General features: G+C 38.8%; 1 protein-coding gene across 11 annotated transcripts; it reads right to left on the reverse strand.

Annotated features, from left to right (window-relative positions):
* Positions 1–2,830: 2,830 nt before the first annotated feature.
* On the reverse strand, positions 2,831–173,860 carry TBL1XR1 (TBL1X/Y related 1). Of its 11 annotated transcripts, XM_057306826.1 has the most exons (18): positions 91,356–91,508; positions 87,183–87,251; positions 71,781–71,899; positions 44,275–44,411; positions 42,883–42,985; positions 32,324–32,469; positions 30,088–30,310; positions 29,244–29,376; positions 28,528–28,669; positions 25,861–25,924; positions 25,673–25,770; positions 24,389–24,449; positions 16,436–16,557; positions 16,224–16,298; positions 12,694–12,821; positions 11,936–12,101; positions 8,532–8,633; positions 2,831–7,663 (listed from the first exon to the last, which is right to left on the reverse strand). In XM_057306826.1, exons 5-18 carry the CDS (start codon positions 42,938–42,940, stop codon positions 7,637–7,639), a joined length of 1,545 nt encoding a protein of 514 aa, XP_057162809.1. In that variant the 5' UTR covers positions 42,941–42,985; positions 44,275–44,411; positions 71,781–71,899; positions 87,183–87,251; positions 91,356–91,508; the 3' UTR covers positions 2,831–7,636. The 11 variants fall into 11 exon arrangements, with proteins under 11 accessions (XP_057162809.1, XP_057162810.1, XP_044239920.1 ...); XM_057306827.1 differs by lacking the exons at positions 44,275–44,411; positions 71,781–71,899; positions 91,356–91,508 and adding exons at positions 170,900–170,958; positions 173,687–173,860; XM_044383985.3 differs by lacking the exons at positions 44,275–44,411; positions 91,356–91,508 and adding an exon at positions 121,671–121,853.
* Positions 173,861–288,358: the final 114,498 nt, after the last annotated feature.

Below are 288,358 nucleotides of genomic sequence, written 5' to 3' on the forward strand. Positions count from 1 at the left end.
ATGAAACTAATGGCAGCACACAGCGCACTCGATGCAACCAGGCACTGCTCTCTAAGGCCTTAGGTATGGTAACAATTGTCATCTTTATAACCAATCTATAAGCTAGGTGCTGTCACTTTTTACAGATGGGAAAATGAGGAAAATAGCTCCTTGGGTCAGTTACACAGCGGAGTTGGGATTCAGCCGAGGCCGACAGGAGGAACTCATGCTCACAGAACCTCTGCAGCGTCTGCATCTGTAGCATGGGGAAGGACCTGCTTTGGCGAGACAAAAGTTTCAGAAGATTTCAGTGAAAAAGTTTTTGAAATCAGTGAAAACTAGAATTGCATTTATGTTTTCCTTTTTTTTTTATTAAAAATTTTGCAAGGACAAAATATTAACAGTGGTTTCCAACTGAGGAACTAGCTGGGAGCATGGAAATGGGGATTTATTATTTTTCAATTTCCTTACAAGCATGTGTTTTATAATAAGCATACAGTATGCCAGTGACATAACCCCTTCTTTCCTCAGCCCCCACCCCCATCATCTATGGCACACAAACAAGCACAAAAAATGCACACATCCCTATGCTATCTTAGGTTCAGGGTAGGGCTAAATAGGGTTTTAATGGACTCCTGGCTACATTGTTAAAAAGTTTACTTACCTCTAATTTGGTCTGGATTTATCCTAAGACATCGTTTCCTTCAACACCACATGTGCACAACTTCATATCTCCGTTTATTTCCATACACTAAAATATTTCAACCACTTAAATGGAAATATTTTAAAACATACTACAGAGCTACCTTTTTATGTGCTATTAAGCTTCACTTGAATTATTTGATGACTCCAGGCCTTTATGATGATACCCACGCTAGATGTGCTACTCCCTAATCCTCTAGTGAGGTACACTGCTCTGCAGGTACCCAAGCTGGAAAATCAGATCATCAACCTGGTCAAGTAGTGTATGTAAATCGAGTCGATAAGAGCTTATGTAGAAGAGGACCTGACAATGTGTCGATTTTTCAAAATCCTTTAATTTGAATGTACGAGATTCTGACAGCTGATGTTTTCAAATGTCTCAGACTGAGTTCAGTGTGACTGGATTTTTAATGCAAGAGTCTGACTACCGGAGGTATCCCCGCAGTGCTTGAACTCCTCTCTAGTAGTCCGGCCCAGAGGCCCTCCAAACTATGCTTCTGATATTTCTGGTGATGCGGCAGCTCTTCAAGCAGCCCACTCTGACACTGGGTTAGTAGAACATACTAACTCGAAAAAACAAAACAAAACAAGATTTGTATTATCTTTTTTTGCATAGATTCCATCCCACTGGTCCTAGTTCTTAAAATGTGAATTGTTTGCATAAGTGATCATACGAACCCAACCACCAAGAAACATTAATAATTGTCTTCTGTACTTTACTAAACACTTTGTGTTTAATGTATTTTAAATTATAAAGAAATTACAAGGAACTCCTAAAAAATTTAATACAAAAATATTACAAGTTAGGACAAATAAGCATTGAGATATGACATTTAAGAAGAAACATGCAGAGAAAGTAGCATAGGGTTAACATTTCATTGTTGACAGAGAGCTTTGGTACAGCAGAGAAAAGCACCATAAATCTACTGTCCATAGTGTCTTTTCCTCCACTGCATTTTGCAAATGAATATATTGGGGAAACAGTAAACTTTCATCTGCTACTATGTATAATAGGTGAGAAATTTGATCTATTGCAAAGCATAAGAACTATGAAATTAAAAATAACCCCTTCCATGACTACTGAAACTGACTTGGTTTCACCTGAAGTGTAGATGGATGATAATCCTTAGTAGTCCAACACTTTCTGAAAGTGCAAAACGCAGATTATTAATCGATGCCATGCAATAAAAGTTAACCCTCTGAAAGACTGTCAGACAGTTCTAGCAACTGTAAAAACTTATAATTCAGTAAACATGACAAGTCTATGCCCGTGTTAGTTTCTGCTTACGGAAATGAAAGGGAGAGGCAGAAGACCTGAACAATATAAGCTTTCTTTTTTCCTTAAAAAAACAAAACAAAACAAGAAAACAAAAAATGTGCTCAATGATTCTTTTAAAAAGTCTCTAAGTAACTCTTAAGAGCTGGAATTAATTAAAACCGGAAGGTGCCTGGTATCATTCTTCAAAGATTGTAAGGTTTGTTAGCAACATAAGCAACTAGCTAAGGAAGAAAATTACTAAATTAGAATAGGTTTATATGAAGAAAAAAATGCCACTAAGGAAGCTGCGAATCCTGCCCTAAAAGCTTCAGCAACATACATCCACGCGGTTTGGGCTCAACTTGCGCACTAAGCAAATGAATCTGAGGTCTCTTTTAGTTTATGTGAAACGATGTCCTTTAAATACAGCATTATTTTCCAAAATAATTCAAAAAAGCGATTGTTACTTCTTAGCTGATTAAATGCTCTGTTAGTCTTTAATAAAAATAGTAAATAATCCCTTCATTTAAAAAATCTCATCTCCTGTGAGAAGTAATAAAATAGTAAAATTCGTAATTTCATCTCTGGGCTTAAAGTATCTATCTTAGAAAACAACACATTTAGGGAAAACAGTGGTTTGGGTTCCGATGGTAGTTGTTATAACTGATTAAACAGCAGTGTGGGAGAGAATAGACATGTTATATGTCATGAAGGCTAACTCAGAGCAAAAAAAGTTTATTCTACAATAGAACATTGGAGGAGTAAATGCAATTAAAATGTAAACAAGAAATTGTAAACAAGAAATAGCATCCCTCTCTCTTTACTTGACTAGTAAATAGTCTGTACAAACTACATAGATATCAAAGGTTTCATATATGTACACAGCCAACATAATATCAAAATATATTTTATTCTGGACCTCTTTCAGATCTGATTCAAATTACAGTTGTCAAAGCAATACAATGCAAAGGGAAACCGCAACAACAACAACAACAACAAAAATGTGCCTAGAAAGGATAAAAGGGTCATTGGGGACAAATCATTGTGATGTGGAACCAAAGTACATCGTGAGTGTAATTATCATGGTCCAGGACAGCAGAGAACATCTGGATCAGTCTTCCTTACACAAGAATCATGAAAACTGAACAAGAACGTTCTTTAACGCGTACAAAAACTGTCATGGGCTGGTTTACACTTTTACAACAGTTTTAAAGTTAACTGGATAACTAAAGAAATGATGCAGACATTTTAATCCAGTGCTATAGGTAGGCTCACAGAATTAGACCCAAAGGATTTGCCAAAATCAAAATGAGAACATCATAGCTACAATGTCAAAGTCAGGAAAGAAGGAAATTGCTTCTGTATTTAGGGGTCACAGAGCCACAAAACGCAGTCTGTGTTTGCTTTTAATGAGATGGATAAGTACATCGGACTTAGATACAACATGCAGAATGTTTTCTTGAACTTATGCAGAAACTCCAAAGAAAACATCGTAAAACAGCTTACTAGGAAAAAAAAAAAAAAGATGCCCTAGTTATTCACCCTGCTTCAACACTGTCAACGTAAAGGCAGAAATAAAGAATGCTATTAATACTTGAGAACTACTGATATAAGACATCAAATTTCTAAATCAGTGTATTAAAAAAGTGAACACTTTCTCTTTTTTCTCTCTCTTCTACATTTAACTAGAATCATGTTAAAAAAATTGATATTGAATGTGACACTTCAGAGCTACTACCGGAAGGAGTAATTCATGACCTCCCTACCCTCCTTCCATCCCTGCTGATTCAGAAGGAAAAACAAACAAAAACAAACAAACAAAAAACCAACCAGGGTCTCTTGTAGATTTGCTGCTATTCCCCAAAATGTTGGCATTTGCTGCCATGCCACAATGTTGGTCCACTGAAATAGAATTTCTGTGGAAACAGTCAACAGTAATTCACCAAATGCCAGTACCACCCTTAGCATGTGAGAATAAATGCAGGTTCCATAGAAATGTACAATGTGCTTAAGAAGATGAAAACGGTTTTGAAAAGAGTAAACAGCACTGCATTTGAGATTATTTTTCTGCTTACCTAGTTAAAATTTAACATTTTTGCTCACATAAGGACAGTCATTTGTGATTCCTTTAAATAGCAAAAATGCATACTCCTCTTCGGGCCTCTATGCAATAATAGTTTACATTACTCTTAACAAAATCATTCTACATAAACAGATAGCTCCTTAAAAATAGTACTCTCTCATTAAATCTAATTTGACAGAAAGAAGTCTAAGGAAAAAAGGAGTGCTTTATAAGTGAAAAAGTACAAATCTTTGGCCTTTCTCTTGACATTTTTATATGTCAAAAAGCAAAAAACCTTCATGTATTTCAATCTAATAATTACTTTTTGCACCATAATTTGTTTTTTACACCACAAAAGGAGGCACTTTCAGTATCTGTAAAAGGTGTTTAATCCTAAAACATACTTACCTAGAGAATTATTAGTTAAAACAGAATTCAATATACTCTAAAATCTAGTAGGAAATTAAAAGTTACCACTTCTGAAAGTCATTCGAAAGTCAATGATGGTACCTGATCAAGGACAGAAATGGGGACTGGAACAAACAGAAGACCGTATGGGACTTCCTACACGGAGGAGGGAAAGAAAGATATTCCTTTATGAAGTTTAAGAGTGACAGCTGCTCTTTCTTTATTCTACTTTAATCAAAGAGTACTCTAGTCATTCAAGTTTTCCTTTCTGTTTTTCCTTATAAGTTTGTTACAGTAGCTTATACAACGATATACAACGAAAACGACAGAAAATCTACCGGAATCCGTTGATCTTCAGGAATAAGTTCTCAGAAAAAAAAGGAAGGAAAAACGAGCCAAGAACCTCAAATACAGAATTGTGCAGGCCGTGAAACTTGGTCTCCTACAATCGAGTTACTGCTCAGGTTGGGGGCGATCTCACTCCTGTCTGTCGGAGCAGCACCGTGGCACAGCAGCAGCAATGACGCTGTCGGGAACAGCAGCAAAATCAACTGGACGCTCATAAAGGACCCAAGCCTACAGAACGGACGCCTTTCCCCAAGGGCCCCCCTGAAAAGACCCAAGACTTCAGGATAAAGCTCTGTATTTACCATCTTTTATATGTCCTATTGTGGCTATTATGCTTAAGTAAAATAGCTAACGATTAAAAAAAAGAAAGAAAGAAAAGGTGACAATACCGTCAAAATGCAGCTGTCTACTTGGGCAGCTATCCTGCAGAACGTCTTGACTATCTTTTAATCAGCTGGGGGGGAAAAGTCAATAACTGTATGCAAATGAATAAATTGTCCGTATCAAAATACAAAAGTACTATCAATAATCACCTCTGACTTTCAGATTTAAATTCAGTGCAATTGACAGATGCATCACTAAAGGAAAATGCAGCTTAAATCTACTCAAAACATTTGTGTCTATTCCTGGGAGCACATTTAAAAATTATTGCACAGATTTTTAAATTTTTATTTATTTTTTTTTTAAACAACAACAGAGGTCAACCACAGATGTGGACCTCTAGCAATAAAAGCAGGATTTCAAGTGCCAGATACTCAGCATATTAGGTTTCCTACATAAGTCACAGGGTAATAGTTCTAAATATCTATAATGTGATCCAAAACCCTAAAAACAGCTGGCACAAAACCATCATGAGTGACTGCCTCTCTGGATGTAAATTTTTAAAAATATTATTACAGTATCATAGTCCCCACTAACAATAACTGGGGTACATATAACAATGTATTGTGAAATTAAGTGTATTTATTCTCTTTACCAATAGCAAATGCTATCCTACCTTAGTAAAACCAAGACTTGCTTCAATCAATGCTGTTTTGTAAAAATAGCAAAACAACAACTGCTGAAAATCAAAGCTGCGTTACTTGGGTTAAATCGGTTTCTACTTCCACTTAAAACATAGGTTAAAATTTTAGTAGTAAAGGCCTCAAAATAATTAGTGACGGAAATAGTGTTATAAATTTGTTAAGCTTAATAATAAGCAATTCCTTAATTAAAATCTTTGCAATATAAATTTGACAACTATTCTCTTCAAAACTGACACTTGTGGATACTTACATTAATCATGACAAACCCTGTTAGTCACACATATAAACACAGCCCCATGCTATCATTTGCAAATTCTGTGTATTTTAATTTTTAGTTGCATGAACACAAGAGGTTTGCTCTGAAACCTATTATCTTTCAGAAAATACTTGATATTATAAGCAGAGTAAAAGACATGATATAGTAGTGATTACGGAGAAAAAAAAATAGCAGCTTAAATCTATCCGTATTTGAAAAAAATGTAGTCACGAGTACCACGAATGCAGAATCAGAGCAGCAGGGAGGTTAGTGCAATTACACTTTCTTTTTTAAATTCTGAATCACTGCTATTTAAAAACATCTTGAAGCAAGTCTTTTGTTTTAAAGATTGTTTTTAAACTAAGGTAGCAAACATTTTGCCGTGTAATGGCAGTGTTATATGCCGTTATCTTGCTTTGTATAAAGAAAAACAACATGAGAGATTTTTAATACTGGAGTTTGGTTACATTACATATTTAAGCTTCTACACAGAATGATGGACACTTTGAGAAGCTAATCCTTATCCAGAAACATTTTAATCTCTTAAAAAACAAAGCAAAACAAACAAATAAACAAACAACAAAAAAAAAACCCCAAACCTACTTTGCTCCTTTTCACAATAGTGCACATTTTAACCATAATTTAGTTATGGCTACAAAACATCAGAAGATTTTTTTTTTTATGCATCTTCTCTATGGTATTTAAAAAAAAAAAATTGTGCCCTTCTAGTCTTTAATTGGCAGAAATATGTCCCAAAAAAGAAACTATTGCATTTAAGCCACATCACCAAAAAAGAACAAAAAAAAACCCCCAAAAACAACAAAACAAAACAAACAAAACAAAACAAAAAAACAGAGCATAATATCCTTTTACTGATGTGTCTTACAGATTGACATGACCAAAAGTCATATGTTTTCATTCAATTTCCAATTCCCCCTTCCACAACATGCACCAATTGAATATATGCTCTGGGAGCCATAAAATGTACCAAACATCTATCTCTTCAAAAGAATGCATTAAAATATTTTTAAGAATTTTTTGTTTAAAAGGTGAAAAAAATATAAACAAGAAACTGATTCACTCCCTTACTTCATGCATCCATAAACTAAACCGAAAACAAAGTTTAAAAGCGAGAACAAACTACTGCTGCAAGTTTTTGTAAGTCCATTTTCTCTGTACATACAAACTGCTCAACTACTGAAGGGAAAAAAGAATATAATCCATGGTGTCTTCTGATTCAAAGGGGAAAAACAAGGCTGTCATTAGTATCCAAAAACTGGTACACATATGGGCTGCTTTTATAACGCATATTTCTTTCTCTCTTCTGTTTTTCATATCCCAAACTTCTAAATGCTATTTTAGGGGCACAGCAGATTAGATTCCAGCACTTGGTGAACAGAATTCACAAGCTGTGACAAAATTCTGTCATCTTCAGGGTGCAATTTTGTTTATATACACTGTATGTATATATTTCTTTTAGATTTGGCTGTAGTGGACTGGCCATGGTTCAAGTGGGACTATAGCAGTACATGGGTCAGGGACAGTCATTTTGGCTATGTACACATTCATAGTCGGTCCATGGCTTCCAACTAGTAGCGCTATTTCCGAAGGTCTAATACACAAACCTGTAAGAAATTAAAATAATCAACCAGTGTGTTAAGAATTTCATTGTACATTTTTAGTTTAACGTTTCTATAGTACAGTTTGAAATCTATTTTTACTTCCGAGTTCACGAAACTGGTAAAGCAGCAGTAATCATAGCGCTGGGCACTTAACCAACAGAAATCAGACAAATCATCTAAGAGATGGAGGAAATCACCATGGGCTAACACTACAAAGAAAGAACCACGGCTAAAATTTTGAAGATCTACTCTCCGTTAATTAAAAAACAGAAAAAATATGCTCAAGATAGACCATTTCCTATCTTCTGGGCCTAAATGAAAGAGAACTCAGATTATATTAAGCTACAGCTTCAGAAAGCAGCTAATGGGTAATACCCCCTCCATTTTCCCTTTGCCTTCAGAGCTTTGGAAGCCAAAACTAGTTTTGGCTATAAAGAGTTGGCCAATCTCATCCTGAAAGTCTCTCAGTATCACTCATTCCTCAATGCAGGACTCAACTGCCTCTACTCCCCCCCCTTCCCTGGGCCACCAACACTCTTCTGCAGGGAAGACAAGGTAGAAAAAGGAATTAAAAATTCAAATCTCTCTCAGAGTGGTATTCTTCTATGCTCGATTTCACTAATGAAGGTTTACATTAAAAATAACTATCCATTTCTTGGTTATGAAGATACTCTTTTGGCAAACACAGCCTATATTTTGTTTTTATTATTTGAATGAAATAAACAAGAAAAATATACAAACTCCAGTAAAAAAGATCAATGCCATAAAACTTATTTTGAAAAGACTTCTGTAGTCACAACCACAATAAGCCACATTTATTTACTACGCTTACACACCACCCACCCCCTTGGAAACACTTCAGGATACTTACTGAACCATCTGATGCACTGGCTCCAACTTTGTCTCCTGCTGCATTCCAGCAAACTTCAAAAATTCCACCTGTTCCCCTATAGCTGTGAACTAAAGCACCTGTCTAAAAAAATGAAAAAACAGATTCTTAAAAATGAGAACATATATTATTATAATTCCAAATATTGAGGTAAAATATTATATGGCATTATTTCTAGCAATCAGAGATGGAATTCAGCTTTGACTCCAAAATAAATTAGAAGTTTCGAAACACCAGAAATGTGATGATAGTCCTATAAAATAACACTTGCCTGCACTCAATAGATCTCTCTCTCTCTCTCACACACACTCTCTGTTTCTCCAGTACTGACAACCATGTGGCCTCGTTGATACAGTCAACAGTGGAGTAAACATTCAATGTATGACCTGAAATAAACTGTTGTTGTTGCTGTTGAAGGGTGCATGAGTCTGGCTAACATTTAGAGAGATAAAATGAAGTCAGAATTTCTTTGATTAAACATCCTAGGGGCGCCTGGGTGGCGCAGTCGTTAAGCGTCTGCCTTCGGCTCAGGGCGTGATCCCGGCGTTATGGGATCGAGCCCCACATCAGGCTCTTCCGCTAGGAGCCTGCTTCTTCCTCTCCCACTCCCCCTGCTTGTGTTCCCTCTCTCACTGGCTGTCTCTATCTCTGTCGGATAAATAAATAAAATCTTTAAAAAAAAAACACAAAAAAAAACATCCTAAAGAGAAAGCACAATAAACTAGTAAAGACAATTCCAATTCCAATGTAAGTCTGTGAGTTACTCTATATTTACTGAGAAGCCCCTAAGCTAAAAGAGATTAAAAAAAAAAAAAAAAAAAAGGAAACCAAAATTATTCAGTTACCCACTGAACAATTAAAACTCAGTAAAAAAAAACATATTCTCCTAGGAAACCAGTCATTAAACAGGGCAAAGATCAGAGGCTCTGCTGTGAGGAATTGGAAAACAATGAAAAATATGCTTCTGGTGTTCTGCCCTGACAAAGCAGAGAAGTATCTCTCAGCTTTACGATAACCTAAAAAGGTCAAACTAGACGTAGCAGGTCTACCTAAAAACAACATGGCAGTAAGACATGTACCTTGTAAATACCTCCTCAGACAGCCAATCCTAATTTAATTACTAAGCCAGAAGTGTCTTTTCCCTTGCTTTCCTCTTCAAAGTCATCCTGCTAATATTGCAGAAACCACAGGTGCACTGCTACAGCTGACCGCATCAGACAGGTTCGACTGTTTTCTTCCCTCTACCTCAAGTTTCTTACAATATAAAAGATTCATGGAAGTGTGAGTATAGTAGTCTCGAGTATATTTCCATGGTTAATTAAGAGAAAGGAGTGGCACCAACAAAATCTAAAGTCTGTTGATGCACAGGAAGTAAAATCTACAGGACAGAAAGCTTTGGGGTTTAAAAAAATCCAACTTTCTTTCCAAAGCACTTACCAATTTCTAAGCTCAAATCAGGCTATAACTGAACCCAAACAGCATGGTCTACAAGCTAGAGCCCTAACATTAACAAAGGCCAATGGATTAACAGCACTGCTCAAATCTGTGTATGTGTGTTCAGACCAGACTTCAACAACTGACCTTGAAATGCTTAGGTAACGTATCATATGGACGATAATCCAAGTGACGAAAGAAAAAACGGGATTTATATATGACAAAGAGACAATGACCGCACCAACAGCTCACTAGATGCATTTTACTATTTTCAAACTTAAAAAAGTAAAATGATATTTTCTGATACACAATAGTGATACATCTAAATAGTATGGATAGTTGTTCAAATGCCCCTAAGAGCCTACCAGTATCCTCCATTAGAATCCTACACTTCTATACCCAAATTTCATTTGAATTCATTTTTTTCACAATGGAGCAAATAAGTGACTGAAAATGTATACAACACGCAGATTGTATACAACACAGTACGATCTATAGATTGTACTTAGAAAGTCTCTGCTATTCAATCACAAAACAAAAAGATTAAAGGAAAGTCAAGGGGAAACCAAAAACTATTAAAACTAATACGAGAGCTCAGAGAGGTGGATGGATTCAGTCTCAATGTGCCAGAATTCGCGATGTTCCAACCACAAGCAACAACCAGTAAGTAAAAGGAATATATTTTTAAAAAGACGTCATTCATGGTTAGCAATAATATCCATTAGGCACTTCAGAATAAATCAAGAAAAAAGACCTTCATAAAGAAATTATAAAACTTTAATGAAGGGAGAAGAAAGACTTAATCAGGGGATCCATAAAGTTAGTTATTAAAACTATGCTAATGGTGCAGGTATATACAATGTCTATCAATGCAGGACAAGTGAATCTAATGAATAAACCACAATAAGAACGTGATATATGAAAGAAGTGGCACTATGAGACAGCAAAGGGGTAAATAAGTGTTGGACAACTGGCTATCCATTAGAAATATAAAATTAGATCTCTACCTCAGATCATACATATAAAAACCAATTCTAAGGGGGTTAAAAATATAAATTAAAAAAAAAACAGTGAGAGTATAAAAATGAAAGAATCTTAATACTTTCATACACAAAAAATGTCAGGAAGAATGAAAGAGAAACTAATAAAAATAGTTACTCATAGGGAATCAAGAAAAAATGGGAGCTCCAAGACTTCCCAGTGTACACCTCTTTAACGTTTACAGGGGAACATCTGAATGCCTAACTTGATTAAAAATGATACTTGAGAATGAGGATTTATGCAAGAGTCTGACCAATTACGATGACCAGGTATACAAAGAGAAAGAGCTCACAGTAACGGACTATGGGTGTGCTACAACCACCCAAGAAGGGGTCACCGACGGGGTGGGGCAGTCAAGCCACTGCTATTAAAAAAACAGTATGTGGAGCATAAACGCTAAAAAGGTGAGAAGATGAAACAAAGCAACTGGCTAATCTCTCCATTTTTAGGAAACGATCTCTCTATAGTACTATCCCTAAAAAGGTAGTACAGTTTTAAGTTTATTCCTGATGAATCGCTGTGTTCAGCCAGAAAATCTTGTCCTTTAGCACAATCTATTAACTGCTCACATATAGCTCCTTCAAAGACACGGCTTTTAGAAAATCAAGAAACTACATCATTTATCTAAAAGTGCATCTCAAATTCTCACATTTTAGGTCAGTAAACTTGAAAAAAAATAAAACAAGAATCTAAATTTATTCCTAAATTCTGGTCTACATTAGGAAAATGTAACTTCGATTCACTTCAGTCTTTCCTTGGCTGTAAATTAAAAAAAAAGTACTCACTTAAAAACTAGGATTGAACTAATGTCGCAAAAGGAATGACAACCAAAAGAGAAAAGAGAATTTCTATAGGCAAGTGCTTCTTGGTAACTATGAAAGCAGGTGATGAGTTAAATAACTGAGACATACCTGTGTGTTCCAGATGTGCACACATTTGTCAAAAGAACCACTTGCCAGGTACCTGCCATCAGGACTGAAAGCCACACTGTACACAGGCTCTTGGTGTTTTGTCAAAGTATGGATGCAAATTCCTCGGTCTACGTCCCATAATCTAACAGTAGAATCGAAGGATGCACTGACAAAGGAGGAAACAAAATGACTCCATAAGTAATGAAATACTCCCATGCCCCACCACCAATCTATAATATTCAGCCATTTCTAGTAGCTAGCCACAAATTCCTTATGAGATGCAGACTGGGCTGTTAGGAAGCAAGTGTTCTGGAAGCAAAGCTATACAGGAGAAAAGGCAGCTTAAGAGCACCTCCGAGTCCCTGAACTAAAAAAACAAAATAAGCTGAATTCATGGTATTCCTTGGCTCTTTAAATTATTCTTTTACACTGACTGATCCATGGTTTTGAACAATGTATTGACTATATTTTTAATATTATTTTTTTTAATGCTGAAGAAACTTTATTGCACTATGCCTCGATTACTTGAGTTTTTAATCAATATTTGATATCATCAATAAATATTTGATAACTCAAGATATAAAAATCCATGATGGACTGAAATAAGAATAAAACTCCAAGTTTAAATATTCCCATCAAAAAAACATTCCTTGCAGGATACATTCCCATTTCATGGAATCTTTCCTAACTCTGTCATATTTATTAGAAGCTTTTTGTGTAGAAGACTCATAAAGGAAAGAGTAAAACAGAAATATTACCTTGCTAACATAAGGTTGGCATTTGGATTATTTGTCCCCGGCCCTGTTGGACTCCATTTGATAGTATAAATTTCTTTATTATGGGCTTGCAAATCATGGACACAACTGTCCTGTTTCATACTCCATATCTGAGCAAAACAGAAAAATGTATGTAGTCATATTTTCCCATACAAAGGATACATTTAAAATACTAATGTGCCAATCTAAAATATAAGCAGTATAACCAGACAATGATTAGTGATCAAGGGAATTATTTGCAAAGAAATTAAAATGTAGAATATATTTAATATTTCTCTCTCTTCTAAAAATGACAAATTAGCTTTAAGTCCTCTCCAAATGTTCACTATTCTGAGGCTTCAAGACTGAATTAGCTGTAGTTCAAAGATTAACTTCGAGAGCTTCAGACGGTACAAACTTCAACATTTAGTAAGTCCCTTGGGTAACGATCCTAAAATGTTGAAGGCATTAGTTTCGACACTGTCCCTTAATTAAAGGATGTAGATTATAAATTCCTTTCAGGATTTAGAATCAGAAAACATTCTGTAACAGAGAAGGGCAAATACGCAAGCAACATGCAAATAACACATTCCTGTATGACACTAAGGTGCAGGCAACAAAAACAAAACCAAAAAGCCAAATGGAACTATATAAATAAAAAGCTTCTGAGCAGCAAGGGTAACAATAAAGTAAAGAGGCAACTGACAGAATGGGAGAACACACATGCAAACCATATATCTATATATAAATAAAGGGTTAATTTTGAAAATATAAGAGGAACTCCTACAACTCAATAGCAAAAACCCTAATAATCCAATTTGAAAATGGGCAACTGATGTGAACAGACCTTTCTTCCAAGAAGATATACAAATGCCCAACGGGTACATGAAAAGATGCTCAATGTCACTAGCCATCAGGGAAATGCAAATCAAAACTACAATGAGATATCATTTCACATCTATTAGGATGGCTATTATAAAATAAAAACGACAATAAACGTTGACAAGGACGTGGAGAAATTAGACCACTTGTTACACTGCTGGTGGGAACGCAAAGCATTAGCTGCTATGAAAAACAGTATGCACGATACTCAAAAAAATAAAAACAGAACTACCATATTATCCAGCAATCCCGCCTCTGCGTATTTATCTAAAAGAACTAAAATCAGAATCTTAAAAATATATTTGCACTCCCTGTTCACTGCAGCATTAGTCACAGAAGTTAAGACACAGAAACAACCTAAGTGTCCATCAATGGATGAATGGATAAAGAAAATAAGGTATTACGTACAATATAATGTATGTAATACATTTATCATTCAGCCTTAAAAAAAAGGAATTCCTGAACTATGCAACAACATGGATGAATCTGAAGGACAAATACTGCACGGCCCCATTTATATGAGGTATCTAAAACTCACAGAAGCCAAGAAAAGAATGGTAGCTGCCAGAGGCTGAGGAGAAGAGATTAGGAGGACCAGCTAATCGACAAGTGTAAAATTTCAGCTCTACAGATCTACAATATTGTGCCCATAGATAACAATACTGCGCTGTACACTTAAAAATCTGATAAAAAAAGATGTCACGGTAAGTTTTCTTACCATAATAAAAGCTCAGAAAAATGACTCATACAGAACCAATCATGAAAAATGACAAAGCAATAATTAAAGTTAAAATGATGAGTAGAGAATAGCCTTGCTTGAGTTGAAAACACATGTGTATAGAGGTTTAAAATTAATATTATTTCTCAGCAAAAACCAAGAAAAACCTATACTGGAGTATTTCTGGCAAAATCATTCCATAAAGACATGGGGGTAAATCTTGCCAAACACAAACACATATCAAAACCCAACTGCCAGCAACAAAAAAAACCCCCGCAAAAATCAGGTGTGTTTCCCATGTCTGCAATGTACCAATAAGAGATAACGAAGCAAACCCATCATGTTTTTGGATCCTAGACATTTATAACTCCATGTAAATAAGCCCCCAAAATACGTTTCAAAACTTATTTCATTTGACCTTTCAATAGCATTGCCACTGTTAACTCCCATCCATCACCTCCCTTGGAACATTCTTCTCTGAACACTCTTTTTCCATTTGGGTCATTCCTTCTCAGTTTCTTTTTGGAAGCTCGTTCCTCTTGAGCTGGCAATTTCTGGGAGTTTCTTAAGACTTTCTATTTCTAAGGTTCCCCTCTTTTCTTACTCTGTCCTCTCTCCCTACACAGCTTCATCCGAGCCCATGGCTTTGAATGACCACCCACCTGCAGAGAAGTCCCAAATGTTTCTGCCAAGGGCAGAGTTCTTCTCGGAGCATCAGGCCCCCCTAGCACCTCCACCTGCACGGCTCGATCACCGCGCAGGCTTCGCAGGATCTTCTGACTCATGTTCCTTGTTCTCAGAATTTGGCTCCACTATACAGTATCGACCCATCCCGTGTCTGCTTTAAAAATCTGACCTTTCATTATTGTTAGGACGAAAAGCTAACACTTTCTAGTTCAAACTTATCTAACTGCAACTCAGTAGACTCTCCAGCCACCGGCCTTCTTTCATTTCCGCTTATGTGCCACACTCTGTTCCAAAAGCTTTTCATTTTATGACTGCAACGCGCACGCATGCAAAGTAAACCCAGAGACAAAAGCATTAAGAGAAGCCTTTGTAGTAGCGATGTTTGCCAGGGGGCCCAGGCTTGAGAAAACTGATAACTAGAAACACAGGAGGTATTTAAGGAAAAAACCCCACCAGGTTACCAAGGTTACATTTAGTCTGTTGACAGGAGGAAAAGCAGTTTTCTCTCATGATTCCTCCATCTGCAAGGGTCACCACATCTGCAGCCCTTGGCATTGCAGCGTCAAGATAAAATTATTTTCAGGAGAGTTACTATGTTGCAGGAAAGGGCTCAAAACTTCATTAATATTGGAGATTAGTACTAGGCTGTTCTTTATCTCAAAATGTTTTTTCTCTAAACGTGATGTGCACAGGTGCAAGGTGTTAGTTTTGCTTTTAGTCACACTGACAAGAAAAACATAAATCCATGTCGAGCTGCCGAGCTGGCGTGTGTCAACGAGGCTCCCTCACCAGCTAAGCAATTCTCTGCTACATATCTGCTTCCCAGCAAGGATGATACACATTCACACCACAAAATCAAATTAATATAGTTCACAGAATTTCAGCAAAATCCACGAATGCTACAAAGACCTGTTACTTATTAGTCAAATTTTTACATGTGCAAATAAACTTTAATTGAATCCGTATATGACCTTCTAGAAGTGAAGACAATTAAGACAGCAGGTTTTGTAGCACAATTCCTATCACTCTTTTAAATAGAATTTATTTGCTATATTTAAACACTTGAAATACTTCACAAAATAAAATATAAAAAACAATGATTAAGTACTAAAAAGTAGAGTAAATCCTGACCCAGGTTTAAGCATTCAATGAACTGTAAGACAGACATTCTAAATAATCTAAAAACGGCCAGAACAGTCATTCTTCATGACACCTCCACTGCATGTCTCCCCACTCCTCGAATTACCTTCAAAGTCATGTCATCAGAACAGGAGGCCAGAAGATTGCCAGTTGGGTCCCATTTGATAGCATTTACTTCATTCTAAAAATAACAGTAAATATTCACATTTTCATTTTATAGACTGGGTTGCTCTTTGGATGTTAAACATACATACTGCAAAGCCACTCTGTAATATTACTTATTCATAATAACCACTTTGCGGGGGGGAGGCTACTCACCGTATGTCCCTGGAATGTTTTAATAGGTCTGTCTTGTCCTAGTTTACAGACATGTATGCACATATCTGTGCTACAAGAAGCAAAGGTGTTGTTGCTCTGCCAGTCAACATCCAGTGCTGGTGCTGGAAAGAAAAAGCACTGAGTCTGCATTCATTCCACACGGACTGAAATCTCGGAGCTTGGGCTTTACGCCACGCTTGGACATTAAGTATGCTGATAGGAACTTGAGCATTTTACTTTATAATTTTTACGTTAGTAATAGAATTTTTAAAAATGAAGGCATCTAAATATCACAAATGAATCCATTTCAGTTCAGTTGTCTCTCTGTGAGACAAAGCCTAACAGAAAGTAACACAGGAGATCAGGGTTCCTGAGAGCTTGCTCTATAAATTACTAGCACTGGCTTCTTGGTATCGTGTTTGTAAACACTTAAAAGTGATGTTATACTTCCTTTTATTTCTAAAATACTCTTGAGTGTTCAATAGACAAGGGGGCTTGGTTCCTCCACTCCCTAACCGCTGGGCCCCAAGCAAGTCATTTAACCTCCATGATATTTTCCTCATCTAAAAAAGGATAAAACCTTTAAGCTTAATACACACAAGGATATTGTGAAGATCAAGTGAGATGATGTGTGTGAAAAGTACCTTGTAAATTACAAGTTAGACAAATGTTATGCTGAATTATTTCCAAATCACTCAACTGATAAGTGGAATATTGCATATGATCGCAAATACATTTTCTTCTAAGTGATTCTTGTCAGACACCGCTTAAAACCTACGTCATTGAATTTAAAACCTCAGACGCCCAAAAACTGGCTGGCTATTAATAGTTATTTCAGCTCTGATATGACTGGAGAGTCTTTCTTTTCATTTCCCCCTGCTGCAAGGTGCAAAGGCTCTCTATAATTAGTAATGCAGATTAAGGTAACGATAGCAAGTAACTGGGTTAAGCAATAGGAGCACACAAAAAACACTGGGTTGAGAGCAGTGTTCATTAGCCAGGAGTAGTTTTCACGTTTCATTCGGCTGGGGGTGGGGATCACAAGATGACACATGATCAAAAGAGGACCTATGAATGTGAACATCATACAAAACTCAGATTTTAGTGTCCTAATAAAATTTTATTAAAACCCAGACAAGTTCATTTGGTTACATATTATCATGGCTGTTTTGCACTACAAGGGCAGACCAGACTGGCTCCCATAGAGATTCTACAGCTTATACAGCCCAAAAAGGTTGTGTTCTGGCCCTTTACAGAACAAGTTTACCATTCAGAGTAAACACTTAGAGACGAGGAGGAAGTTAAAGTGAAGCTGTATAAAGCATTTAATACAATATTCAGAACTTGTGTCTATGGGAAAGAAAAAACAAACCCATTTCCTTGTCGTATGTATATGTGCATAATAGTAACTGGCTATCTTTACACCAAGCATATTACGAATAGGAGTTCTGACCACTGTTAGACTGATGAGCCAAGCGAGCAGAGCGAAGCGCAGGTTATATTCTACTGCTGTTGTAAGGCAGTATGACTTCAGAGGTGTCTGCTCTCCCTCCTTCGCAGACCCTCTTTTACCTGTGCTGTGTCTAATTCCCAGTTTCTGAGTGCTTTGGTGCTAAGGTCTCCTGTGGTCAACTTCTTCAGAGAACTGCCCTGTTCTAATGCTGACTCCAACACCCTCCCCCCAAAAGATGGCTAGTACCCAATGGCTGGTGGTATGTAGTTGGGTTTGGGGGAGAAAGGAGATTATTCAAAAATCTAGCGTGTGGCTAAAGATGAGAAAAACTCCAAGGTGTAATAAACACTCCAAAGCCCTGCCTGGATCAGGCTGAGGCTGGGCCCTCTTCCCCATCCTGATCCCTACAGTTCCTCACTTGTTTCCCCTGAGAGTGTTTCCTTAATAAATTGCGTCACTCAAATGCTTGGCTCAAGGTCTGCTTCTGGGAGAATCCAACTTAAATCAGCCAGTAAACAAAAATACAGGCTAACTTTGATGAGCACTATGTATGAATTCTGCTGTCTGTGCACATCGCATCATCTTAGATGCATGTCGATGACGGTCCTGTTCATTGTCTGCTTGCTCTCAGGGCCATTCCTAACCACACTCTGTCCTGCTATGCTCTACACACAGCAGGTGGACTCTTGCAAATGACATACCCCAGGCTCCAGTGTCTATCGGTTTCCAGATGGATTCATACAGTGGGAGACACTGTTACCAGCCCAACGGCAAGAGAAACAGAAGACAGGCGATTTTGCTCTCATCTCTCTTTCAAGGCTGGGTGGCTGGCAATGGCAACCGTTACTCCAAGGTGCCTGTTCTGGCCAGGCAGTCTGGTTTCTCCAGTTCTAAGTCCCACTGGGCAGCTGGATCCTGCCTTCTCTATCGTCTTAAGTTTTTTGCAGTTGTTACACTCTGGGATACCTCACAGTCCTCTGGTTTTCACTCTTCCAACACCTCTGCAACTATTTCCTTGTACTAACTTCCCCTTGTGGACTACCTGGTTTAGATTCTGTTTTCGTGCCTGGAATCTACACTTTCGTTTTGACATTAAGTACTATTACATAAGATATCATTTCAAAAATAATTTTAACAAAATGTTTGATAACTAATTGGTTCTAGTGTTAAGTGCTGGGGGGAAAAAAGCCTGGAAAATCTAATACACTTAGAAAACAATTAAAAGTATAATAAAATGCTACAAAGAATGCCAAGAACCTGTCCTGATGTATTAGGATGTTAATTTGATGCAGAGCTGTCTGCAAAATAGGAGATGGGAGGCTGAGAAAATAGGAAGTGGCATTCAAACAAATACACCCTTGGGTTCAGAACAAAACAAAAACCATATGACCAAGTAAAGCTCCCTGGGAGAAGCTGGGGAATGCTGCAACATGAGTTGTATGATTTATGCTTTGTGATACACCTGGCTCATAAAATACAATGGTTATAAAATTGGTATAATCTAAGAACACCTACCTTCTTCCTTCTTGTTTACTCCTAAAATAAAAGGAGTCTAGGTGATGCAAATTCTTTAGGAAAGAAATACATCTCTATGGGGCCCCTGGCTGGCTCAGCTGGAAGAGCACAAGACTCTTGATCTTGGGGTTCTGAGTTCGAGCCCCGTGATGGGTGTAGAGATTACTTAATAAGTAAACTTAAAAAAAAAAAAAAGAAATACATCTCACAACAAAATGCATTTTTATGTAAGTGATATGTGAGAGATGTGTTCATTACTACTGATCTCATTTTATACATGATAAAAGAGACTAAGAAAAGTTAATTAACTTGCCTAGGGCTACACAATCTTTTAAAATCTTGGAGCTAAGATTAAAATTTGTGTGTCCTGCAAGTTTTGATACATTTTCGTTACTCCCTCCAACCTTCATAATTTAGAAGGTAACGAATGAACTGAACCTATGCAGCAAGGAGAGAAGGCCATTTATCAGTCATCCGCATTTTTTGGAAACAGCTTTACTGAAATATAGATCACATACTGTGAAATTCATCCATTTAAAGTGAACAATTCAATGGGTTTGGACATATTTTATTATTAATTTTTAAATACGGTGGTCCTATATAACATAAAATACCCTTTTATTAAGTGTACAATCAGTGGTATTAATTATGTTCACAAGGCTGTGCAACCACCACTATTTTCACACTTTCTCATCACCCCAAACAAACAGAAACTCCACAGCCATTAAGCAATAACTCCCCATTTCCCCCTCGCCCACTCCTGAGAACCTCTAATCTTTACTTTCTGTCTCTATGAATGTGCCTGTTCTAGATAGTTAATAAGTAAAATCATACTACTTGTCCCTCTGTGTGTGCTTTACTCCACTTAGCATAATGCGTACAAGGTTCACTAATGTTGCAGCATGTGTCAGACCTTCATTCCTCTTCATGGCTGAGTAATAATTGTACGTGTAGACCACATTTTGTTTATTATTCATTTGTCTGTTGATGGACACTGGATTGTTTCCACCTTTTGGCTACTGTGAATAATGCTGCTATGAACACTGACAAGAATCTGTTCAAGTCCCGGCTTCCAAGTCTTTTGGATATATACCGAGGTGTAGAATTGCTGGATCATAATATGGTAATTCTATATTTAGCTTTTTGAGGAACTGTCATACTATTTTCCACAGTGAGTGACTGTACCATTTTACAAACCTACTAGTGAAGTAGAAGGGCCCTAAGGTCTCCATATCCTCATGAACATTATTACTTCTTCTGGCCATACTAACAGGTATGAAATGGCCACTTACTATAACTTATCTGTAGGGATGCCTGGGTGGCTCAGTCATTAAGCATCTGCCTTCGGCTCAGGGCGTGATCCCGGCATTATGGGATCGAGCCCCACGTCAGGTTCCTACGCTGGGAGCCTGCTTCTTCCTCTCCCACTCCCCCTGCTTGTGTTCCCTCTCTCGCTGGCTGTCTCTCTGTCAAATAAATAATAAAATCTTAAAAAAAAATAACTTATCTGTAATCATAATTTATGCTTTATGAAAGAGTATATATGGGAGACAATTTAGCACAGCAATTAAAATATGGTAATTTAAAAAACATTATAGACTTCTATTTCTGGTCAAGATGACCAAATTACCTCCTGCCTAAAACAACCAGAAAGCTTACAAAATATGAGATAACAATTCAAGACAGTGGTTCCTGAGACAATGGGAACCAACAATCAATGTGCCCTTTATAACTGCCCAAGCTTACAACTTGGGGGAAAAGAAGTCCAGGTCTTGGTATAGGGAAGAGGAATCTCTCTAGGAAGAGATCAATGAATTTCCTGAACTCAAAGAGACAAAGCTGAGAATCTAGGAGACCAAGGCAGCTGGAATTCATAGTACAGATTACCAGAAAGGAGAGAGCTATGCAGACAGAGGTGTCACTTAGTGGTAATTACAAGTAAATTTATACCACTAAATATCCATATTACAAAAGTAGAAAGGTCTCAAATCAGTGACCTCAACTTCCACATCAAGCAAATAGGAAAAAAAGAGCAAATCAGATTGACACTGAAAACATGATACATAAAAGAACAAATAAATAATTTATGGAACTCATCAACATTAATAACTCCTGATCTTCGAGGGATACTGTTGTTTTGTTTTCTTTTCCTTGAAATAGAGTTGACATACAGGGATACTTTTAAAACAATGCAAAGACGAGCCAGAGACTATAAGACAGCATATGTAAATACCTCATAAACTTGTGTTCAGAATACATAAAGAACTCACAACACTCAATAGAAAGAAAACAATAAATTAAAGATCCAAAGATTTGATCAGATACTTCACCAAGTAAGACCTACAGATGGTAAATAGCACATGACAGGATGCTCAACATCACTGGTCATTAGGAAATGCAAATTAAACCACAATGGGATACCAATACCCACTTATTAGAGTGGCTCCAATTAACGACACTGACCACTTATCAAGTGCTGGCCAGGACATGCAGGGACGAGAATATCCAATGCTGGTGAAAATGTAAACCAGTATGGAAAATGTAAGCTTTGGAAAAACAATTCAGGAGTTTATTAACAAGTTAAACATATACCTCCCATATAATTCAGCTATTCTAGTCTTAGACAGTTGCATGGGAGAAATGAAAGCACAAGTCCACACAAAAAACTTGTACATGAATATTGATAGCAGTTTTATTTATAACAGCCCAAAAAACTGGAAACAACCCAAATTTGCCTCAACAGGTAAATGGATAAACACACTGTGGTGTATCCACACGAGGAACTGAAGTGAATGCAAAACAACTTCTCAGAGTGAAAGACACCAGACCAACAAAGTATGATTCCATTTACATAATGTAAACTAATTTCTGGTGTGGAAAGACCATGGGTGGTTGTCTAGGGATGAAGGGGAGAGATCACAAACGGGCAGGAGGCAACCTCTGGAACTAACAGGTGTATTTATTGTCTGAAGTGTGTGACAGGTTAGGTGGTATATACATGTCAAAACATACCAACGTGCACAATTTAAGTATGTATAGCCCATTTTATGACAATTATATCTCAATAAAGCTGTTTTAAAAAACAAAAAGCATGGCAAGAAAATATATCCTGGGGAAAAGGCTTATTTACTTGTAAAATGACTTCAATACCATGGAGCTCATCAGGTTGTAGTCAGGACTAAATGGGATCATGTATACCAAGAGCACCGTCTCGAACACAAAGGTGGTCTTCCTTAAACAGTAGCTAGTACCACTACCAAACCTCAAGAGAACTCTACCTGGGTAAGGACTAGAAACAAAGGTGCACGTAAACAGGTAAACAAAAACTGATGTGTAAATGCCTATTAACGTGGTAAGTTTTAATCAGCCTGAACTGTCCCCATGATGCTTGCACAATGATGTTACCCAGATACCACGCAGCAGTCATTTTGTACCTCATCTGGCTTGTTTAGTCACACTAAACAGAAAAAGACAAAAAGCCAGAATGTCAGAAGCTGTTTCAGTTTTAAAGGTGATGCTGTGCCACTGGCTATTTGTGAAAAGGATATTACCAAAAATTGGAAAATATTTAGTCAGCCTTCAAAACTCTTCCCAACGACAACAAAATCCTTAACAAAGCAGTGAAATCAGGTAGTCCTACAACTACTGCTCTAACTTAGCTGACCCCTAAGCAGGACAGGGGTCAGGGCCCTTCCACGTGCAGTTGAAATTCCGTACTGCACTTTTTTTTTTTTTTTTAAAGATTTTATTTATTTATTTGACAGAGATAGAGACAGCCAGCGAGAGAGGGAACACAGGCAGGGGGAGTGGGAGAGGAAGAAGCAGGCTCATAGCGGAGGAGCCTGATGTGGGGCTCGATCCCATAACGCCGGGATCACGCCCTGAGCCGAAGGCAGACGCTTAACCGCTGTGCCACCCAGGCGCCCCGTACTGCACTTTTGATTCCCCCAAAACTTAACTACTAATAGCTTATTGTCAACTGGAAGCCTTACCATGAACAGAAACAGTCAATTAACAGTCAATTTTGTATGTTATATGAATTTTATACTGTATTCATATAATAAAGTAAGCTACAGAAACCAATAAAAAAGAACATAAATTTAGAGTATTGCAATTGTATGTATTGAATAAAAAGCCACATATGTAAGTGGATCTGCACAGTTCAAACCTATGTTGTTCAAGGGTCAACTGTAGTTATTAGGCATCTTGTTCTAGTTTAATAATTATCATCAGGAAACTCCCCGAGAACAGCATCAACAGAAAGCAGGTACTAAAACCCAGCTGTCTCTACTCATCAGGTTGTATACCCTGGTGCATGCATGGCTCTATATCAAGGAGAAAGGAACACACTATTGGGGAGGGCCGGAATTATTGTATTTAAGTATCAAATTATTTTTTAAAAGAGAAACCCACTTAAAGCACCAAAGTTCCAACAATGCTGGGAAAGCCTCTTTTTTAATTTCATGTACACAGGAGGACTGATTTAGAAACAGGAGTCCAAAATGAGAAATAACAACACCTAAATTGTATGAGTTTATAAACTTTATACAGTATTTCCATATATACATTATTTGGTTTTATCCTCATAACACATAGATATAATTATTAGCCTTCATTTACAGATAGAGAAAATGAGGCTCAGAAAGGTTAAATGACTTGCTCAGTGTTAAAGCTTGTGAAGTGGGGTGGAAGTGCCATTCAAACTTAGATCTCCTGATTCCAAGATCTATGCTCCTACCATTAGATAATACCAACCTAATTGCACTAGGCTGCAAATGATTTTTTAATGGTACATTTCACAGAAAATGTTTGATGATCCCCTGACAATTAACAATCTGAAAGTCATGGAACATCAACTCCTCAAAGGACTAGTAACAAGATTGATATTTGATATTTCAAGATTTTAAATGAATGATATGCTTTCAAAAGTTTAATTAGAAAAACAGAAGGAAGCACCAGTTCTCATGTAAATTGTGAAGGTTTACCTGAATGAAAGGGAAACTGTTGCTTGGCTTCACCGGTATGTGCGTCCCAAATAATCGTAGTCTGAGATTGGAAAGAAAAGAAAAATGTATTAAGAGGTTAAACGAAGCTCATCGTAGGTGCATAAATTAGATGCTAACTATGTTAGAGCAATAGGAAATGTCAGAGTGAATTTAACTTTAAACATTTACTTATCCCCAATAGTACAACGAGGGTACACTACCTCCATTCTGAGGGGGAAAATGACTACTAAGTAGCTGCATTTTCCCCTGGTGAGTTTTCATCAGTCAGCTCACTTCAAGTAACTATTAGTTGTCTACAAAACACCCGACATTATATTATATTGCTTAAGACTCAATTGCAATAACGTATTTAATGTAATTTTTTTTTTTTTTTTTAGCTATTAGGAGGCAAATTCTTGGTTAATAAAGTCACCAACCAATTTTTAATAGTAAGATTTTTAAAGATCACATTTACACACACAGGCAGCTTGAATTTTGACGATATGTAAAACAGTGTCTTGTATATTATATCCAAGTAGACACATAAATCTGGATGGATATATTCACAATTCCTTTAAACACCCTCCCATCATTAGTTTTGTAACTCTGGGGATGTAAAGTATCACACAGTGGCACTGGTTATTAATAGGACTTTTCCCTCCTGCTCCTGGCCTCTTTTATTTTTCTTCCTTTTTTTCCTCTGTACTTTCATTTCTGACAACTCGCTCAGTTAACAAACATATGAGCATATGCTTTCCTGGATTAAAATCATCTTAGACCTATATTCATTTTGGGAGGTGTGGTAGAGGGGATGATCTAAGAAGACAAAAGAGCAAGGAGGCTGTATTTTTAACCTACCCATATTGCCCGGCCTAGTTTAGTGGAAAAAGCCGCAAAGACCCTGCATTTTTTTACATTTTCAATTAGCACCAGGAGCTCGGCAAATAGATTGGCTCTAAGATTTCTCATGGAATCACTCCGGACCTATTTTCACGGCTGAGATAAACTAGAAACTAAGGAAAGAAAGCAGAGTATGGGAGGTATGACACCCACTATTCCAGTAAAGATGAGTGGTCACAAAGATAATTGGCATTCTGATGAGTAAATTGAGGAAGGAGCTGACAGAAAACTCTAAGAGCATTTCCATTATCAACATGAATTTGTACCTGAATTTCCCATATACGAATGTTTTATTGTTGATATGAACAGCAGGAGAAAACATTATTTTCAGTTATATTCTGTAACACACTAACCTTTATAAAACTTAGTTTAACGTTCTTTTACCTTGTCTACTCCAGCACTTAGGATGAAATTTCCTTTCTTATTCCACTTTAATGCAAATATAGGGCCTTTATGCTGCCCCAAGGTGCTAGCAAGGTTACCTAACATTCAAAAAGAAAAACATTAAAATTACTTCAAGCTTTATAATTTAGATCAATAACAACATATAAAAAGAAAAATGCTTCATTTACCATCTTTAGTCCATATTCTGGCAAATCCATCGTATGAACCAGTTGCTAGAAGTGTACCTTCACTCTGTCAGAGAAACACACTTCCTTCAATTATATAATCCAGAAAGAGCACTTTATTGTTATTTGACTATTTCACGTTTAAGCCCTAGGAAGAGCAGATCTTGACATTCTCTGCTTCAAAATTTGGGAACGCTACCAAAGACCTACAAAACACCCTTCACTGCTATGAAGTTAGTATTTAATCAGCATCTAGTCTGTGTGGAAGCCTTATATCCAAATCTCAAGAATGGCAGGAACTACTCTGGCTGGACCAGGACCAACACCACCCTTACTCATGCTAATGTCTACAGCATTCTTCCAGATGCACATGACTCAAGATGGGAGCAGGGGTGCAGACTAGGAAGGACCCCAAAATCATAATCTAATAATGATTTAATAGAATAAAAAGCAAAACTGGCTAAAACATTTTGTTATGATTAGAAGACTTTATATGGTCCTCCCTCTAAATCTTTTACTGTCTAAATGAAGCTTGTATTGTGTGTGAACCAAATAATATTGCTGTTTCAGGTGATCAGATACTTAAATATCATTGAATGTTTCTTTCCTTTGTTAATTCTTTCTCAATATGAAATCCTTACCAATTAAAAAAAAAAAAAGCCAGAAAGGAGTGTAGTCTGACTTTATAGTTAATGAAGTGAGTACAATTGCCTGGAACTACTTTACCGTGAGGAGAAATCCATACCAATTTCTCTAATCTTATATTCCCTTTCTGTGCCTGGCCTTGATGAATCGTACAACAGGAGGACAGATCTATGGAAGTGCGAGTTACAGAGTGCATTCAACAGACTACTGCTGGGATCAGTAAACACTACTGAAGACAGAGAACAAAATCCTGCCTTCCTCAGTGCTTTTGTGATGTTTTTTTGGAAAGGGAACTGAAAACAAGATTGCCCTTTCCAGACCTCTCAAGCCACTTAACTATGCAGGTAAGTGAAAAACAGATGCTGGTACTAGGGGTTGTAGACTCAGTACTGACAGAATTTGGTTCTATCTGAGGAAGAAAGAGCCACGTTGAAACCAACAGCAAAAGCTAATTTCCAGACTCCGCACAATGGGAAGTTTCCTTTAAACTACTGAACCCCAAATGTCTTAGTTCATGGACCACCACAGTAGGAAAAGAATACTTGAAAGATCAGATATCTCACAGACTCTTGCTTTAGTCATGGAAAAGAACCATTAATCAAGGATAATGTTTCCCCTTTTAGCGGAAGATTCAAGTCCACAGTGAATAATATATGTCTGAAAAGCCCACACTTCTAGAAACTGTAACCTGCAGTTGAGAATCACCAAGCTCAGCAAACAAACATTTGTTACCCGTCCTTTTCAGTGTAACCTGTAAATTTCATTAAGTTAACATATGGTTTCTGAGCCAAACAGCATATCAAAGTGATAAGGCCTTTGACTTAAGATATAATAAAGTCCCATATATTGAGAAGATAATTCTTAGTCCTGACCCTACAACCAAACAATACCGTGGCATGCTAAACCTCTTTCTCATCTTTGTAATTTTTACTCTCACTGGAGGGAAAGAGTAAATACGTTGCTGGAAATTTTGTAAGGGAACACTAAAAAAACAAACAAAAACAAAAACAAACAAAACCTAGCTATTTGTTTTGGAAGAATTTCATAGACACAGAGAAATTAAGCTAGAAATACCATTTTGAAAAACAGATCTCATTCACTGGAATGAGATTTGGAAGATCCTTCGGAAAGCTGCACAAAAGTTGTTGAACAGAGGCCAGAGGAGGAAAGCGTTCATTTGCTGAGAAAAGAACGATAAACCCCATGAAATGCTCGAGAACGATGGAACTGTCTAAAGATGCTTCTTAGACTTGAAAGGGCAGGTAAAAAATGGATGCAAAGTCACAAGGAAGGAGAAAGGCAACACAGAATGAAGGAAAAGATACAGGAACTTTAAAAATGCTAATTTTCCACAAATTAATCATGGGAATGGAAACAAACTAAGCTGCTTATCACATACTTGAAACCGAAAGGGTGAGGCTTTATGAATGAGGAGCTCAAATGTTCTGGTAAGTCAGAGCAATGAAGTTATCTCTGGAAGATGTGGAATGACACACAGAATCAGAGAACTTTAAGATTCCTACAGCTAGAATAGAGCTTGGAAGTAACCTTGACTAATGGTGCCTAAAAGGCAGTTAGCAGTGAAATTCTCATCAGTCCATACAAAATGAGAAAAACAAGAACAAGCTTTTATTATGGAGATTTCTCCCACCCCCTAGCAAAGAGCTTAGTAGTTAAGGACTTAGTACATCCGGTGGCTGATTTTCACCTATGACCTCATTTCCGTAGGTACCATGATCACTCTCGTACTTTACATTTGAGGAAGACGAAGCAGAGAGTGGGCGAGCACCAGTATGACAAAGGTTCTGCTGCAAGAGGAACTGGAGGGCTGCAAGGTGAACCGAGGTCCGCCTGCTGGAGGGCCAGTCTTTGTTTTTAACACCACATTTGATAATGGGGAGACCTAGTTTGTTGTTCTTATTACGGAAATTCAAAAGTATCTCAACAAATGGACAAACCCTGCTATTAGTCTGAGGTTACACAGATTAGAACTATATTCACCATGGATAATACAGTGATACTCACATTCCAATCTAGGGATGTCACATCCTTGTTGCTTGGGACATCTTGCCCTCCTTCTCGTATACAATGTCTAAGTACTAACTGTGTGGAGCCACTAGTGCTATTTTCACTAAGATTCCATATTCTTGCTGTTGAGTCTCCAGACCTATAAAGTATGCAACATATTTTAAATCCGCATGATATTCTCAAGTATCCCAGAATCAAAGCAACATATTTATATACTATTATTAATAAGGTAAACAACTAGACTCTCGGGGATCTCCATTTCCAATATTTTCCTTAGTCTCCATTTTGGGGGCCCTAGGCACTTCTGAAGAAGTAAGTTTAATTAAAACTGCCCCTGGGTGGCGCAGTCGGTTAAGCAACTGACTCTTGGTTTCAGCTCAGGTCATCTCACGGGTCATGAGTTCAAGCCCTGCATGAGGCTCCAGGCTCAGCATGAGGCTCCAGGCTCAGCATGGAGTCTGCCTGAGATTCTCCCCTCTCTCCCTCTGCCCCTCCCCCTCCTGCTTGTGCTTGCTCACTTTCTCTCCCTAAAATAAATAAGTCTCAAAAAAATAATTTCTAAGATTATGTTATGAAGAAATAAAGATTTACAGAGGCAAGGGGACCATAAAGCAACAAAAACCTAAAAATATAAGTAATGGTTTTATAAAATGTGTAATAGTTCAGTATGCTACTTTTAAAAATACATTTTAGTTTCACTTTGAGAAACATACCCCGATGCCAAGAGATCACTAACAGGGTTCCAGGCACAGATGAAAACTTCAGATTCATGGCCCCGTAACACAACTGCTTTATTAGGAGGGATTTCAACATCCCCATCCACTTCCATCATATCAGTATGATTATCTGTGTCATGAGAAACAAGTGGAAAATGCCAGTTAGGTAATATTATAACATCCTGAGGGGGGAAGGAATAATTCTTAATCAGCAAATACCTCCCTTGTAATATACAGTGTAAGTTTTTTTTTAAAAACTATGTCAGGTAATGGTGAAAATAATTATACACAAGAAATAAATTCCCATCTTTAGTTAAGTATGATCCCACTATTTTTAAAAGATAGTATATGAGTATGTGTTTGGGGTGGTGGGGAGGCGGTGAGAAAGACTGCAAAAAGGTTAGAGCCAAACAAGGCTAAAATGATAGAATGATCTGAATTAAATATAATCCATGTCAACACTGTTCTGAGTTTCTGCCAGTAGGGGTTGCTGATATCATTCACATAACATGAGAGTCGCCTTTCTATCTCCATGTCAGAGCTTTACTGTGTTAATGACTAGTATTACAAATTTTCTTTAGAAATCAAATGCAAACAACAAAATTTATCTAACAGCAGAAAATAGTTTCTAAATATTTAAAGAAGAAAATAAAATCCATGAAAGTAAATCTAGCATTCTGGAGCTTTAGGAATAAGAAATCTGAATTGTGATACAAGTCAGGGAAACAAGTTGGCATAAATGAAACAGATGATGTTACTTCAGTTTGGAAGATGAGACATCCACATAAAGCAAAATACTTTTTCTGCAAGGGAATTTTTAGAAATTCTTATTTCAGCTCACTTGCTATAGTATGTGCTCCGTTCTCCTCCCCATTCGCTGTGTTTTCTCCATTTTTTGCAGACCCCTGTTGGTTGGTGGCAGCTGTGGAGGTGGCGGCAGCTGCCGCCTGCTGCTGTGCGAGCTTATCCCTGTAAGCTTGCTGTCTTGTCTGTACTACATCAGGCATTACGGCGTCTATCAGGGACAGAGACTCTATTGGCCGACCATCAAACAAGGTACCATCCTGGATGTGGAAAAATTTGAGACAAGAAACATGAAAGAGAACACTAATCTGAAGCAACTGCAAAGAGCTGTTTAAATTTTCCTCCTCACCTAGTTCATACTGTGAAATATTGCACAGAATAAGCCAAAATACTGAAAGGAATAATAACATGCAGGCCCATACAATACAAAGTTAATTCGATTCCAAAATTCTGTCAGGGAAAAGCAATGACCAATATATGAAAGAGTTCATACAATTGTAGGAGACTTGGTACCACATTAGAATAAATACTTCTTTACAACTAAAAACTTTTAGAATAGCTTTGTTGAACTCAAAAGTTTCTTGTGATTTGATTCAAATATTAAAACAAGAAACAGACTTCAGATATTCTGCCATACAATCATCTCATTTTACTAATGATAAGACGGAAGCACAATCAGGTTAAAGACTTGCAGAAGTCCCACCCTCGGTCAATGGCAAGGAGATCTCCTAACTGATGCTTTCCTAGTGTGACCTGAGGACCAACAGCACCGCCATCACAGCTGGTAGCTTATTATAAACGGAGAGTGAAACCTACAGAATCGAAATCTCTGAAGGGCGCAGGAGCCTGTGTTTTAACAAGCTCTCTAGGGTAGTCATGCACACTAACATTTGAGAAGTACCATCATAACTCTGAGACTGGTGCTCTTTAACTTTATGGAGTTGCTGTAATTTTCCAAAGCTCCTGTCATTGATATTAGGAAGCTCACCATTAATAAAAAGTTCTCCAGCGGGCACAAGGAGACAGAACAAGTCTGAAATGGAAACTGGGCAAATGAGCTAGGAATATGCACGTGTAAGGCCCAACTCACATAAGCTGGTGGACAACCTACAGTGGGGTGATGGGGTGCTCTGAGTCACAAAAACATGGCACATCTTTCTGAGTTGTCAACTGTAATGGAGTATTTGAGGAATAGGAGAACTTAATCTAATTTAAGTAACTTAAAATATCAATAGCAACAGATACATTGTAGAGTACTGTATTAGATACAGACACATTATAGAGTACTATAGTAAATCTATAAAACATTTATTTTTCAGATGCCATGAGACTTTAATTCTGGCCACTGGTGGAAACTGGTTTTCACCCTCTGCAATAATGGATACCCTGGGACAGAAAGTACTAAAGTTAACGAGGACATATTTAAATTAACATTAGTGGATTTTTCAGTTTTAGAGAAGAGGAAACTCAAAAATAATGAAGTCAGAATTAGTATTCTATATAATTATAGTAATAAATATTGGTACAGAAACCACACATGCTTGTTTTAAAAATACTTGTGAAAGGAAAGGAGAGCCACGTTAATGTCTGAAATGAAAATAAGACAAAGAGCTCCATGTGTTATAAATCCTGACCATATACGAAAATTTTCAGCTAGACCAAGGTTTGCAAACTTTTTCTGTGAAAGGACAAACAGTAAATATCTTAGGCTTTGCAAAGCATAAGGTCTCTGTCACAACTATTCCATTCTGCCACCGTAGCACCAAAGTAGCCAAAACAATATGCAAGTGAATGAGTGTGGCTGTGTTCCAATATAAAAACAGGCAAGCAGGCAGGATTTGGGTCATGGGTCAGAGCTGGCCGACGCCTGAATTAAACTACCTATATATGGACCCTATTAGGTAGGCAAAAGTATCAAGAGTTGGCTTTAATTATAAACTGCCTTCCGAAATCAGGTACAACCAAATAACCCGAGGTTCTGTAATTTTTCAGACCGTCAATTATGGTCTCAGCATTCCACAGCACAATGTTGTTGTTTTCAAGAAAATTATTTCTTATTATTTACTTATAAAACCACAGAAAGGGAAATAAACTAGAACTAATGGTTCTTACAGTGGGGAGCCAACAGGCCTTGCCTGTTCAACCTGCCTGTGACATAAGGAACACCACCCTGGTGGTGAAGGTGAAGTCACATAATGAATGAACAAACAAGACAGCAGATTTAAGGACAAATTTAAGAGTAAGCGTTAGTATTTGAAATAAATTTTCCTTACCTCATTAATACTAACTTCTGCCTCTACATACTGTAGACCTTTCTGGATGATAGAAATCAATGCAGCAGGTGGGACAAGGGCACCATTTATGTTAGACTGACTGATATGGCTTTCTATACCAAAGGTAAACGCTGAATGAGAAAATCCTAAAAGCAAAAGAAAAGGTATAAGAATTTATTCTCCTAGTGGCAACATGTGAAAGACCTCTGCAATCTTTCAAAATCACAATCCATCCATCTGAAATCCCAGATTGTTAGCTAAGTTTAAATATGCTTTTAAACAAAAGAAATACCAAAAATCCAAACATACTAACATTTACATATTTTCCTTTTCACTTTAATTACATAAAATATGATATGAAATCTCTAGTACATATACAATTTAGCCATGGCACATAATTTTCCTCGAAGAATAGCATCAAACTTTAAAGCTGGGGAGAAAAAAAGTCTTTGGAAATCATGTGAATTGATTGCTTCACTAAAGATAATTTAGGCCAAGATAAATTGAGGTGACATTTAGTATTTTTGTAGTATATTTAAATTTCTACATAAAAATGATCAAACACAGTATAAATCCAGTATTTTGTAGTTATTTTTAACTTAGGAAATAAAAAGCAAACTAAAGTTAATTTATAAAACATGAAAATAATTTTTATGCTTAAATTTCGCTGTATGTATGAGTTAAACGCAAAAAAAAGAATTACTAATTCTTTGCCACTTAGTAATAACACATCAAATGAAAGCTTTAGGAAATAAAAGTTAGCAATACCCAGTTTATATCAGCAATTCTTTAATTTTAATTTGAAATACTTAAATCCAAAACACATAATAAAAATCTCTTTATGTCGGTCTCACTTTAATGAAAGTCCAAACTCAAAGGTAAAATTCTAGTAAAATGATAGATGCACGTGCGGTTATTCTCTTCACTAAAACAGCCATCAGAGCTCATCATTAAATAGCAACTCCCGTTACTGTATTTTAAATAATTTAATCACATTATACATATAATTCAGATGTTAAAAAACCTTCATACTAAGTAAACTAAATGAATATGGGCTTACTTGTATCTTAAATGGATTTAACTCACGTAATAACTGTTAGCTAGCCTATTCTAGTTTTTTAGTGTTGACTCTGTGTCTTGTTGCATTCTGTGCTTCTCTTCTAGGCGTCTTGTGGCACTTACGAACAGTCCAGAATAAAATACTCGGGACTCACACAAAGCATGTGGCTAGGAAAGATTTTAATTGGTCAGTAGACAAAGTACACCTAAGCTGGTTTTCCTCATGGCTCCTTCCTTCCCTCTTGGAAACACCTGGCCATTCCACTCCTGCAACTCATAGTGAGAAGTAAAAAGACGTTACTTCTAAGACTTTGATTTTAACTCATGATTTTGCCTACAGGCATGATCATTATTAAACACATTTATGGTCTTCAGCTTAATCTGAGCTCATAGAGATGGTTAAGAAAAACAGCATTGAAACTAAAAAACATATCAATGAAAAAGAGCATCATTCTGCATTGTCCCTATCAGGAAACCCATAACTACTTGAATATGAGTAGATTCCAAACTGCTAGGGTAGAAGGCTAAGAATAAGGGCTAAGAAGGATGGGGAGAGACAGTAAAAGATAAGGCAGTGAAATCCACAAGCAGTGAGGCTGCAGAGTCCTGTTTTCAATTATATGCCCTTCCCTAAATAAATTCTGCAATAAATCATAAACGGGGGAAAAAAGCTAAGCACAAGTGGCTTAGAGATTTACGAAGACTTCAAGACGGACAATACCATTTATTGCATGGAGGACCTCCACCATGCACACATATATAGTTTTATTATTTTATAATCTGAGCTAGCAGATGGGAAGACAGCCACTAACAGGATAAAGATTTATTTTTTAAGTTCTTACTTAAATTCCAGTTAGGTAACATACAGTGTAATATTAGTTTCAGGTGTACAATTTAGTGACTCCACACCATACAACACCTGGTGCTCATACAAGCGCCCTCCCTTATTCCCCATCACCTATTTAACCCATCCCCACACACCCACCTCCCCTCCAGTAACCCTCAGTTTGTTCTCTATAGGTAAGAATCTCTTTCTTGGTTTGTCTCTTTCCCCCTCCTATGTTTTGTTTCTTAAATTTCACATATGAGTGAAATCATATGGTATTTGTCTTTCACTGACTTATTTCGCTCCATCCATGGTATTGCAAATGGCAAGATTTCCCTTTTTTATGGCTGAGTAATATTCCATTGTGTATACATACCATATCATCTTTAAGAGGATAAGGATTTAAATTCATTCAGAGACCATGGAGGTAACCACTACATTCTGTACTGAACAATTAAGTTAAAATATGGTCAAGGATAAAGTTAAGAAAGAGTGAGCTCCTGTTTACTAATAGAAAACAAAGGATTACATCATTATTCTATTTTAACTCAGGGTGTCAGAAAGTGGTGTCAGTAGTGCATGAAACATTAAGACATTAGCAACACTTTTCAAGTGTTTTGATTTTCATAAACCTTACAAATTTTAGCAAAGTCCAGGACTTCTGTACCCTCTAATTCATGAGTACAATTTAAATAATCAAAATCATCACATCTAGACCCTGTTTAAATTAGAATTCAAGCTTATGTCCAAGAATATCCTAAGAGTTGCAGGGGGAATGATGTCGATTTTGGGCTGGCATGTTGTACATCCCGAATCTGTTTTATCAGACCAGGAGAGAAGCTATCCCAGGTGCTTACATCTATCTCAAGTTATCGCTCATGCGCTTACAATGTCCTCAAATAGTAAGAAAGTAACTCTGAAAGGGTTATTAGTATTATTTGGACACTTCACATTAATGTCTACCCTAAAAAAGGTCCACAATTAAAAACACTCTGCTTCAGTCAATGTTGAATTCAATTGTAATTTTAAAATTTCTAGTAACAGCATTACATGGCAGTTTAAAATTATACTCAAAACTACTTTTCTTATTCCCCTCCCTAAAACTTCACTTTCCTTCAAAATTTGACCTTACTTCATTACACCTGAAAGTCATCCTAACTTTCACCTTGGCCCCTGGTGCTCCACCAATCACCAAATCCTATCAATTCTACCTCTCTTGTGTCTGTCATCAGCTTTCCTTTTCTGATAGAACCTGGAGTTTAGTCCCCATCATCCATCGCCTACAATTACTGCCCTAAGGTCCTCTTTCCCCAGCTCAGTCCGTTTGCCACACTAGAGCTAGGGCATTATCTGTGAAACAAAACCAATCACATCACTTCTTACTTGGGCACTTTCAACGATCCCTTTGACCTTGCTAATAAAGGCCAAAGTAAGTATGACACACAGTACCTTTGTAATCTGACTCTACTTATCTCTCCAGACTCATCTCCCCAATTCCATGCCCCCACCCTTCTTCCCATTACACATTAAATTCAAGTGACTGCCAATTCTATGTAGCACCGTGAATATGCTATGCTATCTCACACTTTTGTACCTTATGTGTTCCTAAGTTCTTTCCTCCTATCTGAATGGAGGGGAAGTCCCTTCTTTCACTACCCCGGAGGGGGATCTTTCTCTGCTATGTTAATCCTATAGTTTATTATATGTGTAGTATTTATCACACTGAATGGTTATCTTGTGTGTATGTATATGATGCTAGACTGGGCTACGTGAAGAAAGAGTTGATGTCTAGTAAATCTTTTCATTCTGGAAAACTAGAACGTTACCTAATTTAACTAATGCTCAATAAACACGTGTTAAATCAGAATGCAATTCTACAATAATGTATTTTGGCACATCAGAAAATCTATGAATCCAAAAAAAAAAAAAAAGCATATGACTTAAATCTCCCTTAAAAAACAAAACTAAAACTTGAACCAGGTCATGCCAAAATATATTTCCATTTATCTGTAAATATATGTGCAGAAAATACTTTTTCAGGGACAGCTTCTGATTTACATAGTAGAAGGCAAAAGAGATTTACCTAAATCTGTGAGATATTAAAGACTGGCTTGATTGCTTAAAATAGCATCCCTTCTTTCCAGGACTAAGAGCAAATCTGATATAAATAATACCTCTGTAATCAAGTACTCTACAAATTCGCTAGGGTGATTAACATTTGGGATGTGGAAAAGAGATTCCAGAAAAGAATTATGGCTAAAACCATGAAGTTTAGTATCCAGTAACTCAGGAATAAAGACACGTGGTGGTGGGGGGAGGTGTGGTAACTCAGAAGCCCACGAGACGACGATGATTCCCACATAAGAAACAAGATCACAAAACAATTGTTTTCTACATACTGCTTGTTTCAGGGAGGGCGTTCCCTTGAGACGACAGGGACTGTTTTCTCAAAGAGGTATTAGTCCTCCAGAGCAAGACAACTCTCCTTTGCAAACAGACTACAGGAACATGAAAATGGGCCTTGAACATCATTGCTATGGTGCAGGGTGACTCAACAACAACAACGCACAAAGCTTAACTATTATCACAACACAGACCGGAAGGAAAATCTAATAATCCAAGATCCTATTTAGGCTTCAGGTAAACAAACAAAACAACAACAACAAAACCCCAACCCCCCCCCCAGAAATTATATCCCTGCTCCCATCACCACAAACTCCCTTGTCCCCAAATGCATTTCTAACTGTATCCTACAGGCCCAGATTTTCATTTATTCTAAGAAGTTCCATACTTACATGCTTAAAGATTTTAGAAAAGGTGAAAAGAAGGAGGGGCAAAAAATGCTAGAGGGGATCTTGCATGTTGAAGATTTAGACCCAGTACTTATTAAAAAAAAAAAAAAAAAAAAAGGACAACATGGAGAAGGAAAAAAATTACAATACCAAACCCAAGTGCAACTGTTAATATTTTTGTGTTTCCTTTTCTTTTTTACACACCATTCTCCTCCATCACAATACAACACACTGAGCTACACAATTCCGTGCCCTAATTTTACCCTTAAAATATATATATATATATATATATATATATATATATATATATATATATATAACTGTCAACATTGTACATGAATTATATTTTCTGAAATAATTTTGATAATAAAATACTATTTGGCCAATGAATGTACTCAACTAGTAAATTATTTATCCCATCGATGGATAGTTTAGACTTTCTCAATGTTTATTACTTAGGAATGTCACCTCAAATACCTACACGTATAGGCTTTTGCCATATATATTTTTTTCATGTTGAGGGGGACATGGGCATTTTAAAGAAGTTTTCATAATTGCTCAACTGCTTTGTCCCCAAATCATACAAATCTATAGTGCCGTCAGCAATTTATGTTTCCCTACACCCTTATTATGCTGGCTATTCCTTAAAAAAATAAGCAAGAAGATAACTAGTAAGACTGAACAAGTTCTCTATTTGGTAATTATTAAACGACATTTGTCTTTTAACAAGCATGTCAGCAGTAATGTGTAAATAGGAATTTTCCTCTACCAGCAAAAAAATAGTCATTCAGCTTATAAAAAGAGAAAAACTGATTTGGAAGCATAAAATTTACCACTATTTTTGACAAGTACTTGCTGTTTATCGTTAATTAGTCATGTGTACAACTATATGTGACAAATCCATGTTACTGCATATTTTATTTGATTACAAAGCAAAATGTATGTACACTTAACCTGCATTTCTGTAGCCGACCAATTACTCGTAAAAATGAAAAGAAAGACTGGAGGTGGACATACCCAATCCTGAACTCCCCTCACTCTAGGCCTTCATGGCTAGAGGGCACTGAGAGCCAGTTTAACCTGACTCTATTCAGTTTGTTGTTCAAGTCTGTTTATAAGTGGCACCAACAGGAGGATATGGAGGAAGGAAAGTTTATGTAGCCCAGTTATCTTTATCTGAGTTAAGAGAAACTACACTGTCATTTGACTGCTGACATTTTCTTAGCCATTGCAGGGGTTAATACCAAATCATTAAATGGAAAACAAAACCAAACCAAACCAACAACAACGAATAGGCTCTTCGGTGTTACAGATCAGAACCTTAATGTTACACATAAACATTCGGGTTAGTTTGTGCCTACTATGATCATGTGTAGATTTCTAAATTGTGTATGCTCTTATAAACAAAAAACAGAACATCTCAAGGAAGCACCGTCTCATAAAAAGTGGAGTAGGGCAAGGCCTATATCCAGAGAGACTGAATATCCCCTTGAAAGAGTTCATGAACAGTGGAGAGAGATGGGGGGCGGGAGGGAGAGCCAAGATGATCTTTCATGCACCAAATGCTTTAAGCTTACATACATCATCACCTTTTCACAAACTGAGACTGTGTGGCAAAATGAACCTCAGTTCTAAAAACACGAGGATTTTAAAAAATGATAGCTTGGAATCACGATCTAGAAAATAGCTCAGTAATAAGGACATACTGTTTCTGCATTTTCCAGTTAGTCTTCAATCGTAAAATGCAACTGTTTCACAGCGTCCTAAATATTAAGTACACCATTCACCGAAATGCTACTGAGCTTTTAAACATGTCATAGATGACAGTTCTATCTAGAATCAAAAATTCTCCCCCAAACCAAATACACAATTTAAAACAAAATAAAATTGCATCTTACTCAAAGCAACAAGAAAAAAGGTGGCACAAGGTCACGAATAATTGCCAGTACAATTTCTCTAGGAAAAAATAACACTAAACCTGGGAATAACTAGAGGAGATTCAAAGGTGATGTAAAAGGGGAGGAGGGGTTAAAAAAAAAAAAAAAAAAAGAGGGAAATTTAAAAGGTCCAAACCATCTTATATCTTTTAAAATTAACACTGTATCAAGTTCTGTTCCATACAACTTAGCTGTACCCCTTAGTGCTTATTCTGCATATGGTTGCTAGATGTGAGTTATTAGGGCAATCAAATTATTAATGCCCTTGGGCAAACGCTAATTAAATGGAGCATACTGAATAATCAAGTCAATCATTACTTACGGTACTACACTGTCAAATACACTCAATTTTCAAGTCATCTCAAAAGAGAAAAAAATTTTCTTTCCTAGAAAATTTTTGTTGACTATGAAAGCCTAAGTGTACAAAATGGTGATGACCAAAGTAATTTGCTTAGGGTGAACTTGTAAGAGACAGAATTGAGAAAAATAAAAAGTTACAACACTTAATAAAGACATCTTACAATAAATATACTTTCCTCTTAATTAGTTTTAATGAGTAGGGGAGGATGACTTATTTCAAACAGAAGCCTATAAAACATCTGAGGCTGAGTATCACAATGTAATCCCTTTCAACAAGCAACAAGTGTTACGGATGAAGAAAAAAATCAGAAGTTATATAATTGGGGAGAGGAGATGGACTTTTAATAGTATCTTCTAGTGCTGACAATAGTCATAATAGGATGGTCATCACATGGTATAAAGTATTTAAAACAATTTAAGGGATTTTATTCCTCTGGAGACAGATACCATACTCCAGCCAACATGAAACACTGTTTACAGAGAACAAATATTAGAAGTTCTTACTGGAAAACATTATTTCTAAATTATACATTTATCAAAACAGAATAAACTTTCATAAGGTGTTTTCTGGACTTTCTGCCTGAGAGCTTTTAGATGATGAGACAAGCAAGAAAAAATTTTACTTTCCTTAGTGGTAGTCTTTAAAAACCAGTCCTGTGAAGGTCTTTTCACAAATACTTTCTTTGCCATGATTACTTCTTTTCTTCCCACCTAACTCCTAATTCCAATTCAGTACTCCGAAACACACCAAAATACACCCAGAAAAGGAATTACTGGATTCCAAATTCAAATCACTTGCAAAAATGGCCATTTTTATGTATAATTAGAGGTTAAAACCAAGAAACAATTTTTGGAATAAGTCACCAAGTGCTGAGATGGGCTAGATTCTGAGCTGTATCTGAAACCTGGTGACAGAACCATCAACATCCTAAACTCTTTCCCATCTCCTATTTCTGGAAGTAACTTCAAATGAGTGTCTCTATGATATGAACGTGCCTCATCATTCCTACAAAATCCTGCCTATAAAAACAAATACACCACTTTTAGTGGCACCTCCCTAAAGTTTAGTAGGAGATATTCTCACACTACAAATCTCAATATGTACACTTCATGCCTTCTACTTTATCTCGGGTAACTACTAAATATAATGTTTCTTTCAAGATATTGCGAACACGCTACATACCTGTTGTCAACTTTCTTGTCAAATTCTAATCGTCCTACAACTAATATGGACCAGTGGCCTTTCAAACTTTATTATGCCTAAGAATCACCTGGGGCATTTGTAAACTGCAGATTCCTGGCCCCCACTCGCCGTTCTCTAAGTGATTCTAATGCAGGTGCTCAGAGGATCAAACTTCAGAACTCTGGTATTGGCGGTTCTTAAATTTATGGAAAGTTGCATTCCTAGAGAAACTGCCATAAGTCAGAATGTCATTAGTTGAACCTGATTTTCCCCTATAAATCATAATGTAAATAGGAAGTTACCAATTTAGTAAAGGGACTGGTATTCACATCTTCAGAGATGTGGCCTAACATCGTACTTCATTATGGGTACACTGTAAAACAGAAAACTTTCTAAATATACAGAGCACAACTGAGAACACAGTAAAAAATTGTAAAGGACTTACTACGATAAGCAGCAGTCTACCACACAAAGTTGTTTTCTTAATTCTCGCTTTATTTTTACTGCAACATAGAACACCTTAAAACGAAGAATTTCAAAGGATTTTCTCTGAGAACATCAGCAACTTCAAGAAGACTTCTGATAATATTTAACCAATGGATACACTTCCAGAAATTAATCCGGAGTATTATTTTACTGCCCCTTTTACTTGCTGTATTTTTTTTTTTTTTTTGTAGCAACATAAAACACCAATTTGTGGACTTCTGTTTGCGAACAAAATCCGAGTGTTCATTAACATCTCCAACTTCACTCTGCCCATTTCATCTCAGCACGGGCTGCTGCTGAGTTCTTCCAACTGTCTCTCGTCTCCAGAAACAGCAGTTTCTTATGATTCAACCTAAGCAGCAGCCTTCACAATACACCTACAAGCCATTACATACAGTTCTCATCCACTGGCCCTTCACGTCTTCTACTTTAGCATCCAAGGCCTCGAAGCTCTGGCTCAAATGGTGGTCCCATTCAAAGGCAGAAAAAGCAGGAGTTTGTTTTGACCCAAAAATTCTTTCAATTTTGGCCAAAGTTACCAAGTAACAATATCAAGGCATGTGCATCTGTCTTATATATGTAATAGCCACTAGATCAGGTCACTATTTTTCCACTTCATTAATCATTTTAATCTTACTCAAAATATTCAATGGATACTGTATTAGGATCTGCCTTCAATACCAGCTGACCAGTTAAAAAAGAAAAGAAAAAAAAAAAAACAACACCAAGATCTATTTATTTCAAAGCTTCAGAACAAATTATTCTACCTTAGTTGGTTACTTTTAGTCTCTTCACTTTCTTCCTTTCTGCCCTCATTAGACATCATTTTCTCAGCTGTTTCAGGCCAGAGAGAAGCAGTGATGGTGCCTGGGAATAGGAAACCCCCAGGGGAGAGCAAAGCTCAGAACTGGAGTGCAGCTGGCAACAGCTCAGCGGAGGGGGATCTAAAATCTAAGGCCATGTTTGCACTCCCTGCACAGGAAAGGACAATGACTAAGCCCTATTAGAAGAATCACAATCAAAATTGAGGGCTCAATTCCTACTCCCGGCCTTCTGTCCTACCTCACAGGTGCCAACCACAGTTACCCTTTTACATGTACACTATGCCTCACCTTACTACTACAACGTCACAACTTTAAGTTATGATGTCTAAAATGCAAACTCTCTAGCTTATTTTCAACTACCAAATGGTTCCATGTCATGCTAACAGTCTGCACTCGCCAGTGCTGTCAATCTTTCCCAGGTCCGGTGCCCCATCCACCCAAGTTTTCCCTCTTCTACTTTAACATTTTCTTGCTTAATCCATCCCACATTTTCCCTTGAAGTTTTCCTTCTGTTTTAGGACGACTCTTGATCTGTTTAAAAATGAACACTGATTTACTCATTAATATTTATTACAAATGACCTCCAGTGATTTAATTTATTAATCACCCACCAATAAACACATTAGTAAGAATTCAAGTCAAAGATAAACTAAATCGATAGGGATAATGATTATGAAAACATTCTGAAAAAATACGGTTAATTTAGTTATTGAAATGCTAACTGCAGTTAGGATCAGTAACATTTAGCTGAGGATTCTGAATATACATTATCAAATTGGTGCTATCTGAGAGTTTATATGTTCCTACTGACCATGTGCAATCTCATTTCATAACAACTTATAAAAAAAAATGGTCTTTGAACACTGAAAGCCAAACCATTTAACAAATATTTGCCTGAGATGATTCCAACATATTTGAAAGAGTCAGAGAGTTAAACCATGCAGTAACACATAGCTTTAAAATGGCAGTCCAGACATTAAGGAAACATACAAAGTTCAACAGTTTGGACTGATACAAATTTCAAATGCATAAAAGGTTATTTTGAGAATATTAAAATAATTTGAGGCCTATTTACTTTATGAAAGTACTCACCTGACTCTTGCAAGTATCTATATACCAAGAAGTTGACCTCATCACTGCTTATACTCATCTTTATTCCCACTTAAACCATGAGGTCACAACACAGGATATAACCCTAAAAATAAAACAAAGTTAATTAAGTATTTTCAATAAAATATTTTTAAACAAAATGTAAACAATGTTGTAAAAACCATTGATTTTATTTAATGATGTAAAATGAAGGTTCTATATTGCCTGATAATAAACCCTAACAATAAAGTTATTTCAATAGTTAGTAATAGATTATACAACCAAAACATGGCTGGTCTATTTTTCTGCAAGGTAACATATTTGCGAAAAGGATTCAAAATTTGTAAAAGGGCTTCAGCATCATATTTTATATGACTATATCAAATAGCGTAAAAAGTTATTTCCTCTTTCTCCTTAACTGTAAAAAAACAAAAACAGTACATTTTAGGAATCAGAATATTATTTATTTAGGAAAAGAATGATTTTAGACCACTGGGTAAAGGATGAGCCATCTACACCGGTTTTGTCTACATAATTTGAGAGGATTTGAAGTGTCTGTTTTTTCAACATCTAATCTGCAATGTTCAAGTTTCAAAAAGATCTACTACGTGTAAAGCAGAGAGGTGGGAACAGAGTTTTCAAAACTCAAATGATGTTCTCTTAATGGACATACTTAAACTTTGAATTCAGAGAGAGGGGAAAAAAGGCAACGGAGACCTAACTTAAGTATGTCCTCATTATACTCATCTGCCCTCATGTCACAGAAATTATTTAAAAAAGAAGTCAGCAAACAGTTTTTGTACAGAGACAGACAGTAAATATGTTAGGCTTCGCCGCTCATACACAGTTTCTGTTAAAACCACTCAACTCTATGGTTGCAGCACAAGAGCGGCAACAAACAAGACGCAGACAAGTGAGTCCGGCCGTGTTCCAGTCAAATTTCATTTATGGATGGCGAAATTTGGATTTCATACGGTAGAGCTGGTTCATAAAATATTTCCCTTTGGACTTCTTTTCAAGCACTTAAAAAAACAAAAAAGAACACCTTCCTTATAAGGCTAGTGGGTCAGATCTGACCCACGGACTGTGTACTTTCTTGGTCCCTTAGTTAAAAAGGATAGACTGGCATCTCTTTAGTGAAGGGCTATCTAACGTGATGTGCCGGTGTTGACTGTCCGGCTACATCATCCGTCTCTTTATGATGCAGAGTTCACAGTACATTTTAAAAAGTCACAAGTTAACAAATCCTTGAGTGGTCTACTGTGTGAGGGGAACTGCTCCTGCCCTAAGCTGTGGAAAAAGTAGTGACTGAGCACATCAAGTTTCTGTCGCAGAAAAGAACAAACAAGGAAGTAATAACAATTTTCCAATGACACACACAGAGGAAACCCTAACCAAATTTAGTAGTCTGGGAATACATCTTGAAGAAAGTATCACCGGTGTTTAGACCCGAAAAGATGGACGAGGAGAGGGAGAACATCAACACTTGTGGGAGGAAGGCAGGGAACGGAAGGAATCCGGTGAGCAGCAGACTAGATGAAGAAAGAGAAACAAAACATGGAGGTAAGGCTCAAAACACAAACACAAACCATGTTCTACGGGGCCTTGACAGCGTCGCTTAAAGAAAATATACTGACAGGTTCTGAGTGAGTAGCAGAATGACCAGACCGACCCTGTATAAAGATCATCCTGGCTCTGATATGTAGAAGAGCCTGAAATGAAAATGGACTGGAATAAGAGCTGAGGTAGGAGGATGCTGCAGGAACCCAACGACGAAGGAAACGGGGGCCATGGCACTGAAGCCGGGGAGAAGTACAGGGGTTCCAAAGTGTGACCAGCTGGACACAGGAGCGAGGTGAAAGGAAGAACCAAAGGTTCTCTCAGGAAATCTGGATCGGCAGTACTTCCATTTAATGAAAAGAGAAACAACGGAAGAAGAGTAACAATTATCTTCATAGAAAGAGAAAGGTGCTCTCCCACAAAATTAACTCAGGGAGTACAATTAACAACCTGAATGTTTGGAACGATAAAGGTAAATACCCCTTTGATGATTTTGGCTCAGGACATCTTGTCTAGATGCCTCTATGGTACATTAGGTGATTCATGCTCTGGAGGATATCTTGCTCCATTTCATTCTGACCCACAGTTACGTGTAGCAATGTGTCTGGCACACACATAGTAGATATTAAATAGTCAATTTTGAAAGTCTGTTGAACTGCATGACTTCTAAAAACAAAACAACTGGGGCACCTGGGTGGCTCAGTCAGTTCAGCACTGACTCTTGGGTTTTAGCTCAGGTCATGATCTCAGGGTCGTGAGACTGAGCCTCACACGTCGGGTTCCACACTGGCTGTGCAGCCTGCTTGGGATTCTTTCTCTCTCTCCCTCTACGACCCCTCCCCAACTCTCGCATGCGCGCACTCTCTCAAAAAACAAAACAAAGCCAATCCCACACTATCACAGAATTATAAGAAATTAAATAATAATTTAACCAATCATGGATATGTTTGTAAGCAGAACAATTCATCACTACTTCATTAACAGGATTTCCCAAAATGAAATATGCTAGATGGAATCAAAGTGAAACAGACTGACAAAGAAAACAAGAGTATTTTTTCCTCTAATGTATCATTCAGTTCAACACTCAAACACGGGCACTGCAGCACCTAAGACGCATAGGTCTGCACCAGTGCTCGGTTCTGATAAGCTAAGGCCGTCGATGTCTCAACTTAGAGTGGTGATCAGTGATTCTTCAGCATTACCTAATTATTCCAGGGCAAGGAAAAATACAAACCAAAATGATGTCAGTTATTGTCTATAAAAGTTCTTATAATGAATACATATTGCTGGTACATTTTTAAAAATCATCACAAAAAATGCCCAGTGAGTAGAGCAGAAACCTTCTTATCTGTTCAAATTGCTATTTATTTTTTTATTCCATTGATCACAACACTATACTGTATCAATTTCTGGAATCAAGAGTAACATTTTTTAAGGGAAAGGGGTAAACTGTTCAAATTTAGAAGTATTATTCCACCAGCGGTCCTACTTCTGCCAGCTCTTACATTCCTAGAAAGAACCTTATTGTTCCCCACATGTGTTGCTAGGGCAGACAAATCTCTATGCTGAGATTAGGAATTGACAGATGAAATAAGGTTGGCCCAAGCCTTACAGAGTTCAGTTAGTGAAGAGAAACATACAAACAAAGGTATCATTAAAAAAAAAAAAGAAGAAGAAGAAGAAGAAGAAGAAGAAGAAGAAGAAGAAGAAGAATTGTAAATTTATTGCAATCCGTACTAGAGGTTTCGGTCCCAGCTGCAATAAAACTACAGAGAGTCTACAAAGACTTGAGTTTATCCACTTTCAAAGACACTTAATTCTAGAGTATGGCTTGGTATGAAACTGACCCTTTTAAATTCTAATTTCAAAAAGACACCTGAAAAGAACAGATTGGACAACGAAAAGAAAACATTAAGACACTCCTTGCCTGAAAACGCCAGTCTTCACTTTCAAAAACACCATAAAAGCTTGTAGGCCAAAGAGCAAAATTAGACTACCTCCTTATCAGACTCACCACGGCTTTGTACAACTGCTCCATTTTGGTCTGTCTGTCCTCTATAATGTGATGTACTCTTCATCTGTCCCAGTGAAGACCACTCAGATACTAGACATCACTCAGTTTCAGAGGGGATACAAGAAGTCTTACCACTGCCTCTCCTCCATTGTGGTACTTTTTAGTACAACTACCTTTAAACAAGGCCACAAAACAGCAGCGAGACATTCATCCAATCTCTATCCTACACTATCTGGGTGTCAGGCCTGATGAGGCTACTATGTGTAAAGTAAGTCCTGCCCTCAAGGAGCTGATGGACTATTAAATAAACAAGACATTCAAAATAAATAATACTTCCTAAAGTCACAAAACAATCTTTGGGGCGGGGGGGGGGGGGGCGCAGAGGGAGAAAGAATCTTAAGCAGGCTCCACGCCCAGCACAGACGCTGACGTGGAGCTCACAACCCTGAGATCATGACCTGAGCTGAAACCAAGAGTCAGATGCTTAACTGACTGAGCCACCCACATGCCCCCCCACCTAAAGCAATTTTTTTTGGTATATTTTGCCTCATCATACTTATTTATCCTTAAACTTATTTATCCTTGACTGAGTTCTAAAAAAAAAAAAAAAGAAAAGAAAAGAAAAAAATTAAATGCCTTTGTACTTTTCCATCCTAACTCTCAGAATAGCCTATAAACTCATAAGAGCATTTATTCAAAACTCCTATCAGTTATAGGCAATCGGTTACTTAATTCAGATCCATAGCTGTATTAGTCAAAAGTAAATATAAAAATTAGTCTTAACTAATATTTAGCCAAGTGTTTATATTAAAAATACACTTAATATTTTAAATGTTTAGTATGAAATACTTTACTTCCAGACATTATGGACAATAATTTAACAACTATTACAAAAAACAGGACTGCTGAGACAATTTAGCTAGGATTCGTTCAACCGAGTATGGGAAGCACTTTCAGCATCACAAAACTGAGTTCAGCATACACACACTGAACAATGACTGCCCCACAAATTGAATCATCTCCTAGCTTCTCTTAGGAGAAAGATATATTCTCTTCTGAGTCCATTCCTGGAGCAAGCCAGCACCCAACTATAAACCTATAAACTATAAAATTTAAACCATTTTAAATTTAAGAGAATGAAAAGACGGGGAAAGTTATGGATAGAAATAAAATCAGAAAGATTTTCTTAAATGTCCTGCCTACAACACACTCTATGGAGACATGGAAACCCTTTACATGATCCAAAATCAAATGTTTAACTGAAATGACTTTATCTTACACAATGTGTAGTGGTGGCATATTATCTCATAACAGACATATTAGTTTAATTTTTGAATTGCTCAACTGTTTGGATGATCCTAAACCTTCATTCCTCTAAGACTGCCATCAGGATATTTAAGCTTAAAGTTGTTTCTCTTTCATTTCTTTATGGTAGGTGTGCATTAATGAATAGTTCTCAGAATCAGGAAAAGTCTCTACGAGTAAATAACTGGACCAAAGGGAATAAATGGTTATTCTGACTTTTTTTTTTAATTGAAGTGTTGCTGACACATAATATTATGTTAGTTTCAGGTGTGTAACATGGTGTACGTTATGTTATGTTCACCACAAGTATGGCTACTATCTGTCACTATACAATGCTATTACAATATTGCTGGCTATACTCCTTATTTTGTACCTTTTAACCTCGTGACTTATTAATTCTGTAACTGGAAGCCCATGCCTCCCACTCTCCTTCACCCATTTTGTCTGTCCCTCTTACCCTCCTCCCATGGCTATTCTGATTCTTATTGAATACCAACAAATTGGGTCCACTCAAGACAGCAAACCAATTTATGGCCCCTCTAGCTGAAACATTAGGAAAATGTTCAATTTCACCAACAATAAACATAAAAACATTCTGGCCATAACATTAATAAAGATTTAAAAATATTCAATATTACCAAAATTGTGACAAAACAGAAAATATATCTGTAAATACATCTACAAATATCTGCCACAGTTGTATATTCAAAAGATGAAAAAGAGCAACAATATAAAAAGCTGCTAAAAGAACTATGATGTTAAAAATAAGAATTGTTTTGGGGCACCTGAGTAGCTCAGTCATTAAGCATTGGACTCCTGGTTTCAGCTCAGGTCATGATCTCATGGGTCGTGAGATGGACACCCACACTGGGCTCCATGTTCAGCATGGAGTCTGCTTGGAGAGTCTCTTCCTCTGTCACTCCCCTGACTCATACACACACACACACACACACACACACACACACACACACACACACACACACTCCCTCTCTCAAATATATATATATATATTTAAAAAATTGTTTTAATATTGGCAAGTAACTGTCAATGCCACCTTGGACATTCTGGGTTACCTTTCCAAATAAATATTAATCACCCACAGGTGCTCAAGGTAATTGTTATGTTGGGGATGGTATGGTGTTGGAGACCATCTAGAAGGAAAGATGCCTTAGGCTTCTCTGGAACTCAGAAACTGAGAACTGCTGAGTGACTATAATCAGCAAGATGGAGAAAACCGTGGCTTGCCTCTTACAGCCTCCACTGCCACAGTCTGACAAAAGACACCATTATTCCTACTTTCAATCTGGAGAACTACTCCATTCCCAGCCCTGTGGTTTAAATGAGATGCACCTCCCAGTCCAAAGGAAGGCACTTACTTAATTGCCTAAGTCAACCAGCAGATTTTATATCTTCAACTTAGGGCTGACACTCCACCCCCACATATACACATTACTTCCCTCTGCCCCACCTCAATCACTCCTGGTAAATGAAATGCTAGAAGACATCTGCTGGTTTCTAGGAAAGACAACCTCTTTCTTTCAGAGAGGGGCAGATAACAAGGACACTATGTACATCACTGCGGTTAGAGCAGAGATGAGAGAGAAACAGAGAAGGGTATCAGAGAAGAAAGACAAGAGAAACTATGGTATTAATAACATCAAGTTATCTATTAAGCAACTGGATTAAGTACTATCAGAAACTAATTTACCACTCTAATTCAGTTAAAGAAGTCAGAAATTAATTTTATTGTGTAACCCAATTTGAGACTTTTCAGTTGCAACCAAAAAAGGCAGACACATAGGGGAAATTATCCAAGAGATGTTTTAGAACAAGAAAATGACTAAAATTAGTGATAGATTATATTTGGAGGAAAGAAAAAGGGGGGGAATTTTTTCGAATTGTTTCTAGACTAAAAGTATGAAGAATTACCCATAAAAATGGGGTGCCTAGAGAGCACAGCCCCCTGGAAGTCACACTTTATATGTATTGAACTAGAGATAAAACAGAGGACATTCCAGCAGAAATGCTCTGGAGTACTTAAAATATTACAGCTCATGTCTCATGGAAAGTGGTACCTCTGATTCTGTTCCCCTACAGGAACAGACTGTGCCTAAGTTATTTCTATTATTTTGGGGGTTACAAATGAAAGAAACCAAATGCAGATGAGATACAGTTGTGGCAGTGGGGTAGTGACAAGCAGAAAGTAAACACTGTAATGGTCATGCAATTAACAAAACCTAAGAGGAGAAAAAATGCACTAAAGCACTCCCCAGTCAAAACTTGGGTGGAACACTTCCAGTGTCCCAGGCACTATGACAGGCTATGGGGCTTGACATGGGGCTAAGCAAAGCTAAACGAAGTAGACCAGGGCCGGACACTGTGACTTTATAGGTTACTGTGAGGACAACAATTAATACCAACTTGGGTAAGAAAAAATACAGAAAATTCTGAAAGCATAAACCTTAAGGCTGAGGGAATAGGTAAGCAAAGGATGTAAAACCAAGTGGCTTACAGGTTTCTGTAACAGGCACAGTGTTGGAAGAGCATTTTCCTTTTACTTCAAATGTCTGAAGTGAGCCAAGTTATGTCTGCTCCTGTGTGTGCACACTGCTCCTTATTCATTCGAGTGTTAAGGAAAAGGAAGCAGAAGAATATTCGCAATTATCGAGAAATTCCTAAATGCTATGTATGGGGCAAAGCATTCTACACATTATTTAATTTCCTCTTCAGTATTAACTTCCTCATTTTAATGTCATATGAGAATAGCATTTCTATATATATAGACATAGTATGTATTTAGAAATGTTATTAAAATACTAAACACTCCTCGGTACAGAAAAAAACACACTAGGAAAATAGTATGGAATGTATAATGTAAAATAATTTAATGACGATGAAGAATGAAAATTCTTAGCACTAGAAAGTCCTACAAAATATATTGCCAAGGCCCCGTGCACAGTGCACAATGTCAGTGCTCAGCTTAGACTGTGCTGTGAATGGCAGCCCTCAGTGGTCAGCCAGCCACTGCAGTCACAGAGGATGACGGTACCCTGCTAAATAACAGTTTCTAGACTCACACAGAATCATATATCAAAACTACTTCATTGGGTGTAAGTTCTCAATCTGCCGTGGAGCAAAGGAAATAAATAGTTTATTTCAGCAAAGTAAAATCTTGCTCCATATCACTCACTTGAGTTATCCTAGGAAACCCTTGTCGAATTGTCTTGCTAAAATAAAACACACTGCAAAAATACTAAATTATCATAACTAAAAAACAAAAACAAAAACAAAATGTGTGTAGGGAGGGAAAGAGAGGAGAGAAATTAAATCAATTCACTCATTAGCAAAGTCATGGTGCTTTACTACCATCTTATGAGCTGAACCGTCCATAGAATTCGTATGTTGAGGACCCAATCCCTCTAGTTCCTCAGAATGCGACTTTATTTGGAGACAGGGTCTTTAAAGAGGCAAAATAAGGCCATTAGGGTGGACCCTAACCCAATATGACAGGCGTTCTTATATGAGGAGGGAGAGACACCAGGGATGCATGTACAAAGAGGAGAGGTCATAGTGAGAAAGACGGTAGCTATCTGCAAGCCAAGGAGAGAGGCCTTATAAAGTAATTTATCCTGCTGACACCTTGATCTTGGACTTCTAACATCCAGAACTATGAGAAAATAATGTCTGTCGTTTAAGCCACCCAGTCTGTGGATTTTGTTATGGCAGACCTAGCAAACGGATATATATCCATCATTGCCAATTCTTAAAAACTGATCATTCATCTGAAGCCTTTAAAATCATCGATGTTGAATTCACAATTGCTAGGATCTGCCTTTTTGAAAATTTGCCTCTATTTTCAGGAACCCGTCTTGTTCAAAGACAATGAGATTAACAGGATACATTAACATTTTATAATCATCTGTCCTGCAATGCCCCTTCTCCTTGAACTGCCCCCTCCTTCCCACCACGAAACACTCTCGGGAACAGCACTGAAAAATGCATAACCCTTAATTTCCTGCCTCATTAAAAATAATTATAATCCTACAAATGTTAGGCAGTAACACTGTTGTATGTATAAAATATGGTACAATGAAGAAGGTATCTTAAGATTTAGCTTTGAAAGTCATTGGTAATATAGCTTAAAATATTTATAAAATACATTCTCAAGATTTTGCCTTGCCAAATCTTATAACGTTTCACAAAATTTTATTAGACTAAATGAAATCACGTTTACCAAATTATTTCTGTAAACTATAAAGTGCAACATTAGGATTTAGAAACAGATAATCTCAAGAAAGAACACCAGGCTCTAAATGAAATACTTCCGCTTATTTTAATATAATACTAATAACTAAACTGAAACAAAAACAAAATCCAGTACAACAAAATTATCTGGCTGATTTCTTAGAGCATCAAAGGCAAATAACAGCACACACACGTGTTAATGTATTAACCCTGAACTACGACTATGGTTTAACTGTCAAACACTTTAAGGATATCTTTTTAAAGCTGCCTATGATATTAAGTCCAAAGAAAGGCAAAGAAGTATGTTTCCATAAAACAAACAAAAATTCTACCACTATTCACATTAGGATAAATGTTAAGTTTAAACCGTATTTTTATTTATTTTTATTTTTTTAAAGATTTTTTTTTTATTTATTTATTCGACAGAGATAGAGACAGCCAGCGAGAGAGAGAACACAAGCAGGGGGAGTGGGAGAGGAAGAAGCAGGCTCATAGCGGAGGAGCCCGACGCGGGGCTCGATCCCAGAACGCCGGGATCACACCCTGAGCCGAAGGCAGACGCCCAACCGCTGTGCCACCCAGGCGCCCCTAAACCGTATTTTTAAAGACCCAATCTCATGAGATAATATTTATTCACACTATTAAAAAGGAGAAAATATCTTTTTATAAACTTAAGTATAATTAGCATACAGTGTTATATTAGTTTCAGGTGTACAATATGGTTCAATAATTCTGAACATTACTCCGTGTTCATCACCACAATTGTACTCTTAATCCCTTTACCTATTTTACCCAGCCCCCACCCACCTCCCGTCTGATAATCATCAGTTTGTCCTCTATATTTAAGTATCTGTTCGGAGCACCTGGGTGGCTCAGTTAACATCCTACTCTTGATTTCGGCTCAAGTCATGGTTTCAGGGTCATGAGATCGAGCCCCATGTCAGCCTCCCACTCAGCGGGAGTCTGCTTGAGATTCTCTCCCTCTGCCTCTCCCCCTGCTTGCCTACACTCTCTCTCTAAAATAAATAAAGAAATCTTTAAAAAAAATCCATCTTTTTTTGCTTGCTCATTTGTTTTGTTCTTAAATTCTACATATGAATGGAATTAGATGTTGTCTTTCTCTGACTTAGTTCACTTAGCATTATACCCTCTAGGTCCACCCATGTGGTTGCAAATACAAGGTCTCATTTTTTTATGATCGAGTAATGTTCTACCACCTCCTCTTCTTTATCCATTCATCTGTCAATGGACACTTGGGCTGCTTCCATATCTTGGCTATTGTAAATAATGCTGCTATAACACAGGGGTGCATACATCTTTTCAAATCAGTGTTTTTGTTTTCCTTGAGCAAAACACCCATACTGGAATTACTGGATCATAGGGTATTTCTATTTTTTAATTTTTTGAAGAACCTTCACACTATTTTCCATAGTAGCTGCGCCAATTTGCATTCCCACCATAAAGGAGAAAGTAACATTTTTAAATAAGCTTTGTATTTCATTTGATGTATATAAGGGTTTTTTTTGGAGGGGGGAGATTTTTAATAATCTGAACATAAAGTGCCAGTAAAAAGTCTATAACATCCTCAAGAGAAACAAATGTAGCTTAAATATTTTTTTAAAAGGTGAACAAGATAGTTTGTGAAGGGAAATTAGCAGGCGATGGCATTTTACCTTCTAATTTTGGCACATAAGCATCTTCCAGTAATTTTTCTAAGAGTGTAAAGGCTAATTTCTTCTTCTTTTAATAGTTATAGGCAATTTTTGTGCTGTGAACATTTTTTCTTTTGGTTCTTGTTACTTCATTTTCTTATCAGATTAATGGTCACTAAAGTTCCAAAGTTGATGAGTCTTAAGAAACTGAAGTATGGTGAGAATAATTTAGAAGGGATAAATTACCTCTCTTTTCTTTCTTGGATTCACTGGAATCCAGAGCTCTTAGATATAAATGAAAAATATGACAAAAAAATAAGATCTCTGATAGCTTATATGATTTTAGATAAAATATTTGAATCTTCTGGGCCTCTGTTTCCTTGTCTATAAAAAATGAGGAAACATCAGAGTCAGTACAAGTACATAAGGTATAATGCATGAATCTTAACAAGCCAGCAGAGAATTACCAGATCATGCAGTGATTTTTAATAAAGCATTTTTAACAAATTTTTAAAGACTGTCAGATTTCAGATGGACACCTCCAGGAATTTGGGAAAGAGAAAACAAATTCATTAAGAAACATTTAAGTATTATGCATAATGCTTATTAGGACCAACTGTCTTTTATAACACTGACATATATAAAGACTTAAGCAATTGGTATACCAAACCAATTATTCATTAGTAATTGAGATTTCTAACGTCAATCATTTATTTCAACTGTGATCTACACCAGGGGTCTAAAAACTATGGCTTGTGTGTCAAATCCAACCCTCACCTATTTTTGTACAACCTACAACATCTTGTGGTTTTTACAAAACAGAGAATGGTTTTTACAGAACATTCTTTTTAACAGAACATTTGCCATTGATTTGAGGATAGGGAACACTAATTTTGAATCGCAATTAAGCAATATTAATTCTAGGCAAAGCTCTCCAGACAGAGAACAGTAAACTAGCATCCATTATGTGGTGAGTCAATCCTGATTTAAGTTAAACTGACATTAAAACTACAGGCCCATTTCCTTTTATACCCTAAAGGCCTCTGATGAACTGCCTGATAGTCCACCGATGTGGACTTCAACGTGCCACACACATAAAAGAGAAGTGGTTTATGCAGATGTCTTCTAACATCCCTTGAAAATATAAAACTACACAACTCCAAGACAGACTCAATAAACATGTGTTGAATGATTAAATTAGAGCCAAGGTATATTGACAGAGAAATGAAGAGGACAAGAAATTAAAACACAACACTAATGGAACAGAAGACAGGCCATATATTTTTTTTAATTTTATTTTTAAGTAATCTCTACACCCAGCGTGGGGCTCAAACTCACAACTTTAAAAGGACAATCATATGAATGAATGGAAACTTAACTTAAAACTGAGATATTACAAGCAAATAAAGAGAAGGTACCAGGTATAATGAATGAATTCAGAATTATAAATAAATACTACTTATAACAGTATTTATGAAATAGTTTATCGTACAAGGACTAGCTCTTCTTTGGTTCTTAAAAGATAGGGAGTGGACTAAGTAGACAAAACTAAGACTACTGAGTCCCGAGTGAATCAAAACAAGTGTCCACGGACTGGCTATATTTGGTAAATTATCTGGAAGAGCAAAAGTAAAAAATGTGCAGAAGCTTGTTCTCTTAGTAAAAATATATGATTAATATACATCAAATGTCCAAGTATGGGGGAGAAAAAGTGCAAGATGAGATCAACATTCATCCCAATAGGCAATAAATGCTTGTTCAAATCAAGTGAAGACAACTTAAACCAAGTTTAATACTCAGATAACAGATTGGTACACACCTGTACCAATACACACACCCTCACAAGCCAGCTAGCTACCAGTAAACCTGGAAAGACAAAAGGCAAAAGAAAATGGAGTAGAAATTGATGACAGATAGGAATTGAGATAGGCTTTGAAGTTCCATTGAAAACTGGGGGAAATCCACCAAGGAAGTGTCTGAGGTCAGTGTCACAGGGTGAAAGAAAACAGATGGCAGTACTGTCCTGTAAGATTTTTTTTCCCCCCAAAAACCAACAAACAAAAAAGCCCACATAGGAACAAATCAAGTGAATCACTCTATAACCCCAGTGAGGCCCTGCAGTGTCCATCCTTTGTAGGTACTCGACCCAGTCAGGGTACAGACTAACTGCAAAGACAGACTTTTAGTACCATCTTATTAAAAAAATATTTCTTTCCATTTCACTGTAAATGTACTTCAATGCTTATGCTGTTCAAAGTGCTCAAAACTAAAAATCAGATTTGCTATCTTTATCCTGCCCATAAGAAAGTTTGACTAGCTTTTTATTTAGTATACAAAGTTTCAAAGTGAAGTATATAGACCTCCGGGGTTCCCAAGATTTTTTTAAGGGGTCCACAGGTCAAAATGACTTTTGTAGTACTAAGACAGTACTTGCCTTTTTCAAAGAACTGACTTACACACTGATGTTACAAAGCAGCAGTGGGTAAAACTGCTCACACCCTAATGCAAATCAAGGTGGTTACATCTCACTACCTTAGCAGTCATTATATTCTTCACTATCATGCTCTCAAAAAAAAAACCAAAAACAAAACCCACAAAAATCCTTCACTGAAGAATTTCCTTGAAAGCAGGAAAAATGCTTAAGATTTTATTAAAATCTTAACCCTCAAATACACATCTGCTTAATATCCTATATAACAAAACATTAAGTACACATAAAGCACTTCTGCTGCATACTAAAACGATGCTTGTCTCAAAGAAAAGCACTGTGCAATTATTTGAATTGCAAGCTGAACTAGCTACTTTTTTCATGGAACACCATTTTTACTTCAAAGAACAACTGACAAAGTATGGCTTTTCAGACTGAGAATTTGGCAGACATTTTCTTGCAAATAAACAAAGTGAAACTGTCACTTTAAAGAAAACAACTAGCAATATTTGTTGGCAAGAATAAAACTTAAGCTTTTAGGAGAAAATTAGGATTTGGAAAATTTATCAGCCACCATGAGCTTATTAAATAGAGCTCCCCAATACTCAAAAACTTGTCTGATGAGATCTGTGGTGATGTTAATAACTCTGGCTGTTTATACTGCATAATGAACATATGGAAAGTCTACCCAACTCAGTGAACAAATATTTTCCCAAACACCAATACAAAATTATGCATAAGGAAATGAACTATTTTAAGTTCAAGAGAGACCAATAGATTTTAATGTAATAATACAAAAAGTTCATGGATACAATTTCAGATCTTGCACTGCAACTAATTGTTAAACTACCCACTTGAGATTTGGTAGTATCAAAGAAACTATTCAAATGCATTTGAAAAATAAAATTTTATTTTGATTTGAAAAATTACCAATTATACATCTTTGTAAGGCCAGATTTTTTTTCTAGATTTTGCCTATAACAACATATCCCAACACATGAATGCAGAAGCAAATGTGTGAACCCAGCTATATTCTAGTAAGCCAGGGATTAATAGAAATTTGCAAAAATGTAAATCGATGCCATTCTTCTCATGAAATGTTTTTGGGAAATTCTCGGAAAATACTTATTTTTTATACAATATGTAGTTTGTGTCAGCATGTTATAGATAGGTTTGTTATGTTAAAATACATTGGTAACATAAAATTTTATAGTTTTAATTTCTGGTACAGCAAATATTGACAGCTGTAACACACATAAAAGTTCTTTAGAGTAATTAATGTAACTAAGAACATAAACGAAGAATATATATCTGCTAGTATAAAAATTGATTCCTTCTTGGCAGTATCAGTACGAATCTTTTTTGGCAATCTTTTTGGGAAGAAGACCTCTTAAGCCATGAATATTGTTCAGATTGTAACATGATATAAACCTTGTTTGATTTGTTATGTTCATGTTGGAATACACCTAGCAAATTTACATATATTAAACAAAAATGGTACTTAAGAAGCCATAAACACCCTCATGAGAAAGTTCTACTTTTGATAAACATATGGAATCTACTAAATAAAATATGGAGGAGTAAAAATGACACATTTTCTGAGACTATACCTCTGTAATGAAGCTGGTCTCTGTTTTGTAGCCTTTATTTCCCAAAAGGAATACATTCAAGAGTAGGTAATGGCAGCCTCCTCTGTACCATATATATGGAAACAAATCACGTAAAACTTTGGCACTACAGAATCGTTCCAATCTATTAGCAATACGAGAAATTAAAGAGAGGTGGCTAGCTGAGCAAGAAATCTGAAATTCTTTATGGTCAGATTTCCAGGTTATACCTGGTACAATTCCCACACCTGTTCCTCTGCATTCTGAGGACACACACACACACACACACACACACAAACAGGAAATATAGGGAATAGAGGAAATCTAGGGAGTAGAGACACATCTGTGTTTAATCATGGCAAATAAGTAGTCCACACACTGTTACTCCCAACTGTATCAACAACTGCTGTGAATACATTATAAGAAATTCAAAGCATAAGGTAACAGGGCTTCCGTTCTTTTTGAAGTCCTTGTAACACATGTCATTGTCACCCTTTTGCCAGGTATAGAAACCTAGGCCTAGGCAGAAGTGCTGCATAAAAACAGCTCTCCCTAAGATCTCCCATCATCCCCTTCCCCTGGACTAGTCCCCCTACTCAGCACACCCATACTTACCACTATTCTACCAATGAAACTCTCTGCCTTGACAACTTCTTTCGCCTTCCCTGAACCCCACCTCTGACCCCTGCACTCTAAAACCAACTGAGCCCACTGCTCTCCTCAAACAGTGCCTGTACTTTAGGTTTTCTACATGAGTTCCTCAACTCTCACCACCAACAAACATTTCATCACTTCAGGCCAGGTAGATGACAAGCTTAACAATCTGACATAACAAAATGTTAATGAATAATAACTGCTTAGTGCTCTGCTTTCCAAGGATATAGCAAAGGCATAAATACATCTCCTTAACTCAAGTTTCTCAAATTTGAGCAAAATATCAAGTGCGTTCAAAAAGAAAAAAATTTTACTTATCAATTTCAAGGTGTTTGATGTCTAATGTAAACTACAGGATTAAAATAAACACAAATAGTTTTACTTTGTGACAAAGTGGCCATTTATATGATCTAAAATGGGCTGTTTAAGCACCCCCCCTTATCCTAGGGGGATGCACTCTAAGACCCCAGCAGATGCCTGAAACAGATAAGAACCCTATAGATATTATGTTTTCATAATATCTATACATACATACTTATGAGAGCCTAATTTATAAATTAGGCACAATAAGGAATGCTTACTAACAATACGCTATACTTAGAGTTATGGAAATGTGGTCTCTCTCTCTCTTCAAATATCTCACTGCAGTGTAATCACCCTTCTTCTAGCCACGAAGTGAGATGATCAGATGCCTATGTGATGAGATGAAGGTAAGCGAATGACATAGGCGTTGTGACATAGTGTGAGGCTACTGAAGACCTGACAACACTCAGAAGAAGGATCACACAGCTTCTGGACTGCAGCTGACCGCAGGTAACCGAAACCACGGGAAGAGAAACTATAGAAATACAGAAATAAGGAGGGGACTACTGTATTATTTTTCGACTAGCACATGGCCAAACACAATTTAAAACTTCTCATGAAGAAATTACTAACACAGAATACATCCACAGATACTAAATGTCATTTACTTTGTGAACAGTGTGAAAAAAGTGATATAAAGTGGGAGACTTGAAAATCAAAAACAGTGTTTGAGGAGGTGGGTGTTTCCATGTCCTTCAATTTATCATTCCTAATAAATACAATCTTGTAGGAGAATGGCCAACAATGATTTGAATAATTATACTACATGTGTATTTCATGAAATGCAAGTCTATTTGAATACAGATGTAAGTAGTTTTTCATTTGCAACTTAGGTAATACGAATATAGTTCAACTTTCAAATGCAGATGTGCACAACTTAGAAATCTTTAAAATTTGGTTTTAATACAAATAGACACATTATAGCAAATCCATAAATAATCTTATATGAAGATGAATATAATCACATGTCTACCCAGGCTGGCAAGAACAAAGAATAGAGCAATTTTCAAAAACTCATAATAGACCAAGGCACAAATGAGTTTATAGCAGGGGATGGAGAGGTGAAGGAGAGTATATTATCTACAGGCTAATAAAAGCTAAATGAACACAAAACTGTATGTGTAGGGAGGGGTGCAAGAATATCTAAGCGAGAAGGTTCACCCAGTGATTCTTCAAAATGCTGCACGTTAAATCACCTGGGGAGCTTTTAAAAATCCTGATGCCCACGTCACATCTCACACTAATTACACCACAATTTCTGGAGGTGGGAGCCAGATACAAGTACTTTTTTAAAGATTCTCAGGTAAATACAGTGCACAGCAAAGTTTGGGAACCTCTTGTTTACCCAACTGAAAGCATTCTAATAATGTGCAAAATATGATAATTTAAGAGAAAGAGGGGCGCCTGGGTGGTTCAGTCATTGGGGCGCCTGGGTGGCTTAGTCGATAAGCGTCTGCCTTCGGCTCAGGGCGTGATCCCGGCATTTTGGGATCGAGCCCCACATCAGGCTCCTCCGCTGGGAGCCTGCTTCTTCCTCTCCCACTCCCCCTGCTTGTGTTCCCTCTCTCGCTGGCTGTGTCTCTCTCCGTCAAATAAATAAATAAATAAATAAAATCTTTAAAAAAAAAAAAAAGAGAGAGAGAGAGAAAGAGCTCTCCAGATCACAAAGTGCTTCTCAAAATCCTCATGTCCGTAGTTTCCTAGAGCTGCCGTAATAAAGCACCACAAACTGGGATGCCTTCAAACAGAAAAGTATTGTCTCATTTTTGGAGGCTAAAGTCTGAATGAAGTCAAGCTGTTGGCAGGGCCGCACTCCCACCAAAGCCTCTGTGGGGGTGGACCCTTCCTTGCCTCCTCCAGCTTCTGGTACCTTGAAGTGTTCCTTGGCTTGCGGCAACATCACACCAGTCTCTGCCTCCATCTCCACATGGCTGTCTTCCCTCTGTGTCTGTGTCTTCACGTGGCATCTTCCACTGTGTGTGTCCATGTCCAAGTTTCCTTCTTATAAAGACACCAGTCACACTGGAATAGGGCCTACCCTAATGACCTTATCTTAATTACATCTACAAAGACCTTATTTCCAAATAAGGTCACAATCACAGGTACCAAGGGTTAAAATTTCAGCATATCTTTTGGGAAACATAATTCAATCCATAACACCTAACTTTTAAAACTCTCCTAACTAACCAACTAGAAAACTTACTACTATATGATTTAATGTAGAATTCCCGCTCCAAGAGAACAAACTCAAGTATGCTACACCTTTTCAGAGGTTAAAAGGACATGAGATGTGAAGGTACTCTAAACAGAGGACCCATCTTCTTGTATCCCTTCAGCAGCTAGACTACTCCATTATTAAACAATAAAGATTACAAAAATAAACTACCCTCAAGCTAGTTTCTTCTTGCCCTGGCTGCCAAACTTCTATTTCAAGACACCGTTTCAGCAAGTCCAAAATTCTTTAGTCTGCCAATGAAGTCCCTTCCAATTTAACAACCTACAGTTACGGCTTATATTCCTTCCCACACTCTTACAATCAAGCCAGACTGCATTGTGAAACTGTCATTGTGAAACTGTCACTGTATTAGCTTTCAATATTGCTATTTACAAGAAAAAAAATACATATATTTGGTCATTCAGATGACCAAATATGTGTATTTCTCATATATATTTGGCTTTAGTCCCAGGTTCCTGACTCAGAGTTCCCCCAAATCCTCGGAACTTCACAAGTGTTGAGAGTGGCAAAGGTGTCTCTTGATAGGCTGAGGAGGTGACTTTGGGACCACACCTAAGGATGGGGGCTGGCTGCCAGGAGAACCAACCCTGTGATTAGAGGGTTGGGACTTTTCAGTTCCACACCTTGCCAGTTCTGGGGAAGGGAGAGGGCCTGGAGCTTGAATCAGTCACCAATGATTTGATCATGTCTGTCTATTGAAGCCTCCTAAGAACCCACAAGGACAGGGATCAGAGAGCTTCCATAGCGGTGAACATGTGGAGACTGGGGGGAGAGGGGCGTGCCTGGAGAGGACATGGAAGCACCATGTCCTTTCCCCACACGCTGCCCTGATGCATCTCTTCCATCAAAGTGATGGAAGTTACAACCTTTCCTGAGTTACAACCTTTCATAATAAACCAGTGATCTAGCATGTAAAATGTTTTGAGTTCTATGAGGTGCTCTAGCAAATTAACTGAAACCAAAGAGGAGGCCGTGGGAACCTCTAATTTACAGCTGGTTGGTCAGAAGCACAGGTGACAACCTGGACTTGTAACTGGCATCCTGAGGGGTGGGAGGGCAAATCTTTCAGAACTGAACCCTTAACCTGTGGAATCGGATACTATCTCTGGCAGACAGTATGAAAACTGAAATGAATTCTCGGATACCAGTAGGGTATACCCTACTGGTCACTGAGGATTGTTTGTTGGTGGGGAGGGAAACACCACCCCTCATTAAAAACTGAGTCTCAGAACATCAACTAAAGAGCCTTCCATAACAAAGTAGCACAAACTAAGTGGCTTACAACAAAATGTATTGCCTCACATTTCTGGAAGTCAGAGGTGCAAAATCAAGGTGTTGGCAGAGCAGTCAATGCTCCTGAAGGTGCTCAGGAAGGATCTGCTCCAGGCCTTCCTCCTAGCTTCCTCGGCTTACGGATGCATTACTCTGGCCAACCTCACCATGGCTCCCTGGGACTCTTCACACTGTCTTCCTTCTGTGTCTGTGTCCAAATTTCATTTTTGTAAGGACACTGGTTATATCGGATTAGAGTCTACCCCGATGACCTCATTTTAATGTAATTATCTCTGTAAAGACCCTATTTTCAAGTAAGTGTATATTCTGAGGTACTGGGAGTTTGGACTTGAGCATATGAACTGTAGATGACACAATTCGACCTACAACAATCATTAAGTTTGGAAAGCCCAGGATTAGTAAACACAGATGCCATCATTTTACCCCTTCAAAAGTGCAGATGGCAGGTGTAGATAAAGGTTAACAAAAGCCTTTTCTCCCTGACCTTCAGTTATTTCCCCAGCATGCCTGTCAGATAGATAACAGAATTCAAAACAGTACTAATTATGGTTACTAGGAAGGCATCAACATACAGGGGTCAATTTAACTGACTTTATGTGGGCGAATGTATTACTGCTCAGAATCACTCTTCTCTCTTCCTACAACTGAGTTACTCATGCCCACCCCCAACAACTTGGACGTTGGCCGTGTGACACACTTTGGCCAATGGAAATTGAGAAGACATGATACGTACCACAGCCAATCACAATTTTAAAGGTATTACAAAGGTCTACCAGCTCTCTTGTTCTTTTCTCTTGCCACAAGAATGAACATGTCCTATATACTGGGCACGCTCTAAGAGCCTAGATCCCCAAGTGAGAAGACATGGAACAAAGCCACAGCCAACCAACATTATCTACGCTTAAGATACACAGAAAATAAATATTTTTTAAAACTGGTGAAGTTACTTGTAGTCATAAAGAAAACTAATATACTTTAAATCAATATTTTGACTGCATATAATCCCTAGGGACAAAAAAGAATTGCAAAGAAACTTTAAACTGCTTTCAGTAGTCTTCAAACCAAAATTTTCAGAAAGGAAAAAGATATACAAATAGAGAAGCAGTGAAAATTGTTTTGTCTTCTCTTCATGACGTAGTGCTGTACAAGCTGGCTACGTGTGGAGGACGCAGAGCGATCTGCTAGGGAGCTAAGAAGTGAGAAGCTCAATGTGTCACACTGTCCTAGAGAACAATCTGTCTCGATGGCAAATACGTCTGATCGTTTTACTTTTATTATGAAACTTGTATTTGATGGAACTGAATACAAAAAACTAAAATTATTTGAAAGTTTATAATACGTGGACATATTTTCAGTAAAATTCACGCAATACAATCAAGCTTTAAAACCCTATAATTATACACATGAATTAAAATATAAGTAGGAATTTGTGATTTGTTTTTCTCTTACTAAAAATATACATTCCCTAGGCCTAAAAAGTCCTACAAGCAGTTAATGGCAACCTCAAGTAAAAAGCACTCTATAACTGAATTATAGTCTCTAAATAAACACTGTCCACTAAAAGGAGTCAGAACTTCCTACAGGAATGGCCAATTTCAGGGCTGCAGCAGGAAGCCTGGAACATCTTGTCATGCAAGAAAGCAAGGAGACTACCAAAGACCACTCCTGTCATGTCAAAAGGAGACAGAAATAAAGTGAATTAAACCACCTCAAAAATAGATTATAAAAATTAAAAATAAAATCCACATCACTGGTCACCTTGAGAGGTTACTAGAGTACCACCAACTCAGTATTCTGAAAATTGGTAACTAAAACATTCAGGCACATACTCTGCCTTTCTTGTGCAAATTCTATTTCAGAATATCACAACACTTGATTAGGAACAGTCCTTTACAGAATTCCAGCCAATCAACGCAAAAACAATGATATAATTAGAAAATAATCATTTCTATCCCTAAGAAAATAATGAATCTAAGCAACAATCACGAATGGTGCTAAGCCCACTAGGGAAAAATCTGATGTGGAACTGTGTAATGGGTGGATTAGGCTAACAACAACTGAACCAACTAATCCATATCACCATCAGTGAAAGTGACACAACCAGTTGGTTTATGCCTCAGGCGGTGTCACGCAAATGCAAGGAAAAAGAAGACTTCATGATCAAAGAACTACAAGTGAATTTAATCAGGTTTCCAACTACCACTTAACAGAAATACAGGCCAACAGTGAAATATGTTAGCAGTACAAGGATGCAGAGTAAAATTCAGAATATAGGAAATTCGACAATACAAATGAATCGTTTTCTCATACCAAAAAGTGGAAGGGGCTTAAATTTAGCAACCCAAGAGCAGTATGTAGACCTTATTTGGATACTGACTAAAACTAACCATCTGAAAAGGTCATTTGGGAGACAAAAGAAAAAATTTAACTCCCTTCACCTCTTCCAGGTTCTCATGAGGCTTGTATCTTTTGTGGACCACTGTAATACATGAAGCCTAACCTTTTCTCTATATTAATGGGAAGGGCAGGGGCAATTGTAACAATGAGGGCAGTGAGTATAGAGACAATATAACGAATGTTACTTCATACTCAACATGTACCCTAGTAGTCTTCTAAACCTCACTTTGTTTAAAGATTAAGATCCTCATTTGAATATAAAATCCTGGGCTTGACTCTGTTCTGGAAAGTAGCTCCAGAGAAGAGGACTCTCTCTGAGTTCATCTAGACATAATCCAAGGGTTTTCATCGGAAATATATATACCATTTACCATCAAACTGCAGATCGATTTAGTGTTTCTCAAGTACAGGTATTAAATAGCCTTCTTCCTTCAACATAACACAAATGTATACCAGATGCTCAAATAAGTAGTTTTAAAGAAACAAAATTCTAAGGCCGTGCAATGAGAATGAGTGCTTTTCTTCTCGGCTCAAGACCTCACCTCTTTCTTGGAGAGGGAAAGCGTTTAGAGAGAAAAGAGGAAACTGTCTACACCCATAGACAGCAACTTTAGAATCAGTCTGATTTACTCCAAAAATACTAATATTAAGAAGTAAGTAGTAAAGCTTTCTTATTAGAACAGCAAAACCCCCTTAATTACCACATGGTAATCAGGTATTTAACCTTTGTTTTTATCTTAATTATGTAATAATTCCCCTTTTTTTCCACATAATTTTCTTGCACAGTTCTCTAAAACAAATGAAAAGAAAAAGAAATATTCTTTCAAAAATATATGAAGTTCTGCTTGGGCCATTGTTCTTAAGAACATTTGACCTCAAAATACATAACATTATAATAAGAGTTACTGTTATAATAAGGTTATATATAAAATGTTATAGTGAAAATGAATACATATTAAATTAGAAACAAACATCTGAATCACTATGCTGTACAACTGAAACTAATGTAACATTGTGTGCCAACTATACAATTTTTTTAAAAAAGCATTTGAATTGAGGTATATACATTTTTAAGACTAAAACTGTTCCCACAAGTAACACCTATTTTCACCTACTACAAGTTGTCTCAGCATTTTACAGGTGCTCTACTTACCTAAAAGCTCAAAATATAAATTATAATAAGAATAATACAAATCAGGAGGAAAGTAGTATTTCTGGGGGTCTGCTAATATAAAATTAATGCTGATATGACCTATAAGAATCAAAGGTTTTAGAGCTGAATGGAACGAGAGAATTTTTCCCTTCCTGTTGTAGGCTGTCCGGATTAATGAAAATCTCAAAGCAATGACATATAATCACTGTCTTCTTTAAAACAAAAAACTGATTTAAAAGACTAAAAGGAATGGCTATAGCACTAGGTATGAACATTATGGAAAACTGAACCCACTGAAATAGTGTTTCAGTGTTTTGCCTATGCAAAACAGAGATGAATACAAAGCATCTGCTATCATTTCCAAAACTTCTATAGAGATTTGGATTAGAAGAGGAAGACCTCCGCCCGTCCAGCCTGTGTCTGGTTACTTGATTAGATGTCACTGGATTATCTTAATAAAAAATTTTAATCTTTGGCCAGCAGGTAGGAGAATGAAATTATTTCCCTTTCATCTGGTTCTATATTTAAAAAGCAGACTGTGCTGAAACTCAAGACTGCTAGCAACTAAAAGAATATTCTTTTTTTCCATTATGTAGTGGAAATGGGTTCACCTTTTTCTTCTCCCTGCTTAAATATTAGTGGTAACAGAAACTTTGAAGGCAATACTTAAACAATAAGAGAAAAGTAGAGATAACAGCAACAAATGAAAGCATTCATTTCAAAATTAAGTGTTTTGTTGACATAGATCACTACTCTAAAGAAAAAATAAACACTGGATCATACAATGTGTGGTACAGGTGAGATTTTTCAAACACGGGTGACTCAACAAATACTCTATGAATGACAACTTACACTCATTAAAAAAAAAAAAGCAAGCTACATGACAGCAGATACTTGATCCTTGTTACTCACTACTATACTTGTGCCTGGAATATAGCCCGATTCACAAAAGGCACTCAAGTATTATTTGTTGCAAACAGTGAATAAAGCTCATTCTTTCTACTAGTCAGTAGTGTTTTAAAAGACGAGAAAGATAATCTTCAATGACAAACATTCCATGTTCCTTCTCATCCATTTTCAATTTCATCTCTATTACTTGCACAATTTTGATAACTTGTATCTCCATTTCTTTTTGGACAAACCCTGAATATGAAAAAAGAAAAAGGCCCACCACACTCGTCTCTAGCCCACCACTGGTCCTTGGTTGGTATGGCATATCAAATTCAACTGTGGCAGCTTTTTCAAAGTAATATCATAAACTTCATGACAACCCTGAAAAGTCTTCAGTTTCAGCAAGTCAGAGACACAGCCGAGGCATGTATATTTTAGCAAGTTTCTCAGGGCATGCAAACTGTGACTTGTGTATCATGCCACAAAATTCCAAAACTTCCCTATCTTTGAGTCCTGTAACTATAACACACACATACACATACATACACAAACACACACACACACACCCTTTTTTTTTAACTGTAAATTCCTTAAATCTCTGATCTACTCAGTTTCTAATTGAACAGGTTTTCATGGTTATCTCAAATTACTCATACTTCTCAGTATCCTTCAATCCGTCATCATACCTCCTGGACCGTATCTATTTTCCCTCCATTTTGATGCAAATCTACTGATCTGACATTTTAACAACAAATGCTATAATCCTGACATTCAGCTCAAATAGTCTTGCCAATTCCCACTCAAGCCATGTCACTTATGTAAACCCCAAACCATAATGGTATCTAACATCATTTTGCCCCTCTGAGCCATTTGGCAATCATTTTATTATGTCTTTAATTTCCTTATCAAATTTTCCATCATGGATTTTAACTTCCCTCAAAGAGCCCATCTCACCAAAAGCCCCTCAATCTCAGGTGACTTCACTTCTTTGGTAAAAGTTATTAGTACTTACTTGACTTTTTGTTTACTTCAAAATCTTTATTTTTATTTATCCTATTATTTTGTGCTGACTTTCTGAAGAAGTAAAAAAAGATACAAAAGACAAAAAAATTGTATCATAGAATCTGTTGGGTCTTCTATGCTATACTACCATATCATTAGCAAAATTACTAGCCTTTCTTTAGGGAATTTAATACAGAGACTAATAAAAACAATAGCTTTTCTCTGCTCCAATAATAAGCACCTTTAAATACAGAGAAGAAAATAAATATTCCATTTACAAGAGCAAAAAAACTATTAAATATTTACTTAAACGTAATATTCTACTGGAAGACACAAAGATCTGAGCAAAGGGAAAAAATGGAGTGGTACTGTACTTGTGTTGCAACAAGTGACTATCCATCTGAAAGGAAATAAAAGGGACACACGTGTTTTACAACAGACAAAAATAAATTCCAGATAGAATACTTGGATATTTTAAATAAATGTGTGTATGCATGTACCTATACACACATACTCCACATATACATCTCAACAAAACACTGAGGCTACATGTCCAATATAGAGAACAGAAAAAATCTTTTTAACCAAGAGTAGAAACTCAAAAACTATACAAGAAAAGACAGTTATATCTGAATACATAAAGATTTACTAGTTTATCAAGGAAATACATATCAAAGTGACAAGGAGTAAAATCACACTTACTAAAATTGGTAAATATTTAAAAGATTTAGAAAGGTTATTCCCCTATATTTCAAGTGAAGCTGTGAAAAAGTCTTTTGAAAAACAATCTGTCAACCTCTATTACAAGTAAAAATATTAGACTGAATCATAAGAATTTGACATTTTTTTTGTTACTGAAATGGTCAGTCAACAAATACACATACCCTACAACCTAGAGAAATAAAACATAAGTTCCTAAGGATATTTTAGGAACACTGGGTTTTTTTAGTGGAAAAAAAGGAAAAACAAATAAGATAAATGTTCATTAAAAGAGTACCAAAATAAGACTGTAGTATATTCATGATATTCATGTATTATACAATCATTAAAAATAATAAATTGTTGGGGGAGGACAAAAGGAAAGAGTCTCCTCTTATGTACAAAATGTAAATAATCACATTTATACATTAAAGTATAATGTATAAAAGAAAATACATTTTTATAAAATTATTTTTGTTATTGTTAAAGTTCTACTTTTTTTGACCTTTTGAACTCAAAACACTTTGTTATTAATCACCGCCAAATCCAATGGGTTTTCATAATCCCTGATCTCCACTCTTGGCCATTTTTCAGCATTTAAGAAGAAAATCAGAACAGTCTTTTAACTTCTAACAGCTGGCTTCCTGAATCTGCCCTTTCTCCTCTCTTGATTTTTCTTCCTGCCCTAATATATGTACAGCTCATCTTTTTTTAGCCTTCTGATCTTCTGTCTACTGTCCCAACTAAGGATCTCAAACACTCTAAAGAATTAGAAAACCACCATCTCTCCAATTATGTGCCACTCCACACACCCCGATCTTTCCCACTCAGAGAATCCAATTCCAGCTGACTGACGAACACATCTATTTATATGCTTTTGCTGAATCTCGTAATTCAGTATTATCTGAGGCAATATATGTCCCATACTCCCAAATTTGTTTCTCCTCTCGCCCGTAACTACCACTGATTCTACCATTCACCACACTTGAAACTTCAGTATCATGTTGGATGTAACTTCCTATCTCAGCTTTTACCTGCAACGTTATAGAGTCTGTCTCCTATTCCCTGTACAGCACCACTTTCATCATGCCTTTCTTTCTATAGTACCTGCCACCTGTATTACTACATTAGCCTCAGAGTCTCCTAGGTCTCTTCCTATCATCTTCTGACACCAAGGCATAAAACATAACTGATTATATCATATATATTTACTGCTACTAATAACTGCCACATTTCACTCCAAACGGATTAGCCAGGCACTTAAGTTCCCAATTCTACGATTTCAAAGTATCTAGCCATACAATATCTTTTGGAATCTACTCCACCCATCAGGTGCATATATTCAGGTGTATCATTCTAAAACCCCTGCTTTTTATTTGGCTCTTTGTTGCAACTATAAGTGCTGAAATTCTTCTGTTCTTTAAATGTCATCTCCCTATGAAGCCTATTCAAACACCAACATCACAGTTGGGTTTTTTGTTGTTTTGTTTTTTTACTCTTCTGAAAACTGGGCAGTAGCAAAAGATTATCAGATTAGAAATCAGAATGTTGATGGCTTCTTTCAAATGCTACTGCTTTTGACATATGGACATTAAATCAAGTTCCTGAACCCCAGTTTCTCGTTCTGCAAAACAGGAATAAAATTAACCTACACACCTGGCAGGGTAGGTAGGAATGTATGGAAGACCAATTATAATTTAAGTGCTAATGCTGTCATTATATCACCTCTTACTATGCATACTTGTTTTTCCAACCACAAATTATAAATATTTAAAAGACAGTCTACACTTTACACCTAGCACCGAACACATAGCAGCTATTCAAGTGTATTTTTACTTTTATTTTTTTTTTAAAGATTTTACTTATTTATTTGAGAGAGAGAGACAGCCAACGAGAGAGGGAACACAAGCAGGGGGAGTGGGAGAGGAAGAAGCAGGCTCCCAGGGGAGGAGCCTGATGCAGGGCTCGATTCCAGAATGCCAGGATCACGCCCTGAGCCGAAGGCAGACGCTTATCGAATGAGCCACCCAGGCGCTCCTCGAATGTATTTTAAAAAACAAACAAAACAAAAACAAAAAAAAACTTTTCATAAAATACAGCACACTCCCATTCCAGCATAAGAAATACAATCCACACACAATTTATATATACTTATGCACTAATTAAAAAAAAAAAAAATCCACATCCCTTCTTCCCACAGGTAAGTTTTCAAGAAAACTGTCACAGGACATTTCTAGACCTCTGACTTAGTTCACCTAAAATCCAATTAGTTATCTGGCAGGTGGGTAGGGACCCTTTAAAATGGCTGATATAAATAACTAAATAGTCCAAGAACTCCAAAAACTTTACAATATGTAATATGTAAGTGATACAAAGTATCTGTGTGAAGTGACTGTGATGGTGGAATGCTGTCCAATCCAACCAATTCATTCGGCATTCATAGTTGAGCATTAGTGTTACAGTCTACCTTAAAATTGTAAAAGTTGACAGCAGGGTTATTCCAGTGACATAAGAGAACAGATTAAAAAAATGAATATACAAGAGAAACATGTTAATTTTCATTAAGCCAACAGACACTGTTTTTTCCTACTCTTTCACAAAAGCAAAATTAATGGTGGACAGTGTTCAAAAAACATAAAAATAAAATGGAAAGGGGTGTGGAAATGACACTTTGGTCCTATAGAAACCTATAAATCATATACTATGAGAACTTGAAAGTCCTTGAGTTACCCCTGAAAACCATGTTATAGCTTAAACCACGTAACATCTTACACCAGAAAACAAGGAAGCTACCTAAAATCAATAGGGTCTCATCTGAAGGACACAAGAATCAACATGAACAGGCACTCAGTAGCCAAATATGGGAGAATCTGAACATCAATACAAAAAATAACTTGAAAGTCTAAAACACAAATATGCTTATTTAAATCCGTGAGTTCACAGGATAGGCCACTGTTATCACAATTATGTCACACCGTTGGCTAATATTTCTTGGCATTTTATTATTTCACAAAAAACTGCTCTCGTATCTAGTATCACCATCCGCTCTTAGATGCCATATCCATACTCTTGTACATACCTGTAATTCTTTGTTAAATCTAAATGTAAAACTCTACAAAATCGTCCTATCATAAACTTTGACCTACTGTTGCTACAGTGCCTGGTTAACGCTTCAGTGATTACTGACAAAAAGCCTTAGTAAAAGTCTGACTTAAAAATAACGGTTGAATGCCAAGAACAAGTAGCACCAAAATAAAGTCACGAGTAACTGCACTATATTATGGATTAAGACAGGTATGGGTAAAAAAAGGAGAGAATGAGTCAGACAGGAATGGCGAACAGCAGTTGATGAGTAGCAAATCACTTTGTGTGTGTTCATTTAAAAAAAAAAAAAAAGCTCACCCTGTACGTGATGTTGCTGAGTCCCGTAAACAAACATCAGGCAGCAGCATGATGTAATAGAAAGAGTCCTGGACTGAGTGAGGGGACCTCTGTTCTAGTCCAAGGCCTCAGTTCCTCATCTGTAAAATGAGGGTGCTGAATTAGACATCGGAGAGGGCTCCTCTAGCTTTAACATTGAAGGAGTCTATGGACAAATTCAAGAAGCAATAAAATGTGGGACTTTTGTTAACAGCGAAGTTTAACTGTTAACATGGGAAACAGCAGGTAGGAACAGAGATGAAAACAATGTTCACAAAATTTTGAATTTCAAAGAGCAATTACTTTATAATTTTTAACTGCTAGAAAGGTTTTTACGATATATCAGCCTTATGGCATTATCATCTCAATAAGATTAGCAATAAGTGACCAAATCGTGACCTGAAAAACCCTATTCACCTCTGGCCAGCCAGACTGCCCAAGTAAATCCAGAAAACAGTGCCGGAACACCTGTGAGCTAACAATTACGTCAGACGATAAAGTGCCTCACGAGTGTCCCCAATTAAGTAGCTGAACGAAAAGTAAAATGCCAAGAAAAATGATTAGAGTAAATTAAACAATTATTTAATTTTAATAAGCAATAAAATAATTATGCTTGTGATATCCGCTTTGTTAATGAGTATATTTTCCCTATGCATAATTTTTTTTCCTGGTTAGCTCTCAAAATAGAACCTGGCTTCTCCTTCTGACAGAGCTAATTGAAATAATTCTTTTCCCAATGACACTCAGAAACATTTAAAAAGTGTTAAGTTCTCTACACTGAAAGAGATCAAGCTTCTACTAGTAACAAATAATAGAAAGGCTCTGGAGCCTCAAAAAATTGGTGGTTGTCTAACTGCAATTACCTAAATAACATTAATTGCCTGGTCCGAGTAAATCCTTCAGGATCTAATAAACTGAATACTACATTTTAAGTTCATACATCAGCTGACATTCTACAATTTATTTATCGCTTACGTTGAAGCTACGGTTCTTACCAGGCAGACTTAAAACTCCAGGAATATAAGAACCAATAAACCTATCTCTACAATCAAGAATCTGTCAAAAATCTACTCTTTTAAAGAATGTAATCTGTATCTTTTAAAAGATATAAAGATACAATGAAACAGTCAGTGAAAAAAACAAAAAAAAACCTTGTTTTTCAAAGCTTGTTTTATGCAAATTACCTAAAGTGATTATAAAATAACTTGGCATACAAGCAATTCCATTAATTATTCATTTGAGCATTTCACCTTGGCAATATATTGCCTAATAAGTTATTCAGAATCACTAATAAAATTCTCTCTGGTTGGTAGAAACAAAGGCAAAACTAAAGCAGGCTTGATGGTAATGAAATCTGTTCTTGGCTACTCTTAAAACGGTTGTGATATCCATGTGTCTTTGAGATAAAAACACCTGTGAAACAAAATTTTCCTTTACAATGAATTTATTTTCCATTTTAATTTAGGTATTTTGATTTACAATCCTAATGAGCTGATTAAAACAACTTTTAATGGCAAACAACAGAAATCAGGATGGATATGCAAAGCATACTTTAGGGCTCTATTTTGAGCATGAGCTGTTTCCAGTAATTATCTCCATCTACCTTACCACCCCCATGACTTTTTCAGAGAGACTTAAACATTTAGTTTTATTTACTGACAAGAACACTATTAATGATAAAATACTATAAGCCATATTGTTTTTAGCCAGTATTATACAGATGTAAACCAGCTCCTGCAAAAATTCAGGACTGAACTACTGTCTTGGGTAAATATTCTTCTCTAGGAAGGGTTGGCACCAAGATCAGCAGCAGCTTAAGGAGAATTTATAATTTAAATAACTAGTCGGTATGTCGCATGAAGCCCACTGGATTGTTCCTAACTAAATTTCTATTTGTAGAACATAAACACATTTGTAATTCTTTCCATCACTTACATAACTCATCACATGGTATATGATTTCCTTAAAGACCAAAATACCTCATTTAGTTATCAATAATATAGAATTCTTGGAACAATATAAATGGCTATAGCTGGGCACAACATAGCAGCACAAGTGCTTTGAAAAAGTTATAATAACTAGAAATGGTAATTCTTTTTATTACTGCAATACAATTGAAGATTAAAAAGACAAAAGACCAAAAATAAGTCCAACTCAGACTATTTTGGTTACTAAGAAAATATGAAGCCCTTATAACATCATACAATTTCATATAACTTTTTATTTTCTAAAATATATTTAGTAACTGCTTAGTTTTGTTGAAAATTCTTGTTTCAGAACTGGGGAAGAAAAAACTGCCAAGAAAAGAGAAACTGAGTTGATCAAATTAATAGCTATAAATCTCACATCTCATTATTACAATTTGTAATTAATAATTTTTTAAAATAATTTATGTTAGTCACCATACAGTACATCCTTAGTTTTTGATGTAGTGTTCCATGATTCATTATTTGCGTATAACACCCAGCACACCATGCAATGTGTGCCCTCCTTAATACCCATCACCGGCCTATCCCAATCCCCCACCACCCTCCCCTCTGAAGCCCTCAGTTTGTTTCCCAGAGTCCATACTCTCTCATAGTTCATTCCCCCTAATTATTTTAATGTTGTTTTACTTTTCTCTCATCCTCACCTACTTAAAATTTATTCTGATATATACATTTTAAAACTCTAGCCTATCAGAATAGATTTTCTAAGGGTAAATAAGGACAAAAAATGAATCAGTATTTTATAAATGGTCATCTTAATACTGGGCATTATATTTTAATGGCGCTACAGTTGTCTCTCAAAAAATGTTATAAAAGAACCACAGAATTCTGGAACAATGATCATTTGCCTTTTAACCCAACAACTCATTAACATACTGTTACCATATTCCTAAAATACAGATTTAAAAGAAAAAATTCTAATTTAATCTGGCTAACAATTCTACCATAAAAATTATGCAGCATTCCTCTTTTGATTAACGAACACAACATACTTTTAAAAAAAATGTGTCCTAAGCAAAAACTCACAAATGACAACTGACAACTAGTCAATTTTAAAAATGGGAAGATAATCTAATAATTGCCTCTAATAGTATTTTCAAAAACTTGTTCAAAATAAGCAACCCAAGAGATTCCATCTCCCATTAATCATACTTGACTTCAAGCATACTCTAATTATGTATCCATCCCCTCAGAATTTATGTATTATAAATGATCTTAATGAGTCTTTGCTATATCACTTTGAAGTAATCAAATTACTTGTGTGGGTATGTTTTGTCTTCTCACTTTTACTCTTCATTTTTATTTCTGTATCTTTCTGTATCCTATAAAGTTCAGAGCTCAGTGTACAGGCACAAAAATGCCACTCATAAACTTTTTAAAATATTTTCAAATTTAAAAAAATATCAATTTTGATAAAAGCTATTAACAACAACCTATTAACAAACAGGAAACTGGTTTAGAAAAATACTACCTACTAATATTTTTATAACATTTTATTGTGAAAATTTTCATACCTACAGAAAACATTTTAAAAACTCTAAAGAAAGTATTCACATGGCCATCACTGAGATTTAGAATTAACGCTTATTATTTGTCTTACCATTCTCTCAATTGATCTTAACTTCTGAAGCATTTCAAAATAAATTGCAGATCCATATACTTTCCCCATATACCCTTCAGCTTCTGTTACTAATTACAGTAAAGTACTTAATACAGTGTTTAATAGTGTTTCTTCGAAAGAAAAATTTACATAAAATACAATGGATAGATATTAGGCTTACCATTCAATGATATACTCAAGTAACCCAAATCCCTAACAGGACACAGGGTATTACCATCACTCTACAAAGTTCTCATATGCCCATTCCCACTGAATCCCTGTCCCCAACACCCATGAGTCCATTTTTCTAAGCCTGGCCACTTTTTTTTTTTTTTTTTAAACGTTAGGTTTGCCTCCCCCACCCCAACACACAATAGGTAAATTTAACTGTTTTTAGGACATCACAGAAATGCAATCATTATTATGCCCTCTGGTTTTACACAAGGCTACGTTCACTCAGCATTCTGTTTCAGAGATTACTCCAAGTTGCTGCAAATATCAAGACTCTGTTCTTCCTACTGCTCGGCAGTATTGTGTTGTACGTACGCAGCAGTTTATCTATTTTCTTGTTGAACTGTGTCCGGTTCAGGGGTCAGCCACACAGTTGGCACAGTTTCTACACAGAATCTGGTATTCCACCACTGTGGTTCTTTCTTTTCCGGGATTTCCTCCCTCTTCTTCCTGCTGGACTCCCATCACCCTACAGCTGCTGTGCTATTTCTGAATTTGATCTGATTCCTCACGCCAGTAAGATTGCAAACAAGCCAAGAGGAGCCTGCCTGAAGCAAAAGACCAGCAAGATGAGAAACTCGCCCAAGGGCCATTCCCTTTTTTTTTTTTAAGAAACCACTTCAAGTCCAGTTTCTACTTGTTTTTGTTTGCTTTGCAGTGTCCACATGTTTTCTCACATATTATCTAGAGGCTGTAGTCACAATCTGTGGGAGGATTTGTCCAGGAGGATCCACTGCTTCATTTTTAAAATTATAACTCCCTATTTTTCCACTTCGAAAAAACTATAATCGACAAATCTCTTTGTGGTTTTTTTTTTTTTCATGTCCTCAAGGGCTTGACTGATCTAGGCCCTTTTGATCCAAAGAGTCAAACTAAACCAAGAAAAGGCCTCTGGGAGCAGGAGATGATGAGAGCTGGAGGAGGGAATACTGTAATTCTGCCCATGAACCAACGCAAGTCCCAAAGGCATCCCAAGACATGTATGTAGAACACACCAGACATAAGCCACTCCTCAGGTCCCACACTAACCCTGAGTGGTGCGTGCGAGCAGCAGGCCCCAAGCAGCACATCAACGGCTACGAACACTGAACTGGCAGTGGAGGCTGACAGTGCCTGTTGCACAGACAAGGAGAACTAACCACACGGATTACCTGTTTTAATTAAAAAACAAAAACCCCACAATATTCATAAGATACAATCCAAAATTACTTAACATACACAGAATCAGGAAAATCTAACCAATTCTCAAAGAAAGACCAGAATGAGATACCAATCTTGAGATTATCCAGATGTGAGAATTATCAAACAAAAACGTTAAGGCAGCTATTTTAGTCCATACTCCACAGGGTAAAGGTATACACTTGACAGGAAAGACAGGTCTCAGAAGTAAAGAGCCAAATGGAAACTTTACAACTGGGGAAAAAAATGATTTTTTTTTTTAAGATTTTATTTATTTACTTGACAGAAAGAGAGAGAGAACAAGCAGGGGGAGGAGCAGAGGGAGAAGCAGGCTCCCCGCTGAGCAGGGAGCCCGATGTGGGGCTACATCCCAGGAGCCCAGGATCATGACCTGAGCAGAAGGCAGAGGCTTAACTGACTGAGCCACTCAGGTGTCCCAGGGAAAAAAATTATTTGACAAGATAACAAGTACAAGGGAAAGCAAACACTGAATAACTGATTTTCCAAGAAAGAAAATAACACAAATAGATAAGAAAAATATCCAATTATAATAAAAAAAAATTTCCCAATATTTTGCATCTTTAGCACTGAACAGTAAACAAAACACAAAACCCAGAGATTTCTAACTAAAATACTTTAAGCCTTATTATCCTATCTCCTCCTGAGCTCCTGTGCCAGCTCTCATGATTCATCTCTGAAAAATACCGATTCTATATAATTTGTATGATACAGAATTTTAAAGAATGCTGGACTATGAGAGCCATCTGGTTCAAGTCTTGGTTCTGCAGCTATGACAAAGTATGTGAAACAGCATCACTTCTCTGAGCTATAATTCCTTATTTGTAAAATTAGGACCTACTTAGTGAGGACAACTTACTTAGCTTTATAATGCAGTCCCGTTGTTAGAGAAGGCAGTTATTAGGTTCTAAGAGGACACCTGGAGGCCAGCAGGAGAGGGAGTCACAGAGAGCCAACCGTGGGCAACGGCAGAGGCCTGCCCTGGCCGTGCTCCTCACGAAGCCCGATCAAACCAGACAGGCCCAAGATGGCAGATGCCATGATGGGAAACCACTGATCCAATCAGGAAGAAAATTCAAGAAACCCTGCATCCCTACCCCACGTCATGAATATTCTAACCCCTAGTTAACAGCCCTCAATAAAAGACAGAAACCCAACCCCACCACAACATGCTTCCCCCTCTCCCCACCCCCCTCCCCCACCATGCAGCCACTTGCTCCAGTTTCCTCCCACCCCAGCTCTCACATCTCCAGAGTATGTACTTTCACTTTAATGAACTTTATTGTTTGCATCATTCGTCCCCTATGTTATGTGTCTGTCCCTGAATTCTTTCTTGTGACAAAACCAAGAACCTTTGGTAACACTTTAGGAACACAGGCTGGGTCTCTTCCCCAGTTCACCTGGCAATACCATGATCTAATTTTAGGAATGCTGTAAGGGTGACTCCTGTTTCCCCAGGTCTTAGCATTAGCCAAATTCTTCACTGCTCTGATTACTTGTTTCTGGCAGATAAGGAGAACCTACAGGTCAGGCAGCATGACTAGCAAGGTCTAGGGCAACAATGTCAACAGATATACAATGTAAGCCACAATGCAAACCACATAATTCTAAATTTCTAGTAGTCACATGAAAAATTTTATTAAAGAGAACAGGGGGCAATTACTCTAATAATATATTTTACTTAACCCAATATATAACCCAATAAAATATATATGATATATATAAATTTAACCCCAATGTGATCATTTCTTGTAATCAATATTTAAAGTCAAGATTATACCATGTCTTCAAAATCTAGTATGCATTTTATATTTACAGCACATCTCAACTATGACTAGTCATATTTCAAGTGCTCAATACCACACATCACTGGTGGCTACACTGTGTAGTACATGTGGAGGTGGAAGCGCAAGGGAAGGGAGACACAATGGCAAACAAGGGCCAAGGTGTCTGGATGAGTCATAGGACACACACACACACACACACACACACACACACACACTATAGACTGGTGGTGATTTAAAAAAAAAAAAAAAAAAAAAGGCCAGCCTTACATGGCAGGTAGATCAGAGAAAGTTTGTCTTTGAAATAAATTGCCATCTCTACTATGAGTGGAGCCCACTATAAGGAAAAAAAAGGGGGGGGGGTTAGATAAATGACTTTCATTTCATTTCAAAATACCTGAATTTAAAGTATTTCTTTTTATGAAAGCTACTGTTTACTTCACCTATTCACAACTGTGAGGAAGAAATATCATGTCGGGAATATATTAAAAGGCATTATAAAACAAAATACATTTCTCAATTAAATCGTTTTTAAAGATTAGTGAAGGAAAAACAAAATACACTTCAAAAGTACACAATAATCAAATCAAAAGTTTTATTGTGGGGCGCCTGGGTGGCTCAGTCGTTAAGCGTCTGCCTTCGGCTCAGGGCGTGATCCTGGAGCCCCACATCAGGCTCCTCCACTGGGAGCCTGCTTCTTCCTTTTCCGCGCCCCCCCCCCATGTTCCCTCTCTCGCTGGCTGTCTCTCTCTCTGTCAAATAAATAAAATCTTTAAAAATTAAAAAAAAAAGTTTTATTGTGACTTAGTTTCTGAAATTTCAACGAAAATATCAAATCCCTCTTTTGAATGAAAATAACAAAAAACCTTAAGTAAATTTACAAATACTGAAACCTCTACATATTTTTAAAACAGATACAATTTCTTTCGTTTTGAAGGACAGTGTAACAATTTTATTCCTTAATTGTTTCTCATGCAAAATAAAGGACAAGTGATCTTTGTGAGAATCTAGGGTCCCACCCAGGTTTCATCTGGCCACCCTTATGTTCCTAAGCCATTTTTAAAAAGTTATCAGATTATAGGGGGTGCCCCATCGGGTAAGCATCTGACTCTTGATTTTGGCTCAGGTCATGATCTCAGGGTCGTCAGTTCACCGCATCAGGCTCCCCACTGGGTGTGCAGCCTGCTTAAGATGCTCGCTCTCCTGGAGTCGCCCTCTGCCCCTTCCCCACTCTTTCTCTTAAAAAAGGGTATCATATTATAATGAACTCAAAATGATCCCATTAAACATCTGACTGGAAATAAACATCAAATCAGACTGTCCTTTATAAAATATAGTGAAATATATTTCCTCATACATAGGAGAGAAAACAGTAATAACAGGGAAGGAGAGAAAACAGTCATGTGAAGGATCTCTGTTCCAATGAGCCAAGGGAAAACAGTCAAAAGGTATGACTGAAAGCAACTGGCTTGAAGAGGGCAGAACATGGAGAAGAGAACAAACGATACCTATTAAAACCAAAAATTCCTGTCTTTTACATACCAAAATTTACTAAGTTAATTTCTTTTGGGAGCAAAAACTTAAAAATTAAGTAACAAAAAAAATGTATTACCATGCACTAGAGAGATGCATGGACTGATGAAAGGAAGGAGGAATGAATAAAAAAGAGACTCCTAATGACTTCAATATACCCAAGAAACTTGCAATGGCCTGCCGTTTCAAATTTTATGGCTATATTGCTAGTATGAAAGCATGTGGTCCAACCCTGAATATGTTAGAACCTAGTAAGACTGAATTTAACACAGTCTGGGCTGTTTGAAAAGTTGGAAATACTTAAAAATAAGGACAGAAAACAAGCAGGGATAGGACACTTTTTGTTTTAACATTATTCCATCAATCGCTCATCCTTCTACCTCTATGTGGGTTTTAAATTCTTGCTCTCACTCTATTCTGGGTTCTTTGAGATAAGAAGAGAGCTAGATTTTGTTTCTGGTTGCATGGTGCCTAGGGAACCTATGGAACCGACACCAAAATTATATGAAGCATGAAGATAAATTTTTATATAATAAGAGCAACCCACCATAACAAGTTCTACTACAACATTTAATATAAGGCTTAAATCCACGTAAGAATTCAAGCTTTCTTTGACTTTCTGATGATAGATAACCACAATCTTTCGGGTCCCATTTTAGTTATAGAAGCTTCACATCACGTAACAATCATCCAATGGTAAAGATACAGGGGATCAATTAACTAAAACTCCAACATGTATGTGCTCCGCTTTTCTGAGTTTATCTTTTTTCATTTTTAATAGAAGATAAACCATACATTTTCAAAGAGACCACTGCTCAGACACATACAAAGGCATGAGCCCTTTTGAAAGAAACTGAGCCTGTATGTGTTTTTCAGCTTCATCCATTAATGGGGGGAAAATACCCTAAAGACTAAGAGTTTTTCAATGTAACCATTTGACTACCAATTTGAAAATTAGTTCTCCAGAGGCATAAAATCTCAACCAAAAGAAAATACTTCACACACAATGCCATTTATATGGTAAGGCCATTCATTCTTCACATTTAATAACACCACTTCAAAATCACAGGACAGTGAAAGACAGAGGATAGATAATGACAACGAACTTTTCTACAATGAAAAGAACAAATTAATCTACAGATGATATGATTAAAAAGTAGACAGTAAAAGGGGGGGGGTGCCTGGGTCGCTCAGTCAGATAAGCACCTGCCATGGCTCAGGTCATGATCCCAGGGTCCTGGGATTGAGTTCCGCGTCCGGCTCCCTCCTCTGTGGGGAGCCTGCTTCTCCCTCTGCCTGCCACTCCCCATCCCCCTGCTTTTCTCTCTCTCACTAATAAATAAAATCTTTTAAATTAAAAAAAAGGAAAAAAAAGCAGAAATTAAAAGGGTCACTGCTTCTTGGGAGGGCCGCAACTCTTTGGGGCCTTATCTTCAATCTAGCAAGACAAAACGTTTATCAGTTCTCTTAGGATAATCAAGTTCTGCGAGAATAGATGTTAACAAAATACACTAGAGAAATATAAGAATGAGAAGAATGATTTATTAATTTACATTGAGAAACGTAACCACAGCCTGGAACATTCACTGATGCAACAGATGCTGGCAGCACCCAGTCATCTCCTCACCACTCAACTTCCCTCAGGAACTAAGCAGCTTCTTTCCACAACACCTGAGGGTCCTCTCTGGCCACAGGCTAGGTCAGGGAGGAGTTGCTGAGGAGCTCATGTCCTCCCCACCCTAGAGCGTATCTCCACCAACGCGGAATGGGAGTTGGCAGACAAATTACTCCAGCTTCATTGCCCCTTGAGTGCAACAACTCAGAGGCATGGTCTATTCTGTCTCCCAGCGATACCCAAAGGCTGTGAGCCCCAAATGCCCACAACAGTAACCTACTCTTTAAGGCATCTGTCCTGGCCTCTTTAACTCTTCTTACTTCCCCACTACTCCCCACCCCCACAGGAACTTTCTGGGTTCACTTTTCAAGTAAAATGGTTCTACCAAGGGTCTGATTTCCTTGAAATCAAATCTAAGACAACTGGTCAGCATAGTTCTTTTCTTAGTAGGAAAATCTTATTGTTAAGCCAAATTAATTTTAAAAAGTTGTGGGATGACTAGAGAATCAGAACATGAGAAAATAGGAGGTCTGAAGGACTGGTCAAAAGAGTTGACAGATATTCTTGAAAATAAGAATCTATCTTTTGAACAGTTCAAAGAACAAACAGTTCTAAAACATACAAAATGCTGCAGATTAGAACTACAGTGAGATACCATTTCTCATCTACCAGATTAAAAATACACACACACACACACACACACACACCCCAAAGTTCCGACTATGCACTGTTCGCACGTGAGTGAACAGGCAAACTCACACATTGCTGGAAGGGATATAAGATGCCATAATGCCTAAGGGAATGTGGCAAACTGCCTTAAAAAAATGCATATTTAAAATCACACCTAAAACTCCCATTCCTGAAACAGATATGGTACATCCATGTAATGGACTATCACACAGCCATGAAAAGGAATGAGGACTGACTCTATACAGTGCTATAAGATGATCTCCCAATTTGCTTATATTTTTTTAAACTATCAATATAGATAAAACCAGTTACCTAGAAGGGGAGTAAGAAAATAAAAACATACCTTATTTTGAAGTAACATAAATATTTTATATATAATTATAAAACAAAACTAAATCAAAATATTTAAATTCTAAATACTAAAAATAAAATTAAATAAATGGACCTAACTATATAACAAGATGGCAGAAAAATCGTACAAGTGGATTTACTTCAAGTACTATAAAAATAATACTTTCACTGTAAACCTCAGTGGGACACAGGCCATAAAAGCAGTTTTTAGGAATCATATTAGTGGTACTGGTTTAAATATAGAAATATACATAAGGATACAAATAATATTACATATAATAGAGTTCTATATGTATTTTATATCTTACATGTTTCACTTATATATTTTATATTTTAACAATATATTTTCTATTACATTTATATAAAAATAACACATAACATTATAAATATATAAAAGAAAAAAGTTTACATAAAAGCCAACTTAAAAAGGCTCCTTGGCCAAGACCATTTGAGCATCATAGTAAGAATAAAAACTGCAATGCAATAAACATATAAAATATTTAAATCCACAAGCTCAATGATACTTAAAAAAAAATCCTCATTGGTCTACTTTTCCAAGACTCTAGGAAGCAACTCAATAGTTTGAAAACTATTTTAAAAATTAAATAAATAATAAATAAATAAAGGAAAGCATCAAGTATTTAGTATGCCTTTCCTGTGCAAACTTGCCACAGAGTAACCAAGTATCTGATGAGAGAAGTTTCTCTTTATAGAGATATTACAGGTCATAAATAAAGCCTTGATATAATTAGGATATCAACATTTTGCATGTTCTCATTGAAATAAGAGAACTAAGCAGTGATCAAGTCACCTAATATCACAAACAGAGACAACTAAGTATGTATGTCTTCATGGAGTACTTAAGGACCTCCTTACGAAATATTCTGTCACCTCGACACCACAAAATAAAGAAAAAACCTAATTAGATTAAGCTATTAGATTTAACTACTCGTTTGCAAAAAAAGCACAAGGGAAAGAGAGGCTTTTAGTACAAGAATGTAATTAACTAAACACAGAATGAGATTACCTCACATGGCAACTAAATTAAAAGGGAAATAATGCAGTAAGTAAAGAGGTAGAAGAGTAAGATGTACATACCAACCAAATGTAATGTATGGGTTTTGTTGGGATTTTGTAGAAACATTATCATCATAATCTCATATCCATTAGAATGTTCACTATCCAGAGAGAGAGAGAGAGAAAGAGAACAGCACAGAAAATAACAAGTGTTGGAAAGAATGTGGAGAAAAGAAAAATCAGAACCCTTGTGCACTTTTGGTGGGAATGGAAAATGGTGCCGCCACTCTGGAAAACCGTATGGAGGTTCCCATATGATCCAGTAGTCTCATTTCTGGGTGTATGCCCAAAAGAAGTAAAAGCAGAATCTTGAAGAGAGATTTGCACACACATGTTCACTGCAGCATTAGTCACAACAGCCAAAGATGGAAGCAACCTAAATGTTCAATGACGAATGAATAAAGAAAATATGGTATATGCATATAATGAACTATTCAACCTTTAAAAAGAAGGAAATCCCGTTACAGGCTACAGAACTGATGAACCTAGAGGACATTATGCTAAGTAAGCCAGTCACAAAAGACAAATGCTGTATGATTCCACTTATACTGTATAAAGTAGCTAACATCAAATTCATAAAACCAGAAAGTAAAATAAAATGGATGTTGCCAGCTGCCGCTAAGAGGGGGAAATGAGAGGTTTTTGTTCAATGGGTACAAGTTTTATAAGATGAAAAAGGTCTAGAGAACTGCTGTACAACAATGTGAATACAGTTAACACTACACTTAAATATTTTTAAGTGCAGAGTCAGTACGCTGAAGATGACAAATTTTATGTGTTTTACTAAAATTTTTCAAAAGTATACTTAAATCCCTTCTCAAATACAAAACAAGTTATTGTCAATTTTTAAAGTGTGATAATGGTATCATGGTATATATTTTTAAGTAGTTCGTACTTTACATAGATACATACTAAAATACTTACGAATGAAATCATGTGATACATGTATTGGCTCCAAAATAACTGGGGGGAGGTGGTGGAGGGAGATATGGAACAAAGTAGTTAAAGATGAAACAAAATTGGTGACTACTGCAGCTGGATGAGAGTTCATTATGCTATTCTGTCTTCTTCAGTGTGTATGTCTGAAAACGTGCGCAATAAAAAGTTAAGATAATAATACACACTTGTTGTACTAATGGGTTCTACTAATACAACAAGATATTTACAGAAAAGAGTATGCAACATTTATTTAGGAGAGTAGCTGTGAATCACAATGATGTAAGGGACAATTAGAGTTAAAATAACTTGTACCTAGGCAAGTGAAGAGTAAGCAAAAGAGAATATTACAAATCCTTCATCCTTATTTATATTACAAAGTTGAGGGTGGGGGTGGTAGAGGTAAGGTATACATTCCCACAAAACATTCCTTTATGGCATTTTCAGGGGAAAAAAATACAGGATACTACATAGCACAGGTTTCACTAAAAACCTCGGCATTTCTCAGATTCATGAGAAAACTACCACTGTGAACCAATACCTATAAATGTATTACCACATCATGCAAACGTGTACAAATGGCTGTGGTGTCCTCAGCTAGACCACAAGCAAGCCTGTTGTAATCTTGGCCTTCTGCATCTCTAACACTAACACTTATTTAGAACCAACATAAATGAACATAAATTTCTGTGATCATGACTTAAAAATGATTTCAGGACTTCTCAACAAAATAGGCAAATGAGTTGGAAATAATCTGATTTGCAATACAGTCTAAGAGCCACCGCAAAAACAACCCAATGTATCGTCTCTGTGAGGGGCACACTGAAAAATTCACTTGAAGATAAGCACTGAGAAGAGAGAGCCAACTGCATAGCATCTGCGCCTCAGATGCCCACCAGGTCTGCACAACGGATTCTCACGGGTGACATGCCATAAACTGCTAGGGCTCCAACAATCAAGAAAACCAACAGATTTCAAATGTGAACTCTGAACATAAAGCCAAGGGCAGGTAATCCGAATCATGGAGTTGATTTACCACAGAGTTGTTTCTTGCATGAGAAACTGTAATGCTCCAAAGGAAACAGCAGATTTAACAATGGCTAATGAGTCACCCAAACACCCTAAAGAACCCAGCAAGTGCCTCATAAATTAATGAAGAAGCATGGCATCCTTCATGCTAGGTAAGGCTGCACAAAAAATTCTTATTTTCTTCAACATTCCCCATTAACTGCTGAGAGAGGGAACAGGGAGAAGAAATCTTCCTCATACTGACAAGTCCATCTTTAAAATGAATCACTTCCTAGGAATATGTTCACAGATAACTCATCTCACCCACTTCTCCTGGTTCTAGTTTTTAGTAGCTTTTATTTCAGACTGATGCATATACTATTTCCCACCAAGTTCTATGAGCCTTTATCAGTCTGTAGCTACCTGATTCAATGTTTAAAATAAAAATTTAATAATTAAAAATTTTAGTAGTGTACTATAGAAAATATTTTGAAACAGAGTATCATTAATTAATTCTAAAAAAATCCAAAAAGTAAAAATTCATTCTTCTACTATTTTTTGAACTCTAAAATACATCCAATACCATTTAGGTAAGGGATTATTTTTCGTATGGGAGAATCATTCTGATTTTAGTTAACCGTAATGAGATCATTCAGCCTACAGTGAGAATAAACTTTAGAAATCTAGTCCGATTTTATCATCTAATTTTACAAGAGTTCTTGCCAAAAGTCATCTAAGACATATGCAGAAAAGAAAGCAAATCTCAACTCCTACAAAGTGGCTTTTCTGCTTTGTAACACAGCTCACTGATTTTTATTCCACAGAGAAAGGTTTCTAAAAATAATCTTTTTAAATAGTAAGAATGGCTCTCCAGAAAATCATTCACTCACTAAAAACAGGTAGACTCTTAGCCATTTAACTGCCCATTATCTAAAAACATTAAGATAAATACAATATGCAAAAAGACTATTTTAGTAAGATGACTGACAAAAACACAAGAGCTATTACTGATGCTATAGCTTAAATTTAACAAGAAAATTTTATTCACAAATTCAGCCCATTTTTTAAAATACAAGATCATCGTTATATAATACTTGTTATCCTGGCAACCACAGCCATGGCATTATAAAATCTACGGATAATGGACATCTCCAAAGTAAGGGTTCACCCTTTTCTTTTATAATTAAATAATCAAAAATTACTTTAAGTGCCTTACATTACACATATTTTTTAAAACATTTCTTTACTCCAGAACATAGATGTATTTTGTCAAACTGTGTGAAACTTAAAAAATTCTTAATAGATGCTTACAAATAAGAGAATAATAAAAAGACCAATTAAAACACTAGCATTTGGAGTGGGAAGGATTCTTACCATTGGCAGTGCATTGATGTGGGGATGTGCAATTGAATATCCGGTACCGCCAATCACAAGTTGCTGATGCTGAGAAAAAGGAAAGTAAAATATTCAGTGTGCCCTAAAACAAATTCAGCTTAAGAAATTTCCCATACCAAATTTTCATGTATCAAATTCTATTTACATCTGTAAGGTTCCCACCACCAGCGATTATCCTTCTATCCCTCAACAACTGTTAGCATGAACAACAGCAGCAACTTTTGAGTAGTATGTGGCAGGCACTGAATCTTTACAACATTCCTAAAAGGTTGACACAATGAACAAAATGAGATTGGAAGAGATGAATTTGCACAAAGTGTACATTCACCCCCATTCAACTTAACTTGTGCAAACGTTACTGCAACAGGGCCCAGGATAGTGTGTTCATCATCTATGATCATGAGCCATAAAGCCTGGTATCAAATTACCTTCTACATATTCTGTTTAATAAAGACAGATGCATGATTGGTTTCAAGTTTAATCTCTTCATAGTTTACGTTTTACAGAGTTTACCCAATCATCTGAATTGCTAAACCACAGCACGTTATTTTCTGTGTGCCTTCTGTGTCAATATACAAGTTGTTTTTCGCACACCCTGTCAAAGCGGCGGCTCTCAGGCGGAATGCTGACCACGGCAGATTCCACCATGTGCTGGGCTCCAGCACAGTTTCATGCAAGAGGGCAAGCAGTGGCCACAGAAAGGAAACCAGGAGCTTTATTACCTCCTACACCTTACTGGTGAATTAAGTCAGTAAACACTAAAAAGATAGCTAAGCAAATACACTGAATAACTGGAGAAAGAATTTAATCCCTTGAAGTTTGCTCCTCTCTGATCTTATCTTTAATTGACTAGAACTCGCATTTGTGCTCACTGCCAACTCCATGGCCATACTAAACAACTTCAGTGCTACTACAGAACTTCCAGGTAGTTAAGTTACACTACCTAGGAATTAAAATAATATTTATTTATTTTTATTTTTTTTTTTAAAGATTTTATTTATTTATTCGACAGAGATAGAGACAGCCAGCGAGAGAGGGAACACAAGCAGGGGGAGTGGGAGAGGAAGAAGCAGGCTCATAGCAGAAGAGCCTGATGTGGGGCTCGATCCCATAACGCCGGGATCACGCCCTGAGCCGAAGGCAGACGCTTAACCGCTGTGCCACCCAGGCGCCCCTAAAATAATATTTATTAAACATGGCACGCACTTACTGAAATTATAGACAGCTACGTCAACACACAAGATCCCACCAGTCACTGGTGCTTCAAGACACCGGAGCGAGTACCAAGGTGTTTTGGCACGAGACACTTGTGAACTAGCTGATAGACCCTTTCTAACATCTACTGGAGAAATGTTCTACAGACATCATGACTGAGTCCAAACAAAAACTGAATTACCACCAGGCTCTGTTTATCTCCGGGTTATTTGTTATAAACGTCAATTGTTTTATCATAAAGATTTCATGAATTTTTGAGCTATAAGCTATACAGAGCTACTTGTTATCCAAACACTGGCAGAGTACCCCTATCAGAGAAGAGTTCTGGCACACATTCATTCTGCTTATTTATAAGTAATTAATAGGTGCTATTGAATTACATATATTTTAAAACACAGAAAACAGAAGCAAAAAAAAGATGTGTGCCCGCACATCAAATATCCTTCTTGATAATCTCAACCATCTTCTAAAATGATTAGATCGTGGCAGGTGAAAAGCTCATTCTAGTAGTTTAAGTATCAACTCAATACCATTATCTCGTTTCCTATGCTTATTCACATTTCTTATATTCAGGTTTTTTTGCATAAATCTTTAAACTATTAGTCTGTTTTGTGGGGGCTGGTTAAAGCTAGATAATATAAGCCATAAATCTACATGATCAAACAAAAGTAAACTTATAAAAGTAAGCTCAGACACATGGTGATTCCCAGAAATGGAGCAAAGGACTGGGAGGGCCACTGCTGCTTTGTGGAGCACACACTCCTCCAAATCCCTTTACGTGACACCTTAGACAGGACTTTCTGACATCGGGTTAAATAGGGGTACAAATCTGAATCCCTATGTTAAATATCAGTAACATTTAATTTTTTTTAATTAAAAAATGAAGATAAATAGACTAATAGAGCCCTGTACCCCAATGAATATTTGTTTTCACTAACACGGTGTATACACACATACCACACATAAACTCACAAATCTGCCTTTGGAAAATTCTAAATTAGATCATTGCTCCTCTGCTTGATTCTCTTACTTTTCTGTGATTACTGAGTCTTTCTTTCATCATGCTCACAGAGGTCTCTAATCTCAGTTTTCTCTGATCATCCTCTCTCTATTTTTATTTTCTTCATTGATTCATTTAGTTCTTCCTTTTAGACTATCCCTCTTTAAGGGAAAGGGTCATAACAGTAATTTAATAAACATTTAAGTAGTTTAACAATATCTGATTCTAGGATTTGAAGGGTGAATAAATCGGTGGAATATGATATGTCAATGGGTATGCCCATTTGCACATACAATACAATCTGAAAAACTAAGGAACTCCTTTTTTTAAAAAAATTTATTTCTTTATTCCAGAGAAAGAGAGATCTTGTGCGTCAGGGGAGGGAGAGGGAGAGAGACTCCAGAAGACTCCGTGCTGAGCATGGACTTCTACGTGGGACTTCATCTCACCAGCCTGAGATCATGACCTGAGTACATACCAAGAGTCGGACACTTAACCGACTGAGCCACCCAGGTGCTCCAAAATGGAGGGATTTTGAAAATATAGATGATATATGATATGACACGATGATATATATGCTGGGCCATATTTTGGTTTCTACATTAGCTGTTCTCCTAGTCAACTCATTTAGCCGTGCCCTGGCCATTTTGGAGTGCACTTATAACGCATATCTCACAATTCTTCAGCTTATAAAATGAATTATCTGAATTTTAAAGGATAGAATTATATATTCTATAAAAGAATTACAAAATCTAAGGTGTATTTACAGACAGAATGTGTATTAAAACTCTTCGTACTAAAGTAATTCAAGTCGTCCAAAAAAACCAAAATGTGTATCCATTACACTTGCCTTTATAAACTCACTTGCCCCACATCTCCTACTCTCACCATAGCATGTCACCAGTCCCTCTGTTTTCTGCACACTTTGGCTGCCATGACATTACTCGTTCATCTACCAGAAATTTCCTTCTGCTATGGTTCTGGCCACAAACCTAGCCCAAATTTTTCAAGGTTCAGCCCAAATCACCTTCCTCCCTTGATTATCCACCCCACTACCCACTGAGACACATACGAGCCTCCTTTATTATGACTGTGTCGTGCCTTATTCTCTTATGCCTACCCTACCAGACTTCCTCACACCAGGGACTTATTTGTTCACCTTGCTGTACCACAAAAGACCTAAGAATAGTGAACAGAACATACACAAATCTTAAGATCCGTAAATTGACTAAGTATTATATTACTCATAATATAATGTGGGAATAGATACATATTCAAAAATAAAACATAATAGAGACTGTATTACAGCACAAATATATCACATTGGCAAGGGAGAACTTAACAGTGGATTTTTATTTTAAAAGTGTTTAGGAGAGCCTGGCTATACCCAGTAATTTCAGCAACACTTCCAGGAAGTGGCAAATAAAGGCTGATATTTTGCATTAAAAGAAAACTTAAGAACATGTGATCAATCACATGCTACATAAACTAAACCCATTTGCTTTATTTGTGATGCAAAAAATGTTTGCAGGCTTTGGTTTTCTACAAAGCTTTGCTTTTACAATCTATACTTCAGAACATTTTTACCTGAAGTAGATGAGGTATTAATTTTAGAATAGGATTTCAGCATAGAAATAGACACTGCTAACTGAGCAGACATCTTTTAAAAATCTACCCCCTACACATAATTAGGAGAATTTGTTTCTTAAGATGCAAAAATCCTTTAAAACAGCACAACAGCATATTCTTCAAAATTACTACCCTGCAACCTCTAGAAGTAAATTTATTTGATTTACAGATTTCTTGAAAAGCTAATGGATTATGGGTTCTTTCTCGAGGGAAAGGTATAAGCAAAACAAAAATGTGCTTATAATTTAAAGTAGCAACATAATCTAATCTAGAACCTAGTCGCCAGAAACAAATTCAAGAAATTGTACCTGAGGGGCGCCTGGGTGGCACAGCGGTTAAGCGTCTGCCTTCGGCTCAGGGCGTGATCCCGGCGTTATGGGATCGAGCCCCACATCAGGCTCCTCCGCTATGAGCCTGCTTCTTCCTCTCCCACTCCCCCTGCTTGTGTTCCCTCTCTCGCTGGCTGTCTCTATCTCTGTCGAATAAATAAATAAAATCTTAAAAAAAAAAAAAAAAGAAATTGTACATGGTATCCTTAACAAATAGAAATTACAAATGAATTCAAATTTGAGGAGAATTTGGGGAAATCATTCCAAGAGTTAAGAGAAAAACATAAGAATCCTAACATAATTAATCTGCTCAGAAAGATGTTTATTAAATGAACTTCCTGGCAAAAGAAAAGTCGCAGAAAAGCCCAAATTAAAGTGCTTAGCACATGACTAAAAACACAACAAACACTGATTACCTGCAACTGGAACATTAAAAAAAAGAAAAAAATATTTGTCAAACAAAGACTTTCAACTGAATCTTCTCAATTCCACTGATCCGTTTCACAAGACTTTGTTGTCTTCCTCCACACGGCAATTTCTAATAACATACTAAGCATTCATTATTCATCAAGGCCTCCAAGGATCTAGATGTCTGCGGCCTCCTCTCCCCATTCTTTTTTTTTTTTTTAAAGATTTTATTTATTTATTCGACAGAGATAGAGACAGCCAGCGAGAGAGGGAACACAAGCAGGGGGAGTGGGAGAGGAAGAAGCAGGCTCATAGCGGAGGAGCCCGATGTGGGGCTCGATCCCATAACGCCGGGATCACGCCCTGAGCCGAAGGCAGACGCTTAACCGCTATGCCACCCAGGCGCCCCCCTCTCCCCATTCCTACTTTTCACCCAATCACGTACACAGATAACATTCCAGGAATCCAGATGATGAAGCTAGTGAAAAGGGGAAAAAAGCTATAACTGAAGGAATATCCTAAGGAAACCAACCCTGAGGTCAGACTGAAAGGCAGAATGGTCAGACTGAACAGCTCTGCCATCACTGGCTATAATTTTCCACTTGCCTTTGTTATTTAGGTGACCCAGGAAAAATGGATTCAAAAGCTGTATATTATGATCCCAATTTCCTAAACATCAGACGTCCTCAATACCACAAAACCACACCAAACCCGGGTAAACATGCACGGGTGCCTTATCACACTCTTACTGCTTACTTCAGTTGAGTTAGTTTCATCGGTAGCATCATGGGCGTTGAATTCTGCATTAAATCTATACAAAATCATGACTGCGCAAGAATAGTGCAAATAGTGATCAAGCACCCTGAAATTTGCCTCTCAGAGTAAGCCATGCAACTAACGACAATAGAAAACACAAATTCTCTTATAGTAAGCCACAGAGTTTTTAAAATTGAAGTTTGGTTTGGGCAGTTTCAGGTGTTACTGAAAGTCAAATTTATTTTTCAGGCACTACATCTACCCATCAGAAGTTTCCAGTTCACTAACTTTCAAAATGGGAAGAGAATGCAAACATGTGAAAAGGCTTAGATTCGAACTTGAGTTGTGGTACTAGAAAGATAATATAAAAACATATGGATAAATATACACTACTGTCAGTTGCTTTAAAAATAACAGTGAATATATCAACAAAGTAACTATAATTTCCTTTTCCAAAAAAACTGATAACTAAATTAATGGTGCAACTTATAATTTATGATGCCTTAAAAATATGACAGACCTGACACTGTTTTCTTCTTAACACAAAGCTGATAATAGCTCACCTTTTTTTTTTTTTTAAAGTAGTTTGGGAGAAAGAAACAAGTAGAGGGGTGACAAGAGGCAACAGGAATAGCATCAGGATCTAAGAAATAATAGGATGCAAAGAAAAATCAAATTTTGCCTATGGCCACATATGTAGGTAGGCAGGTACCTTAGCACTTAACAAGTTAGAAGAAAAAACTGATATAACTCCTACATCTTATTGGGTTTCTCACTCTTCCCAAGGGTTGAATATTTGATTCAAGACACCAAGAATTTGAACAGCTAATTAGGACAACACGAAAATCATTCTGCTGAACAATACATTCCCAGCAGAAATGAAACAGTTCTGCCAGTGATGCTGGATCTTTGATTAAGTGTCCTACGGAAACACCTTGCAGATTCTAACCTAATTGTGACACAGTAGGTCCCTCACCCAGATTTAATTGGTCTAGAGTAGCATCTGCACATCAGTTGCAATGAAAAGCTCCCCCAGGTGATTCTAGTGGGGGTTAAAAACCACTGGACTTCGTGGCACGAAAGGGCAGAATGGGGAGTTTCACGAGTCAGATTCCAATAAATAATCTATGGGCAGGGCTGGGGGGTGGGGAAGCATGGAGGGATCAATTCTTTCAAATATTAGCATTGCAAAGTGACTAGTTCTCAAAATTAGGGTGGGAATCGTACTGTATCAAGTACATTAAAAGTTTTATTAATTTGATTTTAAGGCTAACAATAAGGAACAAAAGATAAATTCAACCTCTGTCCCCAGAAAAAGACTACAGAACAGAGAAGTTATCATTTAAAAACCACAAAAGGAGCAGCGCTGATACCTACATTTAGACAGTCTCCCGAGTGAGACTCTGCTACATGTGACAAAATTGTAAGTAGTAGGTAGAAATTATAGAAAGGTATTTTTTTTTCTGCTCAATATGATGGAAAACTGTCACACAAATCAATTGAAATGTTCAAACAAAACCTGGATCTATCACTCAGCACGACAACAGTGGCACACGATAAGGGGTCGTACATGTGCCCTCTCCAATTCCTTCCAACTCAGCATTCACGTGTACTATCAGGCCCACCAGTAGCTTCTGTGGCACCTCTGTGCAAATTAGACTCCAGGAGGACAAATGAGGAGGGGGAAAAAAAGGCTGTACCACAGTACAGGGGGTACAAGAGCCCGTCCTTTGGAGCCACACAGACTGGACTTGACTCCCAGGCTTGGAAACTGCATGCTAGCCCATCCAAGACAAGCTAAACTCCTGGTGCCTCAGTTTTCACATATGGAAAATAAACTGTTATAAGAGTTGAATAACTTAATATTTGTAAAGTGCTAAACAGTGCCTGGTGTAAGATTCATACAATCATTTTTAAATAATAACTATAAGTAAAAGGAGCCCTTCCCTCTGAAATGACGAAGTGCCATACCAGAGAAATGGCGTGGCTGACAGCGGTAGCCCAGATGTCAGCACCCACTCGTTCCCTTGGCCGCGCACTCCTACCCAGGGCACTAACTGCCCGTTCATATTCTACTGGGCCATGTGCCACTATGACTGCAGACTACCGTTACATTCCGTCTTTTGTGAGTTCCTTTAATTGCATTACTCCTCAAAACAATCGATCACTGATAAAACTTTTAAGTTAGAACAGATCTGGAGTGTGCCCAAACATGGCGGTAGTCCTGTGCAACCACACAGTGACAATGAACACACCTTACTAGTGTGATAACACCAGGTGACAAAAGGAACACACCTGACCCTCTCAGTGAAGCAGACAGCCTCTCAATCACACCTGAAAACGAAATCTTCAACTTTCACTTTGTAATAGAAAAGGATAAGCTTCTTAACTTTTTTTAAAAAATTAAGAACATGAAAATTGTCATTCTGAGACACCTGGGTGGTTCAGTTGGTTAAACGTCTGACTCTAGACTTTGGCTCAGGGCATGATCTCAGGGCCGTGGAATTGAGCCCTGCATCAGCTCCTGCGGCTGGGAGCCTGCTGGAGATACTCTCTGCCCCTCCATCTGCCCCTTCCCCCTTCTCCCTCTCCAAAAATAAAATAAAATAAAATTCTGAAATCTTTTGAGCACAGAGAAAAAAAAAATGTATGTACATTAAATTAAATTAGATATTAGCTTGAGAATTTTAAAATGATGTATTTCTATCTACTGCTGAAGGATGTAAAAGTCACTCTTATGTGTCTCTACTCAGTATTTCTTTACAGATTTTCACATGAAAAAACTCAGAAACTGGTTGCTTTGAGTTCGTATTTTTAAGATTGTTATAATCTACACAGTACCAATAAAGGCTCTGCCTTCAGTAAATCAAAACAAGCTCATTTAACTACCATGTTTCTATCAAAAAAAACTGTCAGAAATACTGTCCTTCAAGAAATCACGGCTATCCTGTCTCTTAATATAATTCATTCTAAACTTATATGATAAATGACATTTATAAGTCTAAAAAATGTCAATTCTCATCTGATGTTGGTTTGCCAAATTGGTTTCCATTTAACTTTTTCACCAAATTTAAAATGAAACATTTAAACAAGCAGATATAAGCTGTGCTGTCTTCCTGATCCACTCAGGACACACAAATACAGGGGCAGGGAAACAGACAGATACACTCACACACAGCCTCTCTTTCTCTCTCTCTAGGGGTCATGAAAAGAAAGAAGACCACCTCTCTTAAGTAATTTCAATTTACTTATTTCAATACAGAACACCACTCTCCTCTCCCTGCCTACCACTCAAGTTATAATAAAGTACAGACTGCAACTATATGAATACTGCAACTGCTTCGTCTGTTTAGCCACTCCTCAGCAATGGTCTACAGGCTGGCAAACTATGGCCAGAAAGTTAAGTATTTTTGGTTTTGCAAGACACATGGTCTCTGTCACAACTACTCAACTCTACTGTTATAATGCAAAAGCAGTCACAGACAATACATGAGGAATGAGTATTACTTTTTCCAATGAAACTATTCATACACACACACACACACACACACACACACACAAAAGGGCAACAAGCAATATTCTATGTTGGCTACTGAAATACCCAAAACCACCCAAAATTCTACCGATCCAGGATGAAGCATAAATCTATTAGGTTAAATGAGCTAAAATATATTTTTTAAAAAAATCAAACTAACTGATGAAGTAAAAGACAAATTATTCAAGGATCCTCCACTAAAACTATGTAGCCACTCTATGGGAAAGAAATTTTCTAAGGCGTTCAAATATCATCTTATGTGACATTATACAGAACAATGAAGTTCAGTTAAAAAAATAAGTATTAAAACTTGAGTAGTTCTCTGTGATCTTCGGACACTTAAAAGATAGTGGAAGTAGAATGGAAAGAATAGCTACTCTTTCTGTTTAAACGTTCAGTTCTTTCACATCAAATTCATATAACCATAAGCATGTCCTCATCTGTAAACTGAGGCTATTATATAATACAATACTCTACAGAGACTGTGTATTCGATTGCCTGACAAATATGGACACAGAGTTCGGTTTACTGTAAAACAACAATAGCTATGATTTTAAAAACAAGAGAGTACCAATCCTATTAAGTCCCTAAAGATGTTTTCACACATACTACTAATAAATAGCAGCCAATTATAAATGCTTAGTTTAAAAGGACACAAAAGGGTTAAGAATACCATAGTATTAAAAGATAAAAAAAATTCAGGGTCTGAGCAAATAATAATAAAACTGTTTATGACTTACCAAGAGATTACAAAAATAGCAATGGGAAGTATTAAAAAAAACAAACAACAAAGAAAGAGAACAATGAAAGCACAGAGTACCAGACTAGTCCTGGAAATGAACCCTCTTCACCAGAGCAAATGGAAACAGGAAAACATGTTGGCCATGAGCTTTGCCAAAACTAGCTGATGTTCATCAAGTAGTGGGCGAGAAGAAATGAGAATTGTTATGCATATTTTAAATTAAGAGCAAAGGAGCTTGTATTTTAGCTTTCTGACATAGTTTAATGACAACTGGACACCAAAAATCACTTCTATAATGTAAACTAAAATGTTGTAGCAAAAGATATTTTTTACATTTTTAAACAACCATAAGTCATAATATAATTAACAAATACAGAAAAGAAACAAACTGTGTATTTGTAATTATTTTTTAAATCAACTTCATAAATCTATAGACAGAATTGCATTTAAAACAAAATATCAATTTTCTTATCTTTTCCCAATTCTCTAATATCGAAGCAACTAAAGATTCCATCAACAACAAAGGACCTACATACTAGAAATGAACTCCCTCCATTAGTGATGCTTTAGTTACTCAAGAAAACAGAAACCAAAAAGCCAGATTCTTCGTCAGGAAATTAGGAAGCAACGTAATTTAAAGCCTATGTCTTTGTTTTTTGTTTTTTTTTTTTTAAATATTTTATTTATTTATTCGACAGAGATAGAGACAGCCAGCGAGAGAGGGAACACAAGCAGGGGGAGTGGGAGAGGAAGAAGCAGGCTCATAGCGGAAGAGCCTGATGTGGGGCTCGATCCCATAACGCTGGGATCACGCCCTGAGCCGAAGGCAGACGCTTAACCGCTATGCCACCCAGGCGCCCCTTAAAGCCTATGTTTTATCTCTCAGCCAAGTTCGATGGCAGAACCGTCATTGCTGCTGTTGCTTTTACTGACTGTAAGAGTTGTCCCACCATAGACAAGAGAACTGTGGGGAGAAAGGAGGAAAAGAGAGGGGAAGAAAAGTTTTACTAACCTTTCTACTAGAATGTTAATTTTTAAAGTTAGTCCTTTACTAACAGTGGAACAAAACTTACTGAAATACATTAATAAATAATGATCTTTGCCCTGGCAGAATTTGAATTCCAGCATAATTTAGAATTAAGTGTTATGTACAAGGTGACAAGCTATGAAAAAGGAAAAGGTCCAAGGAGGGTGAGGGGTTCCGGAGTTTTCTGTGAGGAGGGGGTGGTGCCCCCAGGTTGCAGCAGTAAGTAGGATGCTCAGAACAAGTTTGTGTATCAAGCGAGAGCAACACGATACTCAAGAAGCTACTGTATGTTCTATGTTCTGTATGCAGGCAGTCACGCATGAAGATGTGCCTTACCTTCATGCTGTCACCTTAATGTCATTTTCATGTTTGTTGGAAGCCATACCTGGAACATCCATATTTACCAAATAGGGCATTTATGTTTCAATTACTCTAATGTTTTCTCTAACTATCCGTTCTTGCCTATAGCTCCTGTACATCATAAAGCTGTAATTCTAAGATAAATATTAGGCATTACAGATGACAGATTTATCTAAATACTTAGCATTATAGGGGCACCTGGCTGGCGCAGTCAGACCATGAGACTCTTGACCTTGGGGTCGTGGGTCTGAGCCCCATGTTGGGCATAGAGATCACTTGAAAAAAAATTTTTTAAATAAAATTTAAAAATTTAAAAATAATAAATATTTAGTACTATAATATTACGGAGGTCATCATAAATGTTATCAAATGAGAAAGAAGATATGCTAAATTAAAAAACTTTTGTAGGGATGCTTAGGTGGTTCAGTTGGTTAAGTGTCTACCTTTGGGATCCCTCCTACATTGTTGGTGGGAATGCAAGTTGGTACAGCCACTCTGGAAAACAGTGTGGAGGTCCCTTAAAAAGTTAAAAATTGAGCTACCCTATGATCCAGCCATTGCACTACTGGGTGTTTACCCCAAAGATACAGACGTAGTGAAGAGAAGGGCCATATGCACCCCAATGTTCATAGCAGCAATGTCCACAATAGCTAAATCGTGGAAGGAGCCGAGATGCCCCTCAACAGATGACTGGATTAAGAAGTTGTGGTCCATATATACAATGGAATATTACTCAGCTATCAGAAAGAACGAGTTCTCAACATTTGCTACAACATGGACGGCACTGGAGGAGATAATGCTAAGTGAAATAAGTCAAGCAGAGAAAGACAACTATCATATGATTTCTCTCATCTATGGAACATAAGAACTAGGAAGATCGGTTGGGGAAGAAAGGGATAAAGAAAGGGGGGTAATCAGAAGGGGGAATGAAACATGAGAGACTATGGACTATGAGAAACAAACTGAGGGCTTCAGAGGGGAGGGGGTGAGGGAATGGGATAGACCGGTGATGGGTAGTAAGGAGGGCACGTATTGCATGGTGCACTGTGTGTTATACACAACTAATGAATCATCGAGCCTTACATCGGAAACCGGGGATGTACTGTATGGTGACTAACATAATAAAAAATCATTAAAAAAAATAAATTAAAAAATTAAAAAAAGAGTGTCTACCTTTGGCTCAGGTCATGATCCCAAGGTCCTGGGATCGAGTTCCGCAGGGAGCCTGTTTCTCCCCCTCCTTGTGCACACTTGCTCTGACAAATAAATAAAATCTTAAAAAAACAAAAAACACAAAAAACATTTGTAACTGTCACCCAGAGTCTGTTTAGTCAAATTATTTTTTAAAGAAGCATTCTTTCACAGTTAACATCAAAAAGCTTTGAACTTTTTCAAGACACAGGATACAAAAACAAAAATAACAGAAAAAAATGCCACTGCAATGGAAAGTCTACTTAAGTCCTATTGCAGTTTAGACATAGTCTCAATTTTTAAATATCCAGCAAATGCTTACATTGTGCCTGGTACTGTATGTATTTACCTGCCATCGTAGGCTACCTTAAAATACTGAACTAGGAAAAAACAAAAAAACACAAATGTGGATACAGACCAAGGCTTCCTCAAATGCTTAAGAACTGCTGGTCTTCCCCCCTACACTGTGTTTAATATTCTTGAGTAGAACTAAAATAAAGAGACAGTGAGACCAGTTTATGAAAATGCACAAAACTAGAGCTATAAAGATTAGCTGAATTTGTTTCAATATTTTCCATTGTAAATTCCTGGAAAAATATTAAGTTAACTCTATAACTGTGCCTATTATCATATGTAAGACATAATTCTGGATTCCAATGAGTATTAAATGAGGAGTAGGTGGTGACAATCTGTGGTGATAGGGAAAGGGCAACAAAATCTTAAGCTCTTCTTCTTAAGTATGTAAGCCAGAAATTGTTTCAAGAATACTATGAGGAGGGCACCTGGGGGGCTCAGTGGGTTGAGTGACTGCCTTCAGCTCAGGTCATGATCTCAGGGTCCTGGGATCAAGCCCCACATCAGGCTCTCCACTCAGGCAGGAGTCTACTTCTCCCTCTCCTTCTGCTCTTCCTCCTCCCTCGCACCCCCCACTAAGTGTTCTCTCTCTATAATAAATAAATAAAATCTTAAAAAAAAAAAAAAAGAATACTATGAGGAAAAGATCTTTCCCACAAAGAGGATGAAAATCTGTTGTGTGTGACTCTTCACTGGCCTCTTGATCTCCAGTCAGGGTTAATCAGACTGGATTAGACGAACTCACAAAACCTAAGAAGGCCACTGAGTTTACTCAGAAATGCAAGGATATAGAACAGGAAAGGACTATCCGGTAGCATGAGGCCAGACGTGTCAGCAGAATGTGCAGTCCAGGAGCTACTGTCTCTGCTCCTCTTCCTCCTACCAAGACCACTTCACTGCTCAAGTAGGAAGGGGCAAGAATTCACAAAAGCACGTGGAAGCTACCTCAGCTTAAAAACTCCAAGCTCCACAGAGGAACCAGTATCATTTTGAGTTTCACGGGCATAACTTCTCAGGAACCCAACCCGTCAAAGGACATGGTTCATTGTAAGAATGTACCACATCTTCCCTCCACATAGGTACTCTCAGTCCAGATCCGTTCACCAGTCAGGGGCCAGGCTGCCACACTCTCGTGCTGGCTGGTAATACTGCTGGACATGCTGCCTTTATCTGGTAAGTGAACACCGTTATTTATCCAAAGAAGGAGAAAAGGTCTGGTGAGTCCTTTCCTCACAACACACCTGGGGCCTCATTCCTACTCTGCCTCTAAGGCTGTCAGTGTTCTTGGGCCTATAGCTTAAAGCTTCTATGAGACTGATTCCCTCCTATAAGCAATGACTGGGTTTGACTGAACTGAACTGAGAAATACGGCAACACAGACATAAAACCAAACTAACAAGCTACAAAAAACCTTACAAATAGCACAGAAAATCTCTTTTGATGATATGAAGGCTAAATGAAGCTAAAGAAAAGCAGTCGAGTTCAAAAGGAAATTGAGGCCCGGAGGTTAAATATCATTACCAGAAATAACAAAATATGAAACTCTGCACTGCTTGCACACTTACTATCATTTAAATCTTATAACAAGCCATATAGTATTGTGTCTGTTTCAAAAACTAGTTAACTAATGCTCAAAGCAGTTCCTAGACCAAGATCGACAATTAATAAGGGGTCAAGTAAGTGGACACCAGATGCCAGGTTAAATTCTTAACCACTCTCCTAAGTCCCCTGAGTCTCTTTTCAAAGAGACTTTTGTTTCCCAAAAGTTTCCTTTATTCCAACGTGATAAAGATTTTTTCATGAAAGTTATCACTTAGGAGAAAGAGATCTAGATCCATATTCTCTGACTGCCACAGGTAGGAGAGAATCAGTACAGCAAGGATCACAGGTACCCACCAGAAGACAGCTTGAGTCCACCAACCAATAAACACTACTTTTTGTCACCCATCCCCCACCCAGTTTCCATATACTTTGGACTTAGAATATTTCATACAACTAACTAGTTCTTGAAATATCATGTGGATTTAATTGTTTAAAAACAGATACAGAATTCAGTAACTTCATCTGATAAGAGTTTGGTTAAATTTATTTAAATTACGTATCAGTACTCATAAGAAAGCATGAAATTTTAAAATGCATAACCCTCCTACTTTGGAAGTTTATCAAAACGTCTTAGAAGGCATAAAAGCACCACAGCCATTTCTGCAGCGAATACTGTGTTGCTTTTGGCTTCATCTTCATTACCTGAATCAAAAGCCTAAAAATCATCCTTTATTCTTCCCTCTGCCTCCTACGTCAGCCATGTCAAACATTAAATTTGGTCAATTCTGTTTCCTAAATATTTCTACAATGCCTGCTGGTTCCTTGAATCCCACCACCCACACCCCTCAATCTCCTTCCCCTACAACTTTGATGAAATCTAAAATCCAAATTATTTTTAACAGGCATGCATCCCAAAATTTATAATGGAAGCGCACTTGATTATCTGAAAATTCAGTTATTTTTTAAATTTTGAAGTGAAAGAGACAATAGTGGGTCTCTTTGTTGGGTCACTGCTTAATTAGGTATTTATTTACATAACAACTATTGAGTCACTTTCAGCCTCCCTGCTAACATAATGGCAATTTTTGTTCAAAGCAGCAACATGTCCACATCAACACTTTATCGGCCTTTCTTGTGGCTAGAGGTAGCCGTGTGAAACAGTCTAGCTAGTAAAATCTAAACAGAAACAGGAGTGGGGATAGGGGCTCCCAGCCATCCCAGCATGGGAGGCAGCTAGGGAAGCTTTTGTTTTCCTGTAAACAGGTAACAGATGCAGCACTTCTTCCCATTTAAACCTGATGCCTCCTGAAGCAGTAGCCATTTTTCAACCAAGGCAACAGCAACCAAGGCTTGATTGAATTCCTCACGTAAGAACAAGGGAATAAAATAATTGCAACTTCCTGCCTCTGGATTTTTAAACTAGTATTTTCAGTTGCATGAACCCAACTGGACATCACTCTCCCAAGAGAGGTCTCCAAAGCATTTCAAACTTACTATGTATACACTTAATTCATCTCCCATCCCAAACTTGTTCCTCTTCCTATATTCTCTACATCTGGGTATGGCTCCATCCTCCCAACCACCCAAACTAAAAATCTGGCTCTTTCTCCTCCCTTATATCCTACAGTTATAGCTAATCAATCATCAAACACCATTACTTTCTTTCTCTAGGGTGTTACTTTACAAGTACGTTTTAGTTCCCGGTGCCTTCATGACTTTGGAGATGCTACATCATCTGGCTAAATTTTAGATCACCTACATCCCACCTAAGCTCTATCACCACTGCAGATACTCATTTTGTATGTCCATCCCCCTTCACTAGAAGGTACAGATCTCGAAAGATGCCTTCTTCAGCTTTACAACTCTAGATGCCTAGAACAAAGCATGCATATGTGGTACAAATGTACCCCTCTCACAAAAGGGCTAGTGGTTAAAACAAAGACCTTATCTACACAGTACAATAGAAATCAGTAACAATAACATTGCTGGATTGTTTTTCACTCCCTCACAAAATAATTTCAGGAACAACGAAGGTAAATGTTAGTCTGATACACACCATATCTGAAATTCAGAATACCGGAAGAATAATTTTTGTTCCAGAACTATGGCCAAATATTTAGCAAGCACTTAGCTCTGAAATATTTTATAACCTAAACACATTATCGTTAACAATCACATCTTGGTGAAACATTTTAATGCTGCACTACTGTTTAAAATGTACACTCAAATTTGAAAACATAACAGTTACTCTTAAAAGCCATAAGTTTTGCTTTTTTAGGGTACACAGTTTGATTTTGATCCCACAGTTTGATTACTTTAGGCCACAGCAGAAAAACTGGGAAGGCTGAGAAAGGCTAAAGGTTTGCTATTTCTCCTTCATTGTTCTACAAAGACTGGACAGACTACTTCAAGAAATCAGACAGAAATCAGACAGCTTACAGTAGGCAGGGGGGATGCTTTCATTATCAGTTTCTGACCCTAAGGTCCCAGGAAGAAAGACAAGAAAGACAGACAAATTTGTCCTACTGGCATTTTAACATTGGGGGAAATAACATCTGAAAGAATATAGATGTATGTCCCTTACAAGTTTACTATAATGAAGTTCTTCTGCATTTTCAGATCTTCTAGATTTATTGGTGGCTACTATGAAATTACATCCCTCTCTCATACCTCCTATTACTTTTACTTTTTGCTTCCCCCCTCTCTAACAACCTGAATATTTCATATCCTTGCTCTCCTCTAACCATACCAAATCTTCTACTCTTTCCCACATGCATTTAATAATCTTAGGCCAGGACATTCATTTGCAAACTTCACAAAATACAACAGTCACACACAAACCTCTAGCTCTTTACAATTACTCAATTACATTAGCGCATTCACTTATTCAGTAAATATTTACACTGCTTTCCACTCTACAGCTTAATTCACTATCTACCAAATTAAGAATTAAGGTGGAAGAAACTACACAGAGAACTACAACAGAACCAACTGCAAGAATACTGTGACTTCACCACTTACTGAGCACCAGACATGAGGCTGCTTATTTAATCTCTCTTAACCGTTTCCTCATGTGTAAAACGAGGATTTTAACACTATCTACTCAGAAGGATACTGTTATGAGAACTAAAGAAGATAATGCGTATCAAGCATGTAATCATACCTGAAAATATAAAAAGCACTTAATTAAGGGTAGTCATTATTTTACCAGATTTTGAGTATGATGGGACACACAGAGCTGTCCTTTAATAGAACCACAACTTAATTAAATAAACTATCAATCAGTACACTCAATCTAAATGTCTAGAATGTTTTACTTTGTTTCCATGAATGTTAATGAAGTTTATTTCATAAAATAGAAATATGACTTTGTTTTTAAACGGACTGCTACTACAGTATGACACATCCTGTCTAGATTAAATACTGGATATAAAATAGGAAAAAAAGAGAATTAATGGACACAAAAGCAGGAGTGGGTCAAGATTTTGGCCTCTAAAAAATAATACTCATTTTTTAATTAACACCATAACCAATCATCTATAATGGGTACCAGATAATCAAATGTCCATGTTTTAAAAGAAATATCAGTTTAATATTATTATTCCTGTACCCTGGCTTCCAAGTAGTTGCTAAGAATCCATAAAACTATTGCCTAACAGCAACATTGAATTCCTGGGAAGGATACTTTCAGTGATAGCAAATAATGGGTAAATTTAATAAGGCTTTCATTAAGCCTTCTCTCTAATTACACTGTATTTAAAAATAGTACCTTTATTTTGGTTTTGAATGTCATATAAATTACTGAATATCTGTGTAGCCTGAAATTATTTTCCTTCTAGATAGAATATCAAAAAAAAATTTTTTTAAGGTTAATAGGAAATAACTTGCAGTTTCCCATTCTAGGAAATTCCTTATAGGCAATGTAAGCTCTCAGTTCTCCCTAATGTTTGCTACCTTGGACAATTTAACATGTTCTATAAATTCTATTAATATGCATCTTCCTTAGTGTAGTAATAAAGATGTTAACAATTTGAATCAGTCTAACTTCAAATTCCACTAGCACAGTGACTAATTTTCTAATTTGAAAGAAGTCAGCAAGTCCCACTTGGAGCTTTAATAAATTCCACTTTATTTCCATGTTATTGATTGGGAGAAATACAGAGTAAAACTAGCTATTTCATTCAAAGGGCAGAAAACCGGTACTGAAGAGCAGAATGGGTTCAGCATAAGGTGAATTATCAACCAAGACCACTGAACATTCTGACCCCATCAATTTGCTATTTTTCATGCTGTGCTAAGTACTAAGCAGTCAGAAACTAGAAGGCTAGGGCCAATGGCCTTTTATACTTTTCTTACTATATAGTATATAAATTTTTAGATTTTGTCCCCCCTCACTTATTTTATCCATGTTCTCAGGCAGAAATTCAGGACATAATTGTAGAATGTTCAAGTAAGGACTACTGTTTAAACCACATTCTAAGAAACTGGTTCCATTCCAGGCCAATAGAGATGGCCTGTTCATTCAAAACCATTCAATCTTTTCACTCTCAAGTGTTCTTGAACATTCACTCATTCAAAGCCTATTTATGGACCAAAGAATTTACACCGTAAAGGAGAAAAGAACAGTGTAGTTATAACCATACTATACATGTAAAAATAAACTTCTAGAATTGCTTCAAATTCCAAGTCCCCAAAGAATTCTCTGAACTGAGAATGACTTGGCAGAGGCTAAATCTCCTTGAAGTCCAACTCTAGTCAGAGATGTATTCCTAGACTGAGGATAAGTCTACAAGGAGGACACAGAGAAATACTAGACTTTTGGCAAAGAGATCCTAAAGCTTATAATTTCCTAATAAGAGCACTAAGGATATCTTTGGTTCTAATATTTGGTCTTTGACCCTGGTTTCTGATACAGCACTCCTAAATGCCTTGGAATTTGCTGCATGTTAAGAGTGCCTTTTGTTATAAAGATGCAACTCTTGGTGGGATCCTGGATAACTTCAGGATGAGGGTTGATCACCAAAAAGACCAAGCCACGATTTAAAGCTCAGGAACTGTCAGCCCGCCCACCATCCTTCAGGAAGGGGAGGACTGGTGCCTGAGTTCATGACTGATCACGCCCTATATGTTGAATTCTCCATAAAACTCTCAAAAGTATGGCATTCAGAGAGCTTCCAGATTGCTGAACACATAGAGATCCTGTGAGGGTAGAACTGGCAGCTAGAGCATGGGACCACTGCGCCTCTTCCCCCGTACCCTGCCCCATGCATTTCTTCCACCTGAATGTTTATTCATTTATCATACCATTTTATTATGAACCGATAAATATAAGGGGTTCCCTGAGTTCTCAAAAATTATCAAACCCAAGAGGGGTCATGGGAACTTCAACTCATAGCCAGTCACTCAAAAGCAACAACCTGGGACTTGAGACTTCCTTAGTGTAGTAATAAAGATGTTAACAATTTGAATCAGTCTAACTTCAAATTGAACTTGAACTTCAAATTGAACTCTCCTCATCTGAAGGAGAGTTCCATGGGACCGAGCCCTTACCCTGTGGGATCGGAAGCTAACTCTATGCAGACAATATCAGAACTGAGTTGAGTTATAGGACACCCAGCTGGTACTGTGGAGAACTGATCGTTGGGAAAATTATTACCACCCACGTGGTGATCAGAAGTATCAGAAGTATTGTGTGTGTGAGTAAAGGAAAACACAGGAATGTTTTTCCTGACAGTTCCCAATATTTCTCCTGCCCAATAATCCTCTTATTGCATTCTCATGTTTTACACCAATCTACATAATTTTCTCTCCCCAGGCATTATTTAAAGAACACATATTTCACTCAAACATTATCAAGGACACTTCATCTTAAAAGTTGAAGGAAAATAATAAATTGTGCCTAAAGCTAATAGATGAAGAAAGACATGTTAAACAAACATATAATGATAACCACCAAAAGCAGCAAACACAGCTATCTTAAACACTGTTGTCTCCTGAGAGTAGGACTAGGCAAGAAGCCCCATTTTTTTTCTAAAATTTTATTATATGCGTTCATTACTTCTGTGGTATTAAAAAAAACGTATTGAAATTTCTGATTTTCTAGGTCACCCAGGGACAGGAAATAAACTTCCTTTATGCAGATAACAAATTTTGCCTTTTGCACACCCCCATGACTGGCTGTATCTTAGTAAAATTAATATAACTTTTAGGTAGAAATTCTTTAAGTATGGGATTTTACCAAATAAGATTTAAATTTTGAATAATCATTAGTATAAAATAAATTTTAAAATTGCTGCTTTATTCTTTTTTTTTTTTATTTAAGATTTTATTTATTTATTTGAGAGAGCAAGCACAAGAGGGAGAGGGGCAAAGGGAGAAGTAGGCTCCCCGCTGAGCAAGGAGCCCCACACAGGACTCAATCCAGGACCCTGAGATAATGATCTGAGCCAAAGGCAGACGCTTAACTGACTGAGCCACCCAGGTGTCCCTGGCTTTATTCTGTTAAAGGATGTTAAGTGTCTTTTCCAATTAAGGCTAAAAATGTGGCCATGGTATTGTCATCCAAAGGCATGACTAAGAATCCTAGACAAAATTAAAATGTAGCTTGTCATACTCACCCTTCCACGGAATGAAACAAAACCCATAAACAAAAGAAGGAGAAAAGGTGTAAGAATAAAAACTTTAGAAAAACTTTAAAGGACTTCATTTGTAAATTCTCTTAATAGGCTTACTTTCATGTTACGCTTTGAAATACGATTATCTCTTCATTCAATTTGATTACTATCTACTGAGTGCCTACCATATGCCAGGTTCCCATTTCAGATGCTAAGGACAGAACAGTAAGGAAACTCCTTGAAGTTGATCATATAGTGGGGGAGGACAGATAAACAAAATGAGCATGTTGTAATAAATAGGAACTGTCTTATCTCAATTTCTTAACTTTTATAAAACCAAGAAATACTTATGTTTACCACTAAAAACAGGATTTACTGAAAGCATGAGCTCAGAAAGACCTGGACTGCCAGGTTTTGAAAAAAACAAAAAAACCACAAAACAATAGCAGTTCTATGAGTCAAGAATATAACCACTCTACCCAATTAAGTTTGTTCCCAGAACCTGTTTCAAATATGGTCCCATCCCGCTTATTTCTCCACAGAATAGCTGGATTCATATATAATTAGGACTTCCACAGATTTTATTAATACATCGGTAAAGATACGGATCATTGCCAGAAGAAAGGTTATTAATCCTGAGACAGACGTACAGAGAACAGTTATTCATATACTCTCTTTTTTGACTGCCACATGAGAGGACTGTTGAAATTTACTCTGAACAGACAATGGTCATTTACCACATGGTGAAACACAGCTAGCCTAGATTCTGGTCCAGGCAGCACTGGCTACCAATTTTGCAAACTGTTTTATTTACACTTCAACTTTCTTCCAAAGTCAACTGCTATACTTGAGTGACTGGGTCTGCAGAAGCTCCAGAATCAACCGACATGCAGAAACATCCCAAAGACTCTTCAGCCTATACACCCAATAACTGGCCTATGGTTCATCCTCACTCATTTACTTCGAGGTCATTGCATTGCTGTATTGTAGCTGCCCTTTCTTTCCACTAAGTTTTGGTATTTCTTACGTTAAATTTCCGGGAGAAGAGAGTTTGAGGTATCTTCCTCTCCAACAGAAAGCCCTTAGGCTCCCTGTGGAAACTAAGCAAAAACCACACCACCCCAAAAAAAATTTTGGACCAAGTGAATGTAGTTATATTCCAATATGCATCTCGCCAACATTTAAATAACTAAGAGGGTCATTTTTCTACTCCAACTGTAAATGCCACACATAATTATAAAGAGCTCAGAACTGATAACCTTAATTTCTCGTTACTCTCCAACATGCACCACTCCTTAACCTCTGATACAATAGGTTTATTTCCAATAGTGCTCTCTTTAATTTAGCATGCTTTTCTAATGATACTCCCTTTTCCTTCTCCTATCAAGAGCCTACCCACTTTAAAAGACCCATCTCAACTCCTTCCTGCTTAAAGCCTTCCCTTACTGCTCCAACCTATCAGTGATGTCTCTCCTCTCTGAAAATCACTGGTAATATGCCAAACACAGTCCAGACGGATGAAACAATGTAGCCCATGTCATACAACTAGCCAATGGCAAAGGCTGGACTATAATACAGACCTTCAAACTCAAAGTCCAAAATTTTTGTTTTTACCAATCTCCTCACTCTAACATTATTTCCTACACTAATAATCTGACCTTATCCCCTCTCACACTCCAGAACTTCCAATGGATTCTTCACACCTACATGGTTTATCCAAAGTCAACCCATCCTTCAAATCACAGGTAAAATGCAATCTTCTCCACTCAAAGTTTTTTCGACAGTTCTAACTCAGACTAATTCTCCTCTTTTCCAAATTTACTATATTTCACTAAATAACACATTGCGTAGCATCCTTTCACTTTGCATATATTATCTCATTTACTTTCCCAAACTTGCAATCAGACATACTTTACAAATGACTCTAAGACGTTAAGTAATTTGCTCACCTTTATACAATTACTCACAATACAGCTAAGATTTAAAACTATGTCACCACCTTCAAAGTCCATGCTCGTTAAATATAGCATACTGTAATTCTTTTTTTTTTAAATACACAATGGAAACTATGTGGAGATAATGGACAAGCAATTATTTTCCCATAACTATAATTCAGGCCTCACTCTTGATACTTGGCCCAGAATTATTTCAATTCTAACGTATAGCTTTTTCTTGTTATGTGACTCCATACTTTTCATTCCTTTAAAACCACAGTTAACATAATCTTTTTTTTTTAAAGACTTTATTTATTTATTTGACAGAGAGAGAGAGACAGCCAGTGAGAGAGGGAACACAAGCAGAGGGAGTGGGAGAGGAAGAAGCAGGCTCCCAGCAGAGGAGCCTGATGTGGGGCTTGATCCCAGAACCCTGAGCCGAAGGCAGACGCTTAACAACTAAGCCACCCAGGCGCCCCCACAGTTAACATAACCTGACTCTGTTCTGAGGAAACAAACTCAAACTGAAGAACATTCTTTAAAACGGTCAACGTATAAGTAATAAAACACAAAGAAAGGCTAAGGAACTATGTCAAATTAAAGATTATTCAGTGCGTGATCTTGGCTTGGATCCTGGATTAGGGCAAAACAACTATTAACAAGATCAATAGGACAACTGGCAAAATCTGAATATGGAATATATTAAATAATAAGTTGTATCAATACTGTATCAGTGTTAAATTAAATGTCCCCTGAATCTGACCACAGCAGTTATGTAAGAGGATATCCTTGTTCTTAAGAGACACACACAAATATTTACAGGTAAATAATCATAATGTGTACAACTTATTCTTAAATGGCTCAACTAAAATAATTATGAGATAAAAATAATGACAAGAGATGATTAACAATATAAAGCAAATGTGCAAAAACTATCTATGTGAAAGATATGTGAGAGAGTTCATATTTACAGGAAAGCCGAAAAAATATATTGTTGAGAGGAATGGGTAGGCATATAGATTAGGGACTGGCAAACATTTTCTGTAAAGGGCCAAGGAGTAAATATTTTAGGCTTTGGGGGTCATACAGTCTCTGTTTCATCTACTCAATGCTGCCACTGGAGCACAAAGACTGTCTACAAACAGTAATTTAATGAATGGGCTTGGTATGCTCCAAAACACTTTATTTACCAAAACCATGTCTTAGTTTGCGACTCTTGAGACAGATGAAAAAAACTGACAATTGACCATGAGCTGATAAAAATAAACTCTTGGCTGAGAAATCTTCCTGTATGTACAGAAAGTTCATCTTTCTTCCTTTCCAGAAAAAAAGTCTCAAATTTGCCTTCACACATCTTTCTTCTTTCAGACATTATCCTTTACTTCCAAACAACATGCCATTTTTTTCAACCAGACTAAATTCATGTAGATTGCAGGCCGAGAACATTAACTTTCTCTTCTTTTTTTTTAAATTTTTTTTTATTACACTATGTTAGTCACCATACAGTACATCCCTGGTTTCTGATGCAAGGTTCGATGATTCATTAGTTGCGTATAACACCCAGTGCAACATGCAATACGTGCCCTCCTTACTACCCATCACCAGTCTATCCCATTCCCCCACCCCCCTCCCCTCTGAGGTCCTCAGTTTGTTTCTCAGAGTCCATAGTCTCCCATGCTTCCCTCCCCCTTCTGATTACCCCCCTTTCTTTATCTCTTTCTTCCCCTACATTAACTTTCTCTTTAAACCCTTAACTCCCTGAGGGAAAAAGTCTTATTGATGATTAACATAAATTTGGTGGCCTAAGAGGATTAGGCACCATCTTTCATCACTGGCTCTGAATTCAAGTATCTCTTTGACATTTGGCACAGGGGAAATGAACGAAATTCCTACAACCCCACTGAGCCTATTTCTTTGGAGATGTAAGGAAGGCAAGCCTGTTTTTGGTAAAGCTGCAATCACATCAGATTCTCCATCAGATTTTACACTATTTTTTGTAACTAAACAAGCAAAATCTATGGAAGTTGCAAGTAGTTAAGAGTCACAGATTATTGGAAACCTAGAATGAGATAGGGATTGAAGAAATTACAAAAACCACCTCAGCCCCAATCCCAGAGATGAAGAAATGAGAGTAATCCCAACATTCCAATTAATCGATGTGAAGTCAAAATTGTGAAGTACATTAGAAACTAAAGCATGATTAATATACTAAGTTTTATTCTATTAATAAAAGATATACTTAAATTACAATACATCTGTGTTGACACATTCACCAAAATTCTGCTTCTGGGCACAACTGTCAAATTTATTTATTCCATAATACGATGCCTACGAAATGAAATACGTTCTTTTTGGTCCTACAGAGTATGATTCAAATATTTCCTCCTCCTCTAAAATAAGACATATAAAGACACAGAACTGCTATACAAGTCCATGTCAACGCATCCAGAAATGCATGAAAAGAGCGTCACTCCAGGTTGGGGTAATAGAAGAGGTGAGATGACAGAACAGAGAGAAGAACATCAAAACATTCAGCACATCCCCTGAAAATTACCAAGTACTGACCTGAAGTCCTTAATATTGTGATGACATCTGGTTCCAACACAAATGTCAAATTTGGCTCTACACATAATACTTTGAACTCTTGTGTGCTTGAAGAAGACAAGATCTCTGACCTAAAAGGTTAGAACCTAAAATACTGCAAGTCCACCAATAGGGAAGGCGGAAAGAGACGTATAAACATTAGCAGTCTTTAGACGGTACATTCAAAAACAGGCAAAGGAAAAGAAAACCTGGATAGTATGCTTTAATTTTTTTTTTAATGTATAGTAACTTCAGGGGAAAATTCATATATACTAAAAACAATATTTTCATATTTTTAAGCATAAAAGAATACACACATTAACAAACATTTTAAATTTAAACCTTAAAAAGCCACAATTATAGAAGACATCTTCATTTTAACAGGTTTGTACCAATTGCTCATTAAGGCATACGTGTACCAACATCACATAAAGAAAAAAGCTTTTGTTTGAAGCCAAGTATTCCCAACCAAGATTCCAAGGTATGCTCAAAGTAAGATTTTGGAATAATCTTTAAAATAATGGAGCGCTTGGCTGGCTCAGTCAGTACAGCATGCGACTCTGGGTCTTAGGGTTGTGAGTTCAAGCTCCATGTTGGGCATCGAGCTTACTTTAAAACAACAACAACAACAAACGAAGGTAAAACCTCTAAAGTTGGGCAAACAAGATAAATGCTTAAAACATGGAACAGGCTAAGCTCAAAAGTTTTTCTCTAAGGCTCAGTCCAAAACCTCACTTCAAAGAAATAAAGACATCTGATATTTTCATGTTCCCAATTCTATTTTGAGCATATAGTGTGAATCTTATCACTAAAAGGTCCTTAAATTATTTTGCCTAAGGGCCAGGTATTTAAATTCTTTTGCCTCAATCAGCTTATATAATGATCAGGTTTCTTCCAAACCTTAAGACGTACAATTTAAATACACTTATCATAAAAGTATAAATGCACACTAGTAAACTTTCTCCTTTAACAATTTGTACTCTTCTAAGAGATCATTTACAAAGTAAGAACATAATTCCTTGAATCAGGAAGGGTAACTTACAGATTTTTCTACAAAGAAAATGAAATCCCTTATACTATCACAATTTACATTTTCCTGCATTTATGCAAGCCTTCTTCATTTTACAATCTACAAATCACAACCATGCCTAAATTTAACGTTAGACTAATACTCTTGCTACTGTGCCTCATCACCACTCTTCATTATGTTTTCCAACAAGGTTGGAGATGTGCACATACACATACACAAAAATACACACTAACTCATGCAATAAGACTAATTTTCAGAATAATCCATGATAATGTTAGCTAACCAAAGAGTATCATTTAGTCATGTAATCCTTCAAGACAATAATCTATTTTCACTCACCCTCATTCTCTTACTTGACAGAAGTCTGGAAAAAGATGAACCCTGAAGAGAAAACCCTTCACAACTGTGAAAGCAAACTACAATAGGAAAATTAAAAACCTACAACAAACTTCGTTCTATGCAGAAATCCATTCTGTAATTTTAACGACAAAATGATGCATCATTCAACCTCTGTTTGAGCTCCTCCAATGTTGAGTGCTTCTGTCTAAGGGTGCTATTTTGCTACATTATTAGACAGCTCTAATTGTTTCAAAGTTCTTTCTTCTAGGATTCAAATGTATTTACCTGAATTCATACTCAGACCTTCTGGAGCTATAGACCAAAAAGGCCTAACTCTACTTTAAATGAGAATCTTTAGCTACTGGAAGGACTTTCTCCTAGTCTCTCACCCCCAAGTGTTCTATTTCCCATTTTAAAAAATTTGTGACATAACAATTACAAAAACCTGCTCCAGTTTGTGTCCTTCTAAAAATATGGCTCCTAAAACAGAACACAGTGCTTTATTCACAGCATCTTTTCAATAGTTAGTAAATGTATTCCTTTCTGGACAATGGGGTAGGAGTAGTCAGTAAAACTCAGAATCTCTTCAACTACAAAAAAGATTTAGAAAGTATAGATAAAAATTCACAAAAATCTGCCACTATAAGAAATGGGTGCTGGGACAAGTGGATATCCACATGCAAAGGAATGAAACTGGAACCCTACTCCATAATATATAAAAAAAAAATTACCTCAAAATGGATCAAAGATCTAACTAAGTGACTCTGGATTAGGCAATGGTTAGATGGGACACCTAAAGCACAAGCAACGAAATTTAAAACCTTTTCACTCCAAAGGACACTGCAAAGAAAGTGAAAATTCACAGAAGAAAATTTTTGCACAACATGATAATGGACTTGTGTCTAGAACATATAAAGAAATAGTACAACTCAATACTAAGACAGCAAACAACCTAATTTTAAAATGGGCCAAATATCTGAATAGCTAGTCCACCAAACACAATATACAAACGGTCAATATGCACATGATCATACCTTCAACATCACTAGCCATAAGGAAAACACAAATCAAAACCGCAATAAGATACCACCTTCACATCCACCAGAAGGGCTAATGAAAGAAAAGGACAACAATAATGGTGGTTGAGGGGCACCTGGGTGGTTCAGTTGGTTAAAAGTCTGACTCTTGATTTCAGCTCAGGTCATGATCTGAGGGTTGTGGGATCCAGCCCTATATTGGGCTCTGCACTCAGGAAGGAGTCTGCTTGTCCCTCTCCCTCTGCTCTTCCTCATGTTCTCTCTAGCTCTCTAAAATAAATAAATAAAATGTAAAAATAATATAATAATGGTGGTTGAGGATGTGGTCAAACTGGAACCCTCAAACACTGCTGGTCAAAATGTAAAAATCAGGGGTGCCTGGGTGGCTCAGATAGTTAAGCGTCAGCCTTCGGCTCAGGTCATGATTCCGGGGTTCTGGGATCAAGCCCCACGTCCAGCTCCTGGCTCAGCGGGGAGCCTGCCTCTCCCTCTCCCTCTGCCTCTCCCCCTGCTCATGCTCTCTCTCTCTGCATCTCTATGTCTCAAATGAATAAATAAAATCTTTAAAAAAAAGTAAAATGCAGCCACTTTTGAAAAGTCTGGCAGTTCCTCAATGAGATTTTTTTTTTTTTTAAGATTTTTTATTTATTTATTCGACAGAGATAGAGACAGCCAGCGAGAGAGGGAACACAAGCAGGGGGAGTGGGAGAGGAAGAAGCAGGCTCATAGCAGAAGAGCCTGATGTGGGGCTCGATCCCAGATCGCCGGGATCACACCCTGAGCCGAAGGCAGACGCTTAACCGCTGTGCCACCCAGGCGCCCCCCTCAATGAGATTTTAATTAGAAATAACAAATTACAATTTCAAGACAAATTAGTATAAAATTGACAGGTGTCATTAAAAGATTTCATAAAAATAAAAAACCATATCAGGACACGCTTCCTTCCTATATATCCAATGACCACAATACCTCAGCTTTAAATTCTAGGTGACAATAAAACAGCAAGTGTATATGATGTGCCAAGAAGATGTACTAACAATTTTCTTTATAATTACCACTGGCAATTAAAATAGCCCCCTATATAATTTCCAGATTCCCACGTAAAAAAATTACCCTTCGAACTGACAAAAATTTTATAATCAAAGTAAAATAAGTTGGAAAGCAAGGACTTTTAATCAAGGTCACCAAACGGGCAATTAATCATTAATAGCTTCTAGAGAAAGATCACATACAAAAAAAGTAAGCTTTACCAAATAAAGGTGATACAGATTTTTGTCAAAATGTAATAATGGACTATAAATCCCTGGCCCTCTCCAAACAAGGTAAGGCTTGTTAAAGCAGACTGCTGGGTCTTCACCCCCTATTCTTTTGGATCCAACTACTAGGCCTGGGGTGGAACCAAGGATCTGCTTTTCTAACAGGGTACAGGAAGCCTCTGATGCTACCGGAGACCACACTTTGAGACCTACTACACTATACAATCCTGAATCATACAGCAGCATTCTTTTGAGAACAAAAGTTGGTAATGTTACTAATCCAACAATCAACTATCAAACATCATTAAACAAAACAGGTTATGTAATACAATTAAGACACATTAGAGCAGCTTTTTTATCTTTAGGACTTTTCCAGCGTTGTCTGCTCCAATCGGTACATGCTACTGTTAGCGTGCCCATAAGCTATCTTTCAAGCCCTTGATCAGCTCTACTGTATCCATGAAGGCTGCTCTCATTCTCCTAGCTGGAAGTTACTGCTCACGCCTTTGAACTTAAGTCCTCACTTGTACCACCCATAAGATAATGACTGTCAGCTGTATTATTTGTTCAGTTATCTGTATTCAAGACTTATGAAAGTTTCACGGTAGCCAACAACCATTCTTACATCCCTCAGAGCTCTCAGCACAGGCTCTCCAAAAATACTGACTAAAAATGTGTTCAGTAAATAATTAGGACCAATAACTTTCATCTCATCCCCCCAAAAAATGAAGACGCAGTAACCAAACTTCTACAGAGAAATGAAGTGAAAATCAAATCTTTTGTAAATAACGATATATGACGTTAAGTTATAATATTTAACAATTTATTTTCAGGTTTTTCAGGCGTAAGAACACTGAATTGGGAGGTTCAAACCCTAGCTTCAATGGTAACTTACAATATAAGCCCTGAGTTGATTAACTTACTCTGCTCCTAAAACGCATTCACAATCCAAAATTAGGCTGTTGTTTTAAACATTAATCTGCCATAGACAGATTACAAACAGTATGGGACCTGCTGCCCAAGTAGAAGTATTTCTGTAATGTGTTATTTACATTAAAATATCTGTTTCATGGCATGTATTAGACATGCTGCCAGCTGACCTAGATAAAGATGCTCAATTTGCATATATAGTTTCCAAGAATTTCCTTGAAAACAAGGTGGAACCACCATTATCACAGAATACAGCAAAGAATTCAGCAACACTGTAAAAATGTCTTCAATTTTTCAGTATCATGAACTTTAATTCTTCTACGATATTTCTATACAATCTCATTATATTAACTTTCATCTGCCTGCACATCTTTACACCATGTCTAATATATAATAAATAGGTTCTGAAGAAATACACAAAACTGTTTTTGTCCTTCATGATTTTGTGTAGTCCTCTTCATAAAGTTCATGAGACTATCAAGATCCACATCTGGCAATTTAGGAAAGAAATGAGATCCAGAGCAGCTCCAAGAACTCAAGTCCTAAGTACATGAAACACATACCATTTTTGCAATTCTACTTAATCGATGATGGACTCCAAGGTCAGAATGGACAATAAAAAGATCAATTTCTGAAACATTTGAGGTCAATTTAAGGAACTGGGGGGTGGGTTGTCTGTTTAAACATATACTGGCAGTCCTCATTTTGTATGGTAATGTGGTCATAGAAATGACCATGTGAGATGAAACAGCAAACCTTAATCAGTGGGACCTGTTCTGTGACCTTTAAAATTAACAAAACGTTAAAAACTCTGTTATACAAGAAAATACAGTAAAAGTATAAAATATTTTTATATTATATAAAATCATAAACATATCTATTATATAAAATTATATTTTAAAAAATATTTAGTATACTATAACTTTAAAATTAGAATCACTGTAAATCAAAGTGCTTTATCTCTTTGTAAATAACTTATCAAGTAGTTTGACCACATTTGTCTCCTCTCATGCTATAACTTTAATACAGAGCATCTATTATATTTTATACACATTGAGGAACTGTCATACTCCTTTTTGAGTTGGGACCAGCTTCTAACATTCTAGCCCTTGCACTTCCAAAGGTCATGAATGTCTCTGAAAGAGTCCCATTAGTGTAAAGATTTTTGCCAGCATTAGTTCCTCTGGAATATCAGCCTTTTCATCACAACGACTTTCCTCATTTGCCCTTAAGTTTGTTAAGTTCCTCTGACCACATATCCACAGTCTCTTGAACAGTGATAATATTTTCTTCTTATACCCCATTTATATTTGACTCAAATTTCACTGTCAGCATTATCATTTTTCATTTCTTCATTACCCTTGCATCTTCACTGACGTTAAAGTATGATTTAACAAAAGTTATTGGATGATCAGAAAACAGAAGGCCTACTGAGGAAAAAATATAATGGGAGAAAAAAATTTAATGGCCATAAAAAAAATTATGTACTTTTAAATATCTTCATGTAGGGCGCCTGGATGGCTCAGTTGGTTAAGCCTCTGCCTTCGGCTCAGGTCATGATCCCCGGGTCCTGGGAAGGGCTCCCTGCTCAGTGGGGAGTCTGCTTTACCCTCTCCCTCTGCCCTCCCCCTCCTTGTGCTCTCTCTCAAATAAATAAAATTTTAAAAAAATAAGAAAAAATAAAAATCTTCAGGTAGGAACCCTCATATGCCAAGTCAAAAGGCATGACTAACTTTAGAAAACAGGTACAACTCCTATCCCATGTAAAGGGTTAGCTTCCTTTACACAGAGATCCATAAGAAAATGATCATCCACCCATGGATACAGGAAACAAAGAGCTGATAGAAAATAAAAATTTTAAAGCTTGAAACACGAAGATTCTCTCCTTGTACGAGACGTGCAAATCAAGATTTAACTGAGAACTCTGATACAACTGGGATGAATCTTAAGATACAACACTGAGCAAAGAAGCCATAAATAAGGACATATACTGTATGATTTCCAGGAAGTATGAAAATAATTGATGATGTAAAGTCAGGATACCAGTTATCTTTCCAGAGGTTGGGGATAGAGTAATAACTGGGGTAGTGGTCACACAGGTGTGTTTAATTTGTAAAATTCATCACCTTTTTACATATTATGTCTATGATGTTACAATGAAAAGGAAATCTTAAAAAAAAATACAAGATAGTATTTTTCATCTACCAGTTTGGTAAAGATAAAAAGTGCTTAAAAAAAAAAAAGTGTTATAACACCTTGTGGTGTTATACTTAAATACTACTGCTAGGAGTGTCCATATTACTACTACTTCCATGGAGACAATCGCAGCTAAATGTTAAAATGCACAAATCCTTTGATCCTAAAATCTCACAGTGGGGAATTTATTATTCAAAACATGCTTGCATACATACAAAATAACTTACATTCAGTTATTCTTGCAGCATTCACAAAACAAATGAACAAACTACTGTCCATCAACAGAAGCCTGTTATAGTGACATATTATCCAGTCAAAAAAAGAGAATAAATAAACTCTTCAGGTACTGATTAGGGCATGATCACCATGCTATACTTACTGTTAGGTTAAAAGGAGAAAGAGGGGAAAAATGCAAAAAACTGTGTATAATATATAATACTGGGGAGGGGCTGAGAGAAAACTGATTATAAATTTGTTTATATATAATAACATCATCTCTGGAAGGATACATAAGACAGTGCTAACGCTGAATGCTCCAAGGAGAAGAATTAGGTGGCTAGGGGGGCAGATATGAGATTTATCAATGTATATACTTCTGTAACATTTTAAACTTGAGCTATGTAAGATGTTCAATGTTCAAAACAAGGAGTTAAAAAATAATTACCTGAATGGGAAGCAAAATTAAAGACCCATAAAGAGATGACCAGAACCTAGATTTATAAAAATGCTTACCATCTTTCACAGAAAGACAATCGAGAAATGTTTTAAAAGGCTAAAATATTTAGGATTTAGATAGACTGTAAAATGAGTTAAACTACTGAGATTTATGGTGAGGTCAGAAACACAGCAGCAACAGAAATCTATGTTTCAGAGAATATAAGCAGCACAATTTATCTGGCACATTGGGAGCATCCACTTCGAGATACCTATTTGATTATTTGACATGAACTCAACAAAAGAGATAAGAGAGTTCTAAATACTAAGTACAAAAAGAAATAGAGAAGTAAGACAAAGCACCAGAAATTATGGTTAACATGCAATCAGCAAGCTCTAAGGGGCAGAACTATGACTTTTTTCTCATCTATATTTCTATCACATGTTGAAAAGTTCTCTCTCTACCATTCACTATAAGGTACTTGCCATCTTTTACTTCTACTACATGGTATAATGAGAAGAACTCTAGTTTTGGAGCTCTAGTGACCTAGGTCCATATCTACCTGGTCCATGTTATTACTAAGAACAGCCCTGAACATATAAAGCCCTGAAGCTTAACTTCTGAGCTTCAGATTCTATTTCTTTAAAATAGGGACATTACTGTCCACCTTATGGTATCCTCATAAGGATTACAGATAATGTATGTTAAAAACAAAACAAAACTTAGGGGCGCCTGGTGGCTCAGTGGATTAAGCATCTGACTCTTGATTTCAGGTCAGGTCATGATCTCAGGGTAGTGAGATGAAGCCAAACATCAGGCTCCGCGCTGGGCATGGAACCTGCTTAAGATTCTGCCTCTGCCTCTACCCCTCCCCTCCACGCTGAGAACGCACGCATTTTCTCTCTCTCAAAAAGACAGAAAACTTAGCACAGTGTTTGGTGAGTAAAAGGCACTCAAAAAAGGTAGCTTTAATTGTCTTACCTTCTTGTAAAAATACTGTAATTTTTTTTTGTGGGAGACAGTTCAGAGAGAGAGAATTTGTTGTATGTTTAACTCCTTCTCAAAGACACATGGCAGGGGCACCTGGGTGGCTCAGTTAGTTAAGCATCTGCCTTTGGTTCAGATTATGATCTCAGGGTACTGGGACAGAGCCCTGCAGCAGGCTCCCTGCTCAGTGGGGAGTTTGCTTCTCCCTCTGCCCCAACCCCTGCTCATGCTCTCTCTCAAATAAATAAAATCTTAAAAAAAAAAAAAAGACACATGGCAAAATACAAAAAAAAGGGAAACTATCTTATTTGCCTAATCATAAAGACCCTTACAAGGGAGTCAAAGAAAGATGAAGAAATAACAAGAAGGGGAACATTCACTATGACCTGACCTTAACACTGCATAAAGTACCTGGTCCTTCCAAACCTAAAAGATGAAAGAGAAAAGAAGAAAGAAGAAAAAAAGAAAGAAGAAAGAAGAAGAAAGAAAAAGAAAAAGACCTACATGGGAAAGATACTTTTGGACATTCTGAATATCCATTGTTAAATCTTACACACATTAACAAAAACACTGCTATCTTCCAACACAGACAGAATTCATACTCTACTGCCATTTACCTTCTAGTGGAAGAGAAAAAAACAAACACATAAGCAAAAAGCACTCATAGTAAACTCCAGTAGGCCTGTAATTGGCCTGAGTAAACTGCTGAAATAAAAGTGGTACCCTCGTGACACCGATGCCCCGTCAAAGCACAACACATACTGATTAATAATGATGCCCTGAAACCATGGGTCCAATGAATTTTGGGCTGTTTGTACCTGCTGGTCAGCACTGTTCGTTGTTAACAATGAGATGGATGGCTTGCACCTGGTTTTGCTGAGACCTCCCAGAGGACTCTGCCAAAGGCCTATGTGGTCAGCAGGACATAAGAAGACCCAGGTGAGATCCACTGTGAGCTCCTTGGATTCACGGCGCTTCTCTCACACATCCGTGATCCTGGTCTGCAGAGAAAACAAGGCCAGTATGACCGTACAGAGGGAAGAAAAGCTGGAGTCCACACTACCTCCGCAGGTCCACTGCTAGGAGGCAACCTTTGGCTGTGATGTGTCACCTTACTTCAAGACACTTACTGTACCATACATCCTTTTGCAGCAATAAATTAGACTGATCAGCACTGTGTTTTGGGGTCCTGTGAGTCTCCTTTAGCAACCAAACCCTCCTCCCTGCCACTGTTAGCAGAACAAGTTAAAAAAGAAAAATGGTAAGTAACTGCTATGGAGAAAATAAAACAGAATAATCTGATAGTGAAAAAATCCACAGGCAATGGGATTAGAAAAAATAGCCAGGAAAGAAGGAAGGGACATTATGAGCTGCGGTACAAATGAGAAGAGAGTTCCAAGCAAGGGACAGGCTCTTAGGCACAAACAGGTTCCACTGGATCAGAAGACAAATACGGCTAGAAATACGGATCAGTAGACAAGGGACAAACAGCAGAAAGTTAAATCCAAGAACGAGATGGGATGATCAGAGAGAGCCTTAAAAATCTGGATTTCAACTAATTTGATAGCTTTCCAACTGGCCTTGCTGCCTCTATCTCCTCACATAGCCATTCGCCCTAACTCTAACCATTATAATGCCTCTAAGGGTTCTATAAGATAAATATGATCATATAATTTCACAGGGACAGCATTATCTTGATTATCTTTCTCTTCTATCACATAATTTCAAAATATGTGCCCTAAGCCCTAGTCACATACTGTCCCAAGGTTCTGTTCGCTTTTTAAACCAGATGTATGTCCACTAACACACTCTACGCCACGATAATGATTACGGACCATTCTGTCTTTCTGGAGTCTGAGTAAAATGCATACAGCCCTCCACAAACACAACATACAGTTACACCGTACTGGACATCTGCTGGTTTTGGCTGCCAGTACCCAGTCTCCCTTCTGGAGCAGCACACTAATTCTGCTTTAGAGGAACCACATAGCTTCTACCGCGGAGTCTTGGCTGGAATTTAAATCAGAGTGTCCTCCCCTCCTCTGGCCAAAGGATAGAAACATAACTCAAGCTAGGCTAATCAGACTCCCTCCCAGATATCTGAATGTAAAGAGAAAAACCATAAAAGGAAAATAATTTGAACTGAATATAACCACTGCCAAGTCAGCTCACGGATTCCTTTGTCCTAGATCTCTTGTTCATTTTTTCTTCGCTTTGGTGAACCACCACTTTCCTCTTTCTAGCTTCAGTATCTGGAGTCTACTTCTGTTCCTTACAACCAAAAAACCGAGAGTCAAGAAGCCAAGAGTGTGACAGAGGTCAGCAGTCACTCCAGCAGAAATCATAAAGCAAAGAAGAACAGAACGTGACCTAGTGAGAGAGGGAACTGAGTTATAATGACAGAACACTGGACTTGGAGACCTAGTCTTGCCACTACTGGAGGAAACACATGAGAATTCATTCTATTATATTGTAGAAGATGTGCCAATTATCCATGAAGTCAGAAAATGAAATCAGTTATGGCCAAAACAAAATGGCAATTCTCTGAAACAGCTATCTCTGCAGCTTTAAATCCTGTTTCTCCTGATCTCCTTTATGTATCCGTAAGGTAAAACCCCATACAGCTAGAGGTAATTTGAGGGACCCTGTTCCTTGAAACTTTAAAAATAAAGGCACACCTGTACTTGCCCAACTCTAATTTCCTCCATTAGGTTACTATGCCTCTTACATATTCTAACATTCTTCTCACCAGTAAGGCAGTTATGTCTGTGTCTCTGTATTAATAAAATGTTATCTCCCTCCCGAAAGGCAAGAATGTTTGAATCTCAGTGCCTACTCAACATGACAGGTGGTATATATAGTAAAAATAACAAAGATAATAAAAACTTTCTGATTTTTAAATATCTACTATTATCCCTAGCACTGCTAAGCACTTTGCATTTATTTTTAAACCTCATAATCAAGCTAACTAGATATTATTATTCCCATTTTACACTTGCAAAAACAGACTCCAAGAAGGAAATTACCCAAGACCATAAAGCTAGAACTACCTAGGTCTCCTGAATTCAAATCCCTCCGTTCTCCCACTATTCTAATAGATGAGGATCTAAACCAGGGGTTTTCGAACTGCAGTTCACAACCTATTAGTGGATCATGAAATAAAGTTAGTGGACCGTACCCTCTGTGCTAATGAAGTAGGCAATGTAAGTGTATCACGTGAAGGGCAAATACTGTTCCATGAAACTCTTAATTTCATTGTCATATACACACATGTACAAGGCTGCAATGTAAACGCACGTCTTACTGTGGACTACAGATCAAAAAAGTCTGAAAGCCACAGACATAAGCACTGTCTTTATTACAGCTGTATGCATTGACCTATCTTCTCAATTTTTCAAAGGCCTAATGTTTAAATGCATTTAGGCAGTAAAACCCTTCACCTAATATCCTCAAGACATTACAAAAGCAAAACACAACAAAAATCAAACAAGGTTTACAAGGTGGTAAGTAAAAAGGTATGTGGGAGATAAGTACCATGTTTCTCCGCCTCCAGCAAAGTTTATGCTAAAAACTACACTACACATCCATATAAGATGGTAAAGAACAAAAATGAGTTAGCTGTTCTTTCACTCTCTTCCCCCAGGCTTTTACTAAATCATTTTCAAAAATGTTTCTCTACTTTGCTATGCTTCACTAGAGGTAACAACCCAATTGTATCAGTTTTCTGACCATTTCCATGAGTGATTAAATAAATACTATCCAATATATACTGTCTCTTAAAAAAAGAGGACTTCACTCACACATACAACTTTATGTAAAACAAACAAACAAACAACCCAAAAACCAAAAACCACACTCGGAAGGTGACGAGCAACAATGTCACTACGGTTATGCTGCTTTCTTCTACAAGAAGCCACACGCCCAGGGAACAGCAGTGAGCATTATGGCACAGACTGAAAATTCAAATGTTCTTTGTTACTAGGAGAAAAAAAAAGATGATTTAATAATTCTTCTAAGGCACAAAAGAAGAAAAATGTGTTTGAGAACTTATCTACCTTTTAAAATCAGTCACAAATTAGTCATTTATAGCTCAAGGTAGCAGACTAAATAAATTTATCTCTCTCTCTCTCCTCCTTCCCAAGGTCCCCCTGAAACAACAGGAAAAAGATTTAAATTAAAATGAAATGATAGCACTGTGGCAAAACAAGAAGTTATCGAACAATCATAAATTTTCAGGAAACCTGGGCAGAGAGAAAGTAGGAAAGACTTGGATTAACAGGAAGAAAAAGAGGAAAGCATATATATAAGACACCAAAATCTTTTCAAGGACATGCCAGAGAAGTTCCAAGTTATAATCAAACTGGTCACAACTACAAGGAGGAGGACACAACGCAGATGTTTCATCAGGATGCTGCACTACCTTCCTATGGACAGATGACCCCTCTTCCTCCGACCTGGGATCAGAGACATGGTGGTAGCAGCTTGTGGCCTTTGGGATAAAGCCAAAGAAGTGATCTCTATGAAGTAGGCATTTCTGCCTAAGTTAGTCTTTCTGTGAGAGCAGCCAGGCTTGAGAGAAAAGCAGAGCAGCAAGATGGCAGGAACATCAGACCTCTAAGACAAAAAGGGAAATGGAGGGGGTTGGTGGAAGCAGGTGAAGAAAGAGAAAGGGATCAATTCTTAAAGCCAGCCAAGTGAAATCTATCAAAGCACACCCACCTGCAGTATTTAAAGACACCATCATCGAAGTGATACCCCACACCCCCCCCCCCCAGTCCTGGAAGGAGGCCCGGTCTGCCGGTCCACACCTAAACCACCTCCACAGAACCTACCACACCAAAACTACCATTCAAGACAGACGGCTGGAGAAGTACACACTGCAGCAGGCACACTTCAACTGCCAGTACTAACCAAGACCCACGAAACATGTCGAGAAATCTAACAGCATGAAACGGAACTAAATAAACAGAACTGTTAACAGAAAAAACAGAAATCCAGGACAAAATGGGCATGATTTACCACCACGCTATTTATAAGTTGTGGCGATTTACCTTCCTTCCAAGGTAAAGCAAAGTAAAGCAAAGCAAACTAAACAAAACAAAGAAAGAAGAGGAGAAAAGACGAAAGAAAGAAAGAAAGAAAGAAAGAAAGAAAGAAAGAAAGAAAGAAAGAAAGAAAGAAAGGGAAAGAAAGAAAAAAAGCAAGACAAAACCCCTACAAACAAAAAAGTAAAAGCTGTAAAAAAAATTTAAATACGAATTAAGATCTTAGGGGGTCCAAGATTCACTTACACAAAGCATCCAAAAGTGGAGAACAGAGGTGGAAGGAAATTGATTTTCAAAGGGGGGGGGGGTCGGGAGAAATGGTAAACTTTCCAAGAAATAAAGATTCAGTCATCAAAGTGAAAAGATTCAACAAAACAAAAACAACATAACAAATGAAAAAAGACCCATGACTAGACAGACTCATGCTAGTAAAATTCCAGAATACCAAGAAAGCTGCCAAAGAGAAACAAGAAACTAACATTCATCTTCTCATCAGAAATACTGGATGCTAGAAGACAGCAGAGCAGGAAAAAAAATGTTGAAAGTAGATTCCTATAACCCAAAGCTGCCCCACCATGTATGCTACAAATAAACAGGTTACCAGAGACCTCTGCTGCAAGCAGCTGCACCCCCCAAAGAGTACCAGTTTTTATACACATGACATAAAGGGCTGCTGCAAAGCACTGCTCTCACTAGTCAGATTTGCCGTCAAAAGTCAAAATAAAGACTTTTTAGAAACTGAAAAATTTTAATTTTTCTTATATGAGAAAACAAAAGAGGATACTCTTTTCACTGACAGTGGGAGATTCTCCTTGAATAGAAGTGTAATAACAGTGGTCTATTCCTTTCTCATATATATTACACACAAAAATTGCTAATTCTTTTTCAGTTTCTAAAAACATCCTATAGCAAAAAGAGGTAACAGAACTAAGTAGTTGCAAAGTCTAATTTGTACTCTGTAGTAATATTTTAAAAGTTGGAAAGAGGAAGTACAGAAGAATAAATCCACTAATCTCCTCAAAACTTTCATATTAGATGTGCCTTATGGTTAACAGATCAAGAAATAAGAATCTTAAGTATAATTTATCATTTAAAGTTACTACAGCAAACAAAGCCTGCCTCTAGGAAATAAGACTGGGAGGGAATAAGGAAAAATAAAGGAAGAAAAGATACTCTTAGCTTTCTTCAAATCATTCTGCACTGTCTGGAGCTTTTCTACCGCATGTATGTATTACTTTGAAATTTTATATCTGATTTTTAAAAAGTATGGTACAACAGAAATTAGAGTACTAGATAGTGCGTAAGACACACACACACACACATTTATGTGAAATATCCACAATATATAGAACAGTATGCACAGGATCCCAACTAATACGAAATTCTACTAAACTGTAAATGTAAATAAGCCATGTTAAATAGTTTCTACATACTTTATACATACATTCGAATTGTGTACGTATGATAGAATACTCACCAAACTATAACTAACAACTATCTCTGGTGTATGAGATGAGGTCAAACTGTCAGCCTTTTTTTTTTTTTGAGACAGAGAGAGAGAGAAAGAGAGAGAAGGGGAGGGACAGAGGGAGAGAGAGAATCTTAAGCAGGCTTCACACCCAGCACTAGCCAGGCACAGGCTCCCTCTTACAACCCTGACATCATGAACTGAGCTAAAATCAAGAGTCGGACGCCTAACCAACTGAGCCACCCAGGCATCCCAAACTGACAATTTTTACCTGTTGCTTCACAATATACATCTGTTCTACTTAGTCAACACATTCATTTTTGTAATATCTATGTGACATATAAAAGATAAACCACTGTCGGAAAAAAATCAGGGTCTCGAAGAGGAATTTGCACATCTGTGTTCATAGAAGCATTGTTCACAATAGCCAAATGTTGGAAGCAACCCAAATGTCCATCAGAGGATGAACGGATAAACAAAATGTGGTCTATACCTATCGTGGAATATTATTCAGCCCTAAAAAGGAAACGGACACATGCTACAACATAGATAAACCTTGAGGGTATAATGCTAAGTGAAAGATGCCAGTCATAGACAAATACTATAATGCCACTTGCATGAGGTATCTATCCTGTGTACTCAAAGTCACCAAAAGTAGAATGGTAGTTGCCAGGATATGAAGGGAGAGGGAAAGAGGGAGTTGTTTAATGAGTACAAAGGTAAAGAGTTCTGGAGATTGGTTGTACAACCATGTGAATACAGTTAACACAACTATTAGGTTATATGTATTTTAACACAATTTAAAAATAAATTTAAAAAGTGAAAGAATTAAAACACAAATAAAGGATAAATTAAAATGAAAAATTGTGGCATCTGGGGAGACAGTGTCAATCCTCATTATTCACGGCTCTCATATTTGTGAAATCTTCCTACTTGCTAAAATTTATGTGACCACAAAATTAATATTTGTAGTGCCTTTGCAATCTTTAGACTTGTACAGAACAGCAAGAAACCAGAGCTGCTTACTGTGCACATACCCAGCAAATAACACAGCATTCTACTTTCTTGTTTCAGCTCTCATTCTATAAACAAACGTCCTTTGTGTGGTACATTTAGTGCCAAATTTCTGTATTTTGTCCTTTTTTGCTGGTGATTTTACTATTTACTATTTTTTCAGCACCAAGCATAGTGCTAAAGTTTTGTCCTTTAAAGTTCCTGGCTGTGTGACATGCCTCATGGAGAAAATGTGTGATAGATGGGTTCCATTCATGGAGTTATAATGCTGTTGGCCATGAAGGCAACATTAATGAATCAACAATACATATAAAATAAGAGGTCTTTAAACAGAAACACACAAAACAAGGTTATTATTGATCAGCTGATGAAAATGTTCTGACCAGAGGCTCACAGGAACCTAATCCTGCATTTCCCCTAGGAGCAGTGGTTCATTCGGTGCTAATTCAGTGTTCACAACAACTTCATAAACATTAACTACTGCAAATAATGAAAATCTACTGTACTCATCTACAAACTTCTTAAAAAGCAGAATTATAAACAAAAACTATTAATTTATGCCATTCCCTCCAATTTACCTTTAATGTGATTTTTAAAATTTTAGTGGCCAATGACATTTTTTGGTTTTTTATAATATATGAAGTATGGAGGGAGGGGCATTTATTTCTAAATGAAAAAATAAATGTCAGCTAATCTTTTGTGAATACTTGTGATGTGGCAGGCACTATACTAAGCACTTATGTGTGAAAAGTGCTTAGCTCAGTGTATGCACATGGTAAAAGTTGAATAAAATATTGGCTAATATTATTTATATCATTAAATTCTGAAATCACTGAGGCGATGAGCAAACCTTCAAGGTAATGGGAATCTGAGAATGTTACCTAATCTAGTTGGGTCTGAATGCAATAAGGAAACAATCCTATAAGATGGGCCTCTGATAGTTTATTCAGACTATGGCAAAATTAAATTACCAACTGCAGTCATCTGTAATAAAGTGCCTTTAAAACAAGGCTTTGGGGACCAAGTGGAGACAGAGTAGTGGAGAGCTATGAAAGACCTGAGGTCGACACACAAGGTCGACACTGCTTCTAACTGGAGTTCAAAAACAGAAAGCAACATATTCACAGTGTAATTGTTGAGTCAAGGCACTGACAGAGAACAAGGCAGTTAGTGTGAAACAAAAGAATTTTTCTCCTATCTCAGAGCAGGGATCAGCAAATGTTTTTTCGATAAAGGGCCAGACCAGACATTATTTTAAGGCCATAAGGTGTCTGTCTCAACTACCCAACTCTGTTGCTGTGAAGCAAGAGCAGCCATAAACTATATACGTAAACAAGCTAATGTGGCTGTGTGCCAGGAAATCCTTACATAGTACATGAAAATTTGAATTTCATATAATTTCACTTATAGATTATCATTTTCAATCTATTAAAAATGTGAAAAACATTTTTAGCTTGTGGGTCAACAAAAACAAGTGCAGGCCACGTTTGGCTTGTAGGCTGTAGCTTGCCAATCCCTGCTCTCGAGCTGTCGTGACCAAAATGCAGTGTGATTTTGTTGATTGCTTAATTATAACATCAAGTGGAACCAAACAAGGTTAAAGAAACAGGAACCTAGTGGTTATCAAACTGGTTTGTCTGCGAGAATTGCGGAAAGTCCCTAAAATCATAATATTAGGACATCCCACCATTATCCTGTAAGATCTGTACTAGAGGCAGAGAAATTACAGCCCACAGTCTAAATATGACCCACCGTGTTTTTGAAAATAAAGTTTTATGCAAACGCAGACATGCCCATTTATGTATTATCTATGGCTGCTTTAGCACTACGATGGCTGGGTTGGGGAGTTTTTTTAGAGACTACAGCACACAAACTCGAACACTTCATATGTGGGCACCCACAGAAAAAGTTTGCTGATCCCCAACCTACACAAGTAACTAACTCTAGGTATGGCACAGAGAGGCTGACAGAGGGGACATAAGCCACCAAAACAGAAAATCACAGCCTCTCAAAGTTCCTACACCCCACACCTCTAGAATGAAGGTAAGGCAAAGCACCCTTCAAACACAAATACTGTTGTTTTCCTCTTGGCTTCCCACAAAAGAACAACAGCCACTTATCAGGGTAACCATGCACTTGGGAAAGGGAAATACCCTGACCTTTCTGGGAGTGTAAAAATCTAACTTCAATCCCTGAGGACCTCTTAGATAGCACCACTGTGAAGTATGTGTCAGAATAAGAGATTATAGTATTCAACTAATATATCAAGTTTCGGCCCAAAGCCATTTATCAGAGAGCAGAGCAATCCCCCCACCTTAAGTTATTTCCTCAGGTGCTGAAAATGTAACTGAAAAGGGTAGTCCCGGCTGACTACCAACTGACAAAATCCCATAATGCCGCCATGGCAGGTGGGACAGTGCGGTAATAATGGATCCAAAAGTTCAGACATAAACCCCTGGGAGCACCACCTCCCAAACAAAATACTGCATTCCTGGTGGAGTTATCAAAGAATTACAAGATGCAAGGGCTGCAAGCCCTGGCAGATATTCATCTAATACAACTGTTTGGCTGATGCGGAACACACAACTGTTCATACAGAATAACTGTACTCTAAACTTAACGACTACAAGCACAGCTGGTAATCCAAATTTGATCTCTAGCACAGTACCAGATATGCAGCTATAGTTCTGACAAATGGTTTCTCTATTTCTACAAACAGAACTTCAGAAGCAATTTGCTTTCATTTGGGTGGGACAGTAGTACATATTAACTATACTGCCTCAAGCAAAGTTGAGCTTCTAGCTTTCACATGACCTTGTTTCACCACCCCACTGCACATCACACTGGTCCACTACATTGATAAAATCAAGTCAGTGAGACCCTGTGAAATAGCAGTACTCTAGATGTCTTAATAAGACACGTATGCCAAAAGACCAATAAAAAAAGTCCCAAGAAAAAATAGGGTCCTGCTACCACTACTTAGTTCTAGGAGCCAATGCAGCGTGGCAAGTCAGAATATGCCCATCAAAATGAAAACCCTATACTTCCTACGACAAAGAAAGAAGCAGAAAGCTTGGTGGGCCTCACTGGAAACAACATTTACCAATATACATGCACGTCTCTATTTACTGAGTGATCTGAAATCCAGCAGTTTTAAGCATGGCCCAGAGGAACAGAAAAATTCTCTAGCCAATCCAGGATGCAAGTACAAGTAGCTATGCCACGTGGCCATAATGAACTCTCATTGCAATGGTGCACAAAGTGTCAACAGATCAGTGCCACAAGGAGCTATTAACAAGCCCCTCTAGGAGAGCTGGAGCAGAAACCGCTAAGAATTTCTAGGGCAAAACCATATCTTCTTCACCAAACCAAGATTGTCTTTTGAAAATATTTCTTGTACTTTTTATACTGGTAGAGAATGAAGATCTAACCACAGGTAACTATGAAACTTGAGCTGCCAGCAGTAACTATCATCTGATCCAAAGTCAAAGCTGACGTGACAGAAATACTCCATCATCAAGTGGTTGTAGTGTACACAGAACAAGAGTCGGGATGCTTATGAAGCATAAGCAGATGGTTCACATTCTCAGTGTGCCTACTCCTCATGCACTGCTATTTCTTCCTCAGACAAGGCCTATCTACTACATAGGAGATTCTCATTCTCAATGATTAGCTAATTAATTGAGAGAGAAAAAATACGAGCCCGGATTACACATGACTCTGCATTACATGCTAGTTATCACCCAGAAACGGATTCTTTCAACCGTACTCCAGTCCCATCTGAAGTAGGTGTTAAGTTAAAAAAAAGAAAGCAGCCCACTGAGTAATACATCTCATATTCTGCATTATCGAGAAAAGGAAACAGTGAGATTCATACCAATTCTTAAATGGGGAGTATTAATATGGCTAGACTTCCAGGTCAGGTCCTTACATGAAAGAGGTATGCAGAATAATTTAAGGAAGAGAAGTATGGATGCATGGACTGACCAAGTGTGAAAATATTTCTGTCCCATGTGAAGGCTCACCAAAAGTCCCTGTTGTAAAGGAGACTTACATAGTCATGTGGAATCATGCAAGACGCAATAATCCATATTTTGGAAGTCAGTCAAAATCCTTCCTCAGCAAACTCAATGCCTACTTCATGGCCTCACAAAAAATAAGTCATAATAACAAAACAGAGGGTCAACAAATAGTACCAACTTGTATTTCTCAAGAAGACCGACTTATCTTACTGCCAATGTGCTATCTCCCTCTAGGTTATGATATAACAAAGAACCCCTAAAAATCGTAATCATTTACAACAGTTCTTAAACATTTTGGGCCTATAACCCCTTTATACTCTTAAAAATTGAGGATCTCAAAAAACTTTGGTTAATATGAATTATAGCTACATATACTATATTAGAAATTAAAAGGAAGAATTTTTAAAATGTGTATTTATATTTATTAATTCATTTTAAAAATAAGCCAGTTACATATTAATGTAAATTTCTTATTTTAAAATCAACTACATTTTCCAAAAGAATAAAGTAATAAAATTCTAAAAAAAAGTATACGTTTTTACAAATCTCTTTAAGGTCTGCCTTAAGAGAAGATACTGGGTCATCCTACCTGCTTCTGCACCCAATTAGCGGCAATGTGTCATTTTGATTGAACTATATGAAGAAAATCCAACCTCACTCTCAAAAGATATGCAGTTGGAAAAGGAAGATTTCATGGCTTTTTCAAATAATTATGAATACTATTTGATTCTATACCAAAACTCAACAAGAGACAGTGTCTTGAAAATTCATTGAAGTGTGGAATCTTAAACCCTATCAATGAACTTTTCATATTTGTTAAAATCCATCGGTTTGGCAATATGAATGGATTTTTTACTCGTGCATAATTCTGTAACATCATTCATCAATCATAAATATTGGTCCACTGAGTTAGGTAATCTCCCAAATGTTGATATTTCATTATATAGCACCAAAAAAATTTTTAATTACATTCATGACTATCATTACCAAGCTCATCAGAAAAAGCTTAACTACCTGGAAACCGGCAAGCTTACATTATCTGACAACTTTCCAAAATTCTAATTTTCACTTGAAATTTCAGATTTTATCACTAGCAACAAATACTGCCAGTTGTTTTTCCTCGATGTAAAAGGCTCACTTTGTTCACTTGAGAAAACGTCTGTCAAATGCTACATTAGAATAACGTTAGTGAATCACTATTTCAAGTGAAAGTGATATTTCATCAGAGACTAGTTCAGTCCATAACTCAAATAATTGCACAAGTACTTTCCTGTGACAATCATACTTCAGCACCCAGAAGTCCTTCTAACTTTTCCTGTTTCATCAGAAAGACTTGTAAAAAACAACGCAGAATTAAGATTTTTTTCAATTAATAACTTTTATTGCTTCATCGAAGACAGTAAGTAAAACTTTTTTTTTAACTATAAAAATGTGGTGATAAAGAACACAGTCTGAAGCAACAGCGCTGATTTTTCCTAAGGCACCAGCACCTTCTCCCACTATCACTTAACCATAATGCAAGGTCAAAAGACAGTAAATAAGGCACCGAAATATTGTTACCAAAATAGTTTTAACCCTTAATGGGTCTTGAGTTCAACAGGCAGCACTGTGAGAACTGTTTTACAAGAACAAAAATGTGTTTCTCATTTTTGTTGTTGGCTTTGGGTTGGCTACAGTATCTTCTTCATTCTGGGATCCTGGCAAAAGAATGAGCCTTTATCTGGCACCTGTTTTTCTTGCAGCAGAGGAAAATAAACAAAAATCAATTCACAAAATGGCTCCGAAAGCTTCTGCTTAGACACAACATACATCACTTCTCATCTTCCATTAACCAAAGCAAGTCCCATGGCCAAGCCTGGTGTCAATGCGAAGAAGTACTCCCCCCACAGGTAGGAAGTCTGCAGAGAGAAGCCCACTAAAAAAGAGAAGCAAATACTTTTAAATAATACAATCTACCATAAGCAGTAACTGAGTCCCTCTCACCTCCACACCAAGTACATTATTTCACAGTGGACAAAAGCCCCCTAGTAGCAGCAAGCGGATAACACTCAGGATCTTTCCATCGTCAAAGAACTTATCTCCATGAAACAGACACTGGTTTTTGTAAACAACCTTATACTGGCTACACTGGAAAGAAGTCCATTGTTTATAACCTTCTGGTCTTGAAGGGAGAATAGGTCATAGACTCTAAATAACCAACACACACACCAACTTAGAAAACAAACCTTTCATAAATTATAGTTTTTAGGAAAGAACTTGTATAGTTGTTTGAAGTTTAAGTACAACTGGAGGTACACATGCTAATGGGGGACTATTACGTGTTTACTGTTGTGGACATCCATCATATTAATCACTACTAAAAATTTAAACTTTTAATTTGTGGATATTTCCACTACATTTTATGATCTACCACCTAATAAAGTAATGTAATTTCCAACTTACTCATACTATTTCTAATATAAAAATTAGAATTTAAAATTCCCAAAGAGACACAGTATACTATTCTATTTCTAAAATATAAACCTCCAAGAAGCTCTGACATGGAAGTAGGCAATGAGTAGAACCTCCATTTTTGCTCATGACCAAAGCAACAGACATAGTTGGTTTTTGACGGTGGCAGCAGCAAACCAACCATTTCCAATTGGTTACAACATAAGAGCTCCTATCACTGAAAAAGCGCCAGAGCCAACAGTAACAGCACCTGTAATCAAGTTGAGTATCTAGCATTTACTGCTCGGCATCAGTGACTTTCTCAAACTAGCTCTGCTTTAGAAATGTTCCCAGAAGCTTGGGCTTAAGTCTGTATCTCTAGCATTTCCCCACTGACTCTGGAAACTATGTAATATTCTTTAATAATTCCCTACTCTGCTTATAATAGCCAGGGTGGGTTTTGTTCATAATAAAGACTATAATTTGCAATACTTACATTATTCTCATTTTATATATAAGAAAACTAAGGCTTATTTAAAAAAAAAAGAAAACTAAGGCTTACGATGGCTAGGTAATATGCTGATAACAGGTTTCTTAGATCTGAAAGCTTATTTTGTGACTTTCATATTCTACTAATTCTATAATTACTTACTTAAATAGTACAACACAGCAATTGAAACTTATCATCATTCTTCTAAAAACTATGCCCAATGGACCAAATCCAACCTTTTTGCACAATCCACAAGACCAGTTTTTACATTCTTAAATGGTTGAGGAGGGAGAAGAATGTAAAGATCATATGAACTTCAAATGTCAGTGTCTATCTAGTTTAAGTAAATGTTATTGTCCATTCATTTACATACTACGGTACCACAAACAAGCTGACTTGAGTGGTTACCTAAAATACTTACTACCTGACCCTTTACAGAAGAAACAGTATGCCAACTTCTGCTCTAAAATTATTCTAAGTAAGTGAGGAAATGCCAATGTAGGTAAATCTTCAAGTAGGAATGTATGTACTTCTATCATCTTTGATTATCTACTTTGAGAACATGAGACATATAGCACCACACAATCTACCTCATAACTAAAGTTAAACCAGAAAGTCCCATTTTTGTCTCTCACTTTTTTTCTCTGCCATTGCAAGGGTAAACATCAGACTAGGAGTTAGTGTCGCAAAGGCTACTTTCAGGAAATGAGAATGCAGGTGACCGAGAGCCAAATGTGCCTGACTATTCATTTCCTTCAGAAATTGGGGGAAAAAAACTTGCAGCAAGGCAGATTTTTAAAAAATAATTGAATATTCTTTTTGAGGGGCAGGGGGTTGACAGAACAGCATTCAAGAATTCAGAAGAGGAAAAACGAAGTGTAGCGTCAAAGGGGTTGACACTTTCAGTAGGGTATAGCCCTCAATTCCTTAAAACTAGGCAAAATGAGTCAAAAGAAGAGAAAACTCAGACAAATGGACCATGCTGCTGTTAAGAAATGTTCATAGCAGGGTGCCTTGTCTGCATACCAAAATCCAGGGCTCAAAAGTCACTAGGTCACTAAAATTGAAAACTGACCAGTCTCTGATTCTTTCTTCCTTTATCAGCAACTACAGTTTCTAGCAAAAATAATAATAATAATAATTTGACCCTTCAAAGTACTCAGATTCTGACAGTTTTTCCCTCCCATACAGTTTAACAATGTTTTAGGGGGAAAAAAAAATTCCCATTTACTGGTAGTGTTCCCAGCTCTATCTGATATCTGCAACCCCCAGAAGGACTGGCTGTGTGAAAAAATACAGGCCATATGTAAGTCTGTTCAAGTGCCATGAGGAAAGCAACCAACAAAGTAATCGTGTAAGGATTCTTTGACATAATCTCAGTTAAAGTAGGATGACAGTGGAGTAGAGAAAGGTATTAATTAATGAGAAATACTCAAAGTTTTACATTACCTTCATTTAAAAATTAGGACACAATATTGAAGGAACTTGTGAGAATCTTGATTTGATCTCATCACATAACTCAAGTCCACCACTGATGAAAGACTCACTGATGTGAGTCAGCTGAGAACTCAAAACTAATCCTCTCCTAGAAATAAGGCTACGGGGGTGCCTGGGTGGCGCAGTCGTTAAGCGTCTGCCTTCGGCTCAGGGCGTGATCCCAGCGTTCTGGGATCAAGCCCCACATTGGGCTCCTCTGCTGGGAGCCTGCTTCTTCCTCTCCCACTCTCCCTGCTTGTGTTCCCTCTCTCACTGGCTGTCTCCCTCTCTGTCAAATAAATAAATAAAATCTTTAAAAAAAAAAAAAAAGAAAAGAAGAAATAAGGCTACGTATAATGTACTTGTTTCCAAGGCAGCTCAGAAAAACCAATAATAATAATATATCAAAACAGGAACACAAAATTAGATGTGATGCTGATTAAAGATGCTGTTCAACTCGTTTGTTTTACAGATAACGCAGCTCTGGTGAAGAGAAAACTGGGTCATTTGCCAGCATTACTGTGGTATTTAAAATCAAAGCAGTGGGGTACCTAGGTGGCTCAGCCAGTTAAGCATCCGACTCTTGATCTCAGCTAGGGTCTTGATCTCAGGGTCATGAGTTCAAGCCCCATGTTAGGCTCCATGCTGGCGTGGAGCCTACTTAAAAAAAAAAATAAAAATAAATAATACCAAAGCAGGAAAGAGAGCCAGATCTTTGACGCTTAAAACTATGTATTTTTGGATTATACCACCTCCACTTATAAAATATTTTTTAAGTATATATGTCTCAATATAGCTTAATTTTATCAGTGTGTCTCAAAAACAGCATTAAAAACCAGTTGCAGTATATTCTCTTTGTTGGTGATGGTTTACATAAAATAGTAAAAAGGCTGAGTGTGAAACCAGCTATACTCCCAAACACCTGTGATATAGTCCCTGTCTCAGGTATGGTGAAATCTCAGAATAATTTTTCACCTCCTAAGAGTAAAAGGAATTTTCCCATTAGATACAATACGTTTATGCCCTAAATGCTGCTAACCACAATTTATTCCAAGTTGATTCAAACAGATAACAATATGAGGAAATTTCAGGAATAAAAATACAATTACAGCAAATTAAAAGTTTAGACTACTCAATTCAATTGGCCTGGCTGTGTTGCAAAATTTCTTCCAAAAATGCTCCCAGCTATCAACCTTCTTTTTCAGTCTACAAGACTTTTAAGTTGCTACACTCACTCTGGATGATACACCTTACTTCTCACTCCTAGACCACCATCCCTTCGCTCTCTGGTTTCTCCAGAGCCAAATGACTGACTACTTAGAGCCCCCTTCTACTCTAAGCTTTCGCAGAAAACTTAGAAGGCTTATCCATATATAATTTCCCTCACCTACTCAGGCAATGTTGACCTTGGTTCTACATATTTCAATATTTTCTATGGAGATCTCTGTAGCCATCATTTATAGAGCCTCCCCTGCATCTGACATCCCATCCCATTTAGTTTGCTCTGGATTAGCCCTAATCAAACTATTATTGCTTCCACCTCCCTCTGTTCTTTTTCTGTTTTCCACACGTCTTTCCTAAAAGTCTGTTAAGCTCTTGCTCTTTACAATTCCCACTCTCATATTCCTATTCAGCTGATGCTATCCTGCAGAACCACAGTCCTCGAAGACTTGGTTTGCAATCAAGACATGTATCATTATTGTCTTTTAAGGACCCAGAAAAAAAATAAACTGACCTGCCCAGTGCCTCATATTTGATTAATGGCAAGATCAACATCTAATACAGTATAAAATAATTCTTCACCAGGCAAAAATTCATCTTACCTAGAATTATACCAGCAAGATTTCAAAAATAATTTAGTGAATTATAGAGAATTCTAGAAGAATGAATAGAATATTAAATAAAAATTTTAAACTAATGCATAATACAAATAAAAACAGAAACATAGAGGGAAACAGGAACGAAGCTGATGAACAAAAACTTGTTCAAATCTTAAGCTTTCCCAAAAAAGATATACAAATGGCCAATAAGCACATGAAAAGATGTTCAATATCATTAGGGAAATGTAAATCAAAAGCACAGTGAGATACCACCTTACACCTGTTAGAATAGCTACTATCAAATGAACAAAAAAGAAATCTGTGCATCAAATGATACAATCCACAGAGTGAAAAGACAACATAGGGAATGGGAGAAAATATTTGCAACTCATATCTGGTAAGAGATTAATATTCAAAATAAAAAACTCCCATAACTCAACAACAATTCAAAAAAACATAAATAAACCTATTTTAAATGGGAAAAGACATTTTTCTTAAAAAGATACACAAATGACCAATAAGCACATGCAAAGATGTTCAATATCACTAACCATTAAGGAATTACAAATCAAAACCACATTATCATCTCACATCCATTAAGATAGCTATTATCGAATAATAATAATGATAACGTACTGGCAAAGAGGTGGAAAAAATGGAAACTTTGTGCACTATTGGTGAGTATGTAAAATGGTGCAGTCTCTATGGAAAATAGTATGGTGTTTCCACAAAAAACTTTAAGTAAAATTACTGTATGTTCCCGCAATTCCACTTTTGGGTGTAAAAGAACTGAGAGCAGGGACTTGAAGACATATCTGCCCATTCATGTTCATGGCAGTATTATTATTCATAATAGCCAAAAGGTGGAAGCAACCCAAGTGTTCATCAAACAATAAACGGATAAACATAGTCTATGCATATACAATGAAATAATAATCAACCTTAAAAAGGAAGCAAATTCTGATACATACTACAACAAAGGTGAACCTCGAAGAACACAATATTTAAAAAGTCACAAAAAAGACAAATACCACGTAATGCCACTTATGAGATACCCAGAGCACTCAAATTCATGGAAACAGAAGCTGGAAGAGTGGTTGCCAGGGACTAGAAGGGGGAAATAGGGAATTATTATTTAATGGATAGAATTTCAATTCTGCAGATAAAAAGAGTTCTGGAGACTGGTTGCACAACCATGTTCATTTACTTATTAATACCACTAAAAGGTATACTTAAAAAATACACATGGTGATGGAGCGCCTGGGGTGACTAAGTCTGTGAAGCATCTACTTTTGGCTCAGATCATGATCCCAAGGTCCTGGGACTGAGCCCTGCATTGGGCTCCTTGATCAACGCAGAACCTGCTTCTCCCTCTCCTCCCGTCTCACGCTCTCTCTCCCTATTTCTCTCTCGCCATCTCTCTAAAATAAATAAAATCTTAGGGAAAAAAATAAAAAGCAGACATGGTAAATTTTAAGTTGTATTTTGCCATAACTAAAATAATTCTAAAAGTTAAAAAAAAAAACCAGAAAATAACAAGTGTTGATGAGGATATGTATAAAATGGAACCCTTGCGCATTGAGAATGTAAAATGGTGTACCCACTATGAGAAACATATATTATGGCTGTTCCTCGAAATAGCAAACATCTAATTACCATTTGAGCCCCAAAATATTGAACACTGAATTACCATTTGATCCAGAAATTCTGGGTATATATTCAAAAGAACTGAAAACAGGGACATTTGTACACCAATGCTGACAGAAACATTACTCAGAGTAACCAAATGGTGAAATCAATACAAGTGTTTATCAGCAAATGAATGGATATACAAAATATGATATAGACACACACACCTGAGTATTATTCTGTCATAAAAAGAAAAGAAATACTTTTTCATCAGTAATCGGCTTCCAGTTATAAGATAAATAAGTTCTGGGGATGTAACATATAACATGAGGACTACAATTAACAATACTGAACTGTATATTTGAAAACTGTTAAGAGAGCAGATCTTAAAAGTTCTCACCACAAGAAAAAACATTTGTAACTATGCAAAGCAGTGGATGTTAACTCACTGTAATAATCATTTCACAATATATATTAAATTACTATGTGCACATGTTAAACTAATACAATGTTTATGTCAACTATATATCAATAAAGCTGGGGGAAAATATTATACTTACATACTTTATACTTAGTATATACTTTATACTTAGTATATTATAAAGTATATTACGCTAAGTGAAATAAGCCAGGCACAAAAGAAAAATATGAGGATTCCATTTATGTTAAAGTACCTAAAATAGACAAATTCTTAGACAAAGAAAGTATAATAAAAGTTTACCTGGGATAAAGGGGATTGAGGAATTATTCTTTAACGTGTACCAAGTTTCTGTTTAGGATGATGAAAAAGTTCTAGAAATGGATAATGATGATTCACAACACCGTGAATGTACTCAATGCCACTGAATTGCACACTTAAAACCAGTTAAAATGGTAAATTTTATATTCTATTCTACCCCCCCCCAAAAAAAAGTTTTCTAGCAGAAGAACCTAAATGTGCTAAAAAGGGTCAAAAATTCACAGACACAATAAGACAGCACATCAATTCCTGTTCCAAAAACCATAAAGACGTTTCTGTCATAAGTCCTTACAGAAAGGACACTAGAATATAGTGAACAGCATCTTCAATCATATAAAATTTGCATATAACAGGTCCTTAACACACATGAGTAGATCTCAAGACCTTCCTAAAAGTTCTGAATACAGATACAGGCTCACAGTTCCCAATTAGGCCACTGAAGCACCCTATAGTGCCCGAGTGAACTCACAAGGACAACACAAAACATTTTAAATTTGAGGAGAAAACAGTGATATGCAGCATCTTTCAGAAGCCACAATTCTTTAAGACTTTAATTTGATTTTTAAAAGGTGTCAGATGTTTTTTTTAATTGGGGGGGGCGGAAGCCATGGTAAACTGTGTGAATAATAAGCAGCCAGATATACATGGAGTTGGAGTTGCAAAAATAAGGTGGAAAAGAAAAATATCTTAAAATTTTTTGAAATTCTATTAAAGTATAAATCCACAGATCTAAGAAACTCAAATAAACCTGAGTAAAATAAACAGAAAACTACACAATTATACACAGAAAGGTATACACACTATCAAATTGTTGAAAATCAGTGCTAGAGAAAAATCATAAAAGCAGCCAGAAAACAACAACAAAAAGGAACAAAGAATCATAGACTTCTCATCAAAAACTATGGGAGGAAAAAAATAATGGAAAGGTTCTTTAAACGGCTCAGGTAAAAAGATGACAACACGTAATTCTATATTCAGTGAAAATATTCTTCAAAAATTAAAATGAAAAGCTGGCAAACTAAAGCTGATTCAATTCCTTACCAACAGACCTAACAGAAATGTTGAAAGAAGTTCTTAAGCAGAAAGAAAATACAACACAGGTAAGCACTGTGATCTACCCAAAAGAATGAAGAATGCCAGAACTGGTAAATATGCTTGCAAATATAAAGAACTCTTCATCTTTAAGTTTCCTCTAAAATGTAATTAACTGTTTAAGGCAAAAGTAATATATCCTCGAGTTTGTAACACCTCTGGAAATAAAATGTAGAACAGTAATAGTACAAAAAAGGGAGGAAGAACAGACACCATAATATTATACATAAATTGGTATAATTTTTCTTGGAGACACATTGTGAAAGTATGCAAAAAGTAAACTGCAGGGTAGCCAATAAATAAATAAATAAGGCTTATAAGCCAATAATGGAAACAACATGAAATGCTAAAAATTACTAAATCAACAAAAGAAAAAAATGAGACAATACTTAAATTCAACCGCTTTAGTAATTACATTAAATGTAAATGATCTAAATCCAATTCAAAGACAAATTGTCAACCTAGTTTTTTTCTTAAAAAAAAAACCCAATTACATGCTGTTTAAAAGAAACCTACTTTAACTACAAAAATATACAGATTAAAGATGAAAGAATAGAAAACACATACCATGCAAAAATTACATAAGGAAGCTGTAGTGGTTACAGTGATATCAAACAAGGTACTTTCATGAAAAGGACTAAGGAACATTTCATAATGAGAAAGTGGTTAATCCTAAAAGATTTAAATCACACAGAATATTTTCACTAACCACAAAGAAAAAACATGTACAAAGTTCTCAACTATTTAGAAATCAGAAAACGCATGCCTAAAATAACTAATGGGCCAAAGGAAAAAAAATCACAAGGAAATTAGAAATCATCATTAATTAAATGAAAGTGAAAGGGGCTTACCAAAAATTGTCGGATGCAGCTAAAACAGCACTTCAAGGGAAACTTACAGCACTAAATTCTCTATTACAAAAGAACTGGCATTTGATATCACAGAGCTAAGCTTAAGAAGTTATAAAAAGATCAGATTAAACTAAGTAAATAGAAAGAAAGTAGAAATCAGAGCAAAAGAAAATAGACACAGTACAGAGAAAAAGCAGTGAAACAAGTCTTTGAATAAATCAATGAAATTTATATACTTCTCCCTAAACTGATCAAGACACATATTGTTAAACATGAGCAATGAAAAGTAATTTAACCAGATTCCACACTCATTAAAAGAATAAGGATATTAAGCTACTAAGCTCTGCAATTAAAAGAAAAAAATCTTGAAAGACACCAATTACCAAAATGACTCAAGAGAGAAAATCTACACTGCTCTATCTATAAAAGAAATCTGGTATATTAAAAACCTTACAAAGAAAAATCCAGGCCCAGATGACTTTTCTGCTGAATTGTATCAAACATTAAAAGTACACCAAATCTATAAAATTCTGAAAAAATACAGAAGGCAAACATTTCTCATTTCCTGAAATTAGCATTACCCCAATACCAAAACCAAAGACAGCAGCAAAAAACAAAAACTATAAGTCAATTCCTCATGAACAGACAAATCCTTAATAAAATATTAGGAAATCAAAATACATAAAAAGGATAGTACATCATGACTCTGGAATGCAAGCAAGGATGATTTCAAATGTTAGAGCAATACAATCAATCATATTAACAATAAAGGAGAAAACACATCCGTGATATCAATAGATGCAAGAAAAACCTGACAAAACTCAATACCCATTAGCAATAAAAATTCTCAGCAAAGCAGGAACAGAAGCAAATATCCTCAATGTGATAAAGAGTATCTGAAAATCCTGCAGCCAACATCATAACTGATGACAAAAGAATGCCCCTGAAACTGAGAACAAGGCACAAATGTCCTATACCACCAACACCTATGTAACATTGTACTGGAGGCACCACTTGGTTGGGAAAAAAGAAAAAGAAAAAGAAAAATCTGACATAGGTGCTAAGTCATTCATGGTGAAAGGACAGTCTTTTTCAACAAATAGTACTGAAACAACTGGGTATTCACATGGAAAAAGAAATGAATTTACCTCGTCCCATACACAAAAATTAAATCAAATGATTTAATGTTCGATCACAGACCTAAAAGTAAAAGCTAAAATCCCAGAACTTCTAGAAGACAACATAGGATACATTCAAAAAGCACATATCGTGGAAGAAGAAAATTTATAATCGGGACTCGATCAAATTTAAAACTTCTTGGGGCGCCTGGGTGGCACAGCAGTTAAGCATCTGCCTTCGGCTCAGGGCGTGATCCCGGCGTTATGGGATCGAGTCCCACATCAGGCTCCTCGCTATGAGCCTGCTTCTTCCTCTCCCACTCCCCCTGCTTATGTTCCCTCTCTCGCAGGCTATCTCTATCTCTGTCGGATAAATAAAATCTTAAAAAAAAAAAAAATTTTAAACTTCTCTACAAAAAAGCATGAAAGAAAAAGTAAGCCATATAATGGAAAAAAATAGTCTATGTAGTTCTGACAAAGGACTCGTATCCAGAATACATAAAGAAAGCAACCACAATATGAAAACATACAACCCAAATAAATAATATTTAAACCATTCACAGAAGATACATGAATGTCCTCAACAAAATGAAAAAAATTGAGAGATAATACAACAGATCAATTAGAATGGCTAAGATTAAAAAGGCTAGGAATTCCAAGGTGGAGAAACTATTGGTGGAAATGTACACTGGCACTTGGAAAACAGTTTGGCAGTTTTTTGTAAAACTGAACATACACTTACCACTTGACCTAGCGATCCCACTCTAAGGAAAAAGAAGGGGAAATTTCATGTCCATACAAAGACCCGAACACAAATATTCACAAGTAGCTTCACTTCTAATAGGTCAGAACTGGAAACAATCCAAAGGTCCATCAATAGGTAAGTTAAAAAAGCATGTTATTTCCACAGGATGAGACTGCAATTATAAAAAAGCAACTAAGTATCAATATAGGCAACAGCATGATGAATCTTTAAAAGGGGGGGCACAAAAGATAACAGCATAGAACACTACTTTTTTTTTTAAGATTTTATTTGAGAAAGAGGAAGAGAGTGCACAAGCAGGGGGAGCGGCAGACAGAGGCAGAGAGAGAAGCAGGCTCCCCTGAGGAGCAAGAAGCCCAATGTGGGACTTGATTCCAGGACCCTGAGATCATGACCTGAGCCGAAGGCATAGCCTTAACTGACTGAGCCACCCAGGCGCCCCGAACATTTCTTTCTATTGCTGCTGCAACAAATTAACACAAACCTAGTAACTTAAAACAACAAAACCGTATTATCCCAAATTCTGACACAGGTCTGGATGGATGAAAACGTGTGCCTGCAGGACCATATTCCTCTTTGTAGGCTTACAAAGGAGATCATTTCTTTGACCCTTCCAGCTAAGAGGCAGCCTTGGCTCCTGTGCTTCCCTTCCTCCGTCTTCAAAGCCTGTTTTTTTGCTAAACTGGATCTCTCTGACCATTATTCAGCAGTCATCTCTCAGACTATGGCTTTTAAGGACTGGAACATTAGATTAGACCTACCTGGATAATCTCCCATCTCAAGGCCCTTAACTTAATCACAGGTTCTGGGGATTCAAGTATGTACATCTTTGAAAGGCTTTTATTCTGCCTACCATAAAATGTAATGGAATTCCATTTATACAAAATGTAGAAGCAGCACAACTAATCAGTAGTGTTAGAAAGCAGATCAGTGGTTGCCTGGATGGGAGTAAATAGTGTAAGTAACGACAGCTTGGAACAAGGAAATGTTTCTGTAATGAGCATGTGCCTTGGCTTGAATTGTGGTGGTTGCAGAGATGTATGTATTTATCAAAACTCAGTGAATGAACCATTTCAAATGGGTATATTTTATTGTACACAAAGTACACCTCAACCCAGTCTATTTTTAAAGTCATAAATAATATCTTTACAAGGTGTTTTATTTTGGTTACATTTTCCCGGCCAAAAGCTTTAAACACATTTGCCCATAACCTCAATTCTCCAAACCGTCTTTCTCATATACCTTAAGTTCCCGCCATGACACTGTACAGTAAAACACTATATGACTAGGGAAGAAATAATATTTACCACTGGAGAACTAAACATTTTCTATACATTATTTCTAAAGAAAAACCTGTTGCAAATTCCAATGCAAATATGGGAATTTATAACAAGACCACAACTCTGGCAGTGATATATTCCTAAATTACGTATTAAACATTAATGACTAAGAATCCTATGTGTTGCCATGGTGTTGCTTCTAGGAGACAGTTCAGAAGCAGTAACTAAGAGGAGCTAAGAAGCCAACTAACCTGTGTGTGGAAGTGATTAGGAAATCATCTGTAGCATCATTAGGAAATCATTTGATCGAGCACCACTACCTTCAAGAAAATTGGACAACCACTAATAACCTTAAGGTTGTATCAAGCCCCCAGATTAGCCTTTCTGCAATAATACTAAATTAATATCATTCTTCTATACACAACTCAGTCCAAATCATGAACAGCAACATCCATCAGAAACATCCATCCAGAGGTCACACTTAAACTACTGAGACCACTAAAAGGACTTATCTCCCTACCTCCAAAACTATAAAAGCTGTAAAAATACAATCTAGTCTCTAAAATTAACATTCAAAAAGCCTCGATGTAGAGATATCCTGTTAGAACTTTAGCTCCCCTGTCCTAAAATGTAAGAAGACCAGGAAAATTCTTTTCTAATTCCTATAGTGACAAGGATGTTTCTCACTTATGTGACACTCGGTTGGGTTTTCTCAAAGGGGAAAAAATAAATCAGTCTCCATCCCGGGTTTAAAATGCTAGGCCTGATTCCTGCTACTGAGGAAAGTAAACAGCTCAGTTCCAAAACGGAATGAACAAGCTTCTTGAAATTATATCAATTCTCTAATGCCAAAAAGATTCCCTCTAAAATGGTAAGTAATTTACCACTCACAGTCCACTTTAGAGCACCAATTTATGAAAATAAGGACCCTCTATTTTAAAATAGAGCACGTTCAATGCTGTTATGAGAAGTGCATGATTTATTAAGAAGAAAAACTATATAAAGTCAATATATATAATTTACACACATATAAATGACAAGTCTGATCAAAATAACTACTTGAAAACACAAAGACATAAAATTCTCATCACATTTTAACAGCGTGAATTCTTATATCCATTCTCTCTTCTTTCTTAAAATAAGCATTTATAACACCCCTTCTAAGCACAAAGGTACATTAGTCTTTAACATTCTAGTGGGAAAGGAGAAAAAAAAAGTCATCCATGTAAATGTATAATTACAATCAGCAGTAAATATTAAGGAAAAAGTACCAGCTCTTATGACACCAAGAAAGCCCTCTCTAAGCAGATAACCCTCCTGCACCCACCGCGGTGCAGAGGGCTTAGTGAAGACTGATGAAGGCCATTCATACTTTTACAACAAGCTGTTCTGGCCTCAAACTCAACTTGCTATGCTGCTGTGTTTCAAAGACACTAGTTACACATCTTCATAAGGACTCAATATTTTGTTTTAGTAAAATTTAGCATGTTTATCTGTTTAAATTTTCAAAAAGCTTTATCAGTAGGTCATGGTCACTGATACTACGCCCTGGGTTCATATACCTAACCTCATAGTTTAGATTTCATTTAACTTAATAGTATTTAGTAGTGGTTAAAAGCTGGCTAGAGAGCCTTTTGCACCTGATACCAAGTACATCACTTAAACTGAGAAAGAAAAGAGAAAAGAAAAGAAAAAAAGAAAAAAGAAAAGAAAAGAAAAAAATAGGAGGGGAGAGAAAAAAAGAGTGCTTTTCTCTAGGAGATCAGACAACACATAAATTAAAGAGCTGCTGGAAGCCTTGTTTTGTGGATCTGTGGGCCATGTAAGAAGTATCTAGTCTACAGAGAGAAAGGAGAATGAAATAACGTCCAGCACAGACTCCATTGTGTCCCTCGTTCCCACAGTGTTCCCAATTCCAGGATATATCCCTGCACCAAGTTTCATGAGATTCTTTCCAGTAAATTCTCCTTTTTCATCAACCTCTCAATTACTGGGTTTTATTGAAAACTCGAGAGTCCTAAATCAAACAAGTCTGAAGTCTACAACACCCTAGAATCCTTAATAAAATTATAAATGTATAATTAAGTACTAAATAAACAATCAAAGCCAGTTAAATAACAATCTTATATACATAAATATACACAAACATGCCTAGGGATTTTTTTTTTGATAAATGTTTATTCAACACAATACTTTATCATTTGTTATATGCTAAGTTATGGTTTGCAGGTTTTCTGTTCTGCCTTCCTATTATCACCATAATCCTGCCAGTTCTTGCCTCTCTTTTTCACGTGGTTATTTTAGCTAGTCTACGTGCCCTTTTCTTTTCCCCAAAACTCTCACTAGAATTCTTTTTTTTAAGATTTTATTTATTTATTTGACAGAGAGAGACAGCAAGAGAGGGAACACAAACAAGGGGAGTGGGAGAGGGAGAAGCAGGCTTCCTGCCAAGCAGGAAGACCGATGCGGGGCTCGATCCCAGGACCCTGGGATCATGACCTGAGCCGAAGGCAGACGCGTAACGGCTGAGCCACCCACGTGCCCCAGAAATTTCTAAAAGCAGTAGGCAAACAGATTATTCCCTGCATTACCTTCACATTTTTATGTACCTAATGAACCTGTTAGGTTAATTCCATTTTCAATTAATAAAATGTAAGTCAAAGCCTCTGAATTCAGTAGTAAGAATGTATAATCCTACATAAAAGATAATTATTGTACAATGACCACCAGACCGATTCCCCCAAGACACAGTGGCCAAGGCTATGAATATCTAAGGGGCAGCAAACAGTTCAGCCACACATACAGCAGTTTATTTTCCCCTCTCTGAACTAAATTTTACACACACACACACACACACACACACACACGTATACTCACACACGCACGCAAAAACTACAGTTATTTAACAGGACAAATATTTCGATTTATTTAAATTACGGCAATAATTCAAACATATCTAGGGGAAAAATGCATTTCTTTGATTTCATACTGTATTCATTAACTGAAAGACAGTATAAAATCAGGATTTGTGTTACAATTAGTGTTGGCCCGCTAGCATCATGTCTTATCTGTCCTTGTTTGTAAGTGGGCAACCAGCATCAACATTTGTAGAATGGCAGTCAGGCACTGGGGAGAAAAATCCTGAAACAACAGTAAGGCTCTCTTTTAAACCTTACCTACCAAGTCCAGCAACTTTGTGGAGAAAAACCCTGAATACATAGTTGGGTCACTCTTTTAAACCCAAAGCTAGGGGGAAAAATAAGCTAGGTCAACCTAATTATAAAGTCAGCTTAAGAGCACAGCACCAATGGTTTTTAGTTCTTCTCTACATTCTTTTCAAAAATGCTCCCCCACCCCACCCGTCAAATGCAAACTGGTGCAGCCACTGAGGAAAACAGTCTGGAGGTTCCTAGAAAAGTAAAAATAGAACTACCCTACAGCCCAGCAATTGCACTACTGGGTATTTACCCAAAGAATACAGAAATAGTAATTTAAAAGGAATACATGTACCCTTATGTTTACAGCAGCATTATCTACAACAGCCAGATTATGGAAACAGCCCAAAGATGTGGTATATATACCACCTACACACAATGGAATATTATTCAGCCATTAAAAAGAATGAAATCTTGACATTTGCAACGACATGAATGAAGCCAGAAAGTAATTATGCTAAGCAAAATAAATCAAAGAAAAACAAATACCATAGGATATCTACTCATACACGGAATGTAATAAACAAAACAAATGGGCAAAGGAAAAAAAGAAAAAAAGAGAAAGAGGCAAAACAAGAAACATACTTAACTACAGAGAACAAACTGATGGTTACCAGAGGAGAGGAGGGTGAGGAGATGGGTAAAATCAGTGATGGGGATTGAGAAGTGCACTTGTAATGAGCACTGGCTGATGTATGGAATTACCAAATCACTACACTGTACACCTGAAACTAATACTACACTGTATATTAACTAAATGGAATTTAAATAAAAACATGAAAAAAAAAAAGAAAAAAGAAACGTCGTTCCCCCCTCCCCACCCCCAACATTCTTCAGGCACAGAAGACAATACAAAAACACACTAATAAGTCAAAAAGTGACTCAGGAGTCTTATTCTAAATATGAAAAATTAGGGAGAATACTTTAACCAATTTATTTCATATATATTTCCCCTCTCATTTATCTGGAAAAATAGGATATAATAGAAAAAACTAAAGCTGTTAAGTATAAAATATACTCCCACCACCAGAATGGCTAAAAGAGAGAGGACTGACAAACATTAAGTGCCAGCAAACAGGGAGCAAGTGCAACTCTCAAACACTGCTAGTGCAAGTGCAAACTGGAACAAACTGAGGAACTGTGTGCCAGTATCTACGACAGTTCAACAAACACATACATATGCCCTATAACCATCAATTCCACTTCTAATACGCTAAAAAGATACAAGTACTTAAATCTTTCAAAACACATACACACACAGGAATATTAACTGCAACTTTATTCAAAATAGCCCAAAGGTGGGAAAACTCAAATGTGTGTCCTTCCACAAAAAGATAAGTAATAGTGCTATATCCATATTCATAGCAATGGAAAAGAAAACAAGCCTTGCTCGACACAACAAAGATGATGACTCACAGCTTGACTAATCTATGCTCCACAGCGGGTTCAGGCCAGTAGAGTGGTCTCTTTCGGTGGGGAGAGCCTGGGAGAGAGTACAAAGGAGGCTGCCCTGTCCTGATCTTGTTGGTAGTCATACGCACACACACTACAATAAAAACTCACAGACATAACTAATTTACAGTAAGAGAAATGAAGAAAGTGATTACTGGAAGGGCAAAGAGGAGAACACTGAATGAAAGGGGGGTCTGAAGGCACTGCTTTCTGGGTGATGGAATGTTCTAAATCTTGACTGGGATAAATTATATGGTCATGTAAAGTTGTCAAAATTCACCAGAACTGTACACTTAAAATCTGTTACTTTTATTGGAAGTAAATTATACCTCAAATAAAGTTTACAAAATTATACATTTAAAATGTATGGACTTTACCTTATGTAACTACGCCACAATAAAAAAATGCTGGAAGAGTCCAAAAAACAATAGTCCACTAAAAGAAATGACCCAAGTATAATAGAAGACACTCAACCTCAGTCAAAATAAAAAACAAGGGGTGCCTGGCTGCCTCAGTCAGTGGAGCACGTGACTCTTAATCTTGGGGTTGTAAATTCTAGCCCCACACTGGGCATGCAGTTTACTTAAAAAAAAAAATTAGACAGTAAAATACCATCTTTGCTATCCGATTAGGGAAGAGCAAAACATCTGGCAACACTACGCTATTTTGGCAAGAGTTTGGGCAAAGAGACTCAAATTGGGAGCAGGAAGCCTCTGAGAAGTCCGTCTGGGAGCAGCTATCTACTTACAAATGTACACATCCTTCGATCCAGCAGTTCCAATTCTAGTAATTTATCATCAGATATCCTTACATGCATACACAATGATACACGTACCAAGATTATTAACTGCAACACTGTTTGTAATAGCAATAGACTAAACCTAAATATCCATCAACTGGGGGAACCAGTTAAATTATGGTACATCCACAGAATACCTTACCACCATTAAAAAAGAGGGAAGGCTCTTTATGTGTTGATTTGAAATCCAAATATTAGTGGAAAAAAGGAATTTACAGCAATGACTACATTTGTGTTTATAGCAATATCAAGGAGAGGTTGTAAAGTATACTTACTGGCTTTCTTACATAGTATATAGTATTCCTCGGAAAGATACAGAGGAAACTGGTAATACTGGTTGACTCCAATAAAGTAACTGAATGATATGGGGTCTAGGGGAACAAGAGGAGAAAGAATACTTTTGCCTAGGTAATACATTCACATTACTAAAAAGTCAAATCACTTTTGAAGCAGTTACCAGCTTCACTTCCTATACTTCACTTGCTATACACAGATAGTTGTACAAATATGCAAAATGTATAACGATCATAGATTCTCCAAAAAAAGTACCTTAATCCGGACTAAAGTTATTTTGTTGTTATATTTTAATCCTTAAAAAGTATCAAATCTGAATTTTTAAAGATATTTTATTTATTTATTCCAGAGAGCAGAGTGAGCAAGAGAGAACATAAGTGGAGCGGGGAGGGGCAAAGGGCAAGCAGGGAGCCCTATGCAGGGCTCGATCCCAGCACCCTGGGATCATGACCTGAGCCGAAGGCAAATGCTTAACCAACTGAGACACCCAGGCACCCCTCAAGAGTCTGAATTTAAGACTACAACTGAAGAGGAAATACTCAGCACTACTTTGTCCAAGCCTGAAAAAGACATATCCCTCTAAAAACATATACCTATCCCCATAACCAATCATCACAAACTAAGCAATTAGCTTTTTAACGTTCTGTCCTCTAACCTTCCACAAAATTTGCTTTCCTTCACTATTTTAGTATTCTTGAACCCTAAAACTTGAAAGCACATTTATATACACACACATTATGTCCTTCTAACAAAATGAAAACTTCATTTCAGTTGTTAAAGCAGTGATGGTGTTTGCATTTGCTTTTATTTTTAATTCTTTATGAGAGAGCATGCACACAAGTGGGGGCTGGGGTCAGAGGGAGAGGGAGAGAATCTCAAGCAGGCTCCACCCTCAGCACAGAGCCCAACACGGGCTCCATCTCAGGACCTTGAGATCATGACCTGAGTTGAAATCAACAGTCCGGCACTTAACCAACTGAGCCACCCAGGTGCCCCTACTATTATTTTCTTGGATAATACTTATCATTAGTCAACAGAGAAAAAAATGGGGATTTATCACTTCAGTATGTTCAAATTTCATTAAGAACTGAATCTCATGGATACGGATTTCTTTATAGATATTAATTCTAGTTATGTATTGTATAATCAAGCTAAAGAAAAAATAATTATAACCACCTTGCAACCAAAAACAAAGCTAAATCTACAAATCCTACAACTATTCACTCTTTAAAAAAAAACACTATTTTGACATGTTCAGATTAATAATCATTTTTTAAAAAATCAAATTCACCTTTCAGTCACATTTCTTCATGAAACATCATTCAAGAGTCAAAGCTAAAGAGACATGCCATATGTGCTTAATAAAAAACTATCCAAAATAATTCTATAACATTAAAACTTTTTGGAAACTATGCACTTCATGTCCACTAGGCAGTGCCACTGTAAAACCAGTTGCTATTATAATCAGACCTCAATAGAGAAATGACAGAGATTTCTAGTAATGGAGGGAGCATACAATTTTTCAGTCGATAATATACAGAACAAATTGCACATATATCCACATAAATGTTTCAAAAACTAATCCCCACCCTTTCCTCACTAATCAAAAAAAACCAGCACCTCTAAAGGACATAAGAGACCAAGATCAAGATTGCATATGAGTAGTGAACAAAAAGATCAGGAAGTGTAAATATCCAGTGGCCACCTCCTCAAATCCCTCCACCTATTCACTTTTCTTCATTCTCTATATCACAGCTCAGTGAATGCCAAGTGTGGTCCCCAAACCAGCAATATCAGCATCAGTAGTATCACCTGGGGGGACTCTACTAGGAATGTAAATTCTCAGGCTCCAGCCCATATCTAATGAATCAGAAACTCCGCGGATAGAGCAGAGCAATTAAAATACGTGTTTTAATAAGCTCTCCTGGTGATCCACACTACATCTGAGAACTCCTGTCACAGTTCTTAGTTAAGACTTCACTTTTCACCTCTATCATAGCAATAGCCTCTCAGAAGTCAACAGACCCTCCAAGGTGCTTCCAACTCCAACTCCTTCAAAAGTCCCTCAACTTTCCAATGCTTAGTTTACCTTCAAGACTCTCACGATATGGATCCTGCCACCACTTCCTCCCATCCCTTCCACCACCACCCTCATAGCCAGGCGCTTATCTCTAGATCCAATTCATAAATTATTAACCCTAGTAGTCCTTGCACTGCCATTCCTCTTCATGAAATGGCTTCCCTTTCTCCTATCTTTCCTCTACCTCTTCACTCAATCCCACATCCAGCTAAGATGTAGTCATTTTCCGAGACCTGCTCCATATTATACCTGGCCCAACAGTGGATTAAGAACTCCCTCCCATGTGCTCCTAAAAGCAATCCGTGCTGTCTTGATTGAGTTCTTACTATTTCCTGTTGACTTGTAGATCCCAAAATGGATCCTGAACAAGAAAAAAACAAAAAAAAACTAATGGGAAAAACTGGGGATATCCAAATCAAGTGTGTAGTTTAGTTTAATATCAATGTTAATTTCCTACATTTGCGAAGCATACCACAGTTATCTAAGATTTTTAACACTGGGGAAGCTGAATGAAGGGTACATAGGGATTTTGCACTATCTTTGCAACTCTTCTGTAAGTCTAAAATTATTTCAAAATAGTAAGTTTTACAAAAAGGAATATTAATGTAATTTTAATGAATTAAACAGTAGTTAATTCAGATCAACTTCCTAAAGTTATCAAACTGAGATTCTAATGACTTATATTAATGTCAAACCTTTAGAAAAGTTTTGAAAATATACAGTGATTAACCTAGAACTCCATAAAAATTATACTCACTAGAAACTTCATGAACTAGTTACTCTATACCAATCTATTTTTATGACTACTCTCGAAGAAGCACCTAATTTAATTATCCCTTGGTTAAGGTATCATGATTACAAGGGAATTCCCCATTCCCATGCAGCCCTTCCTCCCCGCCCCCTGGCCTGGTATTGCCCTCCAGTTTCTGTCCATTAGCTATTTGGATTATCAAATTAATTCCTCATTCCCTACAGACCCCCATTCTTTATACCCCCCTTCTCCACAGAGAAGCAAGCCAGAAAGAAGAAAATCTGGATGCTCAGCTCTTTTTAATATCACTCTCTCTTGAATTTTCAAATGCTTTCTTTCAGAATTCAGAAATGTGGACCTGTTTGCAATACTCTAAGAACTACGTGGTGTCATTCTTACCCACCACGCTACCAGCTCGACTTTCTCCCATCCAGAGCTAAGCCATCAGCTCATCCTTCACTGCACTACATCATCCAGGGCTGAAACATAATCCTGCTATTCTGCTTAAAATCCTTCCCGAGTTTCCTGTCACAGAAGAATGTCCAAACCCCTTAACACAACAAAGAAGTCACTTCATGATACCACCCCAATTACCTTTCCTGTTGGTTCTCATCACTCTACAATTCACCAACCATATGCTACACATAAACCAAACTTTTCCAGAAAAGACCAACCTGCTTGGCATCTTTACACTCTCCTGTTATACCACTCACACATCTGTTTTTCACTGTAAATTCTTTTAACATACACAGATTTTAAATTAGTAGTTAATGTGGGCAACGCCTCACGTGTATTTTAGTTAAAAAATTACTCATGTGAACAGCATTTCTCACTGTACTTAAGAGACATACTTTTAACGCAATTTCTAAAATGTGCAGCACACAGAGAAAGATCAAATATGTAGGACACAGAAAAAACTAAAAAAAAATTACTGGCTATCACATTCAGCAATCATATAATTAAAAATAAGGGCATTAAAGAAAAAGTTGTCATAAATATGTTTGGTGTCATTTTAGTTTTCTCTACGGTAAAACGGGAGGTAACAAATGTATCAGAACTCAGAGATTAATAGATAAAACAACAGAAGTTTCTTCTTCAGATACCTAAAAAATATTTTCTCTGAGAATAATCTGTTCAAAATTAAGAAGATGTCAGAAAAATATTTAAGAAAAACCAGTTCAGATAATAATTAACCCGAAGAAATCAGTACTGTATATTTCCCATTTAACTTGGCTGAACACTGACTTAATTTTTAAATTATATGTGCAATTACAGGGTCAAAGAGCATTAGATCCAGAATAGACCTCAGAGACCCACTTCAGTATTTTAAAGATAAAGCAACGGAAGTCCACAAAAATTACTATCTCTTGGGTCACAAAAGGCTTTTTCTACATGGCTAACCATTTTATTTTAGTGGACTGATGAAACGGTACTCAACTGTTCAGAATATACAAGTCATTAAAAAAACTCATTAACTTTGCTATATGCTAGGTAGTTATCTTCCTCATGGTAGTTTTCTTCCTTAAGGTTTAAAATATCCCGTAAATATGTATAATTAATCTGTTGATAATTTTCTAACAGTTGCCCTCAAATTCAAGCTTCCATTAGCTGTTTAAGTAGTGGAATAATATTAAAAACAAAGCCAAAATAAATAGCATTAAATTTTTTACTATGTAACTCATTTAGAGAAGATAAATTCATTTGAACACCCGTATTGGCCACAGAGTACGTAAGATTACAATTATTATCACATAAGGAACCTCAATTTTTCATTTTAAAAAATGATATGTATTTGAAAAGGCTGACAACAAAGTATGTGCCAGTTCCAGTTAAAAGAGAAATTTAAGTAACACTCTATCACAGATTAATGGCATAATCTTCCCAAGTATAAATGGACACATATTTTGTTGTGGCAGATGGGGAAAAGACGCTGTTGTCTGCCCAGCAGCTCCCCTGTTTACTCAACTGTCATTCCCATTGCTCTATCCCCACCCCCACCAGGTACTTAGAAACACCCATAGTTTCTATATGGCCTCTGGCCATGGTGGGTACCTTCCCAAACCAAACCGATCAGTACTTCAAGAATTTTCCAAAGGAGATAAAGAGGCGGTCCCTCCTCTGGGGGGGGGGGAGGGTGCCGGACGGGGCCGGACAAAAGATAAAAAGTCTGGCACTGAAAAGTTACATTTTCCACCATGTGAAGAAAGTCAAAATCTTCTGTGAGAGAATGAAACCAACCTATCAACGCACACACACACACACACACACACACACACAGCTTCTGTCAGCAGGCTCTGGTTCCTGCTGTGCATAAAGCTTTACAGCCTCAACGCGCTTCCCATTGTTGAGTTATTCAATCCATTTTGGGATTTCATGTGTCAATGAATCCCCCTTTTTGGCTTAAGCTAACTTGAATTTCTACTGTACAACTAAGAGTTCTGACTCAATACCAACTTGGTAAAGTTAAGCCACGATTAATCACAACAGACTACCACAGGTAAATTATAAAATCTTCTTAACCATATAAAATACAAAGAGGAGTACCTAGCTGTCATCATATAACTTGAATGAAATATGTATTTTAACTTAAAAAATGTGTTAACTTCTTAATATCTAACATTTATTATAAAAGAAGCACATTTTCAAATTGGTTGATCAATTATCCATTTACTTGTTTTTTCCAGATTGATTCAAATACCATCTGTAAGTAGTTCCTCCAAGAAAAGCATACAGCACTCACATATGTCCCTGGGCTTCCAAATGGTAAATACCAATGTAATAAAGCCTCTTCCAACCCTCCCCTAAATGCTGCCTTTTAATGAGTTATTTCCAGTATTCTACTGTAGGGATGAACCAGGTTAAAGCTATCAGCTGGTTACAAAAGCATTTCTGAGAGAACAATTTGCTCAAATATTTACAGAACACCTACTAGGTCCTGTTTTATGTCCTGGAGTGACAAGACAGAACCTGTCCCTGTTCTCATGGAATGTAAGTTCCAGAGATGCGTAAAACAAACAAACAAACAAAAACAATGATCAAGGCTTTTTCAGAGATAAGTGCTATGAGGAAAATATGAAGGTCTTGAAACTGAAAATGGCTAAGGAGTGAGCAGCTATTTCAGTGTGACCTCTCAGGTGGTAGCACTGGAACTGAAATCTGAATGACATAAAAGAATTAGCCACATGACAATCTCAGGGCAAAGCCTGAGGCAGAGAGCAAAGCAATTAAGGTACCGAGACAGAAACAAGCTTGTTCAGTGGGAGTGGAGCTGGTAGGTCCGGGCACAGCGAACAAGGGAAAGAAGGGTGATGTGAAACAGGACTGTGAGGAGGCCACAGGGCAGATTAGTGCTGGGGGTCCCTCACAGCCTAGGGAAGGACTTTCAAATTTTACAGCGAGGTGTGATGAAAAACCCATCAAGTAGGGTATAGGGAAGAAAACGGACATTTACTGAGCATCTTTTATAGTGCCCGGCAAAACAGTATATATAAATGTTTCCACTGTGTATTCTATAAAATATATGCATTTCTGTAAGTTATACCATGCACATTTACCATATTTATCAAAGCTCATTAGTATGCTGTTACACACAATCTAAAAAACAAGCCACTTTTCCTGTTCCTACCAGTTCTCACTTGCAAGAAGTCACCTCTACGTTGATTTGTCAGACCAAATGAACCAACCAATGTTATCTACCAGCAAAACATACATGAGTCATCTAGAAGAAAATGCAGGAAGGGCAAACGAGATTAGATGAAATAAGGCAACCAGCTATTCATGAAAGTTATGACCCAAAAACGGGAACGAACCAAGTAGAGGAGCACCAAATTAGAAAACATACCTACATTCAAGAAGTGAGTGTCTAAGGATACAGAAGATTAAGTTATCTACTTAAACAAAAAGTACTTTCCGGCAGACAAGCAGACAAAGGGTAACACAAAACCTTCTAAGATAAATTCTCTGTTCTTCTCATTTCATAATACCTTGCCTGTTTTAACAACATTCAAAGAAAAGTGAAAATAATAATCTTGGTAACTTTTTAAATCTGTTGATGAGAGGCACCTGGGTGGCTTCTTGGGTTAAGTATACGACTCTTGATATGGGCTCAGGTCATGATCTCAAGGTTGTGGGATCGAGCCTGTGTGGGGCTCCACACATGAAGACTGCTTAAGATTCTCCCTCTCCCTTTGCCCCTCCCCACCCAGTGTGTGAGACACACAGTTTCAAAAAAAAATTTGTTCATGAATTTTAAAACTTTTATTTACAAATACAAATTATTTATTAAAGTATCACTGAAAGACTGTGCCAAGCACTGTACCAGATGCTAATGATAAAGATGGGTGAAACACAACTGTCCTCAAAGATGGCCCTGCCTAGTGAGATAGGAGCCAACGATTGAATCAAGGAGAGGTCTGTACTAGAAACAGATGATTAGTGGTCACAGGCCAGCATGTCAATTTATTTATTTATTTATTTTATAAAATTATCCACATTTTTTTTAAAGATTTTATTTATTTAACAGAGAGAGACAGCCAGCAAGAGAGGGAACACAAGCAGGGGGAGTGGGAGAGGAAGAAGCAGGCTCCCAGCAGAGGAGCCTGATGTGGGGCTCGATCCCACAACACCGGGATCACGCCCTGAGCCAAAGCCAGACGCTCAACGACTGAGCCACCCAGGTGCCCCCAGCATGTCAATTTAAGACTGTCATAGAAAGAAGCTTAATCTTCAGATGGTGTAACTTCATTCAGCCAACATGCTGTGGTATGTCAGTTTTTAAACTGTATAAAACAATCTATCCAAATTTCTTTAATGAAACATAAGAAACTGAGTATGATGGTTATTTTTTTGTTAATACTTAGGGTTCTCTATTTTTTTTTAAGATTTTATTTATTGAGGGAGAGAGAGCACGTGCATGCTCGCAGAAGCAGGGGGAGGGGCAGGGGGAGAGGGACAAGCAGACTCCTCTCCAAGCGAGGAGCCGGACACAGGGCTCGATTCCAGGACCCTGAGATGCTAGTGGCCACCCAGGCACGCCAATAACTGTTCTTTATAAGCAGCATTCAGAGTTCTTAATCCAGAGCTGTTTGCAGATTAACCCTCAAAAAAATTCTTATATTCCTTTTTATTAGCAAACAAATTTCCTTATCCTCTATATCTTACTTTGAATGCACACTTTATAAAACTGGAGGATTAGAACTTCAGAATCCTAATAGAGCCTCAGAATACTACCTAAAGAAATTACCACCAATAAATGTGCTATCTTCTATCATTCAAAATGAAAATTTGTTTCTAATTTTGATTACTGATTCTAAATCCATAAAGCTTAGAGAATTGTAATTTGACACTACTTTAAAACAGTATTTTCTAAACTCAGCAAATAAAATCATTATCACTTGTAAAATGATAAAATCAAATTAGAAGTTTATAAAAGCGTGTTTTTAAATGAAAAATTATAGAAAATGTGTGCCAGCTATTAAAGCAACTTACTGCAATATTTTTGCACATATACATATTCTGTTATGTCATATATATGAAAGTCCAAGTCAAAGTTTGCATAACAAGTCATAAGTGTATTTGAAATAACTGATCCATATAAGTAGCATCCTCTGGAGAGCCAGAGAACAGTGTGTGATCAAAGAGAAAACTTTTTTAAGATAGTAATATTTTTTCTTGAAATATCAAGATATGACCAAACTCAATATAAAATATTCTGTAAAACATATGTATTCGAGACAAACACAGTACACGTTCTCATTTTAAGTCTGACTTTTATTGAAGTAATCTCTACACCCAACATGGAGCCCGAACTCACAACCCAGAGATCAAGAGTCACATGCTCCTCCAACTGAGCCAGCCAGGTGTCCCCACATTCTCATTTTAGAGAATTAGAACAACAAAAGCTCAGTCACCAAATGCAGTCGTAGCCCTCTGAGCTGGGAATTCTAGCCATCAGTGTTCTGCAGTTGCCACAGGAAGCCATGACAAGTTTACAGAAGGAGTGTCACTTTTCTGCCTCTCTCTACAGCTGTTGCTGCTGCAGCTAACAGAGCTACCAACTAGCAGGGAGTGTTTACTGGGTGCTTCCTATGTGCTGAGCCCTGGGATAACTGCTTTACATGTATTCACATTTTAATCCTCACAACTGCTCTATAAGGAAAGCATTAATTACTCTTTATTTCCATTTTTCACAATGGAAACCAAATGGAATGATTACATCATTTTCCAAAGCCATACAACTAATAGGTAGGGGTGACAGGCCAGGTATGCCAGGCTCCAGAGTGTGAGCTTCTCACCACAGTGACATACTACAGTAAGAGTTAATTACCTAAGGTCAGACACACACCCTACCTAGCCCTCTTATCACTCAAGAGAGAGGCAATACTCGCAGGGAAGCAGGTCACACGGAAGCAGAATTAAATGTACAGAAACAGGTGCCACCTTTCTCTTGAGATTTTCCAGCTTAATTTGAAAACGATAAGCACAACTAGAAGGCAAAACCTTTTACAGTAAACAGCTAATGAACAATTACAAGTACCACCAACTGCCAGCTAAAATGGAATCAGAATCAGATTTATATGTCCCCTTTGTGTCAACAATACATACGTCTAAATTCACAAGTCATGGCAGGATCCGTGAAGTATCAGAATCTACAGTCCCACAAATCCCATTATACCAAAGACTATCGCAATTATTAAAAATCAACTACTCAATTATAAGAAACACAATTCTCACCAGATTTCCAAACCCTTGGAAAAACACCTCTGAAATCGGATAACACCTATATACTTCTGTACAACCAATATCTCCTTCTAATATTTGCACTGAATAAATTCCTAATTATCAACCTTGGATGTGACTTGAAAATCACATCACTATTACTAAATACTTCAACTGGTCTGATGACCCAATCATGAAACAGAACTAACAGCTTTTAATCACTCAGTGGCTCTAATTTTGCCAACAAATCTGAGAAATAAAAATAAGTGTTTGCAGAAATATACACAATTCCAGCTCCTTAAAAACTGTCTGAAAAGCATGGGAAGAATTATGTTTTCTCTCTTCTTTTGACTTTCCAAATTGAAAGAAAGATTAAGAATTCCTAACTAGATGCCGTGATTTTTCATAATCAATACTTTTTTAAAAATGGTATTACTAGCATTGCAAGATTCAAACAGTTCAAAAGATTATACGTCAAAATAAGTTTCTCCCACATCTGACCACATGACCGCCCCATCCCAACCCCACTCCCTAAAATCACTGTTAGTAGTCTCCTGTGTATCTTTCTGGAGTCACCCTGAGCATATAAAACTCAAACACTCTCCAATCATGTCTGTGTCCTCCTTTCTATTATTCTCCCGTTTTGTAAGCTAAAATGGCAGCAGACTACATCTTCTGCCTTTGCTTTTTTTGTTTTTAAATATATCTTTGAGAAAATCCTATAAAGACTAACAAGAAAGTCATAAACATCGATTCCAAACAAATCTTCAAGGAAAAATTCACACAAAACATCTCTCACCAAATGTTAAAACTGGTGACCTTTGCTAGCAGGACATAAGGAAGCCCAAGGTCAAAGTAGTAACCCCACCCCCCATGCGAGCATGTTAGTTTTTACACAGAATAGGAAGACTATTTCCCTGACACAGTAACAGACTGCACTCCTGACCCCAGTCTATGATCTCACAAATGTACATTTCTTACTAATGAAGACAGAGAAAGGTAATTTAAAGAAAACTCATCACTTTAGTGGGAGAAAATTTAAGTACACAGTATATCACATTTTTATATAAAAAGGTACCAAAGAACACTACTATAACTACAAATACCATCTAAAAATTCACTCATGTATGATAAATTCTATCCCATAAAAGAACAATTATACAGGGAAAAAAAAGACATTAAGGAAATTCATTCATTATCTACTTCCATTACCTTATTTCAGAAACCCAAAGTAGATGACCCAATTGCCTTATGCTGAGTTAATAACATCTGATAGCCGAAAAATAGAAATGGAACAAAATTAGTATACATTCTACCCAATTAGCCTGTTCAAATTAAGGGACAAGCATAAAACACCTCTCACTAACCCATAAACTGTATTCTATTAGCAGCTGAAGGTAACTAGCAAAATATACCATTACTATAATTTCTCCAGAGGTGTTTGCTTATGCTAATGCCAAATGCTCTCTATTACTCTATGTAAGACTATAGATTTTTAGCTTTTAAATACTCTAAGCAAATTTTCCATGTAGATCTCCCTCGAAAAAATTACATAAAACTAAATGACAGAATCTCAGAATTTTAATACAGGAATTGACTATTTACGTATTGCTTGAATGAATGAGCTAACTTTACATAATACTTCACATGACCCTTCTTAGTATGCATTTCTAGAAACTAAATGACTTACCCACGTAACTATGGCTTTGCAAAAGATGATAAAAATTCATTTGCTTAATACTGAATCCATGTTAAAATGCTACCCACCATTCAAGTAGATGCACAGTAACAACACAAAAGCAAACATCCACTTAACTGATTATCTCATTACAATGTCCTATCACACAGTGTGCTGAAAAGGACACAATGAAAAAAAAAGAAAGAAAAGCACTGATACTACCTTTGATCTCAGACAAAATAAAGAAGATATCAAGAAGTACATGGATTTCTAGTTCCTAAAAAGTAAAAATTCTTCACTGCTTTTGTTTTAAGGTAATTAAAAATTTTAAACATCTCACTGGAAAAAAAAGTTTGAGTCCAGAGTACAATTTCATATAAAGAATTATTATTCTATTAAGATACTGGAATGACTATCTCTGACCCGTGCTTTCCATGCTCTTCTGTTTCTACCTCCTGAAAGAAATTTATAAACGTTTAAGAGGAAAACAGGTGGCAAACTCCCCAGTTTAAACATTCAATACCTATTCTTCCTCATTTACTCTTCAAATTATTCACTTCACATAAATCTTTTTCTTAAACTGGATATTCTTTCTATGTTTACTGAAATTTAATTGTTGATCTTTCAACATGACCTTTACAGTTTGATTGTATTAATTCTAAGTTAAGAATCTAAGCTCTCAGAAAGCAGGAACCAACAATCAACCATTTTGTTTGATGCAAACAAAACCATGCTGAAAAATTCATACTTTAGAACTCCAAATATTAAAAATTTCCAAAGGATGTAATACCAAATTAGTCGCTTTAGAATAAATTACCCACGTTGTGTAGAAGTGATATGGCACAGCCTTACCATAAAAACCTACTGAAGAGGGATGGTTATGATGACTTTCTTCTGGTAAATTAAACCCACTTACACTATATAACAGATAAACTCTATCTTGAATGTTAATACCTTCACAGTACTGACTTAAATGAGACTCCAATGTGGTCAGAATGCTGTCAAACAAAGCTAAACACGCCATCTTACTTAGGCACACTACAGAGAAAATAATGAGCAAAAAAGCCAAAGAGATTAAAAAAAATAAAGTCCAAGATCTTAAGTTTCATTATAACAAATATAACCAAATAAAGCCAACTTAGTGTGACAGGATTCCCAACCAGACTAGGTTCTTCACCAATGTCATGGCTACAGTTCCAGGATTAAGAGGACAAAACTATCAATTTCCATTTCATTCTACATTTTGATAAAGTTTTTTTTTATAAAGTTTCTTCTTTGTCAACACTGGCAACGTCAAAACTCCAATTAAGCAGTAAGTGCTACCATAGTACACCTAAACCTTGAAGGCCTAGAACTTCTGCCACAGCAGCAACAGTGGTACAGGACCCACCACTGCTTATTTTAACATGGGCCTCGGAGAAACAATCCACTCTAACACACAGATGGTACGGTACAAAAATCACAAATTCTGCTAATACCATAAGAAAAAAAGTCCTTTCCTTCAAGAAATATGTAGTTGGGGCTATGGATGGGACACAAACCCATGAAACAATGAGTAATTATGGAGTTTGTGATATTCCTTAAACAAAATGGAATCTCAGTGAACTATCCTGACTCAAGATGGCCAGAAAAAGCTTCAACGAAGAAGCAGGACTGAAACTATACTATAAAAAGGGCAAAAGGAAGGAACAGCATGAGCAAAAGCAGAGGAGTAATGAGTATGGCAAAACTGCAGTCTCTGATAGGCAGGCCAGAATCACAGTTGGGGAAGAGAAGAAAATAGAGCTGAACAGGTAGAATAGAGCCTTAAAAGCCCCACTGAAGCTTATGAACTCTATCCAGTTGGCAAAGCGAAGCCATTATGGGTTCTCCAGCAAAGGAACTGACGTGATGAAACCAATACTTTAAATAAATTACACTGCCAAGAAGTTACAGAAGATAGAATGGCTGCTTAGAGCAACCCACTAGAAAATTAATGTAATAACTGAGACCTAAAACCATTCATTCAGTCTCTCATTCATTCACAGCGAAGACCGTAAACTGCTAGTTAGGAACACTGGCCTAAAAATCAGACACTTTGGGCCTAAATCCCTCTGTGCATTCCTTTCTACCTAAGCCTAGGTTTCCTTGCTCTTAAAACCTGGGTATCAGCCACTCAGATTGTCAAAGTCCTTGTCAAAGCAGCTGTGCAGTCCTGACACACAAATTATATTAGTAGTTAACATTACTGCTGAATTAAAAATGGCAAAAAAAAAAGGGGGGGGAAGTGAAAATAAGACAAGGCTTACAGACACTTCAGAGCAACAGAACTTCCAAACAGAACTGACTTGACAGCAGCTGAAAATACAGAACAAGAACACAGATGAAAGGTCAAGCCTGGAGAAAACAATAACCTACTTCAAGTCATCGCTCCAATCTAAAAAGGAGATCCTAGGTATACTGATGGATCTAGCCCTGCAAAACAAAATTCCTTTATTTAAAGAGTTGGAAAATGTTCCAAATGGTGCAACATTCAAGAAGTCCAAGCCCAAGTGACAAAAGAACAGCAATAAAAGTCACCCAAAAGACCCAGCACTGTGCCTACACAATGTAACTGGATATTGTTCCTACTTGGTGTTAAAATCCGATCTAATTCTTCAAGGTAAGCCTTCAATTACAACTTCAGGAGTAAATACATTAAGCTAAGTTTATTTCAAACATTTTACTCAGGAAATAAAACTGCCAAATGTTTTCTAGACATGTCCGCACTAAAATAAATAACAAGCACATAAAATGTAATACAAAGCAGCAAACTTCAAATCCAAAGCCATCATCATCATCCTAAACAGCCTACTTTTCCATGATGCTTGTACGTCAAGCACTATTCTCAGCACCTTACACATACAATTCTCTCAATCTTCTCAACTTTATGAAGCTGACTATCCCCATTACCCATAAGGGGAAACTGAGATAAAGAGGGAGTTACTCTCGCAATGTTGGATAGCTAGTAAGGAACAGAACCTGAGTTTGAACCCAGGCAGTTTGCCTCAAGGACCCCTGATGGACCACTATGCTACACGAAAAGCCTTCATGAGATGTTCTTACACAAGTTTTCAGGAATACGTACCCTGAAGGATAGTTAGGCATACTCTTGTTTGCTTTTCCTTCTTAACTGTAGGCATAAAACCATATTTTCGTATTTCTGCTGGCAGTACTTGGGAGAGGCTACTTCAGGGCTGTCAGTCTTAAGATAGGAAATACAGCAGTTTACAAGAGACTGCACCTTATTAAATGGTTCCAGAGAGTTAATGTTTGAGTCCTAGGAATTCCACTTATCCATGCAATTACTTGACCCAGTTAGTGGAGATGCCCAACTACAGAATTATAAATTTGATTCAAAACACTAATTTTTTGCAAGGACACGGACAGACAAAACTGACAAGACAGCTGGAAAAATCTGGCACAGCTACAGTCATCTAGAAAGAGCACAGACTAGGGTTCAGACAGACCTAGATTTGAACCCTAACGCATCACTTGATTGCTCTGTGGCCTTGGACAAGTGAACTAACTTTGCACCTCTCTGTTCCATCATCTGCAGAGTCCAGTACTCCCTACTTCATAGGATTAGCCTGAAGTATAAATGACATAGAAAGCACCTCACACCTTTCCTAGAGCATAACCCAACTGCAGTCCCTTTGCTCTGGCTCTTGGTAACAGGGTAATTGATTGTACTCTTCTGTAGTCTAATCCCATAGGTGGTGTACAGTAAACCTCTCCACCATCAGTTCTCTCACACAGTTGGTTTTTTTTTTTAACTCAAGTTTCTGCTGGTGTTAGAACAGGAGATACCACCATGGTGGTCTCCAAACTGGACCACAGTCTTACTAAACAGCCTTTAGCCCTAACCCTTCTATACTATGGGGATGTATAAATGTCTCAATGTTACTAATTTCTTTTTTTCCATTTTAGTGACTTATATTGTAAATGTTATTTATGAAAGGAGTCAAATTCACATGCATGAGAAAAATACAGTCCTGGATAGTCCCAGTATTTCTGGCATCTCTCTCCCCTGACTTACTGTCATTCACATTCCTCTTTTATATAAAAAACATAGGAATTGAATAAACCCAACAAATTATTTCTACTAACTTCATCAAAGTGCATTAAGTCAAAAATTCTTTGTAGTAATACTGTTGGAATAATCCGTGCAAGTAGAATTCCTTTGTCAGCTACTCATTTTACAAGGTTGTACTTATACCTCATTGCTATATATGAACAGATGTATTTATTCAACAGGTTGCTGTTTCAAAGGTCCATTAGTCATATCTCTTTTTATCAGTAACCCCTATATTTATACTAAGCTTTTGCCCTTTCTGCTTATTAGCTTGAAAGGCTCCCAGAAAATAGTTACTTCTTATTCTCTTGCTAGGCACATATCAAGGTAATCATGATAAACCTTCATTAGATGTTGATAACACAAGTAACAAAAAAATTCCTGGACCCATGTAAAAAGTTATTAAAATGTTTCTCACTTCTTTGAGGCAACCAATGCAAAAATACAAGGTCCACAAGGGGCCACACCATTTACCACATGTGTCTCCCGTATTAATAACCAAAGTTGGTATATGAGAAGAAAAGCATCTTATAAACTGATGGCTATCCTTGCAACAATTTTTAAGCCATTAACAAGTCCATTAATTAACTTTTGTAACAGTAAGAAAAACTTTTTCCATGTATTGTTTTAATACTCCAGAGAGTGCAGTATTTTGCCCTATAGGTCTGAATCTACACAACAGCAAAAAAAAAAATAATAATAATAATAGTTATTTGTGGATTTAACAGTTGTGGTTACATACATCACACAATGCATTATAGAAAACTGGGGGAAAAAATCATATCCCAAACGGGCAGGAAAATACGATTTCAGAGCAAAAAGTATAAACACACATCACATGCCTAACCACTCTCAGGCATATTTTCTTTCCGCCACACTTCCTCCACAGGTAAATGATAACTATGTCTAGAACCCTCAATGATGATCTCTGAAGCTTGCTTGCCATGAACTCCCATGATACAATACAACAGACACAGTTTTCATGGAGACAAAGCTGCCCTATCTCCCTAGACTATAAACTTATGAAAATGGTGAGAACATACAGTCCCAGGAAATAAGGATTACTAAAATACACCAATGTAGCACAGGTCTTATTTAACAAAAATGAAAATGAACAGCACTGGGAAAGCCAAAAAGTCACTTGCTGTATCTTCAATGTGTAACCAGGATATTTTTTTATAATTTGCTTTAGTAAGCAGATGAAAACACCACCAGGGCCTTATATTATCCAATCTGATAAAGGAGTCTTTAGGAAAAAAGGAGGAGGCAAATGATTACTTAATTACATGGGGGGGGGAGGAGATAGGCAATTCAGACTAAAAATAACCCATCATTTCACCCACATTTTATTAACAAGCTCGTTTAGAACAGCATAGGGTTCTTGTTTGGAAAACAAGAAAACCAATAGTAAACTTCCCTAAGTCGACTGTAAATGACATAGGTACTAAAACTCCTCGCCTTAGTGTCTACACAGTCCAAGATTTTAAGTATTAAGTAAACTTCAGACATTGAAAAAAAATCTAATTTTTAACTAGGTTCCAACACTTGTCATTTGTAATCACCAAATTATTTTAGAGAATGTTATTAGGTAACCTAGTAAAAGGAGCATTCTTTTAAGAGCCGTTACAACCCACATTTCACATGAAACACACCATTTTCACAACCTAAATTTAATCTCGGTTGCCACTGCAAAGTGATGCCTCTTTCAGCAAATTAGGAACTTCCAAAAATACTGAACATGTTAACACATGCATGGTTTCCCTCGAGCTGCCATTTAAGATTAATAATTTCACTTGAATAAAACTCTGCTTCTGTTCAAAAAAATGACATCGGTTGCAAAGAGGAAGTTACCGAGAAACCACCCTCACAACGTGGCCTTTACACTGTCAGAAAATAATGTGACTTTGTGCCACCCAAAACTTACCAGGAAGCTGGCAATAACTTTGCCAATTCTACACTTCTGAACCCAACTTCAAAGAGGCTCTAGCAAATACCTCCTTAAGACGATAAAAGGCACTAAGTTACAAATAAACACGTCCCGGAGTGCGGCCCCGCGGCTGAGCGCCCCTCCCCCGCCGGCGCCCCCGCCCCGGACGCGCGGCCCCAACAGCCGCCCGCAGCCCCCAGCACGCCGGCCCGGGTCGCCGCGCCTGCACCGGGGACGCGCCTGGGGAGGGAAGCAGATTTCCATTGCTAACAGAATAACATGCACCGAAAAGATCCCTCTCCTCTGCTAAAAATAGGCTATAAAAGAGTCGGCCTCATGATGGCTCCTTGATTCAATTTGCTGCAAATTCTTTCCTGAAAGCCTCCCCCCACATACACACACACAAAAAGGGGGTGTAAATGCACGAAGGGTGGAAGCGGGGGAGAAGGCCGAGGTGCACATTTTCGGGGACAACAACATAATAAGGGTGAGGATCCCCGAGATCAGGAAAGGGTAGGGGGTGGGCAGGCACGTGAGCATTTCAAAGAAGCCTCAGAGAGGAAAAAGGGGGGATGGGGCACCCTAAATGCCTTCCCTGCCTTCCCCTCCCCCACCAAAACCCCAGCTCCCCAAAGGGCCAAGTTGAAAAATGCATGTTCCACTTGCGCCCATCCCCCCCCGCGGCCCGGCGCCCCCCGGGCCGCCTCCGCCCGCGCCCCCCGCCCCGGCCCACGGCCACCCCCACCCCGGGGTCCGGCCCCCAGCGCTTACCTGGAAACGGTGGCCTCCGACGCCGCTCCCCCCCGCCCGGGAATGGAGGCACAAGGAAATTCCCCTCCTCGCCGCCGCCGCCGCCGCCTCCAACCACCCCCAAAATAACCCCTCCGGGGGGTGAGAGGCAATTATAACCCCGGCGAGCTGAGGGCGCGGGGGATGGGCGCCGGGCGGGCGGGGGCGGGGAGCGCGGCGCGGGTCCCCAGGTGGCGAGCGGAGGTGCTCCCGCCGCGGGGGGAGGGGCGGGGGCGCACGCGGCCGGCGGCGGGGGGAGGCGGCGCGCGGGGGAAGGGCGCGAGCGGGGAGAGGAATTGAGGCAGAAGGTAAAAGCTGTTACTAAGGGAAAGAGCCAAACGGTTCGGAGCAGCCAACGGCTCAGACACTCAACACTGGGGAGAGAGGAATGGGGACCAGCCAGGCACAAATGAGCTCGCGAGGCCCGCGGCGGCGGCGGCCGCGCAGCAAAACAAACCCGAGCGGCCTGCGCCGGGCGGGCGCGCGGGGGAGGGGCCGGCGGGGGAGGGGCGCCGCGGACGGGGTGGGGGGGCGGGGGAGGCGGCGGCGGCGCGGCGGGGGCCTCCGCCGGCCTCGCTCCTCTCGCTCCCGCCCGCCCCGGCGGCGCTGGGGGCTGGAACTGTGCGGCGCAGTCTTTTAAAAATAAAGACCCGCAGGCGCTGCGAGGCGCCGCTGGGGCACTAGCCGCCCCGCCCCCACTGCCGCGCGCTGCCGGGTGCGGGGCGGCTTGGGTGTTGGCCGCGCGGCCCAAGGCCGGGTGGGGGCGGGGAGGCTCGCGCCGCAGCCAGCGTGGAAATGCAGGTTAACTTTCCCGGGGAGGCCCGCCAGGCTCCCGCGTGTTAGGGGGCAAGCCTGTCCCCATGGGCACCCCGGCTGCGCCGCGTGGCCGGCTGGGCACGCCACGCGGTGGGCATGTGCAGGGGAGCGCGACGCAGGCATCATATGGACATTTGTTTGTGAAAAGATGTGCACACACCTTTGTGTGCATAAATACATATGTTTCTCGGAAGCATACCTGGAAAGGGGCTTTATCTGTAATAAGCGATTTTCAAAATGTAATCCAGAGCACGGGATCTGTAGAGAAAACACACGCACACAAGAAAAGGTTTTTGATACTAAACACAAAGCTGTAATTGAAGTGTTTATGCCCAAATGTACTGTGAATCAAACATATGGTGGTATTTATCGTCTGGTGGGTCTGTTTGAAAGGTTTGGTCGATCAGTTCTCATTTCACAAAAATAAAATAATGTAACTAAATGTTTACTAAATATATACCTCTACGGCAGCATTGACAGTAGAAGTTTATCCACTTTGTGTACTTTCTGCATGTGTGTACCACATCAAAGCAGTTTATAAAGTATAACTCAGATGAGTGATAATGGGACATGATTGAGGAAAGGAGTGCAGCGGGTTGTTTTTAAAAAGGGAGGTGCCTCAGTTTTTAAAACATATGTGTTAATCTTTCTAAGGCCCTCAGAAAGCAGGGGTTGGAGGTCTTAGACCTTTGCATAAGCCTAGGACCTTTTTAAGATTTGACCTCAAAGAAACTTTTTTGTTGTTTTGTTTTGTTTCTCAGTTATTGCCGTCTTCAAAATAAAATAGTATTTTTTGCAGCCTCTTTAGGTGAGGGGTTCTGTTTTCATACTTTCGTCACAATATTTTTAAAAGGTGTATTCGTTATTTTAAAACAGTCTTTTTTCTCGATATCAAAGACCTAAATTTTCACACCGAAGAGAAAAAAAGTTCATTCCAAGTAACTTTCACACATGTGGACTCCTGGTGGCCTAAAACGCTCACTGATTAGACAGTCACTTTTTTTGGCCAGTGTCAAAGGTTCTTTCCCCTTGAGCCCTTGCTTGGGGTAGGGTGGGAGGGTGGGTTGGGGGAAAGCAGCCAGAGGCTTTTCCTGACGTTGTGGGGGGGGGGGGGGGGCACAGAGGAAAGGGAGAGAGATTGGAAACTCCCTCCCAACCACCAGAAAGAGAGTTCAAAGCATCACCACGGTTTGTCCTTAAAGCTGTTTTCATATATGAAAGAGAGAATGTTAGATTAAACAGTGTCACCTGATGGGAATTTAGATAACTGAAGGTTTCCAAAACACTGCGTTGAGTACAGGGACACAGCACAAAGAAAGCAAGGTTTGCATTTCAGTAAGATTCTAAGCTGAGGATTATTTACTGCAGAACCAGCACCTTGGCAAAGACTCTATTTCAGAAGTGATGAGTATAGTATCTTTTTTTTTAAGCTTTGATTAATGACACATGTATTTCACTAAACATAATCCTCTCTTCCATAAGTAAACTCAGTACAATTAGGGTTCATTATCTGAGCCACCCAATGAAACAAATGTATAGTCCTAGCTTGTTTTCGAAGTGTCACTTTGTGCCACCCTGCCTGGGTCTTCTCTAGGCAATAGCGACTATAAAGTCAAACCACTCTTCCAGGGAATGAAACCTCACAACTACACTGATTCCTAATAGTCATCTCCATACCAGGAGCCTCAGGCTTATCCTCCCTGAAAATGACCTCTACCTTTCTTCCGTAGGGGAGGGCCCACCTTCCTTCAGGTAAAAGGGTCCACATCTTCCAGCCGGAAATTCTTTTTTTGTTAAGTTTATCTTTTTTTTTTTTTTTTTTTTTTTTTTTAGTAATCGCTACACCCAACGTGGGGCTTGTACTCAAAATCCCTTGATCAAGAGTCACACCCTCTTCCCAGAATGAGCCAGCTAGCCGCCCCCCTAGCCTGAAATTCTTACACCCTCCACCAAGCTGCCTTCTTTCCTAATGAAGTTATTATCACAGTAATACTAATCCATGTGTTTGTTTACACCTTTGTAGTTTACAAGGTATTTCCGTGCATAAATTACTCATATAAATATCATAATAAAAATCACCAAAAGTGAGACCTGTGCCATAAACTAGTTCCAGTAAAGTACACCTCTTCTGCCATGCTAACAAAGCTTTACTTGAAGTACCTTTGGACAAAAAAAAAAGTGCTAAATGGGAAAAGCCTTGATTCCCCTCAGGAAGAAGTTTTATATGAGACCATATTTTGATCACTTTGAATTACATCCTGGAACCTATCTGAAATGACAGGGTGGCCTCAACATGAAATGTTCAGATAAGTGAGCCACCATAAAAAAGGTCACATGTATTGTCACCCCACCCTCTAATCACTCCAACATACCCAGTACACATGACCAGAGGTCTCACCAAAATTCAAGCAAGAACCAGGCACAAGAGCGAGGCACAGAGAGAGAAGTAACTATTGTTACTAATTTTCAGTGCTTTGTCCTAATCTTAAAGCTCTCCTTGTGCTTTGAATATAAATGTTAATATGTTTCTAGAAAGGAGAAATTACAGTTACTAAGAAATTTTAAAGCAAAGAGGCACATTATTAAGAAAGTTCCCTTGAACTCTTTAGCTAATTACTCAACAAAGAGAAACCTCATACCAGTAACTGTTACCAGAAGTTACATATATATTATAAAATGACTAAACAAATCTTGACTTTTTTTATTTCAGTAATATCACAGCATAGCGGGCGAGGTATGGCAAGATAGCCTAACCTTTGCTACTTTCCTTACCCAGGAAATAGAACATTTTTAAATTAAGGTGGTTTAATCCCAAGCCTACAAGATCTCTTTACTATATATGTTTTTAAAGCCACCATTTATTAAGTTGTTTACATTAGTTGATCTATGTAATTAAAGTGTTCAAAACAAACTTAATAGCATGAAAAAGATTTTTGATACCAAAAATATTATCCTGGCAACTATAACTCTTTATATTCTTACTCACCCAGGAACTCAGTGGCTTTCTGTCTGTAGCATTTACCCCCAAGCATCTTGCTGATACCCTGTGATATGTTTCTGTTTCATTTTGACTCAGTTTGTGAAATTCTTTGTCTGTGGTTCTTCCAGCTATCAGCTTTTGCCATCCGGACCGATGCACATCTCAGCCACACATCTCAAGATCTCAGCATACACACTCCTTTTCTCCATCTGTGCTTAGCATGCAACTTGTGACCTCTCCTCGTCAGTGTGAACCTTGTCACAGTTTTCCATGACTCTGTGACCTGATTTCATTACAACAATGAACTTTACTTGGGAGTCTTCATTTAAATTACAAAAGCAACACACAACCCTCTTACAAGTATTTATGCCTCTCAGATAATGGAAATAGCAGGTTGTATCCTGCCTTTGTGATTCAGTCAGAATAGAAACCCAGCCACACACAGAGCACGTTGCCATAGCCATCCCTTGCTTATACTGACCACCCTTGTGCTTCTTCAGGGCAGCACTCAACAAGACCCTGCATCATGTCGCTGGTTTTGCTATTTTCATTCATTCAACAAACATTCATTGAATGTTGAGTGTGCCAGACACTGTTCCAGAAGCTATTTACAATGAAGCAAACACAGCTTCTACCCTCATGGAATGTACATGCCAGTCCTGAGTCTGGTAAGGGATGGAAGGACAGACAGCTGTCCCAAAAACATGTCTGTAACAGGCTATAGTTTGACTTCTCTAACAAAGGTAATATAAAAATGGCTGAAGCATGATGAAGGTTTCTTCTCTTTTGTGGCCCTTCAAATGTAAGCATTCCAGAGCTGATAAGATATCAAGGATCCAGATAGCTCTGCCAACTCCACACACATCTTCTACCTGCTGACCTAAGAATACTTCCCCAGCTCCTGCCATCACATTCAGATTCCAGGCACTGGGCCAGAAAAAAAAGGAGAAATAGAGGACGAATGCCTCCCCTTCAGGGCTTGTCCTAGCAGTCGCACTTCCTACTTCCACTCATACCCCATTAGCCAGAACTGGGCACATGACCATACCTAGCTGCCAACAAGTCAGGTAAATGACAGCTACTGAGCCTCAGTACAATACGGTGGGGAGAGAGTTGGGAATGTATGTTCTTTTAGACAGGGCTTTTAGAGAAGGCTTCTCAGTTAAGGTGACATGTGATCAGAAAACTTAATGACGGGGGAGCAGAGGAATGGGCTGGGGGGTAGGGGCGCAAATATCAGCAGAAGGAGTATGCCAGGTAGAGGGAATATCAAATACAAAGGAACAGAAGCAAAATCAAGGGTGCTATATTCCTGGTATAAAAATGATGCCAGTTGACTGGCATGAAGTAAGCCAAGGAGTAGCAGGAAAATGAGCCAGGGGTCCGACGTGAAGGGCCTTTTTCTTCTTGTGAGATTGGAAAGCCACTGGAAGGTTTTGAGCAGAAAAGAGACTTGATCCCGCTTCTGTTTTAAAAAGACTACTTGACTAGGCAGAAGATCAACTGCAACTGTGCAACAGTGGAAAGGGGACATTAGTTAGGGGCCAGTGCAGAAATCCCAGTGGGGGGATGGTAGCATGGGTGATGGTGGCAGGAGTGGACCAGAAAAAGCTAAACTCTGTGTACATGTTAAACAAGAGAATCCAGATGTATTTTGTGGCATGTCAGAGAGACAGAAGAGTTAAAGGTGATTCCAAGATTTTAGACCAAACAAGTGGAAGAATGGGATTGCCATTTACTGGGATGGAAAAGGCTGGGAGAAGGGAAAGCTTATGAGAAAAATCCAGAGGTTTATTTTGGAGTTTGATGTGGCTATCAGACATCCGGTGAAAATGTTGACTAGGCAGCTAGATATACAAATCTGGTGTTCAGAAGAGGTATCAGAGCTGGAAATATAATCTGGGGAGTTGTCAGTAATGATATTTGAAATCATAGGTGGAGATACCATTGACTAGAGGATGAGTGTCGGTAAAGAGAAGTTCTCTATTCCCTTCAACTGGCTCCTGCCCCAAATGTTTTCTCTTATCATCAATGCTCCTCTGCTCTCAATGGGGTCAGAAGCCCAAACATTTTATCGTAGATGGATGTAAAGTGGCATTCTCTCTGCACAAGGGTGTTGATGGACACCGTAGATGATATTAATTGGTACCATTTATTTAGCTTGTTGCCACGCACTTGCATATTTTTTGTTTCTCACTTTCTTAAAAACCAGAAACAGTAAATACCATTATCTCAGTTTGATACATAAGGAAATCAAAGTAATGAGACCAAAGAGCTTACCTAACATCACGCTACAATGGCAAAATAAGGATTTGAACTCAAGGCTATCTGATTTCAGCGTCTGTTGTTCCACGGAGTGAAACTAAGCAGTGAAGCCCAGAAAGTGCAAGTGTTCACTGAAAGGCCCTTCAGTGAGTGAGAAGAACAGAGAAATGCAAAGTGGGAAAAAGGAGAAACTACTGGAGGGGAGGAACCATGTCTTATCACATTTATCTGACCCACCATTTCCTAGGTCAGAATCTCAGAAAATGTTTATTGAATACAGATGTGGTTGTAATCAATCAATTGGATTCACTCTTTGATACCCTTAGTGTATCTACTGATTTCACAGGAAAGATTTCTGTCCCACTTACTCCCTACCTCTCATCACCGTCACCCCTGCCACCACAGGGCAATTTGGGTCTGGAATGTTCTTGAAGATAAGTTTTGTGGGCGAAGAAGATAATATACAGTAATGCAATTTCATTTATTACAAATTTGAAAACCTGCTTTTCCTTTAAACTTTGAATTTCAAGTTGTATATCTAACTCTCCTTCTAAGGAAATGTTTACAATCTGGTTAATTAAATTCCCTTGAATTATTAAACTGCATTTATACATTTAATGTATTCAATTTTCTTTTTAAAATATTACAGTGCTCAACAAAGAATCACAAGTAGTTAAGTAATGCTTATAAATATGATAAACTAATTATAAAATATGATGAATCTTAAGTTCTCTTGACCATTGCAAAAATGTTTACAGATTTAATAAAATTCTTATATCTTTTCACTTGAAATCACTAACCTAAATCAATTACAGATCCATGTAGATGTTTTGAACTGGCATCACAAGAACAACCTGTTAGGCATTCTAAAATGTCAAATTATCTTAAACATTACAAATGTTTAAAATACCAAATACAAATATGCAGAAATTATTTCCAAACATTAAATAAAAATAATAGCGCGGTGCCTGCATGGCTCAGTCGGTTAAACACCTGACTCTTGATTTCAGCCCAGCTCATGATCTCAGGGTGGTAAGAGAGAGCTCTGCGTTGGGCTCAGCACTCAGCGTTGGGGGTGTGGGGGGAAGCCTGCCTGAGATTCTCCCCCTCTGCCCTTCCCCCAACTCACGCACATGCATGCCCATGTTCCCACTCTCTCTAAAACAAATCTTTAAAAATAAAAATAATAGTATTATGATTTGACTTTATCTCTTTACTCGATGCTTTCCTGAAGCTAAAAGAAACTGACGCAATAAGAAAACAATGCTAGTGGCCCAGGTGAGTTGGGATGCCTTTCCAGTGGGCTGAGTGGCTTATTGTCCTGAGAGGTTCTGGCTGGCGATGCAGTCATCAGGGCCGTATTTCTCACAGCTGATGAGACGTGCTGAACCCTCCTTAATGACAGCCAGTGGGAACTCCACGTTCTTGCTTAAATGGGTGGCCTTGTCATTGTTCATATCCACAGATTCTGGCTGCACTTACTTCTTCCAAATGATTGGAATCTGTACCCCCAGGGTAGATTGCCGACACACATAGCTGGAGTTAAACGATGTATCTATTAGTTCATGTTATTCCAAATTGTTTTCATTCTTTTTTCTTTTCTGGAAGGACTATAATTCTTATAGAAATTAACTTTGCACACTCTCATGTCTGTGACTGACTCTGCAGTTCTAACCACACACACACACACACACACACACACACACACACACCTTATTATAGCCATTAGAAAGTAAGCCAACTTCGCTTTAGGAGAAGAATGCCCCAACTACCCTTTGAGAGGTACAGCCTTTTTTTTTTTCTTTTTAAAAAATAGATCCTTATCATATCCTTACGTCAAGATTTCTCAAACTTGTTCCACTCATCATGGGCACACAGCCTTTGCTTTTGGGAGTAAAAGTTTCCAATATTAAGGAAGTTTGGGAAATCTCACATGTTAAATCCATTTCCTAGAGATTTGCAATGTTCATTAGCATATTAAAGACTGAGATACCTTGCAATATGAAAATCTTGTAAACTCAATGATTTTCTCTCTCTCTCTCTCTCTTTTTTTTTTTCCTAATTAAGCTCCACACCCAGCATGGAGCCCAGTGAGGGGCTTGAACTCACCACCGACCCTGAGATCAAGACTTAAGATCAAGAGTCGGCCGCCTAACCAACTGAGCCATCCCCTAGAGAATCTCTTATGTAAACACATACCTTTTAAAACTTGCCAAAGTTAGCATTCTGTGGAACACCGGTAAACTGTGTTTGGATTAAGTCAAATGTTTTTATTTTATTTCTTGATCTCTTATTTTTTTACTTTTGGGAGTTCAAAGCTCAGATATACAACCAAATGGGCTTCCTAATATTTCCCTTCCCCTAAACGTATCCCACCCAGCCACAGACAGAACTTAACAGTTGTAGCCCTTCCCTACAGGGGAAACTGCTCACCCAGGGGGTAAGGGTTGAGAGAAAATGTGTCCTGTGGCAAGTCCCCACCAGAAAGAGAAGGGAAGTCACTGAGCACCTTGTGCTCACTTCCTTCCCACAATCTTGTAAGTCACCCGTCCTCTGGGGAAAAAGGCCTGCAGAGAATTCTCCCTCGGGCACAGGCACTCCTGCACCCTTCTATAACCTTCTAATATGGCAATCCTCTTTGGGCAACACACCGGGAAGGCTATATTGCCCATTAACCAGGTTGTTATTGGAAAAAGTAAAACAAATTTGATTTTATACATATTTAGTGACAGTATAACAGCCACAGGGCTAGTTTAGAAGCCCAAGGAACCTGGTTCTAGATGCAGCTCTCCATTACAGTGTGATATTAGGTAAGGCTTCAACCAACTCAGAAACTCAGCGTTTTCATTGATAAAATAAGGACCACTTCAACAATACTGCTCAAGAGCGGATATTAAAAAAATGTATTGGGGCGCCTGGGTGGCCCAGCGGTTAAGCGTCTGCCTTCAGCTCAGGGCGTGATCCCGGCGTTCTGGGATCGAGCCCCACATCAGGCTCCTCTGCTATGAGCCAGCTTCTTCCTCTCCCACTCCCCCTGCTTGTGTTCCCTCTCTCGCTGGCTATCTCTATCTCTGTTGAATAAATAAATAAAATCTTTCTTTAAAAAAAAAAAAATGTATTAACCAGCTCTCCATGGTCATGCCAGATCATTCCACTAACTGGCAGCCTCGCAGCTCACCTCCCTCACTCAGTCCACATTTAGGGGTGCCTACCATGCGCCAGCCATTTCACAGGGCTGTTGTGTGGATCCAATTAAATAACATTTGTGAAAGCAGAACACCACCCCATACAGAAGTAAGGCATTTTTAGTCATTATCATCCTGTATAATAAAGGTATAAAGAATAAGGGAGATGGGAAGCCTCTTAAACACATTTTCACCTGTTTAACAGTCTTGCTTACCCACTGTGGGTAGCCAGACTAAGTGTGACAGCAGACAGCACTTTGAGCAAGAGCCGGAGAAAGTGGAGACCTAAGCCAAGACAAGCCGATGACACAGCCTAACCTCAGAATATCAAATAGTAGTAGGAGCTCGCACTTTACTGAGTACTTACCTGTGTGTAGGCCTTGTTCAATTGTACACAGATTAACTCATTTAATCCTAGTCGCAGACATATGAGTGAGGAACCATTATTATCCCCGGTCCACAGATGAGGAAACTGAATCACAAGCTGATTAAGAGACTTGCCTGAGGTTTCCTAGCTAGTAAACATCAGTTTCGTTTTCATCTAGGTGGATGAGTTCATGCCCTTAACCACCACTCCTGATAGCAAACAGATCTGAGCCTGGCAGGGGAGCAAACCGCTCAAGGGCTGGAGCCAGAGAGCATTATGGGTCACAAGCTGAGCTCAGAGGTCCTGGAAAACCTCTCTTAGGACCACAGGTTTTATAACTCAAGGAAGTCCCAAGGAGCAGACATCTTCACTGCTTTTGCAGAGGATATGCAAGACCCTGGCTCTCCAGAAGCTTCTGGCTGGCGGGAATGCTTGCCTCCGGGCATTAAGAACAGCAGTACAGGTCTCCCTCACTTTTCAAAGTTCATGTTACATCTGCTTTTACAAAAGGCCTACCTTCATACCCATTTTCACTAGCCAAAAGAAATCCAAAGAGATTTTTCGCTTTTAAGGCAAAGGCAAAAAGCAAAAGCCAGCATTCCCCATTTGTTGTGTAGCAACTTGTTCTCGGCAGTGCACGGCCGTAGCAGGAAGAGCGGCCCCGCCGAGCACCTTCCATGGGAACTACACTCCTGAGCGTCGAGCCGCCGTGTCACACTGTGCTGGTGAGCATCTGGGCTTTATCGCCGTTTATTTTGTGCATCCATTAGCAAGATGTGCCCTAACGTATCAGAAAAACCTCAGAGAGGTGGCTTTTTCGTGTCTGGGAATGGTCACAATTTTTTCCATACTAATTGATGTAATTGCCTCTTTGCTTGACGCCACTTCGGTTTATGAACGTTTTCACAGGAATGCTCTACTTTTGGGTAGCGAGCGGAGAACCGTGTACCCACAGCCTGAGGAGGGCCACCTCCATTCCATAGCACATAGTGGAAGCCAAGGGAAGTAAGAAGGGGGAAAAGGAGAGGAAGGAGCGGGGGAACAACTCTTCCTCCAGCTGGGAAAAGGCAGTCAGTTCAATGGGTTTGCCTTTGGGGGGGGGGGGGGGGATTAGCTCTAATTGCTGAGTAAGTAAACCTGGAGCTGAGGGCTGGGCTGGACCAGGAGTCCAAGAGGAGTGAGGGCGGAGAAAGGCAGATGGGACGGCTCCGAAGCTGGGTGGGCAAACTTTTCCTGTAATGGGCTAGGTAGTAACTTCGGTAGGCTTTGCGGACTATATTCGTTGTCGCTGTTGTTGTTTTCTGCCATATCTTTAAAAATGTATTTACCATTTGTAGCTCCAGGCTGTGGCTGGATTTGGTTGCGGGTTATACTTTTGCCGACTCCTGCTCTAAAGAAACAACCTGTAAACCTCACCATTTTCCCTGAGTCTGACCCTGCCCTCCTCTCCAGCGTTGGCCATGTAGCCCGAATGAGGGCCCGCAAGGAGCTGGAGAGACGCTCTGGTGAGGAAAAGGCATACAGTTTGGACTCGGGTGATGCTTTGTGAAATCTGAAGTATGTTCTACTGAGGAGCTTTGGGACTAACTCTTTTTGGCAATCTGAAGTTTTGCTCTGGGGATTTTCATGCCATGCTCAGCTGCACACATGAGCAACTCTGCAAGAATTCTGTTTCATGCCACATTCCATTTGGGATCTTATGCCCGAGACAATATTGCAAAGCAATGAAACTCAGTGTTACTCATTTCAGGGAAAGTGGAGGAGCAACCTTTCTCCCTCAGTACCCCAAAATGGAATATTTCAATGTATTTGGGAAGAGCCTGCCCATAGCAGGAGGAAACTGTACTTTTTTTTTTCTTTTATCTTTTTTTAAGTAATCTCTATACCCAATGTGGGGCTTGAACTTGTAACCCTGAGATCAAGAGTCGCATGCTCTACCGACTGAGCCAGCCAGGCCCCCGGAAACTATACTTCTTAGTAAATGTGACTCTCAGTTATAAAGTCTCCCTTAGCCTAGCTATACAATAAGAAAGTTCACCTATAAAAACAAGCAACTTTATATATTTGGTTATTAGAGAGACAGCTCATTGTCCTACCATCTGCCCCAAACTATCTGACACAAAACAGTCTTCTCACCTTGAACTTGAACTGCAAGTCACTAAAATGATTCTTAAATAATAACAAAGCCTTGGTTTTAAGGCAGGGAGGTGGGGAGGGGAGGGTACTTATAAAACACTTTTTGTTTCTCACCTAAGAATTGAATAGGAAACCATGGTTCCAAATAATTATTAGAACTTTCCAATACATTTAACACAAATTAATGTGTCAGAGAGACCACTTAAAATGGAATAGAGGGGAAGATTATGGTATGGGGCAATAAGTTTGCAATAGGAACATGAAGTTTGGGAAGAAAAAAATGAGAAAGCAGGGACCAAAACAAATGCCCAGTAGGAAAGTTTCTTTCACCATGACTTAGAGGCCCGAGAAGAGCCACCGACTGGGCAGGAAAGTCTTGGAAACAGTTTTACCTATTCCACAAAGCCCGACTTAACGACAGCTGTAGGAAAGACCTACTGAACTTATTGCAGTTTGCCTTCCCTGGGCAGCCCTTTGAGATCTTCCTGATAAGGGTTCCTGTGTTGACCAAGGCATGCCTCCTAGACTACATATTAACCAAGAAGAAGTAGTAAGAGAATTGCCCCACAACAAATTTTAGGAACTTGATCCTTGGAGGTTTAAACTGATCAACAATGATCTACTTGGAGTGGTCTAGGTAAATTAATACTTGGAAGCTTTGAGATAAATTTTATCTTAGAGATCTCTTTAAATCTTATGAATTGATTAAATATACTTAAATAGAGAGACCAAGTAGCAGTATCTCTTATTCGCAATAAACTCCTAACTCCCTGCTTCCTTTCTACTTTCCTCCAAAATGTTTGCACAAAGCAGCTTAAAAACCTTGAATGCCCAAACTTCTCTGAAGCCCAGATGCATGCATCCTTCTGGCCCTGGGCTCTGTGTGGCAGCCACATTGAGCTATGCTCCCTCCCACCACAAATTTTCACAAATTTTGGGGACCTCTCTCTTCCCCCATGCTGCATCTCTTGTCCTTAGTTAACCCAGTACTTCTACTCCTCCTCCAGATCTCAGTTCAAGCATCACTTTCTTGGGAAAACTTTCCTGACCTCTGGACAAGATCAAATCTCCCTATTATTCAAATGGTCTCTTCACACCAAGTTTCTGTCCCTTTACAGTGCTTATCACAATGGCCATTTTGTATGTATCTATCTGATTATTTGATTTACAGTCTGTCTCATCCACTAGACCATGGGCTTCTTGATGGCAAAGATTATGCTTGTTTAATTTATTAATGTACAAGGCACAGAGTAACCATTCAGGGTGAGCTTTCATTATATACATCTGGAACAGTAGACCAATGCTTTGTTTGGAGTCTTTGGAATGTTATCTACAAGTTTACTACTTACAAAATTGACACACACAAAAATTAACCAATGCATAAGTATGATGCCAAAGTACTCAGTCAAATTAATAGAAACACAAAAAAAGCTATTAGATAAACCTGGTATATTGCTCTGAAGAGTCAGTTTATTCATGGAGTACTGTGGGGGGTCATTTTTATAGCGTAACAAAGAGAAATTATAAAATCGTAAGATAAAAGAAAATTTAAAGACCTTTGAGCTGTAGGCAGAGCACTTAGGGCATGCTCTTCAGACTTACCCTACCCCCATTCTCAACCAGCCTATAGGGGCACAAGTTCCACCATTAAGTATAGCATAGTGGGAATGTTGAAAAATGCTTAAGAAAGAAGATTATAAAACGCATCCTAAATATGGAAAAAGGATTCCCTTTTCTCTAATCTTATTAAAATGTGATATTAGAATATTAATAATAAGTAATATCCATGTCCACAGCCTAGCCATTTCTTAAGCCTAAATCAGAATGTGGTAAAACATTGTTTTCTAAAGTGCATACTCTCAGCTTAAAATATATATATATATATATATATATATACATACACATATATATATCTCCCTGATTTGTAGAGGAAATATTTGAGCTAGTAGACTGTTACAGAAATCCCAGTATTATCATAGACAGATCGGCCTTGAGTCTAATAAACACCTTAAATGAGCTGCCCAGCTTGATTTGATGTAAAACAGGGACCTAATAACATATAAGCAAAAGTGTATAAAAGGTCCACTATAACCAAAAATTTAATAAGTGGTATTTCATTATTTTTCATGGATGTGTGCCAGAGAAATTGGAAAATGCCAAGAAAAGCAGGACTGGTATTTAGGGCTCTGGACAGCTTTGGATTTGAATTTAAGTTTTTGACCTGAAAGCTCCTCAAAACGTGTGCGTTGAGAACGATGCTGATATCTGGAACAGACATCCCAATCAACACACACACACACACACACACACACTCACACACATAAGTGAGGAAGGAAAAGAAGAGTTTAGGGAACAGATTAGGGATTCTTATATGTGAAGATTATTTTCTTTAACCATGGTCCTGTGATTCAGCATTCATAAAATAAATCATTTACAGTTTGAACACAATAACATCAGGTTCCTGCAGAGCTGTAGAAAATGACTTGTGGGAGCTAGTAAGAAATAGGGAATGGAACAAGTGTATGGGGCCTTGTTCTACTCCAAGGGGTTGACAATCCTTAGAAGGCTTATAACCCACTGTTTATGACTCATTCCCTTCCACCCACACTTCCTCTCCAGGCTGTTAATGCCACTTTGGACTTCTTATGTTATCTCAGGTTTTTAATGCCACTGCTTCGTACTGTTCTCCAATCAACTACCTTCTTTGTTTATGGGGACCCTGCGAAAGACTGGCTAAGACATGGGGGACCAGGGCATTTGTCACCCAAACTGATCTGGGTTCTCCTAAGTGACTAATTATTTGGTCATCATGGATGTACCAATTCTCTCCGCTGGCCTTGCGTGCCGCAATCCCGCCTGGTCTCAGCCGCCTCAAAGCAAACTTCTAGCTAGGTGCAGGCTATGCTCTCTCCTCCAAACAATCAGGGCATGGCAGAATTTGAAATTTGTCTTGATTGTTCCCAATTTGAATATTCTCAGATCTATCCAGTGGTACCAACTTCAGCTACATTTCATCCCAAGCCCCCAGTAGGGAAGGCAGGCCACCAACCCACCTTCCCCCTGCATAGGTCCTTGGATCACAGCACTCCTCCTGGCCTTGCAGCAGTCCAGGACATAAGCACAGGGTAGGTGGAAGCCCCGACATGTATCCCAACCATTAGGCTGAAACTGACTTCTCAACTAGATCTTGCCAATCCATTTTCCTGGAGGCACAGCTTTATTGTATCCCTTCCGGGGCAGTTATCTCAGCAGACCAACTTTCTCTGACCTGCACTGCTTAACTTCCGTCCTTATTCTCCCTCCAACTCTGCCCTCCCACTTCCTCTTCCAGATGTCACCGAACCTGCAGTTCCTCTGTTTGGGCATCAGCTTGGGTTTTCAGCCCCGACTTGAGTCCCTTGCCCGAGTCCGCTTTGAGCCGAGAGGGTGCTAGGTGCCTACTAACCTTTCCTTCACCTCCTGTCACTCTAGCCCTTTGCCTCCACAAGCCCTTCCATTTATGTGTGTACGTGTGCGCACACACACACACACACACACACTCTCTCTCTCTCTCTCTCTCTCTCTCTCTCTCCTTCTGTCTTCTTTCTGTCTTCCTCTCTCTCTCTGCTGAGGAAATATCCAGATCACTTGTAGAATGGCTTGGGTACGAAGATTTCCCGATTGTCCATGGAATGGTAATGGCAATTTTATCCTCACAGACAGCTCCAGGGAAGGATGTAAAAAGCTAGGTAGCAAAAGGCAGACTTGCCTTCCACCATCATCCATAGAACTCTCCCCACATTCCCAACTTCCTGACTTCTACCCATCCCAAATCTCTTTAACACTGGGCAGTTCTACTCACAAGTATGAAAAAAGGCCACTTCCTCTGAACAGGAAAGAAACCTAATCTCTTCCTCATGTGACTCCCTTCCCCTCAAACTCCTACCCAGGCTCCCTCACCCCATCTCCCAGAACAGTTCCTTGTCATTCCAGTGACTGGCTCCAATGCCTTGGGGGGGGGGGATCCTGTGTTTACCACACAATATTCCTAAATGCCACCTTCATGGGAAGAATCTTCCAGCAGACTCTAAGCCTTATTAGACACTGAAATGAGTTATGGAAGAAGGTTTAGATTCTCACTCCCGGGAGGTCTTTAAGAGCAGGATGGATTCTCCCCTGTCTGGGGTGATTATGTGGGATACCGCTAGTCAGCTAAGGGAATAGATCAGCTCATCGTCAACAAATACTATTTATTAAGCTCCTGGGCATTCGCGATACTGTGCTAGACTCCGTGTATATTAAAAGATACTTTAAAAGACACAGCTCCTACACTCAAGGTTTTAACTAATGAAATAAAAAGTTCATATAGGCTACAAATAATATAATGAAGATCAACAGTTCCTTAAGTTTCAAAGAATGTAGGTTTCTTGTTTTCTTTCCTTTTCTTATACGCCTTAGGTTGGGTTTGGGACTAGGCCCAGCAAGATTTTGCAGCGAGCAAATTTTTCTAGCTCATATTTTCCAGGAGCTTGTGAATGATGCAGAATGTGAGCAGATATCAGAAGAATTAAGTGGGGCAGAAAGCACAAAGTGGCTTCGGTTCTATCATGCAGAAAGCAAGAGGCTGCTGGGTTTGATCTCAAAGGATTCTTCACTTTCTAACACCCTGGGATTCTAGGTCAAGGAGTAATTAGGGTCAAGGGGAAAAAAGGAACTAGAAGGCAGTAGGAGGAGAGCAAATTGTTGAATATTTTCCATCAGAGCCATAAAATAATATTGTCCAGGGATCTATCTGAGGTCAGATTTTCAGCAGACCAGTAAGGAGAGCCACAGGACCATGGGAATGCCCTCTGTCTAGAAGTACACATTTATGTGCAGGTGTAGGACCATCCCACTCCCTTTAGCAAAGTGCCAAGGATGTGGCCCTACACGCTGCAGTCTCAGATCCACGCTGTCCAAAATATCCAGAGCCCGGAAGGGCCACATCGAAGTCGCATTTATACATTCATTCCCAGAAGAAAGTCTTTCTGGACTACCTTTTTGTCCTCCTCATTCATGAGAGCAGGGCCACTGAGTGACTCAGCCAGCTTCCGCAGGTCCCTTGTGCTCCCTCTGGGTGGACCAGTTAGAATTAGATACACCTTCCTGCACTGGGACCTTGCAGGGTGCTAGGGTGCAGGGTGTGGCCAGAGGCCAGCCTAGGCATTAACCCCCAGTCATGCTGCCGGTGCTCAGCCCTACCTAACAACACAGCAGCCCTCAAAGCAATGAGAAGAGTTTGAAATATTCTACAAATGTGTGTCTCTGTACCAAGCAAATAACCGATTCAACGTGCCTTGTGATTTTTCTCTAATTTCTCTGCATCTGGAGAAATGTGAATCGACCAGATTTTATCGTTGTTTATTTCTGAACATATTCCTTTCTTTTTGCCACTAAACGAACAGCATGGACAACTTTTCCCTCAATTTTCAGGCGAGCTAGTGTTGTGTATGCTAAAAGTTGTTGTAATGTAAACTCCATGTTCAGTTTATTGGGTATTTTCCCCTTCCAGGAATATGCAAGATCTAGGGTGTCGTTAGTTATGTGGCTCTCTCAATTCAGTGAAGATCTTTGGCTGAAACCACCTCTTGTCTCTGGTATCTTAACCAAAGCCTGTGAACCTCAAGACATGTTTCCTAGACTACTCATATCTAGTGACTTCATTGGCTTTATTATTTATAACTAAAACATGTAAGCTGAATTTACACAGGTAAAAAAATGTGAAGCGTAATTTAGTTTTCCAATAATTTAGTCAAGGATTAACGCTATAATGAAGAAAGTGAGTAATTAGCTTATTTCATTGAAACTAGAAAAAATATATATATATATATATGCCCAAATTGATCAGTATATAATTGGTCAAGTCGGCAGTATTATTTAGTCAACCATTTAAACTATTATATAATTCATTAAAAGTTTAAGGTAAAACTTTTATGTTGTAATTTTATCTACTTAACATTTTAGGCTTTCAATGCATTGCGCAACTGTTATTTTCACATTTAAAGAGTTGATCTTTTTTTTTTTAACATGTAAGTTCTCTTACGATGCTAAGATAAAGATTTTTTACATATTCTGTCATTAAGGAGTTGTGTTTTAAGTGCTCCTGACAATTTAGGAGAAATATTTTTAAAAATTTAGAAGGACTGATAATGGTCATTCATTCAAGGAATGAGTTCTCCTACTAGAAGCTCAGCAGATATTCCAGTTTCAAAGGTGGAACTAATTTTACTCCTTTGTAGTCAGTTGTTAAAGTTGGCTAGTTTTAGGGGCCAAATCCACGCAAATGAACTCTTGGTGTTCTTGAATATACGTGGGAGAGAGCAGAAGAGAGTAAAGCCTCCTTTGGTCTTACTAGGCCCCTGGGATCACGCTGATTCAATAAATGAGAGAGGAGTGGGGCTGGAGCTGGCTTCCTCACGAGCTGTGTGGCTTTGAACAATTTACTTAACCAGGATAAACATTTAGTCTATTTGTTAACTGAGGATAATATCTACCTGGCAGAGCATTTGTAAATATTTTAAATATTATATATAAATGATTAATCATATTGCTGTTCACAGTAGATGTTCAATAAATGGTAGCTATGCATTTGAGCACTTGCCTGGTTTTCCTCCATCCACAGACTATAACTTCCTTGAGAATAAGAATTATGGAGAGTTGAAATCACAGGACCTAGGGTGACCTGGGCCCTTTCTTCTCTGACTCCACATCCATTGTGCAACTTGTCTCTCTCTCTTTTGGTTAGAATTAAATACGAAATAGTGGTTCATCTGGTTATTTCCTTTACCCTATCAGAGGTGAAATTCTCAGAAAGACAAATTACTAATTTATCAGATGCTTTGCTCTTAGCAGCAAGACCTCCAAAAGATATCCTGAGAGCTGAAACCCCTTTACTACTATACCTTGCTTGTGCCCATTTTACATTTCATTGAGGGAATGTGAAGCTACAACATTTATGTTGTTAAGGCAAATATCGTATTATTGAGATAGCACAGGCATAAAGTGTCAGCTTTCTCCGTTCTATTCCCTTTCTGGAATTCTCCCTTAGACTCAGATTCCAGTGTTCAAAATCCTTACACTCTTGTTCTCATCCATCCCTAATGAGAAAACGAGACTTATTCTTTCACTCACGCGTATTTCTAAAGATGAGGGGTCTTTTCTTGCCTCAGGCCTGGGCTTACCCCAGTTTTCCTTTGATTCAGTTAGGGATGATTTCAGCTGTAAGTAACAGAAATTCCACTTTTAAAATGGCTTTTAAAAATAGAAGACGTCTTTCCTCCTCCTTCCCTGTCTTCTTTTTTCTCCTCAGCTCATGAGAAATGAGCTCTAGCTCCCCTTCCTCCTCCTCCCCCTCCTCCTCCCCTTCCTCCTTCTTCCTCTTCACAGCAAGCAATCCAGGTCCACAATGTTAAGGTCATTGTCTCTCTTGACTTGTCCTTCCTGCTAGTTCCCTTCAATCCCACGATCATACCTGATTTCAGGCCAGGAAGAAAACATGGAATGGTACCAGTCATGTCTGTCTTTCAGACCAAGGAAACAAAAGCATTCCTAGAAACCCCAGGAAACCTAACTTCGATCTCATCGGCCAGTATGTGTCACCTGGACATGTCTAGCAGCAAGAATACTTGGGAAGGTGGGTATTTAGCTTTTCCAGACTCTAGTGAAAATGGCAAGGGAGCTTAGAGTGACTCTTGGTCAGCCAACCAACAGCATCTACCACAGCTTTCCACTATAAAGCGGTGGAGATTTTACATACCAGCTTTGCCAGCATTTTCCTAGACCTAGACTGTTGTATTTATGGTTCTCAAGGCTAAGGACAACCAGAAAGTATTGTAGATAGCAAAATCTGATGCCCACTGTCCTGGTCTTTGTCAATCTGTGTTTTCTAAACTTACCAAATCAAGAGAATCACTTAGAATACATATTAACTAGAAGCACACATTCCTTGGCTGTTTATCAGAAGAGTCTAACTTAGTTGGTCAAGAGAGAGAGTCAGAAATTTATATTAAACACACACACACACACACACACACACACAGACACCAGTGGGTTTTTTTCTTATCAAACAAATGTGAGGACTGTTGGTCCATAGAATATCTCTGATTATTCTTGCTCTGGTTATAAATATTCAGCTTCTCAGGACATTATCATGAAGAGTTAGATGTCCTCATATTCTTTCTTTTAAATATTCCTCTCATAATGTTCTTCTCAAAATGTTCTACTCTGGATAAATTTCTTCTGCCCCATCTCTTCTGTCTCCATGGCTTCATTGCAAAGACCTTTCCATCTCTTTTAGATTTATCCCAATCAGACTGTGGCCCCATCCCTCCCCCCCATTTTATTGCTTAACCCCCAATTTCCAGTACAAGTCATTATGTCTTTTTCTTTCAAGTTTTACTGTTACTTCAGACACATCAATCAAACTCTTATAAAACATTATCATCTTGCTACAAAAGTCATGCGATCTCACTGAACATTTAAAAGAAAGATTCTCAAGCTCCTGTGTTTACATGTAACCACATCTATTCTATATAATGCTTTTCAGAAGAGGGGACTGTTTTATGCATGAACAGTGCACGAAGACATGACACCGACAATATGAGACACTGAGTGAGATGAGGTTGTTGTGAGCTGAAGGGTTATGGAAAGCATAGAGTAGAAAGAAAATTTGCTCTGGATCTTGAAAAATAGGCTGGATTTGGAAAGGCGGGGAAAAAAAAAAAACAAGAGAGAGGGAGGATTCTGTGAAGGTGGGCATTGCTCTGTTGTTCTTCCTTGCACTTCCCTTCTAACATATGCCGTACTTTATTTGTTGACCTCTCCCTACTATATGATCCATGATGCGGGGCTTTTATTGTTGTTATCTTCAGTGGGGCCTAGCACAGAGTAGCTACTCAATAAACATTTGTGGACTGAAGAGCATGTGAATGAATGAATGGTTAAGATCAACCTGATGGGGTTGGGATAGAAAATACAGTTTAGTTAGTTAGTTAGTTGTAAAAATGTTGGCTTTGAGACAAGAAGAGTTTGGAGTCTTCTTTAGACAATGGGAGAGAGGAAACATCATGGAATTCCTCAGCTCATCTTATTTCATTTCCATATTTAGTGTAAGTACTCCAAAGAAATTGCAAAAGGAGATAAAATGGCAGAAGCAAATATGGATCCTTTCTTAGAAAAGGATGATGTGCTGATGGGCTGGTTGGTGAGGCTCTGCGGTTCTTCAGTCGGCCAGCTGCACCTCCAGGGGACAGGAATGAGTCAGGTGGTGTGATGCTGCTGTGAACACTAGAATATTCCTAGAGACAAGGTTCTGTTTCTGGACCCAGGAACCATATCTCTCACATGTGCCCTTTTATTCCCATTCTTGCCACATTGATCTTAATCCACAGCCTCTCTAACCTTACTTGTGATTTCCTAAAATTGTCTCTTAAAAGGTTTCCGTAATCAAGTCTCTACCTTCCTCTTTTCTTTCCACTCCCATAACACACTAATACAAAGTCTTTTCTGTCACTTCAATGATATCACTGCTTTAATGGTGTAAATTTCCTGGTTAAAGACTATAATAGATCTCTAGTAAATAGACATTATAACCCATTCCATCTTTAGGTCTGGCTTTCTCTCCCTTTCCTTGCCCCTCTCCAACTCTCTCCAACCAGTATCAGTCTTCTCCATACATATTCAATACTTCTTCTCTTCTAGTCAAACTGGGCTATTCTTATTAATTTGGTAATACACAATGGCTAGATATTGTCTATATGTATCTGGCTCCCCCTTTATACTCTTGTTTCTTCCCTGTTTTGCAGGGGCTAGAAACCTGGGAACAACATTGTTCATATTCCATTGCCAGTAGGGTTTCAGATATAATTTGGGCTCTGCCAAACAAATATATTCGTGAGGGATTTGGAAGGCAGAAGAGAGAAGGCAGCCATCCTTGGCTTTTTCCTCTGTTGATGGTGATGGGCAGCCTTTGTCATTTCAGCCCTTGGGGCTCAAGAGTATGAAGTCAGCAGTTTCCAGCAGCCTCCAGACTTTAGGAGGCAGAAGCTCCTTGATGTTCTGTGCAAGGATATGCCAGGCACCATCTTGTTCACCAAGGAAGATACAGAGGGAGCAAATAGTAAAACAGGGTAAAAATAAGCTCTTACTCACACACTTCACATGCTTCAAGTCTTCCCTTCATTTTAATTTGAGATTAGAAGCAACATAATGCAGGAACTTGTAGGACACTAAGGTATTTTTAAATAGTAAATAGATGTTGACTATCATCAGACCAGGAGTTCTCTCTCTCTCTCTCTTTCTTTTTTTAATGCCACTACTTTTATCCATGAACCAAGACCCTTGGCACATCAGTAGGGATAATAATATACTATAATTGGGGCTAAAGAGATAATTATATTGGATGATTAAATGCTTTTAACATCATCTTAGGGTGATGTTTCTGTTCTGTTTTTCTCATTTGGTATCATATTAGTATTATAGGAATTTCAGATGTATTACTTAATTACACATTGATTTAAATAGGAAAATTAAAGACAGATACTTTGGATTCTTTATATGTATATACTAGGAAACACTTAAAAAATGTATTGGATTTCAACAATGATTCTGCTTTAAAATGGAAAATAGAATTTTTCAGATAATTAGATAAAAAACACACAGATATATCTAGATATTTAAATAGGTCTTGGAGGGCTTTTAAGGAATTATTCCCACATTTTTTCTTTTTCTTAAAAATTGAAATTAAAAATTTTAATTTATTATTAAGTCCAGAAAGAATATATGATACATTCACTTTACAAAAATTTGAAACGTACATACCAAGCAAAAGTCCCCCTGGAAGTGTTTCTCCTTCTCTAAGAGATAAGATGTGAGCGGACTGACCCTTGCCATCGTCGGCTTCCAGCCTCTTCCACCAACTACATCATGCCAGTGTTACTTTTATTGTAACAGTGTTATGGTCGGTAACAATTTTCTGTTGGTAACTTTTGAATCTTTTATAACCTTGATTAAGTCTTTAATGCTTTGTAAGTTGATTCTGAAAGAGGAAAAGTAATAAGCAGCACTTACATTATCTCGACTGTAAATATTGTTCGCTGCAGAGATGAACAATGTTATGTACTTCCTTCTCTACTGTTCCAATGTCACAACACTGGTGATAGTCAGAATACTACAATTGAATTCTCCCTATTCTAGTCTACCAGTTGCTCAAAATCACGCTACATTTAAAAATAGTAGCATCAGACCTTTTCTTATGGAGTTCTGTTTTTCTTTTTCCTGTTTTTTTAAGATTATTTATTTATTTAGTTAGTTGAGAGAGAGAAAGAGTGAGAGAGAGAGAGAGAGAGAGAGAGAGAGAGAGAGCACAAGCAGGGGGAGGGGCAGAAGAAGAGGGAGAAGCAGATTCCCCACCGAGCAGGGAGCCGGACACAGGGCTCAATCCCAGGACCCTGAGATCATGACCCTGAGATCATGACGCTTAACCGATTGAGCCACCCAGGCACCCCTTTTCCTGGTGTTTCTAATTACCTTTATCTCACTCTTTTTTACTGCTGTGTGATAGTCTATGACATAGATGCACCAATTTAGCTCATGTTCCCTATTGAACATATAAGTTGTTTTCATTTTTTCCCTACTATGTATAATGTTTTAATGAACATTTTGCCCATGTAGTTGTGTACCTACAAATTTGTATAGGATAAAAATCTAGAGGTAGAGAGGCTGGGTTAAAGGAATGTACATGTTAGTAACTACTGCCTCTGGTCTTCAGAAAGTTACTGCTATTTACATTCCACCAACATTATACAGAAAGGTATAATTCTATACAATGTTTCCAAGACTCTTCCTAATCATGTTGATTTTTACCAGTCAGATGAGTTTAAAATATCTCACTGCTGTTTTAATTTGCTTTTTCTCGATTATCATTAAGGTGAAGTGTCTTTTCATAAATTTAATGGCACTTGGCATTTCCTTTCTGATGTGGTGGTGTTTTTTTTTTTTTTAATGTTTGGGATTTCTTAAATGTTTTGATCATTAATTCTTTTTTCTGTTGGACAGGTTGAAAAAATATTCTCCCAGTATATCAATTTTCTTTCAACTTTGTGGGCAGTATCTTCTGTCAAAGAGAAGTTTTAATTTTCATCTGGGTAGAACATCAGTCTTTTCCCCCTATAGGTCTTGTACCGTGTTTCACTTAAGAAGTGCTTTCCTGGCCTAAGGAAATACTCATATGCTTTTGTATGTTTGCAAATACTTGTATAGGTTTTCTTTTACATTTAGCTCCTCAACCCATTGAAAATGTTTTGTTTGTATGCAATGAGGTAATTCCCTTCTTTCTATATGTGTGTATGACAAATCGTGTATGAATTCTCCACTCATGAGTAGAAAGGAGACATGGCAGTGCCCTCCCCCCTGTGCCTTTTTAATTATGTCTCCCCACTTCTTATTTCTGTCCTACTCTAAGGCAGCACTGGTCAGCGTGACACGTTTCAGCAGGCCTCTCTAAGGTTTTGAGCAATTCCGGCAGCTACTAAATATCCATTCCTTTAACTGTATGGAAGACATTATTGAGCTCACACATATCCAGCTCTGTCCTGAGTACACAAGACTGTAGCTATCAGATCCCATGTAGTTAGTTGGGGCTGTGTGACTAGTTCTGGCCAGTAGCTTCTGAGTGGGAGTGGGATATCATGTGTATGTCACTTCAGGCCGGAGTGTGAAGTCCTGCTTGACCTTGTAGCTTTTTTCCTGAGTACCTTGGGATGGTGGGGCCACATGGAAGCAGCCTGGGTACAGAGGCACTGCGTTGAGGACAGATACCCTCCTAACGTGCTCACCTCACAGCGGACATGTTGTAAGGGTGATATAAACTCTTGTGTGTTAAGCCACTGAGACACTTGGACTTGTTTATTATGACGTCGAAAGGCAAATGAGTAAAGGATGACCATATTTTTCCCCCCAGTCAACTTTGATTCTGCTCTATTTAATTTTTTTTTTACGTTAACAGTTTGAAACTTTGGTACTTTAACATTTGAAACAAATCATTTGCACGATACCTTGCAACTGAATTGAGAAACGCTGATATCATTTATTCATGATTTAGGTATATTGATTGAATATATATATCTGGAACCAGGCTTTGTGAATAAAATACAAGTACAAGAGACCCGGCCTCTCTCCTCATGGAGCTCGGTCGTCATATCAGAAGAGGTTGTGCAGGACTCTGTTATGGGTATGGTTCCAGCATCAGGTGCCCTAAGTTAGAATCCTGGCTCTGCCTCTCATTAGCTGACTAAACTTAGGCAAGTTAATTAACCTTTTACTGCCTCATTGTCTCATCAAGAAAATTCAGAGTAAGTCAGTTAATTTATATAAAATATTTAGCACAGGATTTGACAAACAATAAGCACTCAATAAATATTAGTTATTATCACTATGGGGACTATGAGCCTGGACTACACCCAGGTGCCTTAGGGTATCTAAAGCTGTACCCTCAGAATATGGAGCCAGCATCACCAAGTCCCATCCCCAACCTCGCAGTTTGCCTCTTGCCTCAGCATGGTGTACCTACCATCGGAAAACTAGCAGAAAATTCCCAAGGCAGCAAGAAGCAGGGATTATGAAAAGCACCTTGTGCTGTCATCCCTCTATTTTTAATGTTTAATTTTTAATTTTCCAGGGCATCTGACTTAACCAAAGATAATGATCTATTTTTAGATGACCTATAAAAGAGTGATACGTCTAGTTTATGGACTCTGAAATCCTCAGCTTAAGAACATCTTAGGAGAGGGATGTCTGGCTGGCTCAGTCAGAAGAGTGTGTGACTCTTGATATTGGGGTCATGAGTTCAAGCCCCGTGGTAGGTATAGAGATTACCTAAGTAAAACTTAAAAAAAGGAATATATTGTGAGCACGTTGTGTGTCTAGCTTATGGATACATATTGCAGATGTAAACATACACTTGCAATTGTGTAGATACACACACATTTAAATGCGGCACTTCCTATAGAGGGTGTTAGGTTTGTCTTGAACCCTGAACTTAATATTTATCTGTTACCCCAAATCACAGAACTAGTCAGTAGCAGGGACAAGAGTCATGAAATCAGCAAATGCTCTTTCCATCACACCCTGTCTTATAGAAGAAATAGTCACCTTTGACTTACTAGAGCCCCAGTCAACACAGAAAAGATAGTAATATATTACCCATGCACACATTTTTATTGCTGGACCATATAACCTTATCTTCAACGGAAGTTTCAATATTTTCTCTGTAAATACACTCCACTTCCTTTGTACAACACTATAGCTAAATTATTAATAAACACAGTAGAAGGCAAGGTCTTTGGTAGAACTGTAGATCTAATATTAGGTCAATTACAGAATCTCTCCTTTACTCCTATAAAAAACTGCTATACATTTGTATTATTATAACCCCTTCTAAACCACCAATAAAGTCCCTAAGGGAAAGGGAAACTAACATTTATTGTGATACTAACATTTATATGTTAGGAACTGTGGAAGAGTCGTCACATAAATACAGACCTTCAACAAATACACAATTAATTTAAACATACACATTATGCATAATTTTATTTCGGTTTTACAGGACACGCACACAAAATAGCCTGTGTGGAAAAAACCTGCAGCCTTCTCGTCATCTTCATTCCTGTTGGGCTGAACTTTGGTTCAACAGAATCACTGAACAGTTGCCTCCAAAGCCACAAAACTTCTGGATTTGTAGGTGAGTGTATTGTGTGTGTATGTTGATTACAATCAATATGTGATTGTTGTCAAAACATCGGAACTATGATTAGCAAACTTTAGAAAAAGTTCCACTATTTTACTACCACGGAGAAAACCACTCACTGAGAAAATCACTGTCAATATTTTTGTGTCTCCTTCAGATTTTTTTCTGTGTATGCATATATATTGTGAATATATTTTCATGTCCCAAGTAGACATCTATATTATCTTTGTTAAAGACACATACTTTCCCTTGTACCGTAACATATACCAAAACTCATGTACCAAATACCCTGTTGTTGGTTAGTTAACATGTTTCGAATTTTCCACTATCTTCATTAATCCTAGTGGAATGGCCAAATCAAATCCTCCAGACCAGATATTAGGCCTATTCAAGGGTCAAGCATGTAGCTGAGCTGTCTGTTGTCAATATTTAGTCCGCGCTACCTTCATTTCTCTCTTCCTCAAGCCCGGTAACATCAAAGGAACATGGATGTGTATTTCAGTCTCAATTCTGGTGACTAGTTAGAATAATTATTGTCCATGGATAGAGATACCTGGATTTAAATCTCAGTTTTAATTACTAGTTAACTTTGTGAAAACCATTTCAGATACTCTAACACGGGAAACCGGACTAAGATGAGGGGCAACAGTCAACTGATGGTCCGAGTTACCGAAGAAATTTAATATATGTTTCTGGGTCTGGACTTAAAACTCTTGAATCTACATCTGCAGGGCAAGACTTGGGAATCTACATTTTCAGAAACTCTCTGAGCCTTTCCAATGCCTTGCAGGCTGGGACCCACTCAAGGCTTCTCCTTACTGGCACAAATTACATCTCAAGGCTTCTCCTTACTGGCACTCTTTCATCCTTTTCCCTCCTCATCTCCCTAGGGTCCCACGCAGTTTTCCCTGCACCCAGGTAGTTTGTGTGTAATAACACAAGGAAAACAGGGAGATAAAGTTAGTTAAAAAAATGAAGTTCTTGAACCATTTTTAAAAAAGCAGATTAAGGGGCACCTGGGTGGCTCAGGCAGTTAAGCATCTGCCTTCAGCTCAGGTCATGATCTCAGGGTCCTGGGATCGAGGCCTTCACCCCCTCCCCCCCCACTGCTTGTGACCTCTCTCTCTCTCAAATAAAAACATAACATCTTTTTTAAAAAGCAGATTAAAACCAAGATAATGAAACAATCTCACTTCTGCTGCCTCTTATTAGCTTACCTATTATTTAAGTTATTAAAATATTGGTTTAAAAAATTCCCCCCCAAATTCCATTTTATTCTTTTTCAAGATAAAGATTTTTCTTGGTGTTCAAACAGATGCCATCTGACAAATGGCAAGTGGGCTGTTTCGATTCTAATTGAAGAGTCCAAAGTCACTTCTAGTTCTGAAAATCTATGATTTTATTTCAAATAGTCTTATAGATGCTAGAAAAATACACACACTGTTGGCAGGTCTGACTCTCTAACTCTATGGGGAACATGCTAACATAAAAGGTTTATTGAAATTCAGCTCTTTCTGGGAGAGTAAAACATAATACACTGATTCAAAGTTACAGTCAACCAATAATAATTTAGAATACACAGTTCATCTAAGATCTGTTTTCAGCTGTTTTTGAATATATCAGTTCAATGGGGCTAATATAAAAGGTTGAGAAATCATATGTAGTATTTTTATTTTTCATCTTTAAATAAGTGCAGATAAAATATTTCTAACTCACCTCAGTTTCATATTAATCTTTACATCTTCTATGTAAAAGGAATAAAACCAGTGAATCAGAGAGAAAACTTGGAGTCTATGTTATATGTTAAAAGTAAATAGTAACAGAACTTAACTTTTCTTTATGACTATAGTAAAAGGAAAATTATATCTATTAATATTTAAAGGACAAAAGAGAAAACAAGGATTTTGAGACCTAAAAATGTATCATCTTAAGTGGAAATCTTTATTATCTCAATTTATCAATTAAGACGTGTTTAATCATGAGATTCTAATAAAAATATGAGCCTTTCATTCAGAGATCATATCACTATGATAGTATCTATATCATACTACTATGATGTGATAGCATTTTCAGGGGATACTTACGATGAAAATGAATTAACACTTTTTATCAACTATCAGCCCTGTAATGGGTGATTATAAGTGCTCAATATTCTCTTCTGCACTTTGACTCTAATTTACATCATCTGATGCACTAAACCATTTGGCCCGGAATCAGCAATACGCTGAAATCAAACTATTACGGTGCTGAGTTGTTTTCTGCATTACACTTTACTTAAAATGTATGATCCCAGAACTGAAGCACCAAAGGTTACTATTACTGAGAGTCATTTATCTATAGCTTCAATAACAAAGCTAGTATTAAATATAAAACCATTCACAATACTGTTCAGCAAAAAGGTTATCATTAAAATAACTCCAGGGCTCCAATTTAAGCTCACATAACAAAAAGAAACCTTGAATTGGAATTGTCTTTAGAGCCTCAATTTACTGTTTGAGGAGTTGGAGTGGAGAGTTACAATTTAATTCGTTCTCCGTGGGGAGAGAAAAGACTGTCATGAAGTTAAAAAGCTGTAGACCAAAGGTCCTTCTCCTTTTGTGAGGGGAAATGGTTTTTAATTCCCCCAAAGCTCAGGAATCTTTGTTAGTGAACGGAGTGGAGAGGAACCATGCCAGCTTTGGTCCTTCCTCCCAGAATCCTGTGGGCTGTGAAAGAAGTAGCTTGGTTGTGAGGTGTAAGGATATACTCTGATTTATCATTATTTGTGTATTTTTCTTTTCCATGAGACTGTATATCTCCTGTGAGAATGATCATGTATTTTTGGTGTCTCTGTGAAAAGGATCTTGAAACACAGAGTCCTCTCACAGCGAGGGTGACCTTAATGGCTTTGGCATTGCAAAGATGGGCCCGAAAGTTAGAGTTTAGAAGTGAATTTCATGAAATTAAAACTGCTGGAGTCCACACTCCAGGGAGAAAAATTTGATGTTCTCATATTTGGGGCAGTCGAAGGCAGAGTGTTAAGGAATAAAAAGGTTCTAGTGAGGTTGAGGATTATCTCTCGTAGTTTCCTCGGGTGCAGCGGAGCTAAAGAGAATGTCGCACAAAATGTCTCTGTTCTCTTGAAAGCTCCACGGACAGTACAAGGTAAATATGCCTGTACTGTCTCACTGCGCTCCCAGTGTGCAGTAAAGTCAACTGAATAACGAAAGTATTGTGAGAAGGGAATTTGCAGGGGGAAGAGGGCACCATGGAGTAGAGCCTGCATTTTATGTTTAGTTGCTGCTGCTGAGAATAAAGAAAGCACTTGAGAAATGGCCAGAGGAAGTTTTAATTCTGCAGAATCAAGAGATCAGTGCCGGAGGTGAGCACAAGGATCCACCTTCATAGGGGCCCCTGGGTGGCTCAGTCGGTTAAGCGTCTGACTCTTGATTTGGGCTCAGGTCATGATCTCAGGATCATGAGATCGAGCCCCGAGTCAGGCTCCATGCTGGATGTGGAGCCTGCTTAAGATTCTGTCTTAAAAAAAAAAAAAAAAACACCCTGTTTATTAAAGTGAATCATTCTAGGCCTTGCACTTGGACGTTACTAAGAAGATTGGCTGTGGTCAAATAGTTCTCTGTTTACAGTTCCTAGAAGACATCTGCATATAACGAGAAATGCCTAAGTAGCATTTCTCCCTAACCCAAAGCAACGTGTTAAGGGTGGTAAGAAGGGGGTAGACCTGACCTACATCCTCTGAAGTTGCATTTATATACGCTTGACTGTGGTGACTGGCACCATGTCTTTCCCTTTACTCTGGGAGCAGACTCTCTCACATGTTTTACCTACAAACACTTACAGGGCACTTAGCCGCTGTCAGGTGCTCTGCTAAGCACTTGGTTAATACGAGCTCAGTGAATCCTCGTAAGCCTATGAGGCACATAATATTTAGCTCCAGTTTACAGTTGAGAAAACTGAGGCACAGAGAGGACAGAAAACTTCCTAGGACTAGCAGCTCATAAACCATGGGATAGAGTTTCAAAACAAACGAGTCAGGCTGGAAAGTCTGAGCTCATAACCACCACTCCATGCTACCTCTCCTCTTGGAAGCCTCTCCTTCCCCTTTCTGCCCTAGAACGTTGTGTACCCAAGAAGGGGTTTGCCTAAAATTTCCACGGGGCATTGCTCTTTTACTTCTAGTTGGCAGGTATGGGTGGAAATACAGCCTCATAAGCATACGTTTCTGTCTTAACAGTTAAATTCCAGAAGCCCTTAATCTATGTTGGATTAGATTAAAACAATGGCGAGAATTCCAGGCCCTAATAGCAGGCTGATGGAAAAGATAGGCAGGGGCGCCTGGGGGCTCAGTCGGTTAAGCAGTTAAGCAGCTGCCTTCAACTCAGGTCACGATCCCAGAACCCTGGGACTGAGATCCACGATCCACGTAGGGCTCTCTGCTCCGCAGGGAGCCTGCTTCTCCCTCTCCGCCACTTAAGTGCTCATGCTCTCTCTCTCTCTCTCAAATAAATAAAGTCTTTAAAAAAGAAAAGATAGGCAGGACTGCCTTTTACCCTTACCTTACAAATCACGTCCCATTCATTTATTCATTTCATTCAACCAGCATTTATTAGATCCCCTCATAAACCCTGAAATACAATGGTGTGCAGAATAGACAGGGCCCTTGCTCCCCTGAGTCTTGTGGCCAATAAGATATACTTGATTTACTTTGATTCAAAATATACTTGAATCAAATATGTTTACAAATAGATAATTACAACTGTATAAGTTCTAGAAAAAAGTATAAGAGTGTAAATGTATAGAATGGGAAGTGTGAGTGACTGGAGACTCATGCGAGGCCTGCTTTCCTAAAAAGGGGACGTGTGAGTTAAGACAGCTAAGTAGAAATGAAGTAAGTAGAGGGAGGCAAGAGGGAAAAAACATTTCAAGCTAAAGCAACAACGCTTTGCTCTTCAGGGGGAAGCGTTTGGTGCTTCCGAGGCCACTGAAGATGGCAAGTGTGGCCGTGGCTCAGAGCGCAAGGGAGGAGGAGGCAGGAAGATTAGAGAAACAGAGAGAGGGTCCTAAAAAGGCTCACAAGCCACACTGAGGGTTTTGGTGTTTATCCCAAGGGCGATGGAAATCCAGTGAAGGATTTTGAGCGGGGGAAATAACATGATCAGATTTTCATTTTAGAAAGGTCATTTTTGCAGACAGATTTGAGGGGTTCGTAGTAGAAGTAGGTGGTAGATCAGTGAAGGGACTAGTGCAATCCTCCATGATATCTACGCTTACACAACTGACTGCCCCATCTATGTGTGAGCTTGTCCTTGCCAATGTCCCTAGAAACTCAAGCTACAATAAGACCTTTCCAGACTGACATCAAATTTGCTTGTTTTGGCATGGCTAGCCCATCTCTCCTTGAGGTGAGGACACACTTAGGACTCCAAATATAACTCATAAGAAGGTATTTTGCAGTTACATCCTCTTTCCCCATTATAATTTAAGATTGATAACGTGGAAGCAGTGGGTCTTCTAGAGGGCATCTAGATAACTGGATAATAAAAAATTGAAAGATTGTATAAATAGATCATTGAATATAATAAATATTTATGGTACCCATGAGTGAAAGGAGAAAGTGTATAAGAAATCATAAGTAAAACGAGAGGCAATTCTAGAGTTCTTTTTTGGGGGGAAGGAGTAGTATTTTTCAGCCTGGGGCCTGGCAATCTAATCTGGAATATTTTTCTTTTCTCATTCATGTAACAGTCCAAGAATATCATTCCAGGATTGGTATGAGGTGGCCAGTCAGGGATTTCGACCTTAGTAAGTTTTATGCTGGTTTACTAGCAAGCAGAAAGGTGAAATGGGGAAACGAAGATCAAACCTGTTTCCTTTAAGTGTACAACCCCCAGGTTGTGCTCGTACCCCATTAGCCAGAACCTGGACACATAGCCAAGGGAGACTGGAAGATTTAGTTTGTTCCTAGTGAAGGGAAGAACAAACATTAGGGACAGACAGCATCCTCACCCACGAAGCTGTGGGAAACATGAGACTACATCTGTAGACTTTACTGCCTATTGGGGAAAAAAGACATTAAACAAACAGTTATACAAATACGTATTTAGTTACAGCTCTATCATATATAATTACTATAATTATAAGTAAAATTACAGGTGCTGTTAGGGTCATGAACAAAACTAATCTGCTGGCGGGTCAGGGGTGAGAGTGAGGGTCCATGGAACACTTTTCTGAGGAAATAACGTCAAGACCACAAAAAGGCTGAAGGAAGATGAGGAATGCCGCAAGGGAAGAGCATTCCCCAGCAAAGATAATCAGGAAGGTACATGGTACATTCTAGAGACTCAGGGACTGTAGCTCAGAGAGAAATAGGAGAGAAGGAAGGACTCCCAGGAGACCAGAAGTAGCTGGAGGAAAAGAAAAGTGGCTGGAGATGATTGTGGAAAAGAAATTCAGTGAAGGGTTTTACTGGAAGAGTAATTGATGAGATTTGCCATTTTCAAAACATCGTCCCAGCTGCAGAGTGAAAAAGATACATGATGGACCAGGACCAGAAGCAGAGATACTAGTCAGTAAATCCAGTGGAGATGGAAATCAGTGGAAAGATCTGAGGTATTCAGCAAAAGCCTCAGGAGGGTGACTTTTCTGAGTTCTTACGTGTCTGAAAATATCCTTATTCTACCTTCATAAGTAGATGCTGGTTTGACTTAGTTCAAAAGTTTAGACTACAAATCATTTTTTTTTCTCAGAATACTAAAGATAACTATTGTCTTCTAACAATCAGTGTAGTCAATGTGAAATCTGATTCCAATCGATCCTTGTTCCTTTGTAGATTGTCTGGTGTCTAGAAGCTTTTAGGATTTTCTTGTTTTCCTGAGAATCCTAAATTTCACCAGTATCTATGTTGGAATTAATTTTTTTTTTTCCCATTTGTCCTGATTTCTCTACAGCCAGTGGTACTCATCGTGTGAAGCCTCTTGACTTTTCTTCAGCTCTGGAAAATTGTATTTGCCTTCTATAAAAAATTCTTCCTCTTTATTTCCTCTTTAGAGAACTTCTGTTGATGACTGCTGGAGCTTTTCAACTTTCCAAAATATCCTACTACTCTATAATATTTGAGATTGCCATGACCTTTTGGGCTAAGAAACATTGCTTTTGATCTTTTAGTTTACTGGTTTGATCTTTGAGTTTAATATTCCATATTTATCCCACCTGTTGACCTTTTAATTTCAGAGATATATTTTTCTCATTTATAAAAGAAAGGTGTTTTTTTTTGGGGGGGGTTCTTTTTGGAGGGGGGATAGGGACAGAGGGAGAGGGAGAGAGAGAATCTTAAGCAGGCTCCACACCAGCACAGAGTCTGATGCAGGGCTCCATCTCATGACCCTGAGATCGTGACCTGAGCCAAAATCAAGAGTCGGACACTTAACCAACTGAGCCACTCAGGCACCCCAAGGTTTTTGTTTTTTAAAACTCTACTTAATAGAGGTATGTTGTACATACAACAAAATAGTCCAATCTTAAGTAGTTAGATGGGTTTTGACAAATGTATACACTCATGCATATAGAATATATACTACTCCAATCCAGATATAGAACTCTTCATCACTTCCAAGTTGCATTGTGCCTTGGCACTGAAAATACTCCATTCTCCTCCTACCAGGCAACCATTTATGTGCAATTTATCACTATAGATTAGTTTTGCACGTTCTAGAACTTTATATAAATAGAATCATATAATATGTAGTCTTTTATATCTGGCTTTTTTTTTTTGCCAGTGTGACCATCTATGTTGTTACATATGCAGTAATTTGCTCCTTTTTAGTCCTGAGTAGTATTCCATCATATGGCTATGTTGCCATTTATTTATCATCTTACCAGTGGATGAGCATTTGGGTTGTTTTCCGTTTGAGATTATTATGAATGAAACTATGAACATTCACTTGCAAGTCTTTGTGTGGACATATGCTTTTATGTCTGTTAGGTAAATACCAATGAATGAATTTGCTAGGTTGTATGATTAAATATATGCTTAACTTCATAAGAATCTACCAAATGGTACTCTAAAGTAGCTCTACTATTTTGCAATCCTGCTAGTAATGTATGGGTGTTACATTTGCTCTACATCCCCATCAACATTTGTTATTTTCAGGCTTTTAAATTTTTGCCATTCTAATAGACATGTATGTCATTATAGCTTAAAAGTGCATTTCCCAAATGTGTAATGATGTCATATATCTTTCTGTGTGTTTTGTGGACATTCATATGTCTTCCTTGGGATACCTGTTCAAATCTTTTTGCCCATTTTTAAATTGAGTCATTTGTCTTTTTATTGATTCATAAGGATTCTGGTTACAAGTCCTTTGTACGTGTTCCAGATAGGTTTTCCCTGTCTGTGGCTTAACTATTTTCTTATTTCTTGGTGTTTTTTGAAAAGTACTATCTTCAAAGAATAGAAAATTTTAATTTTCATGAAGTATTTATAATTTTTTTCCTATGGTTAGTGCTTTTGGTGTATGATGCAATGAATTACTCAAGGTTCTTTTTTCCCCTCCAATTAGAAACATAGGTATCTAGTTGCTTCAGCAAACTTGTTGAAAAGACAATTCTTTCCCTATTGAATTACTTCGGCATCTTTGTAAAAATTGAACTGACCATATATGTTTACGTCTATTTCTGGACTTTCAATTTTGTTTTATTAATCTATATGTCCATCTTTATGCCAATATCATACTTTTGCTTTGTAGTAAGTCTTAAAATCAGGTAGTGTATGTCCTCCAATTTTATTTTTCAGAATAGTTTTGGTTATTCTTGGTCTTTTGCATTTCCATATAAATTTAGAATCAGTATGCCAATTGATGCAAAAACATCTAAAATTTTGATTGAAATTATGTTAAATTTATAAATAACTTTGGGGAGAATTTATATCATAACTGTATTTAGTCTTGCAAACCATGAATATGGTATATCTTTCTATTTATTTAGGGTTTCTCTTAGCTGTGTTTTATAGTTTTCAAAATATAGGTTTTGCATATACTTTGTTAAGTATTTTTTGTGTTTCAATGCTATCTTAAATGATACTGTTTACATTTCATTTTCCCATTACTTGTTGCTAGTATATATAAATGCAAGTGAATTTTGTATATTGACCTTGCATACATTCCATCATGGCCATAAGTGGAAACGATCCATCTGTGGTAGATTCAATCAACATGGTCACAAATTCTTCACTATTCCTTCCAATGAGAGGTAGACTCTCATTCTCTACCTTTGAATCTGGTGTGGCCTTAATTATGCTGACCATTAGAATGTGGGCAGAAGTGATAGTCTCGGATTTCCTAAGAAACCCTTGGTCCTCAGACTCTTTCACTTGGGTTTCTTGGAGTCTTTGCTCTGGGGAGGCCAGCCATCATGTAAGAAGTTTTACTACTCTGAGGCTGCCATGTTTAGAGTCAGCTTGTAGGTGTTCTGGTAGATAGTTTCAACAAGCCCATTCTTCTAGCCACCCCCACCAGGCATTGAATAAATCTGTCTTGGAAACTTTAGCCTCGTTTTTCTGTCAGCTGCATATGATCAAGTGACCTCAGCTGATGACAGAAGAAGTAGAAAAATCACCCCCCTGACATTTGCCCAATTTCCTGACTCACAAAATGGTGAAATAGAGTAAAATGCTTGTGTTTAGCCACAGGTTGGTAATTTGTTATGTAGCATGAGATATCCAGACATTGCTAAGGACATATTTTAACTTAAAAGATTTTTTGTTTGTTTGAAAGGTAATTTTCCTTAGATTGGGTTTTGGTAAATGTTCTCCCAAATGTTTAGTGATTCTCAGTGCTCTTTGAGGATTGGGCAGGACATATGATTAGTCAGAGTCTGTGAGTAGCTTGATTTTGGATTCGAAGGCAGGGTTCCCTATCATTTTTTGGCAACTTCAACTATCTGGCCTTCTTTACTGCTCCTCTGGTCCCAATTACATCTTCTTGTGTCAGAAAACCTACCTTAGAGAACAAAATCTGCAAATTTCTGTCCTGGAGACAAGTGCCTGATTTATCTATTCCTTTTCTTTTCTCTTCTTTCTCTCCTGTCAATATGGAGGTTTGGAGTAACTTCATTGTTTTTCTTCTTTCTCTAGCTCCAGCACTCGTACACTAGGCAGATTGTTTGCTTTTGGTGGTCGTGATAGAGGGGCAAACAGCAGTAGCTACCTTTTTCCACTTTCAGGGGAAGAGGAAAAGCTAAATCGTATAGCTTATCCAAAGACCGCAATTTAATGAATTACTCTGATAATTGTGCTGAAGCTACCTGCTTTTTATTTTTCTTGCCTCTAAGCTTAGAGTATATCTGGAATGGTCTTATTTTTGCAGTGGAGTTATATTACGTTTATACTTAATTCTTCAGAATTCAATTACATTATAGGAGAAACTTAAAAACAAAATTTTAAATATGATAGATGATTTTGCCGTCATTCTGTGCAAGCAGGTTTGTCCCAGAACAAGCAAATCTCAGATGGGAGATGCATATCTGTTGTTCTTTCCACCATATTTGGCATTCACACACTCCTTGTCCTAAAAGCATTCACTACATTATTGTGACAATAATGATTAGAGATAGAGCTTTGTCCTTGTGGCATGGCTTCTAAATGTAAGGTGTTTAACCAAAGAAATATTCTGTTCCAACAAGGAAACATCACTTGTGCTGGGTGCTTCAGAGATATTTTGATTGTCTGCAATATGGCCCCTTCTCAAGAGCTTTTCAAGGATAATTTTTCATTTATTTTTTAAAAATAGGTAATTGTGCAGTTTTTATAAAGATAATTGTGTTGACTGGAAGACAGCACACTTTCGGGTACATAACACAACTTCCTTAACTGGGAGTAGAAAAGATGTAAGCTGCTCTATCCAGACAATTCTGGGGGCAAAAGGCACAGCAGCAGTCTCCCCGTTGGAGTGACAGCATATGGGACTGTCATCTGCCACCTAGGTGTCTTGCTGCTGGTAGCACCCCCTGTTGACAGAGAGAACTCTGAAGGGTTTTGAAGAAGTTGTTTTGCTATTGCTCAGAGGTTTTTAGTCCCTTTTGATCACTCTCCACTGTTCTGGAGACTTTGGTTAAGTTTCTAATGCTCACCAGATGCAAAGTGACTCGTGACCAGCCCAGCACATTCCTGAGTGCTTACTGTAAGAATGGATGAACTGGAGATCAATTTCTCGGGGCTGTTTTTCCAGGTGTTCTAAGCCCCTAGCAGACCTGGGCCTCCTGAAAGGATTCCCAACGTAATACATGCATAATGCTTTACATTTAAATATACAAATGAGTGCAGTGAGAATAAAGCTCTCTTCAATGGTAATTTTGATTAGAAACAATTTTTATAAACTGCGAATTCACTTAAATTGTTTCTCCTGTTTGCGTTTTAGGCTGGGTGGAGGTTTGTTTGTTTTGTTTGGGATTTACTGGCTCTTATTCCCCTTCAATTTCCCATCTGCTTTATTTCTTCCTCGAATTTCTGGTTAGGTGATGGTATAATTATTTTTGTTGGTTTTTCAGCACAATTATCCTTTAGAAGTGAAAATTAATTTTTTCCCATAGGCTAAGAGATTTGGGAAAGGGAGGATAGGTAGTATATGGTTCAATCTAGCATCTCGATCTAAATGCCATCTTTTTGGTGTTGATGGTTTTGTCTGGACTCCTAATTTTTGGCTTTCCCACAGGGACTTTGGTTTGAGTGTCCCTCTCCTCTCTTTGCTTTTTATAATTTCAGGTAGAATTCCTGCACTAGCTCCTGGTATTTAAGGCTGTTACTGTTACCCAGTGCCCCAGAATAGGAGGGGGACTTTGTCAAGGCCTCCTTCCTGTTCACCTCCCCAGGCCCTTGTGGGGGTGGGTGGCCGCCGCCTCCAGTGTCCCCGAGGTGCCACTCACCCTCACTCTCAGCCCCACCTGCACAGGTCTCTGTTCAGTGCCTAGAACAGAAATCCACGCCCAGGTGTGCTTCATAGCCTTTGATGTGCCTAGAGCTGCCTGTTCTCCCACACGAACTCCCACTCTTATTGTCTCATCATTTTCAGGTGTCCCTTCAAATGCCACTTCCTCAGAAAGCTCTTCCCTGACGCACCACCCACCCCGGGGGCTCATGAGTATCCTATACATTGCCTTTGCAGCACTGATTTAAATTTGTTACCATTTATTTATTTGTATTATGATTTGATTGCTGCATTTCCTGTTTGAGAAACCTGGACTCATGTCCCTAGGATCATGTCTGTTTCACTCATCATGATCTTCTCAGCTGCTAGCCTAGTGCCTATATGAACTGCTCAATGAGTAAGAAAAGTGCCAGTAACTTTTCAGTAATATTTTTTGAACGAAGACACTGGAATGATGAGTGAGACTGATACTTGTTTCTTCTTGGATTTCTGATATTAGTAAGCAAATACTTATATTTCTAGCATACAACAATATGCCTATAGCTATGTGTCTATAGCATAAAATAATAACTTATATAGAAATTAGATAATGACAATTTTAACATGGACATTAACTTAAAGATTTCCTAAAGTATATATTCTATTCTAGTAAGATTGCATTTAACAAACGCAACTTACCTACATGTTAGTGAGTCACTATTTATAAGAACATTACAAGAATCTTTATTTCCATTCCCTAGGCTTCATGAAGGGTATATAACATCAGTGTAAGTCATGGTTCTTTAGGCAACCAGCATATGGTTACATTAAATCAACTAATATTGATATAATAAATACTATGAATCTGAATTAATTTGAACTTGCTTTATGAATTTGTAGAATAGAATACTCTCCCCTGTATTATATAGGCACAAAATAGTACTCAGGGTCCACTTACATTGTGAACTCATTTTATAATCTTAAAAATCCAATGGTATTTTGGTTAGGGTTCTTAGTAAAAATCAAGTCTATTCTGACTAATTCAATCATCAAAATGTACGAAGTAAATCATGGCATTAGAGTCACTACATGTCTCATCTGTTCAGTGTAATTCTAGTTTATCCTTGACATTATTAATAGCAGCCCCTTTCCCTCCCAAGTGTGTCTTGGTTCAAATGATAAACCATAGGGTTCCCTACACAGGGTCATTGGAAGAGCTGGAAAAATAGATTAAGCTTCCAGGAACAATACCTTGAGGTACACCACAGAACTGGACTAATGGGGGAGCTGTGGTTTGTCACCACCATGAAATCCAGAACCACACCACAGATCAGTTCCAAGGAGGGCCTCCATCTCTCCCTCTCCCTCTGGTGGCATTCACACCATCAAAAAATGAATTCACTATGCAGATCCTATTTTCCCACAAGGCAGAAACCAGATAACATGGCTTGTCTGGTTTGTAAAAAGAATCTGTAAAGATGTAGTTTTTGGGATTCCACCTGGGAAAATAAGATCCACAAAATAGGAAACAATCAAAAGCAAGATGAGTATTGAAAATATTTTGAGCAGTCAAGAAAAACAGATGTCACCCTTTATCTGGACATATATCCATTTTTCAGACTTAAAACAACAATAGCAACAAAAACTATGTTCCCACCCAATAAGGTGGCAATTTCTCATATAAACAAATCTTCATCCTCTTCCCAGATAAGGACACCCTAAGATTCTTTATTTAGTACAATCTTTTTTAGGTCTAATATATGTAATGATATGTTTCCTCAATTCTGCCTTGAAATTTTTAAATGTGGACTAAATTATAAAGTAAATACTATCAAAATATACTAAATAAAGCAAGGATAAAACAGAAAATCTGTTATGTTTTCTGCATATTGTCTTTAGTTGATGTGTATAACGTTCTTCATCAACAACTAACCATTCCATATTACTTTTATCTTTAGCTAGTATTGGCTCAGTGAACTGGGGTTCTTTACTTAGGAATCCTATTCCTTAGGGTTGGAGCCCTTGGTGGTTCTGCATCTGTGAAGGTGCTCTTGCTTTCCAAAAATATTTGCTAAAACACATGGAAATACTAAGGAGCACCCTATGGAAATCCTTGTGTTAAAGAAATATTATTTTATGTTTACATTGTGTAGCAGGAATTACTACTTTTTAAACATGTTTAACCCTGCAGCCAACATAGTAATCCTCTTGTTTGGTTTGTCAAGTGGTTTGAGACACTATTGTGTTTCTTGGTGAAAGTACCCTTCCTTGAGTACTAAGATCCTTAAACCAATGTAGTTGATAGTGGCAAGGATGTGAAGTAAAATTTATGTTAGTGGGCCATTAAAGGAATAGTGAGAAGTACCACTCCCATTTTTACTTCTTGTTTCCTAAGCTCATACGTTCTGGCCATGGCTGAAAAAACACTGTGTATTGGTTTCTACTTTGTAGATATACTGTATTCTACAAGATGTCATCTTAACTTTGTAAGGTATCTCCCAATAGGCACCAAAACTAAATCTATAATAAGTCACTTCACTGGTTTATAAATCCAGTTGCTTCTGGTTGGAAATCTTAACGTATTGTAAATGCATCAATCTAATGTCCTAATAATTTTGCTATAAAATAAGATCCCTAGTTGGAAGTGATGTTATGTGAATTATAGTGACAGCAAGTGAGCATTTGGTAAGTCCACAGATGGTGTTGCTGGCAGAAGCTCGGTAGACAAGACAGACAAATCTATATCTAGAATGTATCAATTTCAGAGAGGACAGATTCCAACACTCACCATGTTGGAAGAGGCCCTGTGTAATTAACCTGCCATCAGGTGGCTGGTTATTCCTTTTGGGGTATGGTACCATATGGCAGGACTCATGTTTGTTCAGTGTTGCTTTCAAACTGGGCACTCAGCAGAAGTAATATCCAGACATCTGGGGGAGAGGAAGTCTAAGTTGTTAAGCTCATGCATAAACTCTGAAACAATGACCACTTTTTTCCATGAGCTATTTATTTATATTTTTATACATTTATAATTCAATAATTATGTGACTATCGAAAGAGGTTAGCAAATCCACATGGCAGGTCATCTTGTCCAACCATCTACTGAAAACTTTCTGTATAAGGTGTCAGTCTTTTTGTGTATTCACGTGGGACACAAACTTTCTCAACTGTAGAATAGTCTAAAAGTCTAGATTGGTTTTGACTCTAATCTTTTTTTATCACTAATTCTCCAATCTTGTTCTTCCCAAATCCAATGAAATTATTAGCTATTGTCCATAAATTAATGTAGACCTGTAGCTTATCTCCTTTCCAGATAAGTGGATCATGATGTGTACTGTTTGAAGTTCTGCCCATTGGGAATATTTATTTTTCTACACTGACCATCAGGTCACCTCCAAGTGAGATTGGCATAATGTAGCAGTCTACTTCTGTAGGAGGGGTGATTGAGCTGCATTAAAAGGGACAAAGAAATACTGCTTACACAATGTGGGCCAGAAGAATACATAGAGGTTCCTACAGGGAGCTTCTTAGTATTGTCACGTCCAACGAAGTCAATAGTAATCTGGATTATTTTTCTTCTCAGTCACCTAGTCATAGAGCTCTCTTAATGAAGCAGAGGTGTGGTTTGAGAGAACATCAGCAGCTTGGCAGGAGTAGACGCACTGAGAATATGAATCATCTGCTCTTGTAACTTGTGTTGTTAGGACCTACTTGATCCTGTTCAAATACAAACAATTTCCCAGAGATGATGGAATGCTACAAGGAATAGCTGACTAGAGCTCAATAGATGAGATAAGACATAGTACATGGTGGGCTGCTTAATTTCTACAGTCGCATGGTGTACTGCTTTCAAACATTCAGTCTCTACCAGGGTTCAATAGCAAGGCAAGGTTTTCTCAAAAGGCAAATGTTATCCTTACTGAAAAAGATGCTGTACTTTGAAATTTGAAGATATGTATTAAAGTACAGATCTTCTAGAGAATGTTCTATTGCTCTGTACCACACTCAAAGTTTGAGGACTTTTGGATGACCAGTTAATTATTTGGAGAAGCGTAACCAAATGTCATGTGTATTTTCTACAAAATACAAGAGTTGAGCAAGCACAGCTTCCCTTTCTTAGAGATGGGGGATGTTCAGTGCAATACTTTTCTTTCATGTTGGTGGTGACATTTTGAGAAGTTCTGAGATCATTGGTATGTAGAAATTTCACTGAAGTAATAGGTCTCTGTATTTTTCATGTCTTTTATATATTTTTTGATATGTGTGCGTATATTAAGAACACGTCTCGGGTACTTACTTACTCTTCCTGTGCACTGAGTTGCATTAGCATAAAGTTGTCAGTTTATAGACCACTGTGATGTTCTGTGGACTAAATTATGGCACAGTCAGTGAGTTCATATTGCTCTTACATAGTGAAGCCAGTGAAGGTGTGCGTCTGTCCCTGCCAGGTGAAAACAGACTACACCAAGTATTTTCTATTTATTGGGACAGAGAAAAAAGCATTGGTCAGATCAATAGCTACATTCCAGCTACTATCCAGGGGCTGGATTGATTTTCTCTACCAAACGATAGCATCCTTATTATGTGACAGCCTAATTAAATGTAAAATAATTCTTTGTCATTATGCAAGAGCCATCTCTCTTCTGCAAAGGCCAGATAGGTAAATTAGATAAGAATATGGTAATAGTTGAAGGGCGACCTTTAGTCTCTCTGATTAGCCCAGGTGTGTGGTACTGCCTTTGATTCAACATTTTGGGAGTGTAGGTACCTTTTGGGACTTACATTTGGTCATTCCTACCATAATCTAAGCCTTTATTATGGGGGTCAAGGGCCAATATGGGGATTTGGCCAGTTGCTGAGTATTTCTATTCAAACTCTATCTTGAGAACTGGGAAAATATGAACAAGATGGTTTTTGGAAGTCCTAGATCCACTTTAAGAGTGACTAAATCTACAAAACTCTCTTGTCAACTGGCCCCATTAGCTTTCATTCTGACCAGTGGAACATAGTGAAAACTTGGGTTTTCATAGATTAATTGTTGCTCAGAGCCAATGTTCAGTAATCTCCAAAAGTGTTTTTTTTTCTCTCATCCTTGCAAAATAGCTGCAGATACCACTGGAGAAGCCCAGAAGAAAGATTTATACATCATTTATATGTGATGTCATGTTAGGGTCTTTTCTCAAGGATTTTCTGGGCTCTTTCCTTCCATGGTGGGCTTCTAGGTCTGTAAAATGACTCAGATGTGGGCATTGGTTATTGGGTTCAGACTCTATCACGGCAGCTCATTTTATGCCTTTGTTCTTCAAAATTCTGAAGCTTTTACTGTTCTGTCATTGTTTACTTTTGTTTTATTTTTATATCAAAAAGGATCTTAGTGGGTTTCTCTTATGTTTTTGTACTGGGGATCCCTTGACCAATTAACACTGTCAAAGATCACTTTCTCATGACTCTGTGATTATTGTGCTGGCCCAACTGTCTGTTACCATAACCATGTTCACCTTGTCTTTTGAAGTTAAGAACTGCTACTAAATCAGCCAAAGATCCGCTCATCAGAGAGCCCATTTCCATGGCAGTGCTGCTTGTCCACAGAGAATAGCACTTTTCAAAGACTTTGGCTCTCACCAATGCATTTTTCAGTGGTGTGGTGAGAGGAGTTTCTTCTGTGCTCTCTTGAGGGCCATAGTGTGTGTGGTTTGCAAATTATAAATATTCACCAACATTCTTATTCATCCTAAATGTTTTTCTTCCTCTTTAGAATGTCAGACAACTTCTTTTACATCTTCATTTAGGGAAGACCACTACAGAATCCAGATTTCAGTAAACCAGTTGAGCAAAACTTTAAACTCTTAACTACTTGACTTAGCGTATTGACTCTAGAATCTGTAATAAGAATAATCATATCAGTAACTCAGACCAATCCGAATTTATGTTCATTGGCCTAGGTGCGGTTTCAGTTACTAGGGTTGTGTAACAAGCTACTTCAAACTCAGTGCCATGAGGTTTGTTGTTGTTGTTAATCTCATGCATTCTGAACATTGGGAATTGAGACGGTATGGTGGGGACAGATCATGTTTTTTCCATGATGGTCTGAGGCCTCAACTGGAAAGATTCAAAAGTTGGGGTGTTGTGGGGAGCCAAGTGAAGGCCTGCTTACTCACCTGTCTGATGATTGATGCTAAGCCTCTGCTTGGGAACTCAACTGAGACCATGGGTTAGGAACTCCACATGTGGCCTCTTTGTGTGGTTTCTTGGAATTTGCACACAGTTTGGTGTCTAGATTCTAAGGGTAAGCATTCCAAAAAGAGAACCAGGTGGAAAATATTGCTCTCTATGGCCCAGCCTTGAAGTTGTATAACTTCACATAACTTCACTTTTGCTACAAGCCCACTCAAATTCAAGGTGAAGGAATGAGAGAATTCAACTCTTGATGAAAGGAAAATCAAAAGAGAGCATATGGGATGGAAGATATTGTTCTGCCACTATTGGAAAATCTGTCTACATCAAGCATGTTCAAAATCCATTCCCACATGTATTTGCCAGGTTTTGACTGATTTAAATTAGCAAAATTTGCTTGCTTGTATGTGTGTAATATTCATGTGTGTAAGCTTTCCCTTTTCTGCTTTGACTTTGTAATAGGCCTCTCGAAATTTCTAATTATAAGCCTGTAGGCCATGAGGATTCTCAGGGGAGGAGAGTGAGGAGAGATAGATTTTCCTTATAAAATAATTGCCTCTGTCTAAGCCGTTACATAAATTCAAGAAAGACAGGAACAGCCTCATTAGACAGATCAGAAATGGCTCAGTGAAATTAGGAAGTTTGGAGTGTGGTGAATCATCAGACTCCTCCCATATCTCCCATTTTAATTATTAGGGGTCTGAGGAGTGGTACTACTTTTCTCTAAATACCTTCATTTTCATACAAGGGAAGTGATGAGACTGTGAAATCAGCTGGTGTAATTCAACAATCCATAGGATACTCCTGTATGTAATATTTTCTGTTAGAATCATCTGTAGCCACATAAGGCATTCTTTTTAAGGGCATATACAGTTCTGTTACCATAACTTGATCCAGGTCATGGTCAAATGTCAAGCCTATCTGCATTAGAGTTCTTTGGAGAAACAGAATGAAGAGAGAGAGAGAGAGACAGAGAGAGAGAGAGAGAGAATGTATATACAAATAATGGATATACGTATACATTGACCAAATATCTGGGTACGATGGCCCAGCCAAGCTGACACATAAGATTAACCATCACACTGTCTTTTTGTTTTCATAACAACTAGCAGCATCCAGACTGATCTTCAGTCTTTTCTTCCATATTCCTGCCTACTCTTGTACACCTGCAATCGCTTGGTCCCTGCCAAAGTCCTGCAATTGATAGGCTCCTCATCCATCCTTGACCAAGTGATAATTTAAGTAACTCTCTCTCCAGTGCTGCCATGGTCTGGATTTTCTGGATTCTCACTACCTTTTCACCAGCCACACATCCTCATTTCTTGAAAAATTTGTTGTCCATCACCATATCTGTCATTAACTTTGATCTTGGTCAATGTTCTTGTTTGCAAATAACAATTCACTCCGGCTAGTTTTAGTTGAAATACATTTAATAAAGCTTATTAAGTAGCTTGGTGGATAATCAGGAAAGTGAGAGAAAACTGCCAAGTTTCTATCAGTAAAGTCCAACGCCACACTAAAGAACTAGCCTAACGAGGGGATTGTCATCATTGCAACTCTTGGGCTCCAACTGCATGGGTGGGGGTCAAAGTGTACTGCTTATGGCATATGTACAAAAGAATGGAATAGAAACAGTTAATCTTTTTTAAAATGCTAGTGTGAAGGAATAGTCAACCTAAAATGTTGAATATCTAATTTCAAAGCAGTGGTGACAGTGCAGTGTTGACAATGATATTCCCAGATTAGGTTGAGAATGTAGGCATTGCTTCCCTCTTCAGAGTTTTGAATTAAAAGTGACCATTATGACTACTTCAAGCAACAAAATGCTCTTGGTTGTTATGGTAGGAAGGATTCTGAAATGGCCCCAAGATTCTGTCCCCTGATGCACAGACCCTCTAAAATCCCCTCTCCTGGAGGGTGGGTGGGGACAGGGAATGTGAGGGGGTACCACTACCTTGAATGGATCACAAGGGATGTTATCCTGGGTTGGTCTGACTTCATCACATGAGCTCTTTAAAAGAAGGTATAGCACCCATAAAATGTTCTCTTTCTGTTCTTGAAGACAAGCTAACTGCCAAGTGGTGAGAGAAGGAGGACACGAAGCTAAAATCTAAATACGCCGGGCTGGAAGCCAGCAAGAAAATAGGGACTTCAGTCCTATACCACAAAGACCTGAGTGGTACCAACAACCTAAGTGAGCTTGGAAGAGGGTCCCAATCTCCAGGTGAGAATGTGGCTTTACCGACATTTTAATTTTAACCTTGTGAGACCCCGAGCAGATAAGCCCCTATTCTGGACTTCTGACCTACTGAAAGTGACAAATGGTATATATATGTGTGTGATAATTTGTTATACAGCAATAGAAAACTAATACAGTTGTGGTTAGGAGCTATCACTGAGAACTTTTAATCACATAAAACACCTCTTCACATCTCTACGCTTTGTATTTGCTTTGGGAATGGAGACTTTCTCAGAGATATGGGACAAGAAGAGAATAAACTTAACAATACATCTTTGAATCCACCAAATACTCCTCTTCATTCTTATGTTTTGACTGGTGATTTAGAGAAAGAAACCCCAGATTTTAGGGTTAGTCTAAAGGTCTGCCTCCAAGTCCCGCGATCTACCACAGAGCTTGGCTCATGACTGGCACACTCTAATTGGAGGCTACTGTCACTATGCGATCTATCTATCTATTTATCTAAATACTTTCAGACTTTTAAAGGCTCTACAATTTAGAGGTTCCTACTACATATATGCATATTCCTGAGCACAATAATTCTTTATGTTAAACGCCCCCAAATCTTCTGTATTTCCTATTGATTTCCAAAGGAAAAAAATTATACTGCATGCTTTTTTCCCCATGTCCAAATTTATTTTGCTGAAATAAACGAAGGGTGGACGGTAGCATTATTAATTTTGTCTTTCTTAAAACTGAATCATATTTTCAAATGATTGATCTGATTCATCAACAGATGATTTGATTTCAAATATTGTTAGAAAATACCTAATGGCTGTATAACAGAATGTTTAACCATGCTTTGTAGACCTATCCCAAATTTTAAGCTTCAAGATGTTGAAAACCTTTATATCCTCTGCTACTGTTTAATCTAATCACTTAGAAGTTAGAAATTGTACTTGGCTGTGAGAAACAGAAACCAGAAAAACAGAAGCTTAAACAAATGAAGGTTTTTATTTCTTCACATTATGTGATGTCTGGAGCTAGGCTTTACAGGGTTGGTATGGTAGCTGCTTGCTACCAATATAATCCGGGCCCCTTCTGTGCCTCCATTCAGCTCTCCTTAGCGGATCTGTGTTGCCTCCTGAGCCCAGGCTCCCTGTACCACTTTTGGTATCATATCTACTCTCTAAGAAGGAAGGAAGAAGAGTAAGGGCGAAGAAAAATATTTGTTAGCTGAGTCTGCACTTCTTAAAAGTGAGTCAGCTGAGTCAGCACTTCTTTAAAGATTTTATTTATTTGAGAGAGAGAGTGTGCAAGTATAAGGGGGGGAGGGGCAGGGGGAGAGAGAGAAGCAGGCTCCCTGCTGAGCAGGGAGTCTGATGTGGGACTCGATCCCAGGATCCTGAGATCATGACCTGAGCTGAAGGCAGATGCTTAACCAACTGAGCCACCCAGGTGCCCCTGTACTATTGCTTTTAACAAAGTTTCCTCAAAGTCCCAACCAGTGACATCCATTTATATCTCATTGGTCAGAACACATGGCCACTTCCATCTGCAAGGGGATATTGTTAAGACATTTAGTTAGTTTGTTAGTTAGTTTGTTTTTTGGTCAAGCACTTTGCTGTCCCAAATGGAAAAAGGTGAGAATGGAGAACATTATGAATTATTGCCATATATAACATAGGTGAAAATTTCTATTATTTAAAGAAGAAAAGCAACTTAGACTGTTTGAATTGACAAGCAGCAAAACAAAATATTTCAACATTTCAGTGGTAGAATTGGATACTACAAAACAATGTGACCATACAATGCAGTAGTATTGCCTTGACACTAAAAAGTTATAAAAATCTTCGGAATTATTCATGGAAAACAGGGAGTTACAGATAAATTCCACCGGAAGAGCTGCCTCATAACGAAAATGGTCAAAATCTTCATAACTTTTGTGGAGTCTTTGCTAAGTGTTGATTCTCATTGATTATAGATTTTGAAAGATAAGTATTTAAATACTCAGTGTTTTTTCCTAAAGCAAAGATAAATATTAGTATTCTAGTTCTTACGGGCATTTATATAGCAATAAACCAGATGTTCTATTAAAAAAAACTGTGGAGTGAGAATAAATGAATTGGAAAACATGAACATTTTCAATACTGAATGTGTGCTCCATAAAACACGAAGACGCAATTTCTTGAACAGGAGAACCGTTGATCTGGCTGAGAATAATCTTACAGGTACGAACTCAGTATAGTCAGGCAGGTTTTTTTGGTTTTTTGTTTGTTTGTTTGTTTGTTTGTTTTTGCCCACTGGGGAAGCAGGTTAATTTCAGTGGTGTATAATTTTGGGGGAAGGGAAATGGTGAGTGAAATTGTAAATAGTCACACTTCATGAACAACTAACATTCAGCATACCATCAACAACAACAAAAATCTCTACAAGATGGCATTTTCCACACCTACTAAGATATAGTCTACTAATGAGCATGCAAAATATATCTGTGCCTTTGGCTTCCTTGTCTGCAAAATGGGCAAAAAGTTGTACCTGTGGTTGTACCTACAGAGTTGTAAGAAAAAGGAGAGTCAGTATGTGAAAGTCACACAGAATGGTGTTAGTACATAGTAAAATGCTACATAAGTTTGCTATTAGTTATTAAAGCAAATCCAAAAACAGGGTTAATAATATCCATTCTTTGGATGGAGTTAGTGGGGAGTTGTCAAATGGTGATTTATTCTTCCTGGTGAGGTTGAGGAATGGTGGCTTAAAATTAAATTTCTGCCTCCCAGTGTTTTTTTTGGCAATGGTAAGGTCATTTCACTTTTACCCACTGTGGGTCTTTGCAGGATTGTTGGAAAAGGATCGAGGGAGGGAGTTACATTTACTGAGTCAGCAGAAATTAGCTCTCATTTTTTAGACCTTCCATTTCCTCTACTTATTTGTAAAGCCTCTATTATCCTTGTTGGTTATAAGTTTTCTGCCTTTAAGTTTCAAGACTGTAAATTCCCTGCTAACCTGCCAAAGAGAGAGAAGTCATTGCTTCCAGAAGGGTGCTATACTCTTAAGCTCCCAGGCTGGAGGGAGGCCGCTGTTGTAGTGGATGCCGGTGATCATTGGACAGAAGCAAACTTATAACAAGGAAACTACAAAAGGACATGCAATGAAATGTCACATTTCATAATATGATATCTCTATTACAACGTGTCCAAGTTTTGACAAAGACATCTTTAGGATGGTTGAGGAATGCCCTGTGGTTAGAGAACCAGGGCCAAGGCTCAGCTCTGCCTTTTCCTGGTTATGTCGCTTTTAAGGAACTTGGCATCCATGAGAATTTGTACTTGATGGGATCCACGTAAGCATCTGTAATAAAGAGTACCCCAAAGACATTGGCTGAAACAAAGGAGATGCTCATTTCCTTCTCTGCAGAAGGCCAGAGAAAGGAAGTCCTCGTCTGGATTTAAGGTGTTTTATTCTAGCCATCCTATAGACAGCAGGACAGAAGTACAGGGCCAGGAGCAGACACTTGATTTTCTGGAAAGCAAAACCGAGAAAAATGGCACATAGCTTTTCTGACATTCTGTTTGGCCAGAACCAGGGTCACACGGCTGCCTGTAGCTCTAGGAATGGCTAGATACAGTAGAGGCGTGTAGCTAAGAAGCCATGTGCCCCAGTCAAGCTCTATTGCTATGAAGAGGGAGGAGGGTTATTGAAGGACAAGGCATAGTGATATGCCTTATCTGCTGCAACCACCTCCCAGCATTTGGGAGAGGATACACTCACAACCCGATAGAAAAAGCACAGGACTGATTTTAATCACATATTTGTAGTGTTACCAATACGCTGTGGGAGCAATCCACTCAGTCTGATTGTTGAGGGTAAGAAGGCGCGAGCTAAAACAAAGAGATTGGGTTAAAGGGATCTGTAGTCTCTCTGCCTAATTGTGTAAAGGGTATTTTTTCTGGGGTTGGGAAAATTTTATAGACTAGGTTGGCTTTGGGAAATTGAATTTTGTTTCTTCTTGGGAGCATGCATATATGTGTTTCTTAAAGGTGACCTGGAGATAAGCAGGAGTAGAAAAAGAGAATATAAAGGTATAGCTTCATCTTACATGTGCACAGTAACCCTATAATAAACAGGATATGGAACCCTGGAGCCTAGCCCAAACTGTCTTCATGTCCTCTGCTCATGAATACGTGTGGTATTCTCAGAGTGCTGTTACGGATTATTTATCATATGAATTGTCCTGATATGCATGCACATAGGTCTGTGTGCATACATGTGTGTATGCGTGTGTGTGTGTGTGTGTGTGTGTGTGTGTGTGTGTTGGGGAGCAATGTGGATAAGATTGGGACAAATTCTAGGGTAAATATGATTACTCTAAGGAGAGACGATCTTTATTCATACAGTGAAGGATTATGGAGGGAGATCTCTCTAAAGACCCCAAGAGACAGAAACAAGACTAGTAACCGGAGTTTGTCCATGAGGAAACCCCTACCCTGAGTTTAAAATCCTCTTTCCTTGTACTCTGGAAACAATTGTATTCAGTATCCAGTCGTAGGTATGTTCCCTTTAATTTTTTTCATTAATAATTTTCATTACAGTCTGTTCACATCGTAGCCTTGTGTTCATAGTGATGTAGGGAAGTAAGGATGACGTGGCGTTGAGAGGCCTGGTCTTCTGTGGCCCCATCTTCTGAAGCCAGCATCACTGATGGCTGGATTATTGCAAAGGAAAAGACTAGAGCCCTAGTTCTAGGATTAGCAGAAAAACAATCAGAGACTGAGGCAGAGGAGTCAAGTAGAATGAGACACAGGGGACAGCTACATGGCTTCCAGAAGGGAAATGAGACAAGTCCCAGATTTTGAAGGATAAATACTTATATTCCTAAAACAAAATGGGGGTAGATTATCATACATAGGTTGGAAGGGTAAGTGTAAATGTTAAAAGCAAGGGTTGTCCCAGTTTACTGGAGGGCTGAGACACTTCCAGGGAGCAGACACCTGGGTTATAAACACAGTCAAACAAGACATCGTGGTGAGTCTAGCGTGGCTAAGTGGGTGCACTGCAGATATGGCTGATCCTGGAGTCCAGGCTGCCCTGGAGGAATGGTGTGTGAGATGAAGCACCCCTAGGATTTAGGAGGAAAACAAGGACCTGGAGTAGACCCTGCGGGCAGAGAGCACGTAGCGCAAGACCTTCTGAGCGGACATGGGCCGTCAGGAGGTAGTGGTCGGTGAGGGAGCAGAGATCACCTCTACTGACGCAAGTCACACATGACCTTCTAGAATAATATGCCTTCTAAACCATGTGGTCTCAAAGCGAATGGATATATTTTTTTGGTTGAAAGTTTTCCTTTATGCCTATGAACTGACATTCCTTGATTATGGAGAAGAGAGAAGACTTTTCTTGACAATACTTAGATCTCCTCTGGCTTTACGGGTGACAAATCGCCCACTTAGGTATATGCTTTACGCTTCCTGTAAGAGGACGATCTTGACCCATTCCACCCAACAAGTGTTTCCCAAACTTCACTAATAAAAAGAATCACCTAGGTTTCATCCCATGCCATCTGAATCAGAATCAGCAAAAAAGGCAATTTAAGAATTTACATTTTTAACAAGGGATCCTGGTAAGTCTTCTCACCAGGCACATTTGGGAAACAGGAGGTTCTCTCTGCAGTGGTGACACACTTAGAATGTTGGGGTGGCTCTGTGTGCCGGAAGCGGGGGTCAGTGGTGGAATTAGGATGGAATATGGGAAGAGACTGGAAACCAAGAAGAAATGAAAGCTGAACGGAGATGGGCTATGGAGAAATCCAAACGGTGACAGAACCACGTGAGTGCGTTCCCTCGGTCTTTACCTTGGTCATTTTGCTTTCTCAGCGTTGTTTCCTCATATGTAAAACAAGGGCTCCCCCACTTTTAGAGTTCCATTGGGAAGGGACCCTTAGGCTCATCACAATCTCCTCATCAACCAAAGCAAATGTGCTGGGATTTGCTTTACTCATCGGGCTTCTATATTAGATTTCATTTAAAGAAAGTGCTCAGCGCCATCTTTTCGAAGTTTGAAAACTACCACACTAAATGGTTTCTAGGATCAACAATGCCAACAACACAGATCTTTAGTCAGAAAAAAAGAGCACCAGGGGCCTTAGGAAGCAGGCCACATTTTGAGGCCTAGTTTGTTTGTTTGTTTTTTTTTTTATATTGACTCCTGCTGTTCGAGTCTGCTGGCTTCTTTGTTGTGGGCTGACATTTAACTGGAGAGGAAACATTTGTGGTATCTCCGTGAATATGGCGACTCAGCTCAAAGACAAAAATCTCCTCCAAAGATTGTTTATCATTATGTAAACAAAAGAATAACTGGTTAATTGTCTGACTATCCCCCCTTCACACTAGTTATGTTAGAATCAAGTGGTTATAATCAAATGTAAGTCCTGTAGAGTGGCCTGGCATGAGATCGCTGTGATTCAAGAACAGATGTAGCCAGCAGCAAGCCAGGTGCCTTGTGGGAGAGCCCGTCAGGAGTTTAGAGATGTCACTTCCCCTATTTGGACAGTACACACTAGTACATCTTCCGAAACAGGTGTCTGTTTACAAATGCATATAACTTTTGCCTTCCGACTCACGCTTCAACCCAGGGGAAGAGACTGCTAATTATATGTGGCAAAACTTGGATTCAAGTCCGGCTCTGATCTCACTGTGTACTTTGGACAAATCGCCTATCTTATCTAAAGTGGGGGATAATAATATTCACTTTGCAGCACTATGAGGATTAAATAAGATAATGCATGTGAAAGCATTTTGTAAATAGCACAGTCTTTCAAATATAAAGGTGCATTTATCATAATGAATAATGGCACCACATTCAAACAAATGACATTAGGGGAAAAAAACATTACATTCATAAGCTATACAAATGCTTTTATGTATAATCAGACAATGCATTAATTAACACATCAATTTATTCATTCATTCACTCACTAGTTCCTGCCTGTATAGCACCAATCCCAATGAGAGATAAGAAGTAAATGAAAAGGGGATGGTTAGATTAAAAACTACATTTAGGGTTTGATGGTCATACAGTTCAATGTCCATTGAGCCAGTACTATGTTCCAGGGACGAGGCTCCGCCCAGTGGGGACATGCGTTGTTAAAGCCCTATGTCTCCAGTGGAAGGGCTCAGAGTCACAGAAAGCAAACTCTGTAAGTCTGAAAACTCCAGAGGGCATCCAGAATTGGCCCCCAATCTGGCAAATGGATGCTGACTGAATGCAGATTTTATCTTAGGAGATTTTAATTTTTAGACCGCTTTCCAAAATGTTTGCTGCTCTTCCCATTCCCCATCTAACCACACTCAGGCATATGTTGCCTGGATGCCCAAGAACGTCCCAAGGGCCCTTAATAACCTGCACAGTATCTCTTCAGGGTTGGGCCCAATTTGGCCTTTTGTAATAGAATGACTAGATTCGTAGACTAGACTGGTGCAGCGATCATCCTCAGAGCCCTTGTGCCCTAAAACTGAAGGAAAAATGACCGTTTAAATAGAAAATGAAGTTGGTGTGCATATGTTCTTTTACGTTGATTTGGCATGTGTGTGTATGAACATGCTGAGAAAATATGCAAGATGAAATAGCTTTAAGTATCAGACGTGAATGGATCTGACCTGCCCTTGGAGTTGACTGGGCCACCGCGCTCTTTGGTTTACCTGGGTCACCTTATGTCATGACGCACTCAGGTGTTAGTTTCCCACATACTGGTCCTTTAGCTCAGTGCTTTTACTTACATGTGGTTAATCCCAAACTTGCTTTTCTTGCTTTTAATAAATGTAAATAAAAACAAATACAGGGGCACCTGGGTGGCTCAGTCGGTGAAGCGTCTGTCTTTGGCTCAGGTCATGATCCCAGGACCCTGGGATCAAGTCCCACATCCAGCTCCCTGCTCAGTGGGGAGTCTGCTCCTCCATCTCCATCTCCCTCTGCCTCTCCCCCCTCTCACGTGCACGCGCGCGTGCTCTCTCTCTCTCTCTCATAAATAAAATCTTAAAACAAGGACAACAACAGATGTTCCTAGAGTTTTCGGTCTGAGTAAAGCCCTTCCCTTTTTGACGTCTCACTTTTCTCACAAAATGGTGACAGTGAAGATGAAAGCTTTTCCTTCTATCGAGTGTTTCTCTCCCCACCCCCTTTTCCTCTTTCTGAAGGGCTCTTAGGTCAGACGAGAGCATTGCTGATATTTTGCAATTCGAAGAGATCAAGCCAGGACAAAGGGCGGGACATCCTGCTCAGGGGCCCTCCAATGCCAGCAGCCTTCCCTCGGAGCCTCTGTGGACGCTCCTTGAGGTCTCCTGGCATTTTCTGTGCCTTCAACTTGGCTTAGGCCCCACATTGACTGTTGGGGGAGGCCCTTGGCGTGTTTTTCCTCGTTGAGGGGGGTGCCCTGCCCTCTGTTACTGAATGATTTCCTCAAGGCAAGGCCATTCACTCTTCCACAGACTTGGGATTTGAAGTCCTCTTTCTCCAGAGAGGTGCTGCCCAGGCCTGTGGCAATGCCTGTGCCTTTGTTCTATGGTGTTCTGTAATCTCTTTGTTTATCTAGCTCTGTTTTTACAGCTCTTGGTTGGAAACTAAATGTATCTGTCCTTTGCTGTTTATTCTTTAAGGCTGTAGCATTTGTAGAACATGGGTACTGCTCTCTTTAAAAAAATATATATATGTTTAATAGGCTAGGTAATAGATAGCCTTACAGTTGCAGAAAGGTTATAGGAAAGGCTTTTGGAATTTGTTCAGGTCATGCATTTCTTGTGCCTAAGCACCGTCACAAATCACAAATCTCATAATAATTCTAAGACTAAGGTTATCCTGAACAAACTGTGATAATCACCTCCCTCATGTCATAATAATAATGACAACTAACATTTGCCCAAGGCATAGTAGTTCGTAAAGTACTTCCCCGTAAATTATCCATTATGTTCCTCATACCATTATCAATGCCATTTTATGGATAGAAACCCGAGGCTTGAAAAGGATAAGAGATTTGCTCAGGATCACTCAGGGGTACATGAAGAGTCAGGATGTGAGGCCAGGCTTCTGACTATAGAGTCACAGGGGCTACCCAGACCATGCACGTTTCCTACACTTCTCCAGGAGACACAGGAGCCAGCCAAGACTATGTGGTGACGAACGTATCAGGGTAGGCATCAAGGGACTGTGATTATTTATTTTATTTTATTTATTTAATTTTATTTTAGAGAGAGATAGAGAGCACGAGTGGGGAGAGGGGCAGAGGGAGAGGGAGAAAGAAAATCTCAAGCAGACTAAGCTCTGAGTGTGAAGCTTGACCCGGGGCTTGATCTCATGACCCTAAGATCATGACCTGAGCTGAAATCAGGAGTCAGATGCTCAACCGACTGCGCCACACAGGCGCCCCAGGGACTGGGATTTGGTTGTCATTTTGCTGCCTATAGTTGTGTGATCCTGAGAATTTCTTAACTCATCGAGGCCTCAGGTTCCTCCTTTCTAATAGGAAGAGCTTGACCAGACCAGTGCTGTTCAGTGGGATGGCTTCCTGCGGGCATTTTCAAGGCTCTGCAAATGCCTGACTGACGGCATGGAGGCAGAGGCTGACCTTTGCCCATGCTTAACTCCTGTTTTCAAATGCCTGAGTTCATTTCAATAGTATCTTAGTTCAACTGTTATAAATGTGAACTTAAAACATATTGTTGGAGGGGCGCCTGGGTGGCACAGCGGTTAAGCGTCTGCCTTCAGCTCAGGGCGTGATCCCGGCGTTGTGGGATCGAGCCCCACGTCAGGCTCCTCTGCTATGAGCCTGCTTCTTCCTCTCCCACTCCCCCTGCTTGTGTTCCCTCTCTCACTGGCTCTCTATCTCTGTCTAATAAATAAATAAAATCTTTAAAAAAAATAAAATAAAACGTATCGTTGGAGAAACTGGATTGCTATGTAGAAGCAACACTAGTTTTGCAAACTTTATCCCTCCCCCGATTTGGAGGACAAAACAAAGTCGAAGAGGCCAAGGATGGATGGAGTTGGAAGGTTTTTTTTAGAGCGGGCTCTTAGTATGCTGTTAGTATTCTTTCCCCATGGAGGGTGTAAAAGTGGGTGCTTTTCCCTCACCCCATGACCAGTGAGCAGGACTTCGGGGAGACCACTTGGCGTACTTGATCTGTGCTTCCTGCAGTTTGAGGAGACCCCATGGACCTATATCTGACACCCCCCCCCCCTCCCGTCAGCGACCTAGTGCCATGGCTGGCTAAAGCCCTCCGTGTGGAGTGGAGAGAGTGGTTTAGGACATGGCCACACTTCCTTGAATGAAAGACCAGAGCTCCGTGCTTCTTGTGGACCAGATAAAGTAAGAAAGAGCAAGAGCTGGCTTGGGGTTGCCTTAGATTTTGTGTAAGAGAGCTACTTAGCATAGCAAGGTGACCTCAGGAGAAGAAGCTGGAGGTAGGGATCAATGGAAAACTCATTAGTCACCAGTCTAAAGACGTTGACGGACCTTTGTCATAGGAGCAGCAAATGAAAGTCCATGGAAGTGAGAGTTTCCTAGAGCTTATGACAACAGCCCAGGAGAGAAAGAGGCAGCTTTACATACTTCCTGGGCCCCACGGACACCAGTGCCACTCACCACAGCACCTGCTGAGTGAAACATTCCCTGCCCCTTTGCCTCTCCCCTTTCTCCTGACTCTTTCATCCTGGAAGCATCAGAAACTTCATTAATTAGCTGGGGGCAAGAGAGAGAGAAAAAGCTGAGAAGGCTGGAAGCTAAGGAATCAGGCTGCCCAAAGTTCCTCCCCACTTCTGGGGCCCAGCCTGAAGGGGAGGAAAAATCATAAACTTTGAAAGGAGTTCAGAATTTTAGTTACACTGGACTCATTAGACTAATCACTGACCTGAAGTTGTTTGGAGGAATACAGTGAGCAGAAGGATTTCTTTTTTTTTTTTTTTTTTTTTTTTTTTGGTTAGCTCCGAGAAGGACCAGAAGTTGCTGGCTCTCTCTTGCATCCAAAGGATAAGGAGCGCCAGCCCCCATGTATGGCAGGCAGGGGCAGTGGGGAGAAAGGCATAAAGTTATTTTCTGTTACCATTCATGGACCCTGAATACTGAACATATGGTTAAATTTATACACTAAAAATAATACTTTGTTTGTTTGTTTGTTTCTGATAAATCAATTTGAGAAAGAATTCCTCAATTGCAAAAGCTTGAGAATCATTAAAGCTCAGTACGTTGAAAGCCACTTCCAACACTGGCATCAATACCTGTTAGTTCAGAGTGGAAAAAAATGACAGAATGTTCTTTTTTTTCCTCTTCTCCATTGTGTTCATATCCGTTTAGACCTTTTGGCATGCAATTAAAGGAACTGAATATGTTTCCTTCTTCATGAAGTGATGATACAATGTTGATCCCAGTCGTTTCCATCCCCCCACCTCCCAACACGCAAATAATAGGAAACCCTACATTTGGATTAAGGGGGAGTGGAAGAGGAAACAAAGAAAATGTATGAAAGGAGTAACAAAAATGAGGTTAAGGAAAGGAGAGGAAAGAGGAAGTGAAGGGAAAGGTTACTGAGGGCCCAGAGCGGCCTTCTTGACCAGAAGGGAGGGGAGCAGAGTCCCCTGAGGAAGAACCGTGCTTGCCTCTTCATTTCCCGGCTCCCACAGCTCTGGTTCCCCAGCTCTGCTCCTGCTCCCGCTCACTGGGGCCTGTGGGGAAGGCTCCCCTTGAATGGGCCTGCCCACAATGACAAACACGTCCCCTGGCCTCAGACACTTGCTTTGGTACTCACCTACCACCATTTCAATGCCTTCCTCCTCTGACTTCCTCCCTGGGGTTTTACCAGGTCCCTTCTCAGGGCTTGTTCCTCATCTGGGTGGACAGCATGTCACAGGGTCACCTATGGCCACAGGGTATAATGGAGTGCATCTCCTTACAGGATTGGTCCTATTTGCTGCTAGGCTTTATATGAGAGCAAACCTGGATATATTATGGTGTAGGATGTAACATGTGTATGAATGCTAAATCCAACAGGAGATTTGATTTAAATGTTGGGCTTTCAGCTGCTTCAGGCTTAGTTCACTCAGATCCCCGGGGTTCTTCGTTCATCCCAATCTGCTATTAGAGGTGTTTTCCTGGGAGTGCTTCAGGAAATGTGGCCTAATTGGTCTCTCTTCTCAGGAGCATCTGTGTTGGGAATAGCAAAAAGTATTCAAGAACCAAAGAAATGGCATTTTAATGGCACTTGAAAGGTCTGACCCCCTGACTCCATCAGATGCACGCCTACGGTATCATCAACAGGAGATCAGAACTTTTGAGCAACAGGAGTTGATCAGTTGCCAGACTGAATTGATGTAATTTTAGCCCAAAGCAAAGAAATTAGATGAAAGAAATAAGATATTATAATTAACTTGTATAAATAAATACATGGTACATGTAAAATTGTATTTAGATGTCTAAAAATATTTAAAATAGCATCAGGATGTCTTGCTAACTTCACAGATCCCTAAGTATCCAGGTATTACAGATTACCGAGATGTATAATAGGCCATGTTACAAATGCTATTATTGTGCTTAAATGACATACATTGCTTTTGTATTCAAAGTTCTATTAATCTAAAGATGACTTCATATCAGGTAATCCTCAAGATCACAAAAAGTGATAATCTATCACAAAAAGTATGAAAAAGTAAGACAATCGTGAAGCATGACCAGCCTTCTGGTCTTTAAACAGACATTTCAGTTCCCAGTTAATTGAGTATAAGGACCTCAGAAGAATCACATTCATGCACCATGTTTTATAGATGATGAGGTTCTTCCACATTAATCATCTCACTTAGCTCTCCCTGAATCAGTGGTGCTGTTACCAGTATACAGCGTGGCATTGAAGAGTACCACGTTATAGAATGTTTAGGACCTGTTGGTTGCAAATGTGAGAAACCCAAACCTATCTTATGTAAGAAAGGCAATTTATTGGAAGAATACGGATGTGGTTTTCTTGTTGTTGTTATTGTCCTTTTTTTTTCTTCCATAGACTTCTAGAAAACACTGAATAATCCAGACATAGGGAGAGCCAGAGGTAGAGGTGGGTTATGACTACTTCACGCCAGGGACTAGAAGTTGGTCAGGATTCTTCTCAATCTCACACGTCTCTCTAGATGTTGGCTTCATTCTCTCTCACTTCAGACTAGCTTCCTCTACTTGGTGGAACACATGCTTGCCAGAAGTACCTGGGTTTTAGATCTAAGTGTGGTCCTACAGGAGAGAGATTAATTCAACCTGTACTTCATTGCAAGGCCACACGCCACAGAGAAGGACTGTGGATGCATGAACAATAGCCAAGGAGCTGGGCCCTAATGTATGCATATGGTGGCTCCTGTTGCAAAAATGTACATACGGAGGAGTTGTGAGAATAGAAGTAGGGAGGGGACCAATTCCTGAAAAAGATGTGCTAGGCAGAAAATCCTGTAGGTTTGTACTCCATACTGTGCATTGGTGGCCTATCAGCAGAACCCTCAAGCCCATAGTAGCCGAAGAGAAGCTCAACTCCATCAGGAGAATGACTGTATATTATGGAAACTCCACAGAGCGTTACCTTCAAGGAGGCCACATCTTCCCCACCTCATACCACAGAGAACGTAAGCCATAGTCTGTCTGTTCAAGCCCAGGGTCAACATGGTGGGGGTTTATTCTTGAGTGCCTGGTTTAAGGGTAAAACTGGTTAGGAAAGAACTATGAGAAAATAACTTTTTCCTGATATGACAAGTGTCATTGAGACAAGGATGAGGGTTTTGGCTGGACTTGAAATTCCAGCTACTTAGTCCTCCTAGGAAGGTCTATCTACAGATGTTTCAACCTGTCTTCCAACGGGGAGGGGGAGAGAAAAAGTTTGGGTTGGGGGAGCCACAACTCTAGGACTTAAAAAGAGGGCTTGTTCTGTGAGAATTGTTTGATACCGAGGTCGAGATCAGGTGTGGCCAGGCCTAGACAATGGTGAAGGAGGGTGCGATACTGGAACCAGAGATGTGTTCCTTGGGGACTTAGCAACAGGTGCTGTTGAAGTTTTCCATAATCACTTGCTTTAATTTCTCTTAATGTTTTCTCTGAGACACGGGCATATTGCAGCTGTGCTGGAAGAAACTTCCACCTCCCCCCCGCCATCGCCCGCCAGCCAAACCCTCTGACTTTCTGTGTCCATTCTTTATGGGAGGAGCCTAATATCCATGGGGTTAGCTTGGTGATGGCTCTGGAATAACAGTGAGAAAATTCCAAGGGACAAGAGAAAACTCCCCCTTTCACGGTTGGTAATGATGGTAGTGGAAGGAAGCTGTATTAGGTGTTTAGAAGCTGCGATTGTTAATTTTATGTGACAGCTTGGCTGGGCCACGGTGCCAGGTAGGTGGTAAAACATAATTCTTGATGTTTCTGTGAAGGTGTTTTTGGATGAGGTTAACATTTAAGTTGGTGGACTTCGAGTAAAGCAGATGACCTTCTGTAACATGGGTGGGCCTCATCCGATTGTTTGAAAGCCTGACTGGAACAAAGCCTCGCCTCCCCTGAGCTAGAAGGAATTGTACCAGCAGACTGCCTTTGGACGCCTTCCTGGGTCTGTGGCCTGTCCTACAGGTTTTGGACTTACCAAGCCTCCGCAACTGCATGAGCCAAGTCCTTAAAATAAATCTCTTACTCTACATACACACACACACATACACACGTCCTATTGGATCTGCTTCTATGGAGAACGCTAATTAATACAGAAGCTATTCCTACAACCAAACTTTAGAGATTGCCCACTCAGAGTTCTTCTCAAATCATGGAAGCTATTGCTGTACATAGCTTTATACTCAAAGAGTATAACAAGAGAGAAGAAATTAATTTCGCAAAGATCAGTGACTGTTCATTATTTATTTTATTTATTCATTATTATTTCTGCCAGGTCTTAAAACCCAGAGGATGTGTAAGGATGGGAGTGAAAGGGGATTCGGGTAAATAGAACAACTTGGTCTGGGAGCATGTAGGGGTACACAGGGTTGTGGGAGGGAGTGGGGGAGACTAGTAGGTGCCCAGGAAGTATGAAGGGAATTATGGAACTATTATATTGGAAAAGGTTTGTATGGCCTCGATTGCCAGCCGAAAGAGTTGGGCCTTTGCTGTGTAGGCAAATAGAATCCAGTGTGGATTTTTGAATGAGGGAGTGAAATATTTGGAGGAGAGGGAGCTGGCAGTGTAACATTGAGTGACTTAGAAGGAAAAGACTGGAAATAAGGAATCCATTTGGAAAGTTCTTATAATTATCTCCACATTAATTCCTTGATCCTTTAATTCACGGGACATTTATGGATCCCCTGTTAGTGCCAGGCATTGTATAGCTTAAAGAGAAATAAAATGGTGACTATATCTCTGAAAAGCCCGCCATTCTGGGAAGAGATGTATATGGTGGAAGAAATGTAAGCAAGTGCTTGTGGAACTATTTCCCAGTCTTCTGTACTTAGGCCCAAGGCCTGGCCCACATCCGTTTCAACACAGAACTGAGAGTTCAAAGGTTTCTCAGGGTGCCTAAGAGAGTGGTACAAAGTACTTTTGTACCTTGTCATACATTGTCTCATAGTAACAGAAAACAAAAGTCCAAATGGAAGTGGGGGAAATAGTTCTGGTAATTATGAACCTGATATAAATATATATTGTCAGCTCCTGAGGGAGGGAGAGTTTGTCTTCTAGGCTGGCTTGGGATTCAGCCCAGAGCTGAGAGAATGCCCTTACACCCGGTAAACTCTGTGCTTATGATTCAGATGAACTCTGGGAGCAAAAAAGATTGGACTTGGACCTGTAGCCAGAAAACAGTGTTTTCTTATCTTTAATCTCCACAAAGCATGTGTTTATTCTTCTCTCACAAAAGCCAAGCCTAAGGTACACTGCCTATTTTATTAAGAATTTATTCCTCTTTGGACAGCTGTGTGCCCTATAAACACCCTCCTACAAAGGAGGCAGGCAGAGGAGGAATGCGCACCCTCTGAGAGCTGGCCTGTAAAGCATTTCTGCGGTCCAGTGACGTAAGCAGAGTTACACCCTGGAGTGCCATGGTTCAGTGACGGGCTAGGAAGGGTGTTCATGTCAGTCACTCATTCACCCGGAAAGGCTCAGCACTATCTCATGAACCTGGTTTCTGAGAGGCCGGGCAATCTGATTGCACTTTACAACTTGGTAAACGATATATTCTAAGGCCTCATAAAAATTAGTCCAGACACATGCTACAAAGCTGATACCATGAAATGAAAGAATGAGCCAAGGTCTCCTTTTGATTTTGAGTTCAGGATGGGCCACGTTATGCCGAGGAGGAAAGAGGCTCTTCTGCTACTTTTCCTTGTTGCAACTGGCACGTTCAACTCCCCTGCAAGGGCCCTCAGACTCTCACCGCAGACATGAATCACTACTTTAATAGGTGTCATGAAGTGGGAAAAGGTATCTTTCTAGAGGTTTCTAGAGTGTATCGCATTGCTCCTTCCTCCAGTTCCTCCTTTCAATTAAATGAAATAATTATCTTGAAAGTAGTAATAGTTACCATTTACTGAGGATCTAATATGTGCCAATTTATCTACACATGTTGTGTGTTTAATTCTTCCCATCACATATGATGTCCAGTAGTATTATCACCTGAGAATCAGGAAGAACTTGCCAAAATCATACACCAAGAAAATGAGGGCGTCTACATACAAACCTGGGTCTACCTACTGTCACTGTCCACACTTACACAAATTCTACTTTATTTAAGGCAATATCGGGGTCATTTTTACTTATTTACTGTTGAGGTACAATGCAGGTCCTACAGTCATGCCTGTTTTAAGTGGAAGGTGGTAAGAGGTCTAATTTTCTTCCTTCTAAAGATTCTCTGGCACTTTCCATTGAGATAGAGAACAGGGTAAGGTATGTGGGAAAATTTTGGGTCATCCTTTCTGAGCACTGTGTCAGATTTTTATTTTTATTTATTTTATTTTATTTTTTAAAAGATTTTATTTATTTGATAGAGAGAGAGACAGAGACAGAGCATGAACAGCAGGGAGGGGCAGAGTGAGAGGAAGAAGCGGACTCCCTGCTCAGCAGGGAACCCGATGGAGGGCTCAATCCCAAAACCCTGGCATCATGACCTGAGCCGAAGGCAGACACTTAACTGACTGAGCCACCCAGGTGCCCCTGTGTCAAATTTTTAATAGCAAGACAATAGCTAGGGAGTGACTTGATATTTTTAGAAATAAAAAATTATTTTAAAAAAGTAAAGAATTATGGTAAGACCTTGCCATATTAGCTTCTAATATTTTCTTTTAAAGGGAAACTGCTTGACTGTTTTAAAAATAATTTGAAATATTTAGGAATGTAAAAATGGAAAGTGAAAGTATATCACCCAGAATCCATTGCCCAGAAATTGCCACAGCTAGCAGTGGACAGACATACGTCTTTCTATGCACACACTCAAATAGATAGACTTTATGTAAAGATGGCATCACGAAGATGAACAGATAAAGAAGATGTGGTATATATATTTATATTTATATTATATTTATATGAAAACACAATGGACTATTACTCAGCCATCAAAAAATGAAATCTTGCCATTTGCAATGATGTGGGTGGAACTAGAAGGTGTTATGCTAAGTGAAATAAGTCAATCAGAGAAAGACAGTTATCATACAATCTCACTTATACATGGAATTTAAGAAACAAAACAGAGGATCATAGGGGAAAGGAGGGAAAAATAAAACAAGATGAAATCAGAGAGGGAGACAAACTGTAAGAGACTCTTAATCACAGAAAACAAACTGAGGGCTGCTCGAGAGAAAGTGGGTGGGGTAACTAGGTGATAGGCTTTAAGGAGGGCAGGTGATGTAATGAGCACTGGGTATTATATAAGACTGGTGAATCATTGACCTCTACCTCTGAAATCTATAATACACTATATGTGAATTAATTGAATTTAAATTAAAAAAATAAGATAGCATGATGATATAGGCACTATTTCTCAACAAGAAACTTTGGATTTAATAGATGAAAAATCAAATAAAACCCAACTGGAGGAATTTGTTGAAACTCAAGCAAATATTTCTTCACAAGGGATATTTCCTAAATATCCCTCTACGGTGATAAAAGAGGTTGTGAAGAACATTAAAAAGTTTCCCCTCCCAATTTTAGATGGTATAAAGGAGAATGTTAACAATGTCAGTCTTCCATCTCCCCTTTGCCCATCTCTCAAATGCTATCGTATTATTATTTTCAAATTATCCAGAGTGATAATGTTTATGTTCTGTAATTATAATTCCACTGTTTTAGTATGACTTCTTTGTTTAAACGGAAGCATTGTTCCCCCCTAGTCTTCGTACTATAGTTTCTTTGATCTTTAGTTTGATCCATCCCTTATCTGTTTGGATTTCATTGTCAGATAGTTTTTTCAAAAGGGGCACATCAGCACCATATTCCCTGGTTCTTTCATGTTCAAAAAATCTGTTGTTTTTACACTAGAAAGGTATCATGACTGCATCAATACTCCCGAGTCCTTTTCACTAGAATTTTGTGTCTATTTCTCTCATCTTCTGCTATCACATGTTATTATGAAGACCTATGAGATGAGGCCAATCTGATATTTTTCACCTTTGTAGGTGTGATGGTCAGAGTCTTTCAGAGAAACAGAACCAGTGGTGTGTGCATGGGTGTGTGTGTGTGTGTGTGTGTGTGTGTGTGTGTGTATCTGTCCTTTATGCAGGATATTAATATAGAGATTTATGGTAAGGAATTGGCTTTTGTGATCATGGAGTCTGAGAAGTCCCAGGATTTGGAGGCAGCAAGCTGGAAACCCACAAGAGCAGATGCGTAGTTCCAGTCCGAGACTGAAGGCCTGAGAAGTAGGGGAGCTGATGGTGTGAAATCCAGTCTGAAAGCCAGTGGACCCGAGGCCCAAGAAGAGCCAATGTTTCAGTCCTAGTCCACATGCCGGAAAGGTAAATGTTTCAGCTCAGTGGTCAGGCAGGAGGAGCCCCCTCTCATGTAGCCTTTTTACTCTATTTAGGTCTTCAGTTGACTGGATGAGTGCCACCACAGTGGAGAAGGCAATCTACCGCTTTAACTGTTAATCTCATCCAGAAACACCCTTATAGACGCAACCAAAGTAATATTTAGCCAAATATTTAGGCACACTGTGGTCCAGTCAAGTCGACACATAAAAGTAACCATCACAGTGGGAATGTGCTTTTCTGGACATCTAAAGCATTCTTTGTTTATCCTTGATGTTCAGTAGCTGACCCAGGTAATACCTGTTTTGAGCCTTCTGTTTCAAATTTTCTCGGAACTGAATTGCATGTCCAGTCTTTTCCTTCACTTGGGGTGTGCATATGGGGGATTTTTTTGTTACTTTATCTTTCATCACACCTTCCACCTCATTTGTAGTTTCTGTAGCACAGAGGCACCAATGACCATTATTTGAGGTTTTAGTATTTTTTCCTCTACATTCATTAGTGTTATTCTAACCGAATCCGTAGTTTGTCTTTTACAATTTCACATTCACTGGTGTCTAGTCTTCCTTGCCATCTCTAGCTTATCAATTAGTCCTCTGATGATAATGCTTTGGTCAAGTCTTTGTTTTACTCTCATTCTACTGGTTCATTATCTTTGTGCTCATACTTTATAGAATTCATATTCTCTTTAATTTATGCTATGGCATGAAGCAAATGTTAATGCTTTCCTTCTAGGTTTTTTTCTGCCCTTTTTTCCTCCCTCCCTCCCATTCTTCCTCTTCCCCTGTATTATGTTTTCAGAGTTTTCACGGCATTTCTTTTCTTTTTTTTAATTTTTCTCTTTTTTTAAAAAAGATTTTTTAATTAATTAAGTAATGTATTTATTTTTGAGAGAGAGAGAGACAGAGCACACAGTGGAGAGGGAGAAGCAGACTCTCGGCTGAGCAGGGAGCCCGACGTGGGGCTCGATCCCGGGACCCTGGGATCATGACCTGAGTCAAAGGCAGAAGCTTAATTGACTGAGCCCCCCAGGTGCCCCATGTTATTTATTTTCATCCTGTTCTTGCTTGCTCACTTCTGTTGCCTCTGTTATGGTGTGCGGAAGACTTCCTAACTTGATTCCCACTGTATTGAAAATCATTTCTTCTCTTGAGGAAGGATCTGAAGCTGAGTACTTTTTCTTTTATTTATTTTATGAAGCTTATATGACTTTGAAGGTCTGATCTCGGGTGAATAACTGAGTTAGACCAGCTCTTTCTTTTTCTTTCTTTCTTTCTTTCTTTCTTTCTTTCTTTCTTTCTTTCTTTCTTTCTTTCTTCCCCTCAGAATCTTCTCTTTCTTTCCTTAGCCATTAAATTTTGAAATATGGCATCAGGTTATACTCTTTTCCTTTCTTGCTTGCCTAAAAGCGTTCTTAAATCTATATTTTGCTCAAATTTTATGGGTTAGAGGAGAGAAATTCTTTCTTTTGTTTCCTTTCATATGTTTTTACAAGCCTTAACCCAGAGGTTGGAAGGATGTGCGAGGGAACTGAATGAAGAAATTGATCTGTATTTAGTCAATTTTTTTTGTCTTAAATTTAGGGAGCATCATCTCATTATGGCGCAGTCGACTGTATGGTACAGGGAAAGAGAACCAAACTGAGCATCAGATAACCTTAAACTGTAGTCTGTCGTCCCAGCATGGACAGCTGAAACTGGGGAAAGCACCTCGTCTCTTTGACCTTCATTTTTGTTGGCTGTAAAATGGGATGATAGTATCAACCATGACTATTTCAGAGAGCTATTGTGAGGCTCCAGGAAGGTAATTAAATGAAAGCGACATTTCATATAAGAGGTTGTCATTGTTTTGTTGTTACCATTACTGTTATCGAGCTTTTATTTGTAGAGATTGTTGTAAAGATGGTTAGACCAGGGTTCTTCAGAGCGGGATTTAACAGGGTCAGGTGGCTGACCTTCTGATTAAGCCAGGGAGTTTTTCCAGGCATTCCCATTTCCCCTGTTCTTCATCCGATAGGAAAAGGGAATGTGCAGCCTTTGAAGGATGTTTTTAGCTTATTCTGTCTTCATCTCTCATCTCCACTGGGAGGTAATGGGTTTAGAGATTCACCCACCTGAAAACAGGTGACTAAGTTTCTCTTTTAGCTCTGTGTTTTCATAAATATGGCTAGGATGTCCAAGCAATCCTTGTATTAAAGAGTTAATAGCATTGATTGTACTTTAATACTTATATGGTTCCTTTTGGATTTCGAGAGATTTGCACTGTTTTTAATTTTAATTTTAATTCTTTTCAAAACATAGGCATGAGAAATATGTTCTCTACTGACTTGAAGGAGAAAAGCTATGAAAGCTTTGACCACAAAGACTTGAGTAATAAACCTTGTTTATAATAATACTAAGCCTGAATCATGCAAACCAAATGAGTTATTCACTTAGCAGTTTTATTTTGAAAACTGACATTTTATTTATTCAATTTCAATGTTACTGATTTTTAACAAATTTCCCTCTTAAATATGCATATTTTAAAAAGGCAGTTGGTACACAGGACTAGGTTTCATACTCTCACATATTCTGGAAAGTCAAATAAGCTCATTGACATCATTTATTTTGCATTCCACTTTATTCATGCTTTCAAAATAACCTTGGTTTGGGTGGAAGCGATATTGGATTGAAGAGTTTTAGAAGAAACCCTTTGTATGGTGATTATGATTTTTAATTTTAGTTTAAGAAGTGATAGTATTGCTTTTACATTCATTTAGCCTACCCTACTAATGAATCTATGTAATATTTTCTGCTATGTAACATTGGAACTCAATGTTCCAATGGAGCCATAAGAAATGGAGTTGTAAGACACCAAACAGGGGGCCAACCATTTGTAAGTATTGACTTGAGATGAAGTGCTGACGCTGTTAAGAACCCAAGACCGTTCTTGTCCTTGGAGAATGACGGCGTCACTGTATACAGGTGTGGCTCTGCTGCCATCCTAAGCCATACCTGTGTTCATGAAATGGTCCTCTCAACCCAACACTTAAATGTTTACCCTAGAAACGCTATTCCTACTGCTACAGTTCATGGAACGATCCACTGAAATTTATAGCCCAGTTCTTCAGTACATTTTGGCTGTGTTTGTTTTTAGGACTCATGTTATATTGTAACAAATCCATCACATTATTTGGAAGTATGACCCTTATAGTTCTGTTTTCTTTACTACTTATTATCATAATTATTTCAAACTGAAACAGAGATTGAAAATGGAAAGTTTGATTTTGATATACGATAAGGAAAGTTATTATTACAGAACTTATTATACCACCTTTGCACCATTAGAAAAAAAGGAGAAAGGGAGAAAGAGCCCACTTCAAAAGAATTACATATTTCCTCAGCCTTTAGCTGATTTGGCAGGACATGCAGGGTGTGGTGTTTTTATTCACTGAAACTAATAACTTGTTTTTATTTCAGATTCAGCATATCTGAAGTTCATTGCCTGGGTTGTCTTTGTGTGTCACGGACCCAAAAAAGGCCAATACAGACTAAGGAAAACAAATACTAATGAACATTAGTAGAAATATCAGGTCAAATACCTAATACAGGCTTTCATTTTGGGTAAAAAAAAAAAGATTTATAGTTCAGTTTGTCAAGATATACACATTATGCTTTTCTGACTTTCTTCACTCTTTTCTTCTGCTTTAACAGTTGGCAGTTTGCATGTGCTTCCCATGTTTTTCTACTCCCAGCAGCATGGTGGAGTTAATTGTGAGTAAAAACACCCAGGGTTTCGTCACAGCTCGGTAACAGTGTGTTCATCTAGTCTTTCTGTCCTTAGGGCTCCGGGCTCCATCTTGGAAAGGAGGGTTTCCCGCGCTCGGGCACCCGCGCGCAGGTGCACGCAGAGCCACTCTGCCTCAGAACCGTTCAGGGGCATGCGCAGAGAGGGCTCTCGGCGCTCCCACTCTCGCTCTACCCAGAGCTGGATTACTTTTTTCTGCTTATTATATTCAGCTTAACCATAAGGTTGTATATATATACACGAGGTTTTAATGAGAAAAAAATAAGCAAAACTTGAAACTCACTGTTACCTGTTTTGGGTTCCTTTTTTGCTGCCTTCTTTGAATTCATTGAGTCTTTTTTATGACTCAATTTTATCTCTTTTATTGGCTTGTTAGCCATATCTCTGTTATGTTATTTAAGTGGTTTCTTTACGGGTAGCATAGTATACATAACTTATCATCAGCTACCTTCTAGTGGTGTTATTCCACTTCACGGAGTCTAGAAACCTTACCACAGTATACCTCCGTTTCTCCCTTCCCGGGCTTTGTGCTTTGATGCCCTTCATTTACGGCCTCCATATATTATATACCCACAATACGTTGTTATTATTTTTGCCTTGAACAATCAGTTATCTTTTTTAAAAAGACTTTATTAAATTATTAGAGAGCGTGCACGAGCGGGGCAAGGGGGGAGAGGGGAGGGAGAAGCAGACTCCCCACTGAGCAGGAAGCCCAAGGCGGGCTTGTTCCCACCACCAGGAGATCATGACCTGAGCTGAAGGCAGATGGTTACTGATTGAGCCGTCCAGGCACCCCAGCAATCAGTTATCTTTTAAAGATACTTTAAAAATGTGACAAAAATTTCTTTATATTTCTAGTTTCTTTTTCTGGTGCTCTTCATTTCTTTGTGTAGACATATATTTCTATATAGTATCATTTTCTTTCTTTTAAAGTACCTCTTTTAACATTTATGGTACTTCACGTCTGCTGATGATAAATTTTTGAAGCTTTTTTTTGTGTTTGAAAAAGCCTTTATTTGCCTTCACTTTTTGAAAGATATTTTCACTGCTAAAGTATTCTAGGTTGAGTTTTTTTCTTTCAGTACTTTAAAGACGATGCGCCAGTATTTTCTAGATCGCTGTGTTTCCAAGAAGAAATCTGCTTTCTAATATATATATATCTAATATAGATATATTTCTATATATATATTTCTAATATAGATATATTTCTAATATATGTATAATATATATATTGTTCTGCGTGTAATGTGTCTTTTGTCACTGGCTGTTTTTAAGATTTTCTAATTATTACTGGTTTTAAGTAATTTGATTATAATGTGCCCTAGTGTAGTTTTATTCATGTGTCTTTTCAGTTTTTGGATCTGTGGGTAAATAGTTTTCATCAAATTAGGAAATATTGTAGCCATTATTAATTCAAATATTTTTCTGCCCCTCCCCCTTTCCTTTGGGAATTCCAATTGCAGGCATATTAGACATCTTGAAGGTGCCCCCACACAGCTCACTGAAGCTCTTTTTATTTTTTTCAGATTTTTAAAGTCTCACTTTCATTTTGGACAGTTTCTTTTGTTATGTATTCAAATCCATCAATGTTTTCTTCTGAAATGTCTAATTTGCCATCAGTTCCATCCAGGACATTTTTCATCTTAGACACTTCAGTTTCTCCAGAGATTCACTTGGAGTCTTTATATATTCCATGTCTCTAGTTAACACATTTAATCTTTCCTATAGCTTCTTGAATGCATAGAATACAGTTATAATAACTGTTTTTAATATCCTTATTCACTAAATATATCATGTGTATATATCACCATGTGAATTGTAGGTCAATTTTGATCAATTGTTCTAGTCATCATGGGTCACTTTTTCCCGCTTCTCTTCTTGCCTTGTAAATTTTGGTTGGATGCTAGACATATGATTTTTTATCTTGTTGGATATTTTTATATTCCTATAAATATTCTTGAGCTCTGTTCTGGGTTGTGTCTAAATTTCTTGGAAACAGTAGCTCCTTTTGTGTCTGGCTTTAAAACTTTGTTAAGCAGAACCAAAGCAATGTTTAGTCTAGGACTTGTTTTTCCCCCTTTACTGGGGCAAGTCCCTTTTAAGCCCTCTAATTGATGCCCTCATGAATAATGAGGTTTTCTAGTTTCGCTAATGGGAACTGGCAATTTTTTCATTCCACATGAGATTAGGGTATTGTTGCCTTCAATATTTTCAGTTTCATTTTTTTTTTCCACCTGGCCTTAGGTAGTTTCCATACCTGCATGCAGTGATTAGTAAGTACTTGGTTAAACACCCAGGGTCACTCTTATAGATGCCCAGTTCTCTTCCCTCTGGTAACCCGCCCTGTGGATTCTAGATACTTTGGCTTTCTCACACTCACAGTTCTGTCTCCAGCTCAGGGAGACAGTCGGGTCTGCTTGATTTTCCCTTTCCTGTGCCAAACCTGGAAACTTTTTCTAGGCACAAAGCTAGGGCTATCATAGGGCTAAACTTATTTGTTTCCCATCTCTCAAGAATCACCGTCCTTGGCTGCCTGATGACCAAGGTTTTGTGAACTATTGTTTCATGTATTTGTTCAGTTGTTTCAGGAGGGAGGATGAATTCAGTTATTGTTCTTTCATGTTGGCCAGAAAGAGAAGTCCATTTAGAGTCCTTTAAAATATTATTCTTGGGGAGAAAGGATAACCTGAATAGGACAGAGCCATTGGTAATATAATAGGATACATATACAAATCTGAGGAAGGTTTCATGGGATTTGGTGCCTAATTAAGCATGTGCGACGAGAGAAAATTTCCATCCCTCACAACCATATGACTGCAGATGGTAACACCATTTTCTGAGTTTAGAGTTCAGGGGAAGACATGGTTGAGTGTAGGGCTGGGGAAATGAGTTCCTGTTACCTACATGATCTGTAGGTAATCCAGATGGAGATGATGAGGTGGCAGGGAGAGATATTGATGTGGAGCTCAGGAAAGAAAGAACATGGATAGAACTATAGATTCTGGAGAAATCCTTCTAGAAAGGATAGTGCCCAATTGAAAAGGATTATTTATCTCAAGTTTTGTGACTAGAAATTAAATGTGGACCACTGGTGATGGATATAATCATTCCTCTCTAGAAGAATTTATTGATATTAACACTGGGTTCTCTTCACTGTAGTTTGTGCGTGTGTCCATTTTTTTTTTCTCTAATCAATTTTAGATTGACAAGAAACAAAAACTTCAACCCTAAAGAATATCCTATTGTATAGGGTAGTAACTTCACCTCTACTTTAGGTTTTATTACAGTAGGAAAAGAAAGAAAGAAAGAAAGAAAGAAAGAAAGAAAGAAAGAAAGAAAGAAAGAAAGAAAGAAAGAAAAGAAAGAAAGAAAAAGAAAAAAGAGTAGGCTAAATATTCTGCTTTTTTGAGTTTCTACAATTGCATGTTTTCATGCCAATAAAACATGTATCAAAAATTTTTTAAGAATACTTCAAAAAATGGCAGTTTGTTAGGTTCTTTGATATATCATGCAGCTCCTGAATTCACTGGAATTAAATGAATAAACAATGCTATTATTAATGTAAGTCTTATGGTATTTCAAAACTTGGCTCAAGTTGAAACTTTCAGTATTATAAATTTTACTTTCAGTATTATATATTTCATGTCTTTCGTCAGTGGTTTGGGACCTATGTCAAAGAGATGAGAAAACATAGGCTAAAACCTATTCATCTAAAATAGCAGTGCAACAGCTTATGTGGAAATTAGGTATGCTGTTTAGATTATATGAGACCTTGGATGCGTGTATTTCTATTACTAGGAGAAGAATGAAGAACATGGTATCATACAACTGTCAGGCCACACCACTCAAGGATCATCTCATACCAAGTCTACCCTGGTCATTTGGAAAATGAGAATTTTCAAGATAGCTTTGTATTTTCGAGGATGCAAGAAACAGAATATAGGAAGAAGGTCAATAGTCCTAAATGCTAAATAGTATTCCTGCACTTCGTTTAGCATGCAGCCCAACTGACCTTCATCAGGCCAAGCTCCCTCTGAAGTCACAGTGGTCTTCGTGCTAATTGGGGGTGGGAGGTGTTTGAATGAAGACAGAAGCCTGTTTGCTGTTTCTCCAGCTATCTCAGGAGCTTATTTTTAAAGGTTAATTATAAAACTTCAACTTTTCTTAGGGAATGCCCTTTTGTAGGCAAGTTTATATCCACCATGCAAATTTAATAATTAGGCTGAAAATAAACCAAATCCACTCGTGAAGAGAAGCTCAATCTGATTTACAATGGAACTGCAGTGTCAGGCTCAATGACAGAATTTCAGAGAACATGCAATTTAGGAGGTTGTTTGTTGAATCCAAATCCTTTTAGTTTATTTCATTTTTTTTTTTTTTGCCTTTTTTGTACTTCAGTACTGTCAGTACGTGGTACATGCAACAATTAGATTTTTAGCCACACAGTTGACAATAAAACTTAATTCTATTTCCTAATAATTTGTTTAGTGTTTGATGAAGAAAATTATGGGCTTATCTCTTATTCTTTCATGAAAGTAGTATCAGGAAGTACTGCATTTGTGTCTGCTGGTATGTATGTGTATGACGACTGAGCTACCCCTTTGACTGAAATTTTAACAATTGAATTCACTCTGGATACAAGTCATTCTGAAATATTCTCCATAGTTTCTTGTCCTTTATAGCATCATCACAAACCTGGAAAAGAAGAAAGTCCTACATCTGCCATATAAAAGCTGATTCCATTTTTGTATTTTCTCAGACTTTGTGACATACATATGCAGAGTTGTAAAATAGGAATTACTTAAAAATACAGTTGCTATAACTTAATTACCTCAGGGTAATTCAAGGTGTTTAATATGAACACTGTTCTAATAGGGCCTCTGATTTTTATTCTGATAACATTATTACACTGGGAACATTATAAACACCATGGGTTTCAATTCCGATAAGATACTTGACATGTCTCCCCTGCATTTCCTATAACTTGGAATTAGACCTGGAGGCTTGATTAGACTAATGTTCAAATTTTAGGCGAGACTATTTCAGAGGTGGTGCTGTGTCCTTGATTTTGTACGACAGTAGGAGGCATGCAAAACCTCGTCGTCCTACTTTTTGTGACAGCAGGATGGATCGGTGGTTTCAGTGTTGCAGTCTGGGCCATCCATTATGAAGTCCGCCATCATTTGTGTATCATTCCAATCCAGTGCTGGATTGGATTGGCCACCATTTTATGTAGGCTTTTTTTTTTTTTTTTTTTTAAATCTACAGTTCATAAGTGAGCTAGTTCTCTTGATTTCTTCTGTGCATTATCTTTGACAGGTACAGGCAATAGGATGAAAGAATAGAGAATCCAGAGAGGATTTTACTTGGATGTCAGACATCCTGGTTACCATCTTGGAAGGCTCTAATCACCTGTCTGAGATAGGCACAGAACTCTAATGCCTGAGGGAGATGCGGGCAAAGTATGATCAGTACTGAAGCAGATGCCTGTCCTGAGAAAAGGGAACATAATTTGGAGTGATCTCCAATCGTCAGGAAACACTTCAGTTTCCCTCTAGTCACTGGGGTCTTGATTCCCAGATCTAGTTGGTCTCTGAAGGGAACAATACAGGAAAGCTGCCTCCAGCCTGGCTATGCTAGCCCTCCTCATATCCAGAAAAATAAAGGAGTATTTCTTTTTTTCTAGACAACAGTCAATCATTTTGAATGAGTGTTGTTTTCAAGATTTCAACTATTCATATTTTTCTCACTGTTGGCTTCTTGGAATTTTGTTTTGTTTTTTTCTTTGTGGGTAGATACTTTTACAAAATATTTCTGATTGACAGAAAAGACATTATATTTTGCACAAATGTGTGTGTTCGTGCATATAATTATGCACTTGTGGTCATCTTAGCAGTTGACGTTCTAAGTCTCCAAGGGAGGGAGATGGAAGATGGCTTTTAGAGGTAAGGTCTTTGGGACGTGGGACATATCAAATCAGCAGGAAGTCCTCCCCACTGCTTTCCCCCTTCTTACATCATGTTCTTGACCTGGGGCCTCCAGATTGTTGATCATTCCTTATCTTATGGCTAAAATCCTGCAACTTTGGGAAATGTGCTTTAAGAATATTTTAAACCAACCTCTGCCAACAACACTGCCTGAATATCCAGGCATTTCATTACTGAGGTTAGTGTAAGACATAGTTTCCAAGCATGCCTCCTTTGTTCAATCATGACTGCAAACATTCATTGAACCTTTTGTGCCAGGCAGTGGCTAAGGCTGGGCACACACCAAGGTGAGTAAGATGTGTTTCCTGCCTTCTAGCAAAGAGACAGATCTAAGCAAATAATTACAACCAATGTGAACATCGGAGTACAGAGAAGGAGAAATTAGTTCTCTCTGGAGGAGGTGATGTTCCTATTGGGTTTCACAGATTCTTTTCGTTCTCTCTAATCTTAAATTTCTACTCTCAGTGGGGCAATTTATTCTGTCCCTGTGGTTTGGATCAAGGAGAAGACTTAAGCAAAGCACTTCTAGAAAGACGAGCCCTCCAAGAAACAACAGAACCCTTTCTCAATATTCCTGTGCTGTTTCCTCTCCTACCTCATTTATAGGGCGTGGTCGAAATGACTGTTCTTATCATCAACAGCAGTTCACATTCAGAATGATGCCATTGTCCCCTTTTTTGCATATAAAAATATTTTTTAAATGGCTGAATTTTTTTCCCCTCTTCACTCTTTTTCTAATAGCCTGACAATGATTCAAGCTGGTGTGACAAGTAACATGACTCAAATTAGAGGAGGGTCAGAGCCCCTTTAAAATAAGAATCTGGTGGGAATAGGCTAACAGGAGGCCCATGACGGCAGGGTGAACGAACACATGATCTGGTATCTGCAGAAGCCGGGTGACCCTAAACCTAAGTCCTGGTCTCCCACTGCAATGCAACTTGTCATCTCCACCTCTGTGGGACCAACCGAATGAGTGAAAGAAAAGCATATTTCTAGAAAGTTCGCCCTTGTTTGTTTATCCACAATAGGAATTCTAATACTTTCTGGTAGTGGGAGCCCTCATCTTATTCTAGAGGCTCTCTTCCACCTCAGCTTACAAAAGAGCCCCAAATGGAAAACTACTTCATGTTACTATGTACAGGTGGGTCGCAGAAATAAAATGAAAAGCAAAGGAGGAACACATTATTGTTCTGCTCACTGTCTCATTTTGAAACTACCTCACTCGTATAGAACATTTAGGAAGCCTGTAAATGTCACGTTCCCAGGGAAGATTGTTTTTCTTAGGAGTCAGTCCTTTAAAAAATTTCTTCCACTGGCTCACATGTCTCCTTAAATCCTCGTTCCCATTCTGACATTTGATAGAACTAGGAAGTTCTCATGTCAGCCTAATGATTGACCCACATGACCCCTACCTCAACAGACAGGAAGTGGATCATTATGTTTTTATAGCACACAAGCTGAGAAGTAGAAAACATTCTGTGTAATGGGCACATGCTGAGGCTGCAATTTTGTAAAAAGTATTGTTTTGACTTCCTGACACTCACATCTAAATAATGTGTTTCGTCTCTGCTCTTAGCACTCTGGGAGGGGCTATGTATCCTGTTTCTGTGTTTGGGGAAAGAAGCCCAGAAGCTGGGCAAAACACCTCTTGGTAGACTGACATATAGTTATGTGACCCCAGGGGATACTGAAGTTTCATACTCTCCAGGGACAGAAACAGGGTGGATTCTGGCAGAGGTTTAACATTCTTGAAAACTCAGGTTAATAATAGAAATGTTCATAAACATCAAATATTTTTATTTTGCCTATATGTTTTAAGATATTTTGTTAGTAACTTATAAAATATATGCCAGTATCTGTCAGGTCCAGTTAGGAAGACGGAAACCACGCTAGGTATTTTATACGGTGGGGATTCAATAGAAGCAATAGCCTGAAAGAACAAAACAACACGGGACGGTGAGCCAACCCAGAAATTAGTCGATTGGAAGCAGCTGCTACCCTTCAGATGGGAGAACGAAAAGGAAAAGGTAGCGATAGCAGAACCAGGGAGCTGGACTGAGAAGCTGCTGCCACAGAGAGGGGTGTGGGAAGAGGCCACTGCGTGGCTGTTGAGCAAGCTGAGAAGGTGCCATGCAGTCGTGCTCAGACCACGGAGGGTATCGCTCAGCTGCCTCGAGCCTCTGACGGGGGTTCTCTTGGCGAGTGCTGGGGCTGCTGGGACTTCTGAGAGGGCGCTGCCTGGCTGGCATCCAGGCCCCTGAGGGGGTTCTTCGTGGCTGTCCTGGGTGCCCAAAGAGACTATGTGTCTTTGCCGTCTATCTGTGCTGGAGAGATGCTGACAGCTGTAGGAGGCAGGAAACAAATCTCTTCTCCCTTCTAGTCTCTCCCTGCCCGCCTCACCCCTAGCACCTCCTGTCTTTTTTGGACATAATACATTGCTAACAGATGCCTTAGAGAATCCCCTCAGTTCTAAACCTAGTCTTCCCAGCCTGTGTTGTATAGCAACCGATAGAGGTCAACAGACTCGATCACTCCAACCCAGTACAGTAACTCCTTCCTTTGTCCATTGGTTCGGTGACATGGAGAAACTCAAATTGCCAGAAAGCAATCTTAACTGCCAATTCAATAGAAAAAATTGCCATTCTTCCTTTTGAAACTAAGCTCTCTAGTAAGTGCTCATTATACAAATTTGGGGAATGGGAAGCAAAAATTCTGTAAGTGAATGATTAGGGGTAACAGAGGAACTGGGATCGTTTTTACCTCTTTATTTCCAGATCCACAGATTCTGACTATGGGAGAAAAACACTACGTATTGGTCATTAGTTAAAAGTATATGCTGCATCCTGTAGGATAATGATTCCACCTCACAGGATGTTCTCTCAACTAGAACCATAACTGAATTTTTACGAGGCCATGCAACCTTTCTCAGGCCAGCTACTTCTAGGTGTTAGTGGTAAGCCCAGTGAGTTCCATGGGCATGAACCCAGTGCTGTACTTTTTTTTTTTTTCTTAGCTGTGAAATGAGTTGCTGAGTCTGAAGCAGTTTGTATGGGATACCATGGTGCATAAGGCAATCCATAAGAACACAGGTGGTATGTTCACAGAAGTATTGCAAGCAGAGAAGACAATCAATTACCAGAACAACTGCCTATTCCAGTGAAGACAATTGCAGCCCCTCCATTAGGGAAGGGGTGCAGTATAGCAGGTGGCTGAACTATCCCTCTTCCCCACCAAATGGTGTCATAAGAGAAGCCAGTACTGACTTCTGCTATTGTCAGCTTGAACACTGAGTAGTGCTGGTAACCAGATCACAGTTAGTCGTGAGAGGTCCATGTTGTTGGACCCAAACACAGCCTCCATTCCTGCTGCCATGTCTGTGTCCACGAGCTTATTGACCAAGTACCTGGGCGTTTGGAGAAAGAAACTGACGGACAGGCTTTCTTTTCTACCTGATTATTGAGGGTTTTGTCTGCAGCAGATATCTTTGTGGACATCGACATAATTAAAATTCATACAAATATCCCCATACTTGGTGCCAGTTTGAGAGGTCCATCTACATACTGCTTTGCAGACAATCTTCTGATCAGCGAGATACATATTGCTTAAAGTTCTGCCCACTGAGAGGACTTTTCTTCCCCAGTGTTTTTTTGGTTTGCTCTGAGCATACTCTTGCTTGTGGCTATAAAGCTCTATTCCTAGTTTGCTGATATATTGAGGAAGAAACATCTGTAAACCAGACCATTTCTCAGTCATTTGTTCACAGGGATGTCTCCATAAAAATCTAGCTGTAGGTGAGGAAAGATAGATATGCAGGAGAAGAATGTGCCATAGGAGCCTGAGCCATTGGCATACATGGCGTTATTGTTCCTTTGAGACCTGCTTGAGTCTGATATTGCACATACCATTTCTACTTGAGGATGAAGTGTTGCTGTGCATGCCTAATTGTGTGGCCTAATGAATCAGATAATACCGTCAATTATGGGCAGCTTGTCACAAGGCCAGAGGTTCACTCTCTGCAAGATCCAGTAGAAAGGTGAGGGCAGTTTTTGAAAAGGAGAATAGTTATCAGGAAAAGAGGGCACCACTTTCCTTCAAACCCTCAGGGTATACACCGCGGTCAACTTTGGGGGTTTGCCATGGGCTCCGTAGAGCGTCCCTATTTACCATAGAGCCCTGCAGTGCTACTGCATCTGCTGAGACATAAGGCCCACGTAGTAGCATAGATTAGTCTACACTGGATCAGTCTACAGTCTACACGCTGCACAAGTTAAGCCTTCTTTTACTTTGTCATCACTCAACTCTGGCTGCATATGGGTTAAACATTGAATTGGTCAGAGAAGCTCACTGAAAATGTGCTATATGTTGCCTCCAAAATATGGAGGCCCACCAAATGGTGAAAATTGCAGGGTTTAAGGAATTGTCTTTCACTTTGGAGGGAATATCCCAGGATAATCTAGAATATTGGATTCCTAGAAAACTCATCTAGGTGACCGGCTCCTAAATTTCAAGGGTTATAACTTCTACCCTCTGATGAGCATGTGTCTGGGGTTCCTAATGGACGTGCTACCTATTGTTTATCAGATTCAAACATCATGATGTCCTCTGTGCAACAGTCCAGTTTAATCTCTTATGGGTTTAAGTTCCTTGTGGACTAGATTATGCCAAGAGACTTGCCATGGCCCTAAGACAAGATGATGAGGGTATTTTCTGGTAGTCCATTTTACATTTTAAATTGATATGGAAAGAAAAACATTTATTAGAGTAACAGCTGCCCAAATATAGGGCCATCAAATAGAAGGTTGGAATTAGGCATGGGAGATAATGGGAAAAAATTAGGATAAAGTTCTTCACAATTAATAGAATGTGGGGTATGTGGCATCTGATATGGTGGTTGGGAACAAGCATGGGAGAAACTTTAAAAAATATATCCAGGTAGGATTACTGGGTCTTCATTTAAAAAGGACATCGTATGCCTTTTGTGCCATTCTTTGCTCATTATAAAACACTGTCACATCTTTTAAGAATTATGTGGAACATACATGAATTAATAATGGAAAACAGACTCTAAATGGTGCAAGGTCACTGCCGTTTATTTTAGTTCTTATAATAGACACGTAAACCAGTCAGGCTAAGGTGCATTCCCATTGTATAGATGAAGAAAGTGAGGTTTTCTGTATTCAGGTAACTTGTCTGAGTTCTCACAGCTGATCTGTAACAGTTTCAAATCAAAACCAGCTATATTGATTAACGCGCTGATATAGGTGATATTATTAGGGAGATGTGCATACGTTTACATAACTGAAATATTAATTTACATATTTTGTCTTGTTTCTCTCTCTTCTTTCTTCCTTCCCATTTCCTATCACAAGAGGAATAGGAAAGACTTCCTAAGACTGGGAAAGAATGGGGGTCTTTAGATTGTTCTTCACGTAGGAGAGATCCACACCCAGCTTCCTTGAAGCAGCCTGGGGAAGAACTTGGAGGGGATGGCTGTGTGGTGTAGCTAGGGAGGCTAGATATTAGGCTCTCGGCCTTTTCAGCTTTGGCAGAGCTCTGTGCCAAACTTGGCAGGAATCGCAGAGCTGTCTTAACTTAAGGGACTGTGAGAGCTTGGACAATGAACACATGCGTGGTGATTGGTCTGGGTTGAAGACAAGAGGGCTTGGTCCAAGTGATGTGATCTAGGTAAGTTCCCAGGGGCTTTTGTACAACATGGGGAGGCCCAGTAAGATGAGGACTTACACTCAGATGTATTTTGATTTTGGAACAAAATGAAGTATTGCGACATTTCTCATAAAATCTTGTGTGTGGAGTAAAAGTCACACCTCCTACTTGTGTATTTATTTTGGGGCACAAAGGAAAAAGCAGGGCAGCGGTGATGATGGGACTGTGGCCCTGGATATTAGAGAGCTTGAGAATTTGCTTTCTATCTCCAAGGGCTTGAAGGGAAAAGAATGGCCCTGTGTGCACCTTAATATCACCACCAACGCAACATGTTTTCAGTTTATTATTGGTATGTGCCAGTGGCTGACTCACTTAGCCTTTTGGAAGAGAGTGCTAATGAGGCCAAGGTCAGGGCTCTCATTTCCATACAGTCAAATGCACTTAGAGAGAAGTTCAGCTGCAGTCACCACGGATTAAATCCCTAACCCGCACTAACTGCCTTACAAATATGTGTGCTGGGTTATGGGAGGCCAGGTGAAAGGGTGTGAGTGAGTCAGCACGAAGCCTTGCCATCTCCAAGGGCAGAAACTCAATGTCCTATAGATATGCCTGCAATCTCTGTGAGTGCTTATAAGGAGAGAACACACTGCTGCCAGCTGAACCAATTCACAAAAAAGAAATACATCAAAACAAGTTCCGCTAGTTTCTGAATAGAATCTGATAGGGCAAAAGGCTCTATCATCAGTCGGTTTAGTGCCATATCTTACCTGCACTGAACATTTTACCCCGAATATGTACATATTGTAGTATAATTTACAAAAAGGATGTGGATTTTAAGAAGCGTGTTCAAAATTATGCAACTAATGAATCACTGAACACTGTATCAAAAACTAATGATGTACTATACGGTGGCTAACTGAACATAATAAAAAAATCCTGCAAACTAAAGGTGAGGATTCTAAGGTTACATTTTAAATAAAAATTCTGAAAAGGAAACCTTAATTAGAACATGTTCAATGTTCCTAAGATTTTTTTTTTCTATTATTGTGGTACAATTTATATACAATGCACTGGCTGTAAGGGTTCGGTTCAGTGAATTTTGACAATGTATGTACCCATGTAATCACCACTCAATATAAGATATAAAACCTTTCCGTCATCTCAGAAAGTCCCCTTCTGCTCTCCCCCACTCAGTTCCTTCTCCACCCTCCCAGGCAACCACTATTCTATCACGAGAGATTAGTTTTGCCTTTTCTTGAACTTCATAGAGATGCGGTCAATCAGTATGTCCTTTTTTGCGTCTGGCATTTTTTGCTCAATGTTTTTGAGGTTCATGCACATTGCTACATATATCAGAAGTTTATTCCTTTTTATTTTGGTATGAAAATACTACAAGCTGTTTGTCCATCATCCTGTTGGTGGATATTTGGGTTGTTTCTTCTTTTCAACTATTGCAACTAAGGCTGCTATAAATATTTTCTTAAAATTATTAAAATTTATGTTTAAATTCTCATTTTTCAGGCTAAATCTCTCAGAGCAGTAAAAGTTCTTCAACAGTAGCTCCTACACACTGTTGCCTGGTTCCTTCACTTTGCTTTGATTTTCTGCAATTGTTATCAAGACTGAGGAGTTTTAAAAATTAAATTGTCCCAAGTGACTGATCAGGTGTAAGAACAGTATTGAGAAGGACCAAATGAAAGCACAGGTTCCATGCATCCAGGTGTGCGTCAACTTCCTGAGCCAAGCCCAGTTACATCCAGACGAACATGTTTCCCATTGTACTTTTCAAGCCTCCCCTGTTTGCCAATATGAGTTCATTCAGTAATTCATTATTTGTTTGTTTATTCAACAAGAATTCATCAAGCTCCTATTATATGTTTGTTGGGCTTGTGCTGGGCTCTGCGTACATTATGGCAAGGGTTACCTTTGGATAAGAACCAGGGTGAGGCTTGGTGTGCCTCGCCCATAGCGGAAAACTAAATGTATACTTTTGAGACTGACCTGGATACAAATAAAATGATAGGGTAGAAGTATGGAGAGAGTTTTGTGGAAACATCAAGATTTGCAAATATATGTTCCTGTTTTTGCCTAGAGCCCACTTGATCATATTCTAATGATGTCTTCTTTGTTCAATCGTAATTTTTTTTTTAAAGATTTTATTTATTTATTTAACAGAGATAGCCAGCGAGAGAGGGAACACAAGCAGGGGGAGTGGGAGAGGAAGAAGCAGGCTCATAGTGGAGGAGCCTGATGTGGGGCTCAATCCCATAACACCGGGATCACGCCCTGAGCAAGAAGGCAGGCGCTCAACCGCTGTGCCACCCAGGCGCCCCTGTTCAATTGTAATTTATCTAATTATGGTTTCCTCCCCAGTTTCAGGGGCAGAACAGAGACTGTTTCCTATTGGTTTTGGTATCTTAGTCCATGGCCTCGCTCTCAGAAGGGAGTGGCTAACTCTGTTGAGGTTTAAAAAAAAGAAAAGAAGCAGCAGCAGCAGGAAAAGGGACATCTTAGATGGACCTTGAGGAAGATATTGGGGTAGTGGGAAGTGGTGGGGAGATGGTATTCCAAACAAGAAGCAGTTTGATCTGTGGAGGTCCTTTTGGGTACTAATTATTTTCTCTCTTAAAAATGTTCCCATTTAATATTCCTGAATCACCATCAAGATTTTGAATCGCTTTCATCAATCCAGTCTTTAATTAACTTTTAAAAGCCCTTACTACATACACATCTACCTAGCAAAATGATGGTGAGCCAGATGTTTTTTTTTTTTTTTACAAAGGATTATGTTCTTGTCATTTCTTTAAACAATTATTCTGTTGAATGCCTTACATATAAAAGAAGAATATGACAAAAACAAAATAGTTACCTAACATTTCCACAAAGACTTTTATCCTGAATAGAATGAAAAAAGGGATTGTTATTGTTATGATTTTTAGCCAATCCAGGTAGAAGAATGATCTGTTTTTCAAATAATTAAAAAAATTAAAGAGTTTCTTCTTCATAATTGATAATCAAATCCAGCCCATTTAATTTATTGTTGAAGAATATGCATCTCATTGATTTAAAGAGACTATTATTAACAAAGAAATTGGAATCTCTTTATTTCACATTTATCACTGAAGTGGAAACTGTTCATAAGGATTCAGGAAGAGTATTTTAGCATTGCTTTCTTTCCCTTTATGCATACAGGCTTTGAGTAAATTGCATAGGAAACTTCTCTGATTGAATGTTGGAGGTCATCCTTTGGTAAGCATGGCACACAATGAGCCTAGGCATTATGAATTCTAAGATGTAAATTACAGGAGCTTTGAAGATAGGAATGATTCTCCTAGGCAATGCGTTGCACAAAGGAGCAGAGTGGAAATGTCATCATTTATGTTTTATTTTGGACAGGATCATCTCCTCAATTCTTTCCTTTCCTACTTTGCTTTCGCAGATTTTGACATAAAAGAAAACTCATATTCTTTGTGGATATAATGTGGAAGTCTAATATTTTAGAATTCAGAATAAAACTTTCCTTCCATGCCTTTAATAAGATCTTAACGCATATAAGAAGCATTAATTAAGCTTTACAAAGCAACTGTAAGATGATTTGGTCAATTCAAAAACATAGTCATAAAGTCTGTACTCAATTTTCAATTACTATATGTCCCAGTGGAGAAAAAGCACAGGTAATACAAACCACAGATAATACCCAAACCACTTCTACTCAAGGAACAATGGCAAGGATACTTTTAAAATGTGGCTAATCCAAAATAATTTATATTTGATCTTAGAACGCATTATATAATTTTTTTCATAAAACCATATGAAAATATACTATCATAATTATGCTTTACTTAAGTGAAATCAACAACGAATTCAGTCTCTTTGTATATATGCTGATTACTGGGAGGAAGAAATACCTGTGTGTCAGAATTGGTCCGGAGATGTGTGTTTTCACCTGTCTACAATCTGCAGAGTGAAATCACCTACATGAGGTCGCATTTCATATTAAAGGCAGAGAGCTCTCCTCCTAGATAAACCACACCAGCATGAGCCCCACTCATTTGATAGGCAAAAATGAGGCTCACTATAGTGACAAATGACTTACTAGAGTTAGTTAATAACATTATTATTTATAGTAGAGAAGAGGGCTCAGGGAAGGGAGAGGGAGAGAGAGGGGGAGAAGACTTAAATTTTACACAATTGAGGAGTGTTTAAGGAAATTATGGCCCATCAAGCTCCTATCCTTCAATTACCATTAAAATGTTGTAACTAGATGGCAACAGCCTCCACCGAGATGCCTCTTCTTCTAGGCTTGGGTCCTTCTCTATTTCCCATGTCTGAGTTGTGTGCCCCTCTTGGATCTGCCTTTAAGACTGAATATACCTATGATATTCATACGCTTCATTGTATTATCTCAGAACGATTCTGTGCTGTTTTGAAAGCTGAGACCATGGCAATCTTGCTTATCATTTTGACATTCTACCCAAGTGGCTGACCCGTGATTATCATTCACTAAATACTAATTTCAGTTGACTAGGATACTATTAATACAAAAAGGAAAAATCAAGGAAGAAATGGATTCACAGCTACAAACACAGTCACGTATTCTTACGCTCTCTCCCTTTCTGTACTTGCCCCCTTCCATATCGAGCCCTGACTCTTTCTTAGCTGGTTTCTTTGCTTGTTATCCAAGAATCAGAGTGGATGACTTAGTGTGGCAAGATGCTGGGCTTTCACAGATCATGTACAAAGTGTACGTGGCATCTAGAAGTGGGAGCTTTGACAGAGAAGCAACTTTCTGATATAACCTAAAAAATAAACCACTAAACTTCTAACTTACAGAAAAGAATCCATAACTGTGCTCAGCTCAACAAATACTCTTACCCCACAGCTAAGCCTCACCCCAATCCTAAGCAAATCAAACTCCTCAGTGACCTCTACACAATGACACAAGTGACAAGGTTAGTGGTTGAGCCAGGGACCAGGTTTCCTGACCCTTACCACAGTGTCTTCTGAGCATCCTCCTGTCCAAGTCAGCTTGGGCTGCCATCACGAAATGCTATAAACGGGGTGGCTTACACAACGGACATTTATTTCTCACAGCTCTCACAGTTCTGGAGGCTGGGAAGTCCAAGATTAGGGTGCTGGCAGGTTCAGTGTCTGCTGAGGGCCCACTTCCTGGTTTGCACACACAGATGCTTTTTTCACTGTGTCTTCACACGATGGGGAGGGGTGTCAGGGAGAGGGACGGAGAGGGAATGCTCTGGTCTGGTCTCTTCTTCTAAGAGTACCAACCCCATGATGGGGACTCCACCCTCGAGACCTCATTTAAACCTAATTACCTTCCAAGGCGCATCTCCAAATACCCATCACACTGGAGGGTTAGGGCTTCCACATATGAACTTGGGAGGGACCCAGATATTCAATCCATAGCACCCATGCCATCTTATAGGGAGAGTAGAAAGGAGGGGCCTACGAAGCACCAGCTCTGGGCTGCCTCAGGACTCTCCTTTCCATGAGCGGATCTGTTCCATTTCCACAAATTTAGGACTAGTTTTGCTTTTAAAGTTTTCCTTTGAAAAAGAATGAAATTTCCCCATACATTAGGGCCATTGCTAAGAACCCAAGTATCAGAATCTTATAACTGAGTTCTGATGAGGACGTCGTGGTCTGATGGAGCTGAGTGGGGGGTGTCACAGTGAAGGGTAGCATTGGAGGGAGGTGGCCCGCCACAGGTTCTAGGAGGAGGTCTGGTTCTAGAGCAAGCATTCCTCAGAAGTGGGCAGAACCCAGGAATGGAGAGAGACTGGAGGGTGGGCAATATTGAAAAGTCTGCGAGGGCAGGCAGTTGGCATCTGTCTCCCCTTTGGCAAGCACCATGTGTCCTCGTCTTGTTTTATCATTGCTCCTTTATCCTTAGGCTTAGCCCAGTGCTTGGCACGTAAGAAGCAGGCATGCATATATTTCTTGACTGGATAAGTGAATTAATTTGAGTTCGTTGCATTCATTCCCAGAGGGGCTGCATTAGCAGGTAGGGCAGTCACACAGCACTTCATTGACAGAAAAGGTAAAAAATCACAGTTATTGAAAGAAGATGGGTTGGGGCTGGAAAAGTAAGTCATAGATGCCGAGCCTCAGAATCCAGGCCCCAAGTTCTTTGTCTCTCCTGCCTAGGGAAATATGAGGTCCTGGGGCTTTGGATTAGGACTGAGCGTATGTGCCCACGGGTGTTCTCAGCAGCATGGAGAGGTCTTGGGGCTATGTTGTCTGAAGCAATGCAGGGCTGACACATTGTGTTTTGAACATATTTGATTCAATTCATCTTTTTAAGCTCTGAAGGCTATTATAGATCTCTCTCAGAGTTGAGCACACACAAGATTCTTCTTCTCCCCTTCCCTACCTAGATTCTTTGATCCAGCTTGAATTACGGTATCTGTAGTCAAGGAAACACCGGTGATCGTCTGAGAGCATACCACCACCACCTTCATCCCTACTTCTCCAAACAACCTTAGTGTTCTTTTGGCCTGCTACACACACATAGACACACACACACACACACACACACACTCTCACTCACTCACTGGTGGTAATGTGTAGGTTTGTGCACACATCCTGAAGCACATTGGAGAATCAATCTCAGGGTCCTCCCCTCTTCCTTGAACAGGCCTTCCTGAAAGAGTGGCTTCTGGTCCTACTGTAGAAAGTTGGGGAGAGAGGCCTGATAAGATCTCCTTGCAATACCCCTGCCTGAGAGGACTTGTGGACATTAGTCCCATCAACCCCGGCACCCAGCAACACTGTCCTGTGGACCCTCACCCTCGGCCGGCACTTGGCTGTAGCGCTCTCATTCACAGGAAGGCTGGCGCCATCTCCTAATCAAGTTCTCTCTCCAATAAACCACACTGCTCAGGGCTCACCCTTGTGTGATAAAACTGTGGTGGGGCTAATAATAGAAACCACAAATCCTGCCTGCCAATCCTGCATTCTAACCTCTAATCCACTTGTAGCAAGGACAAATGTTTTCAGGAAAATAAAATGACGCTGTAGAGAACACAGCGGCCCAACCGGACTGCTGCTGTTGTCAGATCTTCCCCATGAAAGCCTAGAAATAGGGGCTGGATTCCACCTTCCAGGCCTGGGTTACCGTGTACCTAGTTTCAAGCCTCCTCTAATTGCTAATGCAGCCTGAGTTACAAAAGCTGTGAAAAAAAATGAAAAGAGACCACAGGCAGGAGGGCGAAAGAGACCTAAACGCCATCACTGTCGCGTTACTTAATGATGGCAATGTGTCTTTGCGTTTCAGCACAATGCAAATAGCCTGATGGAAAGTTCAATAGCAGATGAATAGGACGCTCACGTTTGTCCGAAGGAAAGTTGGCTAAGTCGGCGAATTCCTTAACCCAGTGACTGGATTTGAAGGCCTGAGGCAGCCTGCTCAGTGGAAAGTATCCTCAGAAAACCTGCGTGGGAGTTCCAGCTTGCCACGTGTGTCTGGTTCAAAGGGACAAACCATTTCATCTCCCAGGCCTTGGAGCTCTTAGCTCTAAAGCAGCATGAACGTCGCAGCCCTGTTTGCCCTTCAGAACCGTTTGGAGGCTCAGTGAGAGAGAATGTATAGGAAATGCTGTATCAACTGTAAATCCATCTGTAACTATGGGGAATTATTATCACGGGACACAAATCCATTTATTGTTCCCGATTGGCTGGACACATAATTCAGATTCCCCAGAAAATAGCTCAGCCTTCATTTCCAGCTGTGTGGTATGCAGCTTCTAAACATTCCTCCTGAAGCCTTGCCTCTTCAAACCTTCAGTGTTGAGGGTCTGTACAGAGCTGTGGCACTTAGTTAACCCTTCCATCCCCAGGCAGCTGCGGGGCAGGAATTCCTGGTTCCATGTGTGTTTGAACCAGCTCGTCAGCCCTTCTACATCTTGGCCACTAAAGTGTTTTCACAGAGACGCAAACCAGAGTGGAATCAAACACGAACTTTGGTGAGACGAGTTCTGGGAGGAATCTGGTTTAACAAATGAGATATGTAAACAGGACTCAGGAAGCTGTGGCTACAGGCTTCTCTTCCGAAGCTTTAACTCGCTCAGTTTTGAAACGCCATGTTTGCTTTGCTGTGTGCTGAATGTCAGTGAATAACGATGTACATTGAGATTCCTCAGCTGGTAGTGTGGTAACATGCAAAATATTGTTCTCCTTTGGTGTCATTTTGGAATTTTCATGGCATTAATGAAATTAAGGAGAAACAACCTCATGCTTTTGGGGAGGGTGAGTGTGCTCTCAACCTGGGTTTTGGGGCTGTTCAACCTTCTCTAATTAAGTGCATGACAATAGGTTTATTATTGAGGAAATAAAGAAAGAGGTCAGATGAAGTCAGCAAATAATCTTTGGAAGATAGTCATTTACTCTTTTTCCGTCTTCTTCAAGAAATCAATTTTGTAGTGTTTTGTGTATCTTTCCAATATTTTTATACAAATATAAACAAATACAAATGTGTACTCATATTTTCCCCATTTGCCTTACCAAGGTAAGTCACCCACTCTTTTATATCAAACATCTTATACTTGTGTTTACAGAATAATAAGCACAGCTATAAGAGGGTAGATGTTTGAGGATTCCACTTTTGCTAGCCAGTACCACGTAAACGTGAGAGTCCTACTGGTTTCAGATGCATGCCTTGCTCTAGTAGTCCCTAGTCAGTTTCTCCTTGGTTCCCATGGGCTACCAGACAATACACATTTGCCTTCACTCTGGGCTGCAGTGAAAATAAAATCAGAAGAGAAAGAAGAAGATATGAAGTGGAACAATGTGGTTGGGAAATTCCCATGCCTTTACCCTTAAAAAAAAAAAAAGAAAGAAAGAAAGAGAGAAACTCTCTTCTAAGTAAGGCCAAAGAGAATATTAAATGCATACACTATGAGTCAAAGAAAATAGCATTAACATTTATTCATCAAAGTGGATCGTTGGTGTTGGCTGCATATGTGAAATTTCAGGGGCTGTGTTCTCTGTCAGTGCATTTGTTTCAAACCACAAGTGTCTGAGTTCTTATTGCTTAAGTGCCCAGTTTCTAGGGTGGTTTTTTTTTTTTTTTTCATTTTTCTTTTGTTTTGGGCCCTTGAGTAAGTATCCAAAGAATGGATTTGTTAACAAAGAATAATACTAGCCAATAGGTAAAGAAAAATAAGAAAAATCTTCCATGATTCAACAGACAACTTAATTAAAAAAAAAATTTTTTTTTTTTTGGTCTTTCCTTTTTCTAAGCAGATTTAATTTAGAAGTCTGAACCAAGAAAAATTACAACATCATGCTTTGGCCAGCTTGCCTCAGATAATAGCTTGTGTGACCAATAGAAGTCATGGGGGAAGGGAAATTCAGAGAGCAATGCGGAACTTCTCTGTCATCTCAGGGTTTCACAATACACACAGGAAACATTTGTATCTGGCCCTCCGTTAGCCCCAAAGATTAGCTAATCCCTTGTTTCACCATAAAATGTCTTTTCAGCACCAGGTTCTGAACTGCCAGCGGTGTGGCCGACTCAGTCCTCCTGGATTATAGTGGAGAGATGCTTTACATTGTTCATGTTGACTGGGCAATCAGGAAACTGGGATGGTTCTGGGAGATGTGCTGCATTGACATGAGCCTCTCCGTAGCCCACCAATGGAGCAAGCAGATTCCCATGTCCAGCATGCCTTGGGAATTCCACAACAGTGTTCTTAGGGCAGTACCGGATTCCTGAAGCCAAGGGATGGATTAACTGTGCAGGGGCCCCAGTCAAATTCCAACTCAGATTAATACATCGTGTCTATACAACTTTTATGTCTGTACAGTGGAGCTGTGACCTTCTGTTGTACACAGAGGAAAGATAAGCAGCTACCTTTTACCATGGTGGTTTCTAAATACTTTACTAGTAGCCTGCATTACCATTTGTAGATTTCCCACTAGCTTTTTTTTTTTTTTTCTAGACATAGTCACGTATTTCTCAAATCATTGGGGAAATTTTGAGATTATAATTTTTAAAATGTGTATAAAGAATTCATCACAGGTTTATTGTGCTACAGGAGGCTTCAGAGATTATCTAGTCCAGTGGTCCAATGGCTTTTATTTTACAGATAAAGACATGTGAAGCCCAGAGACGTTAAGTGCATTGCTCAAGGTCACTGAGCTAGCTGGCCCCAGTAGATTTGCAGTGCGAGCACATGGGTAATTCTTAAACTATTCCCACAGGTCCCATGTTTTCACAGCTCCTCATTAAGCAAAGGCCCTAACTAAGAGAGCAATTTTGTCACACATTCCACATCCGGCACTTTTCACCTCTAAGATGTTGTGGGGATACCACCAAGGATGCCGTCAGCCTGAGATCAGCTTGGAGGGTCAGCTGCTCACAGAGTTTCCTGTTCACTGAGGCAGTGTGACAGCTGGGGAATATCTATCACATTTGTCTTTCTGAATAACCCCCGTAGCGAAGCTGGAATTCAGCGTAGATTCCAAATTGCAACTATGACCAAATTCGTGTTGCTTTACCCTTCTTGTATCACAAGGTTCTCTCTCTATATGTAAAATACAAAAATAGAACACAAATAATAGGAACAATTAGGGTGAAGGGAAAGTGGTTTTGTTTTTGACAGGAAAATGATAAAGATAGGTAAAGTCTGTACACAGAAATAAATCTGATAAAGTCTTCCTTCAGTGTCTAGAGAAAGGGTGTCAACTTTCCCTCTGAGTGGCTTAGTAGACTTAGCAAAGTGGGATAGATGATAAATTAAAGATTCTGAATATTCATAAGATTAAAAAAAATCAATTCAAGAGAGGCATAGCTTTTACCCACGCTAAGACCAGAGAGAACATTTTCCCCTTAATAACAACATCCTCTGGGTAGATATACAGTGAATTTCATGCCGCTATTTCTCACTGTATTCCTTAGTGCAAGCCAAAGGCACAACAACGAATGCAAATCAGAAAACACGTGTCCGGGGTATTGAGTGTGGGACCAAATAATGGATCTAAATACACACGGCACCATTTAGAAATCAGCAGATCACACGTCCTTCAGGAAATCTTCTATATTTACTGTTACTCAAACCCATTTTTAAAAAATTGTTGGGCAGCAGACAAAGAGGGAATGAAATAGTGAATCCAGTGAAGATTCTGGTTCCTGAGGCAAAGGCTGCTAATGTTCCCCAATATCCATGCTTTTGGCTTCTTCATGGCCAAACTCGAGTACATTCCCGTCGTCTGTGCAGTCAAGTGGGACCATGTGACTGAACTGGGCCAATGCGATGTGAGCAGGCCAGGCCCACCCCTTCCCCATCTGCTCTCTCTTTCCTCTGCTATCCCCTCAGAGCTGTTGGAGGGAGAAAGTGCTAGGCTTGGGGTTTGGCACGTGGCAAGCTCAGGATTCATATGAACTGTGAATGTTGCTGTTCTTTAGAAATCTTACTTATATGTTCGGCTTACATGGGGAGGGCCCAAGGCAGGACAAGCTGTGTCTGTGTGAAGCTGGCTGAATTTCTAGCAGCAAAGCAGTGTAGGATGACCGGGCTCTCCTTTCCACCACCAACCTTCCTCCCCTTCCCTTCCTCTGTCAGCCCCAGCAACAGCTCTTTCAACCTTCTGACTTTGAGCCAGGCTGCCACAATCTGGGACCTGCTCGGTCCATCTGAGACTTCTGAATCCCGTTTATAAATGATCCTTCTGGAAAAAGAGGCTGAAATAACAAGGACCCTAATTCCTGATAGTAGGTACAGGCTTTCGAGTATACGAATGTCTGTTTGTTTTGTTTTTCCCACTCAAAAAGCCTCTGATGATTCTATCAGAGCGTTTTTTGATGTGAGGAAGTCTTACAATATTCCTTGATAAGGCATGTTTCTGGAGAGATGATTTCACAAAAATAGACATTTTCGTATTGAAACAGGAAATAACTCAGTTTCTGAAGAACTATGCACTAGGTAAATCATTCTGGAGGAATTTGGTGTCTTTTTTTTCTTTGCTCCTGACCAGAAATATAAACCTAGCCAGAGTCTCGGCTAATAATAACACCTCAACGTGTACAGACCTGGCCTTCCTCAACAGCTTGCTGAGTTATTTGTGTCAGAAAGGATTTTATCGTAAGTACATTTCTTTTCTTGCTATCACATGATACGCCATTGAATTTCCCATCATACAAACTTTCTAATCTCATTTACAGTCACAGAGGTCGAAAATAGATAATCAGCATTTAAGTACTTTACAATCTGTGAAGTAATCCAGCTACGGCTGGAGTGGAAGCAATGTGGGGCATTGCAGGGGCTCCGGAAGGGGAGGGGGAACTGCTTCTAGTCGGCTATTAATGAGTCCGGTGACTCCTACAGCTCCTTGATTTCTCGTGACCCAGTTTCCATAGGTGCAAATTCAGTTTGTTTCCCTCAGTATCTCTCCCACCCTCATAGAGTAGAGCGTCCGTATTTTCTAAGTATTTCAACTTGATTTGTGATACTGTCTTCAGTCATGGCGCAAGACGGACCAGGGCCACATATGGGACTGCGGTGGTTTTTTCCGAACCTAAGAAAGTAGGTACTGGGAGGCCTGCCAGCTTCTTATTCTTAATGCTCTTTAGTTCTACCAAATGAGCAACTGAGTGATACTGGAGCTGACCTGGGCTGCTTTCTTCCCACTCCATTCCCCTCCCTTCCCTTGCTTTCCTTCCTTGACTCATTCGTTCATTTTTACATTTAATTTCTGTAGGACTAAAGGAAACTTCTCTTCTGAGAATATCTGTTGGGCAAGTAGTGAACTGACCAAGTGACTAAATAAAACTGTGAAACCTGACTTTGCTTGAGCTCCCCACCAGTTCCTTAAATCTATTTAGCATTTAGCTATTTGGCTCATCTGGCTGACAACCAACTTATTAAGAGTTATCCTTTGTTACAGGAATCCTCTTCAGTCATCAAGTGTTCTGTGAATGTATGTGGAAATAAGGAGGGCACTTGCAAATGGATTTAGAGAATTGTAGGTACCTTTACATTTGTGAGGTGATGACAAAGAGAAGAATGCAAACTGAAAAAGAATGGGGTGATTTAGAAGGTTGGGTTTCTTCAATCAAAGATGAGGCTTTACTAAGGAAAGAAGAAGGGCAGAGTTGTGTTTCCTGTCCAAGAAGGAGCTGAATGGTGCAGTCAGCGTGCCACCTGAGAGGATGTCTCCTCCTGTGAGACCTGACCGTACCTTATGTGATTCCTCGGATGCGACTCCAGGTCTATTCAAACCTCAGTTGTAACTTGGCTCGGAGCAAGTTTGATTCCCGTGATGCTACTCAGTGTGATATGTCATTTGCTAATTTTATTATTTCTGGAGAATAGGAAGTGAACGAACAGCCAGATGCTAAATAAAGCTGCACCCCACCCCCCATTCAGTTCCGTGTGTAATGGGAGGTGTGTGGTATGCTGAGGAAGCAACCAAACAGCAGGGGTTTGATACTCAAATGTTCTTGTACTCTAGGTTTTGGTACTGTTGTTACTGTGGTTGTCCTTATTTCTGTTTTGCCATCAATGGTGACAGCCACCAGTAGTCATTGGATAGGCCTTGGCCAGCCTCTGGGGTGACTGCTCTGCCCAGTGACTGGATCTTTCCTGTTAGCATGCTGATCATACTTGGAAATTATGAGTCAGTGAAATGTAGCTGTGAGCAGTGAGGGTGGGTAGATTCCGAGGGAAAGTGCAGCCAAGACTTCCTGGGCAAGTTCAGGGTCATTATCTTTGGGGGAAGATAGAGACTCACTGTGGCACTAGGAACACCTAAACTTACCTGGCATTTGCTGTGTGCAAAATGGATTTAGGGAGAGTGTAGGGGCACAAATTAAAGAGGTAACAGAATTAAATCCTATTTTGCAGACATCAGGGTGGAGCGTTGAGAATCATGTTACAATATCACTGTTATTGACACCTTCAATTTGTTATTAGTTGGTGAGACTCATTAACTATTCACATTTGTCTGCCCTCATTCAACTCCTAGCAAATGCAGTTACAGCCCTATTTAAAATAATAGAGTGAGATTGGTAACATTACTGATTTAACAGGAAATTAGACGACTTACATTCACAGAGCTTAGGTAATTGATACCAACAGCACTTTTCTTGTAATTTATGCACTATGATTGATTTCATTCCCCAGCTAGTCCTAAAAGAATCTCTGAAGCAAATTCATATTCAGCCATCAGATTACTATGCAAAGGAATTAAATGAGTATTACCCTGCTTGCTATCTATTCCAGAGCTGGCAAAAAGTTTCTAAGTGGTTTGGAGCTCAGAAGTCAGTCTAAAATTATAATGCTAATATAAACGAGTTCAGCCTCAGAGCATTTCTTTGTAAGTGACAGCTGTGGATTTATATGAAGAAACCCTCTTACTGACAACAAGGACACAATTACAAATGGGTCAATTACTTACTCTTTTAAGAGTATTTTTACAAGCTCTATGTAAATATGTATTCCCTGAAATACCCTAAAAAAATTCACTCACCTATAATGGTGTTGTTATAAATGACCCATTTCCAGATGTTCATTTGTATTCGCATCTGGTATTTGCATCATAATATATGATTTTGGTTCATGCTCCTCACACCCCTCCCCCGGTATAATTAACAATAATGAGTACAGGACATTTGATAAAAAAAAGGAATAAACACTAAATCAGCCTAGAACAATGTTCTACCCCAGAAATCTCAGGAAATAATGGCAAAGAAGAGACGATAAGCCTAGTGTTCAAACAAATCATTATTATTGTTTTTTGGCTATTTATTTAGCAGAGCAGGCACAGTCTGGGCTCTGCCTATTCCCACAGCTTCATTTACCATCATGTTTCCTCATCTGACTTGTAGTCAATCACGCGGAACAGTCCATAGTCCCTCATGCTGATCAGTCTGTCAGGTGTATGGGCTGCTGCTCTTTCTTCTCTCTGGCATGCCCTTTCCTCTGCTTCTTTACCCAGTAATGACTACTTGTCCTTCAAAACTCAATTAAAGGGTCACTGCCTCCAAATCCTTCCATGATTCCACAGTCTCATTCAAGTCTTCCTCCTCTGTGTTCCCTTAGGAGCCCATGATTGAGCCTTTGTCACACACTCTCATTAATGTGATTTATGTGTTATCGTTACATCAGACTGTAAGTTCCTTGAGGGCAGAGATCACTAGTCAATTAACTGTGAGTTGCAGCATCCATAATAATACTGGACACAGAATGGTGGTTGATAAATGTTTCCCAAATGATTTGTGAATGTAGAATGCAACTCCTTGAAAGGCCAAGTTCATGTGGTGCCACCATTTTCAAGATCAATGTAAAATTCAGACCGAAGTGTTTTGCTACATACATATAAACACACGAGCACGTGTGCATGATTGATTACATGAGCATACAGTGCTCATTAGTGACCATGTCTACAGAGTCGAACTGGTTCAAATTCTCTAAGAAACTTGATCTTAGTATGCTCAGTGCATCCCAGGGAAGAGTGGAGTCATAGTCAGAGTTCTTGGATTCTCAGAATTGCAGGGACCCCAGGAATACCCTGGGCTGAAGATTTCTCACTGTAAAGACTACGAATCAGGTAGCCTGGAGGTCTAGAGATGTCTGCACTATGGAATGGGCACCCTCCACCTTGAAGAAGGATTGCCTTGCTCTCTAGTATCCATCCATTCTCATTTAAAAACCCTCACTTCTTGCTGAGGGTAGAAAGCTAAAAATGACATGGTTTTTAGTCCCTTGCAGCTAGGCTTCCACCAATCAGATAAACTCCTGTGAGACTTTAATTCAGAGGCGAGATGTGCTGGTTTGTGGTGGAGGTGGCTTGGTTCTGAAGCTAGCAGCTGACCTGCAGCTTCCTGATCTGATGGGGGTCTCCTGATTCAGTGGCTTTTGCACCAATGGAAATAGGCTTCCTCCTATGGGGCAGAGGCAGTTGGTTCTGGGGTCTGGGAGTTATGTCTGGGAGATCAGCCTAGAGCAATATTTCTCAGACACTAGGCATACCCTGGAGATCTTGTAGGTTCTGTTCCAGATAACCACAATAAAGCAAATATTGGAATAGCAAAATAAAGGCAGTCAAGTGAATTTTTGGGTTTCCCAACACATAGAAAAGTTATGTTCACACTATATTATAGTCTATTTAGTTAATTAAAAAATACTTGAATTAAAAAATACGTTATTGCCAAAAAATAATAACCATCATCTGAGCTTTCAGCAAGTCATGATCTTTTTTGCTGGTGGAGGGTCTCACCTTCACGCTGCTGGCTGCTGACCGATCAGGGTGGTGATTGCTGAAAGTTGGGGTGGCTGTGGTAATTTCTTAGAATAAATAACAATGAAGTTTGCCGCATTGATTGATTCTTCCTTTTAGAAATGATTTCTCTGTAGTAGGTGATGGTGTTTGATAGCATTTTACCCACAGTAGAACTTCTTTCAGAATTGAAATCAATCCTTTCAAACCCTGCCGCTGCTTTATCAACTAAGTTTAGGTCATATTCTAAATCCTTTGTTGTCATTTCTACAATCTTCACAGCATCTTCACCAGGAGTAGCTTCCATCTCAAGAAACCACTTTCTCTTCTCTTCCATAAGAAGCAGCTACACATCTGTTCAAGGTTTCTCATGAGATTGCAGCAATTCAGTCCCACCTTCAGATTTCACTTCCAATTCTAGTTCTTTTGCTATTTTCACCACATCTGTAGTTACTTCCTCCACTGAAGTCTTGAACCCTTCAGAGTCATCCAGGAGGGTTCAAATCAACATCTTCCAAACTCCCATTAATGTTGATATTTTGACCCCTTTCCATGGATCACAGACATTCTTAATAGCATCTAGAATGGTTACCTTCTCAGAGGGTTTTTAATTTATTCTGCCGAGATCTTTCAGAGGAATCACTGTCCATGGAAACCACAGCCTTATGAAACGTATTTCTTAAATAGTAAGACTTGAAAGTCAAAATTCCTCTTCGTGGGCTACAGAAAGGATGTTGTGTCAGCAGGTGTGAAAAGACATTAATCTCGTGGTGCATCTGATCAGAGCTCTTGGGTGACCAGGTACGTTGTCAATGAGCAGTAATATTTTTTTTTAAAAGATTTTATTTATTTATTCGACAGAGATAGAGACAGCCAGTGAGAGAGGGAACACAAGCAGGGGGGTGGGAGAGGAAGAAGCAGACTCATAGCGGAGGAGCCTGATGTGGGGCTCGATCCCATAACGCCGGGATCACGCCCCGAGCCAAAGGCAGACGCTTAACCGCTGTGCCACCCAGGCGCCCCTGAGCAGTAATATTTTAAAAGCAATCTTTTTTTTCTGAGCAGTCCTCAAGAGTGGGCTTAAAATATTCAGTAAGGCATGTTGTAAACAGACATAGTATCATTCGGGTTTTGTTGTTCCATTTATACAGCACAGGCAGAGTAGATTTAGCCTAATTCTTAAGGGCCCTAGGATTTTTGGAATGGTCGGTGAGCATTGGCTTCCACTTCAAGTCACCAGCTGCATTGGCCCTTAATGGGAGAGTCAGCCTGTCCTTTGATGCTTGGAAGCCAGGCATTGACTTCTCCTCTCTAGCTATGGAAGACTTAGATGACATCTTCTTCCAATAGCAAGATGTTTCTCCACATTGGAAATCTGTTTAGTGTAGCCACATTCATGACTTATCTCAGCTAGATCTTCTGGATAACTTGCGGCTGCTTACGTATCAGCACTTGCTGCCTCACCTTGTATTTTTGTGTTATGGAGATGGCTTCTTTGCTTTAGCCTCATGAAGCAGCCAATGCGAGCTTCAAACTTTTCTTCTGCAGCTTCCTCACCTCTCTCAATCTTCACAGAATTGAGGAAAGTGGGGGCCTTGCTCTGGATCAGGCTCTGGCCTAAGGGAAAGCTGTGGCTGCTTGGATCTCCTATCCAGACCACTCAGACTTTCTCCACATCAGCGATAGGCTGTTTTCCTTTCTTATCATTCATGTGTTCACTGGAATAACACTTTTAATTTCCTTCAAGAACTTTTCCTTAGTATTCACAATAGCTAAGTATTTGGTGCCAGAGGTCTAGCTTTTGGCTCATCTTGGCTTTCGACATGCTCTCCTCATGAAGCTGAATCATTTCTAGCTTTTGATTTAAAGTGAGAGATGTATGACTCTCCTTTCACTTGAACACGTAGAGGCCATTGTAGGGTTGTTAATTGGCTTAATTTCAATATTGTTGTGTTGCAGGGAATAGGGAGGCCTGAGAAGAGGGCATGTGATGGGGCAGTGGCCAGTCTGTGGAGCAGTCACAGCACACACAACATTTATTAAGTTTGCCATCTTCTATGGGCATGGTTTGTGACACCACAAAATAATTACAATAGTAACATTACAAACCACTGATCACAGATGGCCATAACAAATATAATAATAATGAAAATGTTTGACAAATTGGGAGAATTACCAAAATGTGACACACAGATACAAAGTGAGCAAATGCTGTTGGGAAAATAGTGCCAATAGACTTGCTCAAAGCAGGGTTACCACAAACCTCCTATTTGTAAAAAATGGAATATCCGCAAAGCTCAAGAAAGCAAAGTGCAAAAGTAGGTATACCTGTATAGGTAATGAAATCTATTTAATGCCTTGAAACAAACAAACAAAAAAAAAAAAAAAAAAGAAAGAAAGAAAGAAAGGAGAGAGAGAGAGAAAGAAAGAGAACAAAATAGAATAAATGGAAGAGCAGAAGTACCCAATTACACTGTCCCTAGTAAAAGTTAATTTGTTTCAGATAATTTGTACTTTAGTTTTGTGTGTGTGTATGTGTGTGTGTACTTACATTTATATATGTATATTCTGAGTCACAATGTAAAATGTATTTCTAGCTGTGAGTCTCAGTCACAGAAGTTCGAGAATGTCTGGCCTAGAGCCTTACCTCTAGCATTTTCAGTAATCTTCTTAATCCCTTCCTGTTTAAACTATCTGGGAGGTTTTTTTGTTTTTGTTTTTGTTTTTTTTTAATCTGTAGAACATCTGTTCTCCTGCCCATCAGGCAGCATAAAGGTATATAGATTTTCTTTTTTTAAGTTGTTAGTTGCAGAGAGGTACATGGCATTTTATTTCAACTGACAACTTTCCTCTATGTTTTTTTCAGGTACTTCCTCATACCTTCTTTAATAAGGACAAGATAAAAGTGTAAGATACGAGTGTATGTTTGAGGGTTCCCAACTTTTTCTGGTTCCACAGCATGTTCTGGGGACCACAGGGGGAATTTGTGCTGGAGCCATTCTAACAAACTCCTTGAACTTCCTGCACACAACTCGGAAGGGGCTATGCCCAGAAACAGCTGGGCTCCAGGCGTCCACTGAGGGACAGTCTTGGGGTAACAATAAAGGTGTTGGCTGAAGTGGTAAAAGGTGTTGGGTGTTGGGTGAGGTGGTCTTGGAAAATATTGTTAATGTGATAGAGAAGCAGAATAAAGATATGACAGCAGTCTGTGGGAAAGTAAAATCCTGTGAAGATCAAGACAGGAACAGGTTTAAACACTCTCTTAATTACCACTCTGGGCAAAAAGTCAGCTGATAGACCAGGATAAAAAAAAATTAGGCACCCTAACAATTCTTCTTAATTAACTTCATGTTTCCTTTATGGCAGCCTGCCGCTCAGAGGCTTTCCTGACTAGGGAGCCTGGTTGTCTCCACAGAAGGGACCTAGATCTCTGGTGGACAGAGGCAAAACAGAGAGAGTTCCTCTGTTTTCTCATAGCGTTTCTATGTCATACTATATATAAGTATCACCTATTCAAAATCAAAGAGCCCCAGCACTTATTCCCCTAACCATATTCCCAGGTGATGACCTCATGTTTTACTTCAGGGACTAAACTGAACCGTCAAAAGCCTTTCCTCAGATTCCTGTAGCCAGCAAGTGCCTAGCTAACATGGTACCAGAAATGTAGCCCCCAGCTCCCTAAATGTTTGCTGAATGACAGCCCTGATGCTGCAGTCCGCAGGGTCTGTCCTCAGCCTGACTTGTAAGTCTTCCTATCAGGTTGCCACGTGCTGCCTTGACTGACCTTGCTGGACTGGGACACCCTCCCCCACTCTGGCCTCCTGCATCCTGACAGTTCTTCAACATGGCGCCTTTCTCGCCTTGCTGGGGGTGGGCCTTTTCTAGCTAGCTCCTCAGTCACATCTTCTGCTCTTAACACCGGGATATAAGGGGGGACGTATAGTCACCTCAGTGAAAGGAATGAGAGTTGGAATTTTGTTTCATGCCGCTTGCAGCTCCCTCAGCACTTCCACGGCGCCTGATACAGAACAGACCCTCGGTAAATGCCTTTTGACTGGCTGAGGACATCTTTATAAATTCATGTAAAATTCAGCGACTGGGAATTCTGTGGGAGAAGTGGGGCTGCCCCTCCCCCAGCCACCCTCCTGGAAAGCCAAATTTCTTAAATGAAATTTAAGAGAGCCTTAGGCTCACTCTCCTTATTTCTGCCAAGTGTTAATTATGTGTGGAATCTAAGGGGACTTCCATGTATGGATTACAAGGGATATTATGAGGGGACATTGAGAAAGACAGCTGTGCACCAGGATGACATTCTTTCCTAAACTTTCAAAGACCTACAGTTCTCTAATTTGCGTTTGGGAGAGAGACCTTTTCTCTCATACATTTCATTTGTGCTTTTTGAAAAAGGAGAGATTATTTCCAAGAAAAACCTTTTGTCTGATTTGCTCTTTGCATGATCAGGATTCAAAAAATAATGGAAAATTCTCAATCATTGTCCCTGAACTATGACAGCTATGATATTATAGGTTCTGACATCGTCATCTGGATTATTATTCAGCCAGCACTAACCAGTGTACGTGTAAGAGTACTCATTCCAAAATATTTCTAAAAATATTGATTATTTTAAAAACAACCTTAACATGTGGGGCGACCATGACACAGTAGGATAAAACTGGATAGACTATTGTCTGTCTTGTGTAGTCACTTGAGGGACTACTCTCATTGACTTAAACATTTATTCCAACTTTGTTGTCATGGCTCGAAATGAGGCTGGGCTGCCCCTGAAGGCACTTTTCCAGCTATTTTGGGAAAATCACTCACTCTTTCATAGCCACACCTCATTTTTTTTTACTCTTAATCTAAACTGAATTAGCTTGATATGTACCTCACTCATTCACCAGATTTGGCACCCGACGATTCAGGGCTGTTGCCCAAAAATCAAATCAAATGATGAACATTTGCTAACATTAAAACTATTTTTGAAAAGCAAGTGATACAGGCCCTGAAAGTGATTTCAAAAGAGTTTTGAGTAATGGAATGAGTGTACTGTTGCCTGGGATTGCTTTTCAAATTGGGATGACACTCATTTTAATGTGGCAGAGTTCATACATTTCTTACAATCCATCTCTTCATCTTATATTCCTGTCCGATATTTGAAAATGCACTCTGAACTGAGGAAATAGTCTTAGTGGATGAGGACTGCCCATTTCTTAAAATTTTGGGGAGAAATTACATGCTGCTGAATTGAAAGGAAGAGGAGTACAAGGGAAAATATCATTAAAAAATTCCAGATTGGAAAAAAAAATACCAGATGGTGGGAAGTATTAGAACCATATAAATGTAGATTCAAACTCCCACTTTACCAGTACTTGTTTGCCACTTCGGGCTTATCATTTAGCCTTTCTGAGAGACTGTTTTCATGTCTACACAACGGCGGTCTGTTAAATGGCACTTAGGTAAATCATTTCATACAGAGCCTGGCAAATAGTAGAATTTTAGGCCCTTGAAAATTGCTGTCTTCTTTCTTTTCCTTGGAGAATTTAGTAGACAGAACACAGTTTAGTAGAAAGAAGACTCTCTGGGACTTAAAAGTCCCAAGTTCTAGTCCCAGTTAATTAGCTAGGTGACCTTGATGGAGTCACTCAAACTTTCTAGGGACTGGTTTTCAAAGCACATCTGTAAAATTATGGTATTATTTACTGTGGCAGTTAATTTTGTATGTCATCTTGGCTGGGTCATGATGACCAGATATTTGGTCAAACATTATTCTGGATATTTCTGTGAGGGTGTTTTTGGATGAGATTAACATTTTAATCGGTAGACTCTGAGTAAGGCAGATTGACTTCCATAAATATAGGTGGGCCCCATCTTATCAGTTGAAGCCCGAGCAGAAAAGAAGACTGACCTCCCCCAAACGAACAGGAATTCTGATAACAGATGGCCTTTGGACTTGCACAGCTACATTAGATTTCCCTGAATCTCAAGTCTGATTGCCCACCCTGTAGATTTTGGACTTGTAAGTCTCCATTATTATGTGAGCCAATTCCTTAAAATAAATCTCTCTCTCACTCTCTGTCTCTCTCTGTCTCTCTATCTCTTTCTCTGTCTCTCTCTCTACCTTTCTTTATACATACATATCCTACTGATTCTGTTTCTCTGGAGACCTTGGACTCATACACCTCCCTCAAAGGTTTCTTTTTTTGCCCCGAGAAGACTAAAGGAAGTCCTGTATGGAGCACAGCCTGCCACAGTCAGGCTGACAGCACCAGCTTAGGAAGCATCAATGTCCTTTTCCCTTCCCTTTGCTTGTGGAGCCTCAGTTTTCTTATTTGGAAAATGAAGAAGTTAGACTCACTGGATAATTTCTAAAGCTGCTTCAGCTAGGAACATTTAAATGTCTACATGAAACTAATTGTTTGGGCTGTAACATTCAAATACAGTCATGTCTAAATTGGGTTTCTGCCAAGGAAGAAAGGCATGTGGAGTGTACAAAGACTATTTATGTAGAAACAAACCCTTTCAGGGGTGTGCAGAGAGTTAGGGGGACTGAAGGGGAACTCCTGGGAGCCCTATAAATATTCTTACAAGCATAGATGCTTTCTCGGTGGTTGGAGGAAGCAAAGTATGAGCTCTTACTCTATGCAGAAGTAACTGGGGAAAGTACCTATTTTACCTGTGTGTCTCAGTGCACATATTAAAGTGGCTAACTGCAGAGAGAAGAGTCATTTGATGGATTCAAAAAACCTATGGCATCAGGTCGAACAACACCACTAACATTCAATCTCTGAAAATTTAGGGTCTGATATGGTATTTGTTAGAAAGAGAAAAGAAACGCCCTAGGTTGTGTTCTAACTATATTCTTAGCAATTCATCAGAAAAGTTCCCTAGTGTATTTTAGGACATAAGTGTTATCTCCTTTCTTAACCATGAAGTGGCGAGATACGTAAACATACTGGCTGGAGTACTTTGGGTCTCTGAGTTTTTTTATGAAATAGTTGGAAAAATCCTTTGTAAGCTCTATGGTGCTATACGAGGGCAAGAGATTATTATTCTTACAATACACACTCAAGTGATACCCGTGGTCTGAGGCTCAGGTAGAGGAAGTCTGGCTGAGAGGGCCTACTTACCCACATTCGAGTTCCATATTTTCTTGCTGGTGCATACAGGGAAATCTTGTCAGGTAGGCCAATGAGCAAAGCTAGCAACTGCTCACACAGCTTGAACTGAGAAGCTCAGACGCAGCTTCTTGCTCATCAGTCCAACTGCCCACAGCCTGTCACCTGGGCTCTGGGCCACCAGCCTCGATGCTACTCTACTCCATGATGCATCCGGAGGCACTTGAGGCACAGTCACTGGCATGAGAGCTCATTGCTTAAAAACATTCAGTGCTACTCCATTGCATATAAGATAACATCCAAATAGCTTTGCGTAGCATACAAGGCCTTTGAAACATATGGCTTCTGCTTAGTTCTCCAGTTCTATCTCTGCTGTGATGATTGCCCACTCTTCTGTGGCCCAATTCTAGGCTCCAGTCTGTAAACTTGCATTCTCAAATTCCATATGTATTCAGCAAATATTTAGTGCAAGCCTACTAATGAGTTCTTAGTGCTGGAGACATATCAGGAAATAAAACAGAGCCTACATTACAGGGGGAGACAGATGATAAACATTATATAGCATCTTAGAAAGTGATGAGAACTATGGGAAAAAGAGAGCAAGACAAGGGGACTTAGTTGTGCTGAGAATGGGAACGGGGGTTGCGTTTTATATAGGGCCATCAAAATAAGGCTCTCTGGGAAGGCAAAAGAATGTTTCAGTTATGTCACATTATTATAATGATAACTAACTGATAGAGGAGCGAGCCATGCAAACATCTTGGGAGAACAGCCTTCCAAGCAGAGGCCGTGGCTATCTTGACACTGGAAATGGTTATCGTGTTTGAGAAACAGTAAAGATACTAATGTGCTGGAATGCAACGAGAAAGCAAGAGAGTAGAAGGAATTGGGAGGGGGTAGGTGGTAGGACCATATGATAAGGTCTTGTCACTGTCAGGCCTTTGGCTTTGACTCTGAGTGAAACGGAAAGCCATTGGAGGGTTTTGTGCAGGAGTCCATTTTCAAAGGACTCCTTTGGTTGCTGTGCTACGTACAGACTAAGGTACAGAAGGGGGAGACCAGTTGGGAAGCTGTTGGGGTATTCAGGTAAGAGAGGAATATGGTTTAGAACAGGGTAACAGCAGCAGAAGTATTAAGAGGGAGTTAGATAAGGGATCTATGTTGAAAGCAGAGACTACAGGATTTGTATGTGGACTGCTTCAGCGTTCAGGAGACAGAAGATGGGTAGAGTGGAGGAATCAACAAGGAGATTGGGATGGTACAACAAGTAAGGGGGGAGGGGAGGAGAAGGGAAGAGGTGAAGAGGGAGCAGTAGTGGTAGCATTTTAGATGTGGGGGGGAGTATTTCGGGAAGGATTCAGTAATCAATGATATCAGATACTGCTGCTAAGTTCACTAAGATGGTCCTGAAAACTGACTGGTGAGTTCAGCAATATAGAGATCATGGAGAAGAGCAGTTTGGGTGGAATGCTTTGGGGCAGATGCCGTAGTGAGGAGTAGGGGAGAATGGGAGAAGAGGAATTGAAGACAGTGAGTCAAGACAACCCGTCTGAGTGTTGATTAGCAATAAAGGGAGCAGAGTAATAAGGAATAGCTGGAGGGGTAAGTGAGGTCAAGAGAGGGTGCCATGATCACACGGGGTAGTGTCATGTCTTCATGCTTCTCGTCTAGACTCTGCCTGGTGGGCTTCCACTTTTTCTGGAGAGCTAATTTAGCTATGTCTACACTGAGCTTTCTTTACAGTCTGTACTCATTCATCAAAAAGGATTTACTGTGTCCTTGCTATGAAATAGACCCAGTCTGTGAGCTCAACAAAGAAAACGAGCAGCATAAGATCTGATCAGATCTCTGCCTTCCTGGTGGTTATATTCCAATGGGGAGACAGAGAATACAGAATCAAGCAAGTAGAGAAATAAGAGAAGTGATCACTGTAGATTATGATAACTGTTTTACAGGCCGTAAGCTGGGTAATGTGAGAGAAGGTGAGGTGTGATGGTCATGGGAGGCCTCTCTAGGGAGGTGACAACTGAACTGAAACCTGAAGAATGCTGTTGTGGACTGAATGATTTTGTCCCCCCAAATTTGTATGCTGAAGCCCTCATCCCCAATGTGGTGGTATTTGGAGGTGGGGCCTTTCGGAGGCAATTAGGTCATAAGTGTGGAGCCTTCGTGAATGGGATTAGTGCCTTTATTAGATAGGACCTGAGAGAGGTGATGTCTCTATCTACCATGTTAAGACACAGCAAGAAGGTGTGTGTCTGCAAACCAGGAAGTGGGCTCTGACCAGACACTGAATCCGCCCGCACCTTGATCTTGGACTTCCCAGCCTCCAGAACTGTGAGGAATAAATTTCTGTTGTGTAAGCCATCCAGTCTGCTATGGTAGCCAGAACAGAGTTAGATAGATCCTGAGGAGCCAGTCCCAGGAAGGGCCAGAAGAATCTTCCAGGCACAGAGAATCAACTCCAAAAGCAAAAGCCTTCAGGTAGGAAGGGGTGGGGTGGTAGAAGAAGAAAAGGAGGTCTAGTGTCGCTGGAGTGGCATGGGATGGAAGAAGGTGGTGTGCATGCAATGCGGGACCAGATTATATATAAGGCCCAGAAGGCCTGAGCAGGGGGCTGAGTGTGGAGAGAGGAGGGTGGGTTTTGGTGAATGGTGGCCGTGTAGAAATGGGGACAAGTGCACGGGTAGCGATACTTTCGGAGGTAAACAAGCCCGTAGATTGGATGTGGTGAAGGAGAGAAAAGAACAACTCAAGGATTGGTTCTATGGAGTGACCAGCCAGGTGGCTATGGCACCATTATCTGGAAGAGAAAGAGATCTACAAGAAGGAGCGGGTGGGAGATGATGTGGGGGTGGGAGTAGAGAACTGGTCGGAAAACAGGCATCGAGGAAACCTGGAGAGAACGTGTTTCAAGAAGTTGGAAACTGTTGGGGCTCATGGGGGGCACAGTTGGTTAAGCGTCTGACTCTTGGTTTCGGCTCAGGTCCTGAGCTCAGGATGGTGAGATTGAGCCTGGCATCAGGCTCCATGATCAGGTGCAGAGTTTGCTTGAGATTCTTTCTCTCCCTCTGCCCCTCTCACTTGTGTTCTCTTTCTTTAAAGTAAATACACAAATTTAAAAAAAAAAAGAAAAGGAAAGAAAAGAAATTGGAAACTGTCCACAAGGTGCAGTGCTGCTGAGAGATGGTGAGGAATGGAGAATGGGAATCATTAGTCTCAGTGCTGGGGCTGAGCACTCAGTCTGTGCCCCCCCCCCCCAGGCTTGTCTAACCTCGCTTCATTTCTGCCTTTCTCCTTCATTATTTGACAGATTGTCAGAGGCTCAGAGCCTCCTCTTATATTCATCTTTGTATCCCTGGGCTCAACAGGGTGCCCAGGGAATGGGGTAGATTCAGGAAGAGTTCCCAATTTGAAATAACCCTGGGAAGGAGACACCCAAGGTGCTATCAGCTGAGAGATCAGCTGCCAGATGCCGGAGTGAGTGCGGAGGGCCCAGCCCTCCTCCCTAAAACGCCCGCCCCAGAGCCCTGTGTAACAGGTTCCCCTCAGTGCCCTATAGGCTGAAAACTGTTCCATCTTCTTGGATCTGGAAAGGGTGTTCATGATAAGGCAGGGTGGGAACCTGGCTCACTGACACACAATTAGCCGGCTTTTGTCTTTGGATCTGACTGGAAGTGACTCAGAGTCTGGAAAAAACCTTTTGGAAACAAACGAGGGGGGAAAAAAGTAGGTTAAGTCACTATAGCATTTTCTCAGATAAAATGTGCATCTGCTGTCCCATAAATGTTGAATACTATGCATTTCTTCAGTCTCTCTCCAACAAAAACCCAGGGGGAATTATTAAGCCTGATGATTCACTCATTTTCTCCAAGAATTTTATTAAATGCAATTTAGAAGGGATAAAGTTTCTTCTCTTTTGTCTTTCTATTCACTCGAATAAACCCTAATTACCACTGGGGCAGAATAAATGGGCTTCCAGAAGACTGCAGCGATTGGTAATGTTTCCCCTTTAAGTTACTGGGTTGAAGGCTCCTGTTTCAACAGCTACCAGGGTACTTCCTGTCTACTCACACCTTGCTCAATTCAATTTGAAGAGTATTCATAAAGCGCCTTGTTGTAAGACACTGATACATATACTGGAGGGCGTAAAAGGGTTTATGGTAGGGGTGGGGAGCTGGTCTTGAACTCAACTAAGATACTGTACAAATTAGACTAATAAATGCCATGGTGGTGTATTAGAACTTTTTTTTTTTTGGTTGCACATAACAAAAATGCAAACAAAGTTAAACAACTAGGAGAATTTGTTCTAGAAAATGTTGGGTTGTCACAGGAACCTGGGCAGGCAGGACTGTATCAGGGCCACAGGAACTGCTCAGATCTCTCTCGGCCTCTCGGCTAGGCTCTGCTCTCACAGCCTGGGTATTTCTGTCTCTGTCTTCATCTGTCTCTCTAGCTCTACCTTTCCCCCCATGTCTTGATTGACTTGCCTCTACATGATGGGAAACAGGGTCATAGAGAAGGTTCCCAACTTTATGATTTTGAGCAGTTTTAGCCCTGGGGAGAAATGGACTTTTTCACTTCCAGTTTCAAAATTCCCCAGGAAGGCTTCTGATTGGGCTAAGATGTGTCAGCTCTTCACTTGGGACCTACCCCCACGTGGCAGCCAGGAAAGGTGCGGATTTGGAAAGCAGCCTTGAATGATCCCGCTTAGGTCAGAGCCACGTTTCCCACTCCCATCCCCACTCCAGCAATCAAATGGCTCTTCCCAGCACCCCTGTGCCTAGGCAGCGGGCTCCACAAAGCCAGGAAGGTAGGGGGAAATTAGGGGTCCAGCACTTCGGACCGTTGTTTTCAGAAACAACCCCAGGGCCTCTGGCTTCGGAAGTGTTAACTCTACTAAGAAGGCAAAGGACTGGAATATTTGAAAAAAGGAGTCCCTTATGAAATCTGGCTTTCATTTAATCCTCATGACATGATTGAGGGGATTACTGCTACCCACTTGTTATGGATGAGGGGTACAGAGAGGTAAAGCACTGTGTTCACGTTGACACAGATAGTACGGGGCGGGGCAGGGCAGGGGTCAGCACACTGCGGAACCACAGCCTCTGTGCAGTTTGACCACGCGGGTGCTCCATAAACACAGCTCGGTGGGGAGAGAAGGCAGAAGCCCCCCAGGAAGAGCACTCTATCACAGTGGGGGTGGACAGAAGTTCTGAGCCGGGCCTGGACTTGGAGGATTTCAACAGGTCTAGGAGTAGGCGGAACAGAGCTCCAGAGCTCCGCCAGCCAGAGGCCAGGGCCTGGACACCTAGTCTCAAAGGTGAGACCCGCAAAGCCTTTTGGGAGGACTGGAGGAGGTGGGGCGGGAGCTGTGTGGCTTGAAAGAAAGGTCCAGGCCCAGTGGGGAACGCCACGCCCCAGTTTGGAGTGCTTCCCTCTAGATCCCGGCTTCTGAATGCAATTCCATTTAAGGGCAACCCAGCCCGGTTCACACCTAGCCTTGAAGATGACAGATTGCCCTGTGGTCAATTTGCTGGGTGAGAGAAGGAGCCTCCGACTCTGCACCTGCCCTGCCGCCACCATAAAGGAAGACAATCATTTCCCATAAAATGTCACCACCGCTGAGGTGCAATTTACAAGGGGGTCCTCTGCACTGGGAAACACACTACGGAAAGCGACCCCCACACCTGCAAATCCACTGCTCCGGGCGGAAGGGGGTTAGGGGAGGGGAAGGCCCCGGTGGAGAGTGGAGGAGGGAGCAGGGAGGCCCCCCTTTTTGCCCTCTGCTCCCCGCTTTGTAAACTGCTCTGCCACGTGGTTAAAGCTTCCGGGGGTGAGAAGGCGCCCTCAATTATTTCTGCTTGAGATGTGCTGGACCAAACGTAAACAGCGGAGGAGCGGGAGCCGGGAGCCGCGCCTGGGCAGGGCTGCAGCGACCCCGCAGCCGCCGCCGCCGCCGCCGCGGCGGAGCCTGAGAGCGGAGCTGCCGCGGCGCCTGCGAGCCGCCCCTCCCCCGCCGAGCCCGCGAGCCCATTTTCGCTTGGCCGGTCCCCGCGCTGCCGGATGGATTGCGCCCCACCCCCGCTCCTCTGCTCAGTCATTCAGACTTGGAAAGTCAATAACACGCTGACATCATCAGGGGTTTGTGTATTATTACACGGCTACTTTCCAGAGTACCTGGCATTATCTAAGAGAGGAGCACTCCGGCTGCCCAAGAAAGGGCCCAGCCTTAGGGCCCGGTGGCCTCGGGAGGGGTGGCCTACCGGAGCCAGGCCTTTCCTCAGTGGGGGGCGTCTTTGGGGCACCGATTAGAAACAGAGTATGAGCTTTTGCTGCGCTAAATGCAGATACACTTTAGATATTGATACATGCTTCATTTTGGCTTGGGGTGCACTTATAAATCCTTCTGAAGTGACCTCTATTTCTACCGAAGACATCTGTCCACTTGGTCTTTAAGGAGCATTTTTAGTGATCCTCACAAAGGAAAAAGAAAAAGCCTTTTTTTTTTTTTTTTAATGACAGAAAGCCAAAGGCTGATACTTCTGAGACTCTTGGGGTTTTTTTGTGTGCAATTCTCTCTTATGTAATCTCCATTACGGGTGATTAGGTCTTCTCTTTCCCTCCAGGGCTTGGACTGGGTGGTTTGGTTGCTGTGTTTTTCTTAAGCCTCATGCAGAGCAAACACACATAGAAAACATGGCCCAGATTTATGGTGCAAAACTGCTCTCCAAGCAAATTGCCTTAGAAGAGTGTCTCAGTTTGAAGGAGAGAAATAGATGAATTTGTTGTTAATTAAGACTCCTTATCTTACTACTCGGGCATTTCCTTTTCCTAGAATGAGTTTTTAAAAATAATTTTATGTATTTTAGATTTCTCTTCCCTCCCTCCGTTATAATGGTACTTGTAACAGCTTCAATAACTAGTTAATAGATCACTGACACTTTTGTTTTGTTAATACACACACACACACCAGTTAAAATATCTATTTCTCAATAACTCACACAATAGAGTACCTTTTCTGTTAGGCCAAAAACGCTAGTTCTTTCTTTACCCACACAGGGCTGATCTCCTTTAAATTTTCTTAGTATCTTAAATTGCAAAAATGTCAGCCAGGCCCAAATTGGCTACCTGCAGAATTATAGGCGGAGAGCATTTCTTCGTTGGCCGGATCTCATCACTCTGTACCTCAGGCAGGGAGAGATCACTGATTGATATAAAAGTCTTTCACCTCCCCAGGAGGAAGCAAAGGAGCCGCGTTTCTCAACAATGTAACAACTTTCCTATGTGTACTTGGTCATTTCAGGAGAATCTGTAGTAGATTATGACCACTTCCCTCCAGATGGTCTGAAGAAAACTCCCCCACCAGGTCGCACTTCTGAAATCACCTCCCCAGGCCTGTGCTAGACTCCTCCCACCCCCACCCTCAACTTTGCCCGCCCCACCTCCCCCCAGGGAAATTCCCCCTTTCTGAGGTGCAGGCCCCTGGTGAGGCCCAGCGCACAAGCCCTCTGAGATGGTTCAGTAGGTGTTGGGTCTGCGGAGCCTGGTGCGGCTGAAAGAGGGACGCAGTGGGGTGTGAGTGGGGGCTCACCGCCAACTCTTGCACTGTTTACTTAGGGGCTTTCCCTCGGTTCAGTAGAGAGGCGTGCGCAGACATGTGAGTTTGTCTTTCTGGTTGTCCTTCTGTTTTCTCACCTCCTGGCCTTCACCTGAACCCCTCCTGGCTGTGACTGCCCTACTGGGGGGTCCTTGCGAGGAAAGGATGTCAGCCACTTCATTCTGGGTGTTGAGCTTTGATACCTGGCACCCAACTTCCTATCCCGAAGCTTCCACCTGAGCAGGGAGGATGAAGATCGGTGGGTCGCTTGGGCAGAAGCTGAGGGGCAGGAAGTTGATTAACAGGTAGCAAAGCTCCAGAACTAGGTGGCTGACACCTTTGTCTCATGAAGAACCCTAAATGGTCAGAAAGAGGAGAGAATTCAGTGGTCTGACCCCTGAATGTTTGACAAAGCAAACATGGACACACCAGCCAAGCAAGCCTTCCAAGCAATGCCAGGGGTAAAGGCCTTGCATGGGTTGGTCCTCCTGTGCTGGTGGAGGGAGGAGGAGCTCCATGTGACCGATGGTATCAGGCCATTCTTTCCACAGCTGGCCCTGGAGGGAACTGGGTAGCCTGATGGGCCTAGGAGCCAGTCACAGGAGTTACATATTTCCCCCATTCCTCTGGGTGAAAAGAGGTCAGTCACCTTCAGGGTTTTTACTGCTAAATATTTGTCACCCTGTTAGAAATGGGTGCATTTTAATTCACAGGCTTGTGTCTTTTTAGGTAGTCAGTGTGAAGATTCCAGAGACTGATATGCAGGTATCAAGCCTTTGGTTTAGAAAAGGTAGCATCTTCAAATAGATCCTTTACTTTGATGAAGACCATGGCCGAGCTTAAGCTTCCCGTTGGCGAAATTACCCATTCATTGCCTGCTGAGAGCTTTGTTTAAAAAAAAAAAAAATAGAGAAATAAATAAATTAATTAAAAAACCCCCCAGATTTAAAACTACAAGCCTCATTGTTTAGTAGATTCAGAAAATTATGTTCACAAAACCACTCTGCCAAACTACTATGGATGTTGCCAAATGTCCTTCTCAGTTGCTATGTGCATCTCTCTGTGGAATGTAACGAACAGTCCTTGGATCTGGGACATACTCTGATCAGCACTGGAGCAGAGGTTGCACACTGGGTGTCCCAAAACTGACTTCAGCTCACATTTGTGTTTAGGTGGCCCCGAAGAGGGTTTGTTTGTTTGTTTGTTAGTTAATTGGATTGGAAATCCAGAGATTTCACATCAAATCCAGCTTTTCCTGAAGAGTGGAAGGCGCGCTCCAGTGAGCTGAGTAGCAAGGGCTGCTTTGGGTCCCACCCAGCCTGAGGCAGGGTCTCTCAGGACTCAAGCTGCCTGCTTTTTCTGCAAAAGCCCTTTGAATCTATGTTCCCCTTTTCCAGGTGTCCCGTAGTTTCCTGCCTCCTCACAGGAAAAGACCACTCTGAAAGTTCAAAGGACCCGGACCAGGCCAGTGTGGTGTTAGTATGGACTTGCTGCGAGTCCTCCAGTTCCCCAAACATTCTAGATTATAATGGATGATGTACTTCGAATCAGTATCCAGTTAAAGTCTTTAGATGCATGCAGATGTTACTTTGATGAAGATTAAAATTCACTTAATAACTTATAAGTGTGACTCCTAGTTTTTTGTTACTTTCTCTTGGTCAGTAGATACAGAAGTAAAACTACTACTGCCTTTTTTTTTTTTTTTTTTTGATGCTCAAGAGGGGACACTCCCTTATGCAAAGGTTAGGGGCCTGCTGATTGATAATAGTTCTCATCCTCAGACTGTCGTTCACGTCCTGCCTAAAAGGATGTTGAAATATGGTGGATCCTTGGCTCTTTTTTAAAATGACAGCTACAGTTTTGCATTCTGAGTTGAAGTTGTTGGCAAAGGATAATACCCAGTGTACTGCAAAAATTGACATTTTAGAATAAAGCCGTTACATCACTTTTTAAAATGTATCCAATGGGATCCAAATACCACAGCAATCAGATACCTATCATCATTCACTTAAAAAATGCATGAACAAGCTTTTTTTTTCTGCTGGCAGGTTTTACGTGTTTTTTTTTTTCTTCTTTGAATTTATGTGGCTATCCTTACAGGGCCGACAAAATAAATATAAATTTTAATTAAAAAGATCTGTGTGATTATATGGCTTGAGGTGTTAATTTTTACTGACCATATATTGTAATGAGGTGAATATGGCTTTTTTTTCCAATTAGTTTATGTATCCACAGATGACAACAGCTACCTATTGCTAGAATGAGCATTAATTCTATTTCTCATTTTTTGTTCCCACACCTGTGTGCACATAAGAAATGTTGTCACATAAACAGGTACATAGAAATGGAAGTAGTTTTAAAATGACAATATCATCTCTGGATTCTTCACTTGCCATTATTTCGTTCTTCATCTCCTGAATCATTTGCTAAAGATCTCATGGCTTGCCCCAAATCAGCTGTGAGTAGATTGTGTTTCAATCTTGTGGGAAGCAAAGAAGTCACCCATTGTAGACAGAATGTTTGTGTCACCCAAAATTCATATGTTGAAACCTAATCCCAGGGTGAAGGTATTTGAAGGAGATGATTAGGTCATGAGGAGATGATTAGGTCATGAGGGTAGAGGCCCTGTGAATGGGATTTGTGCCTTGTAAAAGAGACCCCAGAGAACTCCCTTCCCGCTTCTGCCACGTGAGGACACAGTGAGAAGATGGCCATCTATGAACCCAAGCAGGCTCTCACCAGACACGGAATCTGCCAGGACCTTGGGCTTGGACTTCCAGTCTCCAGACCTGTGGGAAACGAACTTCTGTTGTTTATAAGCTGCCCAGTCTATGGTATTTTGTTATAGCAGTGTGAACAAAGGTATTTATTTCAAGTCATTAACATTATTTGCTTCCTCTGTACCTATCCTGAGACTGACTTCTTCCTTTGCTCTGCGGATGTTCATGTCCCAGGGCAGCGTACCACCCTAAGGTTGGGAAAAGTTGTAATGTGTGCGTATGCCTCTGTGTGTGTCTATATATATATGGAGGTAAAATCTCTGCCACCCAAGTTAAATATATATATATATATATATATATATATAGCTTATCTATATTGTCCAAAATTTAAAATTGAGATATAATTGGCATATAACATTATATTAGTTTTAGGTATGCAACATAATGATTTGGTATTTGTATATGTTGTGAAATGATCACCACAATAAGTCTAGTTAATATCCATCATCACACATGGTAATAATTTTTTATTCTTATGATAAGATCTTTTAAGATTAACTCTTAGCAACTTTCAAATATACAATACAGTATTATTAACTATAATCACCATGCTGTGCATTACATCCCAGGGTTGATTTATTTTATACCTAGAAGTTTGTACATTTTGAACCCCTTCACCCATTTTGCCCGCCTTCCTGACCCCCCCCCCCCAGCCCTGCCTCTGACAACTACCAATCTGTTCTCTCTATATATGAGCTCAGTTTTGTTTTGTGTTTGTAAATTCCACATATAAGTGAGATCATATGGTATTTGTCTTTCTCTGTCTGACTTATTTCACTTAGCATAATGCTCTCAAGGTCCATCCATGTGGTCTCAAATGCAAAATTTGCTTCTTTTTTTATGGCTGAATAGCATTTGGTATGCTTTTCTTTAGTAAAGTAGGAGACAGGAGATTAAGAGATCATCTTGACATCGAGCTCTTTTTCAGATAGATAGTACTCATCGAAGTTGAGGAAATTGATTCTCTTAAAGCTATCCTTTTTTGTGTCCTTCTCGGAAAGTCTTTATGTACTCACAAGAGAATATGTGTACTCCAGTTTGAAGATGGCTGCCGTAGGAAAAAGTCGGGCCTGGGTTCTTGCAGTAAAAGGGAAATACTAAGAGGTCAGAGCTGCCAGTGATCACACTAACAACATACTCATAATGTTGGCATTGCAGGCCCAGTTATGTCTGTGGCCCGTTCCATGGGCGCTCCCTGTCAGGGCTCCACGAAAGAAACTAAGAAGGGATCTTCGCTGAGAGCCTCTGGATCCTTTTGAAGGCTGCTGGTGGTTCATAGCTAGACCACCACTAGCAGCATGGACTTTTCACACAGTTATAACTTAGTCCAGGAATTCGTTAGTTTGGTTCTTCCCTTTTCCCTGGGATTCTAGAGAGAATGTGCTCTCTCCACTCCACCTTCACCAGGAACCCCTTAGGCTGATTTAAAGAACAATTCCTGTTACTTCCTAGGCATGGTCAGCTGTTCCCCCCACCCCCCAACCCCCTCCTCATGCTCCATTGCACGGACCATCTTCCCAGTTTGCTCTTGTTTTGAAGAAGGTGGCTCAAAGTAAGCCAAGAATTTTTAGAGCAGATAGCTGACAATATTCAGAGTCCTCCTTTGTTCTCTACTTCCTTTTTCTTCTCCTTCCTGGTTTTGAAACTTTGTGAGAATTTCGTATATGAGCTAAAATTGCCTCTGGAGGATGAGCCAGTCTTCACAGCTCCTGGCCATTGAATCTTATCTCACCAGTGAGAATTTTGAGGGCCTGAAGAAGTTAGGTCCACTCTTGAAGTACCCTAGGGATTTGGGTCCATTATAGAGTACACCTGAGAAATTCAGTCTAGGACACTTGAAACACTTGTAATATTTTTAAACCAAATTTAATTTTCTACAGGTATATTGGAACAGTTCTGATCTGGAATCATATGGGATTTTTTTTCTAGGCATATTTCATCCTGCACCAGAAGGCTTAAATTGCCTCAAAATTGGAGGAAAGGAAAGAGAAAGGTGAGAAATTTTTAAAAATAAAATGTTTGTTGAAATTTTCCAGCACCCAGCATATGCCAGGCATTTTGCACACATTATCTCACTAAATCTCCCAACATCCATGTGAGGTAAGTATCATTATCCTGTTTTGCAGCTGAAGAAAGTCTCGGAGAGCATGGAAGCCGAACACTTGCGCCATCTTTGTTCTGTGTTTGCCTGATTGCGGTACTCATTACTCAAGCACAATTTCCCAACATATAAGGAAGAGCAGAAGTTGGGCATAGATCACTTTATAAAATACTGTGTGTGTAATTACATATGAATAAGTTTTTCTAGGGCAATGTCAAGGTATCCCAAATAGGGGTCCATTTAATTCTCCTGGTGCTTAAAAGACACTTCTTTGGATTTCTAGTGGCACTTCAGCAAGGGATTGACAACTAAATAAAATCTCTTAAACAATTTTTAAAAATATTTTTTAAACCACTTAGGCATGTTCTGTATCTTCCAAAGTACTGCGTGTGACATTTCATTTCAAACATGACTGACTTTCAAAGTTACATGAACAATAGGATGAAAAGAATAAATCTGGACTAATTGGATCAGAGCAGTGATAAATAAGAGAAAAACCCTTAAGATATCAAATACATTGCTTACCTTGACACTATGTCCTTCAGAGTAGCAAAGCTACGTAGATTGTGACATTATTCACCAGATGAGATTCCCCCAGGAGAGAGAATGAGTTTGAGCAAAAAGATGAGTCTGGTTTTGGAAAAGTTGAGTTTGCGGAGTTTCTGGCACAGGCAAAGGGTGATGCCGCTCGGACTTGTGGTTCTGAGACTGAAGGAGAGCTGGGCTTATGATAATCATTGACATATAGATGGTGATTGAATCCATTGGAGACGAGGGGATCACAGGGAAAATACGGACAAGGAAAGAGAAGAGAGCCAGAAAACAAACCCAGAGATCATAGTTAACTAATACTTGGAAAGCCAGCAAAAGAGATTAAGAAGTAGCCAGAGAAGAGGGCAAACCTGATTTTTTTTCCCCCAAGGAAGTTAAGGGTAGTGAGAGATTCAACAGTATCAAAAGCAGCTGAGAGATCCTGGAAATTAAAACCATTGAATGTGACCTAAGGAGATCACTAGCCTTCTTGCCAAGGGCGGGGGGTGGGAGGTTGGGTTCCTATAGGGGCAGGTGTGAAACTGCACTAGATAAGAAGGGAGTAGATGGTGAGGCTGAGGAGACAGTGATCAGACATGACTTTGGAGTACAGTTTGAGTTGTGAAGGGCAGTTATGCAAGGGATGGATGGATTGATTGATTGAATTAAAGAGGGGGCCTCTATCAACACGTTTACGGTGCTGATGGTGGCAAGAAGCCAGTAGAGAGGGAGAGTTGGAATATGTGAAGAGAGTAGGGACAAATAATAGATGGAGGTGGGAGAAAATGTCAGAAAGGCTGAGATTGAGGGGGCAGGAAAATTTAGGATGCAGGAAGATCTGCCCTCCACCTGCTGGGATGGGCACTGGGGGTTGTATGTAAGGGATGAATCACTGAATTCTACACCTGAAACGAATAC

This window comes from Ursus arctos, unplaced genomic scaffold (assembly GCF_023065955.2).
Source record: "Ursus arctos isolate Adak ecotype North America unplaced genomic scaffold, UrsArc2.0 scaffold_4, whole genome shotgun sequence".
Classification (NCBI taxonomy): Eukaryota; Metazoa; Chordata; class Mammalia; order Carnivora; family Ursidae; genus Ursus; species Ursus arctos.

Bases quoted from the DNA above. Each gene is read 5' to 3' on its own strand.
- TBL1XR1 (XM_057306827.1), bottom strand. From the start codon at position 42,940: ATGAGTATAAGCAGTGATGAGGTCAACTTCTTGGTATATAGATACTTG. The intron at 29,377-30,087 runs GTGAGCTGAAAT...CTCATGACACAG, and splicing joins CGGAGCACATACTATAGCAA to ATAATCATACTGATATGATG. The intron at 28,670-29,243 runs GTATGTTTCTCA...CATACTTTATAG, and splicing joins AGTGATCTCTTGGCATCGGG to GTCTGGAGACTCAACAGCAA.